A 288,358-nucleotide genomic window follows, 5' to 3' on the forward strand; every position below is an offset into this window, starting at 1 on the left:
GTTTGACTTAGAGTAAGCATCGTCTGATTATCACTGTTATTTGGCTTTGGCAGAAAGATGTAGCAGTAAATACTGTAATTGTGTTCTTGGCCTTTCAGTCAAGATCAAGCACTGGAATTTTTTATTCAAGACTCCAGAGGTACTTAATATAGTGATGAATAAACTCATGTGTCTTCAGAACAGGGTCCTGTGTATCCTATACAGATTATAGAGCCTGTACAGCACAGATAGCTCTTCTGGAGGAGCAGCATTATTTCTCCTCTAGAACATACTTATTGCTCTTTTCAATGCATCACTGTGGAAGGACATACATATCTCTTTCCAAGCTGGCAGAAGTATGCTTGTCTAATCATATGGTCAAATATAGACAAGTCTCCTACACCGGGGCAAGGGTTTCATTTATAAATAAAAGGTATTTTTCAGTCCTTGGTCAATATTAACATAAATGTAATTGTTATGCTTGGGCCCTGTAGATGTACATAATTCTCCAGGGAGAATGGGAGAGTGAAAGGTAAATATCATAATTTGTTTTCCACTAAAAACAGCAATAGATTCACCTTCATCTACTCAGCAGTGTTGGTTTCCTGCTAATAAGTCTCTGTGTTTAAGTTTGTGCAGTTTGCACAGATCACAAGTGGCTCAAATTTGATTACCAAGATGCCTCATGCATGATCCTGCAAATAGATCGATTGGCACTGGAATGATTTTCAGTATCTTCCCATGCAAATTTTATGAAAATGATTACACTGACATTAAAGCAAAAGCTGCAAGTCTTACCTGCATTTGAATTGCCTCAGAAGGGTGCCACAAGCCTGGAAGCAGGTTCACATTTTTCTTTCTGGTGCTGAACAACAGGCTAAATTTGTAGTCTGACAAAGTGAGATCTAACATACTTCAGCTGCCATATCCTGCGCTGGGGGCTTTACAGGTGCCAGGACTCCTGAGTGCTTTAGTACCCACAAGCCCTCTTCAGCACCTGCTGCCTACAGGGGTGAGGAAAATAATCCACTTTTTTTGAGCCTGCAGGTCAGTGCTACGGAAAGGAAATTCTTTGATGATGGTGGGCTCTGGGGGTTATTGCCTAAATGCTGCCCAATATGGGCAGTTAGGGTGTGGCCGTGGGTGGCTGCTATTCAAATTCTTAACGAGGGGCTGGTGCGTTCTAACGGCTGGTGATGGGGGGAGTGGTGCTGGGCGGGTCCGCGGCACCCAGAAGGTTCTGGAAAACGCTCCTCGGGATCGGTGAGTGAGGGCTGCGGGCTGAGGAGGAGCTGCTGTGCAGGATGGGCATATATACAGACACATATATGCGTATGTATATGCATTGATTTGTGACATGGCCTTTTTCTTAGAGAAAGGAAAATATATGTAAGTGACTGGAAAAAGGCCTGTAGCAAAGAGGGAGGAGAACCCTCTTAGAGCTGAAACTGTTAGGCTGAGTGTGGGGAAGAAAAGTTAGAGAGGTTTTGACTTTTTTTTTTTTTTTTTTTTTTCTTCTCCTTCCTCAGAGGTGATGAAAAAATGTATTTTGGAAGTACTGGATGAAGTGCTGATTGGAGGGAGATGGAAGGCTTGCGTGCTGCCTTAGGTTTATGCCTCCCTTTTGGTGTCTTATACCAACCGAATCAGTGAGAAAAGCGCAACCAGGGATTTTGGCAAAACATAAGGGCTATTACACTTTAATTTAATGGAAAGAAGAATCGGTTGGAGTTGTGCTATAGGCTTGTTTTTTTTTTTTTTTTTTTTTTAAATGTGAAGCATGCAGTCAAAGAGCTTTTTAAAATTAATAATTTTTAAAGCGCAGGTTCTCTGCACCAAAACCATGATAGCTCTCTTACATTTTCCTCCCGCCCCTGACCTGCCTTGGACTTATATTGTCCTTTTGTTTTATTTACTTATTTGTCTTAACTCTGAGTATCTTGGGCCCTCCAGCTAGAAGCAATTTTATTAGGTTCTTAATCTCTTAAAACAAGTTTAAAGCTTTTTTTAAATTGAAGACTTCATACCTGTGTCATGCTGCCTTGCTTAAGTATCTTCACAAGCGTTTGAAAGATCAAATTTTGATGCATGTATTCATACCTCTATATTAACATTATAACATTAGCTTAACATATATTAACGTTAGCTTCTGTTGCAAGCGCAAATATTTCTTGCATGAAATATTCAGCATTTTCTATTAAATATTTTAGAACAAAATCAGTCATTTTATTTGACACAGGCTTCTTTGGTTCTTTTTGTGTTTAATAAATCTATCTTCATAAAAATATTCCCCAAACCTCTGAATGTTTTTAAAGTGTTCCATCCCTTGGAATTTGCTTCTTCTCGGAGTTTATCTCTGCCTTATGGCCTTGAGGAAAAGCTCTCCTGTCCACTGTTCTGAAGTTTTTAGGTCTTGCAAAAACTGTTAATCCCCCAGTAGTGCTTTTCCTGCTTGCAATTCACACTTCAAACCAGTGAGACAAGAGTGCTCTTATTTCAACGTTAAGCTTTGGTCTTTATTCTTCTCTCAGAACACAGGGTATTGCACAATTAGCAGGAACATTTGAAATCCTGTGGATCCTGCATGCTCTGCAGGGGATTGTCAAAGAATCACTCATTGACTTGGTGATGATTTGGGTTTAATAAGTGCTAAATAAAGTTCTCGTGTGCAAGCAGTTCCGCAAGCATTGTTCATTGTGTCCCTGAGGGTTCCTCTTGAACCCACCGAGGAAACTAGATCAAATCAAATGACTAATGCCTTGCTGAGCGCTTAATTGTTGAGATGTGAACGATTTAAGTTTTTGGTGCAGTGTAGCAGAGTCTTCAGTTTTCTTGTGTTTCCTAAGTTCCTTTTATCAGATGATGTGGTTTTTATTATTTATTTATTTATTCTATGTTATTTTCCTTTGTAAAGCATGCAAAAAAGGTAGCAATGGATGTTAAAGTATCCAGGGAACTGGCACACTAGATGCTACAGTTCTAAAAAAAGCTTCTTGCACCTGGATGTGCTCCTTGAGAGAAGGGGAGGAGCATCCAGTTCTGAACCCATTCCCAATGCATGGCATGTAGGAGTAAAACTGAATGCTATATGCCCAGTTCAGATTTGCTAAAGCTTTGGCAGCTGTTGCAAAGACATCTGTGAGGCGCACACTCATGTGGTTAAAACAGCAGCTGCATCACTCTGACTTAGCATGTAAGTTTGCTTCACTTACTTGAAGACCTGTAAGCTTTGCCTTCCCTGAGGAATGATAAAACATTCAGTGAAGTGTGGATACTTGAGAGTAAGGTTTTAATAGTATTTGCAGTGACTGATCTGGCTTGAGTTTACCTCAGACTGGAGCATTGTAAGTCTTGACCTGGCCATGTGTGAGGAAAGCCCAGGTTTCCTGAATTAGAGTTCAGGGTTCATTCTTGAATCCATGCTTGTGTTTTATAATTGCAGATGTTTTATAAATACACCTTCTGTTTCTGATAAAAGAACAGGCTTGTTTTTGGTGAAAATAAGCTACCTACTCTGCTGATGCTATTTAGTGACTTACGAAAATGAAAACTGTAGTCTCAATTCTATGCTTGGTAGCTTGCAGAGATTCTGTCTGCAAAAACATCTACTTTTGCCTTGCTCTGTGTGGGTCATGGAGCAGAAACAGCTATTCAAAACTAATTAGGGTTCTACTCATTTTACTAAATGTATGATGACTTGGAACTGTTTGACTCCATCAGTCCCTGATTGTTTATATTACAGTGGACTGCTAAACATTTTGTTACGTCTTTTGTATGCACAAATAGTTCTTGTGTGTAATATTTAGTATTCCCTGTATTAAATTACATCAAGTATTAACTTATGGGGGCTTCCTATGTTTGTTTTTTTCTTTTGGCAAAATAGATATTCTTCAGGGTGTTCCTGTGCGAGATAGCTTACCTTCATTAAATACCGCTCAAAATACAGTTTTTGAAAATAGCAAGGCATGGGGGAAAGCTATTAAACAAAATCAAAATGGCAATAGTAGCAATAACAATGTGTGTCAATTATTTAGCGAGTAGATCCAGTTCATGTACCAGCTGATGCTGGAAATACCAGAAGAGCTGAATAAATATTACATAGCAATGTACTCCTGAGGCAAGAATACTTGAATTGCTTATTGTTTCAAAATGTTTCAAGCAATATTTTCCAACTTATTTCTCAAATATATTTTGCAACTTGTACCCTCCTGAGATGATGATGTTTCCTGTAGATTCAGGAAGGAGTTGTAACTAGGTAATGTTGCTTGAACAAAGACTGGAATTCCCTTCTCCCACTTTTTTCCTGCTCTAGTTCTTATGTTGACTTTATTCTCATGATGTCTAGATGTTGTCAAGCCTGGAGTGAAATCTTGACTCTGTTCAAGTCACTTAAAACTGTTACTGACTGAAAAGAAGCTAGAATTTAATGTACAATGATTACTAGAGTATCGGACTTGATTCCTGTTGAGAAATTCCCACTGGCTTCAGTGTTACTGACCTTCCTTCATGTCCTCAAAATTGCATCAATCGTAAAAATACGTACATAAATTAGTTGAAGAAATCTGCGAAATAAATGCATTCTCTAGTGGATATCAGTGTTTGCCTTTCCTTATCAGCTCCATAATGATAGTGCAGCAATGACAGCTTAACGATAGCAGTCCCAATGATGCCATTCAGTGCCAAAGAGGTGAAGATTGCACATTTTATTTTCAAAAATGATTATGCTGCTAATTACAACACTTGACTTTTGTCCTTTCCTTCCCTGTGTTCTCAAGGAGGCAGGCTTGATCAGCTTGCAAAAGACTGCATCAGTTATTCCAAAGGTCAAAAGACTCTTGTATTATGGTTTGTAATTGCTAGTAACAGTGGATAAAATAAATACAGTGTCATTTTGAATAGTTTAACTTGTAGCTTAACTTCTCTATTACTAATTCTGTTCTGTGGTTGTAAGTAAATACTTATGCTAGTGGTTAGAAGAGAAAAATAAAACAGATAACCCAACTCTCTTCTGAGAAAATTTGAGTTGGAATTCTAAACATAATTATCAGAACTACTCATATAAAATGATGTCTTACAAGGTTTTAAGAGTATGCAGTCCTGTCTACTAAAGACACAGGCGAATTAGAGCAAAGGATCTGCAATGTTGCTGAGAAATACTGTATCTATAGAACCATAGTGTATGCTGACCCTTTATTTTAAATGTGTTGCTCTCTGGACTCCAACATCTTTATTCGTGTGGTTTTGTGTGCTAGCTTACTTGTCAATGTGTGTTAATTTTCTCCTCCCAGCAAAAAAGTACAATCCTGAGAAATTTCACCTAAAGTAAGGCACTGTGTAGAAGAAAGCAAGCGGTTGGGGTTTTTGTTTGTTTTTTCCTTCCTCTCAGTTGCCCTAAGGAAGGGGTTACCAAAAAAGACTTGCAGGCTTTCCTGAGAATCACACATTTCAATACATAACTTATTTAGCTGTTTATTTTTAACGTATGTGCTGCCTTTCTTTTAGGAATTCTTTACAGCACCCAAAACTGTTGTCGGAGCTGCAAAAGAGTGCAGCTGTATCTTTACTGTGCCTTGTGCCAGTTATGTGAGTCAGGGATTTGCATCCGAGAGTGATAGTCAAAATGGCTATTAGCAGCCCTGTCCAAGCTTTTTGGCAAGGCAAATTTGTCTGACTTAAACTTTATTTATTTATTTTAAACTTCTAGTGAAATTCTGCATTAACATGCTATGTAGGATCTGCGTAGAATTTAATATTTTAAATATAGGATTTAAATATATAGAATTGAAATTGAATATGGGATTTAATATGCACCAGCATTATTGTATGTGATATACATCAATTTAAATCTGTTTCCACACAACTTTAAATGCCTTTCTGGCAGTATATCACTTTATCAGTCTAGCTGATGTATGTATATGTAATGTATGTGTATCTGTATTTCTGTGATATTGTCTTCATCTAATGTTACTACGTGGTCTGCAGACCAAGTTTTCTTTCCTCGGCGGAAGCTCTTTGTCATTTGTCAAAAGTTTAGGAGAAAGGAGTACAAAGGAAAGGAGGAAAGAGGTCTTGCTTTTCAGTTGCTTGAAATGATATATTTAGCAGTTAGTTTTAGAACACCCAGCTTGCTTTTGACTCCTTTGCATGAATAATGTTAAGCAAGAATCTGTGTAATGGTTCAATGTTGCTGTAAGAAAACCATGGCCAGATATGTATAAACAGCATTCCTCAAGTATATAGTAAGTGCTCCCTAGTTATTTTCATTCTACATAATGAATATTAGTAGTACATTTAAAATTATTCCTATAATACAATGTGACAGGAGAACAGGAACACTTACCTAATTAGAGCTCTTGAATTATGTTGGAAAAAGTTTCTGGGTTAAATCATCTTTCTTCACACTGGGTTGAATTAGCATATATTTAATGCCAGTGATAATTTCATGCAATTGCGAGTTCAGTAGTTTAATGCATCTGGCAGCGAGGTGGGTGTGTGTGTGTGTTTTTTTTTTTTTCTCCCCTCTGACAGCATTGAATAAACCCCTGTATTTCTTTTCCTTTAGTTCTCATGCCTATCCAGTCTTCAGTTTGGTAAATCACCAACAAAATCAGGAGTCTGATGAGTGTCTGTGACTTGGGTGTAGGGAGAATGAGATGCTATTTTAGGGTAGTTGGAGCTTGGAATCATTAAAAAAAAAAAAAAAAAAAAGCCTGGTTTAGAGGCTAAGCTTACATTTCCATCTCCTGTGTATTGGAGAGGGCTGTCCTCATAGTGAAGTGTATATATAGACTTAATCCTCTAACAGCCTGCCTCAGCAGAACTGAAAGGAAAATAATCTGGATTATTTTTTCACCAGTTGTGACTTGTGTTTTAATTCCTTAAAAAGGAGCTTGCATTGCTGCTTTGTAGCCAGACTGTAACATAAGAGTTTCAAGGCAAACCTGACTTAAACTCACCCTAGCCCATCCTCTCTAAAATTAAAAAGCTTTATGAAAGGAAGCCATTTGCAAGGCAAGTCCACAGGTTTTAGTTATCTTAAACTAAAGAACTCTGCTGTATAATTTTGATTACACTTTACTGGAACTGCTTCATGTACCTTTAAAACAAAGTGTATCTCTGTTGAGTGTGATAGAAAATAAATATATCACTTTGTGTATATCAGGCTACTTGTCTGAAAGTCCAGGTAAAGTATTACTGCTGGTTCAGGCTATGATCCAGCAGTAGTAAGTGTATTCAATTAAGAGATCCTGGAGCTAAGTACTCTGATTTTAGACACATTTAAGTAAGATTTACTCTGAAAATCCAGTTACAGCTGAGTTACTGGACTTTGGACTTCTATTTGTTCTTCTGTCAAGCTTGCCCTCTGCAGCCTCACCATCAGTTTTTTTTCAGTTGTAGCTATCCAACATTGCTGTTGATTTGTAACATTCATACCTCCCCTCCATAATAATAATTTAGAAACTTGAGCAGCAGCAGGACTTTTCCTCCTCTTTACCGAGTGATCCTAAGGATGCAGTTGTGACATTATGGGATTAGAATTGACGGAATCAAGATGGTGCTATTCGCACTGCTCTTTGCTATTATGCCACAATTTATACCTCTTTTACAGTGTAGGCTGGTGGAAAGAACTGCTACTGAGTTTTGTCAATGTCAAATATGCTGCTTGCTCTTTTCCCAAATTTGTGTAATTTCCTGCACATTATAATCTCTTATCAAAGTTTTCCACTAAGTTGTGATGAAGAGTATAATTTAATTTAAGATGATAATACTGTTACACATCAGAAACCTGAGTTCTTCGTTGAATCAGAGAGCTGCAGCTTCCATTTTGCTGCTGAACTATTTTTCATGTACTGATTTCTTTATTTCACCTTGCTGTCTGCCCACCCTTATTTGTCTCTTGTGTTTCAGTTGTAACTTGTCTGAATTCTGGGCCATGTGCATTTTGGGACTATCTCTTCTGTATAATCTTAATAGTTTTGTAAGCAAGGAGTTTGGTCCTTGAGTGTAGGTTTTTTTTTTTTTTTTTAGGTCACCACATTGATACAAATAAATGGCAAACTTTTATTGCTTTAAACATTAGTGCACCATCCATTAAGTTTCTGCGTTAAGCTGTTCTGTAAATTCTGTTCTGTAAATTGTTGTGACTTGTTTGTTACAAAGATTTATTAAACTGGATCTTGTCATTGCTTTTCTAAAGCAAAATGAATTATTTCCTGAAGAGGCATACTATTTCTGTCTCAAAATACTCTGAGTGAACTTCTGTCACCTTGTCATTGGCATCTGTATTTGAGCTAAGCAGCGATCTTACTTTCTAGCCTTGCTGTTATAGAAAGAGCTTTTTGCAATGCTGCAAATTAGAGATGTTCGCTTTAGCAGTAAAGATAACAAAAAACAATGAATAACCTCTAACTGTATCTACATAATATTTTCTAAATCTTCCCTGTAAAATTAACAGGCAGTAACAGTCGGAGGCTTCAGTATTACTAATACCAGCAAAGCCCCCAATATGAGAAGTACAAGCACTGAGATGTGTTGTATGCCACATGACAGGCAGACTACCTGGTAAGTATTTTATTTAAAAATGTCACTAGCTGAAAATTAATCGGACCTTTTATGTGTATTCAAATTCATTTATATTGCTGTTAGAAGCAATATCTCGAGAGCCTTGGGCGGATGTGTGAAATTGGTAAGCAGGCAGTGTTCTCCATAGATTAGAAAATATTCTCCCCAGTCCTGCACCACCTCTCACACCAAACCTCCCTTCCCTTAGCAAATTTCTTTCTCCCTTTGCCTGCTTGACCTTTTAGACTTGGGCTTTCTGCCACCCTCTAGGCCTTTTCTGATTAGCTATGCTTGCAGTTTTTCTGCAGATACCACTTCTGACCTGTGTCCATTTTCATAACACGTGTAACATTTTCCTCTAGTTCTACCTTAGCTGGAGGTGGATGGAGTGTAATTGAGTTTTCTGCCTGATGAACATCTGAGATGGTCCCATCTGTTAACAGTGCATAATACTTGGAATTGCCATTTGTTGAAGCCCTGGAGTCAGAGTCCGTTGTCAGAACTGTAAGCATAGCAGCTGAATTGGATGTGATCGTGTACAGTGTAAGATTGTGGCAGATTGTTCATTTGGACTCTTACCAGCATTGCAGGGTCAGTCTGTATGTGATTTCCCTGCACTTTTCAAAGCAGGGGGGAATAAAGAAGTAACTTCTGCTTTGGGTTGGGTATGGGGTGTGTATATGTGTGTTTGTTTTATCATCAAAATGTCATACATTGGTGCTTTAGTTTGTACTGTTGCTTAAATTATCTGGAACCCTTCAAAAGGGGGGGAAAAATCATTTTGACTTTGGCAGCTGTCTCTACAATGCCTGCCAATCACGATAGTGCCTTGGCTGTTTTTAAGTCTGCTGAAATCAGTCTGCATTAAGGCACTAGCTGTGCTTGGGTTTAAGCCCAGGTCTCTATCAATATAAAATGATTTTTTGCAAGTTTAAAGATGCTTCATCCCTGTTCTTTCTCTCTTTGTTTGGATTTTAAGCTTTCATCAAAATGGGGATCAACAATGCTAACTGGTAGAGCTTTTTTTCTTCTGTCCTACTCCATTCTTTGTGCAAAGAACACCCATGTCTATACATTCTTAACCTTCTTCCAACATGAAGGCCTTTTTTATTCAAGTAAGAATGATTAGGCTGTTCAGAAGGAAGAATCTGCCTGCAAGCCTTGTCTGCCTTGTGGGTTTAATTGAATGTACTTTCCAGTAAAGTTCTGAGGCATATTAAAGTGTAGGACTGTCAAAGCAAAAAAACAAACAAAAAAACCCACCAAAAATAAAACCTTCATGCAATAAGTGATTGAACTGTGGAGCGCATATCTTTGAGAGAGAAATCAGCTTAGAGCTATGGATATGTGAAAAGTGGAAAAAAGAAAGGATTCGAATTCTGTAACATAAAGACGATTTTTATGTCAGTTATAGTGATACTTTATAATAGCATATAGTTTGGATGAGCTCTTAGAGTTTTCAATACAGTGTTGTCAGAACTGTTGACAGAAAATATTATTTGATGAAATGGAGAGCATAATTTTAAAAACATCAGATATTTTCAGGTATTCATAACAAATGGTTTATTTATAAAATAAACTTTAACTAAAACTGTTTGATTTGTGGCAAAAAGATTGGGCAATGCTTTACTTGCAAGCTGCAGCTTTGCTGGAAATAATTCTGCAAGACAGCATTACATTCTGTGTTCTAACTGAAGCTGTTTTCTTAGATGTTTATATGAATTCCAAGCAGAACTGTTCATTGTTCTCCTATAAAGAGGAAAAACTTTCACCTGTGTTTTAAAACCTAGTGTTCTTCCCACATCTGTGTTAATATATGCAATAGCTATTGTATCGGTAGAAATTCTTGTCCTGAAGGCACAAGAACTATGGATTGCTGAACAACAGACAAGTTATGGAGCATTAATATCTCAGGGGAAAAAAAGGTAATTAATTCTTAGTTGTGATTTAATTCTTGAAAGTATCATCTTTTCATTACTCCTGAGTGAAAACCCCTTCTAGACTGTATCAGTATTCTCATTTGTGACTTAAAGTGAGTGAGACACAAAACATTATCAGCACTATAAGCAATATCTTCCTGGAGACTTTCCATCAAGCCCATTTGTTGATGAAGGAGGGAATGTTTTTTTCTAATGCTTTAAAAAAGGTTCCATAAATTTTGAAGTGAACTTCCAGTGCCCCTATTAGTGGATAAGTAGTTATTTTTAGCACCACTCTGACCTGAGTAGAGAAGAGGGGGACATTTTGGGAAGAGGGCACAGTGACTGGGGAGTCTTGCATTACTTAGAGAAATTGCTGCAGAAAGGTAGATAATTAAATTATCTATCTATTAAAGGAGAATTAAAAGTTCAGGTGCAATTGAGTAGCTGGTTAGAGTTACAAAGGAAGATTCCTGGTTTGTTGTTTGTCTGTTCTGGACTCAAGTTACAGTAGTTATGGATTGTCCTTCTGTGTTCTGCCTTGCAAAATTGTCATAGGTAGAACTCAAATGCAGGAAAGATCTGCCACTTAATGCCATTTCGAGTTCTGTAAGGACTAAAGATGATGTCCTAGGTGCCTCTGCTATCATGTCAGCTGTTCTTTAAATCTAGAATGCAGATCTCCAAATGCCTTTAGGCTTGCTCTAAAGGCAAGACTTTTGGGATTCAATATACAATGTAGAGAAGAATCGAATATAGCCTTTCAAGAGGCACTTCCAAGGTGCTGGAAATGCCCCCAAAGAGCTGAATAAATAGTTCATAACAATGTACCTGCCAATTGTCATAAAAATAACCACAAGAATCAGTGTGATCATAAAACTGTCAAATTATGATGTTGTATTACAGAACTAATAAAAAGTTATAAACAGAATATAACCTTGAAATGAAATAAATACATTTAAATGTAAGGCCTTAGCATAAGAAAAATAGTTACTTGGGCTTTGCTCCGGAAAATTAAATGTTGGGTCCTAATTGCTAGGAGTGATATGGAAGAACCAAATTTCCAAATCCAGTTGTTTGTCTAACCTCAGCAGTGTTCCTGCTGGCAGCCAGCAGGTGTCCTTTCATTTATCGTAATTATTTACAAAGAATATAAATTCTTGCATGCGTGGGCCACATTTTATGTCAAAGGAACTCAGTTGCAGTCAGAAGGATTGGATTCAAGGACTCTCTCGTTGTTTTGCTGCATGTTGTGGCAGAGAAGGCCAATGGACTCCTGGCCTGAATTGGGAAGATCATTGCCCACATGTTAAGGGAAGTGATTCTTCCCTTCTGCCGAGCCCTGGGAGACCCCAGCTGTAGTGCTGTGTCCAATAGGACATGAGTATGAGATGTGGAGCTCCTGGAGTCTAGTGAAGGGCTACTGAGATGATTAAGGGACTGAATTAACTTAATTAGTTGCCTAAGTCAGGGTGACTACTGGGAAAATAAATTCCTGAAATAGTTGTTTTCTGAAAGTAGTAATGCAGGGTTTTATTTTCATGTCCATGTATATTTAGCTAATTCTTCTGCCTAACTTTATTGGTGCTTCCATGTCTCACTGCTGAAGCTGTGCATTATTCAGAGAATATTATAACTAACTTTGATTAAAAATGTGTTGTTTTCTAACAGTCAGTAACAGTGTATGTTGCGATATGTGTCTATTTTATTCTGATGTGTTACATATGCCAGTTGACATATGTTTCGATCCTGTATTTTGATAGTTTAAAGGGGTTACTGTGGAAACAAAGTTTTGATGCTTTTTCAGCTAAGCTGAGAAAGCAACTGACTGGTTATGTATTTTGACTGTAACTGTATAACTAAAAAAAGACAAGTTACTGGACAGCTTGGCTGAGATGCACCAGACACCAGAGTTGCAACTGAACATGCAACTGCCTGCTGATGTCATGAGTCTACTATTTAGCCTTCATTTGTAGTCTTCATTTGCTATGTAATATTCTTCTGTTACTTTTTAATAGTTAAATATTATGAGAAGGCATTTGCTATGAGACATAGTAGATCCTTCATTATTTCATATCCAGTTACATGCCATTTTCCAAGCATGGTTCTGTATTTGTTTTGGAAACAGCCTGCCAGCTGAAATTATATTTATGCAGAAGTTTAATTTTAGTTTGTTTCTGAAGGATCGTGGTAGTTAAATACAGCTAAGGATGGTATTAATACTAACTCTTGTTAAAAGGACTTGCAATACAGTAACACCACCACTAATTTCTACCCTCTTGTTGTTATTCTGCCACACTGTAACCGTCAGCCTCATTAGTATTTAATCAGTTATAAGTATTTTGACTGAAATAAGCTTTCTTTCTGATCAATGTAATGCTATGATTTTATGTCTGTCTCAGTCTTTAGCCAGAAGTAGACAAGCTTATAATAAATACTCTAGATGTGGTCAGAACTTAAATTACTTGTAGTAATGGACTGTAGGCAAATAGTAAAACTACACAGATGAACAAAATTCAGGATTTTTCAGTCCTTTTCTCAGTCTTCATTAATGTTTTCAATCGGTTGTCAATCAGGAAATACTAAAAGATTCTTTAAAACTGAGGATTAGCAGAGAGATTTTTTTTTCCTTCCTATATGAGCTATGAGTGTTCTGTGGGCTTATTTAACATAAATTTATTTTTGATTTAAAAAAATGTGTAGGATAATGTTAATCACTCCCCCCACCAAAGGACTCCCAAAAGCCTAAACCCCAAAGTCTTCAGAACACTTTCTTTATAAGATTACACAAAATGCATATGACTTATTTGGCTAAGCATAATACATACGTATTTGCTTTGCTTTAAATGATTAACCTTTTCTCCAAAGAGCTTTTGAAACTTAAAATGAGTTTTGTTGCCAATGTGCTATGAAATCCATGTATTTTATTGCCATGTGCTGCAAAATCCCTGTATTGGTTAAGAATATTGAGAACAGAAAATACAAGCCAATCTCCATTTAGAAACATAAAGGTTTTCTGCACAATGTCTGATGGGTAGCCAGATTTCTCTTATCCTCTGTAACAATGGAATAAGACCTTTATGAGGGTCAACAGAACAGAACTGAGACCATTATAAACCAAAAATGAAGCAGAACTTAGAAGTTCGACTAAGAGGAGAGTAGAAGAGGTTACTATCAAGAGATTTACAGTGAGTGAGTGTCCAGCAACGTTTAATTCTTCACTGTTCTATTAATATAAATCCAGCAAACCTCTGCAAATATAGCACTGTAAATCAGTCTGTGCCATACTGTAGGAGGGCAGAATTTGAAGGACTTTGTCCTAGTTCTGTCCATGCTGTAAACAGTTTTCCTGAAAAGGCCTTTTCCTTGAAGGACGCTGTTCTCTTGCAATTAGTCCTGCACACTTTGACAGCAAGGGAATATGTAGAGATGCTCATTACCCTAAAATAGTTGCCATTTAGTGTGAGCTTCTGACCTTCTTTTTCATAAAACATGAAAAGAGATGAAATAGCTGAGCCATCTACCACATGGGCAGAGACTGGTGGCTACAGAAATGGTGTTGTGGTGGTTAGGTATGGACAGGCTTGCTTCTCAGCGTGTGTGTTTTTTTTTTTTTTTTTTTTTTGGGGGGGGGGGGTGAACAGCATAAGTTAAATCCATGTTTCTGCTCACAGGAAGTGATGCTCAGCCATTGTCTGTGAGGCCATTAGAAAAATATAATTGGAATAATGTCCAGTTCTTGTTGCTCCGAGTATGTAATAACTGGTCTTCAGCTCACTGGTCATAATAGCTTAAATATGAGTTCATCTGAGTGCGTTAATGTGTTAGAAAAGATGCATAAAGTTAATTAAGGTTTGGAGGTGTGCCAGGTTGATTTTTGGTTGACATAAATTAGCTTGGTTTCATTAACTTTAAAAGAATCTTTCTTTATACCATGGTTGGATTAGGCCCTTCTACTTGTTCTAATTTAAGATGGTTTATGTTTGAATCTCTTAAGTTTGCATGTACAAACCTTTTAATAAAAGAATTATATTATTCACTATATCAGAGTGTGTGCTTCAAGTAGTAGAGATGAAATAGTTGTGAACTGATAATACAGTAACCCATTTACAAATCACGAAGACTTGTGATGGACAGAAGTTTTAATGGTATATGTATATTTTTCTGCATCTTGGAGTACATCCATTTTCCATACAAAACAGATGAATATATAGCATGGTCTATGTGAGAGTGCAGTTGACAATACTGATCAAAGCAGAGACAATTGCTTTCTTTTCAGTACATATTTTGCAGAATTTCATTTTCTTCCCCATGCTGAGTCAAAGGAATTTTTTTTTTTTCTGAAGCTTTGCAGTAAAAAAAGAAACATCTATTTCAATAAAGCTACAATTCTCACTAAACTGTTGAGTGTATTGCTTAGAAACCTCCTAGAATATCTAACCCCCTTCTCTGAATCAGTCCAAGCTGGGCCTTCGAGCCTGAGATTAGGCATAAAACATACAAAGTAAGACTTTTTAAGCATTTCTGTAGAGTCTTTTTTTATAAATATCCCAGCAAGTGCCTAACAAATAGGTTGTTATTGTTTTAAAGAATCTCTCCCATTTTAACCACAGTTTTTATCATGTGTGAATAAACTTTCATGACAAGTATTTTTTGAAATGGATGCGTTCCTGTTTTTTTTTTTTTTTTTTTTTTTAAAAAATTGTAACTTCATCAAATTGATATTTTTAGACTTCCATTCTGAAAAAAGTATTCTCCTAAATCTTAGTTGTTAATGCAAAATGAATAAACAGAAATCCATTGTAAATTCATATTAAGAGGTTTTTTTTGAGGTTTGTGGTTACAGGAATTTTCTTTGTGTTTAGTGTGATGCCTGAAACTTACTATATTCTTTTCTGTTTTGTTTTAGCTCTACTGTGTTTCTTTGAGTTGGGACCTAGGCTTGCTTTTAAGTCTCAACTTTCTCCAAATTTGTAAATTAAATATTTAAAATCATTATGTGTATGAATGCATAACGCTCACATATGTGTGTATATACCCATATCTAATTATGTATGTAGCAGTATGTTCTATGTTTGTATCTTTTTCTAGGAAGTAGTTTTTCTGCAATGGTGCTTTGTCCAAACCATTTATTTTAAGGGATTCAGACTATTGATTTCTCTTGAATAGCCCTAGTTGCTAGCACCTTTTTCCTTTTTGTTCATGGGTAATGAAAAACACTTTAATATCATTACGCACATCAGATAAGGCTTAAAAACCTAGCAAGGTTCAAAGAAAGTCCTGAATAGTCTTCCATACAGCTAGACCTCAGAATCTATCTCAGGAGAGCTGTGTATTTTCAGAGTTTTAAATCCTAACAGCAGCAAAAAAAAAAAAATCTAAGGCTGACAGAGCTGGGCCTATTCAGCCTGAGGAAGAGAAGGCTGAGAAGGAACCTGCTTGCTGCATATAAATACCTCAAGGGAGACAGTGAGGAAGATGGTGCTGGCCTCTTCACTGGTGGCCACTGACAGAACTAGAGTAAATGGCCAGAAACTGAAACACCGGAAGTTCCACAGGAACTTAACGAAAAATTTCTTTTGGTGACAGAGCCCTGGAACAGGCTGCCCAGAGAGGTTGTGGAGTCTCCTTCTCTGGAGATCTTCCAAACCCGCTTGGACGCAGTCCTGTGCCACGTGCTCTAGGTGACCCTGCGTGTGCAGGGGTTGGACTAGATGATCTCTAGAGGTCCCTGCCAACCTCAAGGATCCGATGGAAAAGGAATCTATTGGTTTAATAATATCGGAGAACTCTTATGGGCCATGACTTATGGTATCAAGGGAGAATTCAATTAGAAGATGATGATGGGCAGAGTTCTGCAAATATTGTGTAACAGCTGTATGATTATTTTTCATTCTGTCTCTTGATTTATTCATGTTTGCTTGATTTTGCACAATTTTATTAAAAATTCTCGGTAATGAACTTAAAATATTTACATGGTTCTAAACTCAGCACCATTGACTTTGAGAAAGCATGCAATTGAGGACTCTGCTGGCATAGGTTTTGGATGAGGTCTGAACTGAAAAGCTTTTAAATATTGGAAGGGATGTGAGTGTTTTTAAATGCTCAAAATTGAGAGACCAAACGAATTCTTGCAAGTGTATTCTAGTTATGTTAAGAGAAATCTAAAGTGAAATGGAAAGGAAGTGCTTCAGCTTTGCTTTAGCTGTTTTAGATTCATCAGGTTTGTTTCCATTATTAGACTGATATTTGCTCTCTTTCGAAGATTTTTTTCCCTGTGACCAATGTTTATTCTAATCATTTACCCTCTAATGCCTGCAGTTCGTACAAGATCTGCAAGTATCTAAAAATAAATTGGACTGGAAAGATGGAAAAGGTCACATGCAATATGAGTCTGAGTAGCGTGAGCCAGTTTTACCTGGGGTATAGTTGTGTGGTAAACTCTTTTGATAACAGTTACAACATAAAAAGACTTTGTTTAGTAAAAAGATATTGAGGTGGATCTTTGAAACTGAAAAGTGAAAAAATAATGAATTTGATATGCAGTAGTTCATGCTTACTAGATGATTTTTTGCAAAAGACCTCAAGACGGTCTCAAACACTGAACATAATTTTTAATTCTTTATCGCAAGAACAACTTCATTATGTAACTGGGTCTTGGTTATTTGAAGAGTAGTTTAAAAAAGATTTTGTAAATCTTGTCAAATCTATTTTGTCATAGGCAAACACACAGACATGTAATGTTCTCTCCATTTCAGTCAAATGCATTTCTATGCTCTGAAACGCATGCTTAATGTGTTTGCTAGATATCCAGTGGAGCATATAGCATATGGTTGTGTCAAAATGTGACTTTCACTGTATTAATAATGTAGTATTAAGTTCTTTTTGTAATGCAGAAAACTGGAAGCAGCTCTGCTATTCAGTGTTTTCCCTTTCCTTCTGGAAATGGATTTAAACTACCTGTATTAGAAATAAGTCTTTCTCTTCAGTATACAAAGTGATTTCAGGTTAAATGCCAAGAGTGGATGACACGGCTGTGTTTAGTTAGCAGAAGTTCTGAGGTACAGCAGTGCTAGAGGCTTATTTTGCAATATATTTTAGTGCATAGCTCCTAGTGTTCATATGCAATGCAGATAATTCCCGATCTGCTTTCTGGTGCAGAGTTTTTGAGCACTTATGCAAACCTGTGTGCAGTCCATCTGCTGTTGGAGTGCAAGTATGCCAGCATGTTGTTTGACCATTTTTTCTGTAGTCTCCATTACTGAGAAGACAAGACATTTTTGGTTTTGTTTGTGGAATTTCTGTTTTGTTTTATTACTTTTTTTAAAGAACTGTCTATGTACAGAATTGTCACACACATGCTTCCTATCCCTGATGCGGTTACTAGATAGATATGTACAAATGCAGATGTTCTTGAATGAAGAGGACAGCTAAGAACTCTGCATATAGCTGATGGATGAGATAGTCATTGTTTGGTGAGGTCAGTGTCACCGTTCACTCTAATCATCAGTTACTGCTTTTATGTCCTCCCTTGATAAATCTTCTGTGGTAAAGGATGACCTTTTAATTAACAGTGTGAACTGGGCCTGATGAGCTCTGGGTCAATTGCTTACTGCATTAAGGTGTGGTTTTATGGTGGCCTTCAGTCTTCCCCTCATATTAACTCTGCCAACATGCTCTGCTGTACTGCATCATAGGTAAAGGACTACCTTGCTGCTTCTGCATCACTGGCTAGATCCAGGCTGTTTCCTTTCTTGCTGTGCCCCAGGTGGCTCATGTAATCTTCAACTTTAATTCTTGATCTCTCTGTCCCTGGAAAAAAGTAAAAGACAAGATGATGATGCACAAAATTAAAACAAAAATACACTTATCCAGCAGTGCGTTAAAAATACAGACTTAATAGAGCTCTAATGCTCTGGGGATGTAAACATATAAAGACATCATCTGTAAAACAAACCCAGTTGAGTTCCTTCATTTCTAGGTTGCTGTTGTATATTGGTATCATCATCCCTCTTGCTGCAATCTGCAGTGCTAAAAAGTAACTAGAAAAGTATTAGAAATTTCAGTAGTAGTTTGGTTGTTTGAAAATCTCTTTTGTGAATTGTATCACTGTACTGGAAACATGTTTTCAGTTTAGACTGAAAAGATTGTACTAAATAGATATAGACCAAAACCCCTTAAAATGCTCTGGTAAGGAACCTTTGATCTTTGTGTTTTAAAATAGCCGTTCTCTCTGTTCTCTGTCTTTGAGACAAGGAAGAATAAGTTGTTTGCAGTAGAGGTCTTATGATGCAGAGTTAAGAAATTACAGTGTAAGGTTTAGGCACAACAGCCAATTAATTTCAATGGGGTTATGACATCTTTTTCCATGTGGCAAAAGAGTCTTATTTGTAGCACTACCCTTTGCAACTAGTTCAGTTTAAATCTGTAGGGATTGCTTTAGGGTTGCACTAACCACAAAATCCCAGAATGGTTGTGGTTGGCAGGGACCTCTAGAGATCATCTAGTCCAACCCCCTGCTCTATAGCAGGGACATCCAGAGCACAAGACACAGGGTGGCATCCAGGCAGGTTTGAAGATCTCCAGAGGAGACTCCACAGCCTCTTGGGGCAGCCTGTGCCAGGGCTCTGGCACCCTCACTGTAAGGAAGTTCTTTCTCACATGGAGATGGAACTTCCTGAGTTTTAGTTTATACCCATTACCCCTTGTCCTGTTGTTGACCACCACTGAGAAGAGTTTGACCCTATGCTCTTTACATTCTCCTATCGAGTATCTGTGCATGTTTATAGGATGCCCTCTCAATCTTCTCTTCTCCAGGCTAATAAAGGAGGTAAGTTAATATCCATTTTGTTCCTGGCTTTACTGCAGGCAGTAGCAACAAGGGACCTAATTAGTGTTTGAATTTGGTTATGGAGATTGCTCCAAGAGAAACTGGACTGATATAATCAAACTCATTAAACTTTAGATCCTTGAACAACATGTTTTTATTTTTATATTAAAGAGGAAAGAAATCTAGCAAGAGTGAAGTCCAGGGAGTGCAAAGTACAATCCTCATTAGAGTAATTAGGGCAAGTCATTATTTTCTAGAAACCTCAGATGGCTACATTATTCTAAAGAGGTGCCAAAGGTATGGCTGAATGCAGCTATAACATCTGCCTTTGGGAGAGGGATATGGAAGAGCATGGTTTGTTACCCATTTTGCTTATGTTTTCTGGCTTAGGTGATATGTGATCTTGTTAAGCTCTATATAGCTAATCCTCTTTAATGGCGCTAATAATTCCTTGCCATTATCTTTGTCTGCTAATTTCCCCAATGGTATTCTTCTGTCATCCTAATGATAGCGAATAGGTTGAAATATCCCTTGAGTATCGATACTGTAGGAAAAATCCTGTGCCCTTGTCCTTGGGAGGAATGGGAATTGTTGGTAGAGCTTTGGAAAAGAATGTCTCCTAATGATGGCTTTTGCTGTTCATGGTGTATCTTGCAATTCATCTTGTGCTCTCATGCTGAAGCTGGGTCCCATTGGCTCAGTGAACATCAATAGTAAAACAAGTTACTTTGTGGCGTAAGTACTTGCATGTAGAATGGCTAAAGCGAAAAGGAGATACTGGACTAGAGAAGTAAGCTAATCTGCTAAAGTTCTGTAGTGCATTCCTGGTTCTTTGACTGCAGTTCAAGTGACCTGCATGCTGGGGTGCAGCCCCTTCTGCACATCACCTCTTCCCTTTCTAAATGTAAACAGTCCTTCCAGGCTAGTGTATTACCTCTTGCCCTTGTTTAAGCCCAAAGTTACTTGCTTTGTTTTCTTGTTTTCCAAAGCCAAACATTATTATTTTCCCTGTTACATTTGGAGGCCTTATTTAAAAATAATAATAATAATAAAAAAACACCTTTTTGCCGTAGGATTTTCCACTGATCAAAAACTGGAGGATAAAAATAGGTTAATGACAAGGCCTTATGTTTTCAAATTAGATGGGAAATAGAAATGAGAGGTAAATACAGTTTTGACTTGTATATTGAGAACAAACCTTACCAGTCTCAAACATATAATTGCTGTTCTTCCTATACTATTCAAATGAGTTAACAGCAGACTTCAGATTATACTAACAACTAATCTCTGATCTGCTTTTTTTTAACTGGAATTATTTCTTTTTGCAATGCATTAAAATAAAATATTACCACTGACACCAGCAGAATAAAATTAAGCAATAATTAGTTATCACTTGACCATGCTCTTACCAATACTTCAGATAGTCTTATGGAACCTCTGATTGGGTTTTTAAATGACTGGCTGCAAGCATCATACTATCACATAGCTTTTAAAACTAAGTGTTTTTTTTTTTTTTTTTCTTGGTTGATGGAATGTGCTTGAGAATGTAATCCTCTAAAATTTAAGTGAGACAAATGAAGATTTCCAGCATTTATTTTATTATGTTTTGCTGTTTAGAGTCATTGTATACTTTTTTCTGTGGATGATGGAGATAGAAAAAATAGATGGTTGAATTTTGCACACTGGGCAATCGCCATACTAAAACAGTTTCCAGCAAGTAACTAGAACACTGACAAATTTAGCAAGAGTTCTGCCTAAAGAAAACAGTGCTCTGCTGAAACCTCTTTCATTAGCAATGCTTGCACTAAAATGGTTATGTCTCTTGAAGAAAAGCAGCAAGAAGAAAGGTGAAGTTGTTGATGAATACTTTGTATTTAACAGAATGGGAACGAAGTCCTCTCAACAGGAACCTGTTTTCCCCTCAGTTTTTCCCTAGTTTAAAGAAAAGGCACTTGCACATATTAAGAACAGCACAAAAGAAGCAGCAAGGCTTCATGCATGAGCTGTTCTAGGGAGCTTGGCTTTCGGGATATGGAGATGTGTAAAAGGTGAGGGACTGATGCAGACTGAACAAGCAAAATGCTAGAAGAAAAACAGGTTTGCTGTATATTACGACAGATTCATAGCAGTCTGATGCAATGGATAAAGTAGCACGCTACTGTAAATTCATTAGTCATTAGTCACTAGACAACCTGGACTGTTCTCCCTTACCTTCTCTCCATTTAACTTCTATTTTTGCAAAATGAAGTAATGAACTCTATTTTCATGAGGGAAGTAACATGGACTTGATCTTGAAGATCTTTTCCAACCATAATGATTGTGTGATTCTATGTGTTACCCAAGCCTTCTTAATACCAGGACAGAAAATACTAGGGCGAGAACAGCAGTGATTAAAATGGTGAGCTGCTCAGAAGTAACTTTGCTATTGTTTAACTTGCATGCAAAAGAAGTAGTACTACCAAACATGCTTCCTAGATACTGTTCTGCCTGTTGGTTATAATAAGTTCAGTTCCAGTGCTTTTTCTGTTACGGAACTGTGCCTAACTGTATCCAGATGCTGTAGAGAGTTTATTTTCTGTTGAAGTTGAGCAACTTCAGCTTAATCAGATTTTATTGAGGAAATGATGGATCGAAGCATCTCAATTAAGACAGCTTCCCAAACCTAGGTCATCTATCTCTGAAAATCCCAAGGTGCTCAGATTTCCTTTCATGCTGAGTTTTATTAGTGCCTCTTGAGTAAATTAAAGCTGCTTTTCTTTGATAAAAGAGCAGATAGGGGATAGGGTTATATTACTATAGCCAAACTTGAAAATTGAAGCTTTTCTTCACTGCTGTGAATTGCTTTGGTGAACTCTGTTCAGGTTTACTTTTTTGAACTGTTCTCTGGTTGAAAAATGTTGATGCTGGTACTTACTCATAAAATTTCAGTGATAATAAACCAATTACCTGTAATAGATGTTTCACACCATAGTGCTTGCCAAAATGATTTATAGCAAGTTGGTTGGAATTTTCAAAAACTTCAGTCATCTGAATCCTAGTTACTCTTTCAGGATTAATCTTCAGCCCTTTTAGGGGATAAAATAATGGTTTGCATCATCTGGTACTGCTTTTTAGCAGGGCTTGCTTGTTTGCTTCTTTACCTCTGTTTCTGATCTGGCATTCCCACTTGCCCTGTCAGTAGATTTGCTCTGGATGCATGCATATTTTTCAGAGTAACCTTGGGTCTTGATTCACTACAGCCACTGCTCCTGAAAATGGAGTTGATCCATTAGTTTCTCCTAACTGCAGAAGGCACCTTTCTTTTTCTTTATGTTTTTTATATTCTTCAATATAACAATGCCAGGGCTGCGCTGCCATCCAGAGGGACCTGGACAGACTGGACAACTGGGCGGTGAAAAACCTCATGCAATTCAACAAGGCCAAGTGCAAGGTCCTGCACCTGGGGAGGAATAACCCCAGACACCAGTACAGGCTGGGGACCGACCTTCTGGAGAGCAGCTCTGCGGAGAAAGACCTGGGTGTCATGGTGGACGACAAGGTGACCATGAGGCAGCAGTGTGCCCTCGTGGCCAAGAAGGCCAATGGAATCCTGGGCTGCATTAAGAAGAGCGTCTCCAGCAGGTCGAGGGAGGGGATCCTGCCCCTCTACTCAGCCCTGGTGAGGCCACATCTGGAGTATTGTGTCCAGTTCTGGGCTCCACAGTACAAGAGGGATGTGGAGCTGCTGGAGAGAGTCCAGCGCAGGGCTACGAGGATGATCAGGGGCCTGGAACATCTGCCCTATGAGGAGAGGCTGAGGGAGCTGGGCCTGTTCAGCCTGGAGAAGAGAAGGCTGAGAGGGGCTCTAATCAGTGTCTATAAGTACCTCAAGGGAGGGAGTGCAGAGGACGGGGATGGTCTCTTTTCAGTGGTGGCCACTGACAGAACTAAAGGTAATGGCCACAAACTGAAGCACCAGAAGTTCCACAGGAACTTAAGGAAAAATTTCTTAACAGTGAGGGTGCCAGAGCCCTGGAACAGGCTGCCCAGAGAGGTTGTGGAGTCTCCTTCTCTGGAGATCTTCAAAACCCGCTTAGACGTCACCCTGTGCCACGTGCTCTAGGTGACCCTGCGTGTGCAGGGGTTGGACTAGATGATCTCTAGAGGTCCCTTCCAACCCTAAGCATTCTATGATTCAAAGGAGTTCCCTGAATTTAGGGAATTTAGTTGAAATTCAGGCATTTGTATTTTGTGTTCACACTGCATTTTGTGTTTGCCACATTTGCAGCCCTCGCCCTCCCTCCCCCCTCAATGAGTAGCAAACTAAATAAAAGAAGCTTGTGTGACATTTGGCTGAGGACCCTGCTCTGTCTCTGTGCCAGACATCCTTAAAGGTGCAGTTGCCCATTGGCAAGCTGCAAGCTGTAACTGTTCTGGCTTCAGCAAGCTCTCAAATTTACCATTTCTTGTTTGTTTGTTTGTTTTGTTTTTCTTCATCTTACTGAGAATTAAGTGAAAAGGCTCTCACTGGGGTCAATCTCTGTATGCTCAGATATGGATTAGACAATATTGTGCTGCTCACATTGAGGTAATAGTATGAATAGGCAGGGTAAGAGCAGGTCAGATTAGCTGCTGTTTATTGGAAGTCAGCTCTAGTTTGAAGATTCTGCTGATTAAACCTCCCTGTCTTGTCACAGCTTGTATGTTCCTAGCAATCTCTGTTCCTGCAGGTCTTTCTAATATACACAGAAATCGTGTAGAAGTTTTGTTGGTTTTACATTGCACAGCATGAGTTCATCAATAGAATAGTAAAAATCAGATACTCAAAAATTGCATGTGGTAGAACATGATGCCCAAATGCAACTTTTAAAAAACAATGCAAGATTGCTGAAATATTCATCAGCCAAACTTGTATGAGAATCTCTGGAGACTCTAGCTTCCAAGTCAGGTTTTTCTGCAGAGTGCACACATTACCCTTCATTCTTTTTCCATTCAGTCCATAGGAAGTATCAGCCAGTACATACAGCACAGGATTAGGTCACATAAACTGTGTCCTCTCTTTTTCCCCTCCGTTAATAATGAAATCTGGCTTTGTTAGGAGGGCAGTGATAGAAAAAGGTACAGATTTTATAACCTTGGACAAAGCAATTGGGGCTTAAAAAACAAACAAAACTCCACATTTGCTATGGCTGCATATTGCCCATTTGTCAGGTCTGGATTCTCTTAACTGCTTGATAGAGCAGGCCAGACACAGTTTTTCAAGTTAAAAGTTTGGAAGCCTCCTCACACAGAAAATTAAGTGGAGCCCTGCCCAGAAGGGAGGGGAAGAAAATTCTGCGCTCGCTCTGTTGGAACATGAACCTCTGATACTGAGAGCAGTTTGCCTTAAGTTTAGTGTAAGTAATGACTATGACGTTATCATCCTGGGTTGGAGATGAAATATTATCATGATGTCTGGATTCTTCTGCATTCCTGAGAGCATTTCTGTAGTACTGTTTACTGAGCATAATCACTATGCTGTTGATGTTTATCAAAATACGAAGCTCTTCTTTTTCTATTGTCATTAACTCACATTACCATTTTCATCCCCCACTGTGAGTGTGGATAATTGAGTTTAATTAAAAGAATGAAAAGTAGGGAAAATATTTGTCGTTTTGCCCAGTGAAGGAAAAGATTCAGAAGAGAGCGGATAGTTGTACTTGAGGGGTTAGGGTTGAGGAGATAAGTAGCAAGGGGAAGAGAAAACCTCATCTTGCATGTGCTTGAATATAATAATATGTTTGGTAATATGCACACTGAAAAAAGTTGTAGACTTTAGCAGGGCTTTAAGAGGAATAATAGGTCAAATTGCTCCTTTTTGTATACTAGCTGCATTAGTATTCTATACCCACATGAAGCTGGTCATCATCAGCATGGCATGCTAATTAGTGCTGTCCTCTCTCTTTTCGTCTGACTTCCTCCCCCCCCCCCCCCCCCCCCCCGCACCTTTTCCCTTCTGCTTTGATTTCCAAGTTGATCATCCACTTTTATCAGTGATATATGGTTTACATCTTAACCATTATGGCGATGACCCAGGGCAGTGCCTGCCACTTTTGATAAAGTGTCAGATTATTTTTGGAATCTCCACATATGCTTTTCTGGAGGTCCAATTTAGCACTACCATAATCTACTAAATTGCTTTCTGTGCTATGTCAGCTCTCAGTTCTGCTGCTCTTTTAAAGATATTACAGTGCAATATAAAAAGCATTCCCAGCACATTTTATGCCATGCTGTGTGCCACAAGTGAGACCACTGTACTTTCTACTAGACTATTTTTGATATAGAGGGTGAAATAATATTTTACCTTTCCATTTTCCTGTGGTACCCTCACATGCATATATGAAGTGTTTTAGTCTTCCTGTCCCTGTCATTGGAGCGCGACAATGACTTTGCCTACTTTGTCCTGTAGCAGTATTCTGACTCCTGTAAATGTGCTTAGCCCAGAATGCCTGCCAGGATGTAGCTGCATGACCCCACTGTGCTTAAGATAAGTACAGGCATTAATAGGTCTTTCCTGTCACTCTCAGAATAACCATTCTACATAGTATTGTATCTGGAAGAAGTGCAATATGAATTTGTTCTTAATGCTAGTCCTATTACCAGCAAAAGGATTAATTCATAAACAAAAGAGCTGCGGTAGTCTGTTCTACATGTCCTGCTAGGAAAATCTAGCAGGGCTCACATGCAGTGCACTGTTTTTCTACTTTTGCTTACTACTGCATCTGAAGTTCTAAAATTCGTAGCTGTTGACTCACCATCCTGAAATGTATATTTGAATGACTTCTGAAAAAAGTGATTTAAAATTTAGAAATCATTGTATTGTTTTAGATTTGATGGTTATGCTTTGTTAGATGCCAGAATGTATTTTAAAAGGCAGGTGTTAGTTTGTTACTAATTGACTTACATGCCTAAAATGAGGCCATGCTAGATTAATTGGAAATTATCCTCTCATGTAATCTGTGAATTTTTTTTTAAGGTATTACTTTCATCTGTGCGGACAACAGTCTCCTACAGTCAACTTTACTGAAACACATTGTAGCTGGCATATTCAAACAAAAAAATGCAGAAACCAAACACTTCCTCAAGGGTTTGCTGTTATGACAAGTAGTGGAATAAGGACAATGTCCATAGGTGCTTGGTAGCACTCTGCTCTCACTGTCCTGGTAAGATGTTGCAGCATTCCTACATCACCAGGGGCGTAGTTTGGAGAAGTACTAGAAAGTAAAATCTTAGCTTATGATCTGAACTAAGGAACTTTTATAAATCAAAACTTGATGTTCCAGCTTGCTCACTGCTTCAGAAACATTTCACAATGGTGTTCCTCTCTTCCAGTCCATCTTGAATTTGTTTAAGTAGAAGTGAGGGGTGTGAAGAAGGGGTATTAAGTTCCAGAAGTTAACAACTGCATTACCTACCATTCTGCTGCTAGAATGCTGCTCTTGTGTACACACAGCTGCGTTGGACAGGTACCTAGTTTGGTTGTGCAAGGTACTTATCCAAAGGCCAAATTATTCCTGGGGTTTTAGGAGATTAATGCTACATGATGCCTGGGCATTGCTGCTAAATCTAATTTTGTACTTTAAAAAATAAGGAGCAAGTAATGAGATTCAAAACAAACAAAAACTTCCTTTAAACTTATTTTAATTTGTCATAGTTCCCTTTTGTTGTTTCTGGTTTCAGTTTGTAGGTAATAGAGAAGGGAGTAGTGATGATGATGAGAGCTAGTAGATTCAGGAGCTGAAGAAAAGCAAAGGCACATTTATATAATTACCTCTGCATAACCCTGTTGGCAGGTTTTCCCTGTAGAGCTGCAGCATATGCCAACAAAACTTTTCCTGTTGGCGCTGCTACACCAGTTCCTTAGATGATGTGAGCTAAGTTGACATAAGCAGTATTTTGTCAGTGGTGCTGCATCTCTCAGCACCGGTACATCAGGCCCAGACAAGCATATATTTTTCTCACTCATGTCTTTCCTGGCTATTCTTTCTCTTCTCACTTGATGTCTTTCCCCATCATTTTTTTCCCCCTCAAGATAAAAAGCAACAGACAATTCCTACCCCATCAAGTAGCACTAGTAGTAGCACTAGCTAGTCCAGCTTATTACAAATAACTGCTGCTCTGTGTGATGTAGAGTTTTAAGAATGATATTTGCTTTCCAAATGGAAAAAATACTAAAAGAAAGCAAATACAAAGTCACTTGACTTTCTTTTTCAGACTTTGAGTGGTCAGTGGGTCTGACTTGGCCAGGCAGGGCTGGGAAAGAAAGGAAAAAAAAAAATTTGTAGCAGATGTAACTACAACAAGAGTTGCTGTGACAGATAGTGACTATGGGCACTTGGTGACAGGTCCTCGGTTTTAGGGGACTTGTTTTTTTCTGCATTTAATGGCATTGATCGTACATGAATATTTGTGTATGTGTATGTATAAAGTTATGGTGGGAGGTAGGGATGACATTGTCAACAGAAGAAGAATCTTGAAGAATTTTAAGGGTTATTTTGAGAGTTTCAGAGCTCATCTTTGCTTGTAGCTTAAACCAGTGGCAAAGAGCATTGTTTGGATTTTTTTCATTGTCCTCGGTAACATTTGATCAAATTCATAAATTCTTGCATTGTTTTTTTTTTCCAAAATTAATTTATCTTCAATCTGCAGGATTTATTTCTTTCAGTAGCTATTGTCATTCTTGCATTCAATAAGTTCAGAGTCTCATGGCTGTATCTGTATAGATGGAAAATACTTTGTGATTTTGACTGGTTGAGAGTTAAGGGAGCAAATTTTTTGATGCTTAGGATTCTTAGGCTTAGCAAAAAAACAAGAGATTCTTCATGTTAAGCGTATGAGCTGACTCAGAGCAGTTAGCTTGCTTGCAGCTAAGTGGCAATAGTTAGTGGTAAGCAGATCTAACAAAGCACCAACAAATTCAGCATGCAGGCATAGCATTTGCTGTGAGGAGCTTGTATGTCTTGAAATGCTTTGGAAGCCACATACTGGTTCACCAAATGCCATCCTACATTTGTTTTGAATTTACTTAGCATTTTGTTCCCTAGCTTGTGCTTTCAATCTGTGACTTTTTCCAATATGCATGATTTCATATCAGTTCACAGAGTAATAGTACTCCACAGAGTCCAGGTGTTCAGTTTGCTTCCCTGAGTTAGGCTTCTGTCTCCTCTCTATGGGTTAGGCACAAGCGAATACTTGTGTGCGTCCTTGCTAGAGGCCTTTGAGAAAAAGTTCACAAAAGAGGTGATGACAGTGTTGGGAGAGATTTTTTTTGTCACATTTATCACCTGCATGTTGGCAGGGTTTCCTCTACCGGTGTAACTTAAGCTGCCCTTACTTCAACTGCAAGCTGAAAAAATTTGGAGGGAAGATAATGTGCTGCTATCTGAAATATTTTATGTAGGGCGGAGTGATTTATACCTCCCTGACTCAGAGTGAATCATGCTCGGTCCTAGGCTAAATTCTGATTGTGCCTAATCATTTCTGTGTTGCTTTCAGTCTCTCTCCATCTTGTGAAACTTTCCTCAGCTCCAGAGAACAGTCTGATGGAGTCAAATGAGAAAGATAAATTAAAAATGAAATGGGAGAAACCATCCTGGATCTAGGAACCTCTCCATCCTAGTGTTACACAGAGGTGATACTGTCTCTGTCTTCATGAAATGTTTGAGGAAAATCTTGCCCTAACTGAAGCTTAGAGCAAATAAGGGCAGCCTTTTCTTCAGGGTAGAATTTTTGCCCCAGACTACACAGCAGGTGTGTGTATGCTGCCTGCTTATGTTCTCTGCTGCCTTTCAGACAATTGAGATCTCCCCTCTCCTTTGGGAGTTTACTACTGCCATTGTTCAGAGTAAAGTGTTGTGATAGTAGTTTTTTTAATGTCCAAACTGCTAAACTGCTGGTTCTATATTAAAATTGTCTTTTCCCCTCCCCTCAAGATAATGATTTTTTTCTATGTATTTGTGAGAGAAAAGTTTGAAAAAGCTGACTCTAGGATTCAGTTCAGACTCATTAAGCAGTGGCAACCAGTAAGTCCTTTTCTAAGTAGTATCTTGAATTCTTAAGTCTTGCAATTTGTAATGACCATGCTGCATATGTAGGTATGGAAATGGATGTTTCGATGCTGGGCACTATTTTATCCAAATCCACTACTCTTAAAGGGGGATTTGGATAAATGATTTCACTTCTGTTCCATATTTTAATTAAAACTGCTGTGACATGGGCTGGATATTTTAACATATCTCTTCTAATAAATTGCATTAGGTGCTATTAATATCAAGGTATTACTCCAGATTAACTCTCTCTTTTCTAGGGTTTCAACACTTTTTTATTTCTTGCAGACTCATTCATTATGAAAATAGCCCTCTCTTCTTTCTTTTTCTCTGTACTGCTTCGGTATGCATTGCAAAGACAGTGGCTGGTATGTCATGTTGAAGATGAGAACTTGAAGGTATACATTGCCATCAACAGTTCACAGGACACTAGAGCCTCAAGGTCAGAAGTTGCACGTGTGCACAGGATGACAATATATTAATGAAGTTGCTCCAGCCATTACACTCCAATTGCTAATTTATTCATAGCTTACTAGTAGTGTGTACATAGGGAAAAAAGGAAAACCCAAGGTCTGAGTTCAGTGGCCCTTGAAATGAAGATGTCTACCAGCTTTATTTGCAGCATTTGATTTCTAAATCAAGTATATATTTCAGCATTGGTGAATGAAATCAGATTAAAGAGACTAGTGAATATAGCCCAGATAAATTGTCTTGAAGTAAGTCTTATTATCAAACCATTGCACTGGAGCAGGATCTTGACAAAAGTCAGTCAGTTGTGTTTAAGATGATACAATTAAAGATGATCTCATTTTCCTAAAACCTTACCCTAAGTTCCTAGTGTTTAATCCTGGGACTGGAATTGTTACTGTTGGTTGGTTCATGCTTCTGTGTACTGAAGACAGTTATCCCTACAGAAGTGCCTACCGTGAGCTAAAATCCAGTAAGGAGGTTAGCATATGCCAAAAGTTAAGATAGTTGCTTTACAAATAGAGTAGAAAGGCCAACTGTTTTCTTTTGTGCCTTTATTACCTGCTGTATTCTATAGAATATTTCTAGCTACAGAATATGGTTGAAGGATGTGACTTTTCATCACATTAGCGATGCTAATATACCTCTTAGGGAGGATGCTTCCAAAATTACATAATACAAACAATTGTCATAAATTATGCTGCTGTTAATATTTTAATTTCAGTATCTTAGAAGACTGTCAGAAATAAAACTTAAGCTTCCTGATGACACAAATCCCCAGTGGGACTCAAATGCTCTGTGTTGCTTCTTAGCAAAGGAACTCGATTTACTTTGTGCTTCAGTCAAAAACAAACAAACTTTAATATGTATGTGACTTTCTTCATTAGTGTTATGGTGATTTGGATAACTGAAGATAAAGAACTTGCTCTCTTGTCCTTTAAGAGTTTTCCCTTCCCCCCCCCCATATTCTTCTGCATTTAAAAAAAATGAGGATGCCGTAAATAAGCTTGATTCTGGGGATTGGGATCAATTGTTTCCATATAGGCAAATCTTTTTCATTTTACAAGCAAAAGTTCGTTTAATAAATAAATTACTCCAGCCACTTCAAGTAGGACCTCAGTTCAGCAGCACATTTGTGTAATTCTAACTCCACGAAAACATTTTAAAGCATGCTTTAATCTGTGCTGGTTGTTGAACTGGAAAGCCATATTGCTTTTAAGGAGTCTTTAAAAGCATGACAGCCAAAAAACAATAAAAGCAAACTTATTTTTTCTTTATAATCACAAAACATAAGATAAAATGTAAGAAATATTTTCACCTTCGTGCAATTCTTCACCATGGCCTCCATCTTTACCACAATACTCTGCTGCTTCAGAAGGTTTTCCCCTCTGTGTCAGTCAGTGGGGATAATGCTCAATTTCTGTTTCTTGGTTCAGCCTGTGTCTGGAAACTGTAGTTCTGGAAATGCTCAGGTCAATCTTCAGAGGAACACTCAAGAGGTAACTCAGATGAGTGTTACTGCCTTGATACCTGAAGGAACGAACTGTGTGAACTATTTCCAGTAGAGTACAGGGAAGTTTGCAAAGCAACAGCTGTAGGTGGGCAGTCAAGGCACAAGAGCACTATTAATCAAGAGCTTTGATATCTACAAAGTGAGCATAAAATGCAGACTGCTACTGGTCAGAGTTCTGCACAACTGCTTGTAGTAATTACCTGCTGTCCAGCTGCTTTGGACTGGATGCTTCTGGATTTGGGGGAATCCTTGGACAACTAGGTTCCATATCATGCAGCATCAGATTTTCTGTACCTGTTTGCTAGCCCTGATGGATGGTAGGAATGGCATTCTACCTCGTCATTATTAGGAGGAACCACTGTGTTGGTTTGTGCATTTGGACTACCTAGTTTAAATACCTGTGGCACGTGCTGAGTAGTGCGGTGAATGAGAATAAAAACAGTGAAATGAGAAGCCACGATATGGTCTGACATCTTAGGAATGCAGCCTTTGACGCCGGGTCAAACAGTATGCTTACGGGTAAGTCAACTTTTTAGGAGTTTATTGGTATTTTAAGAACACGCATTTTTAGAGGAGATAGATTAAATACCTTCTAACTGGCCATTGGTCTCTTTCTATTACGGCCTCTTCTCTACAGATATGCAGCAGTGTTTTGGGAATGTGCATTCGAGATTGGCAGGTACTGAATGATGATGGTGGTGGTGGAGACTGGTAAGGAAAAATAAATGCTAATATTACCCATCTGATAGTTAAAGCCTCAGGATTTGGTTAAATAGAAGTTTACTTTAGTGCATAACAGATATCAGGTGTCCTTTGGGATGAATTAATTAATTCCTATCTGTTTTAATGAAGCACTTTTTAAAAGCTGGAGTGAAGCCTGTCTTAAATATCCACTCAAATGGCTACCAAAACCCAACTACTTAACAAGGGTGGTGTAAACAATGGTGCTTCAAAGTATTGCCCAGTAGTTGGTCAGTGCTTTGGCAGGGTCTTACAGGAAGAGAGCTTAGCAAACACAGGATCCCTGTGGTGCCAGCGTTTCTCTGTTTTCCCTAACCGCTGAATATTTTAAGAGGCTAATCTTAAAAACAGTTCAATTTCAGTTGGCTGCAGTTATGAGAAAAAACAAAAAACCTTATGAATGCTTATTAACATCCTGTAATGCATTAAGAAGAAATAAAGATGGTTGATTTTTCACAAGCAAGATAATCTCTGGCTTCTAAACACAAATGTAAAGGTGATAACAGCAACAGGAATATTGGTACATTTACTCTCAGTGTCTTTTTAAGTTAAAATGACAATTGCTTTCTATTGATTTCTATCGGGGAAAAAAATGTTATTGATCGAAAATCAAAGCCTGGCTACCTTAAAAACATAATGACCTTTCAGCAAAGAAGTGCCAAATTGAAAGAAAATGTCTTAGCACGTGAAAAATTGTAGCTTGTAGCTTTTTTTTTTTTTTTTTTTTAATACAGCATTGGAATTATTTTGTCAAACCAGAATTTTTATTGGTGACTTTTTTTGTTTTTCCTTTGGAAATGCTTTAACTATCTTTCCTAGTTGAAGAATGGGAGCCAGCAGTAATTCTAATAGATTTCTTGCAATTTTCTTTTCACCTGAATGTACTTTTGCTGCTGTACTGAAATAGGAGAGGAGGGGAAGACCAACTCTCCAGTGCAACCGGCTTAAGACCCTGTGTGTGACCTTGCTTTGTATACTTGTCACAAGGTGTGACTCAAGGAGTGCTTGTGTGCAAATAGAAAGTGTGAAGATTTCACCTATGACTGAAGATTGAAAATCGGTGCTCCCTGTTAGGGAGACAAGTAATGAAAAATCAGACATCAGCACCTGATTAAGAAAGATGTTGAAACAAAGGCTTTTATGTACATGTGATCTTCTGTGCTCTCAAATCACCGTCATCGTTCCTATTGTTGAAAATGATGCATGATGAAATTGGAAGGCCATACTTGAGTGTATGCCTTCTTAGTCTAACACTAGAGAAAGATTTAGAAGACACTGATTCTGAGGTCATCATCACAGTCAATACATGTTTTTCCAAAGAGCTCCAATTCTCAATTTTTTCAGAAGCAAGTGTTATACACGGTGACAATTTTCACTGTAAAGCAGTAGTTCTTTCATCCTTGGTGGATATCAAGTGAAGGCCACTCATCTTCTTGAAATGCTTGTCATCACGGAAATTGTAGGTCTGTTGTGGAAATATTTTGTTTAGAATTCCTGACCATATTGGATGGCTGTACTTGTTCTTGTTACCTGAAATCTCCAAATTTATCCAACAAGTTTAAATACTTTGACAAAGCTTTGAAAATGCAATTCAGATAAAACTAATGGCTCAGCAGATAGAGAGGGATATAAAATACTATTTTTTTTCTCCTTGACTCCTGAAGTTCGAGAACTTGCATTTGGCAGTACTATGGGCAGGCCCAGACGCTACTTAGGTTTAATTGTTTTTCTTAGGTCTCCGGCACTAATGAGTGTTTTAAATAAACTGTGTAGGAGCAGTGCAAGTCTTAGAGATCTCTGAGCTGAAAATGAGAAGAAAATGGTCAAAGAACTCATCTCCTTCCAGCAGTAGTTCTGCAAATGATGCCCTGTAAGAGTTAGTCAGGGCAGTAAATTTCCAGTTATATAGCTACTGCTGCAGGTGCTTATAAATGAGCACTGCTCTTCCTTGCCAGCATGTTGGGAGGGCAACTGGTGGAACATTTTGTAAAGTTAAGGCACCATTTTAGTATTATTTGTTACTGTTATTAATAGTTTCCATGCAGAAGTACTTTAACTGATGAGTAGAGAAGATCAAAGGAAACCCTCCAAGTGTGCTTGGCAGAGTATGGTTAAAAACAAACAGAAAAAAACCCCACACATCTGAAGAAAAAAAAAAAAAAAAACTAGTGTTGTGAAATCCTGACTATTGGTTATGTTGATCAAAAGTGTAGCAAGTGTAGATTCATTATTCTGGAAGAGAAACTGTAGTTCCCAGTGCATGCAAACTTACTAGAATAGATAATTTGGTAATTTTGGTTATGATATCACAAGACTTTTATAAAAACAAAATTATTTAAATCTTCCTGTAGAAATGCATTTTTTTTGAATTTCAGTAAAAGTACAGCAATAGGATAGTTAATGGCCATGATGCTTTGTTTCTCATATGATTGAAGGATATAGGAATGCAGGAAAAGAAAGTCCATGGAAATTGATATAATTTATAGACATCCACTTGGCTTCTGAGATGTGGAAGAATTTCAAATGGACTCTTCTGGAGATTTGTCAGTGCAAGGTATTATGAGTGCACAATTTAGCTTTTACCTTTATTAGGAAATTGTACCGTGAATCGTACAATGGAATGTTAGCTAAAATGATACTGACTGTAATGCAGATGTAGTTAACATAGATAGGGAAAACGGTATTTTCAGCATTTATGGTAATTAAGTTCTGAATCTTGTCTGGGGAAAGGGTGTATTTCTAGAAAATTGGGATTAAAAATAATGTTTAATTATGATTTTTTTTATGCTAATCAATCTATGGATAGCACCAATGGGACAAATAAAAATCGGTGGTTTTTCAGAAACTTTGAGATGTGGTAGGCTCGATGCAGATAGAGTGAAAGAAAGTAGTTGGCTTGTATGCACTGTTTCGGGGATGGGTGGTTGTATTTTCAAAGAAGTTGAGCCATTTTGCGTGTTCCATTTTGGATGGAAATCTGTGGAGTAGGTGATGGAACTATGGCAGGAGTGTCATTGCCTGGGAAACATTGTGGGGCAAACAAATTATCTTTCTGTCTGAGCAAGGAGTAAGAATATTAAGCTCTGCATCTGACCATGAAATTTTATGCAATTTTCACTTCTGTTATAACAGTAGAAGCACTAATAGTGGTCCACAGAGACTGCAAGTGTTTTTAAGGCAGAATATAATGGTTAATTGATAATAGACCTTATAAAAAGCATTTCCCTCGCTTCAGAACTTCATATTTGGGTGAGGGATTGTTTTTAAAATACCTGATGTCAGTGTAGGACTGTGAGAGGAGAGAGCAGTTGGACAAAACGGCACAAATAAACAGGCTTTTGTAAAGTGGGTTAAAAATGCTGTGGTAGAGCCTGGTGCTGGCCAGTGAGGTGCCTCGGTTTGCTACCTAACCAGTACACGTGTGTTTGCGGTGTCTCTGCTGCTTCTGGCTGACCACAACCAAGTCCAAGGAGCTCTGTGTGGTCCTGCACTTGCTTCATATCCCACTGGCACCTTTCCGTTGAACTGAGAGCGCGCTAATTTCAGCCCTAGTAAGCTGGCTGGACGAGTAGCAGGAGGTGGCAGTTGTGCAAGGGTAATAGCCTAGATGGCATTGCAAAGTGTGTGGCTGAAGACTGCTGAAATTCAAAACAGCCCCTGTGTCTGCTAGGAAGTTTCAGTTTGTGTTCTGGGGAGGGCTGGGGGAGTGAATTAGAAGAAAAAAAAAAGTCAGTAATTATGCCTTACCAGCTCTACATTATATACTGAACTTAATATGTTTCTGACAGAAACCATTTAACCAAATTACCAAAAACAAAACAAACAAACTCTGAATCATCGTTTTCAGCATTTATCTTTTGATTTGGTTTATTTGATTGAATTTCTTCTTACGGGGATGATACACACTTATATATTTCATTCCCCCCAACTCTTTAACGTGGCTCATTTTTAATATGTTAGTATTTTTCCTGTTCTTACCCAGTGAAGAAGGGAAAATAAAACCAGTTTGTAATGTGCATAAGAAAAATATTCAGGTCAGATCGATTAGAAAAAGATCGAGTTGCTAAATACTGTGGGAAGCGGTGTTTTATTCCATGTTTTAGGGTTCACCAGGGAAGGCAAAGGGGTCTGGGCAGGGATGCTGCTGGGCAAAGCAATACTGTGTCTTTAATTTTCTTGTTCTCAGAGGAAAGTCTGCATAGCAATGACAGGATCACTTGTTCGTGCCTTTAATGTGCAATCTGTTTCCTCCAGTGGAGGGCACTCGGTGCATCACAAACTAGAACATCAGCAGCAACAAGCTCCAGAGCATCATCGCTCTCTGGCAAGCCTCCGGAATTAGACAGGAGCTGCCTCTCAGCACAGCTACAAAACCCTTTAAACCTGCCCAGCTAGATGGATCGACCTGTCTGGCAGAGCTTTTAAACTGGGGTCTTGCACAGCATAGAAGGCCTGCTTACTTCAAGAACTGAAAATCTGGAGGATGGATTGCTGCGTCTGGGAGTGGAATAATGCAGAAGAATAAGAAATGCTAGGTAGCAGGAAAGATTTTTGTATTTTTCCTGCGGAAGTTGGATTACCTTCCCGGTGTGCTGTAAGCTTTTGCTTGCAGATTGCCAGTTAAGGCTGATGGCTCTCTGATGACTTACACAATGGCTCCCAGAGCACAGAGTCCCTCCCTTCCCTCCCCCTTCCATCCTTAGTCCTGTCTTCCCCAACCACTTTCCTGTCCCTTCCCTTCCTCATCCCCCAAATTCTTGCTTGTCCTCTCTAGGGAACTTTGTGGGGGTTACTGGCATGCACGTTGGATGGCACCGATGCAAGCGAAGCTGTGCTGTGACACGAAGGTTCTGATGGTTTTAAAGAAGAGAGGCCAGCTTTAAAAGCAGGGAGAGACTAAGAGCCAAGAGGAAAGAGCGACAAAAACAGCTGGAAAGATAGAAAAAGGAGGATGTTTTTTGATGACAAAAGGATGGGTAAGTAAACTTTTCTTGCTTGTTTGTTAGCACAGCTGCAGCTGTATGTTGTTGGATTATTAGCTGTTCAAGAGGGGGAGATGGTCTAAGCAGCAGCATGCATTCCTTTGCCAGGTTGCTCACTGTATTAGCTATTGTATTTTTAGACTATATATCCCCCATCCCCCTACACACACACACACACACACACACACACACACACACACACACACACACACACACACACCCCTTTCCTCCTGCAGTGGTTTTATATGCAATTAATTTGTAAATGCATGCACCAAGTTAAAGAATGTAAGGAGTACATTCAACTGTCTGTGCAACCCACCCACATACCTGCACATGTATAGTTAGGTACATACATGCATGAGACATGCTCACACAACATCTCTTCTGAATTTATATTCATATTAGATCAGCCTGCGGAGCTATTATTCAGGCTGTCAGAAAGGATTGCTAACACTTTGCAGCAAGTAGGAAGCAGAGGAGGAAGGGGATGTTTTTGTTGTGTAGTTTTGAAAAGATTCACTTGGTCTTTGAAAAGATACCCCTAATATAGCTGCTAGATTTCCAGCAGTCATTTTGCCCATCTTTTATTCTCAAGTGTGACAGATTTATTTCCCTCCCTTTTTTCCCCCCACCCCCAAAGTCTGTAATAGCCAGAACATATTTCTAGCTGGCTGCTGCTGGCACATAGGCTGTAGCAAAAGATGAAGATTTAAATTTAAAACCTAACCATTAACGTGAAAGGCAGAGACATACAGTTAGGGACATTTTAGATAAGAAATGATTTTACTGATTGCCTCTTAGTTTAAAAATGAAAGCAATAACTGCAGCACAACATTGGTTTTGAGTGAGAGTGCATGTATATAACAAAATAATTATTTGTGGTGGTGATACTGGCCCTTAAAATATCTTTTCTTGGGAGAATGCACCTTAATGATTAACAAGATTACAATTCTGGACAGAGGCATCAGTGCTAAAATTGCATGTGTTGGATTCCTCCCCCCCCCCCGTCTGCCCCAGCTCTTTCATAATTACTCAAAGAATGTGGAAAATGTGACTAAACTCACATAACAGCATTATGTGAGCACTGTTATAAATTTGACATCTGATATGCAAAAGCTCAAAATTAGTAGAGCTGTAGAAGAGAGGGGAATTGAAATACAAATATATCTCCCTTAACCTTCTACATTTTGCTGTTCTTCAGGCAGTGTTAATATGTGCTTTTGCATACAGTATATGAAATTACTGTATATACAAAGTAATAAATGCTTAGAATTTGACAGCTGCATCTATATGCTAAGACTATGACCCCTTTTAAAGTAATACATCTATTACCAAAATCTAGCCGTTGAGATCCCATGCTAGTATTGTGGTATGCTTCCCTAGTGTTTTAATGTGCTTTCTGTACATCTCTTCATCTATTTTACATACATGAAAATAGTAAGTAATTTGCACCTAATCTGAAAAAAGAATCACCCAATGCAAAAAGTAAAGCCTTTGCTTATTGCTTCATTTTTACAGTAAGAACACATATTAAAGGTGGGTACTTTTTTGCACTGTACTCCTTGTAGTAATTTTGAACGAAATTGAACTTGTAGTTGCTTTTATTAAGGAAATGTTTAACAATGCATAAAGGCTTTGCCTCGTTTCCTTTCTGGTACTGTGGAGCCTTCAACACAGTGACTTGTAAGATGTGTTTATTGTTTAAAATCTCAGCATCTAGCACTAAGAATATAGCAGCTTCGTTGAGGTGATGTACAGGAGAACAAGCGAATAGAGAACAGGCTCCTGATCCTTCTAAGAGATCATAAATCCCAACAAGAGTAATTGAGCAACAGAAGCGGTACTGCTGATGGTGTGGTCTCGGAGATGTCAAGCTGGAAACTTCAAATACAGGCTTTTAGACAGCAAAGAGGGCAAGAAAGACTGAAACACAGGTTGTCTTTTAAAATTCAGTTTCACTAATATTATATTTGAAAGCCTGTTACAGTAGTAGTCTGTTGGTGACTTATTTTAATAGCTGTACAATGTGCATTTGTCTTTTTAATATTGTAGGTTTCCCTTTAATTAAACAGCTGCGAGGCATGAGTGCGGTGTTAGTGCTACTTCCTATGGTGCTGTTTGTTATGCACACAGGGGCTCAGCGTGCTTGCCCCAAGAACTGCAGATGTGATGGCAAGATTGTGTACTGTGAATCTCATGCATTCAGAGACATCCCTCAGAATATTTCTGGAGGGTCCCAAGGCTTATCGTTACGGTACAACAGCATTCAGAAGCTTAAATCAAATCAGTTTGCAGGCCTCAATCAGCTCATATGGCTTTATCTTGACCATAATTACATCAGCTCCGTGGATGAGGATGCATTTCAGGGGATCCGCAGGCTGAAGGAATTAATTCTAAGCTCCAACAAAATTACCCATCTGCACAACAAAACATTTCACCCTGTCCCTAACCTCCGTAATTTGGACCTCTCTTACAACAAGCTGCAGGTGTTGCAGTCCGAGCAGTTCAAGGGCCTTCGTAAACTCTTGATCTTGCATTTGCGATCCAACTCACTGAAAACGGTGCCAATTCGAGTTTTCCAAGATTGCCGAAACCTTGATTTTCTGGATTTGGGCTACAACCGCCTGCGGAGCTTATCTCGTAATGCTTTTGCTGGCCTTTTGAAGTTGACAGAGCTCCATTTGGAGCACAATCAGTTTTCTAAGATCAATTTTGCCCATTTTCCACGCCTCTTCAACCTTCGCTCCATTTATTTGCAGTGGAATAGGATCCGGTCTATTAGTCAAGGATTAACATGGACTTGGAGTTCCTTGCACAACTTGGATTTATCAGGAAATGACATAACAGGGATAGAGCCTGGGACGTTCCAGTGCCTGCCCAACCTGCAAAAGCTGAACCTGGATTCCAACAAACTTACCAACATCTCTCAGGATACCATCAACACGTGGATCTCACTCATCTCCATCACTCTGTCTGGAAATATGTGGGAATGTTCTCGGAGCATTTGCCCACTGTTTACTTGGCTTAAGAATTTCAAGGGAAATAAAGAAAGCACTATGATATGTGCAGGCCCTAAAAATATCCAGGGCGAAAAGGTGAGTGATGCTGTGGAAACATATAATATCTGTGCAGAAATCCAGGTGGTTGTTACTGAGAGATCGTATCAGGCACCTAAAACCGCCCAAAGACCTATCTTTATTCCTAAACCAACCATTTCCAAACTGGAGAGCAATCACCCGACATCTGTTATACTAACCACTCTTGCAGACCTCCCAACGCCCGGAATGGAACCAGAGTATGAGCATGTTTCCTTTCACAAAATAATTGCTGGCAGTGTGGCCCTTTTTCTTTCCGTGGCTATGATTCTTTTGGTTATTTATGTGTCATGGAAGCGTTATCCAGCCAGCATGAAACAGCTCCAGCAGCACACTCTTATGAAGAGGCGAAGGAAAAAGGCCAGGGAGTGTGAAAGGCAAATGAACTCCCCTTTACAGGAATATTACGTGGACTACAAGCCAACAAATTCCGAGACCATGGATGTATCAGTTAATGGATCCGGGCCCTGCACATATACCATCTCCGGCTCCAGGGAATGTGAGGTATGAACCATGATCCTCCTAAAACCATTTCAGCTGCTGGGAAGGAGAGGTAAATGTTCGAAGATACTGAGGTGTCTCTAATCTCTAGAAAGCTTAATAAGCTTTTTTGATTTGGGGTTTGCTCAGTGTGAAAGATGATCTCGTAAAATTATGGTCAGGGAAGCGGCAGTGATTATCTCAAATAGTTCAAATCTATCCAAGATTAAGATTTAGTTGAAGTAAACAACTGTGATAGCCGGAGCGTTATTCTTCTGTCACTTATATCCATTGGATTGTCAGTGGCTTCAGAAGAGTTCATTCTTTAAGTATTGGTAGAAAGGGAGGAGTTTAAGAATTTTTCTGTTTTAAAAATAAATAATGGAAACCTCTTTACATGTCAAATCTTGGGACTTTTCTGATCTATTTAATGATAATGCACAAGATGATTTACTGCATTTTCTGTTTGTTTCAGAAGCAAATCTAGGGATCACAGAACTTAATTACAACTTTAATGTTGCACACTCGTGTCCCTGGGTAAGGTGGAGCATACATGCTTCTGTATTAGGCTTGCTGAGTTTGAGCCTTATAAAGGCCTTGAACAGTACACTTGCAGTTATCTGGGTTGGGATGGGAAGGATTGTGTTTTGTTTGTTTTTGTTTTGTGTATACTTTTAGATGCTAACGAAGCTAATTGAGTTGTGAGACAACTCAATTAGCTCTCTATTAACTTTATTAACTAAGTTTCACACTTGTAGACCATGTTTTCACTCAGTAAAGTACTTGGAAATACAACTAGGAAAGCCTTTAATTCTTTTGTCTATTGTTCAACTTCACCAAGAAAACACCATATTTTTTCACTGCTGCGTGGAAGTGTTGAGTTGATTTTCTATTAATGTGTGTGTAAGAAATGTTTTCCCTGTTGAGTATCATTGTTTTCTTTTAATGTATTTTAAGAAGCATTTACATAATTATGTTCCAGTACTTTTTACTTCGGCCTGCATACTGCCTATTTATAGGTCTGTTGAAATGTATTCATATCTGTTTCCTCAGGTTGGATTTGATTAGAATAGATATGACAGGCACTATAAAAGATGTGCTGAAATCAAGTAGTGGTCAGTGGGTCTCATTTCTATGAGCATGAGGTCTGAGAGGTGGATAGTTGGAAAATAGGGTGTCTTTGAGATGTCTTAAACTTGGCACCTAAAACTTTTGATCACCAAAGAGCTGGGGGAAAAACAAAAGTGAAAGGGGTATTTTCTCTGGAGCAGTGTCTTCAAAAACAACGACCCTTGTCATTTTTATGAATATCATGTTTGTGAAGTTTTTGTTTTGTCTTTTTTAATAGCAGCATGAGTGGACCATGTCTGACGTTAACAAAGTTATTCAGCTTTTCACTGGATGTCACAGGGAGCAGGAACTAGACCTTAATGGCTTCCTTGTATTGTTGGTCAGATTTAACACCACTAAAATTTCATTAAATTCAATAAAATGATGTTTAATTTTCAGTGCTATGATTTGGAGGACTGCTGAATCCCTCTGCTCGGATTGAAAGTCCCTCAAATGTAACTATAATCTGCACTGGAATTTGGTTACGATCCTAGTGCATACATGATACAGTATGTCTGCAGTCTAGAAGGCTACAATACAGATAATTTGGATTATGGCAGATAAATAAGAAGCTGAAGAGTCCTTTTAGGTCTGGTAACAGATGGGTAACATGGCATAATTACTTCATGGTAATGTCGGTTGTTACACACATCATTAAACACAAGGGAACCCCAGTTCACCTGAGGCTTTCAGGTATTATTACAGTACAACATCGATTTTACTCACTTACTCTGTTCAGGGATGTAAAATTAAGATAATGCTTGAGTTTGTTGAACTCATGCTGTGGGATTGTTGGATGTGGTGTAAATTGCAATAAATTGCTTTAAATGTAATGGTGCTGTCCAGACTCTTGACTGCCAGGAAGTATGCTCTGTATTTGCAAGGTGATTTATTATCCATTGCCTATTAGCGCAGAGGACATCAGGAGACATGAAACAGCTGATACTTGAGGACGCTTGTAGCAGCCATAAGCTCTCACTGAAATATCATCGTCTGCTTGGATTTAACATTCTTTGTCTCCATAGTTACCAGGTTCCACTTGTAAAAGGAAAGATATGCACTGTACAGTACTAACAAATTCTATGAAAAAATCTTGATAGCATCTTCAGCAGTGAAAAGGTTTAATGACTGGGGGGAAAAAGTAAAATGAAACACCTCATTATTAATAATGAATTTATCCGGACAGATCTCTCGGAAAAATTATTATTTTGCATGATTGAGGAATAGCTCTGGGATGTCCTCTCATAGGTCTGGCTGGCTCATTCATTGTGCTCAGATGGAGTTTTTTTTGTTTTTTAAAGACTATTTAGAGGGATGAATGTTTGTTTATCAATATGATGGCAGAGGTTTTTTTTCTGAATTAATTGCTTAACTTCTTGGTTCTACTTTTTAGTAATATTTCTCAAATCATTGCGTGCCTTCAGTTGTTTTCTTCCCCTCTTCCACAGTCCTCTTCTTCCTTGCAAGCACCTCAGGTCCAAAAACTTGTGTCTCTTGCTGAAAAGAAATTATGGGTTAATTCCATTTTGACATGGGAAGACTCCTGAAAATCTTTTCTCAGTAGAATCTGGTGATGATAGTTTATGAGTGAGTCCAGGGTTTGTGTGGTCATACCTATCACTTTCACAGTGCTAATCTTATTTAGAAGTGTCCAGCTCAACTCAGATATAAATTACTTTTTTTTTTTTTTTTTTTTCTTCCTGTGGTAGTATTTGCTTTGAAACAGAATGCTTAGGTATTTATTCAGGTTTGTTTTTCACAGCGGCTAAGTATGAGCAGGATTATTCTTTTCAACTACAATGGGATTTCTAGGATATAAAAAAGCTATACATGTGTTTAAGGACTGTGCTGTGTTTGGTCTTGTACTGCAGGTGAGTGAGTGGCAGGTTCAGTCTGCATTACTGCTTTTTCTAGTTCATGCTTTTGAATTATTTCTTGTACTAAAGAAAGCCAGAGTCGGACTTAGTGTAAATGAGAGTAATTCCCTTGCCTTCTGTGGGATTACAGTCACTCACACCTGGCCCATGGTATTCTATTTAGTCTATTGGCAATACTTTCCAAGAAAACTGGATGCTTATGATTTTGGCTCTCACCATCCAGTTAGCAGACTGCTGCTGTCTCATTTTGACCTTTGGTTTGTGCATGTGTGTTGTCTTCAGTCACTTGTGTATTTATTTGTACACTTGCTGAAAATGTGGGAGCTATAAAAAAGCAAGTTCACAAACCAAGCAGGGATATTATGTATTCCATATATACTGCACAAAATATTTGTATCACACACCATGAAGTTAGGTGGGGAGAAGGAACTTTACTGCAAAAATAATTTCTCCTTTCTGCTTGAAGGTTATTCATCTACTATTTCTCAGTTATAAAAGAAAAAAAAAAACAATAAACGAAACAAGTGAACTTTTCTAAGCACAGTTGATATGAAACCCTTTGAGAGACAGGCCCCTTTATGTTACTTTTTACACTTTGACTTCTCAGTCTCTAACCATACCTTAGTGTCTGACAAGCAAGCCCACCTGCTCATATCTAAGTATGACTCTGCTGAGATGCTCTTGTGTTGTTCATTGGAGTTAAAACCAGGGCAGTTGTCACTCCTATTCATACATGCTAAGTCAGTCACACAAAATCATGTTAACTATGAATTCGGCTTCCTTCTCTATTGCCAGTGGGAAGAAACAGATCAGTAAGAGAAGATCATGTATGCAAACATAAGGGCCACAGTTGACCTCTTTTTGAGGCTAATTTAAAAGCAAAAGCAAAATATGCTGGTGATGTTTATTTATTAAACAGTGTTATTGTCTTGTTTTGAACAATATGCAGAAAGGAAAAGAAACAAAATATTGAGTATGACCCAGAGAACATTTAGTCTGAGGCTTTGGTTTTGCATAGGCTTTTGTACTTCTGTCAGTTGACTTTGTCAGGGCTGCTCAGGAGTTAGGCTTGAGCTTCTGGGGAAGTGCAGCCTTGTGAAAGACAGAAATCACTCCTAGATTTTAGAAGCTTTTTTTTTTTTTTTTTTTAAGACTTTTTCTTTTTGCCATTGTCTTAAACCCACGAGGCAGTTGCTAAACCCTTCTTGGTAGGGGCTGAAGTTTTGCACAGTTTGAGGGAGTCAAAGGTTAGAGGAGGAGGTAAATATTACAAACTCCTTCGGGTTTAGAGGTGACTGTGGAAGTTATGCTTACATAAGACATCGGTATTGCAAAAAAAAAAAAAAAGTATATAGAAAAGTGTACTACAAAAGTACTAGTAAAGTAAGAAAAAATGCACAGGGGCCCATTTTTTCCAGGGTTCAGCATTTGGGGAGGGTGAAGTTTCTCTGTTATTTGTTACCAAAATGCCTGCCCGTATTTATGGAAGAGCTCAGCTATCTGTGCATCAGCAGCAATTGAGACACAGACTGTAAGTTTCAAAAGGAGTTATAGGAGGAGGCAGAATGTTTCAGAAAGTCTTACTAGGTGCTTGGTGGGAGATGAACTTTTCTGAAATTTGCTTTTACAGTACAGGTGCTGCTGAGAACTTGAAAAAGTGCCTTGGCTGAGATCCTGCAGTGAGACAGTGACAAAGGAAGGCCCATCTCCCAAACTTCAGTTAGGCCTGGGACTTTCCTAACCATATTGCGGTCATTAAAGGTGTTCAAAAGAGTCTGGCAAATAATTGAGAGAACTCGGAAATTGCTCTGAGTCATCCTCTTTCCAGTACAATAGCCAGCTATGTGCTGGGAGGGTAGCTGATGGCAGTTCATTCTCTCGCCTTCCCTTCACCTCTTTATCTGCTTCCTTTAATTTGGTAGGAACATCACAGTTTCTGGTTTTTATGCTTAGTGAGTACTGTTGGAACAGAGCAGATGCTGCATTACAAAAGCTTTTTACAAGAGAGGAAAATACTTGTATTCCTATTCTAATCATTGCCTGGGCCTTGTGAAAGATTCCTGTGTTGCTGGAGTCGTGACAGAACGAGTTTGCCCTCTCCATCTCCTTTCTCTTTTTCTCTCACCCCTTCTTTTGTGGCAACTCTGTGATGTACTGCCATTATTTTAAGGCGGGGGGGAGGAATCAATTTTGGTTCATTATGTAGCTCCTGCCAGGAGGCAGAATGCTAATAGAAATAGGGAGGTATCTGTTGAACCTGTTCGTTTGTTTTTTTCATTTAAACACAAAAAACTCCTCTCCCCAAATTCTCATATTAAAAGTAGACAAAGAATCTTATTAGCAAGTATCGTGCTTCTAGAAATGTTGTTCAAACTCTTCTCCAGGATAATAGGGTCTGTCTGATTCTTGGTGTTAAAACCGCTAGCTAAATTCCACATCCCATTCCAGCACAGAGCTACCTGAGCTAGTCTGGGTATGGAGCTTAGCAGAGCTGTGGCTGCACTGCCTTGCTCTGCTCCTTGGCTGTGGTGAACCCTGCACATAAGCTGTTTTTAGCAGACAACCTGATGCAAGTAGAAGAGTTGGATACTTTTTAAAGCTTGGGGGCTAAAGCTCATGGAGATGGATTTGCCTGTCCTTTCAGGAAGGTGATTGTTTGCTTTAGTGGCATAACAAAATAAGCAGCCCTCCATCAAGCTGTCTATATTGTAAGCATTGACATGAAAAAATCCTGTGTGATTTGTATTTATAGCACACTAACATCCTGGTATTTGGTCATTTCAAGCCAGGTATTTCAGGACTGAACACAGATGGATTGCAGCAGTTGTTACTTATCAACTTTCATCACATCTGTTTGTTCTTTAGCCAAATAAGCTTAGATTGCTTTAGATCTCCCCATCTATGCACAAGAAGAATGGTTAAATTCCTAGATAATTCCTGGGGGGCAGCTGCCTCTCCACCTTGCTGCAAACTCTAGTTTTCTTAGGAGCTTGCATTGCCTCCCTTCCTACATAAGGGAGTTAGATGAGTGGAGCAGGAGGTTGTTCGTTGATGGGAATATTGGCTTCTTGGCCTAACAGGGTTGTTTGCTTCTTTTACCCATTTACCCATTACCCATAATTTTTACCCGTTGCCCCTTGTTCTGTTGCTGGCCACCACTGAGAAGAGTTTGGCCCCATCCTCCCTCCATTCTCCTCTCAGATACTTATACATATTGATCAGATCTCCTCTCAGTCTTCTCCAGGCTAAACAAGCCTAGCTTGCTTAGTCTTTCCTGATACTGTAGATGCTCCAGTCCCTTAATCATTTTTGTTACTCTAAAAGAGACAAAGCGTTTGTTGGATGCATTTAAATGTTACTGACAAGGGCATAAGAAGTTCACAGATGCCAGCAAGCCAGAAAATCTTCCTAGTAGCTCAGAGGTCTAAGGCTATCTCTGTGGCAAAGGGCCATGCAGAAAACAACAGGACTTTGTGAGTATTCTTGAGCTTGGTTCTTTGCTTTCTACCCTTTTGTGTCTAAAAAAAGATGACTTTTGCATAGTATATTTTAATCTGTAGATCTCAAAACACAGTAGATGTGTACCATTATTCCATTTTCAAAAATGGGAAACTGGGGCAGAGAAATAAGGAGTCTGTCCCAAGTTGTTCCCCAGCATGTAGATCACTGCACAGATCAAGATTTGCTGTAGTGAGCATTACTGAAATAGCTTAAGAGGAACAAAGTACCAGGCAGAGTGGAGCGTTTGTCCCCTTAGTTTTAATTGTGGATGACCTACTACAGTGTGTTGAGTCACCACAGTATCCTGTTAAAAAGCGGTAGTGTTTGAGAGAGCTCAGAACCTCGTGGAAAATATACATCATCTATCCTAGTTGGATTCTGTATCAAGGAAATTCACTTTGCACCTAAGAATTGTCTTGCAGATGCAACTATATGTGTCCATGAAGTTTAATACATGGAGTGTGATATGGCTTGATTAAACAACTTTCCAGCAGGGCTGTGCCCAGCTGCAGCACCTGTACTGCTCCTGGTAACCTGGCTGCGATGGGGAACTTGGTCACTGTGGGTAGCGCACCAGCACAGCATGCTGTGCTAGGGAACATATGGAACAAAAGGGTATGTTCTGAATCCGTCTGTTTGAATGTAGTGCTGAAAGGCGAGAGGTACTGCCACCAGGCAATATAGATAAGATCTCACCTCCAATTTTTCACTTTAAATCCTGTTATATTAATGACAGATGAAAAGATTCAGTGCTCTGTAGTGTTCTGGCCTATGTGGAATACACTTGTTATTCCCAGACTGTTTCTCAAAGAATGAAAGTATTTTTTTGTTTGGGTTGCACCCAGCACACTGGATTTCCATTCCACAGAGTCACCATATCATAAATAGTATTTGTGGAAATAGTATAGTACAGAAGAACAGCTTTGAAAGGCACCCTAGGAAGTAGAGACTCAATTATTTGCTCTGCCTCATGGTAGAAATGCTCTGAGGAGGGGAGAGTCCAGCTGTTGTACCTGTCTGGTGGCTACAGTGAAGACTCCTGTCTCTAGGACTGGTAATCTGGAAGGCAAAACTCTCAAACACAAAAGATCCATCTGCTTTAGTAATGCGTATCTAACTGCACATATGCAGTTTATTTTGATCTCTACTAAATTACATATACATAATAAACAAATTAATACAGCATCTCAGCACTTAAACAGGTGATCCCTCATTTCTGTTAGTAAAATACAACTACAAGTATACTACTATACAAGTAGTATTTTACTACATAATAAGGAAAACTGAAAGAAAATTGCGCTCTAAAGTCTGTCTGTGCTTCTCTCACCGAAGCCTCACTCCTTCCTTCAGACATAAGGAAGACAGGAGCTTTATAGATTATCTCCAATAGCAAGTCATGCTAAATATTTCACTGTATTTAAAGGGAAATATCATAAATTCGTGAAGCAGCATTGTTCCTTTCAGGAACACCATCTTGGGAACTGCGTGATTTGGCTTCAGTTTTTACACCTTCTATTAATGGCTAACAGGCACTAAATTGGCTATTTCCTTGGAGATTAGCATTCCCTTTTGCCAGACAGCAAACATTTTGGGGCAGATGCACAGCTTTGTTCTAGCTCTGTAAGCCCAGGTCTCTGCTCGGTCCTCTGAATGTGGCCCTTTTCATATTACTCTTTGGTACCTTTGACTGTTCCTTCCCAAGCATTTGCACTTGGAATGCTCACTGTGGTTTCATGCCATGCTATCTAGAAACACATAGCTAATTTATGGGAATCATTTTGAGACTGAACATGATTAGAGAAAGAGAAATGAAGCACAGGAGTTTGCTATTACTTTTTCATGAGACCTAGAACTGGTACTAGGTAGTGTTGAACTAGGAACTGACATGGGCAATTCTATGGGAATGTAATTGAGTAGGGCATGATGGGGTTCATAATATCATTATTCTCTTCCTCCTTTTTCTCCCCGATTTAGCTGATTTCAGTAATGCAGTGATTATCTAGTTGGGATTTGGATATTTTTAGAGGGGTTTAGAGTGGAATCAGAGCTCTGAACTTCCTGAGTTCCTCTCCAGTCCTCTGCCTCTTCAAGTAGTGAGGAGAAAGCAAATGGTGTCAAGAGTTGCAGGATGATTTTGTTTTACTTCATATTTCAACTCCGGTTAGCATAACCGAGCTGAAATGTGTTGCCTTCTATGCAAGAAGAACACCTGGAGTCTGCACAAGGTGCTAGTGACTTCAGCTGTGGGTGATCTTGTGCTACTGCTTAAGGGAATTCTACACTCCAAGAACATTCCGAATTAAATCTTGTGTTCACATGTTGCAGTAATATGTCCAGTGTTCCCCCTACTGGACAACATCAAGGCCTTAGTCTTCAGCCACCTGAACACTGTTTAGAAGGTTTTGCTTTTACAGCAGATGTTCTCCCTCTGTTGATGTTTTGTCTTTCAGTCTATTTTCGGCATAAAGCATTATGGTGTCTGTGAAGCCTCAGATTCTCCACTACCTTGTTATGCTTGTGTTGCTATAGGCGGTATTCATGCTGTGATAGGTGGCATAAGAGGAACTAAGGGAAGGGTATTTTTCTCTTAAATATAAAAGCCATCCTGTTTATTTTTTATTATTATTTTTGTAAAGTACTTTACTTTTGTGAAGTACTAAACACAGACAAAGTAAACCATCTGGTTCCTGTCAGAGCTGCTGTAGATTACATACGTATGGGGAAATTGCTTATTGATTTAGCCAAGTGTGAACAAGTGTTACTGGGAAACCACAAAAGTATTCATAATACTAATAGATACTATCAGAAGTGACGTGATGCACTTGATTCTTGGCTAGACGGCATCAGGTTTTAACCCAGGATTAAAAAAACAACCAAACGAAATGACCAGTTCCTTTTATATAGTCTGTGCTATTAAACCTTTAATGAAAAACTTATTGGAGACAGAAATGCAATACATTTAGAGGCAATGTGTGTTTATTTTATTGGCCTTACCTGTACCTTACATGATAGAATTAGGCCTGGCTCCTCTGCGCACTGTTAAGGCACTTTGTCACTAACAGAAGACCAGTGTGATATCGGTGTCATCCAATTTGATGGATGAAACTGCTGCCAAAAAAGTGTTGCAGAGAAATCTCAGAATTCAGCTTTGTCACTGTTAATGTCTGGATGATATTTTCCTGGTTATACTGGAAGATAGGTGCTTGTGACTTGCATGTCCAGAGTTATTTTCACAGGTCCTACCTAAAATGTACTTACAGATGGTCTACTTGTTCCTATTTAATAGGAGGCAAATAGGAAGCAGGCAAATGTTGCTGTCAGTGGATACCATCTAATCTGACTTCTTGCTGCAGTGAAATCTGTAGGTATGTATAGGAGACTTTGTAGTGATTTTACTCCTGGAAATATAAATGATTAAACTGCTATTTTTTTTTGTATTCTGGAGGGTGACTGATAGAGATGACTGATCTTAGTCTTGCTATATAGGTATAAGGAAGAAGGAGTTTTGAGGGAAATACTATTCACAATAGATTACAATGCCACTGCAACCAATCATATATATAAACTTATATGCAGGCATTCTGCTAGATGTTTTGTCTTCTTTCTGTTTTAGAAGTGTTGTAAGCTCATGCATGGAGCCAAAGTAAGGTAAAAATATTGTTCAAGGTAGGTGAGTAATTTTGACTCTTAAGTTGTTGTGTTATAACTTCATGCCTAAAATGAATAGGAGCTTTTAAGCTCGGAGCTGTTGATCCAGGTTTTTGGGATACACAGATATCTTGCATGCATCCTATGCTGAATTCATATTTTGCAATTGCCGCCTTTGCAATTGAGTGAGCTACCTTCAAGAACAGGAAACAGTATAGTAATATTGTCACGGCTCTCGAGCTGAGTCAGTATTGCTGAGAGGCAAGGATAGGCAGCCTGGCAGCAATACCATACTAACATGGCATTCCTTGCTGGAGCTGATCTGAGATCTGTGCTGGTCACCCAAGCTTTTTCAGAGCTCTTGAACACTGTGGTATGCTGCACATCCTTAGCACTTGTCCTTAGCTGTCTAAACCACAAGGCTGTGGTAACCGTAGAACATGTATGGAGTATGTTTGTGTGCCAGATAGCCCAATAAAAGTGAAGGTGTCCAAGTGGCACCCTACCTGCAGAACATCAAGAAAATAATCTAGAATAACCTTAGAAAAAGCATGTTTCCATGTTCAGAATCTCTGATATTCTTCTGCAGTTGAACCACAGCAAAACTCCACTAATGTGGAGGGGAGAGGTGATAGGATAGTATGCCCACTCCGTGAAGTCTTGTTGAAAGCTGGTGGAGCTCCTTCCATTTTGAAGGAGTCAAGCAACTAGCTAGCCTCTAAAGGCATCAGATTGAAAGGCCGGAGGTAGGGAAGAAACTAAGATATGGAAGGGCCTGTTGAGAGGTAGATGGAAGTGTTTGCTGATGGTGATATCCTGGTGAGAATGCGTTTGAACTGGAATTGTTAAATACTCTCTTCTGCTTGTCCATAAATACAAGCTCAGCTAAGGGGCAATGCCAGAGTTCAGAATATAATATTTGTGACGGTATTAAGTTAATAGAGGTTACGTCAATAGCTGTAACCTACTAATGAGGCATCTGGGGGAAATTAATGCATTTGCTGCCAACAAATTCAAGCACAATTTTCTAAATTCTTCATTTGGCCTTGAAAACATGCTAATTCATCTCTCTCTTTAGACTAGAGCTCCCTAGCCATTACTTCTTGTTTGCATAGTTTAAACTGAAATGTAGTACTAAAGGTGCTAGTGCATCCATTAGCTGTCAGTTGGACCAAAGTTGCATGTGTTTGCATGTTGGATTTGCAAAGGAAGGTGTAAAAGAGCCCAGACCTGCACTAGGTTAAGTTAGTTTCATATGTAATTAAAAAATACCCTGGGATAAGATCGTGGAGTTTCACTCCCAAAAGATTCCGGATGCAGGAGATTAATAACAATGACTCATCTAAACCTAAAATATTTGATCTTCTTTTTCCACACTGGGTTTAGGAGACATTCATTTTAGCATCATGAAGAGTAATGTATGTACGCAAATAGACTGTCAGGAACTGCATGTGATTGCAGAGTTTGCAATGAACTGCTTCTGTGGCTCCCTAAATGGAGACCAGATTTTTTGTTAAACTGCAGTAGTGCTGTGCTTTTTGTTAAAACTGTTGTCTTTATGCATTTCCTTGAAGCATAAATAGTTATTTACATGTGCAATTTCTAAAAGGTGCTGAGGCTCCTCAGTCTGATAGACTTTTAGTGAAGGATCATACTGGCAATTTTGAAGAGGCAAAAGCCTAAGTTCTTGACCTTTGTAAATGGCAAGACACCTTTTCTTTTTTTTTTTTTTTTTTTTTTAAATGTGGATGTTGCATAAAATGGATGCACTTTCTGTTCTCTTTGTGGATAGTTTACTTAGGCCCAACTATTAAAAAACACAATTTTTAAAGTTTTAAAAGAAAGCTAAATGATTTTCAGTGGAACTTCTCATGAAAAAGATATCCCTCTTTCAGTGTAAACATACCAGCTTTCACTAATGTCCCTTTGACTGAGTCTGGCAGCTCTAAATACCAATATACTCTTTTTTTAGTGACAGTAGGGTACTTTGATGTTAAAATTGCCACTAGCTCTACCTGTTGTACGTAAAATAAGAGGGGCAGTATTATTAGCCAGTGATCTTTATGGGTCAGTTATATTTGTCTTGTGCATGATAAAAACTTTATTAAAAGCCTTTCCTAGTGATATTGCTGCACTTCCTCAAAGTTATTTCTTTCTGAGTCTAATAAGCAGATGTTAAATCTTCTGATATTAAGTAGCTTTTTTTCTTTTTCATTTTATAGTAACGCAGCAATAAATCATTTAGGCTTGAGCACATACAGATGCATCTTGTACAGTGGCTTCTGGCATTTCTAGTCCAAGAAATATCAATATGAGAAATATCAATATGAGAAATATCAATATGAGAAATATCAATATGAGAAATATCAATATGAGAAATATCAATATGAGAAATATCAATATGAGGCACCTATATGGCCTTGTTACTTTAGTAGGCTGGTTATTGAAATGCTGATAAAATATCACTCTGAAGTCCATGAAAGCTTCTTGGTTCAGCATCCTGGCAAATCAAGATTCCATCTGATCAGCTTACCTAGTGAGGTCTGTTGTGTATTAGATGAAGTAACACGTCCATATCAACGTGATCCTTTAGAATGGCAATAAATCATGTAATTTCTAACGTGCTCAACGACAAGGTTAGTATTTCCTGCTAGTACTTAATTTGTGCTGTGTGTTTAACTTCATGGCAGAGGATCAGCAGTATCATGTTCATCTGATCACTGCTCTTCGCAAGAGCAGATGATAGTGCCCTGAGTTATGGTAAAATAATTCAAAACTGAATACTACACTTGATAATAATACTTAAGCACATTACATATTCCACGAGCTGTACAAACATTAACTAATTAGTACCCCCAACTAATACATAATACTCCATCATGGTATGTAATTACTTGTAGAGCTTGAAAAATTATTCGTTGTGAATAAATTATCAGGCAAACTTAGCTAATTTTTTTTTTCTGTACTGTTCATGATTTTGTTGCAAAGTAGTTGCAGTTCTTGTGGATGTACTTGATCGCGTTTTTGCCATGATGGCAAGGCATGGTATCGTTTGTATTCATTATGAACTATTCCTTTAATCATTTAGTGTTGTTTTGTTGTTGTAACTTTTTGTAGTATTTTCAGGCACAGTGGATTGTGAAGACTCAGTGTGCTAGGTCCTAGACATATGCATATGAAGGGCTATGCATATGAAGGGCTATGAATATACAAAAACCATTGACGAGGGAAATGGAGATGTAAGGAAAGGATATATGAATGGTCCATGGTTGTCCACTGTATCAAGTGAATCCATTCTGTGGGATTGCACTGGAATTAAATGCGTGGCTGTTGGCAGTGCCTTTTCTCTTACGTCACAAAAGTCTATCACAATGTCAGTATATGTGCTTAATCTCACAAACCTCAGCTTTCTTATCTCTAAAGTAGGCTAGTTATTTATTGTCTTGGTATGGGAGTTTTATGAGTCTTGAACATGGTGGCACTCACAGTGAACATGTGTTGCTATTTGAACAGAGAGAACTGTTCAGATAGGGCCCCTGTGTTTTCCAGGCCCTGTGTTACTGTGTTTCTCCCCACAAACTGTTTACGAATTGCCCCACATCCCGGAGCAGTTCAGATCCTCAGTTTCTGAATTGATTCCTTGAGAAGCCCAGCTAACTAGTGCTACGTAGTGATAGCTGCTCACATAGCAAGTGTGGCATACAATCTGTTAGTTCTTTTTTTGCAAGTGTGTACTGTATGTATATTTGTAACTTTTGATGTTTACTCAGCATTTTTGAGAGTAAGAGTGAGATTGAAAGTGTTTAATCTTGGAAGGAGAAGATTAAGTTGAGCCATGACTAAAATTATTTTAAATAACTGATTTGGAGCCTCTCTTCTGTCTCACTACATAAAAATTAGAAGATAGTGAAACTGAAAGATAGGAAATTGGAGAGAGAAATAATAAATACTTTTTTTCACAGAGAGAAAGAACTCCTTAATGTAAGATGTCCACACACTGAGAAACGCTTGGCTTTAAAGAAGAATGAATATTTATAAAGCTAGCAAAAACTGAAAGTAATGCATAAATGTGCAAAATCTTATTCTTCATCTCTAAGTTAGTCTCAAATCGTGAGGGATAAGGTGACACTGCTTCTAAGTAAGATACTGTTCATTGTCTCGCTCTAGAGTTTCTTAAGCTTGTGCTGGAGCAGCTAGACTTCTGTGAAGAGGTTGATAGACTTTGTTTCTTAAATTCCATTGTAATTATATGTCAGGCCGGGCTTTACTTTTTTTGAATATTTATGAAGTTTTTTATAGAATCTCCTGTCCTTTCTGTGATAAGCACACAGCTGCTCTGATTTTGGTGATTCCTGTTCAAAGCCATACACAGGAAAGAAGCACTTTAATTTGTGTGTTTATGTAGATGGAGCTGAGTGCTAAGGACAACACATCTGCAGAGAATTTTTCTTGTATTTCTGGTTCCTGTCACTCTCTTTTTTTAAAGAAGGTGAAAATACAAATATAGTCCAAATGCAGTATGTTAGTCTGTGGAAACTCCAGAGATTATTACGGTGGGCAACAGGATCGTTAGGGTAACCACAGCAACTAGCTGTTTCTGCATGCTTTGCAATGAGCATTCTGCTCACTTGTCAAATGCAATGACTTCTGCTTTCTTGTCAAATGCAATGAATTTATAAATATACTCCTGGAACAATACTCTTCAGAATTGTCCCTAGTAGTTCGGCACTGATTTAATGACACTCCATTTAAAAAAAAATACTTAAAACAATTTGTTTGAGAAAATGAAAGGCATAGATTCCTCAGAAATAAATATGTCTGATCTGATTGCAGAATTGATCTCTGATCTTCAAAGAATTAAAAAAAAGAAAAAAATCAAGACATTAAATTCGTCCTCAAAGTAGCTCTAAGAGCTTGAATCTTATCAGGGGGAAATGCTACTGTTATGTGGTTGTGGGTGAGAAGGCTCTGTGTGGAGCCAGTCTCCCAGGTTAAAGGAATGACCCCTGGAACGGCATAACGTGATGCCGGCGCATCTTTAGTGCGGCAAGCGCTTCTCAAGGCGGTGGGTGTGGAGAGCTGGCAGCGCTTAGTGCCACAGCGCTGCGGTGACGGGGTGCTGAGGAGCAAGAGCTGCTGTGCTGGGGAGCCCTGAGCTGGAGGGAGTGGGATCCATTGTAAGGGGTGTGGATAGAGAGCAGGAAACTGTGAAAGGGACCTGGCGGGTGCTGCGCTGGGCGTTAAGCAGTGACCGTGGCTATACCCCAAAGTATAACTGAAGCAGCTGGGAAAATGGCTGCCTGCTCTCCTGCATTTCAGTTACAGATATGTTGGCATGGTGTGTCTAAAAGATACTTTGATAAATGCCTGTTTCCTTGACAACCAAATACCTAACTGGTGATTGGTCAACTGATAAATATTTTTAGGATTAAGCACAGTTTATATCCTGTTGCCAAATTGTGCAGAGAATAGAACATTCAAGAAGGTGGAGACCTATTCCTGGCTTGTGCATAGCCACCCAAGGGCATTATCATTTTTTTTCCTCAGCTCTGTACTCCTTCCTGGCGGCAACAACAACAAGAACGTGTGTGTGCCCAGGCACACACACACACATGTACACAATTTATTTTTCTATAAATACAAGTAGCCCCCAAATGGATATGGGAACATTACAAAGCAGCATTAATTCAAAGTCCTGATGATTTTCAATTTCCGTAGAACCATTTTGCTTTTATCCTTTTGTATATATGGAAATTCAATACAATTTATTTAGGCATCTATCATACATACTAATCATTTGATGGAAATTTGTTGTAATACTGAATTTTTTGATGAAAGGGGGCAAAATTAATGATACACTCTTTTCTATCCTTTCCTGCTCAAATACTAAGCTAATGAGATCTCTAAAATAAAAGAAATGAATTAAACTATCCTAAAGACTTCAGTTGATTTAAAAAAAAGTTCATAAAAGTGGTCTGTCCAACTGGAAATGTAATTGAACAGCAGTATTGAAAGGTCATAATAATTAAGGGATGGAACTTGGCAAAGATATATAACACCTATTTCATGCTGATAGAATCAGTGTCATAACAAAATCATAGCTCTGTTTTTGGTATCAAGATGTCATTTATGGGAAGTCAAGCGCTAACTGGAGGTGCAAAAATAAGATGCCATTTCTGCTCTTTAGCTTATTACAAATTATGTTTAGAAGTTTTCTTAGGAACAGGTTTGCAGAAGAGGATAACATCTTCCCTGCTGAACGAACACACGCACCCACAACTAGAAAACCCGTTTTGTATGAAAGCTGCCAAGATGTAGAATTCAGGCTTCAAGACTGTAAGATTTTATTGGCTTTTGTAGTCTAATTTTGTAGCAGTTTAAAATTGAGTCAGTGGTTTATCTTTTAAGTAATGCATTATTTTGCATTAAAAAATAATTCTAGCTAGGGAGAAATCGAGGGTCTAGTCCTACTTCTTCCAGCTAAGCTAGTCTGTAGTTTTTGTTTGTTTTTTCCTAAGCAGTATTGAAGTTTTTCTCTTCACTCTCATACTGGTGTCTTTTGCGGTGTAACTGGTGTGAGAGTTGAGGAGAGAGGTTTCAGTTGTGGATGAGAGCTCACTTGCTACATATTCTCCTTTTGTCCCAGAAACAGCATTTGTAAAGCTGTTTTGTCCCCCTCTTGAAGAGGTTTGAATAATAAAATGCAAGTGCATAAATACATACTGTGTCAAGTAGAAAAGAAAAAACAAATCCAAGAAAATGGTGTGAGGGGAGTATGTTTGAAAGAGCACCATGTATTGCAACCCAGTATGGCAGCACTAATCTGCGCCGACACACAGAAATGAGAAATTTTTAGGATTATTAAGCACTGAAACCTCAGAGTGCGTGAGCACAAAGTTGTTTAGACCAGACCTTTGTATAATTGGAATGCATTTATAATAAGCACAGTGTTCAATGGCCCTCAAACTCCAGCTAATATCTGTGCTGGGGTCTCATCATAGCACAATTGGTTAGCAATGTAAAACATGCTTCAGGGAAATATGAGGTAGCTGAGGAATGAAAAAAAAAGTACGCATATTCCTTTTATTGAGCCACTTGTTTATTATAGAACAGGGAATAAGCAGTAACAAGGATTAGTGAAAATACCTCAGATTAAACACCAAATACTTTTTTTTTTTTTTTTTTTTAAATCTTCTGAGGGAATTAAAAGTTAGGATGTTCTAAAGTGGAACTACTATGATTCAATTCAAAATGAACCAGTGCTAATTTCTGCATTTCTAGGAAAAAAGTTCTCAAAACTTTCCGCCTGACCGCTGTGTGATTTGTCAGAGGCTCCTGGGGGTGGGGCTCCTAGGGTGCCACAGAGTGACCACAGTGCATGGTGATGATGAAGTCTAGGCAAAAACAGGACCATCAGAAAAAAAAAATGGAGCTGCAGGGCTTTCTGAGCTGTGCAGTCCATAAGGGATGGACTGGAACTGAAACACCTCTGCCATTTTCCAGTGGTTTTTTTTTTTTTTGATGAATTTCGTATTTTATCAAATGTGTTCTTATTTCGATTTAGATCACTAGCAAAAGTAAAATTAGAATGTCTGCTGTGTACAGAATTCCATTTTTTAATCAACCCTAATTGCAGTAGATCTTAATTTTAAATGGTGCTTCAAGGGGTGCAGTTTGAAACTTTATCTCATAAGCTGAATACATTGAGGTGGGGAAGAGAGGCTGAGAGAGACAGACTAAGCAGGGATAATAGCCTATTTAAAACATCTGTAGTCTATTTGATGTTGATTTTTCTTGAGTTTCTGAACCTGGAACCTGTTTTTATTTTAAGTCTTTCTTTTCTGTAAATATCATTAAAGGATATTGAGATGTGTTCAAAATAATTACTCCTAATAAAGGATAAAATAATATTCATAGATACTATAGGCTGACACAACTGAGTGTTTGTGTTTTGTTTGCATGACTATTCACACTAACGAAGCCCTTGAAAGTTTTATGATACCCTAGCTGGTGCTGTGCACACTCTTGCTTTGTCCTAGTCCTATTCTTTTCTGTCTGCTTCTGTTCACTAATACTTCACCTAGGGAGGATAGCTGGTGCTACTGCCCCTGAAGTCTTTACAGAGCCGTACAGCATTGGTATTCTGTATCAGAAATGACTGCCTTATTTCTGGTTAAATTCAAAGTGTTCATTTAAACCTCTCAAGCCTTGAATAGCTTGAAGGTAGCCCAAGAGAACACATCTCTCCCAGGCTTGTAATCAGAACTTGAATCCTCTTGATATAAAAAGGAGAGCTGCTGAGGAGAGCATTTTATTTATATATATATATATATATATATGTGTGTGTGTGTGTATATACACACATGTGTGTGTGTGTGTGTATATACACACATGTGTGTGTGTGTGTGTATATATATATATATATATAAATATATACTGCCAGCTATATTTTACCTGTGGAGATACTGAGGTGGGATCATGCTTTTGTTCCTCAAATTGATTTTGAGGGTCTCAAATCCCAGATACTTATTTCTTGGATGAAACAGTATTTTTCTTGTATGTTCCCATTTATGTTGCTTCTGTTCTAGATCTAGTACGTTATTTCAGGAGCCTGCTGAATTGCTCTGTTACCTTATCATTTTTATGTATTTGTACATCCATGTGCATTTATGTTTTGCTGCTTCTTCATTTATTTTTGCTTTTATGTTTGTTAGCATGAGAGACAGGATTTTGCTAGACTGATGATTGCAATAACACTATCTTCATTAAAGAAAAATTAGAGCCATGGACAGGTTAAGCTGACAGAGAATTTGTTCTAATGAGTGCCTAGGTACCTTGCTTACCTTCCTCTTTCATTAGGATGTTGCTGTTTTGCTTTCTGGAGCATCTATTGCTTTTCTGCAATGCTTGGTTACCTCTCTTGTCATATTTGCTATCTATTCTTCTGCGAGGATACTAAAGAAAGGCTTATTTCCTTTGAAAGTATTAACTCGTCTGTGTTTCCTAGGTATGTTGTTACCAAACACTAGAGTAAAATCATGTGTCCAAGAACTTTGATTGTGGATTTTAATGGAGTTAATTTTGCATTCCAAGTAAGTAAAGGAATACTGATAGTCCAATAGGGATTTCAGTGAAGGGAATTCACATGAAAAAGAATCAGTTACCTGCCTGTCCCTCCTTTTGAGGTAGACTTTGCTCATTTTAAAGCTGGAACCTGTAGAGATGTACAAAATGTTGGTAATAAGGCCTGATTCCTGCCTTTCCCTTTCTCTCTCTGTTGTTCCTGTTCCTTGGCCACAATATGTTCTCTCTCCTACAATTGCTTGTGATGCAAAAATTAACTGCAGCACTCCAGAGTCTCCTCACCACTCGATCTGTAAAGTCCACTATTTAGTCAATGTGTCTTTAGTTAAACTAGTGGAGGACACCCTCTTCATTTCCGTTGCTTAATATGAAGTCCTTTATGCAGAGCAAAAAAAAAGGGTGAAATTTGTGTTGTCGGAGAGATAATGATTAACATCATCTTTTCACAGCTTCAGAACAGGTCAAAGTCCAGGAGCAATGGACTGTTGGAACTGTTGTTGTTCTGTGTCAGAAGTGAAGCCAATGTATTATCTGGTAGTGAAGTGCAGAGGCCAACATCTTTTGGTATTTGGTGACTAGTAGACCAGGATTTAGGTAGATATGCACAGAAGTCTTTGTTCCTTCACCGGTTAGTTAAAATCTTCAGCATGAACTTGGCGGATATACACAACTTTGACTATTATATGCCTCTCTTAGTTGTATTTCTTTTTCCCTTCGGGATTTCGCATGTGCCGTTTTAATACTGGCTTAATTGTTGCAGATAGTTTGGTTCAAAGTGAAGCTTCCATTATGCCAGGCACTTGAAACAGCAGATCAGTTGTATTTGAGCCAGAGAAATAAGCAGACCTAATTTTGGTCAACTTGCATTCAGTTCTCTGAATGCTTTGTACTCTGGAGAACCTTGCACAGCTCACGTGTGCCTCAGAGTTTCATCTTTAAAATAAAAAATCAACAGCTACTGTTCCAAAATAAACCCTGTCAGTACCGCAAGACTGTTAGGAGATGGAGACCACAAAAATACTGTGGATAGTGTTTACAGAGGGGCGAGCTAGAATGAAATTAAAACAAGTGGGAGCCTAGCTGTTCCTAAGAGTGTGGATATTAAATTCCTTTGAAGGGGGATTTTTTTTCCCCTTTAAGAGTAGGAAAGAAAGAGAACCTCATCCAAATCTAATGTAATGGGACACGATACATTCCAGAACGTGCAGATGTATTGTCTTGTGACTCAGGATGGCATTGGAAATGTTGTAATCATTATCATTTTTTCCCCATACTTATCTTACTGTTATAGTAGTGATAAGGAAAACGTCATTCTTAGTCATTCTTGCCAACAAAAAAATAAGCAGTTAAGCACCATTTTCCAGTTGGATTGGTGGATTTTCCTTATGTTCTGACTCAGGTAGACTTTGGAAATGGATGGAGTTTGTTGCAGTCAATTAGAAATGCCAAGCACTGCCTCAGAACACTAAAAATTGTGGCTATTGCTGCAGGATCTTCTTCGATATTACATATTTGTTTCAAACAGGCAGCTGCTTTTGTGTCAACAGTGCTCTGAAGGATTATATTTAAGGCTGCCGGGATTACAGAGTGGTTGGGTGTGTGTGTGTGTGTGTGTGTGTGTGTTTTTCCGGCAGGTCTTTAGATGAAACTGTAAATGACTTGCTAAAATGTAAAATGTTTCGGTTTGCTTTAAAATATTTCTTCCTTTCCTTCACAAGAGAATTTCATACGAGAAGCAAAAAAGCAGGTTTTTATTCTGCCATACAACTTGTAGCAAGAAAAAGTGCAGGAGGAGACAAAAGATACCCAGTACTCTGTTAGTAGTGTCTTAGATCACTGGGAAGGGAAGAGATTTTGTTGATGAGAAAATCCACTCTGGACTCATCCCACACTATAAAGGACAGCAGGATAGTCCAAGGTAGGTATTTTAATTTCTTTCTCCATTCTAGTGTCTGAAACTCTTCAGAATTCCCCTCGTGTTACTGTTATGGTAAGACTTGAGGCTGGAATGAAAATTAGCACTGCACAAAGTTTTGAGAAATTGCACCAAAAATTCACATCACTTTGGTCTTTGGACCAAAAATCATAGTATAACTTGGGTAACCGATAGCCCATGAAAGTGCGAACATGTTTTGTAATTATCTTTACTTGCAGAATCTGTCAGTCTGTGATACTTCCTCATGCTAAGCCATGTGCAGCGTATGGGTTTTCTGTAGAGTTCTGTTTCCCTGTGAGAAACTGCATATGATCTCTCACACATGTAGGTACTGCAGGTATTCATTTTGTTGGGGCGTGCAAAGCTGTAAGGGGCTCAGCTCAGTTACTGAATGCACAGACATCAGTGCTGTGTACTTAGAATAAGACCCCCTATGTCACAATATAAACGTATACACTTCCCTTGAGTCAGTTCAGTAGGCTTAATTGCAAACAAATGATTGGCAGAGTGACATACATCATATCCCTAGGCTTTTGGATGCCTTGAAAATCTGAACCTTTAATAAAGCAGTCACCATATTCCTTCATAGATAATGTTAATAGTTGAAAAATAAAAGTAGATAGTGCGTGAAGAAAGACTGAAGTCCCTGTTACTGTATCCCTGTTAGTGCATCATATGCAATGTCTTATGAAAGAAAAGTGATTGCAACTGTTCTGCTTAATTTGTTCTGTTTCATAACTGCCTTCATGTTCTGTCGAGGGTCACTCTTGCGCCAAGTGCAAGGGCCCTCCCCACAAGCCAGAGCAAACAACACCTCCACACAAAGTGAGGTCAACTCCCCCCTGCTGTTGTCTGTAGCAGGGCTTTATACCGGTGCAGGTGGGCATGCGCTGAGGAGCAGCACTCATTGGCTACAGGCTCCCAGCTGATTGGTTCTCCTCCAGGTGTTCGGTTGCTAGGCGTCGGTCCAGTTCTCCACAAACTCCACTTTCCTATATATTCTTACTAAGGCCCCAACATCTCCCCCTCTTTTTTCCAAAAAACAAAAATTAGCAATAAACATTGCAGCATTTACAAAAAACAAAGTAACATGGCTGTAATCCTCAGCATTTCCCCTCTTTTTACAAAAAACAAAAATTAGCAATATCATGCATCAAATATTACAAATAAAAACATAGTTGCAAACACAAATATAATCATTCTGGTCACACTTATGATAGTGTTTCATTTTTAAATTCCCAAGACAAAAGAAAATGGTCCCAAAGGAATACACAATTTCATTTTGCTTACAACCACAGAAATTCTTCTTGGAAAGGTAATTGTGCTCTTCATTTCAGCAACAGAGGAAGGAAAAAACTTGCCCTTTGGAGCTGGGGAGGGTGGGGGTCCAAGTTAGTATGGTCAGACTGGATATGCTATCATTTTTAGTTTTCAACCGCTGGAAAGTTCTTCCAGTCACGGAGTCCGCCACTCTTTTCAGTTCCAGACCTTGAGGAAGCTGTCCCACGATCCTGTTGCCACTGCCATTCCATCATCAGTCACATGTAAGCAACTGACACAGTTATCATGATCCCAGACATTGCAGCTGAAGTCATCATAACCAGCTAGGAGGAGACATAGCTGTCCCAGATTATAAGCTTGCCATCCTGGGAGGCACTGACTAGAAGCCTGGAATCAGTCCTCCAGTGCATTGCGTAAATTTTAGCCAAGTGTCCCCAGAGTGTTCTTCTAGTACGCATTTGAATTCTCCCCACAGGGAGAATGTTGGCTGTGATCTGAGCCAAGGTGGCGTTAGCACATGCTTTCCTAGCATCCCTGATTTCATTTTTCAGTTGCTCAGCCTCCTGGCGTAACTGGTCAAGCTCACTCATTTTCCCGTGCTAAGTTGCACCTCACTGCCACCTCTGAGAGGACCACAAATCTGCTCTTCCGTCCGCTGCTCATTATCCTGCCCGGTTCGTCCGCCCGCCCCGGCCTGCTCCCGGCAACACTGCAGCTTGGGGGGCGGGAGAAGAAGAAGAGGGTGGCGGGTGGGGGGGGGGGGGGGGGGGCAGGGAGGGGTCGCTGGCTCTCAGCTGCTCCCCAGGGGACCAGTGCACATCAATTCTAATATGTGCACGTCAGTCTCTAATCACTGTGGATTTTGCCACATAGAGGTCGACTCCTGCACTTCCTCGGGTTGCGGCAGAGAGTTCGTGGAGGCAGCCATCATCTGGGGATACTTGTTCGCCGCGTCCCTCACAACGCGGCAGCTCCCGTTTCCCTGTATCGGCGTGCCATTTTTGCGGAACCGTGATCGGCACTCCGCTGCCTTATGCCCGAACCTTTGACATCTCGTACAGGTCCCATTGAATCCTCTCGGGCCCATATCCTCCATCCTGAATCTGTTGGGACACTTCCTCCTCATGTGTCCTAATCGACCACATAGGAAACATGTCCCATGAAATCTCCTGTCTTCCTTTCTAGACATTCTTTCTCCTTTAATTGCTGCGGCCAAAGCCGCACCATGTATTTTTGCTTTTTGTTCTTCCTCCATCAATGGCGCTCGGGCACAGGTCTCTATCATTTGGACAATTGAAGCTCCTGGTGGCAAAGTAGCTAACAGTTGCTTGCAAGTTTGGTTTGCGTTCTGAACTGCTAGATCCTTTGCCAATATTGCTTTCATTTCCGCAGGCACATTAGGTGCCATATCCAAGGCTTCCTTCAGTCGATCAACAAAGTTGAAAAAGGACTCATTCGGTTTTTGTGTTATTTTGGTGTATGGCAACTGTGGCGTTCCTATTTGTGGTAGGGCAAGGAAAGTGGCTAGCGCTGCATTTTTCGATTGCTGTAGTATCCTGGGGTGGAGCGCTGCCTGGGCCTCGGTTGCCCGGTAACGCCCATTGCCCATCAGTTGATCAAGGGTGGCAACCCTTAATGGATCGTCCATACTGCGATTTAGATTCTCCAACTGTTTTTCCTCTAATCTTTCCTGCCATTTTGCTAACCAAAGCATGTAAGCGGTAGAGGAAAGCAGGAGCTCCATTATCGCTCTGCTATCCGCAGGTACCATATGGGAATATTTAAACAGGGCAGAGACCTGATTTCTCACCAACTTATTGTCGTGCCCATACTGCATTACTGTTTTTTGTATGCCTTGAACAAATTTCCAATCGAGAGGTTCCCACCTGGGGCCCTGGGCTCCCGTTACTACAGAGCTGCTAGTGGTGTTAGTACAAATTCGCCTTGTAACTGAGCATTCTCTATGAGCCCTTTATACCGTGCTCCCGCATTAAATGTTGGATTAACAGGTGGCATTTCCTCATCATTACTTCCACCTGCAGTGGAAGTGGCTGGGAGCTCCGGCAACAATCCTTCTTCAGCTGGGTCACTTGCTCCAGCTGCCTTTCTTTTGAATCTTAGGGGCATCTTTCGTGCCTCCACTGCTCTAATTGTTTGTCTACATTTCCAACCCTTCGACTATAGCCCTATGGGCAGCCTTATAGGCTGCCTTCACATCTCTGGCCTTGGACCCACCGTCTAGTCGCCGCATTTGTTCTAATAATTCTGTCATTTTCTCTGCCTGTCCCCGAAGTTCTTGTCGCATTTTTTGAACCACGGCATTATCATCGTCCGATCCATCTGGGATCGGCACTTTAACTGGGTCCACTTCCATTTCGGGCGCTGTGGGGGTTGGTCGCTTTTTCCCCCTCCCATTCGGGCGCTGTGGGAGGTGGTCGCTTTTCCCATTCGGGTGCTGTGGGGGGTGGTCGCTCCTCCCCCTCCCACGGGGGGGAGATACTCATCCACTCCCCCCCATACTTCTCGTTCCGCCAAGTTACCGGACATGCCTGTTTAGGTGAGGTTACCTTTCTCTATTATCTATTTTCTTACACTGAATTGGCTCAGTATTGTTGGTACATTCAGAACTTTCAGACCCGTTTTCCTTTTCTTCTCCATGGAGCGCTTCCCAAAACGCAATAGCAACTAACCGCTCAAACATAGGCCATATTAGACGAAATGTCTTTGTGAGGTGCCACGCTTCCTCCGAGCCTAATTGTACACCGTCCCATAGTTCTCTTCCTACTCGCTCCACGATTCAAATTTATATGCTTGGGAAGCTTCTTCTATGATTTTTCTCTTCTTACAAAATAGTAATAAATCAGTTAGCTCGGTTTTCGAGACCTCAATCTTAGTTTTTGAGCAAGCCTTACGAAGCGTTCAACAGTATCATGTTCCATTGCTGTTGCAGCAACTTCCACTCTAGATGCGCCAATTCCCATTCTGACTCACCAGGTCGTGGTCACAATCCGCTTTCTCCAGCAAGATCTCTTGCGTTCTCGCACGATCACGTCGCCCACGATCACGTCGGGGTCACCAGATGTCGAGGGTCACTCTTGCGCCAAGTGCAAGGGCCCTCCCCACAAGCCAGAGCAAACAACACCTCCACACAAAGTGAGGTCAACTCCCCCTGCTGTTGTCTGTAGCAGGGCTTTATACCGGTGCAGGTGGGCATGCGCTGAGGAGCAGCACTCATTGGCTACAGGCTCCCAGCTGATTGGTTCTCCTCCAGGTGTTCGGTTGCTAGGCGTCGGTCCAGTTCTCCACAAACTCCACTTTCCTATATATTCTTACTAAGGCCCCAACAATGTTCCCTTTTTTAATAAAAACCCTTTGCTAGCAGCGCAGAGTAGAAGCAAGGGAAGGAGGAAGAGGGGAGAGCGTAAGTGAAGTGACTTCACAGAGTTAGAATGAGCATAATCAGGCAAAGCATAATAAAATGCTTTGCAGTGACAGCTCTTTTGCATAATGTCATCTCATTAAAGTTTTAGTATGTATTGTAATGGGGGAGGCAAGAAAGGGGACCCAGTAAAATGGGGGATTTTGCCATTGTAATTAGGTCTGGGTTTCTATTCCATCTTAACCCTATTTTCAGGGGTATGGTGGGAAACATTAGTGATGAAACTTGCTGTGAAATCTCTTGATACGGGAGCAAAGAGTGTTATTTTTCCTAATATTTTTGTTATTTTTGTTGTGTGCATATGTGAGAAGGAAAGAAAAAAACAAAAGCCAACTAGAGCTTTTGCATCATTTATAAATGGAAAAGAATATCACTGATCAGTAGTATGGGCATGGCTTCCAATGATGTTTTTCAGTGGCTCAGTATTAAAGCAAATGAGGCTTCATGCCAATATATTCTAGTGTGCTTGACTTTGGCTTTAATGTGCTTTAGCTAAGCCCTTGCTTAACTTTCTGGTTGGAAGAAATGAAGTCGACAGAGTTGGTTTAAGCAAAATCATCTTTCTGCTACATGCCATTCTCAGATGTAGCAATAAGTGCTGTCATAATTGCAAGCTGAGTTAAGCAACTAATCCTTTTTTTTTTTTTTTTTTTTTTTTTCTTTTTTAAAAGAAGGGTAAGTGCTGTTTTTAAGCTGGATGAGCTTCCTGATCCAGTTTGTGATTTGGCCTGTATGCAGTGCAAGCACAACAGAAGGATTGGCATGTGGCAAATACTGTGGCTGGAGGTACCTATGAGTGTGCACAAACATGGGAAGACTGTGCAGTTTAGCTTGAATTTTGTATCAAGACCTGTCTTTTTCGTTGTTTTATTTTGGATTTTTTTATATATATAACCACATATTTAACCCAGCATCTATTGCTTTGTGGAAGAAGGATATAGATTTGTTTGTTAATAGTGTTTGACGTTGCTAATGGCAGTATTTAAAAACTAGGCCATTATCTTGGTCCTTTTTATAACTGTTATCTCTGAAGTTGTTAAGGGGGAAATAATTCTATGTTAAGTGACATTGTTTTTAAGATTTTCTAGGTTAAGTCGTAAACCTTGTATTTATCAAACCTGAGGTTGATAGGCTGTAAAACTGCCACAGATTTTCACAGATTTTTTTTTTAATCTCTACTGCCACTACCTTGTGGGTCCTGTTTTATTTTCATTATCTTGATGTGAGTACGAAAGTATTAAACACTGGCTGAATGTTTTTGAGTAATTTGAAGTGGGGTCAAATATTTTGATTGAAGATCCTTAAGTGAGTGGTGATGTGTAGTTAAATCAGATATTTCATTACTATCAGGTGGCCCATGGCCAGTACATATTCATCTGCTTATGCCCACTACCATATGTGATTAAGAATGCTGTGGTTTGTCACACTTGAATCAAATCTATTCCATGCACATCACCAATAATTAGGTCAGTTGTGATGCATAGGCAGAACACAGCTGTTTTACACATTAATCATGCTTGAAAGAGTCTTTAATGTGAAAAACAATGTGTATTGCATTTTTTCAATAGCTGGGATTTTAATACATATAGTCTCTGGTTCTCAAATGTTCTCTTCAGGAGAGTATCCTACTGCTGCATTTCAGAGGTAGTACAGTCTGCCACATAGGAGTGGAATGAGGCTGCTCTTCCCTGGTCATTCTTGGTTCCAGCTGCATCCAGGCACAGCCAGCTTTAGGAAGGAAGGACTGTAAGGGTATATTTCATACATTTAGAGAGCTTTTCAGCTCATAATGACTTTAGGCTGAAATACGTCAGTGACATCCAAGTATCATGGATAGAAGGTGTTCCCAGTAGAACATACGTAGAACTAATGATGCCAGTCTCAGTGAAGACAGATTTGAACTGTGTATCTGTGAAATGTCTTCCAGTGCTAATGGGTTGCAGTCCAGAGAAGCCCAAGTATTTTAGGTGCCACTGAATATCAATTAAAGTTAGGTTCTTAACTCATCTTAATGTTTGAATTGTTTCTTTTACCCATAGGAAAAGTCATCTGGGTATGTCATGTTCCTCTTTCAAAGTTTACTTATTCATTGTTTAAATCTAGTGATTCATTATAATGTTAGCAGCAGCCGTGATCCTTTGGTCTTACAGGAGGACCATGTTCTAGGGAACTTAATTGCACATTCTCAACAAGTGTGCATAGGTGAACACATTCATTACACATTAGAGGTGATGTTTGATAAAAGCACGCTACTTAGCTATGACATGTTATCCATTAGTTTGCTGTAGGGAGTATCTTGACTTGCATCTTTTACAAACACTGATGTAATCTCAAAAGAACATGGTGTTAGGATGAATGTTTTAAGTTAGAATGAATGCAATGCTGTTAAGTGAAACAAATGGGAAAGGCAGAAATATGGCTGTATTTTAGAGACTGTGAATGTGGAATGGAAGTGTTATAGCCAGTCTGAGTTGGGATGTATAGACAAGCAAGACGTGTATACAGACAGCATAAGATAAATATGATACATTTGAAACCTCAATTTCAGAATTTGTGTTTTAAATAAATTCACAGATATAGTTTAGCTCTACAGGACTTAATAGCAGTCCTGAATTGGAGGCTATCACTATTTGCTTTAATATGTTTTGAGCATTTGGAGGTTCACAGTTTTAGAATTTTCCTGTAAAAGATAATTTGTGTATTTTTGAGATGAAAATGGAGAGTTCTACAAAATTGTATGATGCCATGATTACAAGATGCTTAATGATTCTAAGAAAACTAGCAACCTACAAAACAATATCTAAAGACTGTGATAATGATCTTATGTGGTGAGGAAAACCTCATGTAGGGAGTACACTCTGGGAGAAGAGAAAACTTTCCTTCCAAACAGTGTTAGCCTTCTGCATAGGCCACCTACAGATAAAGTGTAGGATTTATTGCTGTTTCACAGATGGGTTATCATAACAAAAATTGAAGGTGATTTGCTGGGAGTAATTGACTGACCTCCTGGAACTTAAGCTCAAAATATTATTACCAAGGCCATAGATGCATTCTAATAATAACAGAAGTCATAGCATTTATGTCACATTATAGGAAGATAGTTACCCGTGATGATTATTTTTAAAACAGTTTTATTTTCTGCTGAAGGAAGTTCAGTTATTACTCTGGCAAACAATACAAGAGCCTGTATAGAGAAGCACTTAGGCATGTGAGCATTTTCACCACTGTTATGCAGATTAAGAAGGGTTATACTAGAAAATGCAATAGACGTGAACGTATCACTCTGAAACAGACTGAAAAAATAAAAAGGTGTTATTTCTTCAAAATAGTCTGTGAGGTTGAATGCAGGCAATTACTGCGAAATGTAAAGTTTTCCTTGAAATACTTGAACATAAGAAGATCCTGCATTTTACCTTGACAGTAATGAGAATGTATTGTCAGAAAGTGTGAGCTGTGCAGAAGGAAACAGATGTCTGACCTCATCTGAAAACTCATGAAGGTAGTTGGAGGAGAAATTCGTTTTAAAAGCTCAGCATGACTGGTTTACGTATTCATCATTACTCTTATGTGTGGCAAAATAGGATACTTCCAGCATAACAAACCACTTTATCCCATGCAATAAGATGTACATTTTGTTTTCCATCACAGTTCTGTATGCAGTCTGTTTTGGGGGAGGGCTTGGACCGGTATACAAGATGGAAAATCCTTGCTAGGCCCTTGTAAAAACAAAATAATCCTGTCTCATGTGATGTTCGAAGAAGAGTAATTGTGCTGCTTGCAACTGTTTTATCTGCAGATTTCAAAGCACTTCATAGAAATAGTTATTAATGATGGATAGTCTCAGAGCACTTTACAGTGAAGAATTAGATAGTATCATTCTAATTTTATTAAGAAGTCCAAAGCGTGGAAAGGTTATAGTTAAAATTTGATTGCAATACTCTTAAAATGTCTAACTAAGAACACAACCAGAATATTTAAAGAATTTGCATCTGCATATAGCACTTAAAGAAATGATGTCTTTCCCCTCCCCTCTCATCCTTCCCTTCCCCTATATCCCCCCCCGAGTACTTTTTGGAAGTTTGTCAAAGTCATGCAGGTACCTAAGTAGAGACCAGTGGCCAACTGGCTGTATCGAATATTTGAAATGAGGCTTCTTTAGGGTGCCGAGAAGCTGGCCTGGATAACCTCAAAATTGTTAGAAACAGAAGTTCTGGAAACTAGATCCTTCCTGTTCCAAGCCATGTGACAACCAAACAGTGATCTTGACTGGTTTGCTAAATAGCTGGTTAATTATCCAGGAAATTGGTTAATTTTATATAGGTAAGTTTTAGTCATTAAGACCAAATTTACTTCCTGGCCATAAGTGTGTGAAGATGAATGGTGAATGGAACAGCAGTCAACCCACTGGCTTTTCTCTGATTATGCCATAATTATATTTTCTTCTTACATTTTTGTACATATATGCCATATAATGACCTAAATTCTGTCAGTAGCATTGTGACTGGTCTAAAAAGAAGTAAGGAAACGACTGTTAAAATTAATCCCAAAGGCTACTAGCAGGTGGCCATGTTTTGAAGCCTTAATGGAATATCGGTGAGCAAACATGAGTGATCAGATTTACTGTCTGGCAATCTTAGTGCTCTTGCTAGCTGCCTTATTAATACTATCTGTCTGTTGCACCTTTAATGTAAATTCAGATTTTTGGAAACACTGAGCTGTTTTCTGGAAATGGTTGTCTTTCTCTCCATTAATTATGAAAAGAATCTGAAGTGTAACACAATCCTCATACATGCCTGAAGTTCAGGGCTTAGAGCTGGCTCCATATGGTCCTGGAGTCACACCCAGCCTCCAGTTTTGTTGATTGTATTCCCTAAATTGCAGGGGCTTGAGGGTCAAGACTGTTAGATGTATATGTAGTAGTGCAATAATAATTTGTACTCAACATAATTCTGGTACTGATAAATGTGATAATTAAAATGCCTAAATGGAAACAGGTTCTTGAGACCTTGAATAATCAGGACCGACTTACCAACAGCAGTGCTAGTCGCATAAAATCTGCTAACAAAAATAACAGCCAAATGGGTGAGGAAGCCAAGCCGTAAGTTGCTCACTTATTATAGAACCATTAGTCATTTAATCACACCTCCAACTTTTCTTTTTTGTTCTTTTAATTTCTTCTGCATAGACTTATTTTTAGAGGAACTTGCTGCACTTACATTGATGCATGGCAACAGAGCCTTAAATTCATTCTATTTTTTCCTTTTACATCAAAACAACTAAAATTATACTGCTTAATACCATATTGTAAGCATTACTTCTACTCGCCCTCTGCTTTTTAAAAATTAAAAGAATATGTAGTCAACGTGCAATGGCTTGATGGGGCTAATTCTAGTTAGTGACATCAAAGAATATAGCTCTCATTTATCCTGTGTTTTCTAATTTCAAAATAATCCCAGTGGATTAATTGCTGAAGACCTGAAGAAGATCCAAAGTGGTTTAGTTCTCTGAAAAGGTAGAACCTTGATCCTAAGCTTGGCAGGGGTCTCTTCTATTTTCTCCAGTAATCAGGCGTTTGTCCATGCAGGACCTTAGCATATTTATATATTCTGGGAATTGGGTGATCTATGAGAAGTCTTTGTTTATGCAGCTACTTGGAAAATATCATTAGTTCCTTAAAGTCCATATACATTCTTAGATGCAATGCTAAAACAGTCATGCATATTATGATACAGGTTAAATCCTAACCTCTGAAACTTAAAGTGCACAACCAAGGTGACAAGATTAGCAGCAAATGGTTTATAGCAGTTGAAATACTAATTGATACTGCTGTTAATTTAGATTACAGTAACGTTCTGTTGATCCAAATGATACAACTGCGATCTTTTGAAACTGTGTAAACATGCAGGAATGGTCCTTTATTTTTTTCTGAATTAACATGCTTGCTGAAAGCATTCTACTTTCTCCACCTGCAAACAAGCAAAATAAAGTACATAACCTCAGAGCATTTCTGAAAAAAACGTTTTTACAAAAAAATTTGAAAAAAAAAAAAAAAAAAAAGCACCGTTTGTCCTGCAAACTGTAAACACCGTAACATAAAAGCATTACAAAAATGTTTGTCAAATGTTTCTCTAGCTGTGGCTGCAACATAAACCATATACTTTGAGGCAGTCAGGTGTACCATGTAGTATTCAAACAGCAGGATTCTCAGATCTTTAAAAGAATTCAGATATTCCCCAAATATAGATTGCTGGTTATCCATCACCTTTGCCCTCACATAAGTTCTTGCAGTCTGCAGCATATCACTATTTATGTGTAGTAATAGGCTGGTAATAGCTACTTTTCTTGTGGGACCCCGGGCTCCCTTTTAGAAACTGGCCGTGCAAACTTACAGCCTGATGTGAGAAAATTCTGTGTTGCCTGCCTCACGTATACCTTCCTCTGCTCAATTCTATGTAGGATTTTTGATACTTTTTTATGTTACATCATTTCATGTTAAAGTTTTCCCCATTCTTGGTTCTACAGGCTCAGCAACACCCCATGGCCATCTTTTTTCTTTCTGGTCCCAAAGCTTAATTGTTGCTAATGTCTTTATTTTTTTTATTTTTATTTTTTTCCTTTCACCTTTGAATGATTTGATTGACCTTGACAGACAGCATCTGAGGTAGATGATGAATACAAGGTGTGTATAGTCATTCAGAAAGAGGAAGTAAGAACATCTGTACTGAAAAATATATGTCTGGTGTTTGGATCTGTCCTGGAGTAGTTGAGCAAGATTGCCAGGGCATTCCAGGATTTGATCCTGGGCTACAAAAAGATCTACTCTTCAAAATCTTGGATTAGTCATCATCTCTAGATTTTCATTTTAAAAAGTAACTGGCATCTCCAGCTGCCAACAAGACGGCTTTTGAAAAGCCATCATCTTCTCCACCCCTTCTCTCTTTCTTAATTGTTGAGTTGGCAGTTGACAATGCTGGTGAGATTGTTTCTGCTTCTCCCTCCTCCATGTCATATGTGCTGTCCCTGTGTATTTAAATTTGAGTATTTTTATCCCTGTATGCATCTACTATCATCAGTAATTAGTTCTTGCAGAAAAAGTTACTTAGGTATCTGACTATCCTTGTCAGCCAGCAGAGTATGCTTGTGTCAGTTTCTATCCGTAGGCCAGTCTGAGTGGCCTCTTACTAAGAACTTTATGAATATCAACAATACTGGACATACTGAAGTAATGAGTGTGCATCTGCTAATGATAAATGTCTTTCATTAGGCATCATGATTTACTGTTCAGATTAATTGTCTGAAATAAGATTCATATCCTTCAAAATTCCTCTCTTAGTTTTTCTACTTGAGAAACTAGAAATGGATTCTGCGTGTTTCTCTATATTGGAATGTCTGTGATGGTTTGCTTGTGCAGTTGCCTAATTATTCAGTGTCTGGCACTAAGTATCTTTGTTTACTCATGAGAAGCCAGTTATCTTTTTTTTTTTTTTTTTTTTTTTTTTTTTTTTTTTTTTACAGGTGTTGTAAAGTGCCATCAGTTAACCTGTTAACCTGTGAAATAAGAGATGCACAAATATGAGATATTCTGGAGAGGCTGGCAGTGGTGGTGGTGGTGGTGTTTTTGTTTTTTTTCTCCTTAGGTGCTCTTAGAAACACCAAGATTCTATTTGAACATGAGATGCTGTGGTCCCTCATGGTAATATTAAAGGCAATTCACTGATACAGAAGCCAAAGACCCGTTGCCAAAGGGACTTCAGTAGCTGTAGATGTGTTTTCAATATTTGGGTGCCTAATGAAGCAAATGGGCTCATCGTGATTATTTACAGAAGTTCTCAAATAGAGTCTTTGTCTGTCACTGTCATCAGCCTGTGCTTCTGCAGGCACTGGCTTAAGCTTTGCTGGCGTATTTCTGAAGCAAGACCTGACTAAGTGATAAGCTCCTGAGACTTTAAATAAAGCTGTTTAGCTTATTTTCAGTATCAAAATAAGTCAGGTCTAGTTTGCTGTAGCTGAGTCTCAAACAGGACTTGTTTAGTGAATTACATGACTTCCAGTTCGCAGAGCATGACTCCACTGACCACTTCTCTGAAGAGAATCCCTGCAACCTGCTCGCAGAGATGACGAGGGAAGACTCATTAATCAAGGAGTGTTCTAACAGCCTTTTTATGCTCACTGCTAAATAAAGGCAGAAGCCCTCTGTTCTACTGTATGCTCTAGTTGTCAACAGAAAATGCGTGCAGCAAATCGTGACTCTGCTTTTTGGCCTGTAGGGACAGGCAGTTTTTCTAAACTTCATTAATTGTTGCTCAGACTGTTTTCAAAGTTTGCTCGTGGATGGGCTACTCCCCACATCCTGAATGGTACCTATGTGCTTATTCCAGTAGGGAAATATGTCTTGATTGATGTTAAATGTGGCACAGTTTTGCAGAATTTTGCAAAGGCCATACTGATTGTTTTCTGGAAGATCTGCAAGGTGAAGAACAGTACTGCTTCTAGTACAGTGCTGTTCATGGCTTCTAATTAACTAACTTGAGTGAGAATGCGTCCCAGGGTATGTGTCCATTTAGCCCTCCATATAGAAAAAGGGTGCCTCTGAACTTGTGCTTTTTGTGCTATTAAGGTGAAGAAGTGAGTAGGGCCATCTGTCTGTGTTCTTTCTCAGGCACAATTGACGCATGAACTAGACAGTTCCTGGGGTCCATCCGGGTCTTGGGCTGGGAACCAATTATTGCCAGTATAAGCTAAGAGTTAAACAAGATTGTCACTATGAGAAGCATTCCTGAATTTCTGTGTTCTCTCTGGCATGCCTTCTTTTTGATTCAGACTTCCAGAGGCAAGGTCTGGTTTTTCAGTAAAGTAGGGAATAGTTTTATTGACAGATATGACAGATGCAGTTTTGCTTGGGATCTGTGGTAAATGCAATCGGAAGGATTTGTATAATCTTTTTTGATGTTGCATCATCAGGAAGCCCTGATGAATGTATGACAAAAACTCAAAAATCCTAGGTTTTCTGTCTGTGCCACTGGTCCACGGACCTTGAACAAGTAAAATCATTGATCTGCATATCAATTTCACCACTTGAAAAATGAGGAGAGGAATAATGATTTTAATGAGAAAGTGCTTGAGACCACCTAATGAAAAACTCTCTGTGAAAGTGATGTGCTGTTGATTACTATCATAGAATCACAGAATGCTGAAGGTTGGCAGGGACCTCTAGAGCTCACCTAGTCCAACCCCTGCACACGCAGGGTCACCTAGAGCACGTGGCACAGGGCTGCGTCCAAGGGGGTTTGAAGATCTCCAGAGAAGGAGACTCCACAACCTCTCTGGGCAGCCTGTTCCAGGGCTCTGTCATCCTCACTGGGAAGAAATTTTTCCTTAAGTTCCTGAAGAACTTCTGGTGTTTCAGTTTGTGGCCATTATGATTACTATTGGGTGTTGAAAAGCATGTCCACTCATCTCATGAAGGGCAGCATGTGCCTCACTTACATTTGTGTTCTGCCTACTATTATCAGCAGCTGAGCTTTGAGAAAAGAAACATTTCATGGCATCACTTGTGGAATGACAGCAGAGAGAGGTGGCCAGTTAGAGGTGGCAGGGATAAAGTGAAAGACAGATCTGGGGACACGAGGAAATGTAACTCTGGTGCAGAGGAAGAAGAACATACATTTAGAAGTGGAGTCTCAAAGCCAAGCATGTGATGTGAAATCTGGTTCATACGCTGAAACAATATCACATAGCAGTGAGCTAGAACACGTGTTCCCTCTTTTTTTTTTTTTTTTTCCTCCTCTCTCTTTTTCCTAAATCCTGCTGCTTGGTAACAGCAGTATTTTTGGGATGAATTCTTCTGCTAATTGCTAACCAGAAATAGCACGTAAGTTTGGCAGAGCTTTCAGGGGAAGAAGAATGAAGGCATTTGGGGGGAGAAGATTTAGATAAGTACAAAACTTGCATAAGACCTGCTCCGTTCCTCTCTCTGAAAATTCATCACTCAGGCGTATGCAGATTGAATATGACTGACAAGTGGGAGAAGGCCCTGTACCCTGAGCTGTTTTAAAGAGATGAAAGTTCGAGCTACCTTCTCTTCTGCCTCAAAAATAAGGCATACCTGGCATCAGAGCCTGAATGAGCTTATTCAGGCTATACTGTGACCAGTGTTTCTCCTACATATGTGAATAGGTGAAAGCTTGATCTCCTGCCAGGGGAACATGAAGCTGTTAGTTTTGAATGGAACGGAGTGAAATGAGAGCAGGGAAGAGAACAGGAGTGAGTCTTGCAGTCGCTCTTCCTGTCTTTTTTTTTTTTTTAAGTGCTGTGCAGGGCATTGTGCAGTAAATGAGGTGGAGACTGCTTTACTGGTACAAGCAAGGCCATTTTATCCAGCAGCTGGAATAGAGGACTCAAATGGGTCACCTGAGGTTTGCCCAGTTTCTGGATCTATCAGGGTGCTACATTCAGGTCTACTGAACTTGGTATTTTCCTGGCCTTTCTGTCCAGACCTACAGCATTTTATGCTGTGTGATGAAATAAGAAGCTGGGAGAGCTGGTGTCTCTTTCCGTCATGTTGGCCTGTGCATGTTTCTATATATGTGTGCAGAAAACAAATGATAACTATATAGGGAAAAAAATAGACTTTTTACTGATACTAGTGAACACTTACTCCTGTGAGTAGACTCATTGACTTAAGTAGTTAGATGAGCTGCATAGTTAACTCATGCCTATATTCCAGTCTGTTGATATCATAAAATAGCAGTATCCTTTCAGGCCAGGAGCAGGCAGTGTGGGTGCAGTTAGTTGGTGTATTGAAATTAGACATGGTGGCACCTGTCGTTCCAGAGCTAATAGATATGTATGTGATCAAATATATAGGCTGTGAGGCTTTTAACTGAACCCATCACTCACTAGGGTACTAAAGAGTGATATAATATATATCGCCTCTTTTTTTTTTTTTTTTCCCTTCCCCCTGGGTCGCATTCTTTTTTTTTTGGCAGCTGCAGAAACCGGTTAATGTGCGTATAGGGGAAGCTGGAAATAGCTCGTTTGTTGAACCATAGAACCAGAGCTACAGTTTAAGTAAAAGAGAAAGTAGGGAAGGGGGGAAAAAAAATGAAGTCTTTTCTCTGTAGTATTATGGCCAAGATCAAATCAAAAGTCTAGAGAACTTTCTGGTATAAGGGTCTCCTGATAAACGTCGGATCAGGCAGTATATTTGATTTCTGCAAGCTTTTTTGATGTTAAAATGCTTTTTTTTTTTTTTTTTTTTTTTTTTTTTTTTTTTTTTTTTTAGTATTGTTGTGATTCCTGGATGGACTACGAAAAGGAAACTGACATTATACTAAGTATTTCTGTTAATGTTACTTAACTTTGGGCAGCTGCTACAATGGTACAAATCCACTTCAACAGATGCTGCATTATTGCCAGATACTTTGCATGTTAAAATTTCGTATTCATCTCATGTTACTACTTAGGTGCTTTGAGTCTCCAGCCAGAGAACTCCTGGTAGTATATCCCATAGACAAATGAAGAGGAAAATCCCTACCAGTGAAGATTTGCAATTGCAGCCAGCGAGGAAATAAGCTTTTCTTCCATGAAAAAAAATATGGAAAAAGCATGGAAGATTTTTCTGATATTTTCCATTTTTTTTTTCTCCACCCTGTATTTCTATCCCTGGTTCTCTGGAAAGAAAGTTTTGCAAAGCAGATTTAAAAAAAAAAAAAAAGGTTGAGGGTTGTGTGTGTGTTCTTTCTTTTTTTTGTGTGTGTGTGTGTTCTTTCTTTTATTCAGTTCTTTTATGCTAAAACAGGTTGGAGAAAACAAATAAGTTCAACAGAAAAAAAATGGTGAATTTTCCTATGCACAAACTTTTAAGTAAGCGTTATTGGTATTGTGTGTTTAAGCTGGGCACATGCATAAGTAAATGGGAGCAGGCCCTGATAGGGTCATAGGGCGGGTAAATAAGGGGTTAAGTGTTCCTGGGAGATTTGTTAAGAGACTTTAGAAAACATCCAACTTGAGGACATTATTCAGCAGTGTAGGAGCGATTTTCTGTAATTGCTGGGAATATATTAGCCTAGGAAATGTGGGCACTGCAACTGTGACCTGTTACTGTGAGGACCTCAAGGGCAAGTGAGCAACTCTCATTGCTTAGGTACCTGCCTCTTCAGCTCTGGTTTCAGTGTGCCCCTGCATGGGAAGAGGAGTGGGGAGAGGGAAACGTGGAGAGGAGGCAGTGACTTGAGCTTGAGCAAAGCTACAGCAGGATTATGCTGCACAGTACTTGCACAGCTTGTCTTCTGTATACAGTCATTGTGCAGAGCTGACAAAATGTTACTAGCTTGTTTTAAAACTTCGTGCTGTAGATTAACCTTTAAAACCTTTGTGGGTTTTCAGCAGAGAAAGGTTCACTACTGTCATCTGATTTGCAGTGTTGCTATAATAAGCTCATTTTCCAGCAAATGAGTTATATGTAAATGAGGGTATAGCTTGGGGATGAAAATCCTTGGGCCCAGCTCTTGTTTATAGGAAAACTCAGTTAAATCACTGGGGTTTGTAAAAGAGCCATCATTCTAATAAAGATTATAATATTAAAAATCAAAAATAAAAAGCCTTAGTTTGAGAGTGTTATTATCTAAGAGTATTTTCTCCCTTTGAGGGAGAAAGGCATCTTTTAATAGGTAGCTTAAATCTTAAGTCTGTTTTTTTTTTTTCTTTTAAAAATGGATATAATTTAAAGCCTAGTTACATTCATATACAATAAATTAATTGCTCTCAAAAGGCAGCTAAATCTGAGTACTGTTAGTTTTTTTTTTTTTTTTATCAATTTTGATTCAGCATGGTTGCATTGACTTAAGTCAGTCCACTTTCTTAGATTATGCTGTTAATTTTGTACAGAAGGTAAAAGGATGGACTTAGTGGTGATTTCAGATGCTGAACACTGGTGACTTATGTGACTGAAACATATCTTCAAATGGGCATATGGAAGTCTAATGGTTGAAAGGTAAAGTGCTGAAATACTCAGATCATTTCTAAAAGTGTCGTTGCATCCAGATCTTAGGACGCAGAGGGATTCCTCCCTGTCAGATAAGATATATAGGATGAATTGCTACTTATGCCAAATTAAAGATAAACAGAAATTTACTAAATCCTGTTGTATTTGGATTTCTTCCTCTACAGCTTTGGCTATGTCAGAGAAGAGAGCTGTTCCACACGGTACGTTTAGTTAAAATTCCAGAGCATCCCCTCCTGGTATCTATTGGATAGCCAGGGATAAATGTTGTAAGTCATGTTCAGCTACTGCTGAAGTCTGTGCATAAGGGATGCAATTGTTTATGGTAAATTTACCCCTTTTAATGAGGACACACTGTTAATGAGACAGTGTTTTGGAGAAGGGTTCATTAGTCATTTGCTATTCTTGTCGCAGCTCATAGTTAAGCTGGAATCACTGGCTTTACGTGAATGCACACTATTATGCCTCGGTGTTACAGTGCTTTGGGACATGCTGTGACATTGAGCAGATAGGAATATTAGGGTAAAGGAAATGAAAGCTGTTTTCATGTTTGTGTGGGGATTTCTGCACAGAAAATTAATATATGACTGGAATGCGGATAGGCATACATGCATTCATCTTTTATCTAGGTAATATGGCTAGAATTTTTAAGAGAGGATTCTGCCTCATGGACCTCTGTCTGCATTGGATGAGGTTTCTGGGGTCTGTGGGCATGTATCCCACTTACTGACTTAGAAGCAAATAAGACAAATCTGTCTGCAGGAGCCATGCTGGCTTCTTGAATCTAGTTAACATGGAGGACAATAGCAGTGAATATACAGTGACAGGAACTGCAGTATAAACCAGTAATCTGAAGCATCTGCCCACAGAATTACTGTGCACCCTTTGCAGGGATGCTGCCAGGATAAGTACATTGAAGACTCTGACGTATTCAGTTACCGTGGTAATGGAGGCTACCGAAGTAAGTTAGAAAGGTCTATTGGAGGTTGGAAACATGGAGGAAGCATGCTGCTGCCAAACAAAAACACTGCCTTTGTGTAGCAACTTCCAGATTATTGTTTGGAAAGGCACTAGTATATTGTTCTTTTATTATTATGGTAGCACTTCAATGTAGTATCTGCTCATAACCCACTGTGGTAGTGTTGTGTGCAAACAGAGATCAAAGAGGTGACCCTGGCCCAAGAAGCTTATAATATTCTGTGCAGATAGCAGCCTTAGCCAAGTTGAGTATGAACACACACATTTACAGGAAACAAAAGCAAGGACACACCGATGAGCGTATCAGATACGTTTGGAAGCAAATGCTAGAGACTTTTTTCCTCACTTCCTATCAGATCCCATTAGGCACACCAGGGAGAGAGAGGAGGTGTTAGCCTAGAGGGAGGCTGCTGTGCGGTACCACCATGGTCTGCTACGAGGCAGGTAGTGCAGAATGTAGTTACCGTCATGGGGGACATGTGGAGGAAAGAGAAACTTAACAGGAAGGTTTTTATCAGCGTAGACGATACAGGATGTTTACAGGAGTATCATTGAACTCTTCTAATGTGAGTCTTTAACGTATTGTTTAGTGAGTTTCTGTGAATATATATGCATTGTATAGATTGGTAGAATGAGACAGCTTGAAGACCAAGTGCTTGATACAAGATGCAGAATTAGAATCTATTTTCTGGTTCCCAGTTCTGTAATTATTATCACTCCAACCAATGTTGTCCCTCATGGACAATCTAAAAAGGATCATGTAAAAGGAATTGTATAGGTATTCGTGCATACATAAGGAAAAAGGCTTTCTTTGTCTTTAGTATACTAAAGTCATTTTTGTGGAGACACTTATTCCTTTGACTTCCCTTTTGTGTGTCTTACAGAGGTAGAGTTTGTCACTGAAGAGAAAAGGATGCTCCAATTTAGAGTTAAGAATTTATCTTTCAGGCTTTTTCCTTATCTTGCAGGAGGTCACTATCAATTCCATCAGACAAAACACTGAATCAGCAACCTGAGAGTAGATGGAAGTACTCACCAGAAATCTGTTTTCTTAATAAGTAAATGACCTGTAATTATTTAATTAATAAGTTATATGTTGTTTTTGTTGCTTTGGGATGTTTTATGTCTGAATCAGCTAGATAAAGCAAACATTTGTGGACTGAGATTAGAATAGTGATACAGAAGTTGAAGTGCAGGCCTTAACTGGTATGCACTTACCAACTAAGCTACAAACCAAAAAACAAATGAATATATTACTTTGAATTATTTGCTATGAAGTAGTTCCAGGAATATTATGATTACAAATCATAATAGTAAAAACAAAGTGCAAATGGAGGAGGTGAAAAAAAGAGAAAGAGGTGAGTTTTCCAAACCACAGAGAAGACTGGAGTTAAAGGGAAGACCCTTTTTGAATCTCAGTCCAGTGACCTATGAACTGGGCACACTGGCTTTGCAATACAAGATACTTTTCAAAAAGAGTGTTAAGTTAGCCTCAAGATATGTTTTACTGCAGTGATACAAAAATATGTGGCTTTCTGTAAATTAGTTTCCTTTTCTCTCTTTCTCTAATATTACCGAAGTCGTCATATTGGTATAGACTCTTAGCTACTTTCCAGAAAGTCTTGTTTAGCAGGCAGTATGCACTGGTGGATACGTGAACATGAAGGTGAAAGGAGCACTGGGGGTTTTACACCCCATTTCCTGTAATCAGAAATAAATGAGCACACTGCAGAATGAATGAACGGATGGTCCTGTGAATTTAGGCTCTGGGAGCCTGGCCCATACCGATAGGTCTCATCAAAACGGTTTATATTTTAAGCAAGATCACAAGTTTGATTGATATATACAGGAACATCAATAATGTTAAGGTAATGCAACGTAATTATGAGATCAGATGGCAATGACAGCCGTGAAAGGGGCTGTAGCTGGGGGCAATTGTTTGACTCTGTGCAAGGACAAGGGAAGCTGTTCCTGACCTGGCTCATGCGGTGGACTTTCTAAGTTACTACCTACACCCCCTATCTTGTTATATCTCCCTTAAATACAAACAGCTGGAAATGCCATTGCTTCTGAAATCACTGCCTTTTGCCAAATAGTTTAAGATAATCGCACACATTGTAAATCAGGTTAGTGATACAGAAAACTAATTGCAGTTCCATTTGTTTCACACAGTGTTGTAGGGGTGACAATCAGTAATTGCCATAGTAATCTCTCTGTCTAAGGTTATTGAAGGAAATATTTAAATATTTATTCTTCATTGCAGTCAAATACTGAAATCTAACTGCTATCCCCCAGACATCTGGTATGCTATAAATCTAGCCAATAACATGTCTCTCCGTCATGAAACTCTAATTTTTATTCAAATATCTATGAGACATAAACAAAAAGCTTCCATCAGGTACGCATGCCAAGGGAAGATTAGGTATGGTATCAAAAGGACGCCACATCATCTGAAAGAGAACCAAGGTATTTTACCCAGCAATAGTTTAACCTCCCTTGATTGCTGATTGAATTTGATGGACACCACTAAAAATATGACAGATTCACAGTGCTTCAGCCCCTCATCAGTCATTTTAATTTGCGCTCTCATATATTTTAAATATGTTCTCAAGGTGACTCTTATTTTTTTCCTTTGCAAGTTAGAACTAGAAGAGTAATGGAGGGAATGAAATTCAGAACATGCTAAACAGGTTGGCATTTTATTTTTAAATCATTAGAGAAAAAATGTTATTACTGTAAAAATAAAATGTTTAAATTTTCAGTTTCTGCTAGCAGAGAGAGAAAAACTGTGTGTGTGTGTGTGGACAAGGTATTGGTGTCATACAATAAGCTTCTCTTCTTCAAGGTGTTCGAAGTCTTTTGAAGGGATTTCCAGAACAAACACTGAATTGTACCTCCTTCAAGAGAGGAGCTGTGACTGTTTAACAGAACAGGTGCATAGAATTAACACTTAAAAGATGACAATGCAGAATGAATTTAGGCAGGAAAGTCCAACTAGATCAGGATTTGAGCTTAACACTTGAAGCAGAAGAGATGTTTCTGTTAAAACACAGAGCTACTAGTGAATCATCCAGCTTAAGGAAAGAGATTTTCAAAAAAAATAATGAAAATATATTAATTTGGGAGGCCAATATTGGGTTGCAGCATAAGGAAAAAAATCTGTCATTATTCTGATTTTTATCCTTACAAGAAGTGATTACTGTTAACGGCTCAGTTCTTGTGTGTGAGGTCAGTAGGCAGTGCTAAAAATGTATCAACCTCCTTGCATTTTGTAGGACTTCCATAAATTGTGGCAAATGGCTTCTTAGGCAGCCCTTTGTATTATCTCCTAACCAGAATATTGTAGTTTGGGGATGTTGGAAAGTCATTTTCTGTTGGAGTGATGGGGATAGGAAAGACAGAGGTACCTAACATAAATATCTTGACCTAGCATAAAGCCTCTTAAGACTTGTCATGGTCAAACCTCCCACTCTCCCCCTACCTGTTTGTTTTTGTTTTTGTAATCAGATTATATTCACAAGCCTGTTTCTACCAGACCACTGCTTTGCATCATGTGGCCACAGTGTTTTATGAACCCTAAAGCTAGATATGCTGTATCATTAAATGGTGGCTTCAATGCCAACCCTTTTTGTTTCTCCACCAAACTACAGATTGTCTTCTACAGATGCTAAAGAAAACTTTGTTGTCCGAGAGAAAACAGACATGATTTTAGCTGCAAGGAGAGAGACAGAGAAGCTTGTGAAACAAAAGCATAAGAAGGGCAAGAAGTATCCAGCAGCTGTTGTCAACTTCTATTAAAAATGATATGCCTTTATTTTGAATTGATAATGGCTACATCCCTGTAAAATATCCTGCTCACATACTAAGATCCACAGTTCTAATAATGTTCCTTCCTTCCTTACTCTCCCCCTCCCTTTTTATGTGATCTCATATCCATTGCCTATAGCATGGACTGAGTTTCAAATATAGTCATTTACAGACCACTTTGGAGATGCTAATTCAGCAAGTTTTCAGTAGTGATGCTTTATTTCCATCACACTGATTAGCCAGCATTAGCCAGTGGCTAATCACTTCACTCGTAACTCCCTGTTTTCCTCAGATGTTTAAAAGTTTAAGTTTAAAACTTACTTCATCAGAATGTTTTTAATTCTCTCCAAGCACAAAGCTTACCCATGTTTTGTTGCTTCGAGTTTTTTCTTACCCTTTCAGAATAATAGCCGGTCCTTGTGGCAACCTGTGAAATTTTGTATTTGGATTATGATGTGTTATTTCTTAGGCAGGAACAGTTAGAGATTCTAAAGAGAATTCGGAGTCCTGTTGTACTGTGTGCTGGATGAACAAGTATGTCTCTATTTGGGGCTTTCCAGTAAAAAGCAACATAAGCAGTAGGGAAATTTAGCAGGTAGTATAGGAAAATGTGAGTTCTTTGCTAACAGTTTGTACTAGTTCTAAAGGTATTAGTAATGTTACTAAATAATAAAATAAAATAAAAATAAAAAATAAATTTTTATTAAAGTTATATTAAAATTAAAAAGTAAATGAAAAAACATTTCTAGCGTTTGCTGCATTTCCACTTCAGTGGATGTGCCTTCTTTTCTCTTTAGATCAACTAAATAGTAGTATCTGATTTATTTGGCATCTGTGTAATGATATATCTGATATATCTTCAGCAGTCCTACGCAGAGCATTGATTTTGGAACACTGTAAATGAATAATGCCATTCTTTATTAATGGTTCCTTGAAATGAACGATACTGATGATATTCAAGATGTTTCACTGGCTTCTGGGGTGATAATTCTTTGGCTGCTGATTTGCCACTGAAGTCCTAATACAGTTGGTCATTATGGGGATGTATGACAGCCTTGTGAAACTTACTGGGAAACAGAAAAGAAGGCTGAATTGGGCTAATGGAGCATTGAAAAGCAGGGAAAAGTGTTGTAAAAAGTGTTGCCTAAGAAGAGGGTGAGTTGATGAGGGAGTGCTCTTTGTTTGGGGTGTGGTTCCCCGTATGACCTTGAGTAGGCGTCTGGCATATTCATGTCCAAGTAGCTATATCTTTAAAATAAGTGTGCATAGAAGTCAAAGGGACGGACAGTTTAATTACTGCTAGTAAAATACATTGTAGCATTTCAGAGAACTGTATTCTCTGCACACAGTATTTGGTATATTCTGTGAGTGAAAAGTGAAACGGGTTGAAAGGTGAAAGAGGATGAAATGTCCTTTAAGTTGGTTTGGAAGAAACAAAAAAGGCAGTGATTGATGCTTGTAGTGATGAGGGTGATTGATCTGTAGCCACTTTACAGCATTCCACAGAGGTGTGTGAAGTATTTGCTAGCCTATGCAAAATCCACCAAGCAATAGAAACTTTCAGTGGATGTCAGAATGGTTCATAAAGCAATACAAGGAAATGTGTGTGCCTTGAGAGCGTTCCTTAACTGTGACTCACCAGAACATTTCGACACTGTGCCTTGCTGGAATCCCCAAAATAAATCATTAGGGATAAATGGATAAAAATAGGGATAAAATGGAAGACTTGCAGTGTGCTTTTACTGTCATCAAGAAAGTTCTGCTCAAAGATTAAGATGGGGGAAATAGTGAAGATGTGCGATAGATCTGTGCCAATGTGGCTGTGCATTGCATCATTAATTGTGTAAAGCCATCTATGCCCTTGGATGATTGTCTTGGAAGCTGGTGGAAAAACAGATTTGTAAAATAGTCTCTTACAGGCTTAAAATTTTCTTCCTTTCTGAGCCATCTAGTAACCTTGGATGTGATAGTTTGGCCGTTTGGTCTTTGCTCCTGTTTTTATTTTCACTTCAGCCATTAAGCCAGTTAATGAAAATAAAACTTGTTCTCTTTGCCCTCTGTTTAGCATCTTGCCTCGAGCACAAGAGTCATTAAGCATAAGGTTCATCCAGTAGATACAAGTGAAAGGGATACTATTCATTTGCAGTTCTTCTGGTGGAAACTACAGTTAACAATTCAAATCTAGGGAGAAAGATAATTGCAGGAGCTGATTGCCAATCATCCTCCTACATTGACTCACAGGGCGAAACAAGTGAGAGTGAGAAAGATAGGCTAAAATTATAGTACAGCTGAGGAATATTAATGTTTTAATGTGATCCTGCTCACTTTTTAATCAAATAATCTTACTAAAAAGAATGACCCTGGTAATTTTTGCAGTATTAGGTTGTTTTTTTTTTTTTTTTTTTTTTTTTTTTTCTGGCAGTAACTGTGACTTGACAATCACTTTGTAAACTAATGAAACGTCTACATTTCTGAGGTTTTTGTGTTTTGCCTTGGTGTTTTTTGGGGGGGAGGGGGAGGTGGTGAGGATTTTTTGTGAGATAAGGGATTACACCTTTGGGCTGAAAAAGTGCATTCTGGAATTTTAATCTTGTTTGCTAAAATATTTATGTGTGATATTCAGAAGACATTGTACTAGTGAATGATCTTTGAGAGATCATATTTCTATGAAGAAATGAGGTTGCTTGCAGAACCTCATTAGCTACACAAAGTAGGTTCATTTTGGGTTAATGCACATATAAAATTTTCATTGTAGCCTCAGTCAGGTATCTGGGCCCCATTGTGCCTGGCATTGCCCTTGCTTGGTTAGATAGCTCCTTCCCTAGAGAGCTAAGTCTTCTCACTAGAAGGATTGCTGCCAACAGATGAAACACATGAAGAGATAACAACAGAACCAGTGAAGCTTGGCTGAAAGCAGAATTCACAGTTCACCGCCTACATGTCCAACTGTTGAATGGTTTGTAGATATTAAGCTGAAGGTTTCCTGAACTCATGTTTTAGCTTTGTTAGACACGCTGCATACCCCACACAGCGTTAACATTCAACCTGTGGTGTGGCAGGAACAGAGTAAAGATGCCGGTTCTATGAGTGTCAGCAGAATGATGATCACCTAGAGGCCCAGACCTTTCTAGGTTGTGTGGAGTTTTCTTAGTTACTCTGAAAGCATGTAAGGGCCTAAAAGAGACGGGAACCATGTGTAAGCCTGTTCTGAGAACAAGCAACTGAGAAACAAAGGGCTACATCCAGCTATGTTCGGCCTGATTGACTACTTGTCGTTTGGCTCTGCTCAGCCTGCGCTCAATAACTTCTCTATTTCATCTGTTGTGGTAATCTCAGCCGGAGGGCTTGCCTTGTAGATGTAATGTTGTAGGCCAGGCTTGATCTAAAGAAGTGTCACCATCCAGTGAACAACCAGTAGTAGCTACTGTTCTCTCATTTGACTTGAACCACAAGCCATGCACCCTATATGTCTAATCCATTAACCTCTTCCTATAATGGGACAAAATGGGCTTTTGTTTATATTGTCATTATGGAGTCAGACTGTAGTTTCTCCATTCCCAATGCATTTCCAGATCAGTTCATTTTTTCAGCTCTCCTATTTTTCCCCTTATCTTAAATCCAGTTTATTATTTTCTACTGTTTGTTAGTACTTTCACCCTATATAACCAATACTTCTGTATACAAAGCACACAGAGCTAAAATTCTTCCGTTAGGTTTGCTTCTCCTCCCTATACTAGTCTGTTTAATGAGGGCAAGATAAAAAATACTAGCGTCTCTGCTGTATGGAGCAGTGCAGAAAGCTAATGCAGCGTATTCAGGTAGGTCTTACGTAATTTGACAAAAGAAGATACCTCCTGGGTGTTCATTCCCGAAAACGACATACAAAATAGTTTCATATTTCCCTGGGGTATAGTACTGTTCACTTCATCTGACTGCAATGAACAGAGATCCATTAATAGTTTTAAAACTAATAATCTGGTTAGTTGCAATAGCCTCACCCTGCTTGGCAAGGTCTTGTCAACCTTCCGTCTCTCTATTAGCGATGCTGGTTTACAGTGGTTGGAAGTGCAGCTCTCAACAATCTTCCAGTTACGGTTCCCTGTTACACGTTGCACAGGGTTGCATCATCCATCTTTGGAATATCCCCAAAGAAGGAGACTCCGCAACCTCTCTGGGCAGCCTATATATAGGTATATATTACCAGTTCTGTCTTAGCATCATGCGAGCCCAGTTTTGGGCTACATACAGACCAGCCTTTTTTATAAGGTCCAAAACATTGACACAACCTGGCATTTCCTCTCCCTTCGTTCCTTCTCCCTTTCATAGTGAAATTCAGTCCCCTCATATGAAGTTCTATATATAAAGACTTGTTTAGAATGGGGAATTACACTGTGATAAGAACGATAGTCACTGAGCAAGTTACTTTGTGTGCATAAGTAGTCCTGAAAGGGTTTGCTTAGAGTAAGATGTATTTTTAAATATAATACTGAATGAGGCAGATGCTAGAAATTTTGAGGTTTTATGATTTTTTTTGTTGTTGTTGTTTTTTTTTTTGGTTCATGCTGAAGAAAAAGAAACTTTTTTTTCCACGGTAAGATGGTATCTGTAGTAATGGCTGGGATGTTGCTTTTACCTTTGGTTGGTCTAATGTGCTCGCGCTTTCAGCTGGAAGAGTGAAGAAACAGAACAGGGAGGGAAATCTGACAGAGCAGATTTTGTGAAAATGGGGAGTGAAGGTTCAATAGTGTCAGTGGAACTGGAGAGAAATGATCTGCTTTCATCAGGGACAAAACATTATTCTTGGTTTAGAGACCAAGAAGGACAGTTTTGAAAGATGTTAGTGTATGTTATATTAGAGCATAGTGCTAAGATACTCAGTGTGAGGTATCTGCCAACCTTTTCTGTCAGCTACTGACAATTAAGTAAACGGCTTGTTCCTGCCCAGGATAATTTCTTCTCTTATTTTTTTATGAAAACAGTGAAATGTGGGTAGGTACATTCCAGTATTTTTATTCTTGTATGGCAAGATCCTTTTAAAAGATAATGTGCCAATGATATAAGAATGCCATCTTTGTGTAGTGTTTTTTAGAAACGGACTAGACCAACATTCAAATAAATGATCTCTGAGGCTTAGAACCTGGATCTTAAATTCAAATCCTTTTGCCATGACATCCAGGTGTAGTGAGCACTCGGAACTGTTAAAGATGAGTTGGCCCTATGGGTGCTTTGCTTTTAAAAGACTCAAGTTTTTACACCTCACTTAGAGAACTGATTGCAAAGATTTTTAATAATTACTGTATTTTTGTTCATGGAATGTGGATTCCGGCGTGAGATTCAGAAAGCTGATGTCCAGAGCTGAGCATCCCTTTTTTGTTTGAAAAGCTCCCAACTCTGAAGACTGTGTAGCTAGGGACTAACAAAACTAACAACAACAACAAAGCCCCTAACCTCTGCTTACTAAGACTTGAGAATAAAAAAGAGGGAAAAAGGAAAGAGATCTGTGAGAGAGGTTTCCAAAAAATAAAATAAGTCGAGAAAACAAATACTCAGATGGTTTAAAAAAAAAAAAAAAAAAAAAAAAAAAAGGAATAAGGGTGTAAAGAGTGGGACCCATACAAAACAAGGTTCTCTTTGCAGTGGGAGTCAAGAAATAGTTGTCCTGTTCAAGGGTCAGAGTCAGTGGACAATTATAATGTTAGAGCAAATGATGGTAAAATACTGGGTCTTGAAACCCTTCCAAGGGAAGACAGAGGGACCTAATGCTTTCCATAATTGATTCCAAGGCTCAGATGGGAACGACTGCGTATTATAGAAACATCAATTGTTCTGTTTTTGTAATGATTTACACTGGCTGCTGCTTTGATAATAATGTTCTCTGCAGCTGTGAAAATAAGATTCTGTGTAAACATGGGGTAAAGGCAAAAGTACTTGACATCAGGAACAGTTAAGAATGGTTGTACTTTTTGCAGGAGTTTGAGGCAAATGAAAGAAAATACAAGATCATTATTTAGTAATTTCTATGCAGACAGATTCTTGATTACTTTATGACTGCCTGGGACTGTAAGAGCCACACTAAGGGATTTTAGCTTTAGGCCGGATATTGCCAATAATACCTAATCTTTTTGATAGATCTCAAGGTGCTTTACAAAACAGACCAGTACTATTATCCTCACTTTGCAGAAAGGGAAATTGAAATACAAAGACTTGTATCGATTCATTAACTAAAAACACAGGGCCCAACCTGGGAATAGAATCCATAGCTCCAAAGTACCAGCTGCTTTTAAAGCCCACTCATGCAAAATGTTTTCAAAAAGTATTCTGCAGTTCCTTCATGGTTGCAGTATGGATTATGCACTGTAAATCCAATTGCTAAATCACATTTCTTTTTCACAAAAGACCACAGTTTGAAGTTTAGGATTTCATTTGTGGCTTTTTTTTTTAAATACAGTTCTGCGGGGAAAATATATTTATTTATTTATTTATTTATCTTCGGGTTTTAGGAGGTACATTCCAGAATATGAAGCCTACCATATAGAATAAGTGCACGGACAGCAGTTTAATTGCTCCAGGATTTACCGATAAATTATTTCAGAAGCCAGCAAAAAGAATCTCTTGTATGTTATATTATGCAGCCCAGCTCAATATTGGGTTGCTGGTTGCCATAGCTGCAGCTCAGGAAAATACATTTTTCTTTAAGATTTATAAACAATGGTTGCGATGTTTTAGCTCTGTGCAGCTACACACAATATCCAGTGTCCCCAAATAGTGTATAAATTCGAACACTGGGGAGTCATCTGTATCACATTTGAGCCTTGGTACATGTAGCACAAGAATAGTATCTCAGTGGTTGTCCGTGGATGTATCATATAGTGCCCACTCAAAAGATGTATTTCACCAAAGTAGATTTTGGGAACATGAAGGACGTTCTTATCTTTGGAATCCTTATGATTAAACCATTTTGACTAGGAGTAGCCAGGACACACAGAACTGAGTTTCCTTTCTTGCTCTGCACTTTTTGCACTATTCTTAATTTTAGTAGTCCCAGATATATTGGTGAAGGTCATTGTTAGATAGGATTGATACAGTAATGACACTTGTTTGCTTTTAGTTGCACAGTGTTAAGATTTGTAAGGCAAATGAGGTTATTTCACTTACTGATTAATAAATGCACTTCCCTGAAGTTCATATGAACAAACATTTTCACACATTTGAGACCCAGTCATGCTAGCTTCTTTTGTCTGGTCATTCAGGCTGGAATTTCCGGAAACTGTTTAATTCCTGTAGAAGCAGATCAGTAGAATACTGTTTAGTAGAAGCTGACTTAAATGTCTGAAATTTTTGGAAAATTCTTTCTGGGTATTTTTTTTCTGAGTCATTTTAGAGGTGAGACGAGTATTTTATAAGCAGTCTGAAGATACTAACATGAATCAGAATGCAGACAAATTGGGGTGCACTGTTTTCACTTTGGCTATCATGGATTTCCTTCCTATTTTAATATCTTATTTTAGCCCTCTGTTAGGGTTAGCCCTCTGTTTAAAGATAAAATTCTCTTGGATATTCTTTTAGAAGAGAATTCAAGCAAGTTAAATCATGATTTATTGCTTGTGTCTTGTTTTATGAATGTCAAACTCTGCTATGAGACAGAAATAATGCAGAGAGCTTGGAGTATGAAAGACAAGCCTGCCTATTAATACCAGTAACCACTGTATTCAGCAACATATATCAAGCCCCAATGCTTGAAGTGTTTTCTCAGATTTCTTTCCCCCTTTTTAAAGATGTTAGTGAGCTGAAAGGAGAGGACAATAATTGGATCTTTATTGTCAGGATGATATGGAAGGATTAGTGTGATAATTAGAATAGTATTGTGAGAAAAACATTTATGTTCTAGAGTAAAGTAAAATGTTGAGGTTTTTTTTTTTTTTGATCACTATCTTTTATGTGATCAGGAATGATTTATTGATAAGTTATACAGTTAAACCCTGTATCTCATTAGCGAAGGTTTGATTTGTGTATGGTTAGACCAAGTATATTTTAACTGTATTGCTTTTTGCTTTATTTTAAGGAAAACTCAGAAAAAAATGTGTAGTGCCCTATAGTAGCATTTGGTATATGACGGATTTTTAAATGCATGCTGTCAGTTCGTCTTTCCGTTGAGCTCTTCTGTAATACACGTGTGCATATTCACTGCTTGGTCACTGTAAACCTTTGGTCTTCGCTTAAACTTGTAGTACACACAACAGAAACAACAACAATGAAAAAACAACATACACACGTGAACTGAGCCCTAGCCAGGGTGTGTATTATCTCTAGGGTTCAAAATTAATTCCAAGAAGAGAACATGACCTGACAAATCTTTTTTTTTTTTTTTTTTTTTTTTTTTTTTCCCCCTCCTGCCTGTGCATTCTATATGCAATTATTCCCTTACATGTGGAGTGAATTCCATCTCCACTTTTTCACCTGATAACTAGTATTTTGTCTTTCAAGCCTTTTTGGCTTGAGTTTGTGGGGACATTCACAGTTTTGCCCCTTTATTTTCATTAAGCTGCAAGTTTGCAGAACATAACATTTATACTCTTCTAAACACTGATAAGTAGATGGGTCTGCTTGGATAACAACGTGGAATTAACAGGAACATTAGGTGAGCAAAGATGCTTTGAACTCCCATGTCATTACAACTAGCAAGACTTCGCTTCATTAGAGTAGGAAGGTGATGGCTATGAGTATGAAGTAAGAGTCTATCACTTTACAATTAATTTACTGCTTCTAATACCTTATGTACTGCTATTACAGTGTCTGTTTACTTGGGCATAGATGGTGCAGATTTTAATGCATTTAAATGCTACTTTATTCAGGCTGGTGGATAGCTGTCATATGATTTTTCTGATTCCAAAGTCACTAAATGTGTTTCAGTTTAAATCAACCCCAGTTTGTCAAAGGACCAAAGAACCCCGTTTTTATGCATTTTTCTTGTAGCCAGAAATATATTAGAGCTTATGGAGAATACAGCATATCTTGTATGACAAATGTTTTGCATTTGAAATGTGTTGGTGACGTCAGATTCAGAATACTATTGTGTCTCCTGATAGAGGAGAAAATAATTGTTAACACTCTCTTCAGGTTCCTCCTCACATCCCAGGAGGAAGCGGGAGACATGAAATTACATGATAAGGTAATTCTCCAAAATATGCTACTGTGCATCATCCTTTTATACCTACCCAATGTGTGGAAAGAACTGATGGAAAATCTTAAATGGGAATAGTAGGCATTTGCAAAGCATTAATAACGCACATTGCAGTGCTGAGGAGATACGTTTTTCGGTTTGGTTTAAAACAATGGGAAAGATGAAACTGTACTTTAATTTCTCCCTGTCTGTATGCAAAATGGACTGACCTCAAAATGTGTTTTGCTGAAATGAGCCTTCAGCTTTGTTACAAGGGAAATGAGGAGAAATTGCAGAGAACTGTGTATGGCTAGTCCCCCTTATGACTGAAAATGGAGAAAAGAAACAAAGGTTTCTAGTAAGGCAGATAGGCACGTAATGGGATTTTAAAAATACCTATGAAAGGATTTACAAAAACGTTATGCAATTTAAATTGTCCAGCTCGTATTTACTTTCAGCAGAAACTGTAAGATGTGTAATTACAGATACTCGGATATCTTCATACACTTGGCTGTTAATCTCTTAAATTTTTTTTTACTGACGTGGTTCATTCTGTACTGTTCTTTTTAAAATAAGAGCCACTTCACAGGTTTTTGGAAGGATGCTTAGCTTGAGTTCCCAAGTTATCTTAGTGATTTACTACATCTTGTCTAAGATATTTGTAACCTTTTTCTTTCCTCCATTGCTAAGGCCCTCTTTACAGTTACTGTCAACATTCTTAGTTGAACTGAATAATTTACCCTTTTAAACTGACAGCAGCTGTCATTATGAAAATTGCAAGACCAAGTTTGACAGTATTCACACAATGAGGGGAACTTAAACTTTTAACAGTCTTTGAGAAAGCCCAGACTTTTCAGCACATCTTGTCAGTCAGTACATGAGCTCGTCTACTCCTTGTGAAAAGTTGGCAGATTAGAAGATTATATCTGACAGATCTGAAACAGTGCTGATGACATGTTCGAGCAATAATATCTGTGTGAGAGGTTGGGGAGGAGGGGAAAATGGCAGAATGAAAAATGATTTTTAGGAATCTGGTAAGTCCTGTACAAATCGAGGGGTGTTCAGCATTCATGGCTGCCTGTTTAGAATTTGTTCTACTTGCATGGGTTAAATATCCTCCATTTATAATTAGGCAAAGACATACTGCTCCCTTGCTGCAGAAGAATGTTTCTGAGGTTTTTAAGTCTTTTTGTGGTTCGAGGAGTTGTCTGGCCCTTCATATTCATTAAGAGATAGTATTTTGACAGCAAAACTAACAGTGGGGTGTATCTAAGGCGCGTGTGAAGCAACAGGAGGTACATCTGGCATTTTCCAACTGTCTGACACTGTAATCAGTGACTTAGAAGGTGAAGTCATCACATTGGCAGAGCGTGTGTGACTGCAATGTCTGGCTGTTTTAGTGGATCTGTTGCATTTTGTTTTTTTTCTTCCTACTTTTGATGAGGCTTGTGTCAAAAATACTGTTTTCTGATGGACTTTATTGATCTGACGACTTGAGCATTATGAAGTCGTTTGTGTCTGTAATGGGTGGGCAAAGGGGAAGGAAAAAAACAAAAAGTCTTAGAGGGTTTCTGCTTTCCACTAGTCAATGTTCGCTTCTAAAATACAAAATACAGTCTAATCTGAGGGAATGCAATGCCAGCAAAAATGGTATAGATCATTTTAATATTCTTATCATTATTTTTAATGTTCATCTTTTACAACATCAGCTTATTTCTTTGTCTGACTTCTGCCATCTAAAGATTGAGTTTGTTTCTTGTCCTTTAAAAAAGCAAATAAGGCTGCAAACAAAAGGCAAAAGTTTGAACATGGTCAAATTAGGATCCCTAGAAGTATGCTACATATGTGACTGTGTGTGGTTTTTCTCTTCCCACATCCTGGATGGAAGCAGGCGTTGGACGAGGAGGGGTGAGGTTTCCAGATGCCTACAGTGTTCTGATCTCATCATTTAGAATAATCCATGGGAATGTTTAGCAAATCAAACAATTGCATTCTGTGATTGATTTGACCTCAGAGAAGCATCATTTTTCAGTAGGACAATCAAGTAAGGAGGACGGGGGAGGAAGTGATGAGACCATAAAGGGAAAACTAGATTAATGTTTGTGTTGTCCCATATGGCTTTCACACATTTATTTGAATCTCCTTAAGGTGATCAAACTCTTTTCCAGTATAAATAGAATGAAAATTAAAATGGTTTCTGTTTGGTTTGACCTTCCTCCTTTTCTATACAATAACAATAATATAAATATTGTGCCCTGCAATAAGGTCTGCTAAATCTGTAAGCCTGTCTTCTAGTTAAGGGAATTTTCAGTGTTCAGTGCTATGAGGCATCCAATTTTAAACTGAGAAGCTAAATTGCAAGGCTTATTAAATATATATCTTGATCTTCGGGGAAAGTTTGGCCCACTTACATTCTGGGATACTAGGACTGATCTTCACTCAGCTCTGAACTGACATAGAGCCACCTGACAATATTCTTGTCCACTACAATTATTTTTACTTTAAAGCATTTGTTACAATAACTTTTTTTAATCAAGTGAAAACATTTGCTTAATTACAAATCTTATATATGGGACAATCGTGAATAAGAACATTAATTAAATTTAATGGACAAAGCAATTCATCTAGCAAGCTGCACATAATCTTCACTGTATTCATTTAATTGTATACTGTACAGGCCGATGTCTTTTCTTATCCATTTCTTTATCCATTTTTTTTCTCCTGGCCAGGACAGATGGAGGCACATGTCTGTCTGGGGCTGTGGAAAGACGCTTCTAATTCTGTTTGGATGCGGCGGAAATGCAGGGGTTCTTAAATCTTTGTATACTGAAGACAGTGCGAAATTCAAACTTGGTTCTCCTGTTGTCTTGTATCCAGATCTTCCCTCAACTTGAAAGTTCTTTTATCCTAATCACGTTATAGCGTTGTCCTACAGGACATCCTTGCAGTCTAGTAGATCCTTCATTCACTACTTCAAAGTTTTTTATTAGTAGATAGTTTACAGCTAGGAAAATAGAGCATCCTCTGGTGTGAGAGTAGCCAAATATGTCATGCTAATAATAATGTATTAGCTTCTGTTCTCCCAGTTTAGATTTTCATCATAATATGCATGCATATCTGATTATATACATATGCACATATATCCGTACAAAATATGTACATAGAATGTGTGACACTGTGTACGTTGTAAATCATGATTTCTCATTGTAAATAGGAAGTTGCTGATTTATGTTCAAGTATTATAAATCAGTAAGGCCAACCCTGTTTTCAAGCTTTAAGTCTTTATCTTATGCTGAACGGCAAAAACAGGGACTCCCGATGATGGTGTAATCTAAATCCATTATTGTTATTCTAAGAAAATACCTTCCCTCAGGCAGATTTTTTCAAAAATAAGTAATACATTAAAAGCTTTTTTATAATGAGAATTTACTATAAAGCTTTTCTGTGTATTCTTTATAGAACATTTTATTTGGCATACACATAGTATAAACAGTGCTATATATGCAGTAGAAGATCAGAATTTTCTCTTTCAATAAGCAGCACTAAAAAAACCACTAAAAATACTGTTGTAGAGCCTGTTCGTGAAAAGCTGCCTTTATCAATATGAAGAATTGTTTTGATTGCTAAGAAAATATTTATTAGAAAAAAACATGTTTTAGAATATATGGTGACTATATGTAGCCTATTGGAAATTGGTAGTGTTCTCCTCTACCCTTTCCCAGGGCTAAGTTTTGTGATAGTTTCATAACCAGAGAAATTGTGTGTGTTATTTCTGTTTCAAAAATAGTTCTGACCCAAATCTGCTTTGGGCAGTTGAAGAGAAAATGCATTAGCAGTAACAAAAAATGTTGGCAATATGATTATTCCAGACCCACGTATATTAGTTTATAAAAGATAATGAAGTAAGCCAAAATAAACTATTAGAATGAATTCCTTTCCTCTTTAAAAACAAAAAAATGGGGAGCCATATCTATACTGGAATTTGAGTAGTTTAAAATATGTAAGTATTTATAGTGGTAAGTGGAGCATCATGCTATAACGTTCTATGGTTCACCCACCCTTAACTTACCTTGTAAAACTGGAAAAACATTTCAGGTGCTCTTTAGTAACAACAGCTTAGTTGTAACGTGGAAAAAGATTCCAGCCTATTCGTTTTGAATTTCTCTTCTAATAAGAGTAACATGTGTTCACTAGTAGTTCTTAGAATTATGTCATCAACACTGATTTCTTGGATGGTAATTTACAAATATCCCAAAACTTAGAGAACTGTCTGTCTATCCTACCCCACTGTTGCTGACAGTTGTGATTATTGTTCTGATCAGGCTCGTTTGTGCTGTCCGCAATTTTTTCCTAGTGTTTAGGCTTTTGTTTTTGTTATTTTTTAAATGATACTCTGTAAGTTAGTGGAAATAAGTAGGTGTTTACTCTTAATTTCTACATTGCTCAGGAAGGTATTTTCCTTTATTTCCAGTTAGGGTATTTTCCTTTATTTATTTCCCTAGCCCATGTTTTTTTTTAAGTTGATGGCAAGTACGTTTTGTATTAGAACCACAAAATTTGGACCTATCTAGATTGGCATGTTTTCATAATTCCCACTGCATTTGGCCCAGGGTGTTTTTCACAGCCAGGAATATGAAACCCATAATACCAGTTTATGATGGGAAAAGTTCATTGTTAGCTATAATAATACTAGTTATACATATTTCAGATCTATAATGTTTGTCATTTTTGGATTAATTCCACAAATATAGTTCAGAGTTTTCTATACAAGACAATTTAAACGCATGGATTTTGATCCTAGCTCCTATCTGTGTATCCTTCAGTTTTTTTTTTAAAAAAAGGTGAGATAATGAGTTATGATGGTGAGATAATGAAATCTCAATGTTTCTTCTCTTGGTTAGGTTTTGTTTCTTTAGATACAATTTAACACCAAACTGTTTGTCTTGCTAGCATCACACAGTTACATCTACCAGGTGTACTTGCATGCGTGTACAGAATCCATCAGTCAAGTATTTAATGAACTGCAGTTGTGTTAAGACTTAAATTGTGTTAACAGCACCTGCCCTCTGTATTTAGAAATTACGGCTGTGTATTGCCCTACATTTGTTCTGATTTTCTAGCAATAATTTCCGATTTGCTAGAATAGCATGTGGAATTGTTTCTACGGTTGCTTGCCCCTTTGAATGCAGGAGCATGTGGAGACAGCAGTATGTTATTGCCGTGTGCTAAGTGGCAGAGATAACGGAAGTCTGTGGAGAGCTTGCAAAACTGTCCAAACAGGTTGTAGCCATAGGAAGTTCTATCACTGCTCCAGAAACAAACCAAAATAAACATGTAAATTAACAACAGACTCCAAGAAGGGCAGTTTCATCCAGAAACTCTCAGGACTAGGTCTCGTGTTCTGGAATTTCCTTCATATCAAGGGTCAACAAAGTCCACAGTGTGTTGACCTTTAAGTTGCCTATCTTGTAAAGACAGCATACATTTTCTGGGATTAGCCTATTGGGTAAAGGCCTGATGTGCCCATTCGGGAGTCAATGGTATTTCTCTGATACTCGTGCAGGTGAAGGAATTGCCTGCCGTAATCTTAAATTTGTGTGTAGTGCCTACACTAAATCCATTTAATTCTCTCCTAATGTATCTGTGCACTCCTGCAAGCACGTGATGTGTGTTTGGCTCAAAAGAGATGCCATTTCCAGACTTGCTTGCCTATTTGATGTTTTTTAGCTTGTTCTAGTTTGCGGTTTGGATATCTTCAGTCACTTTGCCCATGTCCTGGCTACTTTGAATACTTCATTTATTTGCTCAAATCATACCAAATCTGTCTCTCTCGACCTGCGTTTTGATCATTCTGAACTCTAATGCATCATTCAAACCAGAGGCATGCTTGCAAGCATTCAAGAACTGGGTGAAAAAAAAAAAGACAGAAATGCATGGCTCTGTCCCAGATTAAAGTAACTCTTTGGCTGGAACAGCAATTCGTAGTTACTGATTTGACCTTCCCGTTGCCTACATGTGAGCTCGTGCGTGGGCCCGCATTAAGTGTGCGTGTATTCAGTGTGTGTATATGTCCTTTTCAAAGTTACTGTGCTGGGTTTTTTGTTTCCTTGTCAGAATGATCACAGATAGCACATCTGTTTGAGTTACAACAGCGAGGGTCAGGTCTGATAACAGACTATTTTAAGCTACTCTTAACAATAGCTTGTGAAACTGCAAGGTTGTGTGAAAGATAGCAGTGGAGGTTTATGGAACTGAGGAGTGAATTATTAACTGATGTATCTAGCCAAACATGACAAATAAAAATCTATTAAAGAAAGATACTCAGTTGCATCGAGCATCAGTTTTGAAGATGCCTAACAAATGATGTTTTGGTAAACACACTATCTTTGTTCAGTGAAATTGAATGGAGAGACACCTACAAAACAAAATCTGCATTTTCTTTCTGTCATTATCTGTGCTTTTTTATTAAAATAATTGGAAGCACAACTGGTTTAAGTGAGTTAGACTGTGTGTGTATATATATATATATATATATGTTCTGAAACATATGTATGGTTTATTATTAGTGCAATGAATTAAAAACGGTGTGTGCCTCTGTTTTTGCATACTTTAAGAAAATTGCAATGGACTCTTTTATCACAATGACATCTATGTGAAAGTGTCAGGATAACACTCCACAATTTTGAATTCTGGTTAACAGAATGAATTCTGGTAGTGCCAAGTGCTTCTGAACACCGATTCCTCTGTTGGAGAGGCCCTGGTCCCACGTTGCAGTAGCAAAGTGATCTCCAGCAATCAGGCTGCCCCTCTTACCCTTCCTGTGGAAGGAGTGCTTGAACAGGGTGTGCGTCAGCTCATGGGCCTGCTGAATGGCCTGTTGTTAGGACTTGAAATCACTATGTTTTACCAGAGTGTTTTAGTTCATAAACTGTGAGGCCAGAGGTGCACCTTACTTGGGTAGCCTTCAAGTGAGGGCAATAACATGTTGCTAACATGTTGTTTTCTCTTTTAAATTACTTTCAGGAGCTAAAGCCAGATAAGTCCTCTCAGCCTTTTTTCTGTGTTTTAATTAATGCCATTCTGAGCTGAGACCATCATTCAAGGACGGATTTATGCACTTGGTGTTCAAAGCAGCACTTAACTGTATCTTGCTTTATTCTACTCTGTTGCTTTATTTCTCTTCTGTTTTATACCTTGCTTTTTAATGGGTAATAGCTGAGATCTTTTGTGTCAGGAAAAAGCAGGGTGGGAGTAGCAGTGTGGCCTCTGCATGCTAAGAAATCTTAGTGTGGAAGCTACAGAGAAAGTAGGGGGGAAGACGGGGAGAAGTATTGTGAACAGTTTGATTGCAGTTTTAATTGTAATGTGCATAGTAGGAAGGTATTAATGTGTTCTTTTCAGATGATCTGGTATTAATGCTATTCATCCATTTCTCTTAAACCAGTTGTCAGATACAGAATTACCCACTTTTGTTTCGAGGGTGGGTAGAAAGGTATGTCAGTTGTGGTATGCTTTTTATATTAGCCTTTATTACTGAAAATCTGTGAAGCTGTATAACAGATAAGAAATATGGGAAATTTCAGAGGAGAAGTAAAAATCTAAAATAAAAAATCTTTTCAGCATTACAGAATACCCAAGAATGCTGAGGTGAAATCTGAATTACTAAGCATTTTGGAGCCAAATCATCTAAAATTGCAGACTGGTTTCACTTAAACTTTCTTTGCAAGCTACTGATGATGCCCAGTACAAAGATACAAAGTAGACTTCTGGAACCTGAAAACTAGAATCTGGCAGTCCTGTGCACTTCATTTCCAGCCTGTGGTGGCAATTACAGAGAGTTTTGTTCTTCTGAATTTGAACAGTCTTACTGGTTAATTTGGGTTGTTAGGACTAGAAGTTGTAGTTAATTTAAACTTCTGCAAAGGTTTTTTATGCAGGGACTTCTGTGTGATTACCGTCAGGATTATGATCACTTCCATTTTCTGCTTCATGTTGTTCATTCCATGAAAAAGAGAAATGATAGTGAAGGGAAAAGAATTTAAAAATTAAAGAGGGGAGGAGAAAGACTGCCTTTAAAAGTATGAAAATTGCTTAAAAATGAAACACACTGAATATCACCGGCACCCCACCACCTCCAAATAAACAGTCAGGTCTCAGTTTTGCTGGAGAAGAGATGTCTGTTTTTTTAATATGTGGAGTTGACCTCCTGCTCAAAAAAGCTATTATTTCTGCACAAGGGACTCTTGAAAACCTGTCCCCAAATCTGTTTAAACAGATTCAGCTCAAGATACTGGAATTGTTACATGGAGGACGAATGTCTAGTAAAGATTCCTGAACATTGTTGCTTACCATAGACCACATCTCATTTTGAATGTTAACAGCTGATATATTCTGAAGTATTTACATCCACGTCTATTCTTGGCTGATATTATGTAATCTCATGAAGCTTATTTACTTTTATGTAAAAGAAGATTACTCTGGTTAGAAACAACTGACGGCAGCACAGATAGAATCGCCTAAAATAGCATGAGAAAAAGAACGAGAGATAACTGCTTGTACTGAGAGCATGTTGAAATTTTCTTTGCTTTTAAAACAGATTTTTAACACTAGGTTATCTGATTTCTTTGTGTTTTGCTTAAGACCTTGTAATTCAATATTTTGGCTTTCAGAACTGTGCAACAGATACAGTCTCTTTATTCTCTATAGATAAGCAGTTGAGTTTTCCAGTAGCAGAGGAGAAATCAAAGCTCTACTGTATGATGTTTTTAAAGCACTTGAGGGTACACACGTGCATGCACATAAAAAAAAAAAAATGTGATTATTTTAAAAATGAAGAAGAAACTTCTCAAATGAGCAGTAGATGCAAATTGCATCACAAAACAGATACTAGTGCATTTAGCAGCCAGATGGCATTGGTGGTAAAGTTGATTTCAATCAGAATAGAGACAGGTGCAAATTTGAATATGGGGCAGAGCGCAGCAACCTTCCATCAGAGAAGTTGGTGCTTATCCCTGTCGTGGGCCTTGCTTTTAACTTGAAGGTCTGTCGTTAAAAGATACTGAGGCATAAACATATTTTTTGTCTCAGAAGATCTGTAAGGACCTGTTGGCCCGCCTACGAAGCAGAATATTGAATCTACTAGGACCTTTCAGTCCTTCCTGTGCTTGCCAATCTGTGTGTACATTTTCACTACTTTTATGTATGCTATATATTTTAAATTAGTGCAGAAAAGTGTTGTCATGCTATATTCTTTTTCTGTACTCAAACTTTCTTAGAGGAATTAAGCATCTGTGGTCAGTGCTTTGCAAGATCAGGAATGCTGCTTAGGGGAACCATTAGGGAATCTAGCCTTGAAGAACAAGGAGTCTTATAAGTTTCTCTATATATTTTTAGTGCAGCTCAGCTGACCCCCGAGTAGACTTCTCCAATATTATACTAGTGTTGCTGGGAGAATTGCCACAGCAATTTGATGGAATTAAAGTATGTATCTGTCAAAATTAATTTACCTCTTTTGAGATCACCAGCTCAATACTCCTTGCCTTCAACATCATGTGAAATAGTTACTGAGTCATGGATTTCCAGGGCGTCTGTAACCATAACTCCTTGCCTGTAACTGAAAAGGAGAAAATGGCTAATAGGTTTTTATTTCATCCTATTCCTCATGATTCTTAGGGGCAAATTCCTGGATGTTTTCCTGATCACTTCTATGAGAAGCAGAATAAAACTGTGCTGACAATGGTTATCCTGTATGTTGCAAGTATTGTTTTTTTTTTTTTTTTTTCAGTTGGACTGACTAAATGAATTTGAGTAATGCCAGTAGGTGCTTCTCCCATGATAGCAGATTTTATTCCTAAAGGTAGTATGTGTGTTGTAAAATGTAAACTATACATCGCTTCTGCAATTTTTTTTTCTCTGTGCCTGCCAACCTGCCTGCTGCAATGAATTAAATTAATATGCATGCCTTATTGAAATGATTTACAGCAAAGTAATTGTCACAGACTACAAAATGTTGTTTTTAAATTGTTATTATGCAGGCATTATCCCATATGTCATACAAAATTGATATACAGCATTATATATACTGCCCTCAAATTAACTAGGTGTACTTGTTAAGAACCAGATCATCAGATGATATAAGCTAATATGTCTCCTCAATTTTACTTATTTAAATGGAGGAGATAGGGGGAGGGCAAGAAAGATCTGAGGTCAGGCTTAATTTAAAAAAATACCTGCACTTTATTTTTTTTTTCCATACAATTAATACTTTTTTAAAAATTATCCTAAAGAGGAGTTCACTTAGCTTACCCAGGTCAGCACACTTGATTTGCCAAGATTTTTGTGGTAGTTTGCCTACTATTTTGCCATCTGTGCCTGTCTTCCCTGAAAGTTTACTCTCCATGTTTAAGAGGGCCTAGTAAAATCAATAGTGATTTATCGTTGAATCATGTACTGTTTCATTTTATATTTTTTTTGTTTGCTATTTTACTTTAATAAATATTCATTTATGAGAAAGCACTGAATCCTCTAGTCTGCACTGGGTAAACAGAATTTTGATTTAAGAATCTGACCCAAAATCTACAGAAATCAAACTATCTCTGTCTGCTTGTGTCACTACAGTTTGCATTAGAAGTGTTGATAGCCTCTTGTCCATATCTCAGTACAGAAGGAACTTTCTGCAGCAAAATATCTACTTCACTTATGAATTTAAAAAACCCTCAAACTCCTGCCCACTTAGTGATGAAGTCTAATATCAGAGAGGATACCACATTCTTCTTCTCTCTGGTAACTCTACTAGATTTATTTGAATGTCCAGAAAATATGTAATAATGCTATGGACCACAGCAGTGAATTTCAGAAGTTTATAGGGCTCTGTGCTAACAAGTGCAGACTGTAGGTGTAGTATTGCTTCAAGAAGTACGTTGGAGTTCTTAAAATATCAAATATGACAAGTTTTAAGTATGACTCTGTACGTTATCTCTGTAAGACATATGTTTCCATATGATTTTACAGCCGCAATGTTGTGTGTGTTTTAGTGATAGTCAAGCTTTTCTAATAGTAAAGCCACTTGTGCTCTGGTACTTCACTGTACCATCTGTACCATTAATAGAACCAGTTTGCTCCCTCAGACCCTCTGCATTGCACTGCTGATGCCATGTTCATACTGTGTCTTTCCTGCCTGATGTTGTGTAATGGGGCTGACTTCAAATTATGCCTCATCAAATACTCCCAAACCCATTGGGGGCTGTTTTCTTTTGTTGGAGAGGAAGATGGAGAAGAATTTTTGTGGGCTGTCTTAATTAGTGTTTGTTTTCAAGTTTCCATTCAGCCCTCCTCAGATCTAAAACAGGGAATTTGCCAATAGCAACGTCAGAAAATAAAACCTATAAAATGATATTCTGTGGTATGAAAAAAGGCAATGGTGATATAGCAGTTCAACCTTTAAATATTACATTAAGCTAGTGCTGTGTTTTTGAATGCTTTGTTTTGTTTGGAATAAATATATTTAGTAGTTTGCTTTTTCTTCTTCACTTAATCTTTCAGTGATGCATATATGCAAGCATTGCACTTGCAATGATTAAATATGAAATATGTGCTACTTTTCTCCAACAAATTCTGGGCTTGCATACACTGTATCAAGTTTTATTGAGTGTCCTAGAATATTTAGTGATTCAGGATGATTGTTTTCATTATCCACTGTGTACTGTCCGGGGGAAGGCAGTTTTATTAATTTACAACTCTAAATAAAACTGAAAAGCATTAAAAAAATGTATACAAGGCATGAGAATATTGTCATGTTTTGCCAGGCCAAAGCGCTGGTTGTGTGGCCAGCCAGGCAAGGCGCTGTCCGCAGGCTGAGGGGCTTTGTTGCAGGTCAGCCGTTCTGAGCTCCATGCTATCATCCCCATCTACAGTAACCATGGTTTTGCTTTCTTCTCTAGGAAAGATACTGTAGAACTCATTTGCCTGTGTGTACAGTTTAAAACTTTGATTGGGACAGAATTGCATTATTTGCTCTGCAAACTGCTTTTCAGTATGTCAGTGGGAAAATTGGGTGGGTTTTGTCTGTGAGATTTTAAGGAATGAGTTTGTGTTTATTTCATCTTCTCCTCTGCGCAGCAGTGCGTAAATCTCATGTAGTGTTGTTCGTCTCTTTAAAAAACACATTAAAGATTGCTTCCCTATTCTAAAACCATGACCGTGCTGGAATCTATTGTATCAGTTTAACTATGCTGATATACTTAGAACAATTATTTTAGGTAGATAAAGCTTTCATCTGTCTTCTCTGAAGATGAGCAGTTCAGAATACATACATAGTGGGACTTAGAGAAATCAATTACAACTGGAAGAAAGTAGTCTGCTCATTTCAGTAATTGTTTTAACTAGGTTAGTGTCTGACTCTGATAGAAGCATGCTAAGTAAGGGTAACATTTCAGCCTGTGATTAGGATGTGAGTGTGGTTTCTTTTTTTTCTTTTTATATTTTTAACATTATTTATGGATTTTTATTTTTATCACTTTGTAAATCAAAGAAAGAAAAAATATGATGACTCTATCCTGTAGCCAGCAGTGTTGTTATGTTGCAGTCATTGATTTTCTTTGCCAGGCAGTGGCTGCACTAGCCTCTGTGCAGAAGGTAAAACACATAGTTTATGGATGTCATTATCAGGACTGTCATGTGGGAGATTCCAATGGAACATAACGGTGGTGTTATGGAAAGGGTAGTATTTGGTGGAACTACTTACTTTAGAGACCCTAAAGACCAATTCTGGTTCTTCTGAAGTTGCAGCATTTGACTGAGGCTAGAAACTGTTTTAGTGAAGTGAAGGATTGTTCCACTTTCAAAGTGTGGTGTTTTTTGAGTTTAAGCATTTCTCCTGATGTGTCTATGAACAGATAATTTTTCCTACTCTATTTTTTTTTCTTAATAGTAGTAAATCAAGAAACTGGTCACAGCTCTGGCTGTGAGAACTGAGCTACAAAACTTAGATGAACTCTGAAGAGAGTTAGAGATCCTTTTAAAATTTGTCTTTTGCCAGGGGGAAAGAGGAATAGGTTGTAACTGACCTGATAGGATCCCCGTAGACCTAGTTATTCTTGTTCTGGCAAGATGTAGTTAAGATTAAAAAAAAATGGAGATTCTTACATTTGAAAATCTGTTTGTTTAAAAGATCAAGGCATATATCTTCTTCCTGAAACGAAATAAATTTAGATAGATAATTACTGAATACTTCAATTTTGACATATTTGACCTCAGTAAAATAAATGCTTTGAAGTCTTCAAGTATTTTGACAGAAGTGGCATGTTCCTGTAAAATTCTCTGATTGAGTCAGCGCAGCATTTTTTTGATGCAAGAAAAAGATTTTTTTAAAATTACTTTTAATAGATTGATTTCTCATAAGCTGAAGTGCTGTGCTTTTGCATGGGTCATTTGATACATAAATATTTACATGAGGACCTCTTTCTGAACATCTGGCCTAAAAACCTTTTAGCACTACAAAGAGACAGGAAAACGTTCTGTGAATAAAAATTTTGGCTAGGTTTCTTGAAGAATAATGTATGCAGATGCACGCATACAGATAAGACATGAAACCATCAGAGTCTTAAAGAAATTCCTTATCAAAAAAGATACTTTTTTGTAAATGCATAAGGGAATCAGGTTCCCAGTTTCATACTGCTCCTGCTAGTGTATCAGAAAAACTCTTTGCAGCTCCATTTATTTCTTAAGAATAAAAATGAGGTGTTTGAATACCAGATGAAGTCATAAATTATTCATGAGATGTCAGTATTAATTGAATTATACAATTGATAATGTAATTGTCCAACTTTAGAAATCGGAATTTTTACTGCATGTTGTCGAGAGGTTTTTTGTTGTTATTTTAATACCGTATCTCAGTTTAAAATAACATTGTTAACTTTTAGCTGTTAGCAGCTCACAGCTACTAAGAATGCTTTTTTTATGTAGTCCTTGAAAATGCTTATGGCATAGTTGCTGTCTAGACATTTACCTTCTCTTCGGTCTTGATTTTTTTTCCCAGTGTGATTTCTAGTTGCAACATCACAGTGTACGAAATACAGTAAAATGAAACATAAAGCTATCTATAGAATCTTCCTTACAGAAGAATTCACTTAGATTGGTAAACTGTTCAGATTTTCCTCTAACTGAAATTGTGTGTTTTGTCTTTATGATAAGAGAGCTACAAGATATTCAGCATTTTCTTGAATTAGAGGCAGTCGGGTCCTCTCTTTTTATAGAAAGAAAATCTTGTCAATAATCAGTCTACTGAGATGTCGTGATGACTGCCTGCCATGCTGATCAATGTTGCTCTAGTCTTTCCTTTTATGTCATGTCTGCTGGTTCACGTCCTTGCTTGTAAGCCACCTGAAGAGGTGGCTCCTTTATTCCGTGCTCATATAGCTCCTTACCATGCCGGCCTGGGACAGGATTCCCCCAGCTGGCAATAAAGCTATTCATATATCCCACCAAGGAAAAAGAAAATCCGTGGCTCCAGAAAATAGCGTTTTGAGCTTTGCCACCAATAGTGTCTTTCCTATCTATAAAGGAGTGAATAATCATGTAAGGAATGAAGAACTGAGTAAGGATGAAGTGAGGGTTAGATTTATTTTACTGTGTTTCTCATCTACGGGCTACAGAAGATAATGCTCAATGGACTTCTGAATGGTTAGGCTAAAGCACAGGATTGCCAGTATGAATTGTCAGACATTTGAACTGACAGAAGTTAAAATGAGACCCACGTCCCAATCAAAATGTTCAGCTAATCCTTTATCTCTCTTTGCCTCTAAGCGACATTTCTACCTGATCTGTTGAATGATCTGATCTGACCTTATCCAGCTAGAGTATGCATGATGAAAGGAATGTATGTGCTTATTAACCAGGAGTATAACTTAACAGGTGAGTTGAGGTATGTCCAGCCTTCATTCAGGATCTTCCCAAGTCCTTCTAACCTCATTTATGTTTCTGAGATTTATGATCTGGATCTTTGAGCAGGATGTGTATTTCTTCATCTCTCTTCCTTGTGCCACTTTTGAAGAGCTTGTGTGTAATACAACTTACTGTGTAAACTGGTTCTGAGAAATGGGATCTTTAACATAAGATGTGATAATGCCTAGGGGGCTATGGTTTTATGGACAGATAGTATCTTAAAGATCTTGAGGGAGAAGTCTGCCCTTTATCTTTTCCATTGTGTCTTACTGATCTAAATGAAAATCAATATGATTTCTAATTTCCTACTATAGCCTATGTGGAGATGCAGTAAATACTTGGAGAATGTAGAATGTAAACTGTGTTCTTTGCGCTTGCAGTACACTGGAATAAACACTCCAGGATGTACATTCATCATTTAGATTGGTGTCTACTTGTACCAAAGACCATGTTACACTAGCATTTCTAGGAAACAGAACTGCCTCCAGCAAAAGTAACTGTTTACAGAAGTGGGAAGTTAGTACAACAGAAGGCAGTCAGCCCAGATGGCTTGGTTATGAATGGAACAAGATATCTTTCATGTGGTGTCAAGAGAGAAGTAATATTTTGTTAGTCCCATCATCCAAAAACAAGGATAACTGTCAGTTCTTTTCCTGAGCCAGTTTTTGGGGGATTCTGTTCGTATGGTATTCTTTTTTTCAGCCCAGCTTTGCTATAAATGGTATACTCCAAATTGCATACATAGGTCACAAGAGACTGGCTTGCTTGAGAAACTCCCCCAAAATGAGTTGACCCTGTAATTCTATCCATTATCCATTTTCTTGCTAACTTTTCCATCACTTCAATACTATACTGTCTTGCTCTCTGGCAGTTCAAAGCGAAATATGTTTTTGGGGAGGCTTTGTGAGAAATTAGAAGTAAAAACACGTAAGAAAGTGCTAGTTTCACTGAATAAATCAGAGAATAATTTTCATTGCCTTGATTTTTTTTTCCTGTGATTTTTTAGCTCTTAACTGTATGGATGGATGAAAAGATATAATACATACATGTACTGCTTCTTTGAGTAACCAAGTATCTGAAAACCTTTCTTTCTCCCTCATGTCCTATCACCTGCCTTTCTTCCCTGATATATCTCAAGGGATGCTGAACAGTAGGGTCACTGGGTAGAGAGAAGGAAGTCTTTTGGTTGTGTCGTTTTGTTACTGTGCCCAACTAGCCACAGCAGTGTCAGAGCTCAGCGCTTTGATTCCTGTCAAAAGTTGTAGTTTTCTTTTTGCTGGTCTGAAGCTAATTAATAGTATGTTGCCAATACACACATTCTCTTACATAGTTGGTCTTCAGCAAGCAAAACAGTCTTCCAAATGACAGTTACTGGCATTTATATTTAAAGAGCTGATGGAAATAATTGTTTTATTAAACAAGATTAAGCATAAATTATGTGCAGTTTATTTTTCTCCGCTTTCAAATTTGACAGATGAGGGAAAACTGTAGAGGCACTGAAATGATAGTTTTTGATTTACGCCTGATCACCTAATGGTTCAAATAAGCAACAAGGTAAATCACTTTCTATGTGTAAATAATACTTTAAAGAGTTTGATGGAAGAAGAGCATGAAAGGTTATCATTAGTTGGCTTTAATATCTCTGAAATCAGTGAATTATAAAAAATTTAGATAAGTCTACGGAAGAGTAAAGAGGCTTTCTTATTTGATACTGCCATATTGGAGGCAGTATGTTTCTTAAGGCTATTGAGATGCTCAGAGTGTATTGATAAGCTCTTTTCAAAGGCACTAAGAGTTTGCAAGGATCCATAGCTTGGAAGTCTTTGAAATTTTTGAAGTTTGGTATCATAATATTTTGTTTATATTGTCTTAGGACAAGACATTTTTGCGGCATTTTAGTCACAGCAACAATAGAATTTAACAGGATGGAAGAATTTACAAGTCAGAATCAAATTAAAAATGTTAAAAAAGATCTTAGAAACAATTCTGGAGGTCATGTAGTCACCTTCCTGCTCATCAGGGCCAACTTCAAAGAGAGCTCAAGCTGCGCGTAACTGTCTGGTCTCAGTCTCAAAATCTCCGAGGATGAGGATTTGTCAGCCTCTCTGGGCCGTATTGCAGATTGTAACCGCCCTCTTGGTAAAGCTGCCCATGCACACACGCACGGTTCAGATTTCCCTACTTGTGACCATTGAGTCTTGTCTTCTCATTGTACATCTATGAAAAGAGTCTGGCTCCATTTTCTCTAGGAACTCAGGGAGAATATGCAAAGAGATTCTGCCGTTACAGCCTTACCCCATTTACTGCTCTGGGCTAAACAATCCAAATTTCCTTAGCCTTTCCTCGGCTTATGTATTCATATTTTTAAGGTGTGTCTATTTCTGCTGAATCATACTGTTACATTTACCGTCTTGAGCTAGAGTTGGAAGCTTTTAATATGAGTTTGATTGTCTTCCATCCCTTCTGTTTGTAGCCAAGGCATATTGCTAAAGCAATTCTTAGCAGAATTGCTGCAGATATTTGGAGTGTTGAGTTATATATAATGTTGACTGTGTATTTTATACTTTCGTAACTATAGTATTAAAGTCCTCGTGCTATATACAAGATCGAATGCCGCATCTCTTCTAAAACAGCTGTTCTTTAACTCTGTGGCAAAAGCCACTGCTTAATTAGCAGTTTTTGTATTAGAGTAGCATGAGAAAAGGTTGCAGGATAGCACTACGGAGTATTTTGCACTGCCTGTGGTTTCTAATTGTCCCCTTAATTGTTGTTTAAGTTTCCAATAGTCTCCATTTTTCCCCACAGGAGAAAAAAAACCCATACTTGTCACAATAGTTTTGAAGAGCAACACTCTTATGCTTCCTTTTTTATTTTTTCCATGTTGTTCATTTAGGCCAACTCTGCATTGCTTCAGATCACAACAGGTTTGAATGACGAAATGGTTCAGATGGAACTATTAAAACAGGAGGATTATGAAACTATTTTATTTGCTGCAAGAATACAGTCTGCACAAGAAGCTCTAGATAACCTGTTCACCCTCTCCCACAGACTTTGACCACAGTTTGACCATATGGAAGCTGGTATTCACACAGAGTGAATGTAAATAAAGCCTTTCAATGCCTTTGATACCAAAGCTATTTGTGCTTCTCTCTCAGCAAGTATTTCCATTCTTTCACAAACATAGTTAGCATAAAAGAGCATCCTACTGTTCCGATTGCATTTAAATAACCAAAAACCAGATTTAATCTCGTTTCCTGACTTTCAGAAGATTGTCGTTGTTTTTTCCTACAATTATTTATCGGAGGAGATAATTTGGCAAACAATTGACAAATTTAGGCATTCAAATCCTACAATCCAGCAGTAAGAAAATCCTAAGAAAATCCTGAACAACTCTGCCAAAATCTGATTAGTGAATATTCAATAAGACTGATCTCAAACTAGCTTCAACATGTGTGAACATGATGTATGCATGTGTGTATGTGTATATAAAACTGGGAGACTGCTGCTATTGGAGTTTATTAAAAATACTCTGACCTTATAAACAGTTTTCGAGATGAGAAATTCTTAAGTGTTCCTTTGTATATAGTTTTTGTTTCAGCAAATTAGCCATATTTTTAACTGAAAGTTTCTCTACTGTGCCTTTTGAATAGAAGGAGTCATTGTAGGACAGGATTTTAAAACCTTGAATAGTTCCTACCGTACTTGAGGAGTCTTGTGCAATCTTTTTTTCTGCTATGAAAACCACTACTGTATAACTCTATAATATACGAATATATTCATTTAAGATTTGTTTTGCTGAAAAGAATTATCAGTCCACATTCTGTCAAAGCATATGAATATTTGCATAAAAATACAGCAAGGAAAATACTCAATGTTTTGCATTGATGCACTATAAAAAGAAGCAATTTCTTCTCTCAGCTGGCACAAGCCCAATTTCTCCACAATGGCCACTGTACATACCTCCTTGGCTTCTTAGAAGTGTAGCAGTAGCACATTAAAGGTGCTGTAGGCAAGTGGGAAAAACCATAGCTGGAGATCATCAAGTCCACACTGCTTGCACAAAGGTCCCTCCACCCTTGATCATTCTGCAATTCAGTCTTTGGTACACATCTGCGTTTCCTCTGCTACTGTCTCTGTGCCGGCTGCTCCATCTAGTCCCGTGCAGTGCTCTCATGTTAACTTTTATATGGACTATATGGTTACTGAACAGAGGATCCCTTTCTGGACAGTCTTTCCTTACCATTAGTCAAGGAGTGCAAGATGTGGAAAAAGAGTGTTCCTCTATCCACTTGTTAATGCTTGGCCAGAGTTTCCAACAGCTGTGATTTGCAGGCAAGATTTTTATTTTAATCCAAAGTGTTCCACACCAAGCTTCTAACCTTGGAAGACTTTTGTGGGAACTGTTGAATTCAGAGCATTTTTTTAAAAGCTGGCTATGTCTGTAGGTGTCTAAGGAAGATAGAGATTGAATACTGAGCTTGTCTCAAATCTTGCTTGTAATGAGCGCAGTTCACTTAAAACATTGGTTACAAAAGCAGCTGGTTCCTTCGTTTCTATTAACCAGAAAGGAAGAGGGCGCTATTGGTGGGTCCTTCTCTACCGGTGTGTGTTGCTATTATTTCTAGAGCTGTTTGAGTGGGAGGTTTTAGAATAGTGAAGAAGGGAGGGCAGTGCTACAAGAAATGGCTTTTGTCTTTGCCGAGAGTAATCTAATGGGCAGAAGAGTGGGGCCGTAGTTGGATTTTGCTTCAGATCACAGTTGGGAAAGTGATCTTTGCAAAGTGTATGGAAGCTGCCTGGCTGAGTGACACACATCTTTCTGTGAAACTGAGCAAGAGTAGTAGAATGAAACAAAGCTACGATTATCACGTGGTTCTAAATTTGAATAACGAAGGATAAATGCAAAGGAGAGCTCTTTCAAAGTTGAACCACAGGGAAGTAGATTGAGGTCATACAATAAGAAAATGTAAATAGTGAATTATAGCCAAGCTTGTGTACACATGACCTGAAATATACCCTATGGTCTCCATCCCAAAAATACATTTACTGGAAAAAGGGTGCAAACTGCTTACCTTCATTAAAGCTTTGTTCCAAGGGACAGCTCTGTTCTGACATTCAGTAGGGGAGACATGAGGAGAATAGTACCTGCCTCTTTTGCCAGTTACAAACTTCTTCCTCATGTGGTGTGTTCAGTCTCAGTGTACTTTGCAGAATTGCAGTATCTTTGAGATTGGACAGGAACTCTGAATATGGTCTAATTCAGCCTTCCTACTCTGAGCAGAGATGGGCTGTTGGCATTTTTTGATGCAGGAGTTCATTGCCTGCCCAAACTTTCATTAAGTGTTAAGTAAGTGCGCTCAAGAAAGGACATAAGTCAAGCTGTCCACTCCTGGGAGATGCTGGGACAGAGGCAGTGGGTCAGACAAAACTGTAAGACACGTCAGATTTTTTAGGCTTTGGGCTCATCTTTAATCACTTTCCTGTGAAATCACAACTGGAAGACTGAATTTGCAAATTCATAACCCAGGAATTCAAGCACAAATGCAGAGGACTACTTTTCAAAAGTTGAGGAAGGTGAATTTCTCTTTGATGTAATACTGTTAAAGCTAGCTCTGCTTTCACACCTGGATTTAAAAAAATCAGGCCAAGGGAGGTGTTGAAAAGAGTTTACAGATAAAATTAATTATATGTAACTGATTAAAAATACTAAATCTAGAAATGAGATTGAAATTATAAAAGAAGCAGCGATACGGACTGGAATCTCAAAGTAAAATGATCATTGTGTATCTATATTAACAGGATGCTACCAGTCTAGTTAAGGATCTTGTACTGGAGATGACTGTAGTTTTACGTGGAAATGGGACTGTAGTTTTATGGAAATTGGGACTTCCCTTTTTATCTTCTGCTTCATCAGAGTGTGCAAGTCTGGTGCAGCCCCAGAAGTGGGGGTTAAAGTGTTAATGGGCAGTGTTAATTGTTGAAGCGTTTGGCTGTCAGAGCTAATTTTCCTGGTAGCGTGTGTCCAGGAGTACCAGGGGATGGAAAGGCAAGGGTATCGTGCGGGTGTTAGAGGGTGCAGGTATGACAGCGTTGCTCTGTTTCTGCCTGCACTCTCCCCTCATGCTGCCCCATTCCCAAGTGGGACAGCAGTCAAGACAGGGCAATGAGTAGGTAAGAGAGAGAAACTTTGAGTCTGGGGAGATGCTTCCTGGGAACAGGCAGCATCAGTTGTTCATGTATTGCCTACCTCTCACTGCATTGCAGAATATGCACTGAGGAATGTATAAAATTGCTAGAGCTGCGGTAAATTAAGAGGTACATGTTGCCTCCTTTTTTACCCCAAGACACCCCGGAGTGCTTTAGCAATTCAAATTTCTCACTTCTCTATTTTTGCAAAGTAAGTCTGATGTACAGTACTGCTTGTGCAGCTTTCTTTACTGTAATTGTCTTAGTGTGTCTGCTAAATGCTTACAAATATGGTATCTCATTCATTACTTTCAACTTGTTCAGCGTTTCATAATAGTAAGCGCACTAGGATTTAATTTACTTGAATCACTACTATATGATCTTTCCTAGCGTATTTTAACCAAGGCGCTTTAGTTCTGCCTGTGATACCTCCCATACACCAGAATACACTCTGAATTGGTTGGAGAGACTCATAGAGCCTGTGTTGCAGGGCACTTCAGCATTGTCAAGGCTGAAATAAGAGAGCTATAGCAAAGCTGGCCTATAAACTTGAGAGAACAGTGAAATATATTTTCCCCACGATGATATTTGCTTTACTTGTGCTGCTGCATTTTCTCCATAGACTTCTGTGATGCTTAAAATAAAATCTTTGAGCTCGGCCACAATCCCTAGGTAACTGTAGAATGGCAGACAGCTCATGTCATGAGTCAGTTTAGATTAGAGCAGAAGGTTATCTTGCTTTTCTAATCACATCTTTTCCCTTTGTAAACTGACAAACTGATACAATAGATTGCTGTTATAGCTTAGGCCTAGCATTTTTATGACTTTTATTACCAGAAGAGCTTATTGGCGTGCTGCAGCCTTGTCACACTGAGAATTGAAATCCTTTGAATCTCTCTGGAGTGTTCCAGCCTGCATGTTCTTGCTTCTTTTTTTCTTTTAAGTTTTTTAGTGCGCAGACCACTTTACGATGACAAAATTGAAGCATTTGAACACTGAGAGCCTGTCCTAGCTCCTGTAGTTTATAATCGTCCATTGAGTTATCTGGGCCTGTGTAAGGTTTGAGTTTTGGTGAGGAAGTCTGTAACGTGCTTTGGTCCCCAGAAGAAAATCAGCTATGCTGCAAATCGCTGCTTGTATGGCCCATGCAGTTGTGAAAGCAGCTAAAGCTTGTGGGTGGCCACTGAGGCCTTCGTTTAGTGGGGGTTGTACAAATGTTTATTCGTAAGGCGGCTGCCTGTGCATGGTGTGGCCAGTTGACCTCCCAGTCAAGGGTTACCTTAGATGAAGTATAAAAGCTGAGATTCTGACTGCTCGGGAGTTCTTAGACATCACTCAAATGCTTCTGTGAACTCAGACAGTTAATTCCGATGCTCTAGTCAATTCCAGCCTGGCAGTGAGTCAGTGATTTGCTGAGGGGAGAAGGATAAGGCAGCTTGTGCTCTCCTCTGCCCTCCCGCACTGAGGTAGCGATGCTCCCTGGAGCGGGCGTATTTCTGCAAAAACTTTACATTGGGTCTGTGTGTCTCCTTGAAGCAACGACTCCACCTTCTCCATTCTTCCTGAACTTTCAATGGAACATGTTGTCACTTTAATTTCGTAGTAGCTGAGGCCAGAAGGGGCCATTAGATCATCGACTTCAGTATATCACAGACCATTAAGTTTCACCAAGTTACCCCTGGGTATTCTTCACTTCTAGTCTTGAAACTTTTATTTAGTGTTCCTATGCCATGTTCCATAGTAGAGGTTGCTACATTTCAGGGATATGTATTCTATATAGGATCAGTTACGTTTGTAAAGTGCGTTAGGAGCCTTTGGAAGGAATAGAACTTGCATCTGTTTGGTCTGAGACTTTCAAAAATGCTTAGGGAATTGGGGTGCTCTGTTTTGAATAATTCTTATGAGAATTTAGCAAGGTAGCTTTAAAAATCTTCTCTTTCAGTGAGAGGCATAAAAGTAACCACTCAATTAGTTGTATTGTATGTGTAGTTAGTATTGAATACTTAAAATAAGGTGTTAAAAAACATCCTTGTATAGACCTATATGGTGACCTGCTCTGCAGGGAATGTGTTCTTCCTTGGTATCAGCATGTAACTGTCGGCATGAAGCTTGGGAGCTTCCGTGCATGAAGCGTGAAGCTCTCGTGGTGTAGATGGGCCCTTTGTGTAAAAGCACATGAAGACCACTGAAATTTAACGAGGAAGAGTCTTCAATTTCTTTTTTTTTAAACTTGTATATCAGAGGGATATGGACAGACATTTTTCAAGGGACAAATTAAAGTATAAGCATTCAAATAATGTGTAAAAATTAATTTTTTTTCCTCTTCATTTATGGAAATAGGATGCCTAATTACATTTCAAAAATGCACTGGATAATTCCTTTTTATATATCAGAAAGCAACTCTGTAAACTCTTAGCAGATGGTCTCACATTGCTTAGTTATCCTCATCCTCTTTGCTGGGACCATGTGTTACAGTCTCACTCTCTGGTAGGATCTTTTTCCTCACTTACTCATTTTCGGTTCTCTTTAGTTAATTCACATTGCTCTTCATACCCACCATAAATAATTGTTCTTCCTCTTCTGTTTTATATGCTTTGGATATTTGCAAGCAGATACATTCTGCCCCCATTATCACTTAACCAGGAGTGGCTAATATAAGACAACAGCTAATAGAAGTGTTGTAGTAAGCTGAGTAAACCGGCCCTACTGATTATTATGTGCCAAGTTTAATTATATGACTGCAAGTAGCAGATCTGACTACTTCCTGTGACATGTTGTGACTAAAACAATCTACGTTTACTTATAAGGTACATGTTGCCCAGAAATTGCAATATGTCTTATATTTGATGCGATTTATAATTATCCTAAAGAATGTGAATCTTCCCCCCATCCCCTCTGTTGTCTGCCTGATTTTCACAGTGGCTGTCACCAGAAATTGTTGGTATGGCTACTCTTAGTCAAATGATTTCTTTAGCAATTTTCAGGAATTTAAGCAGCCAATCAGAGGGGAAAATAAAAATAAAACAAAGAAAAAGAGTAGAAAGCATAGCTTTTAGCTTAAAAAATCCCAAGTGCAAGTTAAGTTCTGTGTTACTACAAGTAACAGAGGAGGAACTATATTTAAGGCAAAGTAGTTGCACTCCCTTGAAGAACAGACAAATCTAGCTCTCTCATATTTATAAGCAAGACATGTTATTTATTGATATTGAAACTATAAATTGAGCCTGACTTTAGCAGTTGTAAATCTATAGCGCACCAGTTGCTTCTGTAGACAGGATTTATACTTACTGAATATCTTGATTGAAATACTGTGACCTTTCACTGTTTTATGGGAAAGTAATTTAAGTGCAGCACTGACAGCCATAAATGTTGAAAAACCAGCCTTCAACCCCTGTCAAAATACTATTACACACTGATTTCATTTGAGTCCTAGCTTTTGCAGGTCTTGTGCTTTGCTTTATAGGCAAGTTTTAAATGGAAGGTCTTGCAACCTTTTTTCGTTGAAAACTAATTCATTCAAGACAGAAGGACTTTATTGCAATAATGACTGAGTACCTCAGAGTTTGAATTTTGCGCTCACCAGGGTTTGTACGGTTTGTACTCTTGCTATCACAACTGAGACCCTGGAAAGAAAGCAGGAAGATTGACCCCTGAGAATAAGGGGTTAGGGTGACTCAGTCATTGGTGTGAGGTGTTGGCTTACATCCCATCTCTAGTACAGGTTTTCTGTGTGACCTTGGCCAAGTCACATAATGCTTCTTTACTGAGTGCTATGTGTAGCAGTAATGACATCTGCCTTGGCAAAAAGATTGTTTTCCTTTGGCATTTTGATGCTGAAGACTGGGACTGGCATTGCAGAGGTTTTTCAATATTAAAGGCATTACCATACTGACTGTTCTATACTACATGTGTATGAAGGACTAGATAGGCACACAACTATATAAATGCAGATAAAATTGCACAAAAATCTGCTGTATTCCTTTATTCACACTGCAATGCTGACAGATGGTCCTCAGTAAGATTCTATCATATTCCATAGCTGAATGAAGGCCGTATGCTATTGAAACAAAAGATTAATTAGGCTGTCATTATGTGAAATTAGGTTTGTGGGTGGCAGGCACACTCCAAAGCCTGCATGCAGGCTATGTCTATTTCTGTTGTTATTGTTACAGTAAAACAGAGGGAGAGAAACACAGAAACCTTGGAACTTAAATGCCAGTGTGTGATGGGCAGGATGTTTGCCCAAGTGGCTATGCACAGTTCATTCAGCAGTAGTAACATAGCAAAGGGTTTGTTTGCTTTGAGTGTACTGCTCTGTTACCTAAGGGATGCACACAGCAGATAATTGAACAAGGAAATGGCATCTGTATGTGCTTCTGCAAATGAATTCTCACATTTCTGGAAGTCATTGTTTTTTTTTTTTTTTAAACCTGAAACTTCCACCATGTTAGATGGGGCTGCTGTCATATTCTCCAGGGTCTCCATGTCGATGGAAGGCTTGACTTACCGTAAGAGTTAAGCTTGGAGCCTGTTCGCCAGCAGAAGCAGGTGCAGCATAAGCAAATATACCTCTAGGAAGGGCAGGTGAGGTCTACAGGGCCTCTGAGCCCATGGCGTAAATGGCTGGAGTGCCAGAATTGGTTTAAGGTTCCAGCTGCTACTGCACAGGTACCTGCTCGTTAGAGGGGGCTGCCTAGGCTTCTCCCCAGGCTCTCTAGATCGTATGCTGGTGCTTTGTCCTGGTCTGCTAGCGGTCCTTGGATTCTGTGTCCTGCATTCCACTTCTTGCAGAGAATCAAGAATTTTGACCTGTAGTGAAAAAAGAGCTTTTTGTTTTCTTGAACTTGGGCTTACTGGTCTGCTATTTAAAAAACCAACAAACAAGCAAGCAAACAACAATCTGCAATAGGGTAAATACCTGCCTGTGTGGGAGTTGAGAACTTTTAAAGCTGCAGGAAATGAATATTCTACTCAAATTCTTTAAAAAACGGTTCTTCTCTAGTATATGCAGTTCAGAAGTGAGCACCTGTTGTATTATTTTCTTTCTCTAAGATATTGGGTGCGGGGAATGCTTTTGGCCTTGTACCAACCCAGGGAATAATATCCCCTTAATCTTAGCATCTCCCTGCATATGCTAGAGGCAGAGTTACAAGATCTTTTTGTCAGAGATGAGGGTTGCTGGTGGGCCAAATCTCCATCTAGGGGCTATTTTCCTTTCTGCGCTTCCAGATTGATCAGGAACAGAGCTAAACTGGCAACAAGTCTAAGTCCTTCTTTGCAGGTGGAAGAATGGATAGCACAGCAGAAGAAACTGAGGAGCATGGATTGGCATAGCAAACATTGCAAACATGATATACCTCGGTCGCCTACTGTACTTCGGTAGCATGATCGTTGGCGTCGTAGCTTACCATCGTCTCTTGATCTGCAGTGGTACGGCAGCTTTCCCAAGGAAGTGCCCTGGGCCTGTTTCAAGGAACTTGCCGAATAGTCTGTCTGTGTCTCTGGTGTGCTGCAGGACGTACTGTCTGTCGACGGTGATAGGAGGTGCATGATTCCTCCCTCCTTTACTGGAAGGAGGGCAATCCACAGTAAATCCTTCTTTCTTCTTCTTATGTTATAAGATGTGACTGTGATTCTGAGCACTTTTTCTTGCGCTCTCTGACGTTTAGAGCTAGTGTTCATTACTTGCTTCTGCAGCTGTACTATTGCAGTGGGGTCATCCTGAAGACAAACTGTCCCATGGGGCTAAACATCTGAGGTGCACAGAAATTTCAGGAATTCAGGATCCTCGAGTTGAGACCTTATGGGCTCTATTTTCAAAATCCTGAATCCTGTACAAGTTGCCAGGACCTCACAGATTTTGTTTGAACCAGGATAAATTTCGTTTAGTCTAGTACTGGAAGCTGTTCAAATATCATTCAAAGGTGCTATGCAGCGCTGTCATTTCCTGCAAGCAAGATTTTGCCCTTTTGCTCGGCAATCCTTGGAAAAGAGAAAGGATGAACAATGATACAATTCACTGAGCAAGCACTGTATTACAATGCCAGAAATAATTGTTTGTTTACAGTTAAGTGGTCTTCTGGGAGTGGTTAGAATGCTCATTTGAAAGACATTGTGTAACTTTGTTAGGCATAACAAAGTAAAGGAGCTGGAGAAGTCAAAGATCTTGATTTTAAGGTTCCAGGGCTGAACAATAGTTTGCCTGACCCAGAACACTTTTTTTTTTTTTTTTTTTCCCAATTTTATCTGTATGTCCTCTATAACTCTTTATTGTGGAATCTACATCCTTTAAACAAAAAGGTTTAAAAAACCTTAACTTTCTTGTGTTTCACTCTCCACCAAAATTGTATAAGGTACAGATGTCTTCCATTTATTAACTATTTAAATAAAACTATTTTTGAGAAGTATCACTTAAAAGTATCAAAGAGGAGGTAGGAGAAATGGATGAATATTTTATTTAAAATTCAAGATAAGGAATGAGCTTTGAAGTAGTCATGAGAACAAGTAGAGTGAGCTGTAGGCACATACATTCTGCTTGACTTACCCACAAATTTTTGAACTGTTAGGACATCTCACGTTTTTTGCAATAGTGGGAAAAGTGCTCTTTTCAGAGCATTTTTGTGCGTGGTAATGAACCTGTTTTTTTCTCTCTCTCCTTTCCTGTGTCTGAGAGCTGGCTCACAAGATGCAGTGCTGTAACCGCTGCAGAGTCTGTGGGAGCCGAAGCCGTTCTGCAGGAGAATTTCTTTGCCGCTTGCTGCAATGCATTCTTGATTAGAATGGTGGTTTGATGTGTTGTTTGGAACCATTTTGCAGTTTAAGGATGAACAGTATTTTTTGTGTTCGGTATGGTTTATGTTATTCTGAAAAAAAGATGTTATAATGAATGTAAATAGTTTAAATTTGATATTCCAGCCCCAAACCTGGGATTTCTTACCTACCCTCTAGCCTTCTAAAACTGTCAATTTCTGCTTTCATCCACACGGGTTATATCTCAGTGAATACCTTTTCTTGTCACTTGGAAACAATATATTCTTTATTATCCTTATGAAGAGAGATTCTCATGAATACTTCAATAAACATTCATAAATAGCACCTTAATTATTTAAAACCATTTTTCCTATTACTTACTTAAGGATGTTTTCTTTCATCTATCCAAGCTGAATTTATTGCAATGAATAATAGCTTTCACTTCAATTAGGTTTGTATGTACACATCTCTGAATCTTGTATCCATCTGTTTGCCATCTGCTGGCTGGTTTGCTATTTCTACATAGCTTGTTTACTTCAATTGTGGATGGTCATGTACTCATTATCAAATTCATTGTTCAAATTATGGTGACAACACATAACTAAGTCAGTCTCCATGTACTTAAATAGATTCTAAGAGAAATAAGATCACTAGATCTGTCTGTTCATCTCTTTGTGTGGTGGCTCTGCCACTGCTTATTTCCAGTATATGACCATAATGAAGGCAGTACATCCAGAAAAGGTTTTGAGAATCTTAGGAGTTTGCCACTGGCTCTTCCAGCTTCCGTTGAACAGGTTAAACTTAGGTTTATGGAGGTGAGGTCAGATGAGGGTGGAAGAAGTGCTTTTTAGAAACACCCAAACAAAACAAGAGAGCTACAGATGCACTCAGTATTCAGTTAGATTTGATCTTTTCCATGGTAACCAGCCCAAGCCTACCATTTATCTCTCTTATTTATCATTGCTCAAGCATGGTCTTTTGAAACTTTTCTATAGTAGAACATACGGTTTAATAGCTGAGATTTCAAACATTGGCACGACTTTGTATCAAACACCAAACGCCCAGAGCTTTCCATCTCCTGCTCCACTGAACAAATGGTTAAAAAAGAAAGAAAGAAAGATAATATGATACTACCTAAACCAAAATCTACAGCTGTTTCAGAGCCAAGAAGAGTCAAGGAAGGCCAGGAAGCAGCAGCAGAATTGTTTTTACAGGTGTTACCATGATTCAGTGTTTTATATAGTTGTGGAAAACTTTCTTTCCAATTCCTAAACCCAAAATGTCGTTCAGCCAGAGGCAACTGTCACACTGATGCTTAAAAGATAGGAAGATAGGACTTGGAGAAAGGAGGTCTGAGAGACTGCCACTGCCTTGCTGTGATTCTGAATTCAATCGCCACCATTAGACCTAGAGACCCCAATTAGCATCAGGGCTCATTGTGCCAGATATTATAGAAATGCCTAAAGAAAAAATAATTAACCTGAGGTATAATACTGGCAGTTGGCGGTGTCCTGTATTATTTCCCTCGAGTATTCTTATATGCCTATTTTAGAGAAGTCACAGCTTTTGTTAAAATAGCTCTTAAGCTTTTAGAAAAATCAGATAGAGGTGGCATACATTTATCTTCATGTGCTTGAGAAGTTACATTCTAATGTAATTTTTCAACATCCATTTTCAAATAAGATGTAGGTTTTTATTAGAATGGTTCTTAAAAAAAATAAACTAAAAAGACCATTAAAATCTCAGCAGTTCTTAAGCACCTAGGCATTCAAAAGTTGAATTTAAGTCATGTTCGAAAAAGGGATTGGAGCTTTTAAACCACAGACTTTTTGAAATCTTATCTCAGTTTTGACTTCCAGTAAACAAGTTGCTTTTAAGATGAAATCTTATAATCGTTAGGGCTCTTCGTTGGCTCTTCTGATTCACCCTTTCTCCCCCACTAACCACAAAGCCAAATTATTCTAGAGTATACCCCATGTAATTCCCTTTTTGGCCTTATCTTATCTCTGCTTCTTAGCTGATGTGATTGAAAAGCTCTGGTGTTCCGTGACATAAATCCAAATAGAGTACTGAGTGTCATTGCTCTTCTTCCAGGAAGAGGTCCAGGTGCTTCAAAATGGGGCTCTTTCCTTCTGTATGTGTGCGCACACATGTGTGTGTGTATATATATATATATATATATGTATATAAAAATACATAAGAAGAAAAAAAAATCAATTTGTCCATGACAGTGATCTAATGGACTGAGGTAAGGGGGAAATAAAATTGTTTGATTGCTATAACTGGATCCACTTGAATATGGCCTTCTTCTATTTTTTGGTTACCTAAAAATACTATAAATTATCTGTTCAATTATTATTGCTATGTTCAGGATTTATTTTGTTTGCTTATGGTTAAATAAATAAACATAAATAAATACACACACACACATATATATATATACTCTCTATACACATGTTTTAAGGTAGCTGTAAGACTTGTGTGTGCCTGGCAGCGAGTAACTGCTGTAATACATTGGGATTGTAGTAGCTGAGGATGGCAAGGGCTAGCGGAATGAATCCGTAGAAGGACATATCAGGTATTAAAATGATTATTGATTGTTACAGACGTGACTTTCTGAAACCACATTTTTGAAACTGCAATGTTTTGTACAATACAGGAGAGTTAAGGATGCGTAGGGAAAGGTGCTCATCCAGGTTCTCTGTGTCAGTGAAGTGTTTGTTGAAAGCTGCTCAGGCCGTGACCTGAGACTCCTCTGAAGCATGTTGTGGTCACTGTTTTAAGGTGTAGATACGCACTAGTGCTTACAGTTCACAGAGTTACATTGATGAAACGGAGAGAAAAATCTTTCCCAACACTATTAATAGGATTGTTGCTGGATAGAGCTTATTTGGGCCAATTTAGATACATTTTTTGCCAGAATGACAACATAAGACAGTGATGGCATGCCACAGGCAGGATTTAGTGGTTCATTTTTTGTATTCACCTCACTCAATAAAGCAGGAAATTTACTTAGTGTCCAGAGGCTGTTAACTGTCTTTACAGTGCATTGTTTCAGCAGTTGAAAATGGCAATACATCTATATACATAGATATCTGTTTATAAATGAGTGACTTACAATACCCAAGGAGAAAGAGAAAACCTGTTTACTCTGGTATTGACAGAGAAATAAATTTCTCCACAAGGGTAAATCTTAGATATACGTTTGATTCTTTCTCTTAAGGAAGGAAGTTTTCGTTTCCTGTTGTGATTGTTAACATTCTGTTGTTTATTGTAGAGGATGTAATGTAAAAGAATTATACATTTTGTGTCCCCTTTTGTCATCATGAAAAAATCATGAGACCATTCTCTGTCATTAACAGCCACAAATATAACTGTTACTTAAGGGAAAAGATTGGTCCCATGTGGAGGATCTGAGTTTCCTAAGAAATCCATTCTAGAGGAAAGAGGGAGGGGGTGGATAATTAGAAAATGCCCAAATGGGATAATCTCGCTGTGTAGGGGGAGTGAAGATCCCCCTGTTGCTAGCACAGCACTGTTCTGCTATGCTGAAGGCAAGCAGAGTGCATCAGATGCTTTCGTCTTGCTTCAGCACTGGGTTCGCAGTTGCATCCATCCATAAGGCTGTCTCCCATCCTTCTTTTTTTCCCTGGCAGGTGATTATATCTTGAAGAAGCTGTGACCTAGAAATAGTTCATCCATCTGTCTATCCCATTCCAAGCCCTGGTTAAATCGCATGGTGAAGTGAGGGGGAAGGAAAGACTTTGCACTAGCTCTTAGGTAAACCAAGTTAAATTCTTAGGCCTAGTGAGGACTTCTTGAAGGACATTTCTTCTCACTGCAAGAAATGTTAGTGTCTTTGAAGGTCACATACAAATCTGTCATTTTACCTGTTGCATTCTCTTGACTTGTATTGGCACATTTTGAGATTATTCTGATTACTTTTCAGATTATATTGCACCAAGCACAATGGAACTTGGAACTACCCAGAAAATGTTTATTTTTGAGGGCATTGTCTAGCAACTTCAGGTTGTTCAATTGCGGTCAGATGTCTTAAATTTTTAAGTATGCAATTGCTATGATAAACCAATCTTTTTTTTTTTTCTCTACATCCTCAGATGCAGTGAAAAAGTCAGTCTTGAAATATGAGAAAAGACTGTTTAAGTCATCATCTAAGACTGTTTAATTTTTTTTTCATATGGATAATGCTTTTTACAAGGTAAGGGTAATATTTCAGTTTATGTAGTAACCAAACAAATACAAGTCTTATACTCTTTTTCTTCATATCTAATATAAAATATAATTTAAACAGAAGTCTCTTAATTTTGCTGATTAAGAAATTAAAACTGTTACCTTTCTATGGAACCCATAGTTCTGTTTGACAGAAATAGTGTTTCTCAATAGGAAAATCTTTCCTCCATATTTTGTCCTGATTTATTTTCACTGGGTACTAAAATTCATGAGCTACGCAGCAGTAGTAGTCAGTCTTGCAACTATCAAGACATTACTTCTGGCCGATAGATGGAATTATATAAATCATAAAGTTTACAAACTAGCAGAGATATTGGATGTATTTCATGGCGGTATGTCAGGACTGATGGTAGTAAAACAGAAAAAGTTTGAAAAGCAGTGTTGTGGCATATGGTTTGTGGCTTCAGTGAATATTAGTGTTGGCTCTGAGGGGCTGCTCTCTTCACCTAGTAAAGCTAAATAATTGTGTTTCATAAAAGCATAATTGCATAATTAGCATTGCATTTTGTTTTATGAAGCATCTTTTCAAATCTTTATCCTCAGAAGTGAATGCAGTTAATTTGGGGTGGTTTGTTCCATTTGATTGTACTTTATATGTGATTTAAAAGTATTCAGCTGGGGTGTTTTCCAGTCCTATTCTTCCAGCTTCAGTAGGGAGAAGTGAAATGCCTTGCCAAATGAGGAGAACCTTATTTGCAGAAACACAGCATGTTAATCTGCAGAGATTTTTACACTTACAAAAAGAACGCAAGATTGCAGTGTCCTGAGGAAAAAAATCCAGCACTGAACTAGGAAAAACAAACAAACAAAAAACTGTAAGAGCTCCACAGCTGGAAGGAAAGGTTTTCTTTGTATCAAGAATAAGTTTTCAGTATGGAGAAAACCCTAACTCCTACATGCAGCTAGAAATCCTGGCATCACTGATCAGAATAAAATAACAGACAACTATATCTGCTATTTTCACAGCAGTGGAGCTTTGTATCCATAGCAGTATAAATTAGATTAACCTCTCTTCTTTCATCAGAGATAAATTCCCCTCGCACTGGAATACTTTACATTCCAGAGAGAGGGATCACTCTCTCTTTCACTGTAATCACAAATATGTATTTATACATTACATTTATTTAATATCATAGTTTATATTATATATACAATAAATAGATTTACATAACAAATAGTAATGTTCTTGAGGTGCTGATGGAATCAGAAGGAAAAATGTCCTTTTTTTTTAAATTTCAAAATTTCAAGGTGCAGTGTGAGGTTTTTTTAGTTACCTATGGCATGAATAGGACTACTGATTTTGTCTCTGTTCAATAATGTTTTGCTCTGTGAGCTGAAACATAATGGTTCAAGGTGAATTATTGCACCAATTAAATTCCAGCTTATTAAGTGTTTTGTGACATTAAGATGAAGGTTTTATGTGTGTGCTTTTTTTTAATGAGGCATTAACAGCCAAATATTAGGGTTTTCTCTCAAATAATTAATTCTCAAATACAGTAAGATTCTGCAAAAAAAAAAAACAAGTTTTCTTCCTTCCTGTTAGATATTATCTGGTTTTATGTGGTTAATAAAGTCCCAGGACAAATTATTAGCAATTAATTTGTGATAAAGCATCAGAATGCATTCTTATTTTTAGCAAACAGAATTGAAAAATGCAGTGGAGCAAGTTTTAGCCACCTAAGTGGCCTTTTTTTGACTTTGTTAATTAGCAATTTTGAACATTACATGTCAGTCGGTATCAATTTGTAGACATGATGCCATATGAGTTTAATTCCTGATTCCACTAATTACCCCATGCTGCTGTGTTTAATCCTATATTGTGGTGAAAGCAATCGCATAGCTTCAGAGGTTGTAACACCCATAAAAGCATCCCAGGCCTTATGTTTTACGCTGAAACAACAGACGAACAGCTCAAACTTTCTAGAAATCAGATAGCCTGTACCTGTGTGGAGTCATGTATACAAAATCATCTGTCAGTAAGCTCTGTGTTCAAAAGAAAACAAGCTATTCGTTCAGCTCCATCGAAGCCCTGATTCTCCATGAAGTTCAAGAGACTTTTTCCTTTGTTTAAAAAGAAAAGGGGGGAGAAGGGAAAAAGTAATTGAAAATGACAAGAGGGAAATGATGCAGCTGAATGCTTTGCTAAGCAATCAAGGCTTAATAGATTAGAAAATATGATAAATTACTTAATTGTTCTCAAACTGGTGGTTGTTGGTAGATGGTTCATTGAAAAGCCCTTGTCGTATAGAAAGATATGCCTGTTGTATGAATATCAGTCACCAAGAACCCATTGCTGCTTAGTGGGGCCTGTTAGTGACCAGGCTACACTTTAGTACATGTACTTTAGTTTTCTTTAGTACATACAGCTGCATACATACTGTACATAGTATGGTACATACAGTTACTTATCTTCCAAAAGCTTTCTAAGCATTTGGTGGTTATTTTCCCTTGCCTGTTTGCTGGAGTGTGATGCTGTTGACCACAATATTACTGGACTTACCATACAAATAAACTCAGAAACTGAGGTTTTGTTTTCTTTGGCTATCCTGCGAACTTCTTACAACAATAAGAACGTGCCATGCGTATAAATGCATAATGTACTGCCAATGTTCCTGTTAACGTAAATGCATTCATTCTAGTCATCTAGAGTCACCCATTATTGCAGTAAGGCCTAAGCTTTAGCTGTTAAAAGTCAAGCGGGTGCGGCATTCAGCTTCTGTACTTCAAATCAAACAGGTTTCTCAGTGGATGGAAGAAAAATCTGAAATTATGGTATGAGTAAACTGCAAACCTGTCCCCTCTCTCCCCTCTTCGCTCCTCTCCCCTCCTTCACTCTGAAAGGAAGTAGAATAAAAATATGTGTTTTTTTTTTCCAGAACTAGTAGTTTTTTCAGGCCAGTGCCATAAATCTGGGAGGGTCCAGCTCGTGATCTCATCATAGTTGAGTCTAGCAGTGCATGCCATTGATTTTAAAAGTCCCATTTCTGTAGAAAATTCATTTAATTACTATTGTTAGAATCAGTGAAATAAAGGGAATGAAATAGAGCATGAAATGTTTAGCTGATTTATTTTGTATGCTGTATGTGAGAGTATAAAAGGATAGCTGGTTTCCTTGTTTCTCTGGTATGGGTCGGTTGTATTGCTGTCAGTTCCAGCACTCTTGGATTATTCCAGATTAGCTGCTTCAGAGCTAGAAGCTCTGACCTCAGCTGTGTCTGATACCGTAAATTCACAGGCAGACTCTGCTAGACAGTGTCTGCTGGCATATATGACATAGAAAATGAAGCAGACTGTGGATTATGTATAGGGAAAAAAATCTGGAGGTCAACAATGAGTGCTTGATGCTTCTTTCAGGTTGACTAAGAATGCTCGCAGCACTTAGCAGTATTCATCAGTAAATCTCGAAACAAGCTACCAAAAAAAAATTGTCTTCTTTTGAAAAAATCTTGGAACTGCAGCAAGAATGATGACTATGAGCTGATCTCCGCTGCCTAGCAAGCCCAAGACAGAAGCCTGGTCTCCTGAGTCCCAATCCTGTATTCCTGCTAGTGATGCCATTGGGAGTCTGTTTTTTTTTTTCCCCCCTAAAAGCACAACAAGCAAGTAGAAAAATTTAAATAGAAACCTTAAAATATACATGTCATTTATCAAGTTCCATGTTTGAAAATGGTATATTTTAAATAATAAACTCTAAAATCGGTGTTGTTTTTTAAGCTTTATGGGATATTTTAATCCTAGATTTTTTTTCACAGTCTATCCCAGACTTTTGTGGAAATTTACCCACAAAAATCACTGGGGAGCTGCCTCTTTCCAGTTGATAAAAAGCTATTAGGTTAAATTTCTGGCAGAACTTAGAAAATAGTGGTATTCCATTACTTGGGTATATGATAAACGGCTGATGGAATTTAATAACCATTTGCTGAAAATCCAGACTCCTTTGTAAATTTGTCAAGTTGCATACTCAAAGTCGGTAGTGTCTGTAGAACTATTGGTCTTTACGTCTAGTTTTGTATATCCTTTTCTAGTTTCTGAAAGCACTTATTTGATGAAGAATTCTAAAGAGCAGGTAAAGTTAAGAGGATTTATTTAATAATAGAAGAGCTGTGTAATAATAGCTGTGTGTTTGTTTCTTTAAATGCCATTTAGTTAGATGCAGCAATAGAAAGCAGTGCTGGAATGGCAGAGATGGAGCCATCTGCATAGCTGAAGTGTGCAGGGAGAAGTCCTGTTTCTTCAACGTGCTGCACTTTACCAACCAAAGACTGCAGAGCTGACTGAGCTGAATTGGTGTAGCAAAGAGTGGCAGCAGCCTGCGACAGCAAGAGTAAAACTTGTCCTGATGGTCTCCGTTTTACTTCATTAGCTCCTGCTGTGCCTGAGAGTAGAAGCATGAAGTTAAGGCCTCATGCCTCATGCTGGTTTCTTCAGTTTTGCTTGAGTTTCATCCTTCTTTACTTTCCTGGGTAGCTTGCATGTTCTTCATTCTTCATCATCTCTTTCTGACTGTGAGGTTGAACTTCTATAAACTATTCAGAATGCTTACACTGTATTATTATGCCTTTTTAAGTGCGAGAGAGTGAAAATCAGCATTGTCTTAACCGTTGTTTGGGTTGTGCTTCTACAGTGTCTGGTACTATGGAACTTAGAATAATTTATAGTCTGTGGCCCAGCAGCTGCATTGCCGGTTGCCTAGTGCCTTCTGTGGCTTCTGGTGCTCCCTGTTGTTGTTGCTCTGCTGTTGATTGCTTTTTGACATGTTGCTTGTTCCTTCTTTGTTCTCCTGTCTTTTGACTAGAGATTTTGCTTTTCAGAATGGGAACTTTCTTGGCCTGTGCATATACATATAGTCTGAGGAGACAGACTACCAAGTCATGACTTACCATTGTAACTGGAGTTGCCATATCATTGCAATGATGGTAGTAGCATCAACTGTACATGGATCTTTACTAGCATATAATTAAACTGTACTATTCTTCCTCCTCTGCCAGCTTCTGGTTTTCATCTAAACAAGCTGCAGTTTTTTGGTTTCAGTGAACTGACAGGTATCATAGGAGGATGCTGTCATTCTTACAGTAGATAGGACTTCTGTTAGTGTCAACTAAGCAAGGAGACTTTCTTAAGCATGTATTCCTTTGTCATACAAAGCATGTATTCCACTGTCATACACAAGCTTGCTTTTCTGTTCTCTGCTTGGGTTATTGCTAGATGTGACATTCTGGAAAGTGCAGTGTCTATCAAGATCAATATTAACATAGTGAGAATATATCTACTTGTTGTAATATCATTAACCTAAACTCCAGAAAGCCTGCAAAATAACTCTTTTCCACTTGAATTAAACTCTGTCTAGCTACATGAGTGTCTCAAGCTGAGTTCAGATCACACCCTAGATAAGGTTTAAAAGGAATGAAGAGAAATATATAAATCTTGTTCTCAGTCCTGGAATCAGGGTTTTCCAAAAGGCAATTATGGGATGGAAGTAAGTAATGTGCTATCTTGGGGGTACATAATGTGAAGGGGATACCAGAGGGTCATTGAGATGTACATGTTAAAGGTAGTTAAGAAGAGCTGTGCTTTTTTGGGATCAGCAGATAGTTTGATAGCATCAAATTAGGATGTTTCATGTGAGGGACATTGGAAATTAATGGGAAACAGATTTTTATAGGATGTAAACAGTTGGTAGAGATGAGCTAAATGCATTAGGGTCGGACTTGCTTTTGAAGATAATACCTTCGTTGCAATTGTGCTCCAAAGCCTCCTCAAACATCAGTTTGCTGTTAGGTTCAGTGATGTACAGCAAGGTTAAAAATAGTTTATGATGCAAAATTACAAATTCTGTATTCAGTTGCGTGATCCTTTTTACTTCACAAAAGCTTTTATACCGTCATAATAGTGCTTTGTACAAACCAATCCCTATTTTACTTCAAAAAAACCTCTATTCTAGTACACAATTTATAAGAAAATGTGTACAGCATTCTGACATAATGTTTTTTAGCATAAGCAATCTTTCAAGAGTTTTGTGCATTTAATAAACAATGCTGTAAATCAGCTCTGTGAAACCAGTATCAGGTTACCATGGCAAAGAACAAAGATATGAAGTGAGGCTGGTGGTAGTTACAGAAAAGAGATCATACGGCAGCAGGGAGCTTGCTGGACCTTTTATTACTGCTTACACTGCGTCTTGGCATCAATAGTGTTTTTTTTAGAGACATCAGATTTTCATGATGGAAATGTAATGCTGTTTACAGTTTTAAGTGCCCAAATAAAAACACACAGTCCTCCTGTTAGTTATACTGATATAAATCAGGAGTAAATCTACTGGTATAAAAGGAGTTGTTGTAAGTAAAACAGTGCTACAACCCTGCACCCATACTTCTACTTGTGGGGCATGCTTGTGGGAATAGAGAGCAATATTCACGCCTTTTACATGTTTATGTGGAAACAGGCTCTGTTAGTTGTTTTTAGTTTCATAAAATGCCAGAGATAAAGTATCAGTAAAGGCTTTAAGGCCATTTTTGCTGTTTCTAATACAACTGACTGCTGATAAGTTATGATAAGATCCAAGCTAAGCATAATAATCTCCTTGAGAGTTTAAAAAGTGAGCTTAAAAATGATTTTAAAAGCTCATGTGAATTGCCACCCCTTTTTAAACACTAAGTAGTGTTGGAGTCAGACTTCCAAAGGCTGAAAGAAGTGTTTTGTGGGATTTACAGAATTATCTTGGAAGGTTAAGACCCAGCTTGCTTTGATTTCAACAATTTTCACCTCTGAAAACAATTTTGAAAGTGACCAGAAAAATATGTTTCCAACTTCAGACAATAAATATCTCGGTCCTCCATCTGTTATTTGTGACTCTAAAAAAAATTCGTAAAAGGAAAAACAAGCAAACTCTGGAAACAGATCCAAAACTGTACACTGTCACAATGTTAATTTTAGATGGGTGTTTCCAATACAAATGTCCAGCAACAAAGAAACAAACTGTTTGCAGTTTTTAAACTGCTTTATATCAATTAAATAGGAAGACACAGAATCCAGTGGTGTTTTCCGTAGTTACCAAATCTTCAAAGCTGGTTTAGACTTTCCGAGCTTTGTGTGTGGTTCAAAGAAATAGAATTGGAGTGAAGGAAATAATAATAAAAAAAAATCAAAAAAATGTAAAGTCAGTATTGCTTATAGGGATAAATTTAGAATAATGGATTTTCTTTCAAGAAAGGCATAACTACCAAGTATGAGATTAAATAACAAAAAGCCTATATACCTAAGAAATGTCCACCAGGTTTTAAGTACAGGAACTCTGTCACCTTCTTTCAAAAGCTTTGGGAAGTGGAGTTATTAAGAGTCACAGCTTGCTTTTTACAGTGAATGAAGAGAATCCCTATTAATACAGAATAAGGTGCAAAAATCTCGTTTCCCTCATCTCACGTGACTGTGTAGTAGAAGACAAATGTCTGTCATTGCACTATACCAAAAAATTTGCTGCTGTGTGGATTATGTAAACAGCTTCTTAGTACCACAAGTTATAAAATACTGTACACTCAAAGCTTGTTTCCTCTTAATTGTTAAGCACACGCTTAACTTTATGCATGAAAAAAGTTCCATACACTTCAAGGAGTGATATTTCAGTGTACATTACATAGATATACTGTCGCTTGAAGGGTCTGGTTTCTGTAAAAAAGGACAAGGAAAAGTAATTCTGTGTCCTTTCTTGTCTCAGATGACATTCTGAATTTGGCCAAATCAATTGCAAAGGCCCCGTTTATCTTCAGCAGGACCAGAACGAATTATTTGTTGTTATGCAGGCACCTCACGGTCTTTGGCTTCTGGTTTGGATGTAATCTAAATAGACAAAACCTGGAGAGGTTATTTCCTCCATTTTGCAGATCGGGAAGGAGGCAAAGTGAGATGAAGTACGCAGTATAGACACGTTACATTCACGGCACATCTGGGAAACAAACCAAGATACTCGGTTACAAATAAAATACCTTCAAAAATAGCAGGCCATTGTGATATTCTAAGCATTTATGACCTGATCCAAGGTGCGCTGAAGGTAATGGAAGCATTCACATTACCTTCAGAGGATTTTGGCTAAATTTTCCTTTGGCTAATATTCCTTTGCTCAAGATTAGAATTCATTTTCATTCTAATATGAATTAATTTTCCAGATCAATTATGGAGGGTATTTTTGGGAGGTAGAGTGAAGCAACTGAAGGACATGCGTTTTTATATTTGCATGTAGGTGCATATGGCTCTTATTGCTAAAATAAATCCCTGGCGGTTTTTTTGGAAACGTTATTAAAGTTTATGTTTAATTTTCAGGGATTTTTCTACATTTTCAGTTTTAAGACATTTTTAAACAAAGTTTCTTTTGCAAAGTTCAAGTACTTAAATTTCAAGCAAGTGCAGATATCATAAAGGCAATATAAACTATTACTGTCTTACTGTGTTTTTTTGAAAAAATAATCTTAGATTGCAGAATGTCTTTTCCTATTTTTTCTCTTTTTTTGACACTATTTTGTGTGATGCATATGGGGGGAAAAGAAACACTGCAACATTATGTATGTGGACATCATATATGTCCAGGTTGAGTTTGCTATTACAGAATGCTGTAGATTGACCTGGGAACCAGGGTCTTGAGAATGAAATAGGCACTAGCGAGACATTAAAGGAAAGGATGAAGACCATTCCCTTTAAAAGAAGATGGGAGGGTATCAGTACAGTTAAGGGATCTGGTTATGAGTCTTGCAACAGAGTACAAGCACAAGAACTGTCATCCCAGTGATAGACTACAAATTCACACTGCATCAGGTATGCTGAGAGAACTGTTGTTTATGTGAACAAGTGGCAGCAGAGCCCTCCACGAAAGGACATTTCATAAAAATGGATGTACTCAATCATTTTCTTTTTGCATTGTGGTGCAGGGAAGATGGAAAAACAGACAGTCCCTAGTTTATCATATGAAAAACCTGAGCTGTGGTTCCTCACACTTCCTTCTAATCTGCAGCTGTTTTCCATCTGATAGATAAACGTGTCTAAGCAATGCATCCTACCTAGCTGTCAGTTTCTTGTGAATGTTCCTGTTGACAACTGAATGTTTCCATTACGGCCTCTAAACATCTTGGAGACTGACCTTGTACCTCCTTTAAATGCACATTAAGACTGCATTTCCTTCATTTCACCTTCCAAGGGAAGCAGTGCAGCTGTTCATTATTTGCAGCACTTACTACAAGAGACTCATTTTCACGAGACAATTTTTTCCCTTGGAACGTCATAAAAGTGTTTGAATTCCTGACTGCAAAGACACGGTGAATAACTGTCGCAGAGGAGCCCTGCAAGCTTTGATGGCAGAGCTGTTCTGCTTTAAAAGGGCTCAGAAGTCTGTCAATGACATGTTCTTTTCTTCACACGGTGATGGGAAGAGACTGCGTTGCGTGGTGTTGTGTCGTAGTGTGGTTTTGAACCTGCACTTGCTACATACCTGTAGCACGGAAGGGAAAAGGGTGACCATGTCAACCAGTGTCCAGCTGGCAACCAGCACTTGCACTACTGTCAGCTTGTTTATAAAGAGGGAGTCAGCGCTCTGATGCGGTTTATTCGAGCAGTCAGGATTGTGTCACTTGAAGTAATGCACTCCCAGAAAGTGAGGCACCAAGCACACTGTGCCAGAAAGCAGTGAGAAACTGCAGAGATCAGAGACAAGATGACCAGGAATATCAATTAAGTATTACTGTACAACACTTTTCACTTAATTTGTTTGAAGAACTTCGTAATAAGGAAGCACAGGGGGTTGTCAAAGTGCGTTTTATGATTATAGTTGTTTCCAAATTCAGCTGAGAGTAGTTCTTGAAATTGGAGAGAACTTTAGGGTAGGTTGATCTTAGAGAGCCAAGAACTGAGCCCACTTATCTCATGCAAAAATAACAGCTTCAATTCCTTTTTTTCTCAGTTTCCTTTCTATGTTTGTATGAGTAGTGATATTTGTCTTCGATGAAACCTTTGAGGCAGGTATTTAACTCTCTGCGTTGCCTTGGGGGAGTTCTTTGACCTCTCTCTATTCATCTGTATAATGAGGATAATGATGCCTATTTGCCTCAAAGCGGCATTGGAAGACTTAAATCTGAATAATGATTGTAGAGCCCTTGGATGGAAGCTGCAGCACAAGGACAAACGATTTTTGTTTGTTTGCTCTTGTTGCAGCTGTTATTTGACTTCATGAATGTCTCAGGTGATAAACAGGCTTGAGAATGGATGAACTGGAGCATGCCTACTCTGAATCCTGACTATTAGTATTGTCACCTGTGCAGATTTATTCATGCATTTGTTGGTCTCTGTATTCTCTTTTGTGTTTATGTTTAAAGTTGCTTAACTAATTATACTTAATTGACAGGCTTATTTGATGCCGCTACTGTGAACTCAGTTCAGCTGGTGAAATGAGAGACCAAGAAAGTGGTATTTGATGAAGTTTCTAATGGCTGGAAAGGGAACAGGGAAACAGTGGGCAAACAAGTTGCCTTTTGGTAACAGCAGATTAGTGACAGAGCTGAGAATGCACCCTAGTTTCTCAGTCCTTCACCCTGCACTTCAAGCAATAATTCCTCTTCAGCTGCTCTGCCAACAGCTCTATTTGCATTAAAACAGATCTGAGCTTAATCCATCTTCTCTTCAGAGTGTCATATTGCAAACATTGACAGCCCCATAGTCATGTGTATTCTCTGGTGGTGCTTTTAAGCACAGCTGTATGTCTGTTGATGACGAAGCCATCCAAAACACAGTCTGCTTCTCTTGGCACGCTTGAGAGCTGAGTCTCATCCCTGGCTCTGAAATGATACTGGTATTTTATTCCAGATTAATGCTATACTTTTGATACGGGTCTCAAGACCCGTATAGGTCTGTAATGTGCTTCAACTAACATCACAGGGCGGGGCCAGAGAACACAGAGTTCCTTAGAGATGAACTCAACTCAACTGAATGTGCTCCAGACGTGTCACTGGAGCTATATTGCTGTAATCTCTTTGGAATGTGCATGGTGTGGACATGGTACACAGATCACCAAATCCTGTGATCTGCAGACGTACTGGACTATACTGCTTTTTGATGTGTATGCAACTATAGTGGCTGTATGGTACAGGAAGCCACATAAGAACAGAAGATCTGTATTCATGTTTTTAGCTTTTTGAAAAATCTGTCCCTCAATCTGTGCATCAGTTTCCAGATCTTTTGCTGGTTTGCAATTTTCCTCTCTCCCACCCTTCATCTGTCATGCCTGTCTGGAGTACAAGCTCTTCAGGGCAAGGGCTCTTACTAAACGCATGAGCAGTGCTTGCCACAGTGCAGTTTCCATGTAGCTCAAGACCTGAAGGCACTATAAATAAACATCAGATTATAGACTACAGGAGGCGAATTTTCTTTTTGTGTATCTTCTCCCAATCTGTTTTACCCTTGTATAGTTGAGGGATCAGGTCATGATATTGCCTTGATCTTACAGATGAACTAGGCTGAATATTTGTTCTAGTTGGCTGCAACTAGTGTAGACTTGTCAAAGAGAAAGATCCCTTGCAGTTAACGCTTACAGGCCCCTTCCACCACCCCAGCAATGCACCAAAATAATACTGCACTCTGAAAAATAATGGAATTACTAAGATTCTTTGCTGATCTTTTCTGACAGACAGGGAATTACCTTTTCCAAACAGAATGAGTTTGAAAAATATCAAAGTGGCTGGAGACTATTTAACTCATGCTTAGCTGCTTGAGAGATTGTTCAGGCATGAAGTTTCTTGTTGACGTGAACCACAGATATTTCTAGCAGTGGGTCCTTTGATTTTTCAAAATCCAGCTCACAGGGCAGATTTTATTTTCCAGCAGAATTCCTTCAACTTGTTCTTTTCATTTACAGTCCGTCGCTGCTACCGAGTTCCAGCTCAAAAGTGGTCTAAGTAGGTACAGTTATTTTTGCAATAGATTTATTAAGGTTTGTTGCATCAGAATAGTTTTGAGCATACTTTGTTTGGTTTTCCTGAAACTTGAGAGCGTGCACAGTGCAATTAGGTGGCAGACACTGGATGCCTGTGTGCTGTACAGCCCCCTCCCAGCCAGATGCAGGAGTGCTCAACCGTGTGGTCATGGTGCTTTATTTCCCTTTGTCTGAATGCCTCAGAGCACTTTTTCAGAGCTGGTCTCCGGCTTCTGGTCAAATTTACACATTCCAGTTTGTTTGCAACTAATCATAGCCTTGAATCCTTCCACCTGGCAGATATTTAAAGGGGGGAGCTTGACACAGAGCAATCCCAAGAGACTTTCAACGTGAACTTGTGTGTGGATTGGTTCTCTGTTGCTTTTTAGATATAGGATAGGAAATTAAGAAACATTCTTATTTTCAATTTCTTCAGAGAAAAGACAGTTTGAACAATCCCTTTCTCTGCTTCTTAACCATCTTGGCCTTGCAGTTTCCATGCCAGGTGTCTATGGGTTGACTGCTAGACCTCAGTTGCTATATATAGGTACAATACTATACTATACAGATACATCCGCTAGGAATACAGTATATTTATAGCTAGACAAATAATTGCAGACCAGTAGCATCTGAGGTTTGGGTAGATATGTTTTCCTTGGAGTTGATGAGCTAGGTGGCATCACCCCTTAACATCCTAGTAAAGTGTGTTCAGTGGTTTTAGCAGAGGAGCTAGAAAAAGAATTGAGTGTTAAATCCCTATCACTTCCAAGGCAGACCATTTCCCAGGGTCAGAGTGCAAACTGAGAAAGCTCATCTCCTAGCAGCCTACTTTCTGTGCTGACATAAAGGTACTGCCTCCAAGGAACCCTTGCTCCAGGTTCTTCATCCTCTGTAGTAAACAGCGCATCCACAGCTAGGAATCCTCATGCCAATTTTTCACCCTAATCGATTTTCTTTCTCTGAACCTGAAATGCACATTTTCCTCCAGCTTCGCCCGTTAGCATTTGCTCTTTCCTCTCTGAGGTTGCCGCAGGATGCAGAGACCATTCCTTAATCTTTCCACTTAAAGTGACAATTATATAAACCCTTATACCAAAGTGAGTCGTTTATCACTACCACTGGGCAACGGTCAGATTGCAGTCTTCTTTTAATGTAGGCACCCTGCGCCCATCCGCACTAATGGAAGTGACATAGGCACATCGGGAGGAGAAACTATCCCTTCTGGTACTGGATTAACATTCTTTTCAGTGTGTTTTGCCACGAACAGAATCCTGCTGACATGCTCGGTCTAATAGGGGCTCCCTCCTGTGTCCAAAAAGCACTGCACTTCCAGTGGTTTCCTTATTCTCTACTACCAGAAGAAATCTGACACAAAGCAAATTGCCATATAAAAATCTTCTCAGGAGAAGTTAAATAATTTCTTCAGTTTGTGTTCAGTTTACAGTTATTTGCTCCTCTGCTTTTAGATTGTTGTGACATTCTTGAACAATAAGTCTGGAGACTAGACGGTCTGATGCACAGATCGGGTGAAACAACAGTAGTGTGGGCTTCTATAGCTTTTTTTATTTATTTCTCTACCATTTATTGTAAAGAAAGATCCCAACAAATTCCATCCCCCAGCTTCACTCATTTCACTGGTTTGTGCTGTCATGGAATATAATTGTGAGTGAACGTAAAGCCAAGGCTTGAATCAAAATTTTTGACAGGTTATATGAAAGAAAAGGAGGGTTTCTCATTTTTAATAGGTTGTGTTCCCATCTGAACAACTCTTTGTTTACAATTGATCATACTCCAAACCCACATTTAAAGAATTTTGTAGTGGAAATGTCGGTGGTTAGTGACAGCAGTGTGGCATGTAGGAGAGAGCAAGGAACATACTGTTTAAGGATCTCTATTCTTTTCTTAGCTCTAACTTTATTTTCTGTCAGGTAATTCCTCATCCTTATTTCAGCTTTCTACACAGTGAAAAATGCATTTCCCATATAAAAGGCCCAGAGATAATGACAGCATGCAATCCTGAGGTCTGTGTTATTGACTAAGGCATTCAGTGACCAGTTTGCATTTTTTCACAATGGTTGTCTATGTTTTTGTGTGCTGCTTAGAGGCCATAGCAGCTTGTGGGGCGCAGCTTAGATTGCAGTCATGTTGTTTTAGTCCCTACACAGACAGCCCCTGCCTCAAAGAGCTCTAGTCTCCAAAGTAAACCGTGGTAGGAAATAATATTCTCATTTTTCAGATTATAAAATGACATGTCCAGGGTGACATTCTCCTAGGTGTCTCAGAGGTTAACTCCATAGTAATAATGAGACAATATAGAAATTACAATCTGAAAATTATTTTTCAGCAACTTAGATGTTCCTAAATGTGTTTTTTGGTCTTTGAATGGAAAATATACTGGTGTCAGCTTGGTTTAGAACAGCCAGTGCCTCCATCCATCCTTTGAAGGTAGCTCTCTGAAGGCTTTGGTTTTGTTCTGGAAACCTGTGGAAATTCTCAGCCTAATTCCAGCTGATGGGAGAGTTTTGGCGTATTGCCAGGGTTCTGCAGGGACTTTAAAGGACAGGGGGGAAATCGTAGTTGCGTATTCGATCCAAATGCAAGAGGAGCTCTATCCCTGCAAACCTTATAATTAGCCTTAATGTCTTGTGATATGCTGCTTTTTTTTTCTTGCCTGTTTGAATAAAGTACACCATGCAATAAAAATTTGTGATGAATTAGCTCTGTAGTCTTCATTTAAAGTTCAGCGAGGAAAATAAAAAAGCATTTGCTGCAAGATTGGATTGAGTAATATGTAGGATATCTTCAGCTATAATGAACTCAAGTTATCTAGCAGTGTTAGAATTAACCCTTGCCTGTATCCCCCCACAGTATGTTTTTTTTTTTCCTAAAAGCATATTTCTTTCTACTTGATCATCTCATCTCCTGCAGATGATAAATTTATCTGCAAAGACCTGTATTTCTGAGTATTTACCTTAAAAAAAAAAAAAAAAAAAAAAAAAAAAGACGTGGAATTAAGGATTATCTTGCAGATCTTTCAGGTATTATATGACCATCTTCACAAGCTGTGGCTGTGTGCAGCTCCAGTGAGCATCAGTTGAGGCTGACAGATAGCTTATCTTGGTGAGGTTCTACGAGGGAGGACCTTAAAAAATCATGACATCAGGCAAGCAGCTTTGTTGTAGGGTTGGTCACAGGACCATGTAAACGTGTGTTCTGGCTTTGCTGAATGCTGCCAGGTTTTTCCAGTCTTCTGACATGCTCAAACTGGTCTGGGTTTTGTAAAAGTGTTTCTTTCAAGGGGAGCATTTTTTAAAAAGGTTTTTGGTATAATTGTCACAGATGGATTGCCCCAAATAGGTCAGAGTTCAGCCAGCTGGACTGTTTTGAAAAGCTGGTGATTGATGGATTGCTTAAGTGTAAGTTCCTATAATCTAGAAAGTTCAAAGAGGAATTCACATGGCAAAGAGCCAGAACACATAGATTTGTACTAGACAACTTTCATCTATAAGCGACAAATTTAAGTAGTCTTGTTAAGAAGGAACTGCATGTGCTGTGAACAACCTAAGAGCTTCAAAACTTTTTCTTGCTGCAAGAACTGAGAAGTGTAGTGACTGCTTATATTGCAAGTGTGTTGAGCAACCATCGGATCTGACATTACATTGTGCTTTACATACACGTGACTAAACACGTTATTTACATGTTTGTCTTTTTTTTGATCTTTTTCTCTGGTGCAGGTACCTCACCACATGAAGACTTTACCTTATTACAGTTATGACCAACCAGTGATTGGATACTGCCAAGCTCATAAACCTCTCCATGTAAATAAGGGGTACGATACCATGTCCCGGGAGCAGGCTGAAGCAACCAACCTGGAACTCAGTCGAGACCACAGCTTCATAGCTACAATTGCGCGTTCGGCTGCTCCAGCAATTTACATTGAGAGAATACCAAACTAATGATGGAGACACCTTCTTCAGGGGCGGAGTGGGGAGTTCTTTTGAGGGACTTTTCATCTTAGAAGAGACCAGGGCAAGAAACTAAAATCAACCATTCCAGTTACAAATGTTCCAACACAGACAAAGGAAAGGGGATAAAGCAAACTCCGCAGACTGTGGACATGCAGTACACACTGAAAACTTCAGGATTTTCTTTGCTTTAAACTTTCAAACAAATTCCTCAATGTAAATATTAAAGAGAGATTGTCAAGTTCTTATTAAAACATAGATTTCACTCTAGCTACATAAAGGGATGGATTAAGAGTTTTGTTTGTATATTTGATTTTTCTACATTGCACTGTTCCAGGGAAGGAGAACCACAGGTAAAAATTAAGGGGGACAGGGAGGGAAAGGGCTTGGGTGGGATTGTTCAGCCATGTTTCCTTATGAAGTGTTTAATACTCTTCAAAGATCTGTGTTTTTTTTCTTTTTAAAAAATATCTTTTTTTTTCTTATTTTTAATGGTCGAGCAGTAATATTTCAAGCTTCAGAAGTGGGCATTAAAGCTCATCTTGTACTAAAAGGACGTTGGCAATAGACACAAAAAACTTGGGTGCATGTACATTTAAGACACAGGCTGTACGCTATGGAGGGTGCTTTTGATTTTTACTTCGTTGTGCTTCATTGTTGAAATTATGATTGCGTTTTGGTCTCTAAGAAAGGGGAAAACATGCAATGGAGTATCAACTCTCATATTTACAGTCCAGCAGTGCTGTAAGCAAAATTAATGGACATCTGGAAACCAAAATGGAGGCGTTGTGCTTGAAATGGATCAGATGGAAAATCTTTTAAAGCAAGAGTATTTTGGTGAAACTCACTGGCTGACGCAGTTTCTAAAATACAGGAGAATGTGTACATTGGTTTTGTTTTTGCTTTTTTAAAAATTAATTATTATGATCAGTTAGCTTTTGTGTAGTTTTTATCAATAAAATGACAACAAAAACAGTGGTGGAAAAAAATAAACATTATTTTGTGGTTGGGACATCCCAGCCAAGGTATTCTTCGAATGGTTTCTCTGGATGTGTGTCACAGTGACCCAGTGGAAATTAGGGAACGGTAATTCTGTCCTGTTTCACCTCTATCTCACCTCTCAGTAGAAGCTAAAGAAATTGTTTAAAGTTTGAAAAATTAGAATATAAAGAAACTTCTTTTTTTTGGCCTTGTAAGAAAAGGTTAAAAGGTGATTTTATCAGGGCACTTATTTAAGCCTAGGAAATGGAAGGAGGGAGAAGAGGGGGCCTTTATATATACATATATATAAAAGGGTTTTTTCTTCTGTCAGAAAGGTGGCTGTTACAATGCAAAACATGAGATGAGAGAAAATAAGGTATAACTTTTTAACTGGAGGGAGAATAGAGCAATGGGTGTTAGGATATAATGAATTTCTTATACACTCAGGTATTATGGGAAATAGAATTGGCTATAAGGTATGGGGTTAATGTGTGAATTTCTGGAAGTGCTGAGTATTGTATCCTGTACACAATATTGTCTTCTATGTTTCTCACTTTAAAAACATGTTTTTGGTTTTTTTCTGAATAAAAGAAGGAATACGTATGTATGCATTCTGGGAGCTAGGCAGCTTGTAGGAAAACATGGAAGTGAAAGTCAAATTGATGCATTAAAGGTAATGTATTCAGAAATAATTAAATGGGAAATGAAAATGATTGAAAGGTTAGATGATGAGTGTACAGCTGGTTGTAGTAGACATCTTGTCAGCTTTAGCAGTGCTAGAGGCAGAGACAGAAAGCAGCTTGAAACACAAAACTACTTCAAATTGAGTTTATAACATTGACCCACAGCCTGTTGAACTCAAAAGATCTCCATTGCTTTCTATGGGCTCTGGATCAGCAATAGAATACATTTCAGTGAGCATCTAAAGTGTAATGGCATTTCTGTGCTCTAAAAGATTAGGATGGTAGGGCTTTATTAGAAAGTTCATAACAAAAAATGTAATTCTGATTCAGTTTTCTAACTGGCAGTTGTGTATACGCCAGTCTGATGCTATCAAAACCAGAGAAAATGTATCGCCCTGATACTTAATGTGTCTCTGTATGTTTTTTCTTGAAATCCCAGCTGCTGGAGTCATGTGAATATTGGAGAATATCTGTTTTATTTTTAAATTCTGTTTCTAATCTTCATGGATGCAACTTCCCTCACATTCTGGAAAAAGCAAGCAACTTGCATAACTACTGAAAGGAAAGTAAAGGTAACAAACACTACCCCCACCCCTCCAATTTCTTATTGTTCATTCTCTGATTCAAAAAATAATTAAGAATATAAGTTCAGCAGTGATTTGGTAGATATTTGGAACTGACCATATTGGGCCATCTTTGGCCCACTGCAGTCAGATCACCGGTTTCCTTTGTAATTTTGGGGAATTTTGCTGCCTGAGAACAAAATAGGCTGTTGTGTGCAGTGTTCTGCATGGATTCACATTTTTTTCTACTCCTGTGAATGTTGCTGGGTTTCTGCTGTTTAAATGCTGATGCCAGTTTAGGAGAGAAGCCTGTTACTTTTCTTGGCACTCCTGAAGATTAAGGCGGTAATGTTCCAAGAAAGTTTTGAAGACATAAAATTATACCTTGGTGCTAAAGGCCATATAGAACTAGGTATTTATGTGGCAGGTTGCTTTAGCTGAAAGCAGGAGGTGTCATTGCAGCATGTTATTAAGTCACCTGAATTAGTTTTATCTACAGCTAATTAGGTAGTTGTAGAGATGAAACTAAAGTGACTCTATACACACCTGTATATCTATACACAGTAACTCAGAAATTGTATCTTGTATTATTGTGACTGCAACTATAGCCAGAAAGATTTGATACAGGCTCTTTAGTTGTAACGTGGGAATACTGTAGGCATGTTCAGCTCCAGTTTTTCATTGTAAGTTTCATATCCGTTTTTGTTTTTAAAGCGTCAGATCCTGGAATCATGTGATAGTTTTAAAACTTCAGCTTAAAAATATGCATCCGCTTTTCTTAGGGAAAGTCTTTCTACTCCTCTTCATACAGTTCTTTTGACGGACGTGACTGTGCTGTGAAGGGAAGATGAAGCAACTCACCCTATGTCCAGGTAAGGCCCAAGAATTAGTAACTTTGTAAAATCTCTTTGATGTTTGCTCTCCTAACAAACTGCAAATAGGTTTTTATCAAAGGAAACTTATTGCTGAATGTTAGCGTATCATGGCATATTTGTGGTCATTCTAATGGGGCTGAGTGTGAGTGACACAGAGCTCCTAGAGAAGACTTGTGCTTGCTATCTACAAAGACATGGTTCTCTTCAGTGGTGCTTTAAGTGAACAACATATTAAATTTACTGCTTTTGATTTATAAATTAATTGCAGGTAAGAGAAGTGTTTTAAAATAGTTACAAGTAAGCTGTTAAAAAAAAGCCATACTTGTCTAGGTAAATTTATGTTTTTTTCCTCTGGAAATTACCCAGATTTGGGCAGGAGAGGGAGAGGATTGTTCCAAACTTAGTAGAATCTGAAATGCTATATATATGCAGGGCAGTCCTGATACTGCTGTAATTCCTAATTAATAAGATACTGCCTCTCATAGAGGCAAAATGCAGTTAATCAGCTGCCACGTGGCCAGGGAGTTGATCTTGTTCCTGTTGCATGCCCGTGGGTAGGAGTGTTAGGCAGTTAATTGTTTAGTGAGCTCAGGAACGCCCTGGGGACCTGCTGCTTCACCTGTGTGGTGTCAGGAGAGAGTCATGTTGCTGGCTGGGCTGCTGCTTTACCACATGATTTGGGGAAGATTGCTTTAAACTCTTTTCCACTTCTAGCTGCTTGTGTCTCTCTTTTCACTTCTGAGATTTTTAGGATAAAACCTGCCATTTATATCCAGCATTTTGTACCAGTGCAGCCTTGGTGTCAGTGACAACTTTGGTACAGGTAAAACAGGAATGATAATAACAATGATAATAAATTCAAGGAAAAAAAAAATCATCTTCCTTCTGTGCTGTCCCCACCATGATATTTTTTTTTTGTGTTTAAAAGGCAGGTAAAAGCAATTTGTTAAGCAAAAACTGTGGTAGCTCGTGACTTTCAATCAGTGCATCAGACTCCCCGGTGATCTGAAGCATCCTTATTTGCTAAAAATATGTTCTCAAAACAGCAGGAATTGGGGGATCTTGATAGGTTGGTGAAGCAGGAAGAAGAAAGCATTTTCTTGCAAAGCCGTCTTATGATTTAGAGTTGAAAGAGGGCTAGCATAGTATATTGTGTGGGGAGGGTGTTGTTTGTTTGCTTGTTTGTTTTAAGAAAATAAGTACTAACAATTTAGAGCAAAATATATTTTGTGTCGCTATACGTGTTTATTTAGGTTTAATTTTCAGGAAAAAAAAAAAGAATGTAGATGCATTTGGACACTTCATTCAGTAAAAGCTTTGACTACCCAAGTGAAACTGTATGATAGGAGAAAAATGTGGGTTGGTAAGGTCCTCTGGAGATCATCTAGATCAGCATCCTGCTCAAACAGGACTAACTGGAAAGTTAAATCACATTTTAGAAGTTGTTTCCAAACAGACTGACAGCTCAGATAGAGCTTTAAGAAAGAGATTCACTTCTATTGTTTGGGTAGTGATTAAGATTTTAAAATTTTCATTTTTTTCCAACTTTTTTTTAACCAAGGTTGTGCAATAAGACATTTAATAGAAATTTTAATAGAAGCACAGCTGAAGGGGTTAATTCTGGTGGTTTATTCCTTTCACCTGAGTATAGTCACATGCTCTTTGCTGTGCTTGGAGGTTATTGGTGTGACAGTCTAATTTAGTTATGCTGGAGGACCTTGTAACAGAGGAAGAAAATCCCTCGAGTTCTTCTAGAAGTAAGTATCTAAAGTATGCAACTCTTAAGATATACCAAAATATGGAGTCTTTCATTTTTTACTAATTGAAATTCCATCTGTTGGGATGCAAATGTATACTGGTTTATCTATACAAATATATACCTGATATTCCTAATGGTCCAAAAGATCAGCATTGCAGCGCTTTTTTTTGGCTTATACTCTTCGTTTTGGATACTGTAGCTGGTTTTAGAGTCATGGAAGATAAATTAACATGCATTACTATTGGTAAAATTTGCATTGCTATACCTATTTATACTTTTGTATCCATATATCTGTGTCCTTGTTTATATAGATAAATCATCATTGTTAAGTTACAAGCACTTATTCTTAAATAACCGCAAAATTATCCTTTTTTGATAGGTGACTTCCTTGAGTCATTTTCTACCATGCAGATAGAAAATATTTAGACAAGTGGAAATATTCTAATGAAAATAAAGGGTATTAATTCTAGTGTCTTTTGGTTGATAGTTGATTGATATGTTTTATTCTTCTTTGATAAAGCTTTTGGTGAATAACTGTAGCACCCTGAAATGATGAGTAGAGGCATCACAGTCTTACCGGAAATTGCAAGTAGGCCTTGTGTAGCTGTTTTGCTTTGAGTTTCTCTGTTAAAATAGAGATCTTAAGAACAGCTAGAAGAGTAAAACTCTGTGCTAAATGGGACTGTATAAATTCCATATACTTTGTACTTGGACTTTCTTAGCTGTGTTCCTACTAAGAACAACCTTCAGGCCCTGGGCAAAGTAGGGATAGCAACATGAGACTCTTATATGATTTGCATTATTAGACTCCTGATGGCCATAACCATCAAAAGAAAATGTTGGCTGATAGCCCTGGACAGTATGTCCATGGAATGCTGGACATTTCAAGCAAGGAAATCAGTTTGAAGCTTTGGTGCAGGAGCAGGTAAAGCCTCAGGTATTATCATGGGAAGGCGTCACTTCAGTGTGAGCATCCCTGACCTCTCCTCAAGTCCTAGATTATTACTATAATGTGCTTAGGCACATTGATTGAAAGGCTGTGAACTTATGTTTTGTCCAATACTATTTGACAGATACTCTGTGGCACACCTGCTTTTCTCTCATGTCATACCTTGCATCTTTAAATTATAAGCTCCTCTGGGCAAGGCTTGGCGCTTTCCATATGTTTTCGGTGGAATGCTGTGCATGCTGCCAGTCTGATAAATAATGCAAATGACAGATGGTTAAGACAGGTTGATGGAGGTGTAGACGAAATAGTAGAAGTCTGTGCTGCGGTGTCTGAAAGTTCAGATTTAAATTAACTGATGATGCATAATAGAAAGGGATAGTTGTTAAAGTTGTGCAGAATGTAGTTTATGTGAACTTGTTAAGATTTTTGGCTGTGTTATTGTAGAGACCTGTGTTCAGATCTGCTATACAATGCTAAATGTTTGGCAGAGCTGAGGTGCAGTCTACATCTATCTGCATTTGCATAGTTTAGTAGACACAGATAGAAGATCTTTTTAGAATTGTGGAGGGTTTTTTTTTTTTTTTTTTTTTTTTTTTTTTTTTGCATCATGCATGGCTGGATGTGCCAAAATATTCCTTACTTTCTCAAGCAAGAAAACTGAAACAAATTCCGATATGGATCACCTTATTGTGTCTCCTGTGGAAAGGAAAGCTGAGTGAGTGCTCAGCAATGTTCTGCCAGTACTGTAGGAGGAAATCCCTTACAAGGTATATCTTTGTTTTGGGAGCAAACTCGGAGGAAAAGTGCGAGATCTTTGCCTTGGTCCAAGATCCGGGAGGAACCTTATGTGTTCCTTTATCTCTAGTTTTATGCTCAAAGTAGATTTTAAGTATCAAGCAAGGAAGATCTTACTGTGCTATGCAGAAGACAGATCAGGGACAAGGAGGTCAAATGCAAGGTCATCTTTTTCAATAGTCATTTGCTATCTCAGGTGGGTAAAATCCTGCTAATCATTACCAACAGGTGTTTCATGCTAGCCTCCAACAGATGCATATGGTTCTACAGGCTACAAGGCAGTGGAAAAGTCCACCTCAAAATTTAATCATGTTGTTCTTCATTAGTGGCAAAAATATGCCTCTTTAAAATGAAGTTTTGGAAAAGATGGAAAGTGCTTTTTGAACAGGAAAAAGGAAAGGATTTTTTTTCTAGGAATATATATAATTTTCTAGGAAATAATATATATTTCAATTGCATGGGAAAGGTGGTTTGGAAACTGTTTGGTAAAAAATGTATGTATACTTGTGAAGGAAACAAGAAATCAATACCTATTGCAAATTTAGCTCTGCATGAATCCTAAGGAAATGTCAACAGTTTTTCTGTGCTATTTCTACTATGATCATCAAATGGTTAGGGCACTCTTCTGAAACCATTTTTCAGTAATGGCTGTTACTTCCTGGTGTACTTTGTGCTGCATGTTTTTGGGGATAATTAAAATCACGTATTTTTATGTTTAGTAATGAAACTTCAGAAACATTTATCATTTCTAGAAAAAGTGACAACAAAAAGTGAGTAATGAAATGTGTCGTACTCTTTGCGCAATAGGTAACAAAACTGTGAGGAGTTGTCTGCCATTTCCACATGTCCTTATTTGAAGGAAGGAGGCTGGTTTCCTCTAAATTGGTATGTCAAGGGTTAATTTTGTGTGGTCCCCTGATGCCTGCTAAGAGACGTTCCCTTGTTGTTTGACTTCTCTAGTGGATTACTAGGAGGAACAGAGAAAACATGTGAACACTTCTCTCAGGAGTTTTAGTGTGTGTGAGCAGGAAACCTGTGAATCTCTAACTTCATTCCTTGCTATCAAAGGTAGATATGGACAAATATTAAGGATTATGTATAAACCAGTTTTAACAAAAGTTTTGTACAAACCTTTGGCAATTTGATTAAAGGCACATAATAAAATTTTAGGCTGTAGGATGTTGTAGCCTTTCAGGATATGACTAGAGCAATTTTGTTTTAGGTGCTAGGTTTAAAAAAACACTCTTTCCTTTTACAATGGTTACAGATACTTTTGAATTTGAAAAAACAGTAATTACCTCTGAAAGTGATTAATACTGATTATACATTCACTAATCAGTAATAAACTCAAAGTCAGAGTGTCTTCAACATTATCCTGTAGCATCTCCTGCTGATCCATAATAGAATCATGTTGCTTGCAGTTACAAAATCAGCAGCTTGTAATAATTGTTTTAATACCTGACAATCCATATTTTACATAAAACTTTTAGGTAGTTTTTTTTATGTGGAAGCTATTAAATTTTAGATTGCAACTGAGACACTGACACTGAGTAGAATGAGTGTTCTTGGTGAAATTAGTTGGAGTTTGTGAAAAAGTCAAGTACTTCTTGTGGTAAGCAAGGGCATCCTAATCTTACTCCAGGAGGAATAGATATGGCATCCCTGAAAGTAAGAGTTTTGTAGGCTCTTCTTCAGCATCATTGATACTTCACGTTGCTTCCTGTCAGCATAATTAATGCAGACTTATCCATTTTGAAATCAAGCATTTTGCTTGATTTAGAGCAAAAGATGAAGTGCACAGGTTAAAATAGGACAGGTAATGGCTCATCCCCTAAGGCATAGCATGGCAACTTTTTGGTGTCACTATTAATTTTAGTAGACCTCCTTGCTTTTCATTTTTTTTGCTCAACATACCTGTTTCTGTGGCAAGGTAGTAAACTGGATTGGGATATGAATCTGTGTGCAGAACGGCTAGGCTTGTGAAGCAACAGCTGCTGACTGAAGGGAAAACAGCTACAGAGTAACCTGGCATAACCAGTACTACTGTTAAATCCTTGGCTTCAGCCTTTATATAGATAAGGTGGCTACCTTCCTTATGAATTTGAACAAGAAATAATGGGGCATTTTAGCTGCTTTACTACTCATTAATGCCTGATTTCAATGTATGAAAAATGAAGTTGACATCAATTAGTGATTTCCAAGTGATTTGTAAGTATCTAGTTTAATGACTGAGTTAGAGCTCCATAAATATTTGCAAATCAGAATTTGGAATTAGATCAAGTAATGCGTGCAAGCAATGTACTTCTCAATTTACTTACCAATGTAAACATTCATTTAAACTTGATGCTAATGTCGGTTTACATTACTTTTCTGAAAAGCAAGGGGATTTACAAATTGCATGCATCTTCAAAGGTCTGATCGTGGGTATCCAAATCAGACTTTGAGGCTTAAGCCTGTCAGGGCAGCTTTGCAGAACCTCAGTGATTCAGATGATGGTGGATGTGGCAATGATACATCAATATGTTGGTTAAAAACAGTTGGACTGTGTCGGTAACATATTGGATAGTGCTTTAAACAAGTGGAAATAACATGGGTTCTCTTCCCTTGTTTGCTTTGATCTATGTATGCTAACTTGTACTTTATCTGTGCTGTGAAGAGTTTACAATTGAAATACAAAAGAAAGACAAGCACTTCTTCTGGTTTGCATATATAGTGTCTTAAATAAGTCACCACAGCATTGCCTGGAGTCTTTAGGCATTGCTGTCATACAAGTAATATCAACCATTTCATTTTGTTTTGCTATGAAGAACTCAGTTCTTTCAGAAATACTTAACCGTATTTCTTTGTCTCAGTGGGAAAAAACTTTGACACTTTATTCCAAATACTTTTTTCATTGTGCCATGCATGTCTTTCCTCTGAGAACGTAAATCTTTTACAAAGCAAGTCTTTTTGTATCTTTATATTTTTCTACATCACTATTTAGCAGATCCCAATCTGATGCATTATGTATATGTGACTGAATATACAAAGCAATTATCATTTATTATTGTTCCAAAAAAACAGTAGTTCTTTTCAAAAGATGCAACTTTAATATAAAAGACTAATAGCTGATATTACAGTGTCCAGATACAAAAAGTGATAATGGAGCCTGTTGGCTGGATTCAATCAATCTTACATTACAATAGTTTTGAAAGTTAGATTTGGACTTCTCTGAGTAATTGGAATAATTGCATCCACATAAAATAGTGCCCGAGAACTGTATGTCCTAACAATATATCTCTGATATATTCCTTTTCAATTTCAGTAAGGCTGAAGAAACTTTCTGTTTGTTACACATCTTCTTTTTGTCTGGGTTAATGTTCTCTTGGGACAGAGGGGAAAATTGCTCCCTCCAGAATGTTATCATGTGGCTTTCTGATTGGGCATGGTAAGGATGGGTGAGTTACCCTACATCTGCTTCAACTGTGTTCCCTATAGCTTTTGCCTTATGGAAATAGCTAGGATACTGGTGTTATTGTACCATAGCCCAGATTAAATTTTATTCTCTGTGCTCGTGTGCATTAATTTCTCTTTGAGGTGGTGTCCCCCACCCTCGCTAGGTGAGTAGCGTTCGCAGCCAACACGAGATGAATGCTTTGGCATCATGCTTATTTAAATAGGCTAGACTTCTCAGGCAAAGATAAAAACACAGACAGAAAAGAGGGGAAAAGAGCCCTCTTTCAATTTTTTTTTTTTTGCAGTTAATGTGAGAGGTAGAAGAGGTAACTTTAGCATTCCTGCATGAGAAGACAGGATAGCAACAAGCTCTCCTGTATGGAGCAGAAGAGAGAGCTGGAGGAAGAAAGCTGCTGCACAAGGCTCAGCTACTGCAATAAAGCACTTTAAACAGCTGTGCAGTGTACAAATCAAGGTGGGAAGGAGGAGAGGAACTGGGAAAAAAATCAAGATTGGGGCACCACTTTGTGATGAGTAGTTGTTCATTTTTGTGCCCCTTTTTATTTCTCTTTGCTAGTACAAGTAAATGAAGCAGCAGAGTCAGTGGCAGTGAGGAGAGGCAGGTGAATGAATTGAATGGTGGTGGAAGTTGATGGTGAAAGAAATGTTTCTGAGGACAACAGGAAGGTAGTAGAAGATTGCTTCCAGTCAGCATGTCACCGAAGCCTGAAGTTCTTGGCACTGGCATTGCAGCTGGTTTCTGAAAACGTTCTGGAAATCTGCTCTTCAGCACGCTTTTCCTCCCCTCTCATTTGAAGAGTCTGTTTCTTTTCATGAGTGTGAATTTTCTTCTCTTCAGAACAGCACCTTCCTTCAGAACCTTTGCTGTTTCATCAAAGCTGGAAGAGGTCATTTGTCCTCATCTTCAGATGTGGAACTGCTCCTTCATCTTCAAATCCCTTCTTTCGAGTTGACACTTATGAAGGTGTGTGAGGCAGGTTCTCAGAGTGCTCTTATGAGCAGAGCAATGTACTGCTTGCTGTTTGATCAGCAAGTCTTCCATCTATTTCTCTAAACTGTTGGAACAACAAGTGGTTTTGTCTCTGTAATTTTAAAACCTTTTGCTCAGGGACACTGAATTTGCTGGAGCTTTGAAGTACCTGTCTAAAACCGTAGTCCAGCTCTTACATGTTTAGCCACGAAAATGAAACTGAGATGGGCCTAACACTGGCCAAAATTGCTCATGCTAAGCCTTTCTGATATGATGTTCCTTAGTGCACAGTTCTGTATGTAAAATCAGTATTGTGATTCCTCACTGTCAAAATTGTTTACATACAGATTAAGTCAAGGACACTCCGCTCGTTTGCAGCAGAGATAAATCTAGTGCATGCTTAAGGGATGTTCCCTGTAGGGCAGGTCTGTTTGAAAGACTGCACGTGCTTCTCTCTCCCTCTTTTATTCCTATAGCACCCAGTGATGTGATTGCAAGGTGATTAACAAATCCAAGCACTTACTTATTCTGACAAACTATCCACTAGTCCCTTGTAAGATCCACATGGAATAGCCAGTCAGGGATTTTTATTTCCTTTCCATAGTCAGGGTTCCTTGTTTGCAAAGGGGGCAGATTTCATCCTTGTGTGTGTGCGTGCGTGCGTGTGTGTGTGTGTTTAACAGAGGGACAGGAGGGAAAGCCTTCCTTGTCTGTATCCTGTCTTCACTCTTCGCAGATGAAATGTTTGCTGAGCATCAGGCTGGTGTTTGACACTCAGTGGAGCACTTGCGTGCAGGCTGTAGTGAAAACACTGCAGAACGAATAGATGTCCTTTCCGAGAGGAGGGAGACTTTATTGTTCTTTCTCACAGGTCACTGCAATGACAGTTTGGTACCTTCTAGGCTGTCACAGTGACTTGCTTCATTTGTTCTCGTTGGGTGAGTCAGATGGAAATGGAAAGCTCTGAACTGTGTAGCACAGCCAACATATCCTCTGACTTGCTGCATCAGCTACTGCATGTTTAGTTGTTGGCTGTTTTTCTCCCAGAGATTTGGTGAATTGTGGATTTATACTCCAGAAATTAATAATCTCAGAACATACACAGCTATTGTCAGAACATCTGGCAGGGCTGTCTTTTGTTATGACGCACTATAAAACCTGATCTTCCCTGTGTGTACAGTAAACTATGAAGGGCCTATTAAGTGGGTCAACACTCCTCATTACAGAGTCTTTTTGCCCCATTTTTTTTAGTGGCTCTAATTTTGTAGCAAGTGACAACAGCAGGAAAGTGGCTTTTAGGGTTTAGACACTGGGCTGAGAGTTGGAGGATTTAATTCTCACAGCTAGTCATAAAAAAAAGTCGTATATCTTGTGACAGAATCATCCCAAGTGACTGTAAAGCCTAAATCCTTTTCCAAAAAACATTGCAGCATTTAGGAGCTTTCCCTGAGAGCTACTGGTACTGAAACTTCTGCTGTGTTTTGAAAATTGCATATGTAGGTGGGCATAGAAAACGCTTTGTTTCTTTTTCTGTTTCTTTTTCTTTTCCTGTGTCTGAATGTTGTTTACTGGGATAGTGAGGGACATGTAATAGTCCAGCTGGTACTTACTGCAATTTGAGCACAGAAGTTGCATGTTGTGTGGCAGGTATACGTGCTTACACTCTTCCCACTCAATTCAGTGCTGAAAGAGTGAAACATTGTTCTGTGGTAAGTAGAAGATGACCCTGTATCTCACACTCTCATCATTTTTCCAGTTAGGAAAATGAGCCCCCATTTCTGGTTTTGCTTAGGTATGTTTTTTTCTGAGCTCTTGTGCAGTTCCTGTACAGCTTTGAAGGAGGTACTGAATCGTATAGAAGTTTTTAAGATTCTTCAACACTTACTTAAGAGAGAAAACCTTGAAATTTTCTCCTATTGCTGATTCTACGGGCAAGAGGGGAATAAGAAATTAGCTTTTTCAGATTCGTCATTTTGAAAATGCTATTAAGCTGCACCGGTTTAATTTTGGTTAAGAGCCGTTTCATTATTAATGCAGAGAGGAAGTCATCTCTAACGATCCTTGAGACATGCCAAAGTGCTTTAAGATCAGTTTGGGTAGTCAGGGATGTGTGAGTAATAAAACGTCTGCTCCATGAAGGGCCTTTGCCCACCCTTGGCAAGGGAAGCTGGCAGGACGGTCTCTGCCATGGTGTTCGCTGCTCAGTTCTGATCCAGTGTCTCTCCTAAGAGTTCTTTCCATCTTTCACTTTCAGACTTGCCTATTACTTCTCTGATTTTTCTCTCCCAACATAGAAGCCTCAAAAGTTAAGTGCTACAAGATGCAATATGACATAATCAATACAATAACTTTTCAAGCTTTCCAAGACTTAGATTTCTTTTTTCTCTTTCTGCTTCTTTTTCTTCAGTGTCTTGCTATCTGTCAACATGTGTTAATGGAGCCTACATACCCATATGGCATCTGCACTCTGGTGGAAAATGTTTCAGCAGAGTATAGCAAGTAGTGCTTGAGGAGTAGGGAAGAATTTTCCTGCCAGTATTGTATTCTTGCAACACAAGCTTGGGTTCATTTGTTCCCACAAAACATAAACCCGAGTTTAACCTAGAGCGTACATTAGTGTGTTTAGTACCACTGTCTTAGTTTTAGGAAAGAGATTTTGAATGGGTTGTGTTAGGTAGTACACCAGCTTACAAATGATGATTACAGGTCTAGGGGAGGGCAAGACAGACAACGGTGGGCAGTTGTAACAATCACAATTCAATGGCTGGGGCAGCCCATGGAAATGAGGCAACAACTCTGTTAAGTGTAAGAAATGCTTTGGTCATTGCCCCTGAGCATTGGGAATGCTTCTCAAGTGATTTGATAACAGATGCAACTGCTTCAGTTCACTGGGATTATGCATTCCTGGGCTTTCTGTGTGCTGCTACGTATGCAGTACTCACATTTTATTTAAATGCCTGAAACAAGGTGCTAGTGCTTTCTGGGTTCTAGACAGGCTGTCTGCGAAGGGGTGAATTTCACCCTCTAGAGTTAATTAAACATCTGTCACTATGCGGGAGGTGGATGCTCTCGCACTTTCACAGATGGATAAACAGAAGGAGGATGGGTTGCCTAAAGCCACGGACTGAGAGGAAACATAAAAAAAAAAATAGTAATTTATCTTGCTTTTCTAAGGAAACAAGACGTATGCAGTTGTGCTGTGTGTTTGTGTCTGCCTGTCTGGAACTGGAATGCTTCTGAACTTAATGACTAGTTTCAGTCAGATTTGACAAAATCCTTAAAGGTATTAAACTCCTGCAGACTTGTGAAACTAGGGGAAGCTGAGCAGAAAGGTGCATTGCGAGAAATTTCAGATTACAGTCTAATTAGATAACCAAAGATAACAGAGTCATCGGACTTAATGCAGGTTTGGTCTGCCTGTCCTGAAAGCTGTTACAGCCTTGCTGAGAGTTTGATCCTTTGATCCCTATTCTGCGCTAGGAAATATAAGTGCGTTATCTAAAGACAGGGAAAGAGGCATCATTCATAACCCTGTTTTGGGAGGGCAGATGACTGGGAATTGGGATTGAGTTACTCTGCCCTTTACAGTGTGTGAGGTTGTATAAATTCATACTGTAGTTACAGGGTGTTTGCTGTTAACGGTCCTGTTCTGCAACTCCTCTTACTTGAAGTCAAGCTAGAGATGTGTGAGAACAGTTTGTCTCGCTGATGTAAGAACTCGATTCAGATCCAATTGAAGGCACTGGAAGCTCTCCCGTTTTGTTCTGTGCTCTGTAAGTGCAGCCGTGTCTAGAGTTAAAAATAAGCATCAGTTATTTTTAAAAGCAAAACTAGAAGTACAAGCTTGCAGTAAGTCGCAGTTGCTCCATTTTGTCTTTCTTTGTTTTCGAGCTTGCATTTCCAGGTTCTTGTGAAGCATTCTGCTTTCCGTTATTTTGCACAGAGGCAAGAGGTTTCTTTAGCGTAGGGAAAAACTCTGATCCTGTAAGGACTGCACACGTAGGAAATGCTGCTGCAGTCAGGGTGGTGATTCATTCAGGCTGACGTTCATTGCCTTAGGCTTGTTTTGTGTATCGTGCAGTGCAAAACAGAGCGCTGAATGCTGCTTATCGTTTCTGTAGCATTGGCTACGCCTCACATGGCATATCCTGATGCGGCATGACCGTGCTTAATGGAATATAAAGAGCTGAAGTGCAGAAATGATATAAATCAAAAAGGGACAACGTAACCAAACTAAAAACTTTTGCTCTCTGAAGTTTACCCAGGAGAAAGCGATCGTGATCAGCTGTGTGTGGGTGCCGGGAGGGGATGCTGTAACTTTGTAGAACTGATTGCAAATAGAGTAAGTCTCATCAGCTTAGAATAACTTGGATGCCTCTGTACAAAAGTGGGTGTTTGCTCGCCTTCACAGTGCTGCTTTGGAAATATCCTGGGGTTTTGGGAAGGAGCAATGTCACTGCCTTTAAGTGCAGTATCTGCACAGAGTCGGAGGTGCATCAGGTAGGGCATGGCTTCATTGCACAGCAGGCTGAATGGCGCTTGAATTCCCGCGCGGATGTGAGGCTGCTGCTCCGTGTGGGTGTAACATGGTAGATGGTGATCCTAGGGTGGGAAAGGGGGAACAGGTGGTGCAGGTAGACATGAATCTCTTAGATTTGGGCACTCATGTGAAACTGTGGCTTCAGCTCAACTATAAACTACCATGCTGCCAAACAGTTTCAGATTTCACTGTGTTCTCACTTGTGATATATTTGCTAGGAATTGCAGGTGTTTTACCTATGGTTCCTTGTGCTGTTCCTTGATTCCTTTCCAGGGCTTGGAGAAGATATTTTCCTGTCTTCCTGTGCATACATGCACTGCATATCATGGACTTGGACCTCCAAAGGGGTAGTCTTTTTTTTTTCATTGAAGTATATTATTTATGACTAAAATATACAAAATTCAGAGCTGAGTATAAGAGGAAGATGTTGCGGAACAGCTGGGTAGTCAGAATATTCCCTTGGGATATAGAAGACCTGGGTACCAGTTCCTGCTCTGTTGACTTCTCATATGCCAGAAAAGCATTTTAAGTACAAAACTGTCAAATCCAGACACTGAGTAGTTCTGATTGGACCAGTTCCGTATCTTCTCTATACAGGCTTGCAAAGGCAGTCTCTGTAACTCTATGAATGGAATGTTCCCTTGGGATATGAGAGATTGTTTCACATTTCTTGCTCTACATCACACAGAAGAGTATTTGAACTTAAATCTATCATTTCAGGTGACTTTTCTAACCACTGTGTGGTTACTTTCTCTGGATCTCTTCGCTTACGTATAAATATATATAGAGATACATACATTTAAAAGAAACCCTTTCAAAAATGCATTGTTATTTCTTGCTATGGCATGAAAACAATTTCCAAACTGTGACTTTTCCCGTGAAAAGTAAGGGCCGTTGTTTCCAGCTCACCCATAGAAAAAGTGCTGGAATACATTCAGCACCCTGAAGAGCCAAACTGTCATCATCCCTGCCAAAAAGGCAGAGTATCAGTTTAGGTGACAGCTTTGTTTTGCATTTTAGCATCTATCTAAAGATGACTGGCTGTCCTAGGAAGAGTGTCACCAGATTTGAGACCTTCTTGTGTGTGGATACAAGTAGGACTATGGTGATGTCTAAGTTAACAATAAACACATCTTCATAGGAAAAATATTTGTTCTACTCTGTAATCAGACATGCTGTTTTCGCTTGCTCATGTCTTAGGTTACTTTCAGTATTTTAAACAGTAGAAACTTCATTTTTGAGGTGTCTTTTGATTTATTTTGTTTTGGCATGTTTGGCATGCCAGGTTAGGGAACACTTCCATTTGCAGTCTAAATCACCTCCTGCTAATTGGCACATTTATTTGTACTCAGGATGGAAAGAAATGTATGTGTCATAGGGAATTGCCCTTGGAATAGGACTGAGACGTGCCGGGAGAAATTGCTGCAGTTTTTGTACCTGTTACGTGCATACAGAGGACTTATTTCTTGTTCTCTTTCTGCAGATATCAGTCAGGGATGTAGCAACAACTAATATGAAAAATTCACTAATATGAAAAGATAGCACACCCTGAAAGCCAATGCTTTCATCAGCTAAAAGTCAATTTTTGTTTTTCACTGGAACTAACAAGTACAATCTATGTCTTCCCCAAAATGCACAGAGCATTAGCTGGAAACCGTCTCTACATTTTCTCTACTCCCCTGCCCTGTCCTAAAAGAAGAGGCTGAAAATATTTTTCTTTCTTCTATTTTTGTAGAAAGTATGTGGAGAGGAGGAGTGTGCAGGAGGAGAAACAACAAAACCATTGCCTTTGTCCTGAGGAGTTAGAGAGCATGGTGTATGAAGAGCTAGCATACATGTGTCTGTATGTGAGATAGTTAAACACAAAGCATTTGCGGAAGGTATTACTGTGACAGCAGATTCTTTCCACAGGTTCCCAGGAAAAGCTTTGCAAGCTCTCATGAAGCTACTACCCCTGTAAGCCCTTTTTTTCCTCTGTAAATTTTGGCTTGAGAGGTCAAGTGACTTCCCCAAAGTCATGGGATGGCAATGAAAGTAATTTCAAATACACCTTTGTTATTTCAGTGGTCAGTGCTGTACTATTTTTACTATAACAAACTTACACTGGCAAATCTGTAAAATAAGGGTATCTGTCATGTACTGATAAGGTTTTCCAAGCTGCCTTTTCTTCTGGTTGTATGGTGGTAGCTCTTATGTGCCAACCATAAGCATTGTGACAACAGACCTTGTGCTAAAAGAGGGCACCTGCAGACACTGGAATAATTGCAGCCATTTTTTTCCCTGTAACATTTGTTTCTCCTGTACATCTTTGTGAACAGAAATTTCTTTCTTGAGAAGGTTAGTTTTTTCTTTCCCTTTTCTTAACCTTCTAACCTGTTTCACAAAATTGGTTGCTGTGCAGCTATAAAAGTCACAATAAATGGAGTTGAGACCCTGAGCAGCTGAGTCTTTCTGTTACAACAGTATGTTCAAAGCTACCCAAGAAAGAAGGTGTTACTGTCTGACTTGGATGAAAAGGCTTGAGAAGGGGCCTTGAAGAGGTTGCTGCAGAGAGAACCTGAAAGTCAACATTATGAAGAACAGTCACAGCTCAGAAGTTGGTGCTTCAGAGACGAAATACCTAATGCACCTATTGGTAGAGTTGCTATGGCTTTGTACTTTCCTCCAGCCTTATCTACGCCAATTGTAGAAAGCCACAGCAAGGAGAAGCTGGCTAACCCCCTTTGGAGACCTTTGAAGGACAGAAGGTGCACATGGAGGTACAATAATGAAAAATACACTATTATCAGATCCTTCTCATCAGTAGTATGTGCCATGTGGTCTCAGTGTCATTTGTAGGCTTCTTTTTCCCCATCCTGGGTCACTCTGCTGCAGGTTTTTTGATAGCACCTGGAAGAGTGAGATGTCAGTCAGGGTCAGTCCAGCCTGTTTTGCATTAACCTATGCAGAGTCTGAGCATTGTACTTGTACTGAAATGACCAGAGCGTTGGTTGTCAGCAGGTACAGACTTCGTAGCCTTCTTTGAGGTGTGTGGGCTGGGATTCGGCAGCTTTCCCAGTCCTTAGGCAAAGATGAGTCTTCCCTTGCATATTTTATATCATGCTCATTTGCTGCTTGTTGCAGGATTCTTAGGGGAGTTGCCTCTTAGGCTGAAATGTTGCTGGTTAGTTTGCATCATTGTTTTTCAACCTAATTATGATTTGGGAGAGAAAAAGAATAGGTAGCATGGATACTTATGTATTAGATTAGAGCAGAGCCCAGTCTAGTAGAAACTAGAGAACTTTAGAGATTTTAATATTGTTTGTTTGTCAAGTAATTTATCGCAGTTGTTTTTCTAAATCTCAGAGGTAATTAGCATCCACGGCAAATAGAGACTGGGTGAAAGATGAGCTAGCATGTTGTTCTATTAAACTGTGTCTTGTATCGTAATGTGGCAGGACGGGTTGTAATGGGAAGCAATGCAAAACAGCACAATTTTAGTAGTGTGATGAAATGCAATATACCAAGTAATGTTGAAGAGAAAGTTATTTTGAAGTATGGGGTCTAGTGGTAATTCCACCAGTTCATGTGTTTTCATCTGCTTTCACTCATTTTTGCATTGAAGAATAGCTTAAGCTAGAACTAAGTCTTGCCCTGACATCTGAATGCCGATGTGAGCTTTTGCAAAGCTTAAAATGTCTGAAAGTGCTCATGTTTAGCTCAAGCCTGAAGATCTGTCTCTATTAGTGTGTTCTCCATTTTCAGATCAGGATGCCTTTGGCTTCTGCATCAGCTATATATTATCACTTTAAAATGCAGTGTAATGCTGCATCAATAAATTCTGTGTTAGTGAAATCTGTAAGGGAGCAACAGCCTTATCTTAATTAGGGAAAATGTACGACTCCTGCCACAGACCATGCCCGGAGCCAGTCAACTTCAGAACAGTCTTTTTTTTTTTTTTTCTTCTCTCTTTAGAAATTCTTTTTACAGAAGAAAAGCATGCCTTGTGGAAGCAGGACAAACAATGACAAGTAGCAATGACAAGCAGAAGGAAAGCAAACCATATTGGTTGATAAAGCAGCATCTCACGTGATCTCTACTCTTTTAGCCTGTTCTGTGCCCTTGAAATATGGGCTGTTTCTTAAAACCTAACTCAGGTACTTTCCATCTGTCTCCCAGGGCTGAGTTCTCAAAGCTAAGGGATCTGCTTCTGGGTTTGACTATTACATTTTTCAGATCGCTTCAAGTGACTTGCATCAGGAGAGGAAGGGGCTTCCAAAAGAGAGTGATTAAAAACCACATTTCACTCTGAACCCTGCTATGCCACTTAAGATACCATGAGTGTTTCTTACAGGTGCTGATAATATATCTTAGCAAATGTTTGCAAAGCTGGTTCTACTTTGTGTCTCTGAAACTGAGAGAGGTATTTTCAGAGAATTTATTATTTGTTTTCCCTTTTCAGAAACTGCTGGCTTGCTTTGCAGAAAGCTGCTGCCATGTTCTGCTCTGTCAGTAGCTGGTTTTATTTGGAGATGACTGATCTCTATCTATATATAATCAGTGAAACAGTTCCTTTCTACCGAATGAAAGGCAGTGTATAAATGCAAGCTGTTTATTCAACATAAAATTCTGGGATCACAACTCTCTAGAGAGACTGTATATGCAGTGTCTCTGTATGGGTGTGGAACTCCATGCTCCCCTTAGATTCCTTCATTCAATCATGTGATTTACAGTTGTTCCTTTTCCTATTCCTATCTCTCTCCTTAACTTCTTGATTTATATAGGAAGGTTCGATGACTTTGGTTTTAGGTGAATCAGTGAACATACTTTTAAATCAACTGCAGTGCTTTATTTCAGCACTGACCATGTAGAGTCCAGTTAGCTGTGCAGATTTGCTTTCCCATTTAAAAGCAAAGGAAAGGTGGCAGCTCCTTGGTCTTTGTAAAACAATAGGCTTAGTGTTTTGGTCCTTCTCCTCCCACCCCTTACAGAAAGTGAAGGGCTATTACTCACTGTTGCTTCCTGAAATCAGAAAAGTGGAGTTGGTCTCATCTTGTTTGATGGTCACCACAGATAAGCTGTGACAATTTTTTTTTGTTACTAGTGATTTCTAGATCATTTCTTTACCTCTACGTGTGTTTATTAAGTGAAGAAAAAAGAAACTAGGGGTCCTTTTCGTTTAAGTTTAGGAAGCTCACTCTCTGTTGTTGCCTTTTAAAACATAGTTGTGATCACAAAAATGATACTATGGAAAACAGATGAGCTGGAAAATGCCATGGATTTTGCTTACTGTCTTCCAAATTTTCGCTGCTTACAAAATCAAAAGATGTCTGTTCAGATTGCCAGTGCTGCAGGTTATGTGAAATTGCATTGGAACTGTTCAGCCTTCTTCTGCATCTGTGCTATGCCAGGATCTCTGCAGTCAGGACCAAAGTGGTTGCCATGGCAGTCAAATCTGAACACTGATGGACCATAGCCTTGTATCTTATATCTAATAGCAACAAGCATCGGATGCTTCTGAAAAAAGTACAAGAAACATCCCAGAGGCCAACCATTGATGTAAGCGATCCTGCATTGCTAAGGAGTATTTTGAGTTTGGAGCTAGCTCTATTTTTCCATTTCTATTGGACTTTGCAAGCACATGCTGTTAATCTTACAAGAAAAGGAGAGCTAAAATTTGTCCTTGATCCCCTGCTATAGCTTCTGTGTTCCTGAGAGCATACTCTGATTTAGGCAAATACTATCACTGGCTCACTTTTAAGAACTGTAAGTCCCATTCATTTAGAAATAGATGATTATGTGCTTTGCTGAAACAGGAGTTTTGAATGCAGTACATCTCCATTCATTAGGACTGCTTAAAAGGTTAAGATAAATGTTTAAGATAGATGATTAGTTAAACAGAACAGAAGCCTATTCCTTATGTTGATTTTCTATCTGAACTTTATACACCAGCTCAGAAGAGACGATGTCTGTTTAATTCCTTGTCTGACTATTACTTAGTTCTACATTGCCACAGACTTTTCTATGGGACATCCTAAGGGTAAAGCTCCACTGACCTCTCCCTAGAAATTGGGAAGTGTTTGCTGCCTTTCATGGGCAGTGCAATTCTCTGAGTTAAAAGAGGATGCCCTATGTGAGTAATTTTTTAATTGCTCAAACTGGGCTTTATTCCTGCCAGAGAGGATAGATAGGATAGCGCGTAAGAAAAAAAAAATCACTAAGCAGAAAAAGTTATTAAGAAAAGATAATGAAGGGAAGAGAATATTATGCTGATTCTCTGAACAGTTATGAATGAATATAGATACACTTTCTGTGATAAAAGAAACACATTTGCCCATAGAGAATTGGGAAAAGACAGTCACTGCTAAACACTGACCTGACTCTCAAATACTGAGTACCAAAATAACCCACCTTTCAAGATTTCTGTTGGTAACTCCTAATGAGAATCTTGAGTCATAAAACAGTTTTGAGATTCCAATCTTGTTGTATAAGAGCAGTAAATCAGAAGGACGGGACAGACAGGTGCTTTATAAGAAGTCCAAGTTTGACACTCTCCCAGAGGAGCCTGAAAATTGTCAGATATGAGTGTGCATAGCAATTTCACAGATATTACATCCTTGCAAGATCTGTGAAACTCAGTAGCCAGGTAGAGGAGAAAAAATTAAACAAAACCTTCATAGAATCACAGAATCATTATGGTCAGAAAAGACCTTCAAGAGCATTGAGTCCATCTGTAAGCCCTTCACTACCATGCCTGCTAAACCACATCCCTAAGCACCTCTTCTACACGTTTCTTGGGCGCTGCCAGGGACAGTGACTCCACCGCTTCCCTGGGCAGCCTGTTTGAAGGTTTCACTACTCTTTCCATGTAGAATTTTTTCCTAAGGTCTAACTTGGACCTCCCCTGGCTCAACTTGAGGCCAGAAAAAGAGAGAAAGAGAGAGAGAAAAAGAGAGCCTCGAGGCTTCATTATCTTGTGCTGTGGGTAGTCACATGGGTCTCTACAAACCAGGGCAAAAATGTTACCAAACCAGAACATTAGCCCTCCACACCTGGATTGTGGACTGACCGAGTCAGTCTTTTAGCACTTTAGGAAAAAGAACAAAAGTAGAAAAACCTTACTTCCATGTAGTGTTTATAACAACTCTACTACCAGAATGTGTTTTAAAAACAAACAAAAACAATCCTTATCTCCCCAAGTTATCTTTGCAAGTTCAAAACCCACCCTTGAAGCTCGGACAGTGTTTCACATCTGGCTGAGTGATGGCTTGTGAGTCGGATGAAAGTTAGGCCGCAGTCCCCTAAAACCAAGTAGCCATTTCACGGCGGTACCTCCCACAAGAAGCTACCGGTAGGAACAACGCACCGATCAAGGAACTGTCCTGTGTTTGTAGCTCTCTGGGTATGCTACTATATGCAAAAAGAAGAAAAATGGTTTGACCCAGCTCAGCAACTGTTCCCTCTCATTTCTTCCTCTCCTCTTTCCCTCAATGCTCTACGCAAGCACCTTTCCATGCTTCTCCACAGCAGTTTTTCTAGGAGAGCTTCAGCAGTGAGCAATCCCTCCGGGTTTTGCTGTAGCACTGTCACTAGATTAGCACTAGATTCAGCACTGGTAGGAAATCAGGATGATCCGCTGACATAGCAGGCATGGCACTAATGTGTAGGAACGCGTGCAAGGTTTTTCAAAATATGCCAACAAAGTGGAAACTATAGCAAATATTTCTTTATGGAGAGGTGTGTTAAGAAATTTTTTTTTGTATTCTTTCCCCTTTCTAAAGATAGCACTTTATTTAAACTGCAGGACTACAAAAATCTCTGAAGTACTAATGTTTTGAAAAGGGGAGGACTACAGACTTGAGCTCTTCTGGGAATTTATACAGCATTTGCTGAACTCCCAGAGTCCCAGCCAGCTCTTTCCCAAAATATTTCCAACCAAATTGTTCCCTGCAGCACTCATAATTCAGTGACATAAATTGTTAGAAGTGCTATGATATAATTTGTGAGTTATGTTGATTTACTCATTCTAGAGCCTTTTGAAATAACTACATGATGTTCATTTTCTCCAACTAGCAATACATTCAGAATAACATTTGAAACAGTCTATTTATATATTCAATAAAACTAATGACGTTTTACAACATCCTAAATAACAACACATTGCAGGGACATCTGCCCATATTCTTTATTTAGGTTTACACTCCACACTGCTACACATTTTGTTGGTTTATGCTTCTTGCAAATCTCACTATAAACTATCTACTACATCAAACATCAAGAACTGCCCTGTCTTAACACTAGCAACTAAATGGAGGAGGAAAGAATAAAAACAAAGACCAAGTTAAAATGAAAAATAACTCAGATGTAATACTTCAGCGTAAAGCTTATTGCTATCAAGATGGTGTAAAGCACCTCTGTGGTAGGGGAGAATTGGGCCCTGTAATATTCAGTGTCCTTATGCAAATTGATACCGCAAAAACTGCTCTTAATTGAGAATGCTAAGCAACATTTTAATGTCAGATCATAACTCTGGGTATCAGTTTTGTCAGAAGACTTACTATGGGCTAAGGAAATGAATGTGCCAAGCCCTTTGCTGAAAGAGATTTTCAGACATGAACCTTATTTTGTATGAAGAGTTCACCAGGAAGAGATTTTCCTCACGTAGTCTCACAATCACCTGAATTTTCCTTCTCTGCACAATTTTCTAATGAGTTTCCTTTTCTCAGCAAATATATCTTCAAGTAAAGCTATTTTCCAACGAATGACTTCTGTTTTGAACCTACTGTGAGGCTCGGTATGAACTCCCAACATCATTGTTGCTTCTTAATTTTAGTAATTACTGCTTCCCCTTGCCATTAAACTTTCTGAGGTTCTTCCATTCAGTGTAGAAATCTACTAATGTTTGACTTGTTAGGATATGAGACCCCTCATTAACTCAGAGTATTAAATGAAACAGTTGAGTTAGTAACGAAATTGACAAAGAAACAGCTGATTCTCTCTATGATTAGGGACTTTGTCATCGCATTCATGAATTAATTATATGGTCCATTATACTGAATTGTGTTTTTGATATCAAGACTAGCTTCGTTCTTGTGTTTTTGTACTTGCTAGCTGCTTTAATGTTCTTTATCTTTCCTGGAACAAGCACCAATTTACAGGTTTCTTAACTCATAGAAGAAATTCAGAAGATAGTTTTGAATGTACGTTAGTTAAAATACATTCCGTGACAGAGTGTACACAGCACAGTCTTTAGAAGGGAAATCTAGAACAGACCGTCTCTGCTGCGATGGGGCCATGAAAGCACACACAGAGAGAAGAAATCCAGAAAAATTGACTTCAGTATTGCACACCCTTCCTACTAACAGATTCTCTTCTATATACATCCAATAATGTTGCACAGCTTAAGGAGAGCAGAGCTTGTCTTGGTCTGTTGAGAGGACAAAGGCACAACAGGCCCAGCCTATTTACACGTGAAAGAGAGATCAGGTTCATGTTACAGAAATGGTTGAATTTCCCCTCTCAGGAGTGCCTCTGTCAGAATGACCGGACTTGACAGCATCTCACACCACACCAAGGATATCTTTGCCTCTGTTTCCTGTCTCGTGCTACAGAAAATGAATCTGGTCCACTCTTTCTTATCCCGGAGTAGAAATAGCCCTCTATTTATGGGGATTTTCAGGCTAGTAATCTAATAGGCTGTAAAGTACAGAAGTTACCTGAATAGCAGGAGCTGTGTAAGTACATAGATAAACTCAGCTGTGTATGGACAGGGAGTGAAAATCCAGTTTTCAGAAAGCGTTTGTGACACTTTATATTCAGTGTTAAGGAACAAGCATTTGAAAATGAGGTATGTGTTTTTATCTGCAGCAGCTGTCTAACTAGAGGAATGGGAAAATTAAATTTGTCCTGTAATTATTGTCTGTACAAACAGGCAGTGTCCCTCCAGCCAGGCAGCTTCTAAAAAGCCTATAATTATTGCATATAATAACTGCCAACATTAATCTTAGCTGTTGCTTGTATAAAAAATATAAATTACTGCACCAAATCCTATTACTGCAAATATTAAAAGTTACTAGAGGCTTATTTGAAACTTGATTTTTTTTTCTTGTTACTTTCTGCTAATTTTCTCCATATTTCAAAACTCCACAATCACTGTAGTAAAGGTTTGGCAGTTTAAAAATTTCATTACTATGAAACTAGACTAACCTGGAAAAAGAGAAGGTCTTGAAGGCAAAGAGGATTGTGGATATTACACAGAGTTGGCGATAGCCGGGGCTCCTGTTTTTGTATAGAGGATGTTTCCTGGTAGTTTGTAGTCCTGCTGCTATTAGTAGGATATCTTGGAGCCCATAAAACATGCCATTCTGTCCTTCATTAGAGCTGAGCCCTTCTGGAATACTGACTGTTCTCGGAGCGAGCATTTAAACATGAGGATAAGTGCACTTCAGAGTGTGTTTGGATCTATATTGGAGTGCTGAATGCTTTTGGGACTGGGAAGGAGGCAGAATTACACTCGGTTGTTATTTGCTCTTACATACATGGATGTCTTTTTCAAGGCTGCTATTCAAATGCAGCTGGATCAAGGTTTAAGTGACAATTTATCACTTTTATTATTTTTCAATCCTCAGGATTTGTGAAGACTTGATAAGATTTTTCTGTGAAAGAGGACTTGCCTCTTTCTGATACTTTTCTAAGGACCCAACAAGACCATTTTTTTGCATGCTGGTAAACTGATAGCAGACACAGAGACAGATTAGAGAGCATCTGAATCAAAAGTAGTAGAGCGAACTCCACATTCAGGTCTTTGGATATGCTGTCACTTTATTTAAAAATGTAGAGTGAAAGGCAGCATAGGACTGTGCTGCTACAGAAATACAGAAGTTAGATATTTTTTCTCTTAGATGCTTATAATATTCTCTCTGTTCTCCCTCAATCTCTTTTTTTTTTTCTGTAGTTTTCATATTTTGAAAACCTCTTTGGGTTTTTTGTTTGATTGTTTTTGTTTGTATTTATTTATATTACACTTAGTTTTTATCTTTCAGTGTACTTGCTTGTTGCACTCTAATATGTCACATTCAGAATCCCAAGTCAGCTACCTCTGACATATGCACAAGATGCTTAAATAAAAGTGAAAATGAAATTATTGTCTATGACAAGTTGCGACTATGCAGGGTGTAAATCCACTCAGCAGTGAAAACAACTTGTAGTCTGCAGGGCATCATCTGTTTAAAATGGATTACCCTTGAGTATATATGGAGTGAATGCAGCCTTGTGTGTATGTATATCCCAGTGTTACTCATTATGGTAGTGTAAAAACACAGAAGAGAATATGGATCAGATATTCCACACTTTACCGGTGGCATTAGGAAGTGAGGATCCTGTCGCTTCTGTCCATGTGGGAATTACCTAGTCTTAGGGCTACTAAATGACCTGTGCAGGGTTTCAGGGGCATTTCTGTTTCAGAATAGGTACTCTGCTTTGGTCGATGGTCTGGGTAAGAGCCATTCCTGTGATATCATGATGTCATTTATAATACCAATAATGCCACTGTTCCTTGCATTTGCGATACATTGGTTTGTTTAACAGAGTGTCTTGGAAGACCAGCAGAATGTCTGCCTGTGTAGCAGTCTTGTGGTAAAAGTCCTGACAGGTTACCTTGTCTGCTGCTTTGGCTTCAGAGAGGCTTTTTCTCCCTGAAACCATGTTGAAAGAGTAATTGCTTCAGAAATCTTTCCCGTAGAAAGCCTGATTTTTAGAACAGCAAGTTACATTATTCAGAGTTCAGTAGCAGCTTTCTATTCCATGCAATGACTTTAAAACACTAGTTTTGCTTTTAAAGAGAGTGAGCATGGTGCAATTTAGACACTTTTTTCCCTAGATTGTCAATCATTAATTTATCCCTATATCAATGCATACGGAATTTCTGTCAGAACTGACTCCTGTTAACTATGCTGCATCACCTGAGCTGTTGTGACTAATTCCTTTGTTAAAATGGAATCTAGTTGAATGCTTTAAAGGCACCATATATCTTTTAATATTTAATAATAATCATCATCTGCTTAAGGGAAGCGTTTCTTGCCACTCAAATTGGTTTTGAAGTACATATACTTTATTCTGTTGCCACCGATGCCAGATTCTGGTCTTGTTTGCATAGCCATAAACCTGGTGGAATTGCTTATTTCTGTGTACTTAGTTCAGATTACCTGAAATAATTAATGTGTGGTTAGTCATTTCTGCAGTTCACAGCCCAGTATGACTGCAGGCTAAATACACTTCTAGACCCTTCAGCAATGATTTGGAAGAAAAAATGGTGTTTCTGATGAATCTCAACATATAGCCTCAATACAGGATGCTGTATTGAGGATTTTGTTGTCACCTTGGACCCATCTTGTAGCAAGATTCTAGTGAAAATCTATATATAATTCTTGTCCTTCATCCAAATAAAGGAATCATTTATTTTAAGGGCATCAGTAACACCCCATAGGTATTTATAACTCTGCACTAGCTCTGGGGTCAGCAGATCAATGTTCCTTTGTATAAGTGACTAGGTATATGTAGATGTAGCAGATTAAAAAGGTTTTCTGAAAGAGCCATTTTAATGATGAATTTTTAGGTAACAGGTGAAAACAAATAGGATGGATGTTGATCTCCAAAAGAACTCAAATACCAAAAATTAGAAGACTAGATACACTTCTTGATTTTGGCCAAAAATTAGTGATTATGGGTATAGATTTTGTCTGCTGTGGTCAGAGACATTAATTGAAACGAGCCCCAGAAATTCTAGGGATTTAGTCAGCTCCCCTCTCCCCTCCCTCTACCTGTCCTGAGATTGGCTGTTGATTGCAAAGTGGCCACTGATTTAAAAAAATAATAAAAATTTTCAAAATTTAGTTGTGGGTTCTCCTGATCTTACTGATATTCATGATCTTTTTTTTTGTCTTAATCCCAGACTTCTTGTCCCAATTGTTTTCTCATCTGATTGGTTGTGGTTCATTGTAAATACTTTCTGCTCCAGAAACTCAATTGTTTGTTTAAAATATCCTCCTGGAGCCCCTGTATCTTGTTAAAGACATTAATGTCTTTCAGAATGGCTTCCAGTATTCCATATGGAAACCACAATGCAGTTGTTACCATCTGATATATTTCGCTACATCTGTCCTGCATTGATCTGCCACATCTATATGTTGTCAGGGACTTTGTTTATTTTTGTTACCTATATGTTGTCAGGGACTTTGTTTATTTTTGTTACCACCCTGGTCACTGGAGCATCTGATTGTATTAGGTAATGTGTTTAACCTTTGTTATGCATAGCCTTGTCCTCAATTTCACTGCCTTGAGACTGTGCAGGGCATTAGAGTTGTGTGTGTTGTTTAATTAAGTTACAGAGGGATGGCTGATGCGACAATTTCTTCCTCTAGGTTGCCTAATAAAACCATCTGGTGAAGATTTTCCTCAATTATCTGAAGTTACCTCAAAATTAGTCACTCCCTTTAAGATTATTCCAGTCCTAACATTAGTACTATCTAGATCTGAGGGTATCTTCAGTGTCTCTCAAGCAGGTTCTATTTTTAAGTACCAGATGAAATTGCAATGTCGTCTCCAAGGCCAGATAATATGTGGTAAAGGTTCCTGCATAGTTTATCCAAAGCTTTTACTCAGTGAAACTGAACGCCTTCTCATTTTAACTTCAAAGGCTTTGGTATAATTGTGCTTTTATTCCTGATCTGAGCTAGTGTAAATGGGGTTCTTGTTCTTCTCGATCAACTTCTCTGTCCTTTAGGTAGTGAGTGATGTTCATGGTACCTGAGGGCTAGCAAAGAGTACAGTTCTTAACAGTTTGCTAGTTGTCCTGTGTGTTTTCCCCTGCACTACCAACTGAGATGCTTTAATAGACCTTATGTTGTTGTAGTGTAATTGAAATATGCTCTCAGATTTATTCTGTACTTTGCCCTCAGATGTTCCCCACTTATCTCTGACAGTCCTTCTCCAAAAATGCTGTGTTCAGAGTGAGCACAGAAGTGATCACATACACATCAGGCCAGAGAACAGAGGTCTAGATCATACCCTGGTGCTCTAATGCCTCCTGCTAGCGGTGAAGAGGGAATCAGTCCAGTTACAAACTGATTTCACATTACAGGAGCACATTACCCGCTGTTCCAACAATTAATCTGAGGCTTTTGTTCTGAACTTGTCTTTCTTTATCCCTTGAGCCATGTAGAAATAGATTGAAACAGAGCATTTTTCTTAGCTAAGTCTTCCAGAAAAAAAAAAAAGCAACACCTGGAAAAATGAATTAGTTATACACATGGCACGTGTCCAGGAAAGGGAAACAGGACTATTGTACCTATGGGGAGATAAGCTCCTCATTTTATTTAATGTCAGCTTGTTCTACACTGTGTACAGTAGCACACAGACTAATGGTTATAACAGGTATGTAAATACAGTTAATATCCTCTTGGTTTGTTAATCCGCTTAATATGTGAAGTAAATGAAGTGGCTTGGAGTACATCCTGCTCTTAAGGCAGAACTGAGCTCACGGCGTTTGTAATAGGAAAGGGAGAATTTCCAAAACACTGGTATTTTCGCTCCTTTTTTTTTTTTTTTGGAGGAGCAGTCATAAGGCACTCTAGTGTTTGTAAAAAAGATCTCTCCTCAGAAAAGCAGAATCTTTCAAAAGGAAGGAAAAAAAAAAAAACTGCTGACAGTGAAGATAACTGGTCTATTTCTGTCCGATGCTGGATGTCAAATTTTCTCTCCTGAATGTGTGAGCCTTGTAATTTTGTTGAGCCTGCTGTTTCTGCAGGACCTGATAAATAAGGAAGTGCTCTGATGTTGATTCTGTTGCCATACCTAAGGCTGATGACTTTAGCCAAAAATATTCTAGAAGTTTGCAGCATCTGCTTTTGGATACCCTTCCTAACTCAGTCTTTTCTAGAGGATAGAGGGAGTCATGGGGTGATGTTGATTTGAGAAAAGTTTTTAAAGATTTCCCACTGAAATGGACACATTGTTATGAAATACATTTTTTGTTTTTTGTTTTGTTTTGCTTTGCTTTGCTTTTTAGTTGGTAGTAGAATTGTTTGGTTAAAGTTTACATTCCCTGTTTTTCCTACAGTGCATCCTCTGTCTTCCAGTGAAGGTGTTCCCCACTAAGACTGCAAGAATGGCTTCTCCTCTGCAAGGGAAGGAGCATAATTAAGCATTTTGTTTTTGTTAGGCTTCAATTCAGGGCTGCACTATTGCAGGAAAATAATAAACAGATTAGTAACATTGCCAAGAAGAGATTTAGAGTATCATCGCTGATTAAGCTTTTCAGAACCAGTCAAGCAACAATGGAAAGTAGTTAAAGCTGCAGAAAAGCACAGTTAACAAAATGGTAAGTTTAGCTTGGTTCAGTTTATTCCTCACAAAGCCATTGTTGAAGTCAGCATTGCAAAGAGGCTGAGCTTGGGATTTCAGAGGGTGTATTTACTGCCTTCTTTTGGAGTTAGGTAAACACTCCTGGCTATTTACTTCCCTTCCTCTTCATGTTTTATCTTCTTTTGTTGCCTCTCTGGAGTTTTTGTTTGTTTTAATAGCATTTCCTGTGAGAATCTCAGTTGTCCTAAGCAGTCCTGTAATGTTAATACATGTAGTAGAGCTTGCTAAATCCTGCAAAGCTGTCTCTAGACTTATTCATTCTTGCTGACATTGCTCTAGTTGTACTTGAGGCCTGTCAACATTCACATTCATCTCAAAGCACAGATCCAGTGCCCTGTATTATGTCAAGTGGAGCCAGGGCTCCAATGAAGTTTGCTTTCTCTTTTGCATAAAAACACTTGTAGGAAGACTAGATACCTGCAAAGTTGGCTTTGATATGTGGAAAGGAGCTGTGGTAAGGGGTGAGAAATAAGCAATGACTTGATGTTGGATTGTGACCATTCTTATGCGTTTAGAATTTTATTTGTATTAATATCTGGGCATCTTCAGGTCCAATTGAGACAAAATCATAAAAAGGCTTAGACAAAGAGCTTATATGTGTATATATAAATCCAAAAATTATATACACAACCAGTTATAGAGCTTACCAACTGTAAATGGTTAAAAAAAAAAATGTAATTCCAGATGCATTACCTGCCTGCCCTGTGCCTGTGTGCATGCTAGAATTGCAGTCTGACAGGAGTGAAAATCTTCCCTGGGACTTCATTTCGTACTTAAAATGAAGCTATAGAGTATTAGATGCTGCTATTCAGTTGTTTTCTTATGTTCCCAGTTTAATTTCAAGTAGGACTCAATGTGGTAAATGTTTCATGGTGCGTCCTTGACATAACTTTTCTAAACTGGTTGGAAGAAGCAATAGAAGGAATAGAAGGAATAAGTTAGTAAACACACATTTTCAATATAGGATTTTCGCGGGTTGGACTAGATGACCTCTAGAGGTCCCTTCCAGCCTTAAGCATTCTGTGATTCTATGTGTGTATATATTGAGCTTCACGAGATCATGCTTAGAGTAACTGTAATAAAGCCTGTGTTTTGCTATTAACTTTAGGTTTGCACTGATGTGACTGAGATCACAATCTGTCCTGATTCTTATGGAGGAGCAGATTATGGCAAATGGTCCTTTTTTCCTCTCCTTTTTTTTTTTTTTTTTTTTTTTTTGGTCTGATAATATTGCCATTTTGACTTCTGAAATGTCTGGGATATTTTGTTATAAACCCTCTTTTCCTGGTGCTGGTTTGGGGTCAGAAGATGTTCTGAAAGAGTGATTAACTGGTAAGGTGCAGAAGCAGATTAACCCTCATAAAAGCCACCTGTAAGAATGAACCTCCTATAAATGTATATGACATTTAGGTCTCGCTATCTTTCTTAAAATGGAATTGGGTGATAATCATACCTGAGTGGGCAATAAAATTAATGAAAAGCACTCAATGTAAAAGTTACCAAGTGTAAAAGTGGAATTTTTAATATAAGCTTTGATTTCTCAGTAAGCTTTTAAAACCCTATTCTCATTTTAAGCGATCTACTGATAGATTTAACAAATGCCAAGATGAAATGCTTCAGAAGAGATCAAAAAGACTGAGGGTTTTATTGTACTACTCTTATAGCACTGATAGCCTATATTGAACTTTCATGGTAAGGATCAATAGGTTTATTTCATCAAATAGGGTGAACTGTCAAAGACATTGGGTTCTACCTAAAGGACACTTCAGATTGAGTTGTCTCTCTTGAAAGCACAAGGACTTCTGAATTTATGCTTTGATATTTGCTCATGACCCTGCCATTTTGAAGTGAAAATTTTCTTTTTTTTTTCCAGCAGAATTGTTGTATATTCATGAGTATTTTTCATGCCCTGTCTTGGCGTGTGGAGATCAAAGCTACTACTTGCAATTGCAAGGCTAGTGCTGGTCCTATGAAAATATCCTGCTTTATCTAAACAGCATGTTTTTAACTAATACCTCAACACCAAAACGCCTTGGTGGTAGTGAACTACAATTGCAAGGAGATTGCAGAGAAGCAAGCACTTTTAACCAGGGGCTTGGCTGTTGGGAAGTACCAACAGATCAGTCTGTAGTTCTCCTTTCTCTTAGGTTTGTTCGCCCCTGAATCCTTTGTGGATCGCACATGTTCATTTTCAGGTAGGACAGCATATCTATGGGAAATGCATTTCTGCTCCTCGGTCATTTTAAAGGAGAAGTTGTGGTGTGTACATCCCAGCCAACTTATGTTTATACATCAGCTGCCAAAATCACCAGGATGAGGAATACTAACTAACCTCTGTACGTTGATGACTGCGGAGCCGTACAGAGGAAGCAGTGTTGACTTTAGAGTTTACATGCTAAACAATTTGCCCTGCAAATCCCCAAGTCCTTCCCTTCCTCTGCCTTCCCCACCCTTCCCGGCTCCATAATAAATGGTTAAGAGTTCTGAGCTGATATATCGACTTGGAATAAACATTTGCTTTATCAGTAGAGCTGCTGAAAGAGGAAGGAGGTGGGAGCTAGGTGTAGGTGGCTGATGGAGGAGAGAAGAGTATCTGAGGATTATAAGAATGCAAGAAATAATTAAATAGTAAAATTAAGCTATCAACTTTAGACGATTTTAATCTGGCAGAGGGGAGGCAAGTGATTTCACCTGGGATGCCAAAGGAAGGGCTATGCAACTGCGCAGGTGTGATGGCAGGTACTGGTAGCTGGCGAGGAGGTTATGTAAAGCCATCTTAGCCATCCCTTAGCCATCTGTTTTCCCCTCTGAAAGTGTGCTTGGCAGAAAAAGACTGAATCACGTACTTCAAGGCCTGCTTCTAAGTGGTGATATACTTAGCTTCTCTGCTAAGCCAACTGGCACAGTGATTTTGTGTAGCACACAAATGCCTTTATGTAGGCTTGCATGGGAGGAAAATGCAAGTGGTGAACATGTGCAAACATGTGCATGGACCACTGTAAATAGGAGTCAGTGGGGTGAAAACCTGTAATATTGATAAAGAAGAAATGTCAGTACCTATTTAGCACACAAGAGTCAGGGTCAGTTTTTGCTTGAGAGCAGAAATTACAGCTCAGAAGAGACTGTTCATTACGGAGAAAACCAAACTTATTTCCCTCAAAGCATCTCTCAAATTTATTATGCAAACCACCAGACAAACTTAAAGCAACTGAGAACTAAGCACAGGAGGAAGATGACCCTGGCAACAAACTGCTGCAACTTGTAACATGTCAGATTAGAATGTGCTGCTGCTGGGAAGGTTTTGATGCTGATGTGCTGAGCAGAGTATGATGGAGCAGACTTGGACCAAGAAATTGGGTTACGATTTTTGACCTGCTACTTTGTTGCTGCAGGTCTGTATTGAAATACAGGTTGGTGAAGGGCAACCATGTTAAAAATAGGATCAATCTGCTGAGTGTCTTTTCGGTGTTCCCTATGTGAGAAAGTAGCTGAGAGAATTATTTTGTGTTTGCTTATTGAAGAAAATAAATGATGCCTCCTCTGTGGCAGAGGAATTAGTAAAAAGGGTAACTTGAACTTCCTATTTCTCTCCTTTTTGTAAGACAGCTGAGTGTGAAACTTGAGTGACTCTGTTCACAGGATAATACTGATTGCTTAGCATACTGGCGCAGTGTGCTGGGGAGTGCTGGCCATATTCCCTGCCCTTTATTCTCATATGGATAAGATGTCACTTTACCATGCAAAGTTCCCGTGATGTTACATGAAGAGCAGTGTATTGGTAGCTTTTATAGTCATCTCTTCAAGATGAGAATATTGATTTCTGAGAATGCCGGAATCAATCCCTTGAGAGTAGGGGGTAGGAGAGAGTATCCTACTTCTGGGTCTGCAAGTTGGAAGAAAAAAACACTCTAAAGGCTCTGAATAATTTGATTCCTGGATAGGATGGAGAGAGTACAAAAAAGAGGTAGAAAGTACTACCTCAATGGAGCGCTAGATTGCAGAAATGACTCTTACAAACCTCTGAATAAACTCTATATTTATGAATAGATAAAGAAACCCCTAGAAAACTTAGTCATGGGAAATTTCACAAAATTCTCTAGAACTCAAGGCTTCTGATTCTTTCTTATGCTTTGGAAATAGGATATGTGTGAATTATACTCTTAAACTGTGCAAAAACCGAGTCTTGCACTGATAGCTCTTTCCTGCTGGCAAGCTGGAAGGACATTCTCAGTGCAATAGAAATCCATCTCTCCGCTTCTGAACATGGTGTAAATCTGCCTACCTGCATTGGGAGATGCAGGTCAGCCTTACCTGTTTCTATCTGCTGGTAGAACAAACATTTTAGGACGTAAATATGCAGCAAAGTCATCAGCTGTTTCGGAGCATTTTATTTTTGCAATCAGACACATTAACATACAATGGAATATAGCGTAATAGAGCACATAAGATGAAATTCGCTATCTTAAGTATCATCACATGGTTTAGGAACCATTTACAGCCTCAAAAGAGCATCTAAATTGCTTATAGGAACTGGTGCTGTATCTCTTCATAGGGATAAATTTCATCTTGCAGGAGTGCCCTTACAGGTTGAAATAAATTGCTTTGGGAAATTGGTGTGCCTCGTAGCAAGTGTACTGGGTGGGGGGAACTAATATTGCGGAAGATTTTTTCTCCTGGTCTATGTACTTGCATTCATATGCTCACAGCTATTAAACTAGAAGAGCTGTTAGTTTGCATATTCAAGAACAGAAGTGCTGAGTAGTCAGAGTGATGCTCAAATATAATGGAAAGCCTGATTTGAACATGTGTAACTATATCAGATTCTGGGGACTGGAAATCAAAGCCGTGAAATTTGTGGTCTCCTTGATCATAATGACCTCTCTTCCCTTAGTTTGCTCTCTGTCATTTGGGTATAATGTCTTTTATCTGTTAGAGATGCTGTGAAAAAAATAAACTGTTTCTGAAAAACTCAAAAATAGAGTGCTGGGAGTAATAAAGACCCTGTGAGGAGCCTAATTGTATCTTCGGGGAAGGTTTATAGTAATACGCCATAAGTGAGGTACAGGACCTCTCGCTGAACAGTAGAGGAGATGACAAAGGATTGAATAGATATTAGTTAAGTGAGCAGGGCCTAACTTCTACATCAGAGGAGCCATAGTTCTTACATCTGAGGAGACAAAGGAAGTAGGAGGGAAACATGGAAAAAGATGGAATTGAGCAGCATTCGTGAAATACAAGTAACTTAAAGATGCACTAGGTTACATGGATATACTGGGTATTCCTAGTTTTTCATTTTCTTGTTTTGAGGGTGTATTCCTACAACAACAAATACAGCCTACGAGAAACAGAAAGGACTTCCCTGCATCTGTTCCTTCTGATTTTTGGTGTTAGCATTCTGAATCATGCCCCTTCCAAGCTGTTGGATCTAAAGAAAGAACCTCATTGTTTGGCAGCAGTAGCAGAACATTGACCAGTAAGTAGAGTAGTCACCAGAGGGAGAGAGAGCACTTTTAAAGTCTGAAACCCAAAGCACTTATTTTAACATGGATTACAAAGACCTATCGCAATCCCACTTGCCATGAGCTGATGAAGCCCCTTCAAACATGTTTTTTAAAAAGTGAAGAATGTCCCAAATCTGCATTCTGTAGATAGCCACTTTACATGTGCAGAAATGTGTTTTGAGAACTGTTGCAAAGGGGAGAAATAACATTGCTCAGTCCAAATGGATCTGTTCTAAAACAACTCTGTTAAGGCTTAAAAGGCTTTGTGTTCCCTAGCTGACTGTGACAAAGCTGTTCTCCAAGGAGACAAAATGATTTTGATAAATAAAGACTAGCCTGACTTTCCTTCTTGGTGTAATTCTCCCCTTTAAATGGGAAAAAACGTTAATGGCTAACCTGTGCCAGTTGCATTAATATACTGAATTTCTTCTTTGGCCTCTGTTTTACAGGAGCTGTGCAACAAGATCATCAAAGCAATTTGTGTTTGTGTTACCAGGAAGAACTGGTGGCATCGGGAGAAAGGCTGCTACCTTGAGGGAATTCTTAGAGGATGCTTCATGTGCTGATGTGGACTTACTCAAGAGTAATTATCTCAACAAGAAATGAGAAAATCACAATAAATTTCTGGCCAGTTCAGTGTTGTCACCTCTTTGCATTTGACCAAGCCTGTAAAAAGCAGTTGTGTTCCTGACTGACCCCCCTCTGATGCTTCCTGATGCTCCTGCCTGTTCAGCCACAGGATGTACAAGCCCTCAGTAGCCACAGAAATGGGTGTGTGTTGGCTGTTCCCATCCCTGCTGTCTTCCCTAATCAGTGCCTTGTAAAACAAAGAATGACTTCCTGGTTTTAGAAGAGGAAGACAGACAGAGACGGTAAGGGCGGAAATTGCAGATTTCTTTTCACAGCAGATAAACCAGTCTTGTCAATCAGAAGATCTCTTTTCCCTACTTGTGAGGGAAAATGGCCACTATTTTAGTAGGCAAAAGGACAAACTGGTGCCCACAAGCATTATTGTCTTTAAATATGGCTAGATTCAGTCTTCTGCCACTGGGTCGGTCCAGGCACATCTGATAAACCTTACCATGCTCCAGTGGAGCTGAAGGTGACATGCTCATCGTTGCTTTAGCTGCAAATGAAACTCCTAACTCCCGATGGGTGCCATGAGGTCACATCCAATAGTTGCACTGTGATCTCCTGTCCATATCCTGAATGATTCTGAGCCTGCTAAACTGACGAGGAGCTCCACTCATAATGGTAAGTGTATGGCTTTACATTTATTTGTGATTTTTTTCCCCCCACACTGTGTGAAATCGTGCCAGCATGGGATCTCTCTATGTAAAGGGAGAAAAAAATAATCAGTTAATGTTTAGTTAGTGAATGTTTGTACAGTACTTTGAAGATATAATGCATGTTGGAAGCGCTCAGTTTTAGATTTCATGCACTGTAAGTCTTTAGCTGAATGAACTCTCACAATGGTCTCTTTGCTGGCTATATAACTCCAGAAGTTTGCCTTAACATATGTAAGGAGCAATGTAATGTAGGTATTTAGCTTGCGTGTGGAAAGGCCAATCCTAAGTCCAGTGTTCAATAAAATGAAGTTGGCAGATTTGGTGTATCATTGAAGATTTTATCAACTGCGTGATCTTGTCCAGTTCTAATATTTCAATGTAATTGAATTATAGCAATTTGCAAATGTTGAAGAGGCATCTGGCTCTGCGTGGAGTTAGCCCAAGTAGTTTAACTGTGCATGCACTAGCTTAAACGAGAGTGACCTCTGCCTCTGGGAGTATTATTTTACCATGTAGGTGGGGCTGGATTAGATTTTCAGTCTCTAGATACGTCTCTCAAACAGCGAATGTATCGTTTAGACGCTGAATTCAGTGCGGATCCTGAAGTTTAATGTGTTAGTTCTCCCATGAGAAGATTTTCAGATTCTTGTAAAGCAACTGGAAATATAAAATAATAATGGATCATCACTGTAGCCATTCAGAGTGATGCTGCCCTTGTAAAAATGATACTCTGAGATGAAGGACAGAGTGAAACGTTTTTATAAATGTGGTAAGTCCTTGATCTGGCAGGGTAAATTTTCCTTGCATAATATAGGCATTTCCTGCAACTTGGTTGACATGTTATGGTTGTAGTAGTTCTGTTTTCCTGTAAGCCTCTTAAGTTTTACTAAATTCATATATACTTGGGGTTTTGGAAACAACTGGATTGAAAAAATGGTCCCTTGAGATGTCTTAGTAATTTCTTGGTGTATGTGACACGTTCTTTCTTCAAGATAAAGGGCAGCTGTAGGCTGTTAGAAGGATAGATGATGAATTTTTCAGTTATTTGTGTCCATCATCTTTGGAGAGAGACAAGGATAATATCTTGTTAATGGCAACAAACCTGCAGAGAGTTGGGGATGGAAGGTGTGTTAGTGTCAACATGAATACTGGAGCTGGAGTTTATGGTCTGTGTGCGTATGTGTGGTTTGTATGAGACATACACGTAACTGTGTTTTCTTCTACATCTTACGGTGTGGTGCCAGGAAGGCTGTAAACAAATCATTAACCTTTCTAGGAGTGCATAGCCCTTGGCCTGAGGGCTACTCAGTTTGTTTTGATCCTGTTATTTTGTGACACTTTGGAGGATTCTTTGAGTTGGGGAGTGAGTGCTTTTGTGCTTTGCCTGTATGGGGACTGTTGACATTTTGATTGTCCTGAAGCAGGCCTCTGTTGTATGTGAGACCTTCCTCTCCTTTTACAATTAACTGCCTGTTTTTTAATAAAGACAAGCCACCTGCCAACTCGGGTAATTGTCTAAAAGAGATGGTTGCTGTCTCATTAATAATGCTTTTCATTTCATACGTGGCATTAAAGCGCTTCAGAAAGGAATGTGAATATGATAATTGCCAGATTATCATATTAAAGTCACGTATCTATAGTGGCCCAACATATCAAATCATGGAAAGAAACCTTTGTATTGTGCCTACAAAATCAGTGACTTAGTCATTCCGGCAGTTTGTTGGTAACAGTTCCTCTGCATCCCAGCCGTGTGATGAGCTGCCTGGGCTGGAGCAGGTCTTGTCAGCATGCAGAAGCAGACTCAGAAGTTTGCGGAGAGGTAATGTTTGCATTTGCCTAGTTCTCTGCTGCAGTATGACTTTTCATGCTGTTCAGGACTTCCAATTGGACCATTTACCACCAGAGAGTCCTCACTGCAGTGGAGTATCGAAGACTCTGTTTAATCTTTTAGTTTTTTAATGCTTAACCTGCTGCTAAAAGATGTCAGTGAAAAAGACCACAGAGAACTAAGTTATCTTCTGATAATATACGTACATATTAATTTCATGGACTCCATGTGGTCTGTCTGCTTGCTCAAGTTTTCAAAAGTTACGTGTGGTATGTACAATTCTGAAAATCTTGCCTTTTGCACCATTACTTATACAGTGGTGAAGGTTTAACTGGTCTTAAAACTTCAAGCTAACTTTTTCTTAATTTTTAATTAAAATGCATCCCTTTTGTTTTCTGGAGGCTGTTCTTGTTGTTTGTCTTGCATCAAGAAATATACATTAGTGATAGCAAGAATGGCAAATGCAGCACTGAAAGCATAAAGGCCAAGGTGCTGGTGAAGTGTCTGCATTGAAATCGGTGGATGTAAATGTAGTTCTGTCAAGATAATTACTATGATGAGTAAAAGTGACCTTTATAGCAGGGAACATAATTGCATTGTCGTGGCCCATTATTTGACCTTCTATAAACAATCCTTTAATGCCACTAATGAGTACTTCTGTGGATGTGTGTTGACAGCCAGGATGTTTTCAGGAAGTAAAGGGCACCTAGACACCAAGCGAAAATACATTGAGTACCTGGTATGCCTATTACTTATAAAAAAAAATCCCTGTTAAAATACTTCCTCCAGGATGCATAAATTGAGAGCTTTACAGGGCTTGTTCCTCCTCCTCAACTTGTGAAGGCTAAGGATTTTTCTTCGTAGGCAGCTCACTTTAGATTCTGCTACTGAAATATTAAAAAGACTCTTAGCCTACATGTTGCTCAAATTAAATTCAATAAACTTAGCTGCATAGTCCTATCTGACAAGTAGGTATTTTGTGCTCCAGAAGTAAATATTTTCTTCATAGATTTGGAATAATTTTGTAATGTACCTCAAGATGTGAATTTTGATACCATCTTTCTCAAAGTCATGGAAGAAGCCACTTGTGTAAATTTTTTTCTTTCGGAGTTGCTAACTCAGAAATAGTCCTATATTTCTGAGGCTAGAAAGAATCGTTTTGATAATCAGCTTCTAGATCCTGTGAAACACAAGCTAGGAAACCATCCCCTCTAACATCTGCCTTATAACAAGGTCTCTGAGAGCTATCAAATGTCATTAAGAAAGAATATTTGTGCTTCTACAGTGTCTGCCAGAGAGCTGTCCAGTGTAAATCGTGTGTGTGCATAGCACCACAGTATGAATAGTTACTATTCCTAATAGACCCCGACTTGTAGTTTACTATTCCTATTGATTTATCATGAGGCTGTACAACCTGATGAAGACAAAAACATGAGTGTTGAATACCTGTCTTGGTTCCTTTCTGCATCACATGTCCTGAAAAAGTCGTTAGTTTTCCTTTAATGGTACCTAGGATTGGGTGAGTGTTGTAGTGGCAGTGTCTTTTTTCCCCACATTTTATTGGATTTGAAAGCTGGCATTTAAAATGTATTCTAATACATTCAACAGTATTCCCTGTGCAATCAAAGATATTAATTATCAAGCCTATTTTCAAAAAAGTGTTTTTAATGGCAGCTTGTAGGGATGTAAAATTATTTTCTTTTAATTTCCATAGAGGATGCTCAAAGATTGGTTGCTTATGACTTGAATATTCAGTGTAATGAGGCACTAGGGGATAAATAGCAACAGGTTTGAGCACCTCCACTCTGCCCTGGAATGCACACAGGTCTTGCCTGTGAAAGAAGAGGCCTCTCTTGATTTACTTACTGTTTTGTAGCTCCTCTGCTGTCAGGACAGTCACTGTGGAGACACTGCGCTGATCTTACGGAGCGCCTGGAAGCTCCTTCCTGCCGCGGAGGGATGTCGGTGCCCCAGCGCGCTGCCTCCTCACGCTCAGAGCGTTGCCGGTGTTGAGCTGGTTTACGGACAGAGCGGAACAACCTGAGTCAACAGGAACATTGGAACTGGTGGCATTTAACAGCTAAGCTTAAGCTCTGTTCGGAGAGAAAATGCTGAATCTGAAGACTGAATTGAAAATGTATGTAACTGTACTACAGGGCAAAAATGTTATAGAAGGAACACAAGCCACATGGCTTATTGGAACCACTAACAGTACCAGGAGGTGACTGGCTAGATATTCATAATTGCCTAGTCTAAGGATATCTGAGATCTTCCTTGTCAACATTTAGTGTTAACCTTGTTGGAAGGCAGGATGGATTCTTTCACCAACTACTAGTTTGGGTGTCGTTGAACAAGTAATCTCCTTATTTTTGTAACTCTTATCCCTACAGGATTTCCCAGATTTCTTGGCTATATTAGTAAGGATAGTATTGCTTTAGTGACTCATGAATCACATGGGAATACAACCCACTGCAGTCTGAGAGGTTCACCGAGACAGCTAAAAGGATTAAAGTTCTAATCCTGACGGAGGAAAAAAAAGTATCAAAAATGTCAAGCAGAAAGACTCATGAGAAATCCACTCCTCGAAGGAGATAACCTTGAAGCAGAACTAAGGACTGGTCTCAATAGGATTAAGAATTTCTCTTTAATTCCAGTTATGTGTAGATTATTAACATGTAGAAAACTTTGAATGCTTGGATGGTATGATTCTTAGGAAAGCATGTTGAAGAGGGAGACACATTTTGGTTGCCATCTATTCAGTTTTCAATGCACAGAGCGTCTTTCCAATCCCATGCAGAGCACCTGAGATTGCAGAACTAGTGTCCTGGGGTTGGATAAACCGTGAATTAGCTGCTCTGGGGGTTAGCTGAGGTTTGTGGAGTCAAAAAAACAAAAATACTGGGAGGTTTAGGCTGCATCCCAGTATACAGTATAGAACTACATATGACACAGTCGTTGTTGTCATGTTATCTGGGATCCTTTACTTGTGTGCTTCCAGGCTGTGTTTTTGACAATTTAGCAGTGGAGCTCTGCTACCACATTTACTCCTGGACTCATCAGGGATGCTTAATTAACACGAATCTTGAGCTTTCGCTGCCCCAAGTTTTGCTTAGTACACTGCCACCATGACCCACTTTCTTTTCTTAGATAAAAGCTGCCGACAAAGCATTGGCATGTGTATCCTCTTCTCCACCCCCACATATTTTTCCTCCAAAACACTTATCCTTCTCACCTCTCAATGAATTCTTGGGTCTGACTGCTGCCATAAGCTAACAGTTTGCTTAAAAAAAACCCAGGAGGTGATAGCACAAACTGGAGTTTAGCAAGGACTCTGGGGTTGTTAAATGCCATCACATCTCTTAATGACTGCACGTGCTTATGCAGCTAGTTTTGCATTTCACCCAAAATGAAACAGTGTTAGGGGTTGTGTGTACAGTTTGGAGAACCTCAGGTCCAAAACTCCTATTTGGATATATTTTCTCAAGAATCAATGAAAATCTTATTACAACCTAAATGCACAAACGTAAGCATTTCACTTGTGTTCCTTTTGCTCGTGTGGCTGTGTCTAGCTCTTTATAACAAAAAGGTCTTCAAGCTTGCATTTTGCTGCCAATGTTCAGCTGTTTGACTGTGTTTGAGCAGAAGCTCCAAGTAGCTGGTATTTCTGTATCTGTTAGCTCATTCCTTGTCACACTCAAAAGCAACTTTCTCTTACTAGTTTAGAAGTTGCTTGTGATAATAAATGCTTATATTCTGCAGATGTGACCCGAACCTACACCTGCCATTAATTAGAATTACCAGCTTTAACCAGAGTTACTAGCTTTTGGCTGCATGTATTGGATAATGACAATGAATTTATCATGTCTGGAAAAGTAGACAGCTGGTAAGGGAACATTTTCTGAATGGTTCATTTAGATTTCACCTCTATTCCCCACATGCAAGTTTAACTCTTAGCTGGCATAGGTGAAGTCAGCTCTCTTCAGCTGAGAGAATATTTAGTGTTTTGTATCACTTCGCATCCAGCCTTCTGGTACTGCCTCAACACTGGAGTGTAATCAGCATTTCCAGCTACATTCTTACAGCAATTTCATCCTACTTTTTCACTCACAATAGTAACGGTTCTGTTGGTCTTCACAAAGTACCACCAAAGAGTGAGAATTTAGGAAGAGAAATGAATCAGGACTTTCAGTCCACTGGGATTGAGGGAGTACAGCTGAATAGATCTCATGAACTTGCATCTAAAGGCAACTGTCCTTCACATTCGCAATACCTCTCTACAAATAGCTGGTCCCATGCAGGGACTGTAAAAGTGGCATCCTGTTATAATCTTGCTAGTAGCTCTTTGGTAGCTAACATGGTCAAAGGGTTTATTTACATGGGACAGTGAGGAAAGTGTGAATTTAAGTTGGACTAATTTGACCAAAATTAGAGTATATTGAACTTCTGTGTAGCTTCAGATTTAGGTAGTCTTAATTTGCTTCCATTGTTGTTTTGACTTGGAAATTTTTTAGTATCTGCTCAGTATGCAATACTGCGTGTCTGTGCACGCAGATCCCTACCCTTTGACTGATCTCACAGCTTAACTACTCTTGATCCTGAATGAGAACACTGAAGGAATGCAAGGGGAGCCTGAACTGAGATTTACAGACTGCAATTAACTGCACAGATGGAGACACTCTCATTTTGGCCTGAAGTTTTGCTTAGGCACAGTCAGTACTATAGGGAAGCAAGAACTGCAGGCTTGAGTCTCCACCACTTTCGCCAGCTTGTGCACACATTCTGCACAATCTTCAATCTGCTTGGGAAGAATCCAATAGACTGGACACCTCCGAAAAGCTGCCAGATCCTTAATCCTCTAATGTAATTTGCTGTTGCTTTTAATACAACTTCTGTGCTGGCAGCCATGTGAAAGAGACCAATAACTAAATGAAAAACCTCTGGTCTGAGTGTAGTGCTTTTACATTTTCTGCTTTGAAACCTCAATAGAAAGGGAAGTCCTCAGAAGATTTCTTTAATGTAGGAGAGACTTTCCAAAAGAGAGATAAGTAGATCTCACTTCTCCCATTTTTCTGCGACAAATGAGAAATAACTCTCCTGGAGTTAATGATGTGCTAGCAAAATAGTAATATGAAAGAGGGGTGCCAACCTTTGCTTTTTTGTTATTTGTTGTGATTTTTCTTTTTTTTTTTTTCCTGTTTTTTTTTTTTTATTCATGCAAATGTTTTAGGCTCTGGCAAATTTTAACCTTCTCAATTCAAATCTGTTTCAAATGTGTTGAGACGTGTGTGTGAAACTTGTTCGGCCTATAAAGATTTCATGGCATCATGGTCTTCTCATTTAAATATTCAGGCCATGTCTTCAACTGCTGTTAAACAGTGTCCCTCCATTCACACAATCTCATCTTTGAGCTGATGACAAGAAAATGTAGGCACTGCTGCTCGTATACTATGAAGATGCCTTTATATCTCTTTGGCAGAATAGACGCCTCTCTCATTGATCTCTAATTTGAGACTTTTGTACTGCTCTGTAAAGTACCTCTCTAGAAGTGATATGCAGAGCCAGCCACTTGCCTTACCTTAAGAAGATATATTAATTTCTGCTGATTAATTTCATATTGGGTTGTGGAGAGTGGCTGTTGATGCTATTTCCTCAGCGATTTTGTTAGATTCATTCACTACAGAATATTTTTTTGTATTGTATCCCAATAATTCAAATCTGGTTGGAAACACTATTTTTCTTCATTTGTTCTGAAAAGAAACCTCACGAGTCTTGGTACTTCTTTGCACTTGCTCTTTAAATCACCCTCTGCTCAGAGGTGTTGGCATTGGTCTGTGGTATCTGGTTTGATGAAAGGAACTACAAGAAACCTCACTGGACTTGGGCAATACAAAAAGCTGTTCAGGGGATGTTGGAGCTCCTTGCCCAGCATGTTAGAGTACCCTATGGTTTCTACCACTTTGGAGATAAACTTTTTTATTATTATTTTTATAACAATCCTACTGTAATTTTAAGTGCTCTTGGCTCTTACTAATTCCTTTTCTGAAATCTGTTGAGCTCTTGTTTTTCATGATATCTAAATACGTTACTGAAAGAAATTACTTTTGCTCTGTTACTAACTAAAGTTAGTGATCTCTTCGGTATCTGTACCATTGGCATTAAAATAAAAAAAAAACTTTAAATGATCCTATAAAATGTAATAAAAAATGTTGTCTGTGCTATATGTCTGTTGCAGAGCTTCTAATACCCTATAAAAAGGTTATCATTTTCTATAGCAACTACAGATATTTAAGGCTCTCCATCCAAAATCCTATTGGATTTCATTCCTATTAAATTCTATGGGACAGAAGATGCCCCTAAGGATTATTCTGATAACACCGGGAGACCATTTTGCTGGGTGATGTATCTTTTGCTGAGCTGTTTTCAAGCTTGTTTTCTTGCAATTATCTGGTAAAACTCTATCCCATTCTTTAATTTCTCAACAGTCTTCCCACTCTGAAAAATGCTGATGAGATCTCTTTCCCAATTTCAGATTAGAAGGCTGTCAGAAGTATAAATATGTTTTACACTTGGCTTTCCAGTAAGTTAACATTCCTAAAGACAGCTAGAACCCCTCAAATTAGGTTGATAAAATGTTGTTTTTGCATTCCCTGCTTTGCCTTGCTGCTTCTGAAACATGTGTGACATCTAATGGAAATTTGCTTTACCTTTGAGTGGTGGCCTGAAGGCTCTTTGCATGAGGTGTTTTCATAGTGGTGAGTAAATGCTATGCGTTGACCCTTTGTATTTCTCCTATTACTCCGTCTGGCATGTGCTGCTTCGTCCCAGAATCCCAGAAGGGTTGAGGTTGGCAGGGACCTCTAGAGATCATCCAGTCCAATTCCCTGCTCCAGCAGGGACACCTATTTCCTTTTGGTAGTACAGGACTTGATGGAACCTGCTTCTCTAGCTTCAAGCTGCCCTAGGCAGTAAGAACAAAGGCAAGATACGTTTGCAGCAGTTAGATCTAGCTTAAGGGCTCTGCCTCATTCCTTTAGCGGTATGACCATCCACCCCTATAAAAGGAAGTAGGGTTCTTTACTCAAACCCACTGAATTTCACCTAAAGTAGATGCCTGAAGTAGCCATGGTGTGAAGCCCTCTGGTGATGACAGCTCCAAGGGGGTGGCAGTTCTGCGTAGGCTCACACTGCACAACACGTTTTGGAGTGAACTGAACATCAGGACATAATGGGCCTCTCTGGCAGGCCTCTGTGTGCCGTATGTGGAGTGCATCTGGTGTGCCCACCATCACTGAAGCAGGTAATTTGCTTCAGGAAGAAGAAACGGACTGGACATGGTGATTTACCAAGGTTAAAAGCACATCACTGAAGACACCGTGGAAAGGGGTGTTGTAGAAAGGTCTGTAGTATTTCTTCAGGGAAGGAATAGCTCTATAATGGTTCTTCCCATCACCCTGGAAGAACACGTTTAGATTAACATCTTACCTTCAGAAATGAAGGTGTGAGATGCACACTGGTAATGGGCTCCTCTACGTCCGGGAAGACCCGAGTTCTTTCCTCCTCTGTTTCATGATGTTAACGTTTTGTTTATTTCTTTAGGTGATTTAGTTAATTCATGTGTGGGACTATCTCTTTCCGTGTGTATGTGTATATTTGATCTGGCATATTGGAGCCCCAGTCTTTTCTGCAAAATCTGTGCCTTATTACAGACCATATTTATTACAACCGAGTCAACTAATCGATCTCATCAAATATCTGTTTTCATGAGGATCCTCTTTATTCTCTTTGATTTCTACTCCTGTGAATCCTGCTTTGTATCTTCATGTAGCCTTATTGAAGGAGGAATTCAATGCTTTTCCTGGAAGTAAAATACTAGAAACAGCTATATATTTCCCAAGAGATCATGTCTAACACCTTTCAAACATACGATATATGACCAATGCCATCAAAACTGTTCACACATTTACTTTTTATTCCCAGGATAGGCTGAAATATGTTTGAACACCTTACATTTTTCTAAGGCACCAGCAATAATTTTAAACAATATGACATAATTAGAATAAATCTGAGTGGAATGTGTTAGGAAAGAAGAATCATCATTTCTCAGAAATACCATTAAAGAATCTTACTTCATGCAATACTATCATTCAAAGTACCGTGATAGCTTACTTTGGCATATTGGAAATGAATCACTGGCTCTGATTATCTCATCTAGGTTTTCTAATATATCAACAGGTTTCTAAGAACTTGTAAGAAATAAAGAAAGGCAAATTGACTTTCAGACACCCTTATTCAAACCGGTGAACCTAACTTAGATGAGATTAGGGATTTAGTTTTCCCAGCCAGGCCCAAGGATTTTATCTTATTTTTAAAAATAATCAGTCAGTCACCTTATGCATTATATGTTGGTCTTGCTTCTTCATTAGGAGCTATAGGGCTCTCTAGGGCTGATGTCCATGTCCAATGGATGGACATTTGCAACTGAAAAGAACTATCATGTGTGCTCTGAAACAGAAAATTTGCAAGTGATACCTTTTACTGGCTTATCTAAATTGATTTTCTTTTCCCTCCAGTGACATGACTCCTTTTCTTTTTTCCCCTCTTTACATCAAGCTAAAGCAGAGTCCAAGAGCTAATATTCTGAAATGACAGAATCTGATTGATTCTATAAACTTTAGGGGAGGAAAAAAAAAACACTTTAACAAGAATAAGAGGATTTAAAAATAGCTAGGTAATACCATGCCTTCCCTCCTCAGATATAGCTACTGGATTCTACGGATTCTACCTAAAACAATTAACTTCATGTAGGAGAATGTGTGTTATATAGCAGACTAAGATGAAGGCCTGTAGTGGCTCTTTTAATCTAAAAACAAAGCTGGAGCTCTAAGTTCAGTCCTCTGGCAGAGATTAGCTAGTTCAGGCCTGAGGACAGAGCCTGCATCCGTGATTTCCTCCTCCTCCACCCCCTGCCTTGTCGCTCTTCTCTGCATGGATGAAGCTTATTCCTAAAAGAGCCCGTTCCTTCCTTCCAGGTTGGATCCTTCTGTTCCTTCTTTCTCCCCCACTAACTCAATCGTATAGGGCATTTCACACTGTACATGCTGATAGTCTTTAAAATATCAAATGTCTTATCCCTAGAAGCCCCCTAGGAGTTGCTTTTTTAATGGATTAACTATGACAGAGACTGCACTCCCGCAGTTTTTAAAATACACAATAAGTATATTACATACTTTTAAAGCTATAAATAAGATTTATACACAACTCATGGGGATTTTCCATTAAAACTTCATAAATCACATTGCACATTATCCTTTTTAATCCTCAGCCTTGCAGTGTTAGTCACCAGAAAATATATTTAACCCTGTATAAAACTCATGATAAGCACATAGAAAGAACATTAACAAGTGTTTTTATGTGCTCTGTATTTTCTTGCCCTGATGCATTTTTTCCTGGGCAATTATTATAATAGTAGCAGTTATCTCTTGGCTCCACTTTATTAGCTGAAAACCCAGGTGCTTTGCCTGGGATATGTTCAGTTCAGACTGGCAGCACAGGCTTTATTCAGTGTTATCCTTTCTTTACCTGGAGGGTTCCCTATTGTTTGGTGCTAGGAAAATACTTGCAGCTTCTGTGGCTCATTCACTTTCTACCCTGCAGATTAAGCTCCTCCGTTCTGGTGAATGGCATAAGAAGAGCAGAGCTGATCTAATTGCCTCAAATTGGAACTGCAGTCAGCTGTTTTGCCTGCCTAACATGTCACAGAAATGAGAATAGCAGGCTGCTGTTGTCTCTGCCCCCTGGTTGGCGTTATTTCATAAAGGCTCTAACTCTCTCTTAGGCCCTCATAGCTTTTTTGGGAACAGAACAAAAAAGAGGATTTAGGTGGTAGCATCTTGTCACTTGAACCATTGAAGTGAAAAGCTCTGTTATGTCCTCGTCCTTTTGAGTTGCAATGCAGACACGGAAACGGTGTGTGTGTGCACATGTGTTTGTGTGTAGCCACGTAAGAACTAGATCATGCTTTAGAATTTCAGTTTACATTGGTGATTCTCATCTTAAAGCTTTAAAAGGCTCAGTTAGATGAGGATTCATTAGGATGCGGTTAGTTTTTGGTTCTGTTTCTTTTTATGGAGATAACATTTTTTTATTCTGAAGTTGAAGGAGATGTTTTTATATCCATCATATATACATATAATTTTAAATTCATAGCAATTTTACTAAGATAAAACTGGAATTGGCTGTGCCATGGTGTCAGTTTCATCTGACAAAGTGAAAGCAATGGATCCTAATGAGGTGCTGTAAGAGGCCTCCTTTTTATCTCTGTGATTATGGAGCCATTAAGTGAACCTGTTTTTCCTGTCTTTTGAACTGCCAAGCAGATGTGTTTTGCCATTACTGACATGATACACTGAGAACTGGATGATGAAGCTTCCACTCTGGCCTCTGGGTACCCTGTGAAGGGTCTGCTCGCTTTACATGTGCCTGGGTGAGGTGCCACTATGTCCTGGGTGCTCTGGCAAAGGGGCTTTCCCCAAATGCAGTTTGCTGCTCAAAACTGCTGCGGTAGTCTCATCTGTGATGCTTCCCACAAGATCCTAAAGCCTGAATAGAATTGTGTAAGATGCTTATTCACACAGTCTATGACTGTTTTCCACAATGACAGTGGGAACAATTCTCCCACAGCTGGAACCAGGACTCTTTTGGATTGGCCTTTTGATACATCAATAAAGAGGATGAAGCTGTAGTGAGGATCGAAGTGTGAGTGATGACAGAGCAGTTGGCTGCCTGTATACATGTGATACACTAAAAATAATTGCCTGTTATTGCCTTGTAGTTTTCACCTTTACAATCTGTTGATTAGTTAACACCTGTTATCTCCTATTTTCATGTAATTAGGCTGCAAGTTCTTTAAAACTAGGTCCATCTCATCCCACCTGTTCCTATTGCAATAGGTGACCATTGCTTGCATGGTACAGTTGGGTAATGGGGAGCTTAAAGCATGAAAAAAGTGGCAGTATCACCTTCTCAAGCAATATCACCCTGTTGCCATCAGAAAGGAGGCCTTAGCAGATTCAGTTTTCTACTTTCTTTGCTGGTTTTGATTTTAGCTTGGCAGAGTTGTTACAGAGGCTGTGGCAACTAAAAGCAAACACCACTCTGGATTTTTACTTTAGAAGCTGTTAAAAATAAGAGGTCTGAATTAATTTATTGCTGGCACAGCCAAAATAATAATTCCTGAGACTTGGTAAAGCTCTATAAAGGACGAAGATAGGAGATGCTTCTGTTTTACAGATGTGCTGGAGGACTGGAAGTTGTTTTGTACTGGTGTGTGGCAGGCTGGATGCCGTGGTGATGGGTGGGTAGATTCTGCCCGATGTGACAGGGGGTTCCCATCTGAAGGTGGCTTCTTTTTGACTTGTCTGACAGGACAACAAGCCTTTGAGCATGTAAGCAAGGATTTTCTCACCAAATACAAGCAAGATAAAGTGTATTTAAAAGCTAAAGAGCAGAACTCATAGGGACTATGCCAATACCCTGTTCAAGACAATTCATGGTCTGAATAGGAATTGAAGAAGTTGTGATGTGTTTTAATTTGAAAGAGTGAAACTAAAGTTAGCATATCATTCCTGTATTTAACTTAGGAACTCTGTGTACTCATCTACAGTGTTTGCTTAGGAAATGTGAATAGTTTGAAATTTAAATAAATGTGACTTGGATGAGTACCTAAAATTGCAGCATGAGAAGTTCTCATAGGGGGTTTGAGTGCATGTTTGTTCTCCCATGATAGGTGAGGGATGGGATTCCAGTGAGGTGTGGGGGTCATCACAGAAAATGACAGGGTGACACTGCATGTTACTGACCTACCCCACTAACTCAGCAGACCTCTATTTTTATTGAAGAAAATAATGACATATCTCCCTTAACTTTACAAGACTCCACATTAATTCTTGCTCAAAGACATAAAGGTTGCATGGAGGAAATGCTAGCAGCTGGGAGTGTAATGGGAAGGTGGCCAGCAAGTATCATACCGGGCGAGCCACTTGAGAAGCACTGGCATTTGAGAAACAACATTTGCTTATGCTGCCCATCAAAAGGTGACAGATGCTGTTTGTGCAATAATAGCTTCTATAGCTTGGCGGTTGTGGCCTGTACTTTACAGCTCTGCCTTGTGAATGTTGGGAGGGCACAGTCCCATGCTGCTAAGAAGAGACTAAGCTAAAGTGGGTGATTTTGGAATGAAACTGTTTTGTCTGATCCCAGATAAACTCCCTACCTCTAGCTACATATAAACATCAAGAGAGCAACTGTGATCTCTGCAGATTCCTCATTACATCAATATCTTCATGATATCATGACCACAGTGTATTATACCAATTTGTTTAGCATGTGAGTTCAGGGAGAATTATCTTTTATTGTTTCCTAGACAACTTCTGTGAACTCTGCCATCATCTTTTACATTTGTCTCCATCATCCTAAGTTTTAGCAGCAAATTTGAAGACTGCTATGAAGCTAGCTAATGGGGGCAAACACATTGCACGGTGTAATGATATTGCGTGGTATAATGATATCTGACTGGGATTTTTGGTTGCATTTGTGAACTGGGAATCACAGATTTGCTAGTTCTTTCCCACAGGCCAAGAATACATAAATTGTTTGTTCTTTGTCTCCACTGAAAGGACTGCAGGGCAAAAACATTTAGTTTAATACACTGAAATTCCCAAGGTCAGAAAACTCAACAGCAAGTGTAACATTTTAAAGTACCGGCCAGACCTTTGTGACTCACAGCACGGCAATAATATTTTCCCTTTGGGATCTCATGCAGGAAACTAATATGGCTAATGAAGGTCTTAGAGGGCTAATAAGCCCTAAATCAGGCTTCCTAGTCTTTTAATTATGCTGCATAATTATGGGAGATTTGCCATCATCTTTTTAATCTGATTGATTAATAGGTAGCTTAGCCAATCCACACAGCAAACTATTTATACTTCAGAGGTAACTGACTATCAGTTGAAAAATTACTGAGGTATTGGCTAAACAGAAGAAAATATCAGTGACTTTTTTGTGTTAAATGCCGTATGTCAAACCTCAGCAGAGGATGAGTTTGGTTTCTTGCTTTTGGGAGGTGAGAATGTGTTCCGCTGATTACTCTTCAGAGACTAATTTAAAACATAAATACCTCATGGTAATACCATGTTTTACAGAAAGGGCAAGAAGTTACAACAAAAGGCAATACTTGTACTCAGCAAGCGAAGTACAGCTATTCCTACCACATAGTATTGAAGCCCAGGGCAGGCTGAAATGGAATGAGCATTGCTGCATGACTGCTACTGTGCCACTTCTAGTATTGGTGGTACTAAAGGAGGAAGTTCAATTTTTGTGTCATTCCACCTTTGAATCCATGGCTGCTTCTCACCCACTGAAGTCCTACACTGAAGCTTACTGTGGAATTGAAGTTTAATTGGCATTTTAGTCAATTTAGGGAGTCATTTAGGCAGTTTGTGAGCTTGTACATATTGTGGACTAAGTGATAGTCCAGGGTGAGCGAGCTTCTTGTCTTCAGATGCCCCCTTGCAGTGTCATGCTCCTCCGGGTAGATGTCTTGAGTATCCTGCTCGATCCTTCCGATGCTCTCAACCCACAGCAGACACATGACTCAGAAAATGAATTAGAATTTTTTTTTGACTCCTTCCAAGGACTGTTTGCTTTCTTATCATTCTGAATAGTACAACAAGGCTTTGCTTTTGTTTTCATATATGAGTTCAAATGTATTTTATAAGATGCAAAGCCCATTTCAAATCTGTGTCTTGCCAGCAACAGAACTTAAGAACTACTGCTTTTGCCTGATCCCTGACTAATGCTTTGGTTTTTCCACTAAGTTCATTTGAGTTAGGCTTCTCTACAGATCTGATCTGTCTTTTTTAATGGTACTACATAATTTCCTTTTTACATCTACATATAGTTCTGTATTGAAATCACACCTATTATAATTATCTATGCCATTTATGGATAGTGAGAGATGAGTATATAGTGATGAAAGAAATTAAGATTTTGATACCTTCTCCACCTGCATCCTTCTTTGCTCAAAGTGTGCCAAGGTAATTACATCTTGGAAAATATTTTTGTGCTGAGTAATTCAGTTGAGGTGGAACACTTCTCCATTCAATGCGTTGAGCTCTGTGGTTTGCTTGGATCTTGATGGGACTAAGTGTAATGCTTTGGGTCTTGTTTTGGCCTTTGCGTTTGAATGTAATTCAGCCTTGCTGCTATTAGGAGCAGCTACTTTTCACAAGCACGTTACAGTTTTCTCTAGTGGATTAGTTACTTCCATCTTTCTTTTTCACCCTAGAAGCTGGTAGTCTGTGACACAGACTCTGTCATTGATTCTGTGGTAAGCCTGGTAAACTCCTCGGCATTATTTTTGACTGAGAATCATGCAAGCTGTTCTGAAGCAAAAACTTTTGTGTGGATATGTTTTAAAACATTGCTGCTATGCATATTCATATATGCCATTTTAATATTCCCCTCCCCCAGGCGTTTTGGCAGTAAAAAAGCAACTACTCAAATGTTAGTAGGATGCAAACATAAGATGCAGGCACGCAGGCGGGCTGAAATGGATCCAGATAACAGTGGGAATGACAAAATGTGGATTTGCATTTTCCCTTTTAAGCCAGCCATCTCTGGACTTTCCCCATTTTTCTGAACTTTTATGTTTTCACCTAAGACTGAATTTCAGACGTCTTTACTGTCCCAGGACAATACTTATGAACTGATAATTCCCTATTTTTATGTTCATAAGACATTATGTATTTATGAACAGCTGTTGAACTTTACCAACAGTTTGGTAATCTTTATTATTACTATTTATCTCTGCTCAACCTTCTGGCTGAATAAATACCTATTAGTGCTCTGTAAACATCCTGTACGTAGGGAATTTGTTGTATAGAAAGTTGAGTAAGTAACTGTGTTCTAAATGTTTGTTCTCGTCTTCCTTCCCCTCTATGTGTGCATTTTGTCCTCTGGAACAACTTTTGGCAGTGATGACAGTATGCATAATAGGGAGATACTTACTCCAATTCACTCTTAGTTCTGAAATCTCTGTATTCATTGATGCCAATGTGAAGTAGGGAATTTGCAACTTTGCCTGTTTTGCACGACTGATGGAAGAGATTAGAGAAGGTACAGATCAGTAGGAAGGGCTTCCTGTGGTTCATACATTACATCTGGGTTTGTAGAGGATTCAGAGAAGTTTGGTATCAGGCTTTTAAAAGGCTTCCCAAAGGTAGGTGTCCAATTCCCACAACATTTTCAGCTCTCACACGTGAAGCAGAATTTAAGACCTCTGTTAAAGACACCGTTGAGAACTAGGAAATTCTATCCATACATAGGCACATCTCTTTAGTCCATAAAAAAGGATGGACTGGTTTTTAATTCTACAAATTAATCCCGGAGTAGGTGACAGAACACATTGTGCCATGTTGTCTCTCGCTAAAAGCAAAATCCCTGCACTATTTTGGAATTCAACTGTAGCTGTCGAAGCTGCAGTAGCTAAGTCTGCTTGACTTTTTTATTTTTGTTTTTCTGTCATGTTTCCAGCTTGCAAACATGTTTTGGTAGATGTTCAACAACCCAGGATGTTTGAAAAGATAAGTGTTCAATAGATCCCAGGTCTATTTTAATTTAAAGCAACCACCTGTGGAGAGAAATGCAACCTGGGCTCCATAACTGCCCGTTTAAGGCAGTGAAGGTGCAGCTTTCTATAGAACCTGGGGGCTCATGGCTTAAAGGGAGTTGTTTGCTAGAAAGCAATCACTGATATTTCTGTTTGGGACTAACACATTTTAGATGAGCCCCTAGACTGCCTGTGTGGTACACATAGTCTGAAGACTGAGAATGGCAGGATTGTGGGGTTTGTATCCTCTCCCAAAGATAAATGGCCTGGCTGGCATCCTGCATTAGTTTTCCACTGATGAAACTTCATTTATTCCACCAGCGCAAGGGAAACAGGATTAGATACATTTTGTACATATTCCAGGGGCTCAGCAGCTTCTGCAAGCAGCATTACAAATTAATGCTTAGCAGTTTAAAGATAGGCAGAGGACTGCAGCACAAAAATAAAGACAAATCAACAGCAGTTTTAGTTAATCTAGCAAATACATACTATGAATAGCATCAAAAACGTGGCCAAACTTCCACATGTGTAACCTAGTCATAGAATATGGAAACTCAAGCTTAAATTGAATGGTAGCAAGACTCTGTTATGAAATAGTTTCTATATGTTTCTGAGTAGCAGTCTAAGTAGATGTATATTGAGATTGTCGGCTGTCTTCCTTGCATGTGCTGGGAAAAATTCCAAAAATTTGGGGGTTCATTTCAGATATTCAAGTTTGTCCTTGGTTTATTTGAAGTGTGAGAATTTTTGAGGTGTATAAAAAAGAAGCTATAAATTTAACACATAATAGATTTTTTCAGAAAGTGCTGCAGTTTCCACATTTTTCTTGCATTGGAAATAATTGGCAAAAAAATGACCAAAGGAAAAAAGAAGAAACATAAAGACTATATTAGAAGGCCATTTCTGTTTTGGTTTGACTTCTGGGATTGGAATGGATTTGTTTACCTTGGCCTCAATACTGAGCATGTACCATAGTGTGTCCTACTAGCTGAGCTAATTCATTTTGGTCTTAAATTCTACTAATTTCGCATGAGCTGAAGTCCAGCTGATTTCAGGCAGGTGTTCTTGTCTTGAAAGATGTTGCACTCCATTATCCTTGAATAAGTTTAACAGAGATGTGACATTCGCAGTCTGATACCGTGGATTGGCCTCTTAGCTTTATGCGATGTCTTTATTTTAACATGTCTGTTCCCATAGGTAAATAGCTGGTGGACTTCCTTAATTCAGGTTCCCTCCTGGAAGTAAGCAGGTTTTCAGGATGTTGGCAGCTTTGTGAAAGCAAGAATTCCCTTATGCATGTGGAGGTTTAGAGATTCCCAAGTGGCTGCTATTGAGAAGGGGATATTCAATTGGGGTAGTTAGTAAGATGCAGCAAAGCCCTTGAAATCCTTATTGCTCATTGCTAGCCTAGGAGCATCTTTGCTCTGTGTGCGGTTTCTTATGCTCCCCCACATACTGTGGCTAATAGAGAGCTGCACAGACCTTTTGGTCTAACCTGGTACTTTAATGACTCATATATCATGCTAAACTCTAATTGTGGATGTTCTGAAGGAGGATAGTAATACCATCGCTTGTCCTTATTTAGAGTAAATCTACCCTGAGCTGCAGGATAGCCAGATGGTGTCTTTTACACCTCCTCTTCACCAGCTTGGCTATATCTTAGCACATTCTCCCTAGCTGTCCTCTCTGGCTTGGGTAAAATTCAAACCTTGTTTTTTTACCATGTTTAGGTCTTGGCAGGGCAGGTGAGTGAGATGTGCTTTGAAAATCCAAAAGATGGCAGTTAGTACTATTTAAAATTAGTGACCACTTTGATTATACAGAACAAAGATAGCAGGAGAGGGGAGGGGGGAAAGCTTGCCTATTAAGAAGTCAGGTTGTATTTTAACCGTATCTGATTTAAAATATTTTGTTTTAATTGATGATTAGAGGCAGAAAATGGCCAGGGTAGTAGATGAGGGGGTCTTGCTTACTCTTTTGTTTCTCTCAGAAAGCAAATGTCAGAGCTGTGTTCAGGAAGCACAAGGAGGAGGATCTGGTGAACTTCAGGCCTGTGAGCCTCACCTCGATCCTTGCAAGGTGATGGAGCAAATCTTCCTGGAAGTCATTTCTCCAAACATATAGAGGAGTCAAAGGTGATTGAGAGCAGTCAGCATGGATTTATAAAGGGAAAAGCCTCAGGCCCTGAGGGTAAAGGATTAGTGTGTATGTCATATGAGAAGAGGTTAAGAACTGGGATTGCTGAGCCTCTCCAGTGGTCCCTTCAGCCTCAAACGTCCTGCATGAGTCTCTGTGTGGAACTGTGAAGTTGACCTCCCTGTTGTGGGAGAGTTCAGTATTATTAGCTAATTAAAGATTGTTCAGGACTCTTCCAGGCATTAATTTAGTGGGTTAGGTTATCAGAGTCTGGTTGCCCTGCTGTGTTCATAGAGCACAGAAGTTGAGGAGACAAGAAGTAACTTTTATCAACTTACTTGACATTTTCTTTTTGTTAGGGTGGGGTTTTAGTTTAAAATAGTAGACCTGAAATCACAAGTAGTGCTTGTCTGATGGGTATTTGGCTTTTTACAAAGAAGAAAAAAATAAATGTGTCTGGGCTTACATCCAATTGGATTACAGTCAACCAAATCTAGCTGAGAAGGGAAAAGACAGGTGTATTGATGGTCACTGAAATGAGATGAAACAAAGGAATGCAACCTGAGCAGGGAAGAAAAGGTAGTCTTTTAAAATGGTCATGTTTTGATAGTTCCTTATTCTTATCTTTCAAAGCTTCCTGCATACTCTGTATGCCAAATAATCCCCCTTTTCTTTTTTTCTCTTCTTTTTTCTTCTTGCCTCAAGGATTCTATTACTTTTTTTAATCAAAATTCAACTGTACTCCTTTCCTCTCAGCTGTCCTTCATCACAAGCAATCTGGCACATTTTTAGACCTCTGTAACATATAAAAGCCTGCTGCTGTCCCCCTTTTTATCATTTGGAAGATGCAAAGCTCTGGAACACAGAGCTTTTCAGTTGTGTGGAAGAGAAGACCTGTCAGTTATTTCCATTTGTCTGTCAAATAACATTTTCTGCCTGTACCTCATCCTTTGGATTTCTTTGTCTGCCACTGCGCAATCCTGGTTCACACAGCAGGGTGAAAACAGAACTTTTCTACTCTCCAGTGTACTCTGAGTCCTTAACCAAGCAAAAAGTTGCAGTACTAGCTGGGCTAGCCTGTTGCATACCAAACAAAGATAGGTCCAGCTGGCAACCTCTGTGAGAGATTTTAGCCCAAGCCTAAAATCATTAAATCATTTCAGCTAAGATCATGACAAGTATTTCAGACCTTATTTCTCTCGAGATGGCAGGAACCAGATCCTTCCTTGTTTTGATACAGAGGTTTCCATCCCCTAAGAAACAGCCCATCCCAACGTAAACAAACGCAGAAGCAAAACCACCCATCCCCACCATATTCAAGGTTAGTTCTAACTGCAGACGGATGTCCTTTTGATTTTTGTGTATCACAAGGACACATTTAAGTGCTTCAGTGATTAGGAGTCTATCCTGAAATTTATCAACTGTGAATTTAATTATTGGCTACCTCAGCTTACTAATTTTGCGAAATGCCTTCGTTTCTGATTAAGGTTCTGCATTTTATTTATGAAAGCCTCTCAATAGAAGGGTGCCTTACAATATTATTATTTCCCTAAAGCATGTTATTCATAATTCACTGCAAATATAGTTTATGAAGCATGTTACCTATGCATTTTCAGTTTTCATCCTTATTTATTAATACCATTTCACGGCACTTTAGATAAGCATTTGGAAACCTAGTTATAGGAAAATCATATTTTGCACATTTCACTTTAACTGGAAGGAGCATTGTTTTCTGATTTTAATCATAAAATGGAAGGTTCTTAATAGAGTGGAAAAACCCAATTTCCTCAAGAAGCATTTTCAGGCAGATATGGCTCAGATATTCCTGTGACCACAAGAAAGTAATATCTTGGGCATAAGAAAATGTTCTGTAGTATACCTGAAACAAATATATATGTACTGGACAGCTATGCATTTGGCATCATTGACTTTCAGCAAAGATATTGTTTACTGTCCATCGTCAATTATTAACCTTCACAGTTATACTGCTTTTTAATTTTGAGTGTAGGGTGCGTATTCAGATGGAATACAGTGAGGGAAGGCACCTGAACACTGTACCATCTAGAGCAGTAGCATATAACAGATTTGGTGGTGGATGCTGCACTGGTTCAGCATGTCCCATCTCCTCTTACTCATCCTCCCAATTATTACCCACGGGAGCAGGCTGGTAACTCAGAGGGTCGGACTGCGTATGTGCTTGTGAGAGTAGGAGCTAGGTGACAGCAGCCTTGGCACTGTGCCAATGTCCTACCACTTCATCCCTCGCTAACACCACTCCTAAAAGAGATTCTCATCGATTAGTGACTACAGCAAATGTGGAGGAAAAATGTTTTCAAGCATGAGTCTGCTGTCCTGGCCCATAGAGTGTCATGCCTGCAATAATCTATGTGAACTTCAGAGCTACTTTAGTCTTACTCTTCCCTTTCCCCAGTAGAGTTCCCCCGGTACATGGTAGGTATGCAGCAATTGCTCTGTATAGCAGTGTTGCAGATCTGAATAAAGTGGCACTGCTGGGTTAGACAATTAGGCTGAGAGAGATGTATTTGACTCAGCTGCAGCAATGCAATGTGTATCCCGATTAACAATGCTGGAAGTAATAGAGGTACTAGTCTGGATTTAAAATACAACAGAACCACTGAAATCTAAATTTCTTCTCAGTCACTTTAGGGTTATCAGGTGGTAGGGGCAAGCAGAGCTCATAATGAAGACTACTGTTTTCTTATTTTCTCCTGGATTGAACTCTTCCTCTGTTCAGTGTTTTGAATTTCTGACGTCCTATTACAATATTTGTGCCAGACCCTCACCCGGTGTTATCGTGCTAAAGTCACTTACGTTGATTTACGCGTGTGCCCTTTCCGCGCACAAGGACACCCTGTTGTGATAGACATTGTGCTATTTAACCAAGGGTCAGGTACCAAGACGTCAGCTTCTAGTCTGTTCCCTGAGTTTAGACTGAAAGGTACCGATCCTCTTCAACCTATTCTTTGACCAGTATGTTTATATCAACAATAAACTGACGACTGTGTAAACTCAGGTTGATCTTTTGTTGGATACTTCTATATAAACCATAAGTAGACAGAAGGTACAGAGAATATAGAAGAACCCCCTACATAAGATGCTATGAAGCAGACTGTTCACTTTATGGACAGCTGAGTTTTTTTCTTTCTTTCTTTCTTTTTTCCCTCTCTTCACAAATCTGAAGTAACATCACTTCATTTTTCAATATATATGCAAACAAATCGCAGCAAGTGATTCCATGGTCAGTGCTAACAGAGTTCATTTGAAGTTGCTCAGCAGCACATTTTGAGAGCAGGGGATCAAACATTAAATTATATTGGCAACTTGTAGCTGTAACTGCTGAAGGATTAAGGAGCTAATATGAGGACTGGATGTTGCGTTATGGGATCAGAAGCAACCAGAAAGCACTTCAAGAGGTGTTTCCAAAACAGTGCAAGTGATTTCGGGAGCCTTTGATTCTCTATTAGAGCCTGTGGAAAGTTTTCCATCAGTGAATTTTTTTTGGAGGGGAGGACTGCAAGCTTGCAGGTAGGGAGCTAGATCTTGAATTCATCTCAGCTTCACTGATTTTTTCTGTTTTGCTGGTTGTGAAGTATATGTTTTATCTGAACAATTATCTACTTTCTGATGTCCTTCTAACTTTCACAGAATGATTTTTTCTTGTACTTTCTTCATATGAAGTGATATAATTTAATATACAAGGTAAGTTTTGTCTTTGCCAGAGCTCAAATAATAAAATTGGTTAAGTTCTAGGTGTTTCCCAATAGGAATTATTTACTTTACCATGGTGATATGCATTAAATGTTAACAGACAGTATCTTAAAAGATTTATTGTAGAAATCTCACTGCCTCTCCATTTTGAACTGTTGAGTAAAAATGAGAATTATTGCTAGATATGATAAATAGCAGCAGTACCTCATGATAAATCCGGCCATAACTCAGCATTGCTGCAGGTCACCACAGCAATGATAAAGCATAGGAAATTCATCTCTGGCCATGGGTAAATGAGTCGCAAAGAGATTAGTACAAAGGTGCCTCACACACAAGGATCAGCTATTAAGAAATGTATTAAAAAGTGATAATATCGCCAATAAACACTATGCTTACATCGTTGGTTCAAATATAAGTGCAAACTTTCTTACCTCCTGACTTAAGACTTAAGTAGTTTAATCCAAAAAATTCAAATGATTGCAGAGAGGTTGGAATAGACTCCAAAACACTGTGAAGTAAAGCCACAGAAATCTGTGCGAAATCTCTGTATCAGGAAATTGCTAATTTAGGCCATGGAGTTAACATGGGAGGGAGGATTACTCTCATTAAGAGATGAGGAATTACTTTTAGTCATTGAGTGAGCTTATCTCTTGATGTGAAGGACATGTCTCTCTTTTCCTTGATTGTAAGAGAATTATACAGAGCCTAGGTGTACGATCTGACTATATTAGCTCTTCAGCCTTGGCAGGCAATGGCTCAGTCCACCCCATATTGGACAAGCTGTGGAGTCAGACTCATTCTGACTCGCTGTCAATATCTGCATAAAACTTAGCAATGCAAAATAAACCAAACCAAGGCCTTGGATAGCCCCAGGAAGACTGTTTATTAGTATTGCACTGTGTTTGTAACACGTGTAAAGCATATACTATACGTAATTAAAAGTTTTAGATCTGTTGCACTCCATGATTAATGTCTTAGGTAGGCGCTTCTGTTCCTAATGCTAATAGGAAGTGACTGGCTTTAAACCGTGGTTGGTGCTCAGGTACCTCAGGAGTAATAAAGGTTGCTCTAGGCATATTGCATGATTTCGTGACTCATTAATTGTAGCTGCTCAAAGTGGAAAGTATATAATTAAACATATAGTTTCTCCTCCTACTTTTGTATCAAGTAAATTAAGGTAATTAGATTTTAGATTTCTTTTCAATTCAGCATATGGAGCTGTTTATGAAGTGCGCAGGTGTGTGGAACAAAAAAGTTGCTGTGCAAGGAATTTTGTCCTGAGCTTGTCTGAGATCTGGTATAGGATGATGTTGTGTCTATAGTCAAACTCATTCAGTTTAATTATTCTTAGAGGTGCTTTTTGACTCTTTAATAGGAGAGGTATAGAATGAGCAAGCAGATTCACTTATTTGGGAGGATCTTCTGTCAGGATAAATCCAATCCCATTTCTTTACTAATTAACTGAATGGCAGATAAAAGGTTTAGAACCGAAAGTACTAGAGTATGAAAATTCAGAAGAGAGAAGAACAGTTTTGTTGCATTTGGATTTCCTCAGAGCATAAGGAATCCCTTACGTTGTGTTGCCCAGCATCATTGGCACTGAGCAGTTTTGCATTTCATATCTGGGCATGTACAAAGCAGGGGCAGCCTCATGAGCTGCCACCACGTGCTCTTCTTCACAGCGCCTCTCTTCACTACCTACAAACACAAACCTTTTCCTTGTATACAGAGGATTCTCTCTTAACAGGCATCAGCATTCATCTTTATCATCGAAACCTGAGCTGGGAATTGTAATTTTGAGCTACTCTCCACTTTCTTGCCTCTGGATCAGATTATTTTGTTGAAAACGCTGAAAAACTGGCTTCAGCTGCCAAAATAAGACCTGGTCCAACAAATACTGAATCTGCAAAAGTAGTCCATTGATTTCAAAAAGATTTCTTTACATTGCTAGGCTATGCTTCTTTTTCACAAGTTGGTTTAGCTTCCTGATGCATTTCAAAACACGTGTTTTGACAGTCTTAAAAATTTATTTTTCTTCTCCTGCTTATTCCTGATTGATTTTAGAATGATACCTGTTGAAATCAGCTTTCAATTTGAGAAGCACAGTTAGCTTAGTTGACCTTCGTTCTTTTTGAAATCTGAGAAGCAGAAAAAGTGAACATTTTCTTAGTGATGGATTAATGCGCGCTTGCACTTGGAGGCTGACAAGTACCTTATCACCTTGTTAAGTATTTAAATATATCACACACACAAGGTGAACTGAAAGAAGTAGTAGGGCCATTTAAGCCCTGTGCCAATATGTCATGGATAGAAACTGGTTTTCAGATCACATGTGTGAAAGAAGAGAGGAAGCGCCCTGGAGTGCCCAGCACTCTGTAGAGTGGAAGTTCAGCTCCTTGCTGCCTGCAAATTGAGGTTTCAAGCTGCCATGAAACCCGTAGCAAACCTTTTAGCAAATGTGTGTTTGTCAGATGAGCTATGCGATCATGCTTCAGCCTGCTAAAGAGAGACTATTAGTGTTTTTTTTTTTTAGTGTGGCTTTTAGTAGAGGCATTGTACAACTGTCTGCTGTGTCAAGCTGTCACATGAACTATGGCTTTTGAAACTGCCTATACAAGAGCTGCTTTCCACACTGTAAAAATAGAGGGGCATTTTGTTTTTGTAACTGTGGCCTGCATGGGAAAAGGTGGTGAAATGGTCAGTTACTGCCTAGATCTGTAACTCTTTAACTCTTTTCTTTCTTTCTTTCTTTCTTTCTTTTTAATGCAGTCACTGTAACTGCTGAGCTAGGAAACGCACTTTTCTAGTTCAGGGTTTCTCATGGTCACACTGTAGTAACAGAGTCAGTACTGCTGGAGAAGCCACTTGTTTCCAGATCTCATTGACCTGGCATTTCGAACAGATGTAATCTCCCAACTCTTACTTAAATCAGTAGGAATAAGGTATCACAATACTGTTTAAAAAACAAATGAGCAAAAAATGACTATGTCTGAGCTGGAAAATTCTTGGCTTCCAGCATCTCCCATGTCCTGGTGGTTTATGACAAGCAGAATCAAGATATCTTCATACAAGGCAGCTTCCTCTACCATATCCAGAGGAAGGCAGCAGGAAGGTGGCTCCTCGCAGACTGATTTTAGAGGCGCGCAGGTAGTCCAGCAAGAGCTGGAGTCGCCTCTTCCCAGGCGAGAACACAGAACTGCCCTGGGCTAAGTCAGAAAGAGCTTGGCAGGTATGGGTTCCAAGAGGAAACATATGGCAGCTTTAATCTGCTGAAGGAATAGGAGTAATTTGGAATGGATCCTAATCATTAAACTAGCAAAAGTGGTTGAAGGCTGTATGTCAGTGCTACTGTGTATTACAAATTTAGGTACCAAAGAGTATTTACTTAGCTTAAGAGTAGTTTATTTGCATTCGGGCTTCCCTGCTAGACTGTGTGCAAGTGCACTAAGGAGCCTTTCTTTTTAATTTAAAGAAAATCTGGACGTGAAACTGAAGTACAAGAGGATCAAAAATCTCCAAGACATGAATGGAAAGTCATCACCTACAAAGTTAAATGTCACATTAGCCACTCTACTTAATAGTATTACATCTGGAAAAGCGTAGCCCTTCCGGTCTGCCGCTGAAAATAAGCTGAAGTCAAACACAAGTCCTGCAGTGCAAACACGGAGATCAGAATTAAATTTCTTCCTAACTCCTGAGTAATAGAGTTCTGTGGGAGCCAGGAGTCCATTAAGTGGATAAATACGCACGTAGTTCACTAACACTTGGCATTTCAGTAGTGTTTTGCTGAAGTAAGCACTTAATGAGATTATTGTATTTCAGCCTGATTTAAGATGACAAGTTTTGCATTTCCTAAATATTAATTAGCCCTGAATTTCTATTTATTTAAGCTCTGAGGCAGCAAGTGGGTAGTTGTGTGATTTACTTCTACCTCCTGGCACTTATCTCATCTGGGACATTTGAAATGCAATTCTAAACAATTAGCCTTCATGCCTGCTGGCATAAAGAATAAAGAATAGAGCTTGTTTTGTTTCTTTGGGAGAATGATCCTTGCACAAACTGCATCTACACGCAAATGCAGGGACCTGCTCTTTTGGAGCTAGCTACTGGATCAGGCTTTTTGATATCTAATTAGGGAAATCAGTAGACTTAAAACGGGCCTTGTTTTGCTTTGGTTTTCTCTCCTATCTATTTTTTTTTCTTTCTTCTTTTTTCCTCCCTCCTTCAGGGCTGGGAACTTCCACTAGGCCTGGCTTTTAGGGATAATACCAAATGTGCACTGTGATGATTTGCTTGTATCGTGCTATTGGTATAAGGCACTCAGATGTCTGCCCAGCAGAAAGAAAATACTTTAGATGAGAATATTATCTGTAAGGTATTTGAATGATGTCATAGGAGAGGAAATGAGAGATGGATCTGCAGCAGTCCCCTGCTTCTGGGATCAGACTGCTGCCAGAGTGGGTGGCATGGTTAAGAAATCGGTTTCTGCAAGAGGAGAGGTCCTTGTTCTAAAGAGACAAAAGATTTTCCAAATAATACTGCTTCATAACATGTTGGGATTGTCTAAATCCCTTTGAAATCTCTGCAATCCTTGTCTGTGCTAAGAATTCACCAAACGATGTGAAATCATGTAATTTAATTCACCAGTGATATAGAGGAAAGATAGAGCTCACATTAAAAGATATTGGGCACCCAAAGCTCTTACGTAGTCTCTTAGGAGTGTGTGTGCTCAGCAGCAAGAGTAGAGCTAGCACCGACTGGAGTCCTGGACATCTCCCCGACGGCTCCTGCTCTGTTTCTGCAGTCCGGTTAGAGCCCAGCTTGCACTCCCTTTGCTAATACTATATACCTAACGAGGTAGTGGTTAAAATGTTTCAGCTCTAGTGCCCAAATGGTAGCCAATTTGAAACATACATTTTCCCTTTAAATACTTCCTTGCTAACAGCGAGAAGCTGAAATACTTGTATTTGTGTGAAAGAAATTGGTTATAATCATAGCAAAAGCATTTCACCAAGTGGTCATCTATTTTGCAGCTGTGTATGAAAAGCTTCCGATCATCCTCAGTTTTGGAGACTTACTTTTAGATCCGTACTTCTAGGTCTGTACTTAATGCGTTCCTGGCTATCAGTCAGAGAGCGGCAGAGTTAAAGTAGCTCTTGGTGGAGCGCGGTCAGCTCCACCACCCAACCACAGAGCGCTACGAGAGCACTGGGAGGGTTTTGAGTTATCCAATTTGTAGCATTCTTTAATGCAATCAGCTTGGCAGCACTTGAAAAGCTCGCTGTGCAAATGCAAAGGTATGAAATTTGCTAAGAGACAAAGACGCTTAGAAATCTGAGATGCTTTTACGTTTTCAGGAATTATGTTTATTTCAATTCATATTGAAATTAGAAGTTGGAACAGATGGAGTAATTGTACAGTAAAATGAGATTAGCTGAGGCTTTGACATTCTATCTAACGAAGAATTAGGAGACAGAAAGTACTGATTGGCTTTTTGGCGGTGGGTCTGGTTAACTTTCATTTTCCCAGTTATTTATGTCAACAGCAACACATAAATAGTGTTTAAATAGTCTGACGCAATCCTACTGGTTAGACAGATCATCAAGATGTGTTAAATTCCTCAAGAGACTCTGACTTTCTTACCAGTATTTGTACTTGGTAATTGGCAATTTTGGGAAGACAGAAGAATAAGGAACCATGTGGGGGAAGAATAATATATTTCCATGAAAAAATACTTTTGGTATAGAAATTCTTATGAAATTCAACCAAGTGCACTCTCTACTTTATGGGATCATGTGAATATTGGTAGAATGCATGTGTTTTACCATACGGATAGGATTCGGCTGGAGGTCGGGTTCTGAAGCCAAGAAGGAGAGAGCCAAGATATTTTAACTGATTTATGTTCCATGGTTTATACTCCTTTTTCCAGGGTTGTTTTTATAAATGGTGGGTTTAATCCAGTAGTGTTTCATCTAATATGAATTTTTCTGCTGATTAGATATGGAGACAGATTTTGCCCATGGATGTGGCTGCAAGTGGGAACTGTCCTAACAGATGTTATATTCATTCTAAGGGCAGAGAGTCTTCAAAAAAATCTTTTCTATGAGCAGTAAAGTCACAGAATTGAAGGTAATACAGTAATTGAGTTTCTTTCATACTAATATACATGGGCAGCCACTTGGAAATTGTATTACAGAAACCTGATTAAATCATTGTTCACCACTCCTTTCCACCGTCCCCCACAAATTATGGAATCAGCATGAAGTGTGGTGACTTTTTTTTTCCAAGCAGCTACCATGAAATCAGGACAAATTTTCCATCAAAAATAGACAACCGTGATGATTAAACCAAAGAGTGCTGGAAGCATTAAATCTGTGATAGCTAATTCTGTGCATTTTTCTTCTAGAATGGGAGGGTTTTTTTTTTTTTTTTTCTTCTCTTAACCAGCAGTTCACCTGGCAACACTAAGAGTGCAACGTGGTCATCTCAAAACAGGATCTAGCAGCTCTCTCTTACTTACTGTTTCCATTTATTCCTGTAGTATTGTCAAGAGGTCATGAACAGTCTCTGAATTTCTAAGATCACAGACTGAGGGCTGTTTAAGTTTGTGCCAGCGGTTGTCCCCTGATTGCTGACATGTGTAAGGCACAATTGTCACTGTCCTTGAAGCCCTGAGTGGAGTCCTGCAGGACACACACCATTGGAACCGTGTGAACACTTCGGTTGAAAGGCACCGGGAACTATGTGCTTCACCTGAAGGGTGATGCAGAGAATTCTGCTCTGTTTCTTTTTTCCTTAATATTCAGTAAATTCATAAAATTCTTTTTAGTTAAAATTCAATGTTATGGTAACACCCATGAAAAAAAAGAACCTTTGATCCTTTTCCTGTTTTCTTGAAGTAGTATTTGCTCTAGATGTTTTTGCTGCTCTGTTATTTTGGCATAATCATATAAAATTGTCAGTATTTATTAATACATTTTGCAGGGCTGGCCTCTGGCCAGCAAATGTACAGGAACAAAGTTCTGGTCCCTCCAGGTTCACATCTTTAAATTTTCAAGGAGCAGCAAATCCTCCAAGGAATGGTGCAGAATCAATACAAGGTCCTTGGGTGCAACAGATAGCCTTGGGCTGTTTACTTCAGAAAATACATTTGTACAAGCACATTCTGGCGCTTGGCTTTCTACAGGCACTGCAGCAGTAAAAGGGGAAGAAACCATTTGAGAGTGCTGAAATGTACCCCATTTAGGTGCCTCTATTTTGAAAGACAAAGATACATCACAGGTCATTCGGCTGCTACAACTAAATAGAAGACTTTTTTTTTTCATTTTATCAAGGCTATCTTTCCAATTTTCACCATCAAGAGTGCTCACAGGCACCAGCTAAACGTGTCAGGCTGGTTAGAAACTGGCTACTGATGGCTCTAACACTCTGTGAGGGTTTGCAGGACCAAGGCCATCATTTTTTCCTCTTTTCTGGATACCTTCCGTGTGTCTGTGCTGAATGTGCAGACTGAATTTCTTCGAGAGGAAGAAATTCCTTGTTCTTGAAGTGGGAAGTGTTCAAGTTTAGCTTATCTTCATGTATGAGCAGTTCAGTTCAGAAAAGCTATTTTCAAGATAAAGACCATGTAAGGAAAATTAAGGCAGGGATCTCAGGTGAAGGACTTTGCTGTGTGGTGTCTGCAGTGACATAGGTGCCTTTCCTGCTTTCACAACTGTGTCTCCCAGTTTGGCTTTCTAAATCCCGTCAAATATTCTGAGTTGAGCAGGAAGCTGCTTTTCCCTCGAACTCCTCTGGAACTTGGTGGGGCACCAAGAGAGAAAGCAACACACACTGTTAGTTGTGCTTGTCTGACAAAAGATTCTCCATGGACTTGTAATAATAATAAAAATGATAGTTTGTACTACTTATATCTTCCATGCAAGGATGTGTAAATATTAATTGGCTGAGCAATTCTCTGCAGTCAACTTGGTAGCATTTCTCTGTTTGTTTGTGTGTAATGCAATAACTTGTGAAAGTTGTATCTGATCAGGTCAAAACTTGAGAGGAATGTTCTACTCATCAGTCAGTAGAGCCCTGTTAATTCAAAGAGCAAGACAACGTTCAGAAATGTCAGAAAGGGCACGACAGGGAAGAGAAAGAAATGCAGCACCTCAAGTAGCAGAGGTGACAGAGTACCTGGGTGTAGAGGGCATGCAGGGGAATTGTTATAGTGAGAACGATAAAGGAATATACAGATGCTGGAAATGGTGCTGACAAAAGCAATGTACACAGGTAAACAGGAAGAAAAATCAAGATTCCATGGCAAGTCAGTGCAGAGTCAGGAACGGAACCCAGGAGTTCTCACACGGACCCTGGTATAAGCTGGCACCGCACAGGAAGCTTTATCAGTTTATGCTAGCTGCTCCTCTAGCCCCAAGTATCCTGATTGGAGTCTATGGTGGTAATTATTCATGCTCACCATTTGTGTTTTGGGACTAATTAACTATTCTAGGTTCCTATAAAGAATATTGTCTACTATTTAATGGCTCATTGAGTTCGGCAGGATATCTGACTTCTCTTTTACGGCATCAACAGAATAGTTTCTGTGATTTATGAATTCAAGTAAAAGATAGCGAGCTGTGAGCACATCGTGGATGTTATGATGTTGTAGCCTTTGACAGATAGGTTTCCATTGCCTTTACATGCATTTGAGGTGGTTGTACAAGCCATCCAAAGACAGGAGATCCTATAGCAAAGGTTTTTCTCAAAATATGCAAAGCTTCTTGCTAAAAAGTGTTTCACAGATGCTTTGCAACAACTTTAGGTAATGGGGAGGAATGCTTAAAATTAATTCCTGTATTTTTCCGTGCATTCATTTTGCATTTGCCTTCAAAACAGATTAAAAGCTTTTTAAAATCTGGCCTAGATTACTCCTGAAATTAAGTGTTCAAGTAAGACTTTGTAATTCACTTTTCTGTATTATTTTACTCCATTGCCATCATTTCTTTTTGCCTGGTTAGTTTATTCTTGTATCAGTACTGCTCTCTATTTAATAGGTGAATCAAGGAATTGGGCAAAGGGACAATTCCCCTTTACTTTTTTAGCTTTTTACCTGCCAGAAAAAATGAACTGGCAAGATCTCAAGTGTTTGTACAATCCTTGACCAAAATAAAACTGAACTTTTAGTTTTAATATTGCAATAGCCACTCAACAAAGACTGAAAGCTGCTTTCATGTGGAGCAGACATGGGATGTTAACCGCTTTTGGTTGTTGTCAGGCTGAACGGAATGAAAACCAATCACTCTCGTGCAAAGTTATATCTCACAAATCCTCTTACTCATCAGCTCAGCTGAACAAGGGGAAAAATGGAGCCCTTTTGTTTGCTTTGTAGATAAGAGTATCCATTGTTATTGCAGAAGTAAACACTGAAACACATGAGGATTTGAGCAGCAGTCATATCATAAGAACAGCAGCCAGTGAATGAAAGCCTCTGAGTCAAAAAGTATAGTGTTATCAGAGGACAGAAAAAGTTAGGGAATGAGGTGTGTGTCATGCTTTCAACATGATGGCTGAGACAGAGAAAAATTGTTGAAAATATTTTCTACAAATTCCCTATTAGATGATTCCCATAATATTTTATAGTGTCTCGTCACCATATATTGTATATATAGCAACTCCATCCAAATGAAGTGAACATTTTCCTTTGATCTGTGAGATTTCGTCTTAAGTAAGATAGGTGTGTGGACTAAATTCTTCGTTGTCATCAATGTCTGTGAGGTGCATTAACAGCATTCAAAGGAGACTTCATGGAAGACAGATTCAATCATAAAAACAATCTCCCAAAGTAGTGTTTTGGCAATATAGGATTGCTAAAAATCTTTGATAAATCTTTCATAAACCTCTCATGCCAATTTGTCAATTCTTAAGTGAAGAATTGCATTTACAGGCTGGTAGGCCAAAGTAGTATGACGCAGTTTGTAGGCGGTTTCCTACTTGCATGATATGCACCTGTCATCTATGAGATAAAAAAATGCTGGTGGAAAAAGCTTATGGAAATATTTTTATGGACATTTCAAAATTGCTGAAGGAAAATATCAGCGTATATGGATGTTGGCAGTTTACTTGATTGAAAAGGCAGCAAGAGACGTTCTTGATTGTTTTACAGCTTGATTGTGCGCAGAGATTTCAACAACACTAGTGACATGCTGAAATGACGGAACTCAGGATTTCCTTCTGGCTGTGTGCTCTGTCTTACGCCCGCAGTAACGGTGATGGCACCACAGTGAGTCATGGTGCCCTAGAACGTGCGAGGGATTCAGATAAGAAAAGCAAGTAAGAAAAAGAAAAAAGTTTAGAAACTATTCTGCTTCTGCTCAACTCCCATAAGTTCACATTTATCATCTATTCTGTCCCTGAAAACCAGCCAATTCCAACCTGCAAACAGAAACAAACCTTGCACAATCTTTATTGAAGATCCCCTTTCTAGGCTGCAGATGTGCTTAGTTTCTTAAATTGGTAACTATTGGTTACACATAAGGTCATCCTGGGTGTAAGAACAATCTCTCCCTTGCTGTTTTCAATCTCTGCCAGGAATATGCATATTATGTTTTTTTTTCTTTTTTCTTTTTTCATAATCTTACCTTCCTTCTTTGCTGACTTCTGTGGTGAAAACATCAAGTCCGATTTTCAGATTTCAGCTGGTAGAAGTCACTGTAGTGCCAGTGGCCTTCATAGGAGCTCTGCTGACATAAACTGCCTGCTTTATGCTCTACCATTAAAGGATCCAGAAAGACACTAAAGATCAGTGGTCCCTAGAAATATGTGACAGCCTATTCATCCCAAAGGCACTGAGTGATGTGGTGGAGACATTCTGCACTGCCACCTGTAGCTTTAGGGCAGAATAGTCCTTCCAGCTGTCCAGAAGTGACCTTTACATCTTGTTGTGCCTTGTATGCTGCCATTGCTTTGCCTTCCTTCAGTGAGTGAGCAGATAGGGAACCTGGGCTGAAACCGATTTGCAAGAAGAAAGGGAGGGAGGAGGAGGGGGAGTGGTTGGATGGTAAGACTTTGAGCTAAGCTTTTAAGTTTTGGTTTTATTTTTCACTGCGTGTTTGCTTTAAAATATTAAAATTGGCCCTAAATATTAACCACTATTATTAGATAACCACTGCGAGGTATATGCAGATGGTATTCATTTCCTTTTCCATGCCTCAGGTGTGCAGTTTGAGTCTAGTAATACAGGAATCATGAGTTTTCAAAGCACAGTATATTTTTTCTAGTTGAATTCAATGGACACTGCAGAGCTGAAAGAAGAAAATACAATCCATCTTCTGTGAAATGAACTCAGTCATCCTGCAGTTTATTGACTGAGAGGGAATACAAAACAAATCCACAAATGTCAAAAGCAGTCTACTAGGGATCATTCCATTTCTGTTTCCATTTGTTTCCTTGATTGAAATGATTTTTAACTGATTCTTCTCTTAATTTAATATGACAAAATATAAATCACTCAAATATCTTTCCACCCTGCCAAAAGTATGCGTGGCTCCACTTGCTGGAAAGGGATGGAGGGACTTTGAATCATACTTGTGGACTGTAAAAAACTCTTTACTGTAACTGTGGAAACATGATGAGAAAATATTTGATCCCATTAAACAAGATTCCTACTGATTTGAATGGGTTAGGAATATACCACAGTGACGATCAACTGAGTTCTTGAGAATTAAAGAGTAAGTCACTTCATAACATTTTTCTGCCTGTGAGCTCCTTCTGCCGGCTGAGGATGTGCGTTCCCCCTTTCACCTTCCCCCAGCACTGGACTGTTGTTCTCTACAGTAAAATTTAATCCCGTAGATTGTTCAGTATAGACCTGAACATTAAGTGCTTCACACACCGCAGCAGAAACTACCCAGCTACGTTCAGCCATTCCTGCCCATGGCAGAAGTGCTCTGCTGTGCCCAGTGTCCTACCAAAACTCCCAGTCCCATACTTGCCATGTAAATTATTTTACTAGAACTGAAACATAGGATCGCTTTCATCACAACCATGGTCAGCAAGACCAGAGTCCGTCTGGCTCACCGTGACTAGCTAGGAAAAAGTCATTGCAAGAGCAGGTAAAAGTGTATACAATACTTTCCCCAGGCTTCCTCATACCTTTTTTAGCTAGATTATAAAGTGATTTTTCTGTTTCTTGATTGAATGAACATTTTAGCTTAGAGGAGGGAGAAGTATTGCCATCATTCCAGAGGGGCTGTGTCTGAATCCTCTTAGCTGCAAGGCCAAAAACGATTATTCTGATCTTTCACAAGAAATCTGTGATATGCCTTGTCCTCCTTACTGAGGCTGTGGCAGAACCAGGATTAAAATCCAGATTATTGAAACCAATTTTGTGTCTTATCCACAGGAAAGTGCTAGTTCCCTAAAAGGTTTTAAATGGACAGATAGTTGAGGTCTCTCTGTATTTCTGAATAGCTGTAGCTATTCTTTGAAGTGCAGTGCCTAAGAAAAATCCGTAATGGAGTCAAAGTGTACAATGAAAATGAAGATCATAAAGAGCTATTTTTCTGGAGCAGTACAAGATTATGTAGGAACATGGTTTTTTTCCACTAAGAACATGTTATTACCTCAAAGCTAATATCCTGAAATAAAAAAGAAAGCCTTAAAAAGCTGATATGGACCTATAATGAATTAAGAGCCACCAGACATGGTTAGTTTAATATTGTATTTTAAAGATCTGGATTTAAGTGAGGAATAATTTACCTAGGACAGCATTTGTATTTTTTCTGTATTAATTTTAGACCCAGATTTGGGATGGGAATAAATCTGTGCATTTGCAGAGATTCATGCTAGCGGAGGAGCCGAGCAGTGACATTCAGAAGGGGAGCCAGGCCGGGAGCCCTGCGGAGGGGCCGTCTCCCTCTCGGAGTCACTGGTCCCGCTACAAAGTGCCCGCTCTCCTGTCACCCCTCGGCGCGCCAGCCGCCACACACACTCTGCTAGCAACGCGGTGGGGTGCCATGAATTTTGTGGAAACTCCATGCAATCCTCAATGTCAACATAGGAAGGTAAATTAATGCTTAATTAAAAACTGCCATAGGAAAGAAAATGAAATTAATGCCCTAATTAATGCTTCAGTTTTACGCCAAGTAGGAAGTTTAATGATTCTCCTTTCCCTTTTACAGTGCTATGCTTACTCTGAGCAGTGATGAATTTTGGTACATTTTGCCTCAATCCTGGAAAACATCCTCATTAAAAAATGTATCGAAGCTCACACTTAATTCCTTTCCTGCCATGCTTAATCACTGGCCTGAAAAGACATGGAGTTAAGTATTTAATTAAATAAGGTGGAACTATGGGGAAATTTTTAGTTAATGGTCCTCAATTTGACAAGCTGAGTTGACTCTCAGAAACTCCACGTACCACCATTTATCAGAATGAACAGAATCAGTCAGTATTGCAGCATTTTTTATTACAATGTTTGAGTGGAATTGGGATTTTTGTAAACATCACTCCCTTATGATTGAGAAGAATCTAAACATTACTAGAGCAGCCAGTTTTCTGTGAAGGAAAATGAGAACAGGAGAAATATTTGAAGGATTAAGACAGAGCATTCACCCTATCAAGGTCCGTTTCCTTTAACAAATCTTTGCTTATTCATGACAAAGGCGGCCATTTGCCAGCATGTGAAATAGAACAAAGTGTCAAACTAAAAATGCTTAAATATTTAGGTTGCTTCATTTAAAAAGAAAATTAGCGTTATAGAATGAGCTTTGGATCCATCCTATAACTTAAGAAGCAAATGCAGTCACCCAACTGTCAGCACAAGTGCTATGCTGCCAAACTTGAGAAAGTAAGTCACATGTTGTAGAACGGATGGGCTAGATTCTGTACCTATCAGGAGGAGGAGGAGAAGAGGCAAAGGTGGACTCTGATCAGCAGCTTTATGCATGCACATTAGTAGATGAATTGCTGAAAAGTGTATATTGGATTAACCAGCTATCGAGGGCTTGATATCTGGGAATTAAATTCTCTGGCCTGTGCCACACAGGTTGCACTGAAAGACCTATAATATTGCCTTGTAACCTTAGGTTTTGTGAATTGATGGATTCAGAGCAAGAAGCTGTTAACAATCGCATTAACACTGCAATACACACTTCATCCTCATGTAACTCAGGGGAAACTAATTTGCTGAAAAAAAAAGAAAGAAAGAAAAAAAGCTAGGAGGCTTGGAAAGAACCAGAAAGTGTGGCACTGAGTTTCTTTGAATAAGACTCCTGTTAAAATCAATGAGAGTTTCACATGTGACACTGCTCTGCTCAGACATTACTGATTAGGAACTGACAGATGAATCCTATGCTTTTTCAACAGTAATATCTCCCTTTCTATGTATGCAGTTTTTCCTTTCTAATCAGTTCCTCATCCTTTTAGCTTTAAAAAGAAATTGGTTCTGTTACGGAGACTAAAACCAGTATGATAATGTGTTGGGGTTTTTTCTTTGTTTTTTTTTTTTGTGGGCATGCCTGAATTTCCCTCTCCAGAAACTCCCTCTGCCCACTGCAGAACGCAGTGCGCACATGAACACAAGGCTCAAACCGATGGAGCTCGTGTGTTACACTGATTGACTGCCTCTTTCTGCAGCGCCCAGCGCACCCAGGGCAAATCGGGAAAGTTCCTGCTTTCTGCCCTGGGGGGTGAGGGAGCCAAACAAATCTGAACACAGCTCACGATGCCCGGGTGTCTGGGATGTAGGAACATTTCTCATCCAGATATTCTGGCTATAAATGTTAATTTTTTTTATTAGCAGCTTTTCCATTGTGCATACTGAAAGATGAGTCACTGCCCTTCAAAGCAAAGCTAGGAATCAATAGACCTCTGTAAATTAGATAATGTGCTAAAATATGGATATCTACACAGTCACGGGAATTGTGATGGTGACTAATGGTTTAGTGGAAATATACAGTGAAGACAGTCCAAGCAGCGAGTAGTGTTCCTGGAGCTGGGTTGAGCTCCATGTCAGGCGTCGTCAGCTGTGCCACGTGGCTGGTGAGGGGATGCGAAGTCTCCAAGGCTCAGCCTCCGCAGGGCTGGTGTGTGGGGAAGGGCGAGGGGGAGTCTGCCCTGTGCGTACAGACATTTGACCGGGGCCTGTAAAGATGATGGGGACAGACCCTTCTTGGCACAATGCCAGGTGCTTCCTTCCCCTCCTGGACTTCCATTCTGGACTGGGAAGCAATGCAGGAGCTATAACATATAACTTGTCGTGCTTCAAGACATTGGCTTATCCTAATGTTCATGGTGGCCCCTTAGATGGGAAGACGGGCTGCAATTTAGAAAACCTAGGTTTTAGTTTAATATATCTGTTACTGTTTGGCATGATTTTTTATTACTGAATCACTTTTGTCTTTGAGGAGAAATTGCCTCTTTCCCTGCCTCTGTATAATTTGGGAGAATGAGTATGCATTTTGAATTGCCTAAAGAGAGTTCACACCTGCTTTTAAAATTATTGTCACATGAGTGTAGATCGTTTGTGCTTCAAGAAACACCCTTTTTGTCCTTCTTGGAAGTTTTTTACTTTATAAGTAGTTGAATCAGCCCTCTTTTTTTCTTAGCCATTTGACCAGATCAAAAAAATTGCTTTCTATGAATCTGCTTTTCTTTATTTTTAAAGATTTTATAGTTTTATGTCACTGAAACTGTGCACTTCAAATTCCTATCCCAAGGTTTTGAGTAGATTTTCATGGCAGATACAAGCAGTGATGCCTTATATCTTATATATCAGCAGCCATTTGTCATGCTATCTTGCAATGTGGGACTCACATTTATATGGTTTGGGGAGATGTAACTCATTTTCTGTTTAATCTACTGTCAAAGAGATTTAAGATAGAATGCTGTGGACTTTCTGACATGGTTCACACTTTTTTTTATATATTTGTATTTATTTTCTGTGCATACTCTGGCATTTGTTAGGTTGGTGCAAGAGAGAGTTGGTTTTCCAATAGGTGCAATTTGAACATAACTTGCAGAGTACAGGGGCTTTAGCTGTGATTATGCCATGACAGTTAGATATGAAAAAGTGTCCTGGTGAACAGATTGCTTTATTCTTCCAGTTTGGCAACTAAGCAGGTCTTAGCAAGTTAATCCCCTATTGTTTGCTGTCTGGTAAAAAAGGAGTTAATGTTACTGCTCCTCTTGGTGAAGTGCTTTGAGATCCACAGTGGAAAAATTGCACCAGATGGTTCTTACCATTTAATGTTAAATATAACTTTAATATGGGACAAGTTCTGCTGTTGCTTGGTGTGGAAAAGAAAGGGATGGCTGCTGTGAGCAGTAGGCCGTCTACCTGTTGTACTCATGCATTCTAAAGAGAAGTGGACCCCACTACGCGTGACGATGGATAAAAGAATCGCAAAACACAGGAACTCGCAGCCTCAGCAGATGAGGTGAAGGGACTTGCGGAATGGTGGCATGTTAGAATGAGGTCTGATCTCCTGGATCCCTGGACAGTGCTGCTGTGGAGCAGTCTGTCTGCAGTAGCAGGCAAAGCCAAGATTCAAAAAGCCTGTTGTCATACAGCACCCATCAGCTCTGCTCTGTCTTCTCCTTGTGTCTGGTAACCACTGAGAAGGGAAAGTCTCTGCCCTGAAAAGTCTAGGTCTACATGTGGCAAGGAGAGGAGAAATAGAACTGAAGAAACTCTCTCACAGCTGACATCCGTGTTCAGAGATGGAGCTGAGAACTGAGCCGGGTCTTCACGCCTGCATTTCTGGCTAGCACTCTTCCATTCACATAAATGAAACATGCGGGGGGAGGCATGTACTGATGAGGTGACAGTAAACAAGAGAATGAGGTGATATTACCAGGAAGATTTCAAAGAAGTGAGATCTGAAATAGTTCCCCAAGAGATTTGGTCCAGGCAGTGATATGAAGTATGCCCTTGAGAGCATTCCCTCACTGTCAGGATAGACTAGAAAACCAGCTTTTCTCCGTCATTTCTCTGAGTCAGGATGGTTAAGTGCTGTCAAAAATACATCACAGGAGCATTTCTTTTGGATTATCAGTCTAGAGTACTGGGAAATTGATGATGTGAATTCGTTCATGCACTGGACAAGGTACATGAAGGCTGAGAAGATTTGTCAGTCTTGTATGACCCTCTTTGTGGCCAAAGTCCAGCACCCTTTCCATTCTAGAGGAGTTTTACTTTTTAGTGAAATGCAAAGGAAGAAATATAACAGATGAAAGGAGATTTGTAAAGGATTGTAAGCACAACTGCATAAACCTGGTAAAAATAGGATAGATGAAGTTCAAAACTGTGTCTTGAAATCATTTGTGCTGTAGATCCATAGAAAACTCATGAGATTCTTAAATCACAGCATGCCCTTAGCAACCCTTCTTGTGTATCTGAAACACCAGGATAGCTGATCGAAGACTGTAAATTATTCAGTATTATTTATGTACCTTTTGATACCATCTAGAGAACTAGTCACACATCAGCCTCAGGCAACAGGATGGACAAAATCAGCACAAAGCAAGTGGCAGCAGGTGGGCAGAGCAATCGGACGTGGGCAGCGCTGGGAGCCGCGTCCTTCTGCCTCTGTTTACAGCAGTCTTCCTGGCAGCTCTTTAGCTGCCCTCATGACTTTCTTTTCACTTCCTTCAATTCTACCACTGTCTATGGTTTTTATCATCCAGCATTACAGGAAGCAAAAAGTTAATTTTGAAAAGCGAGGTTTTCTCGGAAAACATCATTTCAGAAGTAGGTCTTGCTACTTCAGGGCAATATATTTATGCCAGTGGTAAAGAATGAAATGGGCCAAATTCAAGCATATTTAATTCAGTACAGGACAAATAAATGCTTTTGTCAGTACATTAGACCCTTTGGCTTATGCTCAGTCTTTAACTAGTTCGCTGATTTCTTAACCTAAAGCTAGTAGAATCTGCAAATCAGGGCCTGTCACAGCTGAACTGTCCATCTAGCTAGGTGGGGTACAGCGGGTTACTCCTCTGCTTTCATGGCTAAACAAGCTGAAGAACAGATGAAACATTAACTGGAAAACACCAGCAATAAATAAATAAGAACAAATTAGCAATAACGGCAAATACTGTAGACAAAGCCTAGCAATTACAATGAGGAAGGAAAATGGTGCTGTTGTTAAGGCACTGAAATAGTGTTTGGAGAGCTCTATCTTTCATTGCTCTACATAGAATCTTGCATGATGCTAAGCAAACCTCTAATTTCTGTCTCCATTGCCTACCACTTATGTAGATTACTGTGCCATTTGTTTGTAGACAGCAGAGACTCTTGATTTGTTTACTACATGTTTTGACAGTGTGTGTTTACTACAACCAGTGACTTGAGACCCTTCAATGCAGCTTTAATACTTACTGCAAAACTCAAGTGCTTTATAAACATTGCCTACATCTTTGGCAGTATGTTTGAGAAGCAGATAACTATTAACAACTCTACAAATTACCACTGTAGTTCTGGGTGAGCTTTTAGTGAGCTAGAAGTAGTATTCCAGAGTTTCTGACTCTGAAAGGCATTATCATCTGACTTGTCTCACTGACATCTTTAGGCTTAAATGTCTAGGCCACATTTAATCTTCAGACTGACACATTTGATACTTGGAAAGGGCTAAAACCTGCACAAAGTCAATGTCAGTGGTTCAGCTGTCAAGAGATAACTCTTCAGGTTGCACTTACTCACTTGTCATTATCTTCCCATATTTTTTCAATGTTTCCAAGTGAAAAAGACATGAAAACCAGGATGGGGTTTGAGCAGCCTTCGTAGGAGGTAACTTAGAGAGCTAAAGTAATGTCTGACTCAGTCTTTTGAGTAATCAACTGCAGGATCCTAAACTAGGCACCTAAGTTAGTTGCTGAAAGTCCAAGATGGATAGGAAATCAGCCAGGAAAAAGTTAGCAAGCGAGCCTGTGGGAATCACCTCAGGACAGAGCAGTCTTCTGGCCTGAACCAAACAGCTTCGTGCTGCTAGGAGGAGGAGGAGTTATCACAGGAACTTCAGCTGCCTTGGTTTGGAAAGGTGCTCTTTTGTGGACATTGTGAAGTAAGCAGTGATGGGAGAAGGAAGACGTTATGATACCGGATCCGTAGCAAAGAGAAACTGAAGGGAGAGAAACTTTCCAAGATAGTTCCCGGGTAAGCAGATCACCCGTTGAATTTCCTAAGGAAAAAATAAATAAGCAGGATGATCACAGTGCTTAGCTTTGAGACTAAGATAAGGTATAAGGATTTTGGACTATAGAAAGATAAAGGATAAGGGTCACCTGGTGGGAAGATAGAATAAATTAATATAGGAGAATGTCAGACCTTCAGCTCTACAGTGCAGCCAGGAAATGTTTCAAGGAAGGGATGAAGATGATTCAGCATGGTCACTCTAGGAGCAGAAGCTGGGTGGGAGACTGAGTTCTAATCATGGCTTTCTCAATAGTAATCTGTGTGGCCTTGAGCAAGACATCTCTGTCCTGATCCTCGAAGGTACATAAATATCTGTTAGAGGAAGAGAAAGTAAAATCAGAGCTATACTGCCTGGGCATTTTCTCCTTTTAAAAATAGGTATAGAAATAAAACTTTCTTGTCTCCCCCAGTTGTTATCAAATATAATTCATGAATAGTTTGCAAAAGGCTCCAAAGGCAAATACTTGTCTTGTGGAAAAGTCCTCTCTTATTAGTGAATATCTCTCTCTGCACTATATCCATCAGGGTACCAGGACTAACCTGTATAAATCTGTTTGTAAAGTTGGCTTTGTTGGCAGAGGCAGAAGATGAAAGTTACTCAAAGCTGAAACAGTGATTTTAGGTAGGTATGAAGCTGGCGAGTATTTTAATTCAGTTGTGTGTAGAGTAATAGGACAGAGATCTTTCTACAGGCTGTTGTCAGTAACATGCATCTCATTTTGGCTGGTACAATGTGTTTTTTTGATGTTATCTGTTATTAAAATTCATTCTTCTCCTATTCTATCATCCTTTTTGTTCTCCGTGTTGGGAGTTAGGGATTAGAACTGTATATACTGCTTGCATCACATGAATTCTGTAACGTACTAGTCCTAGCTTGTTTTTTTCTTAACTTCAGGGGAGTTTCATCACCCTTCCCTTCTTACTGGACTTTGTTGTGTACACAGCTGTTTCAGGAGACTGTGGGACTTGGGAATTCAATTGTTGAATATTAAACTTGGCAGATGGGAAAGAAAGTGTGCATATAAGATAGAAAAGTTAGAAAAAGTCAAAATGGAAGACAAATGGGTCTGAATAGAACGCAAAGAAAACCAGTCAGACATTTCAGTCATTCCATTCAGACTCATAGGAAGGAGCCAGGGAGAATAAGAGAAGGAGATTAACAAGGACTAAACTTTCATGCGAGAGAGGTCATAAAGCTAAATCATTTAGCTAAAATTTGATCTGAATTTAGGGCTGGGATGCCATAGCCTCCATTGCTTTATTTGACTAAACTTCACATTGTTCATTCAGAAGGAAGATCCTGGCTCCCTTTTCTTGGAGTTGTGTTAAAATTGCCAACTTCCAGAGTCAGGAGTCAGTTGGATGAAACCGTGACGAAGCTGGTGTGTCAGTAACACTGAGAGCGTTTTAGCTTGGAACATATGGTTAGGATGTTCACGGAGCCCCTGCTTCACCAAGAAGCAGAGAGTCATTCAGACGAGGAAGGGCTCAGACTTTCTGATGCTGTTTTTGTGTTAACGGTGAATGTTTGTTGGGATGAATGTAGACTATTTAATAGGAGTACCAAGAAAACATTTTTAAATTTATGCTGGCCAGATAACCAACAGATAGATTCAGAGACTCATTTTTGCACTTGAGAGGCAGTCAGAAATCTATGACTGAACTCCAGCTACTTTAAATACCAAATGCCGTCTAGCTGACTGAAAGTTTACTGTTGGTTGGGACTGCAACTTTGCGTACTCTTCCCATGCCATGCAAAACAGAAGCCTTGATTTGGGAAATAAAAATTAACCTACTACATCATCTGTTAAAGTGCTAGAATAATTTTGATAGGAAGAATTATCAGACTCATTATGTCCTGTGTTTGTTAACCATAAAAATTGTGTAACTACAAAGACCTCTGTTGTGTATCTATATCTTTCTATGTTCCATAGACACAAATCATAGTCCTGCAGTTTGTCTCCTGTGCACGATGTTTACCCTTGTAAATGTATGATACAACATATATTTTCAGGGTTAGCTTTGACAAGACAAGATTGCAGTGATGATCAAAGAAAAAACTATTAATACAATAACATTTCAATGCAACAGCTCAGAGTCTATAATTCACACCATATCCTTGTGAAAAAATATGCAATAGAGGTGAATAAGGTATTCAGAGGGAAAGACATTTGCTTAAAATCTTTACCAGCGTAAGTAGGAGAGTCCTGAACGCCTGTCCCGATCTTAATCATTAATAGGCATTTTCTTTTTTTGTGGATAACATATTCTGTGTAAATGAAAATTATTAACATTCTCTCCCTCCTTGGAGGTTGGGTGTATCAATTCTTTAGAGCAAGGACTGTCCTTTACCATGTTTTTAAACAGCACAGAGTTACGCAAAAGAAAGTATGACCTGAAAGGGATGACGTATGAAATGCATGTAACATTCTCAGACACTTCAGTAAGACAAGTGCTCTAAATGGAGAAATCTCTGCATTTTAGTGCAAGCACAAATTTACTTCTCAAGTGTGTCTGTGACTCTCTCAGTAAACCAACGTCCTCCTGCAGACTGCGTGAAACTCAATGTAATTCAGTGAGTGTAGGGCATACACCTTTCTGCTGATTTAAAACGTAAGTATGGCTTTCCTCTTACTGATATAGCAAATGTGATTCTGAATCTAAATGAGACCTTACTTGAGATTATTCCTTAGAAGTAAGGGAAGCAATATCCTTGACCTAATATTTGGGTACAGTCATCTGTAGTGGGGCTTTCCCTGGCATTTGTGGGTACCCAGTATTCACCTAACACTCCTCACATTGGCATAGTGCAGAGTGCACAAAATAAGACAACACAGGACCAGTGTTCAGTATCTGTTTCTATTCCTGGTTTATGGGAATAAATCTCTGAGCCTCTTTGTGTCTCAGTTTCCCTACCAATGAAGTGATGCCCAATTCCATAATAAAAGCTTTACAGAAAAGTCAAATGCTTTGATTGTGAAATACAGGATTTGAATTACACTGGGCAGTGCTAGTAGATGTGCCCACACAGTTATTTTAAGGTTTGTGTCTTTCTCTATGCAGCTTGTCTGAATTTGGAAATCATGAACAGTTTGGCTGTGTCAAACTGAGGCTATCCCTGGATTTTTTTTAAGTTCCAGCTCTGAAGAGCTCCAGTCCCAAGAAGTGCAAAGTCCTCTTTTGCCTTGCAAACTGAGGCACATCGTGATTAAGATACTTGCTAGATGTCATCCAAAGTGGCTGCTGACAGAGGCACAGACTAAATCCCTTCTGCCCTCCTTTTCCCCAGTGCCTCAGCTGTAAAAGCTTTCTTCCTCTTATTTGGCTGTAGAGATATTTATATAACATGAGTATTGAAGTATAACCTTTACAGAGGCTCCACTTTGATCAGAAGTAACTACATTTAGTTCTATCTTAAATAAAACCCAAAAGTCTTGAGGATTTTTCTAGCACACAATCTGTCAGAGGTCTTTCTAACTGAAGAAAATCTGTGTGCATTCGGAGCGCACCACAGAAAGGATCAAGTTAATTGACTTCTCCTAACAAAACATTTTGAGTAATGGGACATCAAAATCATTGTCCAATGCAAATCATCTGCTGCCTTTTTCTTTCCCTCCCTCTGCACCCTTGTTACGGAAGAAAAAACAAAAGCATACTGTAAGATGGTATTTACAGTGTCATTGACTCCAGTGCAATCATGACATTTCATCACAGAGGAACACCTCCTGCCTTTCCAATTACATTAAATTTGCAAGATGTCTTAGAGTCAGCTGAGAGCAAACTAGATCAAACAGACGCTTGGCTGAAAATATTTCTAGGCTCCCTTAAAGATCCGTTAGAAGTTTAGTTGTCTTCAGCACAACCTAACTAGGCAGAATGTTCATTCTATTCTCTCTATGCCAGTAAAGTCCCAAGGACCAAACCGAAACGGAGGAGGCACGGATGTGAGTGCCAGCAGTGCAGCTGGTTTAGGATAGTTATGAAACTGCGTGTGAATAAGGCTCTGGGGATATAGAGACTAGGAAACAAGAAACCCTTTTCACTGATCCCACTGTAACTCCTACTCTGGTCAAACATGGTAATGTCCTAGCTTTAATGGACAAACCTGTATGCCTGCTTTCAACTGACTTGCTAGTGTGAAGGTGTCTGGTTTAGCATCTCAATCTGTGAAAGAGAGGATACCTTTGAGGTGGACTCCCCTTTGCTTGTTCAGAGGTTATGTCATGACAACAGAGACTGCTGTCAGCTTGCCAGTGCTATTTGTAGACAGATCTTTCACTGTAGGGCTCAGATGCTGTGAACTGTGGACATTGGTGATTCAGAGCAGTGCAGGGAAAGGACATGCTGGGAATCAAGTCTGCTTGACAGGTGAATAGATTTGTATTTGCAGAGGCCAGCTCAGTGCAAAGCAAACCAACAACTAACTGTCCTTTCAGCTGTTCAGCGGTAGCCAAGAGTAAGGCAGGACCCCCCCTGCAGCAAGAAGGAGAATCCAGGAAGTGTATCCAAAGTCTTGGCTCATGTCCAAAGCTCACAACATCAGTACCTAGGCTTAGGAGTTGCAAAACCACTGGCTTTGAAGGGTGGTAGGGGTGGAGTTGTGAGAGATGCACTGAAGTCTGTCATTTGGCGCTGCTCACACGTTGAAGTAGCTGACCCTTGCTCAAGGTGGGCTGCAGCCTCTAACCTCTTGTGGACACTGATAAGGAAAGCCTCGCGGTTTGCTCTGTTCCCTAATGATATGTGGCTTTCCACACCAGTGGTGCTCCGTGTAAGTTAAGTTATTTCCACCCCAGTAAGTTAACCTAATTTGCCATGGGTGACATGAGTAGCTCTTTTATTTTTCCACAAATTTCCTTTGGAGGAGGTAAGTCCTACTATAAAAGAGTGCAATCACAAGAAGACATGCATTAATATTAACTGAGGGAAGTCCACACTGTTTTACTCCAGAGATTTTCTTTGAGCTAATTAAACTTCACTTAATAAATCCACTTGGGGGAAGTTAGAGAGGTTACCTGATTTTTAAAATGGGTCTGTCATTGCTAGCAGTTTACTACTAGTAGTTGTTCCTCAGAGAACACTTCCATAAAGTAAGCAAGAAGGAATAAGAAAAGGGACGATGACTCAAATAAATATTTCATGTTAAAGCAGCATTAAAAATATGTTGTAAACAAGAGTTGAAATTTATCTCCAGATTCAACGCTGCAGTTAGAAAGATGCATATTCCAGAGTGGAAGGGTGGAATGCAGAATGCTGACTTCCAGGTGTGAGTACAGCTGCCTGTTGGAGTGGAGCGTTGACAAAACAGGCAGGGACAGAAACCGGCTGCGTCACCTGGGTCAGATTTGATGCAGGAGCGAGGTGGGTTCGTCATGCGCGAGGGGCTCCGCGCGCTGAGCAGCAGCAAACGGCTGCACAGGTTCATGTGGGATCAGAGCAGTAAGTGATTGAAAAGAGTATCTCCTCTGCTGCCCAAGAATTGGCAAAGTGTTGCGTTGTCAGACCCGGGGGAAACAGCTTTTATTGATGCTGAATGCCTTTCTCAGCTGTAGTTTTTGTCCACCTGTTTCTTCTCTATTTCCACCTCAAGCAGAAGCTGCTTTTTCTAGGAAGGGCAGGTCTATGGGAGATTCTCAGATACTCTCTAACAACTTTACTATTGCTACTGATTTTGTGGAGAAGCCATTCAAAACCATAGCAGTGAGGCAGTATAAAATCCCAAGATAGATAGTAATTGTACCTATGCAGTGTAACTGTGTAATAGTAACCAGGTTTGGGGTTATTGATCCTTATGGAGTTTGACACAGTCAGAGCTGATTCTGTATGGAAATTTTAAAATAGGAGTTTATAGGTCATTTGAGGCTTAGTGACCTCTATCTAAAAACTTCTGACTTTGGAACCTTTGTAAGAAAAATGCACACGGAAAAACAACCCAGCTTTCTGACTAGGGAGAAGGAGGAAGTGCCCTGAGGATGTCTGATTAGGAGTCAAATCATGTATTGGCAAATAGGCTTCAAAAAGCAAAGGATAATTAAGTGCTGAAGGAAGAGGATGCAATTGGAATTCATCACTCTTACATCCCTGAGGGAAAGAAGCAATAAAGGTCAATGAGGTTAAATAGTGATATAAGAGTTTATGTTAATTTCAGGAGAATTTCTTAAAAATACAAGCAGCTTTGCAGGGATGCATCTGTCAATAGTAGCAATATCAAGCTAGAGGCAAGGAAAAAGTACCAAGTGTAGAATCATTCCAAAGGTGGCATCTCCCAAGAAATGGGTTTTTACACTTCTGTTCTCTGGGGAGGAAGGAAAGAGAGATGAAAAAGGAGGGAAGGGGAATAACAGAAAACAAATTGATTTCAACAGCTCTCTTTCTCTGATTTATGCCAAAGGAAATGGTGGTGGAGTGATTCTAAAGACAACATTTGGATGACTGTTGACACTGCTAGGACAGACCATAAGTGCTAACTACATACAAGGAGGAACAAACATCATTTTAAAAGATATTTGAATATGAAGGGAGAGGAAGGTGCTCTTAAGAGCTGAATTGGAATAAAAGATGCAATTTTCATGCACATTTTTAAAAAACATTAATTGGGTGTCTTTTGATAAGAGTCTAGATTTTTGCTAAAATAAATATCTAAAGAGATGTAATATCCTGCTTTATGTTCCTGACAGGTATGCATGGTAGTATTGGTACAAGAGGGCTATAAAATGATTTTCTTTGAATGAAAGGTTTATTTGTTTTGTTTTGTTCTGATTTTTTGCTTTAGGCTTGGGATTTCCCACAATGCAGTGGATCACAAAAAGGCAGCCCTTTCTTCCCCTTAGATTTACAGTTTTCCAGAAGTCTGGTGCTACCAATGAGTAACCACTCCTGAAGCTCTGTATTAATCAGGAGTGGCAGAGGAGTTAATTGCATAGCCAGAGCGCTATGCATTAAACAATGCCCGACAATTTGTTTGCGTGTTTTTTATATTGTTATTGCTGTGATCAAACACTGCTGTGCTTCCTCTCTTGCTGTTTCAGCTTCTACTCCACTTTTGAAAAAAAGTGAGTAACAGACCACTGAACAATGGTGTCAAGGGATTCTTCTCTCCCGTAAGAGCTGATGTCTGTAAAGAAATACTGCTTCTTAATTAATCATTTATCCACTTCATTAGGTACCGTTGGCAACTGAATAAGAAATGGGGCCGCTAAGAAGATGCACATTTGTATTTATTTTGTTTTCTAGGGAGCTGGAGGTTGTTTAAACAAGCAGATGTGTTAGAAACACTGAAGGCAGAATTTTCTATTGAGCAGAACATGGGCTGGATGTCAGGACTGGCCTGTTTTATTAACCTGTCTTGATCCATTCTCTGCCCTGGTACCAGCTGAGCTCTCTAGAGTGTTTCTGTATTAGAGCCATGGTCTCTAACCTGGCTTTGAGGTACCCTCTGGAAAGATGCTTTATCTTCCTTTTCCAATTTTTTGCCTCTTCTGCTACCTCTTGCAACATGTGTAAGCAGGGGCTATTAGAATGTAGTCTGCAGGTATTTCTGTAGTGCAAATAATACTGATAATAAAATTGATATGGCAGTGACATCTCTAACTTAAAAATAAACACCTTGACATTGAAAGGTGCTACCCGCCCCCCCAGCTGTCACTCACTTCAACAGGACATGTGCTTTCGAGTACTATCTTTGAATATCTGGCCTTAAATTAATTTGTTAGGTCACAACATCTTATTAATTAAGTTTGGTCACGGTCATGTGTAAGATAGAGCTGTGCACAATATAGTCATAAGTATCCTCCTGAATTACTCAACTGCTATAAAGACTGATTTGCCATGTATTAACTTCTTATAACTTGTACATTTTACATATTTTATCTCACATTTCCATTAGAATCAGATGAACCTGAGAGATTATATCCTGCTGTGTTATGTGGAAGGCGAAAAGATGGAAATGTGAAAATGAACTAAGCACATCTTTACTTTACATGGTCCCTGGTAGAGATAAGTGTGAGATATGTCCTGGGATGAGATCTGCTGTGGAATCCCAGGAATTAAGGGAGGCAGGAGGTGCTCAGCTCAAATCAGTTACTGTGAAGCTTAATGGAAAATTAGGACAGCATAAAGGCAGATGCTTCTACAGACCAGTTTCCTTCTCAGTGATACAGATTTAACAGCCAAAGGAGAAGGGAGAGAGATTTCACATCTATGTTTAGTATAATACATCAAGCTAGCAGTGTAGAAATGGCCTCTTAGACCCCTGGCCCAATAGGAACATTTATTTCTTCTGTTCTGGTTTTGTTTTGTAGGCTCTGTAGCTTTCAACTGGTAGGGGAGATTGGGAGGAGGAGAGGGCACAGTAAACTTGATTTTTAATAGCTGACCAACTGGTCCTTACATCTGGGCTCCACTGATGGTATACTTTTTGTTCAGGCACTGTACAGATAAGAAGCGAATAAGTGGACAGAGGCCTAGTAAGAGTATTGGGTAGGAAGGAGGCAGAGCAGAAGGCATCAGTGAGGACCTTTAAAACTGATACCAGTAGGCACTGCTCCATCTTCCTCAACTAGACTGAACAACTCTTGCTTTTCTTCCACTCTCCTTCTGACTGTGGTCATATCAGAATCTGATTTATTTATTTTCCTCTTCCATATTCTTTTGGGTCAAAGGTATACTGGCCTGGGGATGTAGAACTTCCCAACAAGGTTCCTAGGAAATAGTATGGGCAATTCCAGTTCTAATTCCAGTACTAACCACCTGTCAAATTCTAATGTGGGGCTATTACTGCCCATCTAGACCCCACTAGTCTTCAGTCCAATCTGCCATGGACCTTTTAACCTACACTGAGTTTCACTGACAATAGATGGTATTTTCATTGTCACTTCTCACTGTGTCTGTTAAATTAATAAGCATTTCTTCATGTCATTAATTCATTATTTTTTATTTTCTGCTCTTGTCACTCTGTCATTCTGTTACGTGGCACAGAGAAAAATGAAATCCATTTGGCTGAATAGCAAGGCTATCCATTTGGCTATAAAATGGCCAAAAGTGCAAACTTCGGGAAAACATGGGGAGAAATCAAAGCAAAAGAATCCCTACCACAGACAATCAATTCAGTGGGTTTTGTATTTGTTTAATGATTGTGTAGTTTCATAATATTTCATGCAAATAAAAAGGATGTAGTACAAATGAAACATGGACAACCTTTTCCTGCATTAATCATCAGCAATTACTCTTTGCTCCATATATTCCAGACTATATCTAAGGACAATTAGCTGAATATACTGAATTGATTGTAATCAATTAGGACCACATCTTACCTAAATAGAGAATTCTTATTCATGATGTATTTTTATAGTCTCAGAAGTCCTTATGTAAAATTCAAAGATGAGAGACTTTGACCCAGAAGAATGTGGGATGTATTAAAAATCAAAGCCAAAAAAACAGGAAGATGACTTCAGGCAAACCAAATAATCAGACAATTTAATCATCATGCTGCCCATCCATCTTTGCTTTCATCATTGCATGACTCAGTTCTATGGGGAACATAGAGTGAGTAAATTATGTATGTTTCTTTTGTTTAAAACTAAGTAATGACAGTGATGTTCACTGTAAAGGCCTCGACTGAGTCCACCACTAACAGTATCGTATAAGAGTAAAGAACCAAGCAGTTGCCGAGGACATTCCGTATCCTTCCTGAGACCGTCTCTGGTCCTAGGAGACCTGGCTGAGAATGAATGCTACTTCAACACCCCAGATGGAGGGACTCGGAGCTACTGGAGCAAGTGGCCCTGAATCTTTATGGGAGCTCTGACAAGATTGGAAGTCCAGAGCTGTAGCCTGCTGGGCCAGCTAAGTCTGCAGGGTCTTTTTGTTTGCTTGTTTTTTGGAAAAAAAAAATCACTCTGATCCCCTACATTTTTATAATCTGAAGTGTTTTGTTGTTGCACTACAAGGGACTCTCTTTCAGTAACACATATGGCCAGGCATTTGGGGTATTCTCAAAACCAACTTGTTGGTCTTGAGTGTGGTCCCTCTTCGTCTTGTCCATGGTCGGAAGAAAAAAAAAAAAATCTTGCACGACTGGAAAAAAAATCCTTGCTCCCTGTGCAAGGACTGGCAGATCCAATGTGCCAAGAGAACACAGGGTTATTTACCTAGCAGCATTGACTGGAATCGCTGAAAAGTGAGGGCTTTTGCTTGTTTTCACCTTTTTCCCTCCTGGCCTCCGTGTAATTTATTCCCTTTGCTTGCACTTTACTTCAGAAAACACTCTCCACAGCTTGCATGTACATTTTCAAGACATGGATCTTGAGAATAGCCCTCTTTTCACCAACAGTAGAGCCTTCAGTGCTCTTTCTAGTCAAAACCTATGTAATTGCGACTTGCATTCGTATCTGAGTCAGCCTGGGATGGTTGTCTTATACGGGGGACAAGGTATTTGCTGTGTTTAAATGTCAGTCTTTCCTTTTACTGTTCCCACACCCTGAAACGTGGAAGAAGGAGTAACAGTGACAAGCAAATGCCTTGAGAGATCGGCTTTGAAATGGACACCCAAAGGATTTAATTATTTCTTGAAGCCTGATGCTGACATTTTCCAGTGCATTCTGTCCACTCACATGTTAGTTTCAGTTGAGATTGCGGGCATGCATCCAGAGTGAGAAAGTATATGGATTAATTAGAGACCTGGCCACCTGCTTCACCTAGCACAGGCTCTCTGAATTTGTACCTAATTTCACATTGGCAGGCTCCATCCTTGTGAATATGGAAATGAAATGAGCTCGTAGAACACTGCTTTCACCAATGCAATACATTCTGAAAGTTCCACTCAATATTCTGCAAAATAGATTGGAAACTCTGAACTAAATTTTAGTCATTAATTCAATGTACATTTCTGGAATGGAATAGGGAAGAAGTGTTTAGATCCTAGTCAGCTTCGCTGTATCCCTCTTCCCTTGGGCCGCAATGAAGAAAAGTAGGATGTTTGGAGATAGAACACAGGCTGTAGGTGACTGCAATTCAAAGAAGGTTTCATATTTTTCAGGACATTTCCAAAAAGAGTGAAGCCATTGATAACTGAAGGTATTTTACTTTCTGCTCTCGCTCTGGCTTGTCAGCGGTTAAGGACAGAAATGACATTTCGGGGTTGCATCTTCTGGAAGCTTTTTTTTTAATCAAGATTCTTGAGTTTCTCTATGCCTCAGTTTCCAATACTATGAGGAAGTGGGAATAATAGTTTCTAGTCCTTTTTCTGCCCGCTGTCTTTCATATAAGTTAATTTTTAAACTCCTTAAGCTAATCTTTAGATCAGTACTATTTATACTGAAATTGTTTGAGATCTCTGACTTCTGTGAATGCATGATATAGTAATAGATGACTTATGGATCATGTTTACATGGGAGTACCAAATGCTGTGATGATGGGGATGGCATAGACAGCCCTGTCCCTTCACGGAGTGAAAATCAAGACTGCTCCAGAGAAGAACCTGAGCCTTCTCCACTTGCAGGTTTCTTCCTTGCTGGAAATTTACTGATGTGGATCCTATTTCTTGCAGTCCTTAGATGGAAAAGGGAAGTAGTTTGTGAAGTTTGCTCAGTTTTTATTCACCACACTTCAGGACTTAGTGCCAAGAAAATCAATCTAGAGTGCTTGAACATTTTGTTGCCCACAAGTTTAAAGTTTTGTCCAGTCCTAGCTATTTACATCTAAAATATGATTTTACAGAAGACAAATAATCTATGCACAAACTCTGTGTTAAAAAGATACATTTTCTTCTATTAAAATATGAATTGCAATTCGTCATTTCTTACCATGCATGAGGATCAGAAGGTTTTTGCATTATTTTGTAAGAGTATTGAGAAGATACTGGAGTCTGATGTCTGAAATTAAATTCAATTAAACTTTCTCTTTCTTTATCAAAGCGTGGAGTTTGTTTAATCTGTCCTGACATCTGAAAGATCATTATTAGACCAATAATTTCCGATACACATGTTCTAGGAAATAGTGTCAATTATAACTTTGTAGGACTTTATTATTTCAGTCTATTACCTACAAATAAGTTATTCTGGAACAGAAGTTCAATTGATAAAAGACAAAAAATCAATAGGTAAGGTAGAGATTGTTGAGATTAATTCTGAGTTCATAATGAATTTCTTTCCCACTGAGGTTTCCAAAAGCTTTTGTAAACTCTTTGTGTTAGACTTAAATTTCAGTTTAGGGATGGCAAGTGTGTGATAGAACTCAAGTAAAATTTTTGGAAATCCATATTTTTTATTGTCTGTTAGTAATTTCAAAATTTCAGTCATTGGGAATAAATGATGGAGATAGAGAAGCACACAGGACAGTTCCTTATTCTAGTGAATAAAGGGATAATTTAGCTTAATAATTATTTTAGAAATGTGTGTCAAGGATCAGGATGTTATTGTGCAGGCTGCTGTACCTGCTGGAAGACAGTTTCATTAAATCAGATTGTCATATAGATAGAGAAGAAAAAGAGAATATTAGTCCCTGTTTACAACAGGGCATGAGGATACTAAAGGCATTGACAAAGTGATGCAGCGACAGATTTAAAACATTTGAACCTCCAGAGATGCATAGGGAAGCCTTTCTAGCCTTAGATTTGGCTGTAATCTTATCCCTCTCTCTGACACTGTTTGCACTGCAAAACCTAGTGTGCGTTTTGGCAGCCTTCCTCCTATTGCCCTGTCTTGGTTGTTGTTACCTTTGCTGAACAGTTAGTAAATTTTGATAACGTGCAGATCAGAGAAGTGTTGAGCATCCTTGAAAAGTCCTTGCAGTCTTTTCATATAAACCAAAGAGGTCCCCAAGAATGTTTAGAAAAGTGCTGCTTACCCTTATTCTGTTAGTAGCATTTTACGCCAGTGCCACCATCCTCATTTCCTTTTACCTTCTTCTGCTGAACTAGGATTTTCTGACTCTCCATCCAGCCACCTTTCATTGTTGCTGGACAGAAGCTTAGAGCTATCATCCACATGTCCAAGAACATCAATTAGTTTCTGTTTCAATCAAGGAATCTTTCTCTTCAGGTCCGTCGGTCATCCCTGGTTCCTCGTGAAGCTGTAGTCATCCATCCTTCACCTGCCTCATTACTCGGAGGCTGCCGTGCTGACGTGTTGGGCAGAGGTTGCTGTGCCAGACTCCTGCAGCGCCGTGCGAGTGGAGTGCAGGCTGCGGGGCGTTCCTCGCCACCGGGTAGGACAGGAATATTTGTCATTTCTCCCTCTCCTTTTCAGAGGCCTTAAACCACTTTGTATGAGCTTCTTTCCTGTGCATTGCAGTTCATTGTGATTCAGGCTGTGCAGATATCCCCACAAACTAGGGAATCACACAATATTGTTCAACACCGAATAGGCTCTGGTAGGGACTCTCCCGTTGCAATAGGGAACAACGCATACAAGAGAAAACCCGCTCTGGACAAGCCTTATCAGTCAGATTGCCACTCAGTGTCTCTCTGATTAATTATGCATAGAGTAGAGCTAATTACAGGCAAAACAATGCCTAAAGTTAATGCCGTAATACCTGTCACTTGCTGCCATCCTGCTGTTTATGTGGGGATGATGAAGTATTGTTCTATACTGTTGTCGCAGAGATATGCTTAAGAAAAATATGACTAAATGTTGCCTAATTTCTTGTTCTCCTGACTCAAAGTCATAGTTTCCAATGGGATTTATGAAAAAAAAAAAAAAAAGCTTTTACTTGAGACAAAGATGTGTCCCCACACCTTTATCCCAGGTCTCAATTTGAGCATGGATCACACTGCATTTGGAGATTTCTCTGTCACATCTTGTAGCTAAAAGGAGTATTGCAAGCAAAAATATTGTGACCCCGCGATCACTGCTCTGTGCCCGTCAAGGAGAGGAGGGGTTAACAAACAGCGTCTTCAGACTGCATACACACATGCAGGCTGAGAGAGGAAGCAAGTAAGACAAGTGTAGTGAGGCATATTTCTCATTAGCGATAGCAACTGGAAACACCGCTACTGGAAAAGGGAGCTCATTTATCATCTCTCATGGATGACACTGTTTTATTATCTTTGGGGCTGTAGGTAAACTTTCAACTGTCTTTCTGGGCAGCGCTGGGAATCAGGGTGTTATGGTTGTTTCAGTCAGTATTTCCAGTCATCTCCATTGCAGCTTTTGTTTCTTGGGTGGAACAATTTGGGGCACAGTCATCTGACCCTGTTCCAACTACGCCGTCTGTGTTTCTCTCACTGGCTTTGTTTCCAGTGACCTCTCAGATACTTCATTGGAAAATTACACTTCGCTTGACTTCTGCGTCGGAGCTTTCAGCTCCTGAAGCTTCCGTGTTGGAGTTTCCTGTGTTCTCACTCTAAATGCTGTCTCACATTAAGCCAGGCCTTACAGAAAGTAATTTTTGTTAAATCCTAATTAACAAAAATCCTAATTTCTGTTTAATTCTAATTGTTTACTGGGCTGACACACTTGTCCATGTATTTGATAATAGAGTCATCTTCTTTGGAAGGGATAATGAATAATTACACATATTCTTGTTTAAGGTTATTAAGGTCATAAAGAGAATGTAACAGAAATGATACAGTAAAGGTCATACTTACTATTTTTTTGGCTTAACTTTGCTCTTTAGACTGAGATTAAAGGTTCACCTCTGTAAATAATTATGATTTTTAAATTAGTTTCATCTTTCTTTTTTAAGGAAATGTGATTCTAGGGAAAAAAAATATTCCTTATTATCATATCTCTAGCGCAGATACCTAAGTTATTAGAAGCAGCTAGGAAAAACTAGATTTCTTCCTTGACTGATTCTGACTATATGCAACAGTGAGACTTGAACAGAGCTTATATAATTTAAAATATTATGTGAGTAAAATGTCAAAATGTCTGTCTTTCTAAGCTATCAATATGCCAGTAGTGAATGCATAGACCAAATTGGAGAGAGCGTTAAGTGATTTTTACAGATGATGTGTCCTTATGCTTTAACAAAAGATGTCGGATAGTGTCTGAAGAATTTTTTGTCTTTCTTTTGTATTCTTAGAGGTTTTGCTGAATCCACCCTAGGATAAAGAATTAGGTGTTAGAATGTCGGGAGAAAATGAACGTAATAAGGAATCTGAACTGCCTTTCTCAAAATCCCTTATCCAGCACCTTGCCTGTGAGGTGTTTTTTCAGTTCGTGTCATTGTGCACGACTCAAAATCATTTTCAGCCCTCCTAGTCTGGCAGTATTCTATAGGAAAAAAGCCCCTTTCATTTTTCACTTGGTCTGTTGTTTGACTTGAAAGCTTCCTTCTCCTCCCCTACCCCTGTAGTGGCTACGGGAAGCACAGGAAGCACATTTTTTTCCTAGGAATGGTTTTTTAAATTGAAACTAAACTAAAATTGAAGCTAATGTGGTTACATTAAGCAAGACAAACTGTGTAATATCGTTTAAACAAATGTGGGCAGGAAAAAAATCTGTGTTTCCCTTGAGGAAATAGTGAAAACCCATGATGCTTCCCCTCGTTTTTATTCTAATACTCTGTCTCTCTGTGATAAATACATTGCCTTTTCCCTGCTATGGCTGCTTTCCTAAGTTTTGCCACATCTGTCCTGGCTTTGTGGTCTCTTCTTGTTGCTGTTTCTGTATCTGCTTCCGTGCAGCTTTCTGTGACAAATCACCCCAGCCCTGTCTGCTGTATTTACCCTCTCAGTTTTAGTCTGTGCTTGAAGAGCCTGGAACCCTGTGGGGAGAGGCCTTTGTGGAGAGCTAGCTGTGTCATGAAAACTGAGCTCATAGGTGTTAGTCTGTTGACCAGTAGATCCGGAAGTCTATAGACTTGTTATTTTTTCTGAGTCTGAGCCACTATATATTGGTAGACAGAAGAATTCTCATAATTTTAGAAATTATGAGCAATACTTTATATCTCCTGAGGACTTTGAGTTCTCCGGGAGAAAGTCGCTGGTTAAAGGACGAGTCTATGAATTCAAAACCTGCGAACCTCTCTGCAATGGGAGTCAGGCACTCTAAGAGCTTTTTTTACGGAAATATCCAATGGCCACCGCCATCTATATCACCTAGCTATTCCAGATATATTGCAGTAGTGTCTTTTTGATTTGCAAGGACCTTCTTGCATAGAGAGGAGATATATGTTGTCAGTGAGTTCACCCTTAATTTGCTTTCCTCCAATCTAATCAAACCTTGGTAAATATTGGCTTCTGAAAATAATAATCAACAGCAAAAGACACATTGGCAGACTAAGGGAAGGTGAATTAAGATGCTTTTCTTTCTCCTATGCTAATCCTTTCCTAATTATGTTTTATTAATATTATGATGCAGACATTGCCGTTCTTGTTTTCACTCATCTTGTCCATAGTTAAAATCAACTTGCAAATGAATGAGCTATATATTCAACTTAATCACTTAAGCCTCTCACTTCAATCATTTTCATAAGCAATGAAAACGTCAGTCATTCCAGAACTGAGTGCATTTCTTTTTCTTTTCTCTCTCTTTTTGAAGTATTTTTACATGATTATTCTATGGATGACATTGACATTTTGTTATGATAAATTGGCTGAGTCATTATCATCAGGGGGCTGTTAGATTTTCTTATAGTTATAATAAGGTGCTTTTCATTCCAGAGTAAAAAAGGCAAACCTTTTTTGTTTTAAGCAGTCTAACATTGCAGCTTTTTTTTTTTTTGTCAGAATTGCCGCAGAATAATGCTATATTCTTCGCTTTTGGTTTTTTAGGGATGCTTTGAAAGGCCTAATCAAAAATGAAATTTGAGTCTTGAGGTTGGTTGTTCTCCACAAATGAGGAGAAAAAAAGTCTTTGAAGTTGAGCAGTTGGTGATCTGGCCTGTTCAGGATGTATGGCGTGCGCAGCGCCGGGTGCCTGCCGCTGTTCTCACAGGAAAGTGTGTCAGGATCCGCTGCTTCAGGCAAGGCGCTGGGCTGCTGTGCAGGTCCCTTGGCTGAAGCAAGAGCAATTTGGGGCCACTCTTCTAATAAATGAGTAGCAGTATTTACCCTTCTGTGGAGAGTCATTTAAAAAAAAGTTTCAAGTCCAGTTGGCTGAAAAAAAAAAAAAAAGCTGAAGTACAGACCTTGCAAATATATAATCTTTTCCAATCAAGAAGACAAATAAAGTGCAGTGCCTGTCATTTAAATTATGAATAAGCTATTTGTTTAATTTTGGGTGGGCTGAATGATGTATATCCATTTGTGGGGTGCAAGTATGGTTGTAACAATTTTGGGGGGAGGGTTATGTGTTATTTTTCAGGTGCCGTAGTATGGTGAAAATTGTGTATGTGAAGTGTGTGCTGAATTTAGAAGCTTTTGATCAAGATTTGTTTTGATAGAAGTGCCAAATTCTATCAGTTTAGTTTATTTCAGGTGGCTCTAGCAGATCCTCCTGCTGACTTGTCCATCTGTTGATGCTTATGCTTTTTATTTTCTATTTTTTAATGGAGATATGAGGATACCCGTCACCACTATGGACAATTTTAAAAATACCGATGATGTTCTGTCTTATCAAACAAATGTCAACCCATGAGTTTGTTTCCTTCTTGGAAGAAAGAAAAATAATGCCCTAAAAGGGCTTTTTTTTTTTTTTCCTGACAGAAGCTATTTAAATACATAATTATCACTGGGAGGGAGTCATTAAGATGAAACATTTTCTACTCTGATGAATCCATTGAATTATTAGTTGCATCAGAACCATTTATAGATCTAGCTTAAAAACAGATATGTAAATAAGATACGGCAACTTACATTCACGCTAACACACTAGGTGAGGACTTCAGTTTAGTAATGATTACAGGACTTAGTTCTGATCCTGTAGTGCCTGAAAGCTGGACTGAAATAAATATTTTGAAAAGGGTTTTCCTGGATTTTCCCTGGTATTTATTGAGACGAGTCTGTAGACCTGCATATATTAGGGGTGACATTCTGTCTTATATGGAGGATCAGTTCAAGTATGAGAGCTTAAGTATCATTGAGCATTTAAGAAGAAATTCACAGTCTTTTGAAAATCATAGTTTTAAGGTCTTAAGTGGAATTCAAGTAGTACAGAGGCCTTCTGCAGAAGACTCTTTCACCTTGATAGTAAGGAAGAGATATCTTCCTTACTTGCAAAGTGCTCTCCTCAGTGCTTTTACTTGTTCTTTCTTCCACTCCACAAATCTGGCATTTGCTGCAGAGTCAAGGAGAGGAGCACACTGCTAAGAACGAAACTGCTCTTAAAAGAGTAAGAAATTCAGGTCTAAAGAACAAATATTCCCATAACTGTACAAAGAAAAGGACTGATGTTAAAAGAATGCTGGAACAGCAGAGACTGTATGAAATTTAGGCAGTTCTGACAGGCATGTGTAAGAGCAATAATCATCTAGCAATAATCACTGGAGTTCCTGGTTATCCAAGATTCTGGAGTTACACATGGAGGGACACTACCCCCATGTCCCTGGAGGGACATTCCCAGGCTCAAATTATAATCTGTAGCACAACGTGTTGGGAGTGGGAAGCTGTACCTGTAATTGCATTAGTCTTGAGGTGCTGAGCGGAGCTATCCTATATAGTGTTACAAAGTCATCAGACAAAGTTCAAGAGCTGTAATTAGAGTGGCTCCTGACTTTCTCTCTATTCCCTTAGTGTTTTCCTGCGTGCCCCAGATCTCCACATATGCCTAAATGTATATTTTCCCATGGTCACATAACTGGTAGGTTATGACCTATTCATTTGGAAGAGATGCAACTGAGATATGTTTTTAAAGTTGGCTGCACATGCAGTTCCAGTAACAATTAGTCATCATTGTGCATAGCAAAAAAAATCATTAAAAAAAATAATTGAAGGATATGCAAAGTGAATTTTTCACCTCGTTTATGTGGGCGGATTTGAATTCTTTGGTCACTCATCTCAATTATAATTATTCTTAATTGCAGAATTTTTCTTTAGTTTATAGGTATTGAGAGTGAGTCTCTGCTAGGGTAGGTGATGGATGTGCAGGGTCTGCATAAGATGATTTGGTCACAAATCAGTCCAGTTCCCAGTAGACATGTATCCACATTACAAACATAGAACATTATTAAGCGGCCATGGAATTGATGGAGCCAGAACAGAGACCCCGCAGGCTGTTATTGCTGCGCTGGGTTACGGGGCGCTTCCCTGCTCGGGTGCAGCCTCCGTGCGCCCCGCGCTGAGGGCAGCCACTGTGCAAAGGGCGCCCAGCTCTGATTTCACTTGGGTCACTGTCTGATTTCTCCACCTGTAAAAGGCAGATTGCTGCCCTTTAAGAAGAACCACAAAGGTGAATAGTCAAAAAGCTGTGATCAGAGGAAGCTGTGAATATAGTTAGTTCCTGATCTCATGTCACAGTGACAGTACTTCTGATCACTGAGTGGACACACACTCCTACCCGTGGCTAAGCTGTAATTTTGTGTACTCTGTGGCATCCTTTTATAGAATTTTCAAGGAACACTTTCTCTGAGAGATTTCAGGAACCTTATCACTTTTTGGCCATGTTTCAGAACATTAGAGCTGGGCTGAGGAAGGCAGATATTGGTAATCTTTTTCCCTAAATTTAGCATTTCATGATCTGTCAAACATAGATGAGCACTAAAAAATTAGGAAGCTCCATTGAAAATCGTGCTGGAGAAATTTCTCAAAAACGTTAATTGCATTTTGCTGGATATTGGCAGTTTAGCACACTAACATTGGGAAAGATTAAGTGCCTCTTTTTATACCTTGGTGAAGCCCTAGCAGTGACATCAAAACTGTTATTGAACAGCCAAAGAGGGTCCACGTTTTCTGAAGACGCATGCTCTCCTCTGTAAGCACACTGCAGAAGCATATGGGCATATTATTTTTGTCAATTCAGTTTCAAATAAAACTGTGCAGTTCAGGGGTTGAAAGCCTGGCTCCTCACTATTACAGCGGAACAAGTTCTCCTTCATCTTTAGCAGAGCCTCAGAGGGAAAGCAAAGATAAAAATAAAACCCTGATGAGACTGCAGGTCACGAGGAGACACAGAGATTGGAGATGAAGAGCCCCAAGACAATATGATCGGTAACGGCCCTCCGGGTGTCAGAGAGCAGAGGAGGGAGGTTTGTGCACACCAGCTCCACTAATAAGCTGCCTGTGAAGACCAGCATTGTTGGTTAGGAGGGTTTGCTTTTTGGGTTCCAGATAAGAAGAACACTAGAAACAGAAGAGTGGGCTGCTGTTTCTCTGAAAGTGTGACAGCAGTGGAGGATACATGATAGAAACGTCTGTTTCTGTGCAGAACCTGCTTGAAAAGTAATCAGATGCAGGAAATGGGTAGAGTGAATGCTGAAATGGGTGGTGTGAATGCTGAAATACCAAGCAAAGTACTTCTATAAAGGCCCTTGTGGGTTTTTTATGCATCAAGACAATTATTTATATCTTGAACCAAGAACCTATTTATGCCAAGTGGAATACTTCTGTTATATGACTGTGTCATGTAAATATGTGTATATGTGGCCCTTAGGCACGGGCTCTTAAAAATCACATCCAGGAAGCAGAACTGTATTTGCTCCAGGGAGGGCAGTATGGATTTTAGTGGGGAAACGAAGGATCTGTATTTTTTAGTAGAGAAGTTCTAGTGCATTAAATGAAAAAATTGAAATGCAAATGTATTAATCCTGTATTGGAGACCTGAATCTATAAGAGTTGAGTAAAACTGAGCATGATAGTGTAGCTAATATTATTTCTGTCTTTACCGTGGGCTGAACCAGAACAGCCGTTGTTCCTTTCTGACCGCCGTCACCCTGTGACCCGTGTGACGCTGCGGGGCTGCGGGGAGGACGGGCTGCCTGGCGCCCCCGGCCTCCCGTGAGGCTGTTCTCGTTCCGAGTCCCGGCCGTTCCCAAGTGCCGGCCCGAGAACTCCGTGGTTCCTCCCGGGTGCAGAGCAGCACCAGCACCTCCATGTCCCCGTGTACCTGACAGCAGGAGCTGCCACCTTACGTTCTGTTGTCAGTTCACGCTCTGCTTCTCTCTTACGTTCATGTATATTTATGTGAAGCTCCAAAATAGCCAAGAACACTTTAATCAGAGGACTATCTGCAGCCTAATCAGTGATAATATTAATCAGGAAATTCGGAACATGCTTAAACACTTACTGCAGGAGGGGGAAGTTTGCTCCCAAGTCTGAAACAGTTTGCTGATGTCTTTTGCATTTGCCCCCTTTACAGAAAGAGAAAACAGAGATTTACCATTTACATCTGGTGTTTTAAAGCTCCCTATAGAAGCAGCGAATGCCGGGTAAGAGCAGAAAAGCAGGCACCGTCACAAGCCAATTGTGCAAACGGTACGATGGTAATTTGGATCTACCGTCTCCTGTGTTTCTTACCATAGGGATCTCACTTTTCAAGCCAGTTTCTCAAAATTCATATTTTTGTCATGTCTCTTGGTTTAAATTTGTATTTTAGCCTGCAGGAGAATGATTTAAATTTTAAATGCAGAAACGCTTGCATATTCTTTCCATATAAATATTTTTAATCCATTGAATCTTGATAGCCTGCATTTACTGCAGTGATTAAATTCAAAAGAGAAGAAATCAAAAAAAATCTCTGAACATTTGGCTGCAATAAAAGTAAAACTTGTTAAGGTTTAGCAAACTTAAAATTGGTGCTTATGAGGGTTTTGGATCTGCCAGGCAATACTGTACATCCTCTTAACATGAAGCCCTTTTTTGAATTGAGATTTTTTTTTATCATTCTCACACAATTTTACAGAAAATCCTTTTACAAGATTCACATGAAAATCTTTACTTCCTGAAGTCTTCTCAGATATAAATGACAAAAGCTCACATTATCTGTCCCATTTTTCAATTACAACTTTATGGGATAAGGAACCACAGTGCAAATGGATTATATCTTTAGCACAGATTTTCCACTGAGGTTTTATTTTTAAAGTATTCATCTTTAGAAATATATGGATTTAAAAATAAATATCTCTTCCTTTTTGGTCTCAATCCTGCTTCATCTGAAGTCAAAGGGAAGCAGCATTAGGCAACAAATTCTGCCTAGTTAGTGTGCCTGTCTGCTTGCTGGATATCTTTCTTCTTCCCTTGAATACTAATGGAATGGGAGCGAGATCCTCTGTGACGATAGTGGCACAGGGAGGAGGTCTGAAGCAGTATCTGTCTTTAGAGACAAAATGTATCACCCAAAAACTGCACAGCTCCAGAAATCAACAGTTGCTAAATTGTATAATGGCATCTTTCTCCCACTTCTCTCTTGAGAACATACCTTCTTATGCACTAAGTGGTAGCTAAAGTGCCAGAATAAATACTGGTGTTGCAAATACAGTCAGCATGGACAGTCACGTTGATGCCAGATGATTAATCGATTCCAGATAAATGCATAAATTCAGTTTGATGTCAGAGTAAATGTAGTGCTATCTAAAATCAGTGTGGCTGTATCGTAGAGCTCAAATGCAGGTACTGCAAAGCCATGATCCAGTTCTGGAGCTCGGCTGTGCTGCAGCAGTGTTCCCGCGGCTTCCGCTGACGACAGACGCAGCCTATGGCAGAACAGTTCCATTCTCTGTCACCATGGGCTGAGCTGTGTCACACTGTCTGCACCTTTGGCTAAAACAGCCCAGAAAAGTTACCTACATCAGCTGAACCATGGTAAATTCTTAAACCACAATACTTGTCACAAAATAATTTCAGAAAAAATAATCTCATTCCTTTTTTTTTTCTTTTCTACAAAGTAACAAAGCAACAAAATAAAAATTTCTTTGATCTTCTTTGCAGATGAAGCAAAATTACATTTAGAACTAAGATAACGGAATCAATCACTCTCCGTACACATATATTACTGGTTTTAAGTAGTTCTTTAAACAGGAGATGTTTGAGGATCAGAGAAGTAACTGTAATCAAAATGCTGGAAGAAAATGGTATCCATTCAGAAAAAATACACCTTATTGAAAATCAGTCCCCTTTCTCTGCATTTAAATGGTGTACTGGTTATTGTAAACCTGGCCCTACTTAGCACTACTTACGTCACTCTTTCTTCACTGTCAAGGCTTTTTTTTCATTTTTCCCCAGGAAAATCAGAGATCCTTCCGCTCTTACAGAGCATGTAACTAAGGATTTGCAAGGGAAAACAGGGTAACAAGCAGTTGATGGGAAAAGGTTTGTTATTCAAATTCAATTTCCTGATTTCCAGCATGCTAACTTTCTTAATTTACAGACAAGAAACTCCCCTGAGTCTTTGAACTTATAAATTATTTTTGCTTCTTCACCTAGCAAAGCTAAATCAGCAGGAATTACCAGAGGCTTCAGACTTCACTAGCACCATTGTGGTCCTGCTTTTTAATGAAAACCTCTGAGTGCCACCTTCATGTGATGCTTGATTACACTATATATCTCACCCAAGACAGACTTTAAATTGTACTTCTGAATATTTATAGGTGTGAGCCCAAATACAAATCTCATCTGACCATCCAAATGGTGATCTCTCCTCCTATACTGAATTGGAGGCAAGTTAGCATTAAAAAGATTGTTCTGCTGTTTTCCATAACAAACATGTTCTTTGAATTCTTATATTCAATCATCAATAATTATGGCTGATGGTGCCTCCCAGTAACAATAAATTCTTTTGATTACTCTCTTCTTATTTCACTATCCGCTGTAAATTGCTGGAGTTTGGAAAATCTGACTCAGCTTACAGCAGTAGAGATGGAGAAGGGGGAAGGAAAAACCTTTTAAGACAGTCCATTTTTTTCCAAAGGAAATTGTGGGACTAACCTGAACCTCTGCAGAAACACCTCTGCAGAAACATACTCTGCTATTGATTTGCATCCATGGATCTAATTTAGAATAATCTCAAGCTTCCTCTAAGTGTCAATAAGTAGATTATTTGGCTGTAGTTGCCTCATTTAATGACCTTGGAGCTCTCCCCTCCATGGTTTCCTATCAGGAAAGTTTGTGAACATTTCGTTTGCAGAATCTTCAAAGGAGTTGGGCTGTTTTTCCACTTCTTCCTATGAGGGACTGTCCTCTGCAAAGTGAACCAGGGCAAAGGCTGCTGCAGTTGCTCCAGTTTGGTTCAGAGACCCACTGCTTTTTTTGTGCTCTCATAACCCACATGGTTGCATGTACCCACAAAGCCCCACAAAGACGACTCAGGCCAGGAACTTCCTGCTGACTGCATGATCAGTAGCATATTTCTGATACCAAGAAAAATGCAAATATTGCAGAGATTTCCACTGCTCTGCCTGAGAAGGAATGGCAGGCTCTGATTTTTGTAAGACACGGATGCTAATTAGTGTGAAATGCTTTCCTGACAGATATCAGTTCCCTAAGGGAAAGTATTGGGGGAGGCATTATTTTCCATCTAATCTATTAAATTTAGAAGCTAAGATGGCTGCCACCCAGGAGACCACTGTGATTATTGACTTATGCAAGCATACCAATTTGCACTGCTATGTCAGCTGCAAATTATCAGAACTGTACACTTTTTTTTTTTATTTTTACACTAGCACCCACGTTTTCCTCAGAATTGCTGTGATTTACAATGAAGCAAATACTTCGGTTTCTCCTACTCGTTGACCCTGGCAGTAGCACTGTGTGGCTTTTCTCTTTTCCTTTCTTATGGAAGGAGACTTGTGTGAGCCTGTCGTCATACCCAGAAGAAGGGGAAAGCAGACCTATCTGCTTGTGGTAGGAACAGGATTCTTCAGCATCTTCCCACTACCAACAACAGCCAAAAGTTTGAGTATGCCATTTAGGGAAGCAGTTGAACATATGGGCATCATAATCAAAACAAACTCAGTCTGTATCTGTAAAAGTTTAGTCATGTTTGCATGTTGACTAGGAAACAAGACTTTGTAATTGTAATAGGAACTGACAGGCTAGATTGTCCATCTTCAGCAAAATTGCCGAAGGGTTTGCTTTGATTTAAATACACTTTTGCTCGATATGGGGGAGAATGTGAACAAAGGGATGTTTATTCAGAATCTGATTGTGCATTCGTTCCATATGTTGAATTCCACACAATCCAGCTGAATCCAACCTGTTACAAGTGAATCCTTTGCAACTGCTTTTGCTCACTGAGGTGGAGTTTATGAAAGCAAATAAAAAAGCATTTGCATTAAAATCAAGTGAAGTTGAATGTGATGAAAGAAATAAGACATCTGCAAACATTTCAACTTCGGTGAACAAGTTCTTTTATCCTAGGAAATGTGAGTCCTCAGCACGTGCTACTGTAAATGGCCGTCCTGCTCCGACGTTCTCCGGTTGTCCTTAGCAGTTACAGGTAGCCTTGCTGCTAATTCACAAATGTACCTGTGTGAGAAGGGATTTGACTTTGGTTGCACGCGTTACGTTTCCTCTGTAGTCTGTATGGAAGTTTGGGCTCTACAGATGCCAGTGCAGCAAGAAATTCATATTAAAACACATACACTTCACAGATCTGAGAGACATGGGGTATTAGCCTTATAATTGAGTAGGTTAGACTCACACTAGAGTTTAATGCCAATTTAAATCTTTATCTTGCTCTGATGCAGAACTGTTAGCACTTTGATCAAGGCCTTTCAATCTTTCAATTCTTTATCTCATGGTGCAGAAATGATTCTGTGTTAATGAACCAAGGGACGAAAGTGTTTAAGACATCAAAAATAGGCAAATTTTCTTTTTCTTTTCCTTTTTTAAACCCTTTAGCCTGCCGTTGAGACCTTCACCTTTCAAACTTCTTCACAGTTCTTGTTATGAATGAATAAAGCAATTAGGGACATTGTGTTTATAGGGCTAACGGTAATTACTACATTGGTTAAAAATAAAAAAATACGCACTTAGAGCAAAGAAGAATCCCAAACTCTTTTCTGCAGGAAACTGTTTCCTAGGAGGTTTCCTTCTGTTACAAAAATATTTACATGCAATCAAAAAACCCCCATTTCTTTCTAGTAGAAGAACAAAAAATCATTTTCTCTGCAGACTAAAGGGCAGAGGCATATGGAAGGATATTTCTTCAGTTAGATCATACCACTTGGTATTCAGGACTTACAATAAATATATAAATCTCCATGGATTTTCTTTCCTTTCTTTTTCTTAACTGAGGCAAATTTTCTGTCTGCGTCGCCTAAAATCCTCATAGTTTTACTAAGTCTTTAGGCTGTGCAAGTGCTTTCAGCATCTGAGCTTTAATTAATACGGGGTTTACCTATTCAGTTAAATTTCATCTTTCACTGTGACTTTAGCCTCTGACAGACTGTGATGCCTCCATGCAAACATCTAACCAGTTTGAGGAGATGCTGCGATCTTCTAGTAGAGAGGAGTCTACTCCCCTCATGAATAACCATAAACGGTTAATTTTGACATATCAGGCCCATATCACCTTAAAAAGAGTGCACTGATACCATGGGAAACACTTGGCTGTTTCCACTGTTCGCTCCCTTGATGAATAAAAATACGAACGTAGTTGCTTTCTACCTGACAGACAGGTACCCCAAGCCCACAAGAAAATTCTCTCTACCATCATATGCAAGGAGAAAGCACTGAGAAATTATTGCCTTAGATCAAAGCTGTTTCAATTCAGAGGCACTGAGCTGCATATCTGAACCAGGGACCTGGGAAAGGCCTTTTGAAAGGTGAGCAGTTCTATTTCTTGAAAATACAATAATATGGAATATGGATTTCAAATTTGTGATGAGCCAGAGATCAATCCATCAACACTCCCAAATTCCTGGGAATGTTATCTAACAGAGAGCCAGACAGGAGAATGATCATGTCCACTGTCTAGTGCTCTAGGATCTTAGAACCTAACACTTTGTGTGCAGTTCCCTTATCAGGACCCCACTCATTTTATATTCTCAATAAGCTGGGTGTGCCAGTTGCTGGTGGCTTGCCCTTAGATATATGTGTATGTGTGTTTGAATGCTTCTGTGTTCAGACTTCCCTTAGAAACATTAGCCTTTTCTTGTTTTTTCTCCCCCCAAAAAAAGACTGAGAGTTGCTGTTCAGAGTCCCACTTGTAGCCAACCTTCTTTGGAAGGCCGTGGTTGTCGTTGCAGGACTCAAGGATACATTAGCCAATAAGTGACAGTAAGCAGGAAGCATATTGTGTGCCTGCTTTTTTTATTCTTGTTTTTGTTTCTGTGCAAGGTGAAGGTACAGCTGTCTACATACTTGGAGTAGGACTCATTCATTGTGTGTTTTTCCATTAACAGATTTTCCCATGATTAAAGGGCCATGATTAAAAAGGGGAAAGGACAGTAAAAAGGTTTTAACCTGTTTAATTACTTCATAATGGGCGTGTGGTTTTTGGGTCTTGGTATATATTCTAATGTATGAATTCAGCAGTAATGATGATCCCATGTGGAGTCCGTCTGCTTACTTTGTTTCCATAGTCCATTGCTCAATTCTTATCTTATGCCAAGGCTTGTTGGGTTTCTAGGTAGTTTGCTGTTTAAGTATTTGGCAGACCAAAAGCAGCTCAGCTCTGAGATAAGACAGAAGTCGGCACTTTCACTCTAGCATGGCTATAATCCAGGTGTTTCAATAGGTAATTTCCACTAATTCACATAATTCTACTGTTAATTACCTGAAAGATTTACTTAGAGCTACTCCTTTGATAATGTTCTCAATGCCTGTATTAACTAAGTTGCTTCTAATTTGTAATTCTCAGTCATTCAGTCATAAGCAACATTTTGCCGATTCCTTGGGAACTCTTGCTTTCATTCTTAATTTTCTGTTAAACTAATAAGTCAGCTTTGGTCAGAGCATTATTATAGTGAAATTCCTCCCTAATAGATACCTTCCTGCCTTTACAGCCTTGCAGCAGGCAAATTCAGAAGTTAAGTAATAAAATTCAGTAAGGACACTGTCAGACAGGCTTTTCTAGGGTCCCCTGAATTGGGGCTGACAACTTATGAAAAATGTAAATCTTACTCTTGGTCACAAATAACTGTAGACGTTTTCCACTCCAGCATTCAGAATTGACCAACAATTCACCTCTCAATGGGAAGAAGCTTGAGCACAGAATCAAATGACTCGCCATGTTTTATAGAAGAACCATTCTGCAGCAAGTCAACTGAGGACAGTTAGCTGTTCTTGCAGTTTAGGAGAGGAAACCATAGCTTGAAATTCCATCAGTCAAAAAAGCAACATGCTCCCATGTACTTGAAATGTACACGAAAGAAATTAGAACAGATATACCCTCTCTCTTTGGTGACTGTGTCAGGCAGTCTGTCACCAGGATAATTTCACAGTCAATTTCAGTAATTGCTTGGCATAATTTCTATCAGGTAAAGAGTAGGAAGATGGTTGTGCTTCATCAGAAGACTGGATCTTTAGCAGTTATTCATTACTGTTACCAGTACGTAGTCCGATCTGTTCCTTTCTCCCATAGGACATCTGTCCAAATACTTCTGTCTACACAGTACAAGAGGTACACCAGAAGACTAAAAATCAATTAATTGGTAGTTTCCCAGCTACACACTCCCTTTTAAATTAGTTAAGATTGCACCTTGCCCATGGCAAACAGGTGGCCACAGCTCCAAGCTCTGTGATGAGAGCATGTTAAAATAGAAAAGGGAGAAAGAGCTGGGAATATAGCACTGATGATTTTTTTCCCATTGTGATTACCACTATCAGTCATACAGATCTTTTCTTCTTCTTAACAGTATCACCTTTAGCTAAAGTTGCTAAACATCTTCAACAGACCAAGCCTTCGTGATTTATTTCTGTGAAAAGAAACAAGGTCAGTAGACCCTAGACGCATTTGTTTAGGTGGCACATGGCACATTTTGCAATACATCAGCGTATTATGAAGTGCTGACAATCAGATGTGCCTATTAGCACCTGAGGCAAAAAGAGTTCTTAGCTTAATTTGCAATTAGGGAAGTTTAATTACTATTTTGTTATGGGAAAGAGATGCATTTCTCTTTCATGGAAATCTTTCACAAAGACCTGTGAAGGATGGCCGTCATAGGATTGAGCCTTCCTTAGAGCAGGAAGATCTTGGGATTCTGATCATAAATAAAAAGGAAGGAAGTGTGTCAATATCTCCCTTTATCAGTATGTGCACTTCAACAGGGAAATAAGTTATTTTTGATGAAACCCAGCACTAGTTTGTGATTTTAGCATTTTTAGCATGAGAAGGGTGTGATCAGAAGCCATTCTGAGAAGCACTGCTGATAAAACAGTGATTTATTCTCTGTGGAAGACCCTCTCCTTCACTCTTTCAAGGAAAAAGAAAAAAAAACTAATCAACACAGATGATATTAAATAATTAAACATCTCCAAAATGCTAGAGCTTGCCTTTAGCATATGACAAGTACAAAAGAAACACCCTAGAAGGGAACATGTCTAGTAGGCAAAAGTGAAATTGTGGTAGGATGCTAACTGCTGTATATCTTGATCTTTATTAGTTGTTGTACAGCTGAGAATGCGGAGTGTAAAACTACAGCCCAGATTTTCCTCAGCTTCATTACCTTTCCATGTTACTTCAGAACTTACTGACCAGGGCCTAGGAAAGACTAAGGCCCTCAGACTAGGCCCTGGCAAGGCCTAATCTTAGTATTGTAGTTTTCCGCCCTCAGTTCAGGACCCAGCCTTATGTCATTCCCAGTCTCGTTCATTGGCACTTTACTCACTTGAAAACTCTGCACAGCATCAGGGATACACGAGTTCAAACCATGCAGTGGTAAAGCCACAGGACTGATATTTCATAAGTAACTCTCAGGTCTGCTCTCACTTTGGCCAGTTACAGCCAATCTGAGCTTCCACATTTCTGCAGAGTGCTTAACTTGATAAGAATGTTTGGAGGTGGAAATTAGTCTCTTCGATACATACAGACTGATGACCACTAAAATTATTCATGTCTCTTCTGTTATTGTTTTAATCAAAGTAAACATATTCTGAAGAGATACGTGATCATTTTTTTCACCAAAAAACATACACTAAAGCCTTTTTTTGCTCCAGCAGCAGAAAGATAATACTAGCAGCAGAAACACAACTCCAACTTCGACTTCTTTGGCAAGTTAGCCAGAGTATTTCCACTATATTTTACCCAGATTTATTTCCTGATGGTGTCCTCTGCTGACCGACACTTTTCTTTTATGCTGTAGAAGTATGTAAGTGCCATCTGGCGGCAACTTGTAGTAAAGAAGGTATATTTAAAGCAGCTCTTGCCAAAACTGTTTTAAAAAAGGGGATTGGAGGAGTGGTCCTCTTAAAATTCTCCAATTTCTGGAGACTGATTTTCATCTGACATGTTGCATGCATAGCAGGCAGTCTGAATAACCAAAGCATTTGCATAAAATCTCCAGAGCCCCAAGTTTTACTTTTTGTTGGAATTGTTAGTTCATTACCAGTATGACTTTTGGTATATATTTTGTCAGGAGATTGTTTTCTCATTAAAGTAACAGTTTTTATTAGATTATTCTTACTGTAAAAGTTGAAAACTAAGATAACCTGCAAGTGCTGTTTTATAAAACTGCTCCTTTGTCTTTGTCCTCAATTGTATTTTTTCCCACTGCGTGAACTTTACCCTTTTCTAATTTTTTATTTGCCAAACTATATTTTCTCAGTGGTCAAATGAACTTAAGAGAAAGAATGCATTTCAAAACTGAAAATCAAAAGTCCAAAGCCAGAAAATGTTCTTGTAAGTTCTCTTTCTTATTTTGTTTGTTTATTTGTTTGCTTCCTGATAGAAAAAGAGAGAATAAAAGTATTTGGAAATTTATTTATTTATTAATATCTTTATGAAATACTGATCATAATGTTATAATACTTCAGCTCAACATAATTTCTGTAAGATTTAGCAGGGAAGGAGTAATACATAGAGAGAATTGAATACCAGCACAGAAGTGTAAATAGTCATCCATGAAAACATGATATAAAAAAAAAACAGAAAAAAATAATCACATTATTATTCAGTAGATAATGAATGGGATTACAAGGAGAAAGGACATGCTGAGACATTATTTCATAAGGCTGTACTTCACCCCCGTGAAAAGGAGCACTGCAAGGCCATGCATCACTTATGCCTTATTTATAGGATTTCAGTAGAACATAGCTGTTGTGCCGACCCTTTGCAGATGGGTGAATTGCACCCTAAAGCAAATATAGGAAACTTGTATTATTCATCAGCCTCTGTTAATAGGGTTATTGCAGGCTGAGATGTTGTCTGTCTTGACTGAATAGCACACACTGGCCTCCATGACTTATGCTTGCATAATTATACTGTAAGTTTTGTCCTGCTGGGTTTTTCTAATTACACTTTAAATAAGAAAAAATATATACATATATTTACATAAGACTTTTTTTTTTCCCCAGAGATTCTAAGGCCAGATTTTGAAGTGATCAGGATTAGAATTGGCTGGAAAACAAGTTTTGCATTTGCAACAAGGAAAAAACCCTGAGATTTGCATCTGTTTTTTTTGTTTGCTCTTCTGTTTCACAGCAGAATTAAATCAGGCATTACTCCTGTCTTTTAATAACGGGAGGACTGTTTGACTAAAGACATTCAGCTGGGAGGAAACAGGCTCCTTCACTATTGGGGGAAATCAGCCTGTGTAGCCTGTCTAGGACACTTCAGTCACATAGATATCCATATTGGAAAGAAGAAAGAGATTTGAATCTCTGAACAAAAGGCATTTTCAAGGAGCACTCGGTCACGGGATTCTTATGGGTGACGTTAAAAGGAAGCCGGCAGTAAGTAGTGCTGGAAAGGGATTCTTCTGAGATCTTCAAAGACCTATTTTAGAATCTGCTTGGCTTTTTGTTTGCATTGATGGCTTTAGTCACAAAAATGGGAATGGAGATCCTTCTAACAAAAGTAAGTCTCAGGAGAAATCGTAAGTGCAGCGGAATAGCCTTCCAAGCTTGAACATGATAGCTGTCCTAAAAAGTGGTTCTTAATGCAGGCTGTTTTGCAATACTTTAATTAGCAGCTGGGTGTGACTGAAAAGGGAAAAAAGGCCTGTATATGGAGGACCTGATAATTCAAGAACTATGAGAGGGAATGGAGTGTCTGCAGTAGGAGAGAGGTAGCTTGGCTTGTTCATTTAGCAGAATGAATGCTGAGAAACCATCCAATTGCTCTTTATAAGCACAACGGGCAGTGGAACACCTATGAGGAAGGAAAGCCATTGAATCTGAAGGACAAAGCTGACACCAGAACAAATCAGTGTAAACTGGCCATGAATTAATGAAGGCTGGAAATTAGAAAAATGTTCCTAGCCATTAGAGCAGTGAAGGAGATGACTGTCTGGGATAGCAAGGATTGGTCTTGCTGTCCCATAAGGCCCTTTCAAGACCAGTTCCTAATTAAAGTTGGTTTCTCAAGTTTTCTATGGGTATAACTTTCTCTTTTAGTTAAATGTAGAGTATTACCCTTCAAGCTCTATTTGCTTGTAATCAAAATAAAAGGACAATATTTACTCATTCTTACAGAAACATCTTTTGTTAAACATGTTAAACCTATATAATATTCTCACTGGGTAATTAATTTGGGAAATTTTCATATGAGTGTTAATACTGTACTTTGTTCCCAGTGAGATCCTGCAGCTAAATTAGCTATTTTACTTTCTTTCACTTGGACATTTAAAGTCATGGAGTTTAATCTCTCTGAGAACTAATGAGTCCTGTTTAAAGAGATTACTGCAAAGGTCTGGGGACCCAGATTGATTCTAATCTATTTATTCTATACCTGCTTGGAGTGAAGATCGGCATTAAATGAGGTTTTCGTGTCCCTGCCTATCTGTGTCAACACATTTTTATTACATACATCTGTAACCTGATACCTAGAAGCTGAGTATTCACCTTCACATCGTACACATCCTTGTGTGCTTTCTCCACTCTCCATTTTTATGATTTAGGTACTGATAGCCTGAATCCCACTGCAACTCAGCAACATTGCAATTGTGGAATCTTTATTACAGATTGGAGCTAAATACTGAAGTTCGGTGTCTTTACACAGATCAAGGAACTAATTGAGTCTAACTTGATTGCATTTGCCACTTGCTTTGCATTGACTGATCATCCTGAAGTAGCAAATGATAAAATAACCTTTCTTATACTTTAGATGCACCAGCACATGGCTATCCTATCTGGAGTTTTTCACCATACCACCCCAAGGATTTGGGTTCTTGGGAGCTTTGTGCCAAATGTTTTCATGGTGGTAGCTAATCATAAACCAGACCTGTACTGGTAGATGGAATAATCTCCTCATCCATCCTCACTAGGTAGAGGAAACTCTTTGTCAGTCCTTTGATTTCAACCAAGATACAAATGCCAACAAGCAATACGCAGTTCTGAGAATGAGTATTCTAAAGTAATCAGAAATTATTTTTGTAGTGGCTAGGAAGTAATAGATCGCTAAGTGATTTTTTTTTTAATTATGACTTAGTGCCTACTTTTGATATTAGTATATCTAAACACATAAAGCAACAGGACAAGAAACTTTGATCATATAGTCAAGGAACTGTCTGAAATAGGATGGATGTCCTACTGATAAATATATATTGTACATCATTGCATAGATGAATCCATTTTCTGAATTCTTATGTGATTACCAGTCTTCCTGGTCTCCTGAAGAGTCAGTTTTCCCAAAGCAAGCAAGAATGACTCAACCCTTCTGTTTCTGCAGCAAATTGAGTTGCCCTTTTTGATTTTTTTTGTTTGTTTGTTTGTTTTTTTTGTTTGTTTGTTTGTTTTTTTTTTTGGTGAATTGGTCTTTCAGAAGACACTTGAACACTTAAAGCTGCATTTTGCAAAGGTTCTCAGATCCCAGGTCTTCACTGTAGTTGAGCCAATTGATTTCACCAGGAATTACACTGTCTTAAAACCAGTAGGACCGCATGAAGAATCAGTGATTTCAAAGACTGTAGCAGCTCTGAAAATCAGACCAGAGAGCCCTGTCTGCTCAGTGTATCATTCCAGCTACCATGACAATTATAGCTGCTAATGCAAGATTATATAATGGCAAGAGCAAAATGAAGAAATCTTTGCTCAAGTCTCAAAACATTTTCCTTTCAATTTCTTTTATCTTTTATCTGAAGTTCAAACAAGAATGTGTCAGAAAATCACAATGGCAGACCATGGACTTTCTCGTTTGCTCACTTACCGTTGTGAATATCCAGGCTCAGCATGCTGCTCCAGAATGGTGCCCAGAGCCTGGCTGTAGATAATAAGACTGTCAAAGGTGACTTCAAAAATAGATATGTTGGTGGGAGGAGGGGGAAACGGCATAATAATTCCCTTTGTGGCCATTGCTTTTCAGATAGGATGGCTCCCTTTTGTTCTTCGTTTCAGCTGATATCTGAACTTGGGGAACTGTTAGATCCAGATCCTTGAAGTTATTCAGACAGCTACATTTCAATGTTTCTATTATTTTGTTTCTCTTCTTATCTTTTGCCTCTTTTATTTATGTTCCTTAGGAAGCAGTTGTCTCCTCCTTGATCTGTCTGGCTCGTGGAGTAACAGGACTCTGGTTTCAATCAGTAACAGTAGGTAGTACTGGACTACAAAAGAGAGGACTTTGCTCTCCCAGTGTTTGGAACAAGACTGGTTTCTTGTCTCCTGATTACTGGTTCAGATGACTTCCTGATGCTCTGAGTGAATTACCAGACTGTAGATAAGGAACTTCTGATGTCCCAGCTCACAGTACAAAAAACTTTTTCATAGGCTCTAAGCTTCACAGCCCCTTCTTTTTTCCTTTTTTTTTTTTTTTTTTGAGGAAAAAATAGAAGAGCGAAACATTTTCTCTTCCTCATGAGAGGAGAGGTCGTTGGGAAAGTAAAGACTTTTAAAGTATCTGAATTCATTGGATGTATGAAATGTAGAGAGGAATAAGAGAAACAGTTAAAGATTTGGCTTATTCTAGATGTGTTTGAGATGGGCTGCAGAAACTCCAGCAGGTAATCAGTGAGGAGCAAATCAAATTTTGCATGATAAAAAGCCTGAGGGGGAAAGAAGAGAGGAGGAACCTCTCGCAGGAGAGGTGCCTGAAAGAGCTGAGAAATAAATCAGCAAAGCATGTAAAATGTGGTTTCCGCGATGAGGCTGGGGAAGCGTGGAGGCTTCAAAAATACTCTGGTGCCTTATGTAAAAGACTGCGGATGGTGCTCATATCCCAGCTGTCATAGCTTATTAGCTATCTCACAGCATTCACCTTCAGTGAGATGGAATTTCAAATTCATATAAATTGATACTCATATAAATGAATTTTATATTTCCCCTTTGCTTATGGAATCCAAGAAGTTCCAGGGGTGCTGTAAATTGCTCCTGCAGCTTCCAAGAGAGTTTGGGACTGGCTACGCTGTCGTGTTTTGGTGCTGTTGTTTCCCAGCAGCATAGTCTGAGTCCAAGATGGCAAGTGCGTGGTGTGGCATCTTCCAGCAAGTTAATTCTGTCTATGTAAGGGGCATTTCGTGCTAGCAATTTCTTCTAATTTAAGGTTTAATTTAGGGTTCTGCTGGTTCTTCTAGTTTAAGGTTCTGCTGCTTCACTAGATGAGTAAGGTTCAGAGAACTGGATCCATATGTCTTCTGCAGAATAAAATCTTTAAACCCAGAGGCTTTAGACACTTTCATTGCTTATGATGGCTCAACACATCTGGCAACTTTAAGTGTTTCGGATTCATAGATTGCTTACGTGTGGGCTGTATTCCCCTTCTTCCTTTCTACTTCCCAGCAGAATAATTACAGTTACCAGGCAGCCTGCTAACCGTTTCTCTTGCTTCACATCTGGCCTCTCTATTGCTAAATGGTATCCGGCTGGAGATTTCAATTAGCTTTGAATGAAATGTTGTTCATTAATAAAACCTCAGGACAGTAAAACATATGTCAATAAGTTTGGGGTGTTTGTGGGAGGATAATACTGCTTGCAAATAGAAGCATTCCTTGTTTTTAGACCAGAATTCATGATGATTAAGTTATTAAGCCCTAATTAATATTAATTTTAAAAAAGGCAAACACAAAATCAGGGATCATTTCAGGTTTTGTGTATGTCCTCTTGGTGAGATATTTCATCTGTGACAAATCAGAAAAACTCTCTAAATATTTAACATCTAACTATTTTCATGCTCCTGCATCTTTGTATAATCAGTGTTTCTTCATAAAATGTGAATGTTTCGCATAGCTAAGAAGGCTTCAGTGGGTATCTCGGACTTCTTGGGAGTATGTGCTGCACGGATGGATAGAGAGCAGTGACGGGGGGTCGGTCGCTCCAGGTCCACGGTGGTGGAGCCTGTGGTGGTGAACTGCTCACGCTAGATGAGTCCTGACATACTGCAAGCCCCGGGCAAGCCTTTGGTGAGGGCCTTGGGAAGTAGCTGCCTTCTGCCCCTTCATAACCATAGAGACACGGGAAAGCCTACTGGGGAAAGAACGGGTCTGTGAGTGGGTGGGAGAACGGTTGGAAGGAAATTTTGCAGACGAAAGTGCCAGTCTGTGGCAAAGCAAGCAGCAGGGCCATGGCTCTATTGCGGCTGCTAGGAGTCCACTCTGCACTTAGGTTAGAGACAGGTAGAAACATTGCAAAGGAGAGCAGTCCAGGGACAGGTCTGAATGATCAGCAAGGAAAACAACCAAGGGAGTAAATCGGGAAACTTCAACAGCCATGAATGTAACTTCCACAAGAGGGAGCCCATAAACCACTCGCAGATAACTGACAGGCAGGCTCCGACACCGGCCCCGAAGGACCTGGCCGGGGTTCTCCCTCTGCACAGCTTGGGTGAACTTCCACGCCTCCGCAGAGGCTACATCATATACTGTGTTATCATTGTTAGCTTGTGAGCTTAACAGGGAGAGAACAATATCTATTGCTTTAAATTACATATGAATATGAAAGCATATTCATTTTCATGTTTACATTTTCACACACACAAAAAAGAGACAATGGACTGAAAAGTCAAGCTAAGGGTAGTACGTGTGAAGTTACTTCTAGGACTGACTGAGAGGGAATTCCCTTTTCTGGAAGCAGACAGAATCCTAACCCCTCCAAAGTCAATGACACATTTCTCCAGACGGGACCAGAGTGTCACCTAGGGGGAGCTGAGCTTGCAGCAACACAGAAGACCTGAAGTGCAGTAAATTTCAGATCCACACTTGTAATTTGTCATTAAGCCCTAACAAGTATTATTACTGTTTTAGTGTAAGAGAGAGAGGGGATTTTTTTATATGTATCCTAGACTCTAGTTATACATACTCTAGATTTCATGTTTTGGTCTCTGAAACATCTGCTATCAGCAATACCAGAAATGTCACTTTACTGTGGTTTGTCAGAACACTTTTCGTCGTTTCTCTTTCTGAGTCTGTGTCTCCTGGAAAAGCTGTCCTTCTCTTTGGTCTTGGATAAGCCATATCCATTTTTTATTGAAGTGATTTGTGTTCCTGTGCCTCTAAAATCATTTTCTGCAGCATCTTGAAAATGTGCAGTGTGGGTGACTTGTTCTATAAATTCGTACTTCTCAGTGAATATGAAAGTCGATTTGCCTTTTCTAAAGCATTCCAAAATGTCCAGCTTTACGATGAAGGAAACCTGAGCGTGCCCCTTCACCTTTTAGTGCTCTGCGCTTTGTCTGAGTGCCGAATACATTAATTCTGTGCTGCCTCCCACCAATGGTGAATTTGCCATGATGGATAATCAGCCACCAAGGAGAGGACTACATAAAATCCATCGTGAAGAGATCTCTGTACAGTCTGTGCAAACCTTGTGGCATTTTATTGGATCCTGAATGCTTTCAGATATCCTTTTCACTTTCCAAGTAATAGGAGGATAGACTTTGCAAGATATAACTTTCCTGTGTGAATGTCTTTTGTTTATGCTGTAGGTAGCTAAATTAAAATGGTTTACATTCCAGAAATGCTCATCAACCACAACCCATCAGTTTTGGTGAGTCTGCAAGGCATTTGGCCCACAGTTGGTCGGCACTTGATTTTTTTTTTTCTTTTTAAACACGTAGTTCTTTCTTTTGCCTTCTAAAACATACTCCCAGCTTCTCTTTCTTATTTTAAAGGCCAGCAGAAAGGTCAGTTAGCCAGAAGAAATGAGGCAAAGGCAGTTTAATCCAGACTCAAATAGATACTGATAAAACTCAGTATCTCATACCTAAAGATCCTGCCTATGTGCTGTTGAAAATAGAAATGTTGTCCTTCCTTGGTATAGGTAAGCCTGCCAACCAGGAAGAAAATGCTGATTTACAGCAGCGGGCTGTCCCTTCATTTAAATCTATCTGGAAATCCAGATTACATTTGGAACATTACAAACTCATGTTTTTTTCCCTTAAAGAATATTAGTTTTTCCCCTTTTTTTTTTGCTTCTCAGTTGTAAAATTTTCTTGTAAGAACTTAAACTGATGTGACTGAAATGGCTGAGCTTTCCTTCCCTTAATTTAAAGCCAATTAAGCTAGATAATCCTTTCAGAGGAAAGTCTCTTTGCTTTAGGAGATCAGAATTTTATGGCTCATGCCACCCCTGGGAAGTCATTAGAGAAGCACAGAGAACAGTTCCCCTGTGTGGGAACAGGCAACAGAGATGTTGGATTGTTCTATTCATTATACAACAAACAAATAATATGGTATGCAGAGCCCAGAATGTCATGAACAAGGCCTGAATGCCGTCCCTGGAAGGAATTTTTTATGTAGTACTTATAGCAGCCTGTTCGATATTTTGTGTGGCTCATCCTTTGTCACTTGATATTTAAATGCAGTACAGTAAAGGACTTCAATATGTACTAATGCAAAAGATGGTCAGAATTTATGATGTTTCTGAAAGGAGATAACACCCAGACATTCAAAATCAACAGAAATGAGGGTGATTCTGGAATTGTGTGGCTATAGGAAGGATGTTTGAATGCTCTGTCTTTTCTCTTTGATAAAGGGAGCACTGCACTAGCTATTGCTGGAAGAGCTGCTTCAGCTCAGAATCTGCTGAAGGAAAATGAAGATGAAAGCCTTCTGCTCTCTGATTACCCTTGTCATAACCTCACCTCCATTTTAACCTCCCTGAGCAAGTCGCATCTTTTGGTCATTCAGTATTTGGAGACTCTTGTCCAAAACTGTGTTGACAAAGGTTGGAGTCACTAAGGTCCATGTCTTGAAAGCTAAAGAAGAGAACAGGTACAATCTGACTTCGCTAAAGTCAGGAGGAGTTCTGTCATTAACATCAGTGAGAGAATTTCATTCTGTGCTCCTGCCTAGTACAAATAGGAGAAGATCACAAAATGCAAAAGAGAGAGAGAACTATTTGGGAGGTTTTTTTTTTCCTAGTGTCTCTGGGACTGATAGGCAAAGATGCAAATTTTTAAAACAGTTCAAAATGAAGTAGTTATAGAGAAAAGTTTGAAAACATGAGCACTAAGAGCTGAAAAATTAGAAGACAAAGAAACAGCTTAGCATTTGTCGCTTTAGATTAAAAAAGATCTTTTTAACTGACTCATGATTAACTGACTCAACTGACTTGAATTTGGCAATTCTATTTCTTTATAGTGCTAGCTGAAAAAGACTGATGTCTCAGCTCCAAAACCTGGAGGAAAATAACTGTAAAAAGGAATTATATATGTGCTTCACTCTTACCACACTGCTGCAAGCAGGACAGAGGTGTCTCTAATTTTCCACTTAGATGAAACATCACTGTGGGTCTGTTTGTACAACATCCACCTGAGAACGGATTAGGAAAATTCCTAAGAGTCTCTAATTTTGCCTACAATATCTGCTAATGAACCTTCCTGGAGGAAGGCTGTATTTCCACAAAATTCTTGTTGAATGACACAAGTGTGTCCAAGAATAAAAAAGATGACTTAAATTCTTACTGCTACACTGAGTGCATTATCCTGCAAGTACTGAGTAGTGTAGGGGAAGAGCCTGGGAGCTGGACCAAGCCCACCTCGCAATGTCACAGTGCAGCTCCTCAGTGCTTGCTCCATGACTTGGCTTTCCATGAACAGCTCTGCAAGGAAGGAAGAAATAAAAATCCATTTATATCATTTGTCTGCAAAATCCTTATAATCTATTTTGAATTACTGTTCTGGATGACATATCCCAAAAGCCAAGATAGGTAAAATGAGGCCAAAACAACCCATCAATACCGTTAGTCCCCAATGTGTTTTCATCCCCATGCTAAAGAAGCTCAGTCGATTTCCTGATGCACTTTCTGCTGGTTCTCAGTGTAGCTGAAAATTAAATTAGTCGCTTTACCACAAGTATGTGATCTGGTTACAGTATTGGCTCATGTTTACTTTAGCAAACGAATCACAGAGACAGTCTAATCCCTTAGTGCTTTCATCAACATTTTTCATGTCAGAAAAAAAAAAATCTACAGTTTTTTTTAATGGATAAATATACATAGTGCACAACTTGTGCTGTTCCAGAAGGTTGAAAGCTGTATGACTGATAGATAATACTGTTCTTTTCCTATTCCAGTCCTGTGCTAAGAAAAACTAAATAAATGCTTGAGAGAGATGTATTCCTATTTTTATTACAAGTAGCATTGAGGCAACCCAATGTTTTTTAAACTTCCCTTTCTGCATGTACCTAAAATGTCTTTAGTCCACAAAGCACTTATACAAAGCACTTGTACATATGCTTGATTTCAACTTCTAGGTACTTAAAATCAACTTAATGTTTGAATTTTTGCCAAAATTGAAGTCCAAATGAATAGGTATGAGATGATTATCAGAGTTCATTGGAAGAGAATTGGGTTCTCAATTTTTGAGTGGCTGAAAACAGCTTGCTAGATGTGGATGAGAACATGTTTTCACTTTAATATTGGGCTTTAGGAAGGAAAACCTGAACAAAAATGGGATGAGAAAATGAAATCTTGACAAGTGAACAACTCTACAACAGAATAATACATATCAATCAAAGTGTGTTTGTCTTCTAAATATACTTAAATATACTTAATTTACCTTGCATCTCCAGAGGAAATGACAGTACTTTAGCAGTAAACATTCTCATTTCATAATAGGATAGTGAGGCTGTGTAGAAATTTTCTTCTGATAATATTTAGAAGTTTGAATTTTAGCAAAGCCTCTTATCATTTTTGAAGATAATTGTATCATTTTTTCTGACACAGATACTAGTGCCGAAATACTCTAGACAATGACTTTTGTTTTGCAAGTACGGAGGAAAGCATTTGCTATGCACTGATGGGAATTTCTGTCTTTTCTTCTATTTTCTTCCTGTAGTTCTTACAGCAAAGCAGTATTTTTGTCACTAGCTTTGTTTTTCTTTCTTTTCTTCATTTGGCCCTCTGAAAGTGTTAAAAATTAGCCAAAGATATCTACATTTCTTAATTCCCTTGTCTTTCCATAAGGCCATCCAATTAGCTGCGGAATGAAGGTGTATGGTTTGTATTCAGCTGTAATGTTGCCATTCTCTGTGCCAGCCTTGCTAATGCTGTAATTGATTTTAGTCTATAAGAAGCCAAATTATCTTCAGGAGCCCTTTGAAAGAATCTACTGCTCTTCACTATATGCTGAGCATAAATTCTGGGAGCATATGTTCCTAAGAGGAAAAAAAAGTAGTACAAATTGTAAGTAAAACCCAAATAACATCTTTTCCATGCTGTGTTTCTGGAGTGGTGTCTTTATGGCCGTATCTGTATAGAAAGGGCACATTCATGATAAAACAGGTAGTCTTCCCTGGCCTGACAAAGCAAGGATAGCACTGTCGCACTGTAGAATAAAGTGGAAATTGGTATAATAAATATCCTCTACTCTTACATCTTTCTTTAGATCCCAGGAGACTTTACAAAAGAGGGCAGAATCATTATTTTCTTTTATACACAGAAAGTGAGAACAGGCTGAAGTGTGATGGCTTGTGAAGGCCACAGCAGCCTAAGCTGGGTTTTGGTTACCTCTCTGCAGAAGGTATGTGCTTAATTGGGGCTTTATACAGTACTGTGCTATATGCAACTGATGTCCAGCCAAAAACAGCTAGTAGCAAGATAATTAACAACATCATTCTGGGGGCCAGATTCCGCTTCCAGAAATGAGCCATTTCACTCCTGCTGAAATGGTGGAGTTTGGGTCTTTCAGTACTTGAGCCCAACATGTTTAGTTTTGACTGATAATCTCAACCTAAAATTAACTTGTTTACAAAATACACAAGGTAGATAGGAATGAAATGAACACAACTTTTGGTAGATGTGCAAAACCATCTATGGGTAATTTCGTACAACCACTGTTGTCCATAGGACAACAAAGCTTAATTTGCGTGAAACAAGGCTTTCCCTTAGGGAGGTGAGGATACCCGTGTCAGCAGTTTATTTAGGTGATAGACTGAGCAATTTCAGAAAGGTATTTAAATGTTACTGGATATTGTGTATTGCCAGAAACAAACTGTTTTGAGGAATACTCTGAGCTCAAAAAAAAAGACCATCTGGTGGCAGAGCTCCCCAGGGTTTTAAAAATAGACCAGTTCCCTCACAGACACAGTTCCTGATGCATTCACATGCTGATTAACCATCTGATTTGTTAGGCATTTAATTCTGACAGCTGCTTTGCAAAATTGAAGTGTGTGCGTTAAGCACTCATAAAAACACTTATGAACCTTATTGTACATTGCACACTGTATGCGCCAGGCAAAAAATTAACATAACTGGATTGTTACTGTCTCCAAGCAAAAAGTATTATTAGCACAACTGGAACATCTCCAGTTCTCCAGCCAATCGCCCTCAGTTCCCACTGCTAATAGGATCTTTCTCATTTTAGAATGCAGAAGCAAGACGTATCACCATGACGAGAGCATACACATAGCTCTAAATGCGGAGAGAATGTCTTAGCTCTTTAAATGCTAGATAGCATATCCTTATGATCCCAGCAGGATTTGCTAAGAAGTCTTCATCCTTCTTGAGTATGACAGAATAACTGAGATAACCAAGACTATCTTGATGTTATATTCCTCATTATGCAGGCTAGTGAAATCTCAGAGTACTATTAGCAAGATTTAATCAATTCCTTCTTCCAGAATATGTGCTTACTTTCCTAGATATCATTAAAGCGTACAAGAGGGATTCATAAAGCAGAGACTGACTTTGCTTCTGGCTTTCTGACATCTTTGAGGTCTGTTCTTGCTTTCATGGCCCCTTGCAGGATCTGGCAGTGAGAGGGAACATCCATTAATGGCAGCAAGTAAAGTTGTACAGTTATCATATGTTTCTGAGCAGCTTGGCGTCACGCATCGTGAACGTGTTCATGTCTGAGAATGCTGTTAAAACACTTCGGAGTGCAGTATTACTGGGGTTCGAACTGTACTTTTTTGTGTCATCTTGGAAATTCTCCAATATGTGCATGTGTCTGTCAGCACTGGAAAGCATGGTCTGCCATGCTTTTTATTTCTAACAAACATTGGCCAGCTGAACATAGAGTGAAATGTTCTTTAGTTTGGTCCATAGCATTCAGGATGTTCCACTGCATGAGGCACACAACCAGCGCATTTATGTCTGCAGCTGACAAATCAGTCTCAAAAAGCTTTTCCTCTTCAATCGCAAACAGCAAGGTCAGAACAGCATTTCATTGCAACCTTTAGAATCACAGAGGTCAGAAAATACCACCGGAGATGGTTATTGCTATTGCTTGTATTGCAGTAACAAGTGATCAGTTTGCCATAATGTCTAGGTCCATAGTACATTTCATTGTCTTGAGCTGTCATATACTAGTGGTTTGCATTACAGAAATGTTTCTCCTGCATTAGAGAAACGTATTCAGTGGTAGTTCGAGCAAATTATGAATAGGAATTGTGAGGAGGGAGATCAATACACTTTTAACAAACAACTTTTTCAAAGTATTGGCCAGTTTTTCCTTCTTTTCCTCCTTCTGTACTGCTGTCTTTTTAGCTATAATTCGTCCTGGACGTTTAACCTGTGTTGAAGAATAATACGGAGTATTCCCTCTCTTATAGTAACAGCTATGATCATTGTATTGCTATCTCCACATGAGGTTTAAAAGATAGTATTAATGGTCACCACACCAATCTCCCTGCTTCTCTTAAAGCCTCAAAAAAGGCTGTGCTAACTTTCATCTCTGCAGCAATTAAATTTGTTTAATTTTTCAACCCCTAGTTTTTTTGCTGTTTCTCTTGAGTGGGAGTTCTCTCCTGTTCCATGTTTCTGTTCCTTACTTGTTGCCAGGCTCCAGCAGTAACCAAGTGACGCCATCAAATGTGTAAATGCTTTAGGCAAAACATCAGTTAATACTGCATAGTTCCTTTGAGTCAATTAAAATATCAAGAGAGGAACACAGTGGTCAGCAGGTTATGGTAAGTTAAGAGGAATTCCAGGACCATTTTGAGGCTGCTAGTATTGGGATTTTTGGATGCTTTCTTGTCTTCTCTGATAAAATCACATATCACCTGCGAACAATAAAGTTGCAGTTTTCAGCTGCTGAAGATGCAGTACACTGGCAGGATAATAAAATATGGTTAAAACAGTATAGTTCAGAGATGAGAATAATTATAAAGACAAAATTTTCCGCTTTTCCAGACTGTCATTTATAGGAAGCCAAACTGCGAGAGTGTGTTTCAATTATCACTCAGTGCCAGTGAGAGGGGAAATAATGAGACTTTATCGTAGCAATGCAGAGTAACAGCATCATCCATTTGGTTGGAATTACTGCAGAAGACTGAGCACCAGGCACTGTGAATGGTGCAGAGCCTCTTGCATGAGAAAGGGCAGAGAAGCTGACCTGGGCTTCAGGATCAGCAGGGTGAGGGGTTCCTGGCCATTCCTCTGTAACTACAACATATGCGTAAGATTGTTGTCTCTCGTTTTCTAGGGATCATCTGGATTGAAGCAGTAAGGTGAGAAAGTCTGCTTTATCCAGGTTAAAATGAAACAGTATCAGATAACTGTATCAGATAACTGTATCAAAATGATACAGTATCAGTATCATTGTTTCAGAAAACATAGCAGATTGTGATGTTCATACCTAACTTACTATAGTCAGTCCTAAATATGTATTTGATTCTTTGCCTAGAAATCATCTACTTTATTGAGAAACCCAGAAAAAAATTTCTTTTCACTTGTGGTTGAGTCTAACAGACTCACATTTAGCAGGCTTTTGAACCATATAAACGAAAACCATCCCTACTGGAGCTGGAAGTTTTATCCTTTTCCATCAATTCAAATTCAGTTGTCAGGTTTGTTTTTTCCTTTTCCTATCTTGTTTCCTCCAAATTATTTGCAAGCTTCAAGTTAAAGCTATAAAATATGAGTCATGGTCTTGTGGAAGTTCAGTCAGGCCGGGGGCTGGCGGGATTTGGGAATCTGTTTGTGAGGTGGCAGATTTCAGCTAGAGGTTTGGGCTACCTGGAATAGATGCCTGTTTGTCCACAGACCTGATAGGGTATTGGCATAAAGTCAACATTAGGCAAATGTTCCCATCCTCAAAGACAGTAACACGTTATTTTACTGAAGCCGATGGGAATTTTACCTTGGACTTCTATAAAATCATGGTTCTCTCCATGAAATCAGAGCTTAGTGGCACTATGCTGCATAAAGAGTCAACTCAATCTATTCACTTTCTATCAAAATTTTATTAAATATAGCAAATGCAGCCAAATATTTATGGTGATTTTGCAATGGTAATTGTGTATACTGTTCGTTTGAAGTCTAGAAGGGATCTGCCAAAATATCATTACTGTTAATTAATCAAGTTGATTTGAGCCAACTGCTGCTACCACTGAAATCATTTGCAAAGCTCCTATACATTTAAGTGAATATATAATTTGGCCTTTTATAATTTGGCCTTTTTTACTGCTGGACTCTGTGTTTCTTTTGTTCCATTAAGCAAGGCTGATGTTTCCAGCAATTCCTGTAATTTCTGCTTGATTTTAATAAATTTCTTCAAATGAATTGCCAAAGTATTTTAGCTAATTTATTGTCAAATATACAGTGGCACATTTCGTAGACCTTCCAGCCTGCAGGCCGGGAGGTGAGATCTTTGTGGTCTCGGGTTCCGAGTGTGTTGCCTTTGTTCATGTGCTATACCCCATCGAGGCAAATGCAGTAGAGCAGCATGGGGGTGCCTTTGTGTATTGGATCTAAAGAGCTTCCAGAATAGAGCTTTGTTTCATGCTTTTTATGCTTTCTAATGAAAGATGGGATATATATTGTATATCTGGGTACCACTCAGTAAAAATGGTAGGCATGGTTCTGAATTAGGATAGACTTTGCAGTCGAGAAGTGAGTGCTGTGCTCCATGGAGGCCTTTCAGCCTTTCCTGAGTATATTGGTCACGCACCCTCAGTGTCACTACTGAAGAATGTTATCTAAGTTTTGTGAGTGCCACACTGTACCTCTTTGTAGACAACCAGAGCATCTGCAGTCTCAAAATTCTGCCAGTACAGCTCTTTTTTGTACATATAAGTAGAAGCAGAAAAAGAGATAAATGAGGAAATTGTAGATTTGTTTGAAAACTTTTTCATGACAAACATTAAATCTGCAGTTTAAGGCAGGATTGTTTAAGAGAATATTAGAAAATCTAGAAGGACACTGTGTTTTGTGTTCCTGGTCTCCTTGCTCACATGAGATCTCATCTGATCAGGCCATGCACAAGCTTCCACAGCATCTAATCAAAAGCAGAAACAAGAAAAGCTGCACAAGCAGGTCAGTACAGTTCCCAAATCTGCAGAATATGTACTAGAAGAAAAGGTGAAGGAAGCAGCAGTGCATCATGGAAAGCATTTCTGGAGAAAGAAGTATTTCCTAAAGTGATGAGGTTTTGATCTCCAGTTGTTTGTTTTGTTTATTTTTGACAGCTCATGTTTGTCAAGACAGAATGTTTATTTCTCTGAATGCTGCTGCTTTTGTGTTAGGTGACCTTGGTGATCTTCTGTGATGAGTCCTGAAATTTTCTTCTGAAACACTCCAGTGGGTCATGAATGTTTTTTTTTCCCTCTTAGGCTAGAGATAGCTATTGTGTTCTTACAACTCACTCACTCACATAGCACTTGGAGGACTTACTTGATTATTCATCCGTGGTAGCTGTACTTGGGGAAAAAGTGAGCCACTTCCATTTGTGTGCTTGCCTCGTAGGTGAGTGCAGTAAAGGGAATGGCAGAACACCCTCAGCTGTTTTTGGACAACACACTTCAGTGGGTTTGGATAAGCTGAAGTGTGCTCTCCTCTTTTACATCTGTTGTTAAATCGCCCAGTTAAATGTTTTAAGCTATCCAACCAAATTTTTGCCTAAAAGGAATACTCGCACAGGTTTATCTGCTGGTGTACCCCAGCAAAACAGCTCACAAACCTTTGGCAGTGGTGTGTAAGTTTCTGTGAGCAGAAAGGAGATGTTCCTGCAGAGCTGAGCTGCCTGCACGTCCCCAGCAGTCGCTGCGGGGTGTGTGAGAGCCGGAGCAGCCGGGGCCGAGAGGAGGACGAGCTGGAGCTGGAGGCGCTCCCGCCCGACGGGCGGCATCTCGCTGCTTTTCTGCATGAGCCGCTGGTTTTGTCTGTACACTGCAAATCACAAAGATCAACAGAAGTAAACTGTGAATTACTTGGTTCTCTTGAAATGGGTCCTCTTGGGACCAAATAATTCCTATGAAGGGAGTAAAATACAGTGATAAGTTTTGTATGAAACTTCGAATCCTGTCTGTGCTAGGCTTTGAAAATTTAGCCTCAAAAGACAGTTTATCTAGGTATAAAGAGAATAACATACATCGTACTAAGGGAGAGTTAACATGGATACAATATGTCCCATCTGCGTCCTACTCTTAATTACGGCAGATGTCTCTTTGCCTCCAAAGAAAACCTCTTTGTTAGTTGTGCGTGCTCTTAGGGCAACTCTTGTTTGTTCTGTGAGGGCTCAAAGGATATGAATCATTTGGTCTCTGCAACTTGTGGCTCTGCTATTTGATTGGACTTGAACTCTCCCAGGTCTCATTTCTAATCTAGCACAGGCAGCTGCTCGCAGTGTGGCGTTAGCTGATCAATAGGGAGTGACCCAGGAGAGCAGGTGCATTCAGTACCTCACGCAGGAGCTGGGGCGTCTGCTGCTCCGATACGAATCATTGTGAAAGCTCTTTCTATAAATAAAGTAGGCAAGCTATGTTACATCTCATTGTTAGCAGCAACCAAGTAAATGAAAAGCTCCATCTGGGTTTTAGCATCTTCTCGTGTAATCAGAAGAGTGAGTCCCGAAGTACTCCAGAGGGTTTCAAGGAATGATATTCTACAGAAATTAAAAATGTGGTGCTGGGAATGTAGTTTAATTTTATAGTCATTTTGCTGCAGAAAGCCTGAGATTGTGCACAAGTTTCTGATTTTTCCCATCCTCAGAGACAGTTACCTGCTTCACAACTTACCAACTTCAACCATTTTTACCGTCAGTGTGTGAATGCCCATCTCACGTTTGTGGCTTCTTGAAGGTCTTGTACCAGGCAGTGTTGCCTAGCCTGTTAATACCAACTCAAATCCATGTACATGCTGCCAGGTGTTTGGAAGAGGCATCCATTTTTAAGGTCAAAGCATACGTTACTACTATTAAGTGAGATTATCGTGTTTAGATCAGTGTAAGCTCTTCAGTAAATCAAATCAAACTTTGTTGTTGTTGTTTTCATTTACATTGTGTGTGGATGAGTATACGCTTACCTGGATATTAAGGAAGTTACCATTACAAGAAGAAGAGGGTTTATATTTAAAATTTAAAATGAGCACTGACATAGATTTAAATGTAGTTGCTTCACTGATCGACTTCAAAAGAGAAGTCTACATACACGCACCAAGGGAAGACAGTTATTCAAATGCAATTTTAAGTACTAGGAATAAAACAAAAACTCATCTGAGTCCGAGTAGCAGTCAGTTAAGAGAATATCATTGCATTTTTCATAAATAATGAAAAACTTGTGTTGAAAGTCAAATCATTTGCTGAAGACTTGTTATATGATGAAATTTGAAAGAATTTATATATTCCCTTTTTGATTTTTGCTTTCAGTATTTTACTGAGTGCAAATATTGAACAATTTACATTTGCTTTCAGTTTAACTATCCAGGTACTAAGGAATAATGCAGCGTTGTATAATATAGAAAGCTATTGTTGCTATTTCAAAGGATATTTTTATTAAACTAGCAATATTATTTAGCATAGATGAAAACTAAGTTTTATAACAAATGTGATTGTCTCTTCCATTTAAAAAAAATGTAAAATGGTAATGGTAACAATCACCAGACTCTGTCCTGTGAAACCTTGTACCAAAGCTTGGCAAAACATGCCTGTACTTGCCAGTTTGCCTACAGTATATCTATAGTATACTGTAGGTTTACTGTGCTTGCATGGAAATCTATGGCCTGCTGCATCATAAAATATTGAAGCAAAAGTTTGGAAAATGTGATAGAAAATACTGGTTGGCTTCCTATAGTTTCTCGAGATTTCTTGCCAGCGAAATAGAAACAAATAGAATGTCAGCTGCTTACAAAATCTATACTCTTTTATCTGATGCTTCAGGCAAGGCCATTATATTCAACTAATTAGTTTAAAGGAGATGAGGCCAACAAACTTTCTTAGAAAGTTGGCATTGATGTTGCAAACTAGCTCTACAGAGTTAGCAATACACAAAGACATTCAGCTATCCTTTTCAATAATTTCTGTGTTACTGGAAGCTCTTTTGCTAGCACAATAAACAAGAAAACCAATGCCTCTTCCTATTTAGATAATAGATACAAATCTAAAAAGTCATTTCATGGCGGATGAACAGCCACCCTATTTGTAGCTGTGCTATCATAAAGACATGGTAAGCCTTGAATCAGAATGGGGAAAAGAAAAAAAAAACAAAGAAAAGTTTGAGCAGCTTGTACTTCTGTGTTTTTTACTTTCTTCCACAATCTTTTGCATGAATTTGGAAACGCCCTGAAATAAATATGGAGTTTCTGTTCCAGTTTAGTTCATGTGACCAAAAAAGGTCAGAGGGCAGCAATACCAAGGAAGTATCAGAAAAAAAAAAGGATTTCTGTTGTCTCAAATAGTATTAAGATAATGCAACCTTATTTTTTTTAAGAAAACACGATAGATAATGGATGGTGTTTAGATTGTGTGCATGACACAATCTTCCAAGACTGTGAGGCTAACACACACTGCTGACGTGTAACAGCAACACATCAACCAGAAATACTTGAAAAAACACAGATACCTGAAAATGAACGTCACGCGTTGTTATCAGGGGAAAGTAACTTTTTAATATGTATATCATACACGCCTGAGTTAGTCAATCAGCGTTAACCTTTCCAGGTGTTGAGTTATTTTTTCGTTATCCACTGAGAAAGATCTAATAATTGTGTTTTGTTTTGTTTTGTTTGATTTGTGCCATTTGAAGAAAAGGCCTGGTGAGAGAATTGTATTAAAACAGAACAAAAATGTTTCCTTTTTTTCCTGTGCTCTAATTGAGGTCATAAGAGAGCCTCTCGATCAGGAAACTGTTGTTTTTTCTTAATTATCTTCCCACAAGGTGGGAAAGGTAATATGGACCTTCAATTTGTTGATAAAAATCTTCCTTTGCTTTTTGTCTGTATGTACAACTATATCTTTGTCTATGAAATATGAAGGCAATAACAAGATCAACTATAAGCACCTACATTACAGAGACCAGTGCAATTAATTAGATTAGTGTACTAATTAGCATTTACTAGTCTGGGAAAGAATAACTAAGGAGCAACACTTATTACATTTTGTTCAACCAGAATGTCTTTTCTTGTGGATTTGCTGACTTAAATGTCGGCTGTTAGCGGTTGGAAGCAGCACAGGAAACCAAACAATTTACAGTTCATTAATAACTCTTAAGTACATTCTGACAGGTGTCTGCTTTCTTTTATTTCCTCCTTTATCAGCTTGGTTCTGGAGTGGCTAAAGAATACATTTCTCCTGAGTAATTTTCGAGTCTCTAAGGCTTGCATATTGGAGATTCCCAAATCAGTCCCGTTACTGAGGGATCGCAACGGAAGATCCATGTGACTTCTATTGCTTGATTTTACTGCCCTGACACCGTCGGAGTTGCAGCTTGCTCTTTCTTTTGACCAGCAAACTCTGTACCACATAGCAAGATAGCTGACTTCAGGCATAAATACTAGGGAAGATGAGCTGGCTGCAGAGGAGGGAAAGGCTGTTCAAGTAACTTTCCGTAGCAGGAAAAAATGTCTTTAAACATTCAACAGAAGGGAAGTAATCAACACTTTCCTTAGCTATAAAGTAGAATGGACAATGAGAGAAGACAAAGACATTTAATGTAGAAGAATCAGGAAAAAAATAAATCTGTGGCAAATGATCCATTCTCATAGACTATTGTCAGCGTCTAGGTGAACAGTTTAAACCCTTTTGGGGCGTTTGTACGTTGATACGGAACAGGTAACATTTCATCGAGCTGAATAATAAATACGGCTAAATGGGTTCTACCAAAAATGCATTCATGCTTAAGTTCATGGTAAATAGTTGCAAGCAGAATCAGATCTCACTGTTTTCTATTTCATTTTTTTGGTCAACTTCTGTCCAGGCAGGAGTTTCTGGCAAGCATTCTGATCAGGTTCTTTTCCAAGCCTGATGTTTTGAATCTTTAGTGATGGGCAACCTCCAAGTCAGGAATCAATGTCAAGGAATATCTTTGAACACAGAAGTAATAACTATACCCACCATAAAGCACTGCCTTACCAATAAACAAGTTGATCAGAGCTTAATGCTGTGCCTGACTGCTAACCAGTAAAATCAGAATCCCCAAGTATACCAGTGCCCTGGGAGTATCTTTAAAGTAGTAATAAATTCATGAAAATGGAAAATGGATGCATTAATTTCCTCTCTTGTATGCCTCATGGACATTGTTTAATCCATTCCCTACAGCAAAACCTTCATCACAAAACCAGAGGAATTCAGAGTAAATGAATGAATCCATCCCCTGCTTGACTGCAGAGCGTTAATAATTTTGCTTAGCTACCTGCTTAGATTGGTTTTCACACAAAGAAACATTTATTGTAATATCCAAACATTATTTCTAAACAGGCAAGGAACATTTCTACAGATGTAATGAGGCAGAGACTTCCTAGGGAGGACGTTTGTAGTCAAACAGGCTCCCTTGTTGTGGCAGGCTACGTACCCAGGGGTGGACGATGGCCCGGTTGAGTATTAAAGAGAAATGGCCTGAACAGGAGCGTTTTAGACTGATCGGCTCCCATTGGAAGTGATGGAACGGCTGTCTCTTGAGGTGCTCCACAAATTAATAGATCAGAGAAACAGGGAATGTTCTTCAGGGATCATGCTGCAATAAGATTATGGAGAGCTTGTTGGTGTTGTCCAGCTGCGGCTTTTGTGAACAAAACAGAATCTTGTAAGCTTTCTGATGATGTATCTGTTCTTTGGGCAGAAATACTGAGCCTCCATAGCAATTCTGTGCTGTTGTGCTGCTATTTTCAGCAGGTGTTTGGCTATTTGTAGCAGCAAAGGCAGTATGAAATGCCTCAGAAGTCAGATGTCTCCCCCTCTGCCCAGAGACATGGACTAGAAGAGAACTCAAGAATCCCCTGGAGCTCTAATAAATGTTTTCTTCCTTTTCATATCAAATAATCTAATGCTAAAGTGAAACCTGAAAGACTCAAAAAGAGCCTGCATTGATATTTTTCTCCCATTTGGCATGTTAGAAGGATTGTATTTTTTTCTTTTCGATTTTTTTCCTTTCTTAATGGAGTTATAGTGAAATTTTAGCCAACCACAATGACCAGTTTTTCTAAGAAGTTAAAGCCTTAAAATGGCCTGTCAGCTAAATGCAAGAGATTCTAACTCAAAGTTCCTTTAAAACAGAGAGATTCCTAAGATACCATTTTGCTTATGTTTGGGCAGCCTGCTAAAAATACAGATTTTTAAGGAACCTAACAACTTACTTCCTTGTTCCTGCTTTCTGTACCACCATAAGTGATTTCAAGTGATTCCTCAGTGAGAGCTAGTGAATGCTCACACGAATCGCAGGCAGATTTGTGAGTGCAAACCTCCAGAGACAGGCCAAAACTGCTCCTTCCTGGCACGTTAGCTACAAAAGCAGCAGTTTGGATGTGGTAATTTCTATAGATAGCTTTCTTTACAGCATAAATGTTAGGGTCTGTGCTGCTGTCTGCATTTTATACTCACAGCTCCATGAATCGGGTACCTTGCAGATCGCCAGTACAGATTGGGCTCTGCCCTGAAGAGCACAGTACTGCAGGCCTGTTGAGTACTGGTGAACAGGAAAAGTTCTGAAGTACAGAAATATGCGTATGCCTTTTCTCAATGAGAGATGGCATAAAAGCTTGGGAACTGTTTGAACATGTTAGTACATGAAGTGAAAGCTGTTGGTTGAAATCATCCAATTAGCTTGCAAAGGCCAAAAAGTAACTGCTACAGCAGAAACATTTTGGTTTGCCTTGTATAGAAGCAAAAGGCAGCTGTTTCCCAATGTGGCTGGATTGCTTACCAGCATGGAAGTGGAGAAGCTGGCAAAAAAGGAAAACTAAAATCAATTCCATATGCTTGGAATTAGCTTATGAGTTTCTGCAGTCTGTGCAGTTTCTTGTGCAGTGATAATGCACAGGAGATGCATATTACAGTTGATCACAACATTTTCAGCCCAGTGAAATTTTGAAAGTGAATTTTCTTTCAGTTATGTGCTAGTTTTAATAGTTTTTGTAAAGCACTTTTGTCTAGAGCCTTTCAGTCATTTGCTATTTCAGATGGACCAGCATTGGAGGAGGAAAGTAAGGAGAGATCTGCATGAAAACACTCAGATTTTGTAATCCAAATGTAGACAGACTGATGTCATTTTGTCTTAGAGAAAGATTTTGCTTCGGTCCTAATGTGGAATGGTAATGAAACTTGAAACTTCAGCAATCATTATGGAGTAGATTTATCCTCCCCGACTTGGCTCTGTTAAGAATATTTTTGAGCAGAGTCAGGAGGGGGATTACGGATGCCTACAGGTCCATCTGAGGACTTTAAATGAAAATTTCTGCCATTTCTGCTTTTTGGTAGTGACTGCCAGGTCTTAGCAAAAAGCCCTCAACAATTTAAACTGTTTTGTAGATGAAAGAACATGTTGGTAGTCAGCATGAGTAGTGGGTAGCTTTCCTTCTGAGAGAGGTCACTGAACAATTGGCCATGAAGTTTGTGATGTTTCTCCAATCCTAACTCACTGATGCATTAACCTGCTTTAGCAAGAGCCTTTGTCTTAATTTCAGTTGAAGTAAAATATGGATGCTGTGTGTCTTTCCATTTCATTGGCTGATTTCTTTCATCAAGGCTTCCTGTTTCTCTGCAGAACATCTTAAGATACTGTTCATACAGTATCTTAATAATAATCATAATCATAATACATATGGTATTATGCAGAAATCGTGTGGGTTTTTTGCCTAAAAAACAAAAAATAAAAGTAATTTTTTTTTAATATGACACATCCTTCCAGATGTTCAATTTATGAGAGAACTACTGCAGTTCTCTCCAGTCTGATGACTTGGGAGTTTTGTGATCTAGTGTGCTATAGAGACTGGGAAGAAAAAATTGCAGAGAGGAACTTTAATTAATTTCTATTTTTTTTTAATTTTTAATTAATTTCTATTTTCTCCATCTTCAAAACATTTATAGTTCAGTTCACTAAGTCTTACACATCCGGCTGAAAGCAGTAGAAAATTCAGTTGTATAGCTCTTATTATTTAAAGGAAAATGCACAACTAATTCACAACTTGCACAACTACTTTTTAAGAAGGTGTATTTTTCCTGTGGTTGAAAAAGAACCCCTACCAGAAGCTTCAGATGATACGGACAAAAGGAATAATTTTCCGGTCTCTGAGAGGTGGTTTTAACGTGATTTTTAATGTATTCCAAGGTAACAATACTTTGTTATTGTAAACAGTGGGAAATTAGCATGGTCCTTGTTTAATTATCCAGTCTGAGTTATTGGTTTTGTAAGGAAATGCATCTGCAGGAAAGCCTACTGTGAGATATTATTGGGACTTTAATTGCTTCAGTGAATTAATATACAGCTTTTCTCATTGAAATACTCTTCCTTTCTCACCATAATCTCTATACTAAAATGAGCCACAATTTGAGCCCCGGGATTTTGGAGTATTGTGAGTATAAGGTTCAGTAACGCTGCACCCTGAAATACCAGGAACTCCACTGTTTTTTTTCTCCTGGGTAGCCCTGGCATTGGGCAAGAAGGACTTTCTTCCATTTCCTCCAAGTCTAGGACGGCTAAACCAACAGTCATGGATGAAGCAGTAGGAGCTCTGCTGCCTACACCACTCACAGAAACATACACATACTTCCCAAGCTAAAACCTCTTCCAGACCATGCTCTTTGCATGGCATTTTCCAGCCCATGGGACAAATTAGTCAGCAGTCTCCTACTCCAGGTACTTCCAAGTGTGTAGCACTTGGCTCTCTTCATTGCATACATAGGGAGTAAGGCACCTAAAAATAAATGATGCGACTCTTCTTCCAAACTCCCCATGCCACATTAAGTGTAGAACAAAGTTACATAGCAAAATCCATCATGTTCAGCATGATGTTGGAAATATCTTTTTTCAACTCAGGTCTGAACAGAATGGAGCATTTTGTGTCCCTAATTAAAATATGGATGTATTTGCATAAGACCAGCAACAAATACCTGAATTATCTTATTTTCCCCTCTCCTGATAGGTCCTTTTAAAGATCTCAGATCACAGAAGGAGTTCCATGCTGCTAGTATTACAAGAAAAAATTATTGTCCATTTCTTCTTTTAGTTTAATTAATTGAAACGAATTATGTCTGTAGAAACGTGTGTCGTTTATATCTCAATGGCATGACATAGGTGTTTGAGAAATGCTGGACATACTTGTTCCCTTAAAGCAACAAGCTGTAGATGTCTTCCTAAATCCATGAGCTTTCTACTAATATATTCTTTCTCCTCTTATTTTTTCTGTCTAATTGTTATTACTAAAATATATACACCAATAATTTCCTTCCTCCAAGCTAGACTCTTAAGACTGCATAACACAATTACTACAAATTAGCATCTCATGAAAAACAAAGACGCTACAAAATCCCAAATGCCAAAACAAAACCTCCCAACTGCCTAGCATATACAGACTACTTAAAAAAGCAACAGGCAAGAATGGTAATTACATCTGCAAAGCAAAATATGTTAACATGTTAGGACCTTTACTTCAACACTACTGTACATTTTACTTGTCCTTGGAGTCTGTATCCCTGGAAGATTTGCATGCAAATCTGGTGCTAAGCTGTGCACCTGGAGATGAGATAGGTTGAGAGTGAGGCACAGGAGTAACTTGGAGAGAGCTGTGATGAGAACAGAATCACAAGAGCTTTAGATTACTGTCCCTTCTCGTAGGCAGATTAGAAACATCCTGAACACTCTTAGTGGTAAAGCACTAAAAACAGAGAGTGTCTTGTGCTGGTATCACGTATGTTAGGCGAGAACCAGTGATACTGTATAGTCACATTCAGGTGCCTCCCCAGGGCTTGCACAGTTCAGTTGGATGGAGCATTGATTTATTCTGGCATGGTGGTTTCTATCTGCAAGAAAGAGAGCAGTAAACGCAGCAGACAACTGTCCGGAATTCCAGCTATTGACTGACGAGCCTTCGGATCACGTCTCTTCCCATTCTAATGGTTGTGCTGCCATCGGAAACCCACCGCCTGCACCACCATGCCAAGAGCACTTACTATTGCCACATTTCTTTTAAAGCTGCTGACTTTTGTTGTCATTGGTTTGGGCTCATTCCATTTCAGGGGTTCTCGGACAAGAGCTGCTGTGGGTAAATAATGAGAAAACATAGTTCTATGGAAAGACTGATAAATCACCAGCACCATACATCCTCTCCAGTTTTATTCCTAAGCAATTTTCTCTAATATTGCTAGCAAAAAATTGCTGCCTGGAGGTGGCGGCAGGTGAAATGCAAGCTCCGTGTAGATGAGAGGCTCCATATATCAAATTTAACTTATTGTTATGCTCTGAGCTGCTTAAAAAGTTATATGAACAAAAGGTGCTTTGAAGCACTATAGAGAGGCTTATCAGAGATGACAGAATTATGTATTCAGCCCATGTGGCAGGAGAAATTTAGCATGGCTACAAGAAGCCCTAGACTAGGACAACTGGTCAACCTCAGTGACACAGGGGAGTAAATAAGCTCATTCTGACCTCCCGCACCCTCTGGAATAAGGGAATGTTCCTGAATAAATGCAGACTTTCTTCCCCAGGATTTTTCAGAGGTCTGCTTCAGGGTCACCAAATCTTAAGAGATAGATTTCCTGATTTATTTCCTGATTTATTTCCAGGTTTTATAAACAACACTTAATATGATTTGCCCTTAGGTGGATTTTCTTTTTTACCTAGACATAAGAAAAACTTTACCCATGTCAAGCAATGATTTCTCAGTGCAGTACTTTTCACTGATTTTTTGAAGAGGCAGATAACTCTAACCCTGTATAGGTCTATAGCACCTCCAAGAAGAAGTCACTCCACTCCCCTCCCAGGCTCAGGTTGCCTGGTCTCACACTGTGCTAACAGCTTAACATCTTTTTATTAAATGGCACTGGACACACATGCAATGTGTAGCTGGGCCTGTGTATGACACACTTGTAATGAAAAGACAACTCTGGCCAAAAGACAGTATTTAAGACTCTGGTTTTAATGAAGTTAGCAAATAAGAAAGGATCATAGGCTTAGAAATTACTGAGCAGCTGCACATTATTTGCCTGAAGGCCTGGGAAGCCTCTGAACTTAATGAGTCTAATTTGTGGCACAGAAGAGCCTAAGAGCTTGGTTAAGCGCTATCTAGAGAAAACTACTCTACAAGGATTGCAGTCTAAGTGAAGTCCCAGTGAAGTCCCTACTCCACGATAGATAGGGAAGTAAAGCTTAAAAATAAACCAGCCTAAGATCACCAAGAAGGTAGAAGCAAGAAGCACACCCAGGGTAATTATTTCTTGGTTAGTCCAGGGCTTAAAAAACGGACACGTGTGACTCCACTATCGATCTTGCCATGGGCAAGTAGAAAGGTTTCCTCATGCATCTTAGATGTGACACTAATCCTACCCGTTCATCTTCAGCTGATACCTGCATTGACCACGCTTTGTTAGTGACTCTTCTGACCTTGAACTACTAGTGGTCACTGTGTGTACATGAGTTCTTTACAGCAAATGCATTTGTTTTTCTCTTGAGGATTTTAGGAAAACTACTTTCTGGCATTTTCTGCTTCCCTCTTTTCCAGAAAAATGTCCTCTAACAAGGATATTACTCATAGGCAAGCTGATACTTTCCAAGTACAGCATTAAAAACAGTAGCTATGATTCTAACTTTATTTCCATTGTGCAATTAAGAGCCTGGAACTTGCATCAGTGTGAAGAGGCTCATACGCAGCAATAGAAACAAAACACTGGATTGGGTTCATCCTTCTTCCCTTCACTTGAGTCATGCAGACTCATTTTCCACTTGATGGAGTGAAATCGGGCGTGAGCTGCCTCATTCTAATGTAGACATCTAGAATAGGTCTGATGAAGCATGGCCTTTAACTCAAGCTTTTCTTTATTCATTTACATCTTCGACCTCTCTCAACATCATTTGATAATCAGAGAAATAAGGACCATGGTACAGGACCACGCTTCAGTGTATGCAAGAGGCTTAGTGTTAGCTCAAGACCCCTGAGCCCTCAAAAACAGGATGAAAGAGGAAAAAAAATCTTAAAAGAAAAATCTCTTAGCATATTCTGCTTAAATACTTCATAGTTCTCACAACATCCGCTTAAATTTTCCTCCTAGAAATTACTACATACTCATCTCCAAGGGAAGTAGAGGCAACAGGCAGAATCCAGTGTTCAGAAATCTGTTTCTCCTGCCCAAGCAAGTAGAGTCCCTATCTCAAGGCTCAAGTTCAGCTGTACTTCATTGCAGCATGCATATTAATGATCAGTGTGACTGTTGCTCCTTTTTATTTTCTTCACACTCAGTTTGCCTGGCAGACAACTCTTTTTGTATCCAAATGAGTTACAAGATCAAGGGAATATCTCCTTTCCTGCATTTAACTTTCAGATGAGACTGTGCGTTTGTTTTCAGGCCGCTTGCTAGCCTGTAAATGTTAGCTTGCTAGCTGGCTTTCAGTTTCTCCTCTTTGCGGCAGCTACACGTTTGCTTGGAAAAAATACGTAAGACACCACTTGGCATCTGAGAAGTGCTCTCGCTTTCTGAGCAATACGGGAGCGGCCGGGGATTACGGTAATGGCAGGATCCTGCCTGCTCCATGGGCAGCTCCACGTTGCTGCTGCTCCTCGGCAGCGGGGAGCCGCACGCTGCAGCCGGGGGGAGGCTGCGGGAGGGATGCTCCCGGCAAGCCCCTCACGGCCGTTGGGGTACAGGGAACCAGTGCAATTTTGAGCCATCGAAAAAAAAAAGGATTTTCAGGCAGAGTCCCATCTCTGCATGAAGAGAAGTCTCTGCTGTGTTGTGCTGTGAATCTCCTTTCCAGATGCTCAGAGGAGTTGTGCTGCCTTCTGGAGACTGAGGAGGTGAGTGTGAATTGGGGCAAGAATAAGGGTCTAGGATAGTCTCCCCCTGAGCCATCTTGTTCACAGGTTGAGTGTTATCTTGTTGCTTGTGAGTATAAATATCTATCAGTCATTTTCTGCTGCACCTCCTCCGCTTAGGAACTTCTGGTTTTTGTGCTTTGAAATCAAGTCTGATTGCTTCTTATTTTTCAGGTCCACCGTCATCCCTTTAATGATCATCATTATAATGACTAGAGATGCTCGATACTACAGTCGCTATTCGTTTCATTACTGTGCTTATTAAAAACTGTCCTTTCCTTTCATGGCATTATTCGTCAACTTGTTCCCACTTGTGAAAAGGAAATGTAAAGGTTTGATTTTGTATCACTGCAAAGAAGGCAAATTGCTTCTCTCCCTACTTATGTACGGGGAATCTCAATGATTTAGAAATAATTGTTCTAAACATTCTCACCTGCAGTAAAATACACAGCTTTGAGATTCACCTCTGTGACTGCTATTGCAGTTGGGGATCTGTATGAAGTGCAAGTCCAAGAAGGCATCTGAAAGACTTAACGCTGGGGTCCTGTGCATGGACATGTAGAGTCTTACCTTTTCTCGGATGTAATGGGAGCAGTGTTAATGGTGGTTTTTCAGATGTCTGCTCAGTGTCTTGGCTAGGAAGGCTGCACCCACATCTGTGTTGAGAAGCTTCCAGATGACACCTGTGGCTTTTCTTTGTGCCCCTTTTGTGTTAATTCCCAGGCTCTGCCTCACTTTTTCCTCGCATGGACCTTTTCTCCATATTTAGTCAGCTGAGACGGAGCTCGGCTTGCAGATACTCTGAAATGTTGTGTCACTCAGCAGGAAACTTCTTTGCAACATCTGCTTGGCAGGAATTGTTTTTCTCTGTAAATTTCTAAAATGGGTTGTTTAGCTGGGCTAGTGAGAAGTCCAGTGTGTAATAGAGTAGCTTAATAAAGAAATCTTAGACTAAATTCTGGACTTGAGGCAGTTTCAACATTTTGTAGTCCTGACTTGTGTCCTGCAGGATTCTGTCTTCCAGAGCTGGTCTCTGCAGGTGAACTGATAATTAAGATTGATTGCTCTCCGTAAAGGAAAACAGATTGCTGCTGAGAGCATGGAGAGAAATCCAGGCAACAAAATTCCTATGGGTGTCTCAATGCTGGGTTGAAAAAGGTTGGTTCCACTGGCTGGAGGCAGCCTGGGGAAGGCTCCCTAAAACAGCTTCCCACTCTATTCTTATATGGGAACTGTAACAGAAAGTGAACATAGCTTCCAGAAATCATGCTATTTGTATCTTTTGTTGTCTCCTATAGGGTATGCTGGTCCGAAGAGAGTACAACAGCATGTGTCTATGACATGACAAGCTTCACTTTTCCCTTCAGAGCTAACCAGAAGCTGATGTGAATGAACTTCAACTCCCAATCCAGAAGCTCAAGGAGCAATTGCTCCCCAGTGTGCAGAGGTTTTGATTGGCACTTCAGATCCCAAAGACCTGCGGTGGCAGATCTCAAGCAAGTATCTCAAATGACATTGCTGAGCGGACACAGCATCAGCAGCCACACACCTTGCCAGGTTTCTGCTAAGCCTGTTGTAAGGCAGAATCAGGACTAACAAAAGACAGTAAATGCATCGTTGACTTCCTCCAAGAGAAACCCAAATTCAATATATTTTGAAATGGTTATGTTATTTAAATATAGAATCTTCCCCAAAAGACAGAAATGACTTTAACTTGTAATTCCAATAATTCTGGTCAAGTTATCCTGGAAAGGATAAGAAAAATCCTCATTTTTATGTAGCTTCACTTTCTAAGAAAATGCAAAAGGAGTTAAATTTGACTGTGAAATGGCAGCTGTGCTATTAACTAGGTGAATGATAAAATTTAGGGAGAAATGTGGATTTTTCTATTATTTCTGGATCCTTCTCATTCCTGGTGCTTCACTTCTAAGATATTCTTGAAAAAAATATTCACAGCGCAGCCAGGCAAATGGTGCCTGTAGGACCTTCTGAAAACTAACCTCACCACTCCCTTTACCAGAAAAGGGAGTGAAATACACCAGCCTTGCCTGAATATAATCAGCCACACACCATGGTTTTCCTTCCTGGAAATGCATCTGATTGCTCCAACTGCACTCACTCTGTGGAGCCTGTGAACATTTCAAGGGCCATTTTACTAGGCATTATTCTAGGAGGGCTGATTATTTTTGGGGTATTGGGTAACATTCTGGTTATCCTCTCTGTAGCCTGCCACAGACATCTTCAGAGTGTTACCCACTACTATATAATCAACCTAGCTATAGCTGACCTCCTCTTGACTTCCACTGTCCTGCCTTTCTCAGCTACCATGGAGATTTTGGGCTACTGGGCCTTCGGAAGGATCTTCTGCAACATCTGGGCAGCTGTCGATGTCCTTTGCTGCACTGCTTCCATTATGGGCCTCTGTATCATCTCGATAGACAGATACATCGGAGTGAGCTACCCACTGAGATACCCCAGTATAGTGACAAAGAAAAGAGGACTCCTGGCTTTGTTTTGTGTTTGGGCATTGTCTCTGGTGATATCGATTGGACCTCTTTTTGGCTGGAAGGAACCAGCACCAGAAGATGAGAGCATTTGTCAGATCACTGAAGAGCCCGGCTACGTGCTGTTCTCTGCTCTGGGCTCCTTCTACCTCCCCTTGGCTATCATCTTGGTGATGTACTGCCGAGTGTATGTAGTGGCCAGAAGGGAAAGCAGAGGCCTGACTTCTGGCCTGAAGACTGAGAAATCTCATTCTGAAGAAGTGACTCTACGGATCCATCGTAAAAATGCTCCTGAAGCAAGTAGGTCTGCATCTAACTCCAAGAGCAAGCATCATTTCTCAGTGCGCCTTCTCAAATTCTCCAGGGAAAAGAAAGCTGCCAAGACCCTGGGAATAGTTGTAGGATGTTTTATTTTGTGCTGGCTTCCGTTTTTTGTGGTAATGCCTATTGGTAAGTAAAGCAAAATCCCTTGCCTTTTACAGTACCTTCTCTGGTGAGCCTGAAATTTAATAGCTTAAATCTTTGACTGCCCAATTTCAATAGCTTTCCTTACCAAAAAGTTCTTGTGCTATACAGGTAAGTTAAGTAAAATTATATATAAGAGTTTTAGTTAGTAATGGACCAGTCTGTAGTCCAGGAAAAAAAAAAAGTGTTACCTAAATACTAAAAGAAAGACTGAGGTTTTATTAAAGTGAGGTTTTATAAAAGTCTGTTATTTTTCAATTTACCCATGTTAGATGTAAAAATTACCAGATTTAAAAATTATTATTGTTTTGTGAAATCTTGCCACTAACATTAGGAAGTGCTAGAGTAAAAGATGTAGCTATTTTGCAAGCAGGAACCCTGACAGGCCTGGCTCGAGCTGTCCAGGATGTCAGCATGTTGGTGTGCTGCTTGCCAAGATATCTGTAACATATCCAAAAAGGGTTTGCAAGAACACATTAAACACTTTTCATCTGCAAATGTTGTTGCCCGAACAGAACTGTTGTTAATTAATTAATTTGCTTTGGATCTAAGAACTTCCCTGGATTCAGTGCTCACTTCATATCTTTCTTTGATCCCCTATAAGGAAACCTTCCTGAGGTTACGTTCCCTATTTTTATGGGGTTACAGTGTTATTCTTAAAGCATATAAGTCTTTTCAAAACATAGTTGTTCGTTTTCTTGAAAGACAAAAACCATTAAACCGGAAAGCAGCATGAAGGACCATGTCTGTGAAAAAAATAAGGAACTATCTTGATAGAGACTCTCCCACCCGAAGTCAGGGACCTGCCATCTGTTTCATCTGTTTTCTGTTTTCTGCGGGCAGGCGAAGTCGGGCACGATGAAGGGAAGCCGTTTGGCCATGGCCACGCAGCAGGATAGTGGCAGGAGTCTGCTTTTTCCAGCTGGGCAGAGCACTTCCCACTGTATTACTGAAATTAATGCAGGTTGGAGAGCACCGTATAGGCAGCTGGGGAACAAGAATTTTGTTAGGCAGAATACCCGTTCTGCAGGTTTTTTTGCAATTAGACAAAATTGTAAATGGTTCCATCAGTTGCTGCAGGTCAGTTTAGTTACTGCAGAATCAGACCCTGAGTGAAGGGTTCACCATGAGGCAAATATTGTTAGGCTTTGGTCCACAGACGTCTTTGGATGACTGGCGGGTACTTGATACTCTGCGCAGCAGATGTTTGCAGAGTAAAGGCTTGTTTGGCTGTGTTCTACATCATCTTCAAGATCCCCACATCCATTAACATCAATAGTAGCAACTAAGAACTAAGGTCAAGCAGAAAACAGGCATGTTATAAGGCATACGAAATGGGCATGAAATCCTTCAGGGTGGGAACAGGTCTGGCAGAAGGGCAGCAAGATGGGGATAAAGGCAGTGCAAGCATTTCAGCAGATGCTGCTAATAGAGAAACAGCTTGAGTATCCCTGCAGCATCTTAATTGAAAACAGTATGCAGAGTTGCCAGTTGGAGAGTTGGACTGAAATCTGTGTGGTAATAATTCTTTCCTTACCTTCTCCAATAGATTAATTTTCATTCCAAGCAAAGGATTTATCCAAATGCTTTATCCACACAATAGCTGCCTAAAATTTTCAGCCCAATATATCTTCTTTTCACTTGGCTTTGTGCAGTGAGCCAGAGAATCCTGCTGCATGAAAGGGAGTCAGAACAGCTGATTTCCCTTGGAAGAAGTCAGACTCCATATCTGCAGGCTTTTCTATAAAAACTTTGAACCTCGCATGCCTTACAGCTTGTTTGGGCTTTGATTTGGAAGATTCTGTCAAATATATCCCAACTGGATATGCAGGTTTTACATTCCTCTTATTTGAGGGTGGTTTGGATTGATGGCTTACCTTAGCAAATCCTCAGAAACAAACTGGTTCCTGCAGAAAGCTAGCTTAAATTTATCTGGTTGTAACTGGTGCCTGCAGACATGGGAAAAGGGATAAAGGAAAACCCTGAGCTTGGAGGCTGAGGGAGAACATGCAGTTCAGAACACTGAACTAGGCAAAGGCCAGGGAGCCTTTTAGCATTTGTCAGTCATTCTGATAATGAAGAAAGCAGAGAAGAGGATACTCTGGGGGGTATTTATATTTGTAGTAGAGAAGTATATTAGGCTTGTGAACTGGCACAAACACTGTCAAGGGAATCCTCTAATCCCATCTATATGACAGTTTGTAATAATTTTCTGTGATTATACTACAAGGCTACAAGGAGAATAACCCTCCTATCACTGGAGGTGAACCAGAAAAGTAAAGTGCATTTTTCTGTCTGTGCTATTGATGCCTTGAGATGTCACAAGGCAGGTATAGGGACAGGCACCAACACCCTCGTGTGGTGTCTTGTGCAGTCGTCCGCAGCCCCCTGCAAGTGCGGGAGTTTAGGCCCTTGAGAAGAGAAACAGCCTTTCCCTCCTCTTTCTGTGACTGTTTGCTGCAGACCAGGGATAGCTAAAGAAGTCGCTCATGTCTTCCCCTGGAAACTGCCACGATATTCTAGGTTCCAGGGCAGGCATGTTGTGAAGGTACCAGGCTCCACACGTGCAGCTTTTCGACATTCCCCATGTCTATTCTTACCAAAGCGTCTGCACTGCTGCCTGGCACTTATTGTGCTAATTTGGTTCTGCAAAACCCAGAAGCATTTCCTAATATTCAGGAGTTCTTTGATCCCATATTTGTTCCCAGATACTTTCCGTAAGGAAGCAGCAGGGCAAAACTTTATGGGGGAGCATATATAGACAGTGCACAGATGTTGCATGTCTGCAGCAATACATATCTATATATCTGTATCTCTATCTGTATACCGTTTCCATGGGATGTTTTCTGGTTGACCTGAGATGCCACATAGAGTGCAGTCTCGTGGAATGAAGTTCAGTGCTAACACTGAGCTTGGGAACACGAGATGAAACATATTGAGCAGCATCCGCCGAGCAGACTGCCTCAAAGGAGACCTGGGTTGCCCCGGTACAGAGTCTGTCCGTGTGGGGTGACCACTGCTCCCTCGTGCTTTGTCTTTCAGGTCTTTCTGCAGTCTCTCAGGAATAGCTGCCACCCTCTAACATGATCCACAGGACATGGAAATATACAGGATCCTGTTCCTGTTCTGCTAGCGGAGACATTACAGAGTTAAATAACTATCAGGAAGTTCTTTAGTTTAGAGGTCTTCTAAATGCCTGTGTGCTGCCTATCAGTGAATCCATGCATGGCATAGTGCTGATTTTTAAGCAACCTATAATCAAGCAACTCTGTAGCTTCTAACTAGCGAGAAAACCAAATTGCATCCTTGTGACTGAATTGGCACTTACTCAAGCAGGAGTTATATAGAAAATGGCTCTGAAGAAACTTCAAGTTGGCTAACACTAAAACAAACTATGAGTGGGGAGAACACAGTCTTGACATTCTCAAGGGTGAGTAATGAAGTATTTGGTGGAAACAAACTAATAGTTTGTTTTATTTTATTAATTTTATTTTCAGGATACAGTTTTAATTAAACCAATAGATGGAGCTTTAGCTGGTACAAATATATGAATCCCTACTGACCAACAGGACCAGATGCATGGCAGAGCAGTGGTGGTTTCCTAAAGCCCAAGTTACATTCCAACATGGTAATGAAAAAGTTAAGGGTAATATGTGAGGGGGTCTATAGATGGCAGAGTTTGTGTACTGATAAAATTACTCCATATCCTTTTCAGTAGTAATGTGTTGCTCCAAGACACCTCCAAGAAATCTCAAACCAATAAAGCAAAGAAGGTTATATTAATAAATTAGCATACAGATTCTCCTTCACCCCCACCCACTCCCCCCCCCAAAAAAGCAAGAGAAAGCTTCTGACACGGGCTCTTTTCTATTTTTAATGGGCTTTGGCAGGGCATTAGCATTCCGCTTAAGGTGAACCAGAAGTTACAGCAAACAGGAATTGTTATTGTTTATCTCATTACACTCAGGCTCACAGACTTCACCACCTAAACCTCTATTTGTTTCACCTATATCTTTAATTGGGGAAAACAGTGGACATGCTGCACTTAGATGTGGAAATAGAGAAACAATTCAGTAGGATTAGGCTTTTTTCATTTGTCACCCACCAGTGACTTGCACATGCTTCTCCATAAAGGAAAGCAGTA

At 39.1% G+C, this 288,358-nt stretch overlaps 2 protein-coding genes across 3 annotated transcripts in view; both read left to right on the forward strand.

Annotated features, from left to right (window-relative positions):
* The first annotated feature begins 37,017 nt into the window (after window positions 1-37,017).
* Window positions 37,018-142,526, forward strand: LRRTM4 (leucine rich repeat transmembrane neuronal 4). 2 transcript variants are annotated; one of them, XM_010217028.2, is made up of 3 exons: window positions 37,018-37,052; window positions 39,111-40,657; window positions 141,263-142,526. In XM_010217028.2, exons 1-3 carry the CDS (start codon window positions 37,028-37,030, stop codon window positions 141,482-141,484), a joined length of 1,794 nt encoding a protein of 597 aa, XP_010215330.2. In that variant the 5' UTR covers window positions 37,018-37,027; the 3' UTR covers window positions 141,485-142,526. The 2 variants fall into 2 exon arrangements, with proteins under 2 accessions (XP_010215330.2, XP_010215331.2); XM_010217029.2 differs by having other exon boundaries at window positions 39,111-40,706; window positions 141,263-141,343.
* A 140,306-nt stretch (window positions 142,527-282,832) lies between these two features.
* Window positions 282,833-288,358, forward strand: part of ADRA1A (adrenoceptor alpha 1A) — an 8,979-nt gene continuing 3,453 nt past the window's right edge. The window contains exon 1 of the mRNA XM_010216395.2: window positions 282,833-284,199. Within this exon, the coding sequence (XP_010214697.2) occupies window positions 283,317-284,199 (883 nt within the window). The 5' untranslated portion in view covers window positions 282,833-283,316. The remainder of the gene's footprint in view (window positions 284,200-288,358) is intronic.

This window comes from Tinamus guttatus, unplaced genomic scaffold, assembly GCF_059628265.1.
Source record: "Tinamus guttatus ecotype Peru unplaced genomic scaffold, ASM5962826v1 Tinamus_guttatus_pri_ptg000123l, whole genome shotgun sequence".
NCBI lineage: Eukaryota > Metazoa > Chordata > Aves > Tinamiformes > Tinamidae > Tinamus > Tinamus guttatus.

Bases quoted from the DNA above. Each gene is read 5' to 3' on its own strand.
- LRRTM4 (XM_010217028.2), top strand. From the start codon at position 37,028: ATGTTTTTTGATGACAAAAGGATGG. The intron at 37,053-39,110 runs GTAAGTAAACTT...TTAATATTGTAG, and splicing joins TTTTGATGACAAAAGGATGG to GTTTCCCTTTAATTAAACAG. The intron at 40,658-141,262 runs GTATGAACCATG...TCTCTGGTGCAG, and splicing joins CCGGCTCCAGGGAATGTGAG to GTACCTCACCACATGAAGAC.